This window comes from Larus michahellis, chromosome 2 (genome assembly GCF_964199755.1).
Source record: "Larus michahellis chromosome 2, bLarMic1.1, whole genome shotgun sequence".
Lineage (NCBI taxonomy): Eukaryota > Metazoa > Chordata > Aves > Charadriiformes > Laridae > Larus > Larus michahellis.
The window spans coordinates 159629511-159917868 of record NC_133897.1 but is presented as its reverse complement, the minus strand read 5'-3'; the positions used below and the strand labels follow the sequence as shown (position 1 = coordinate 159917868).

The following is a 288358-nucleotide window of genomic DNA, read 5'->3' as shown; positions in this document are numbered from 1 at the left end:
CAAGGTATTTAAGTTTAACTTTGAAAATATCTATTTGAAGTTCCTTTCAACTGCAACTTGTTATACAATATCTCATATATGGACCTACATTTCTCTCAGGAACATATTTCCTCTTTTCATGAATAATGCCTGGAGTTAGAAGCAACTTCTAGCCATAAAGATCACTCTTTCTTTCCTTCCTCCTCATTCTTGTGTGCTCTGTATATCACTGTCTGTCTTTCTCATCTTTTTGAAGGTTTACCTGCTTCCTTTTGAAGTTTGTTTTGTTCTTTGAACAATACAGTAATCCACCACATCTGACACCTTTTTTGGAAACTATTCTGTAAATTAGATTGCTTTCAGCAGATACTTTGCGTGAAATAATAGCACACAACTAAACTAGTATCAGATCAAGAAAAAGGCTCTCACTGTGAATGTTGTTTACCTATTTTCTTTTGCCTCCTTTGTTCTGTATTCCAATCATTTTTATAATCAACGACTGGCAATTTTGATATTGGCAAATCTCTCTCCTTTGGCCTGGTATATTGCATCATCCATTTGTCAATCTAAAGCTATTCTGTGCTTGACTATTACCTGTGGAGTGTTAGTTATTCAATATCATCTTCTCTCTCCCCAGGCAGCCAAGTTGAATTAGAAATTTACTTTCTGCATTTGATAGAATTCTGATCTAGCTATCAAAATATAACATTGACATCTCTCTACTTGCCAGTTCTCATGAGGGAGATTCACAATGTAAAAATTGCCTCTTCCAGCTCCTTCTTCGCACCCCTTTTTTACCTAGCTGTCTTTTCTTCTTGCTTCTTTTGTGCTTCTTCTTCTGTTTCCACCACTGATACTGCTTCTCAGCTTCTCCAGGTCTCACACTACATCTATTTCTTGTGTCCTTTTCTGATGTTACGTGCACTTCAACACTGATACCTTTTCTTTAGTGACTATACATCATAATCTCTTTATCTGTGACTCCCCCTGCTACCAGTGAAAGTCAATTAAGTGAACATTTTAGAGTCAGTGCTTTCTACTGGTTTTTCCAAAGGCTTCAGGTTGCAATCAGCCTTCCACCTGGATTTTTTTCAGGAAATTCTCTGAAGGTTTGAAGGAAATGAAGAAAGGCCACTTCATTATCCAGCAGCTCTCTAAAGGGCAGATGGATATGAATAAATGTCTCAAGGGTGTTTGTCAGTCAGGAAGGAGGGCTGACCCTTGAAGAAGGTGTCAATGTGATTAGCATCTCTTCTCACATTGGTCAAAAGTTACTGGAAACCATGAGGGAGTTGAGGCTGAGGTCAAAACTGGAGGAATTTCTACCAGAGTTCAATTATCTTACCGATCTGGGCTACATATCCATGGCTGTGGATCTCCAAGACAAACACAGCATCACTGTTTAACAGCTGCTATTCACAACCGTGGCTCTTACCCATCAGTGGGTTCAGCTCTCATGTACTACTATGTTGTGGCATGCACCTGCATGATTCATACAGAATTCCCTGCTATATGAACACTCACACTACGTGCCAAAGTTTTACTTGATACCTAACTTTAGATCCCATATGTAGTCTGCCACTTTTTTTTTTTTTAAATAAAAATTGCCTACAGCAGGTAAAAGCAAACTGCATTGAGCAATGGAGAGTCCCAGTATGATTGTTACTTTAAATGTAGATTTTCTTTATTCTTCTCTGTGGAAATCCCATAGCTCTAATAAGGAATGTGGTTTTTCCAAGACTAGACCCTGCCTTCACTAGATAATAGCCTTTAAAAGAGGTAATTTTAATACAGAGCTGTAAGTACTATGCTTCCCCTTTTCCACATAAGCATTACAAGGCATAGGAACAAACAGGAATACAGATGTCTCATTGAAATCAAATTGCAGTTCATAAGCTGTCTGCAGGCAGATGCCCCCAAATCACAGCAATGCCACTATGGGGAGCTTGGCGTCTGTGCATTTTAGAGACTACAGAGCAGCTGTCACCATCCTGGTAAGACAGATTCTCTTACCAATAGGTTCTCTCAGAGAAGATGTGAATCTGATTCTGAGTGACTCAGAGACTCGTTTAAGCACCAAAAGGTGTTCTTTTTACTTTGAGTGAGGGTGCCAGACTCAATCATGATGTCATGATTGCAGAGTTGCCAGTAACAACCAGTGACTTTTGTGCAATTCAGGGAGAAAAAAGAACCCCTGGTCAGGAGGCCTTTTTTTTTTTTTTTTTTTTTCCTTTTCTTTAGAAGATTGGCTCCTCTAGGGGGCAATACAGAGCATGGTCTAGTTTGCATGCCCCAAATCAGCCTGCGGAGCTTCTTTTCTCTCTATTAACTATGTAGGGACCTTTGTGAACTTAGTCCAAACTTGGGCAGCCTACCAGACATATACATTAAAACAGTGTGAAAAATCTTGTACAGGAGCATGGTTTTCTCACCTACTGGTGACTCTAAGGAACTGTCCCTAGTCATAGTCCAGCTCAGGAAGGGGAAATTAAGGGGAAGGCCAACAAGGCAGATATCATGATGGGAGTTTGTTATAGACCCCCTAATCAGGATGTAGAAACCGATGAAGTATTCTATAAGCGGCTGGCAGAGGTCTCGCGATAATCTGCCCTTGTTCAAGGGCAGATGATTTCAACTTCCCAGATGTCCGCTGGGAATACTACACAGCAGAGAGGGAACAGTCCCGGAGGTTCCTGGAGTGTGTGGAAGACAACTTCCTAACACAGCTGGTGAAGGAACCAACTAGGGGAAGTGCCCTACTGGACCTACTGTTTGTTAACAGAGAAGGTCTTGTGGGGGACGTAAAGGTTGGAGGTCGTCTTGGGCAGAGTGACCATGAAATGATGGAGTTTTCAATTCTTGGTGAAGTGAGGCGGGGAGCCAGCAGAACTGCCACCTTGGATTTCCGAAGGGCAGACCTTAACCTGTTTAGGAGCATGGTTGAGAGTGTCCCTTGGGAGGCAGTTTTGAAGAGCAAAGGTGCCCAGGAAGGCTGATCATACTTCAAGCAGGTGCTCTTAGAAGCACAGGAGAAGGCCATCCCCATGTCCCGAAAGATGAGCCGATGGGGAAGAAGGCCAGCCTGGCTAAATAGAGAGCTTTGACTGGACCTCAGAAAAAAAAGGAAGGCTTACATTCTCTGGAAAAGGGGCTTAGCAACTTATGAGGATTATCAAGATATAACAAAGCTATGGAGGGGGAAGATTAGAAGGGCCAAAGCTAAATCAGAACTCAGCTTGGCCACTGCAGTTAAAGACAACAAGAAGAGATTTTTCCAGTATATCAACAGAAAGAGGAAGACTAGGGAAAATATAGGTCCACTGATGAATGAGACGGGTGCCCTAGTGGTGGAAGACACAGAGAAGGCAGAGTTACTGAATGCCTTCTTTTCTTCAGTCTTCACTGATAAAGCCGTCCCTCACGAATCCCATACCCTGGAGGCAAGGGGGAAGGTCAGGAGAGAGGAAGACTTTCCCTTAGTTGAGGAGGACCGGGTCAGAGACCACTTGGCCAAGCTGGACATTCATAAGTCCATGGGCCCTGATGGGATGCACCCGCGAGTGCTGAGAGAGCTGGCAGATGTTATCGCTAGACTGCTCTCCATTGTCTTTGCAAGGTCATGGAGAACAGGAGAGGTGCCTGAGGACTGGAGGAAGGCTGACATCACTCCAATCTTCAAAAAAGGCAAGAAGGAGGACCCAGGGAACTACAGGCCGGTTAGTCTCACCTCTGTCCCTGGGAAGGTAGTGGAGCGACTCATTCTGGATGTCGTCTCCAAACACGTAGAGGAACAGGAAGTTATTGGAAGTGGTCAGCATGGATTTACCAAGGGCAAATCATGCCTGACCAATCTGATAGCTTTCTATGATGTTATAACGGGTTGGCTGGATGAGGGGAGAGCCGTAGATGTCATCTACCTTGACCTTAGCAAGGCTTTTGACACTGTCTCCCATAACATCCTCATTAGGAAGCTGAGGAAGTATGGGCTAGACGAGGTGACAGTGAGGTGGATCGAGAGCTGGCTGAGTGACAGAACTCAGAGGGTTGTGATCAGCGGCACAGAGTCCAGTTGGAGGCCTGTAACCAGTGGTGTCACCCAGGGGTCAATACTTGGTCCAATTTTGTTCAATATATTCATTAATGACCTAGATGAGGGGACAGAGTGTATCCTCAGCAAGTTTGCTGATGATACCAAGCTGGGAGGGGTGGCTGACACTCCAGAGGGCCGTGCTGCCATCCAGCGTGACCTGGACAGGCTGGAGAGCTGGGCAGAGAAGATCCTAATGAGGTTCAACAAAAGCAAGTGTTGGGTCCTGCACCTGGGAAGGAAGAATGCTAAGCACCAGTATAGGTTAGGGGCGGACATGCTGGGAAGCAGCTCTGAGGAGAAGGATCTGGGGGTCCTAGTAGACAGCAAATTATCCATGAGCCAGCAGTGTGCCCTTGTCGCCAAGAAGGCCAATGGAATCCTGGGCTGCATAGGGAAGACTGTGGCCAGTAGGTCGAGGGAGGTCATTCTCCCCCTCTACTCTGCACTGGTGAGGCCACAACTGGAGTACTGTGTCCAGTTTTGGGCTCCCCAGTTCAAGAGGGACAGGGAACTACTGGAGCGAGTCCAGCGAAGGGCAACTAAGATGACTGAGGGACTGGAGCATCTCCCTTATGAGGAAAGGCTGAGAGAGCTGGGACTCTTTAGCCTGGAGAAGAGAAGGTTGAGGGGGGACCTGATTAATGTTTACAAGTATCTAAAGGGTGGGTTTAAGGAGGACGGAGCCAGGCTCTTTTCAGTGGTTCCCAGTGACAGGACGAGGGGCAATGGGCACAAGCTAGAACATAGGAAGTTCCGTTCAAACACACGGAAAAACTTCTTTACGGTGAGGGTGACAGAGCACTGGAACAGGCTGCCCAGGGAGGTTGTGGAGTCCCCTTCTCTGGAGATTTGCAAGACCCGCCTGGATGCAGCCCTGAGGGATGTGCTTTAGGCAATCCTGCTCTAGCAGGGGAGTTGGACTAGAAGATCTCTAGAGGTCCCTTCCAACTCTGAAGATTCCGTGATTGCGTGATTCAGTGCTCTAAGAGGGCAGGACATCAAAGAAACCACGAGGTACATGGTATTAGGTCCTAAGTTCCCTAGAGCTGTGCCTATACCAGTGTATCAAGTAGTGCCAGGGCAGTGGCAGGCAATCATCTACACTGCTAAGCCATTGGAGTGGTCAATGGTGCCATTTTGACTGTCACCAACTAGCTGCATTTCAACAATTCCCAGGCACGAAGAAGAAGCTACAACAGGCCATATCTTTCCCAACAGCCAGTTTGTATGCAGCCACTCATCTTAAAAGTAAACTACTCCAGAATTATGGACACGGCATGAGCACAGACATATCTTGCTACTGTAGATGTAGTTCTAATATTCCCAGGGCCAGTGCTTAGGTATCCAAACAGAACTCCCTTGAGAAATTCACAGCTTGTTTACACAGCAAATTTAATTTGGGATAAGCCTAACATTCACTCACGCTGGAACATTAATTCTAGATTATGCCAGTCTATTCTTATTCTGACCTAGTATAAATAATCTTCAACATTTAGTTATGGTCATACCATAAAAAAAAACATTGTTTTGGAATCAGACCATACACATGTGCATGAATTTAGAAAAGCTGAGCTAGAATATTTTAATAAAGAATAGGGTTGTCCCCCTGCCCAAATAAATGGAAGTATAAACAGGCCCTATACTCCCTATTTGTCACCTATTGCAAAGGCTCTCACCATGATGGTTTTCCACTGATTCAAGGTAAGAAAAAAGCGACACGGTTATTTTCTGAGGGACATTCTGTAAGCCTTAGAAGGTTATATGTAAGCCTTAGAAGGTTATATGAAAACCTCTGGGAAACTGGGATTCAGAAGCTGAAGGAAATGCCAATTGCTCATATGTCCCTGTTGTTGCTCCACAACACAACTCTGTTATTCCTATCAGCTAAGGAATAGTTACAGCTGTTACGGAGATGATAAAAATTAGAAGAAAATCTTTATCTTCACATTTCTCACCTATATATAGAAGATACCAAGGCGCCATACTCAACTACTTAATTTGTACCATGCCTTACCTCCAATTTCATGTTTTCTATTATTCATAACATATATTTAATACTTGGGAGATGCTGATATCCCAGTATAATATAAAACCAGAAGCTTAGATTTCCAGAACAGAAACATCTACACTGTCAATTCCAAGGAGATCCAAACCCACTGAATTCTGCAGAAAATCTAACATGAAATGAATTACTCCTACTTTGGTTCTTCAGCAAGTAAATACAATGTAGAAAGATATTTGCCTGAATAAAATTGGTATCAGTAACCTAAAAAGTGAGATTCACCTGAATTTATTTTTTTTTTCAGTTTATTGCTGAAAAAAGTCAAATGCTTAAGTCTTAAGTTCATCACTTAGGCTTCCTCTTTCATCACTGAAATGAGCTTTTTACCTTTGAAGACTGAGTTATATTTTATGTTAGACATCCAGCTTAGCATGAGATGATCCCTCCCCAGAATACTGATGTTAGGTGAACTGTGTTCCATCACGTGGGTATTGTTTCTAGAATTCAGACTAAAACAAAACGAAATGATCAGTTATGTTTGTTGAATTATGTAGTGGTGAAGTTCAGAAATATTTAACCAATAATTTTATGCTAAGCCAAAACATTTGTTTGATAAAAAACCTACAGTAAAGTGTTTTAAATGTCTTATGTTGCAAGGCTGGAGCATGTATTTAAGATTTTTTTTAATGCAGTTGTACTTAAAATATAGCCTACAGATGAAGCATAACCTTCAACTCTCCCTTTACAAATTCTGTGTTGTGAAACACTTGTCAAATTAGTATATCTCCAGTTAATTAAAATTAAACATAAGCAGACCAAAATATTTTCTAATTTGCAGTTCTGCTCCTTAAATCAGTATTTGGAACAATATGAACGGTGTGGTTTAATTAACAGGGAATGGGGCTCTTCAATTTGGCCCTGTATCACATCTTGTATAAAATAATGTTCCTAATCCTGTTTTAATTTACTCCCCACCATGACTAGCACAGTTCAAAGACAAAAATTAATATTTTCAGGGTTTAGCTATGCATAGTTATCTAGACTCCTATCTTTTAATCTTGATTTCCACCCACGCCACAGCTCCACAAGCAAGAGGATTAAGAAAATAGGACAGTGAATGCATTACTATCACTGTACTCTAATGCACATGGAAGTTATTGGAGGATAATACGGTACTTTATCTAACCTTATCCTACTCCAAAGTATGCTCTTCAAGTCACATTTAAATGTCCCACTATGTATGCTATTATTTTGTCCTTGCACGGTCCTTGACAGCAATGGGAAATGGCTTGTGAATTTTGGTATCCATCTTTCACAGAGGGAAGTGAACTAAGGATTCACTTAGAAGGATTTTTTGCATTCCTACCCACATCGCTCCTCTCAGATCAGTCCTCAGGCGATTCATCTCAGTTTTCTAACCCCATCTCAGTATGGGGTTAGAAAAATGTCACTGTGGTTGTAGATGTCAGTGTAAACACTGATTCTATTTTTCCAGTGTTTCTCATTGGGAAAATACTGATGCCCTGCACATGCAGATGCTGTGTTGGCAGCAAAACTGGCGTGCCTTCTGGAATGGCTGGCAGCCCTATTCAGTGGCCAGTACTATTTTAGGAAAAAGGAAGTGAAGTTCCCTTGGATTGGCACTGTAGTGATGACAGATTTCCATCGTATCTCCACTGGATCAATTAAAGCATGTGATGTATGTGAGGCGGAAAGATAAGATACCCAGCAACTGGTTCCTCTCAAGATTTTCTCTCTGAAACAGTTTGTTTCAGAAGGTTCATCCTTGGCTAGGAAAACGTGTCACCTCCATGACTGGGCCTGGAAAAGTTGTATGTTGTTAACATGTTAGTATGTAACCCAACAATGCTTTATTGGTGGAGACAGTGGGGAAAAGAACTAGTCAATAAAATTTGATTCACTTCAGAAGAATAATAACTGTGTTCTATTTTTACACCTTCATTGTTGGCAGCGACACAGTTGCATCTTGCTGCTGCCGCCTGGGTGGAGTAGAGTTCAGATGCTCAGTCTCATTAAATTTAATTATGGCTCCCTAAGATTCTTCTCCCTGCTATTCCATTTGGTGAAATGCTTAATTAAAGACAAGTTCTCATTATTGTTTGGTTCTTTGAAGTTGTTATTCTACAGAGATATATCTCTATTAGCAAATAAAAAATTAGCGTTTGTGCCTGTTTTCTTCACTAAAGAACTGATCCAGAACTATAACCCCATTGCCTAACAAATGGATTGTGCACATTCTATCATATTACAGAAATAGAACAGAAGATGGTATTTAGAAAAAGAATGAAAAAGGGAGAGTGAGAAAGTTGGTTGGTAATGGTCAATAAGCCTTATGAACGTTCATAATAAGCCTATGAATGTTCATATGAACATTGGACATATGACCAATGTGGCATTTCTTAAAAGAAATAGAGAAAACAGAACGAACATAAGTGACTGACCATTTGCATGTTCTTAATCCATGAAGTAAAAAGGGAGATAATGTTTTTTCACTGATGTTTTGGGCTAAGTCACATCACCTCACAAGGGATGATGTAGGTGCAGGTACAAAGACACTTACTTTACAGTTAAGCATTGGTGTCTAGTGCCATTGGACCTGTTGGTGATGGTCCAGAGGAGGAGCATGAAGATGATCAGAGAGCTAGAGCACCTCTCCTATGAAGACAGGCTGAGACAATTGGGGTTCTTCAGCCTGGAGAAGAGAAGGCTCTGCGGAGACCTTATAGCAGCCTTCCAGTACCTGAAGGAGGCCTACAGGAAAGATGGGGAGGGACATTTACAAGGGCATGTAGTGCTAGGACGAGGGGTAATGGTAAACTGGAAGAGGGTAGATTTCAGTTAGGTGTTAGAAAGAAAATTTTCACTGTGAGTGTGGCGAGACACTGGAAGAGGTTGCCCAGAGAAGATGTGGATGCCCCATCTCTGGAAGTGTTCAAGGCCAGGCTGGATGAGGCTTTGAGCAGCCTGGTCTAGTGGGAGGTGTCCCTGCCCATGGCAGGGGGTTGGAACTAGGCGATCTTTAAGGTACCTTCCAACCCAAACCATTCTATGATTCTATGATTTGCTGTGCCACGGTCTTTGTCTGATTTCAAGCTCCTACTCCAGAAGGGTCTGGCTTAACTTTTGTGTTGTATCTGCCAGACCCTTGCAGATGTCTCAGGTACCATGAGCCATCTCAAATAGCACTAAGTGCTGACATTCAGTTGACTGAATCGAGTCCTTACCAACAACTGCAGAAGCACAACTGACATGCAGTAAATTAATGCACCAAACCTGATTCCCTTCACAGAACATTGGAGAAACCTGTTTCATTTATATGAATCTCTTATTATTTTTGCTAGTTCTGCTTTGTTAAGTAGCAATTTATTTTTTTTTTCTGAATGGGAAGAAAATTCGGCAAAGAAAGCTTAATGATTTAGCTCCCTTAAAATGTCCATACCTGTTGATAATTTTTTAAGATTCTCAGTGTAAAGTATTTTCAAGTAAGCTCCTTGGATACTTCATCTATTTTTAAGCCACTCTAATGCATTGTCTCCAAAGAAAAAAATGACCTGTTTGTGCTCTACACTTAACCACAGCATGCAGGAAGTTGAATCTGATGATAATCATATAAAAATAGGCATATTGTGTCAGAACTGAGATACAGTTATTCCACTATTCTATCTCTGACAGTGACCAACAGTGAATATCTGGGAGGTGGTATCAGGCGGCAAATACTAATATTTCCCGAAAATACTCTCCTTGCCTCCAGCAGTTTATGACTCAGTGACTTCCAGAAACAGACAACTGTCCTTGTAAACAGGAGCCTGGGCAGATTCCTCATCCTGTATAAAAGCTGCTCTTTTTAATTCCTTTTCAATTTGCCACTTGTTAGTTTCCTTTTGGTTCATTTCCATTAGGTGGTTTGGTTTTGTACTGGAAACGACGGCAAACAGCTGATCCCCATCCATCTTGTTTAGGACACATATGGTTTATAGGTGTTATTGATATCCTCCTGGACTGTTTGCTTGCAGGTTGAAAAAGCCTACCCTATGAGTGCAGAACCTGTTCCAGACCTTCGATCACCCTTTTTGCTCTTCTGAAAATCTCTATTGCTAGGGGGGTTGGTTTGTTTGTATGTTGGTTTTGTTTGGTTTTTTTAGATGAAAACTGGGGCGGGATGAGAATATCATACCCTACAGAAGATGTGGACACACTATGGGCCTGTACAGCAGCATAATGATGTTATAATTTTATTTTTTTCTGTAATTCTGATTTTTCAGGTTTCTTTGTTGACACTGCTTATCATTAAGCTAATATTTTCACAGAATTATATACTGTAACCCCAGGTCTTGTTCCTGCATGATAACAGTCTACTCGAAACCAATAATTTTCTATGGAAAGTATTACTGCTTGAACATCACTTTAAATTTATCTGCATTGAAGGCCATCTGTCATTTTATTGGTTAGTTAGTCAGCGTTGTAGTATCTTCCAGAAGCCATCAACTGCCCTGTCTTTCCTACCATAAATTACTTAGTATCATCTGCAAAATTTTTGACTCATTATTAACATGCTCTTCCCAGGACAGACACTGGGGAATTCCACTGCTGACCTACCCATACTATAAATCTGATTGCTTACTGCTATCCCCTTTTTCCTAGCAATTAACAAATTATTCCACCGTACAAAAAACTTCCATTTTATACCACAGCAGCTTAATTTTTGTAAGAGTATTTAGTGAGTTTCCTCAATGCCTTTCTTTGCCTTTTTATTGAGTATCTTTTGGAAATCCAAATAAATATGTTAATAAATCCACATATTTATTGATTCTTCAAAGTACTCCAGTAGGTACTGGGTAGGTACAAAGTAGGTACAAAGGCTGTGTTGGTACACCCCCACTGTTTATCCATGTGTCCTTTAATTATGCTCTTCGTTAGAGGTTCTACTGAACATCACACTATTACTCTACAGTTTTTGGAGTCTCCCTTGAAAGATCTGTCGGCTTCACATTAACCATTTTCCAGTTCTCTGGAGTTTTTGAACTTCAAGTATAGTGATCATATCTAGCTTATTCAATTCGCTTTATAATAATCACATCAGTCTTCTTATACATGAAAATTCATGTAATATTTTTGTTATGAAAAGACAATTAAGTTATACAAGATAGGATCAGCCATTAGATTCTGTTTATTGTTTCACTTTTACAGTAATTACAGTACTTCAGTGAATAAAAAAAGCCACAATTCATCTTTTTAAATGAAAATCTCCACGAACATAATCTCTGTGAGACTTTATTTTCAGTAGTTCTGAATTCTTTCTAGCTCATGGTCTACTTTAAAAATCAATTAGCAAAAACCAGTACTTTCTCTTGTCATTCCCTGCTCAATGTTTAGCATTGTCTCTTAATCAGAGAGAAAAAATTACAATGGATCCTATGAATAATATTTACTACAGAAGTGTAAAAAGCTGATACAAAAAGACACATTCAAATATGTTTTAATTTGGCTATTGGAACAGTATCTTCATCCAGTACACTAGCACATAGCCTACTTAGCAAATAAATGATAATTTCACAACTAGGCAAGTCCCATTCTATTTAAAGCTATGAAATCAAGTCTTCATTGAATCTCAGTTAGTGCTGTACTTGCATTGGGAAACAGCACCAGAAAATGTGAAAACAATAACATTTTTCAAATTAAGATAAACAACTTATTTATTTCACAGCCGAAGTACATTATGCTTTTGAAGATCAGTACTTTCCACGTGAGGCAACCGGAGATCAAAGGATTCAAGGGCCAGTAACCGGATAGGCTGAGTGTCTAATGCCTGTTACTGGTGGGCTCCATAGTGCGTATGCCTGCATGTTCTTGTGTTCATGTGCACAAGCAACTGGAGTGGGGCAGCAGCACTGCAGGCTGCTATGACCAAGTGTCAGCAACTGGGCAGAACAGGACCCAGGGGCAGCTGCTGGCTAGAGTGAGTGTCTGATCACGGCTGCTGGAAAGGTCCGCATTGCACATATGTATAGGTTTCCCACTGACAGATCTTCATCCTGATCAGCTGGATCCTCATCCTGGGACAGGATGAGACCATTGGTGCTGTTTGAGTGCTGAGTTGATGTATCTGTGTTCATCTACGTGGTCAACCATGTACAGATGCGCTGTATATACATGCTCTGTGTATGTATGCTTACTGGGAACACATGCTCAATCTTGCTCTTAGGTGGACCTGGAGGCATGGAGCTGCAGTAGTCTCATCATTATCAGACTATCAGATTTGGCACTCCTACCATATACTGCATGGTTTTTTGCTTTAATGTACTGTAAAAAAAAAATTCCAAAATGATCACTTATTGGAAATTTTATATCAGACTACTTCTCTCATCAGAGAACTCAAAAATACGAAGGGATGTCCAAAATATAGGAGAAAAAACATAGTATGGACTGGTCTATGTCTAGCTGAAAAAGCAAGCTTCTAGTCTAAACTATTCGTTTTGGTTCTCCTATTATTTGTAGATCAACAGCAACATCCTAAAAAATTACTGATCTCATCCTAAAATGGGCTTGAGAGAGATGAGATGAATTGTCGTCTAATGTTTCTCCCCTTCACAGATTCTATAAGGAGGCTAAACAACTAATTGTTAGATAATTAAACTTAGGTAAAATGAGTCCCACCCAGAGAAGCAGAAGAGATTCACAATCTGTAAAAACTTTTCCTTCACCCTCCAATTTCCCAAACCACTGTTTTTAATAATGTGTAAGACCGGTTTGGTACCAAAAGGTATTCCTGCTGTAAAAAGGATACCTTAACCTGTTCTCTCTTCCAGACCAATGAGCTGTCATAATGGCTAAATGTCTATTTAAGGTCCATATCAGGTAAGAAATAATCCCACAGGCCTGAGCTGTCAGAGCGAATATAAAACTGTTTAATAGTCACAAGAAGAGTGTTAGGATAAAACCATCTTTCTTACATAAATGGTCATTTGGTGAATAATAACCTCAATTTTACCTTATTCATGGCTAAGAAACTAAATTCTCAGGGAAAGGTTTTTGTTTTGATTTTGGTTTCTTTCTAAAAATAAACTTTTTTCTTTTTTTTTAAATGTCCTGGTTTGAGGTAAAACAGAACCAATTTTCTATTCAGTAATTTTACTTTTTGGCTAAGCCTCTTCTAACTAACTGAACTCTCTGAAATTAACGGCATATTATGGAGACACTGTTCACTCTCAGAGTGATAAGACTTGATTATTTGTGATTTATGCCAAGGAATGGTATGCAGAGGGGTTCTTGCTTATACTTATTGCTATAAAAACCAAGGTCAGCTAACTTTGTTATTTGCCCCATTGGAGGGTGGGAAGTGGAAGAGCGTAGAGGGGTCACACCTGTGGGAAGGAGCGGACAGGACAGGTGACCCAAAACTGACCAACAGGCTATTCCATCCCATCTGCCCCATGCTCAGTATAAAAGCTGAGAGATCAAAAGGTCAGCCCTCGTTCTTCAATGGCTGGTGTCCGAGGAGGACTCTGTTCGTCTGCCTTTGATCCCAATCTGTGCATTCCGGAATCCAGACCCAGAATCCAGTTCCTGTCATTGCTGAGTCCAGTCTGGGACTTCCCCAGTGCTTGCCAGTGACATGATCATCATCCTGGGAGCTTGGTACTGTTTTTTTTATATATTGTATATATTTCATTATTTTTCTTTTTATTATTTTATTAATATTTTCATTAAAGTAGTTTATTTTCTTCTAAACTCATAAGTCTCTTTCTCTCTCTTCTCCTTGGAGAGATCGGTAAGGGAGAGCATCTGTCATTCGTTTCGGTTGCCAGTCCGGCCCAAACCACGATACATTTATTGGCGCCCAAGGTGGGGCACGAGAGGGACTCAGCCAGGGCTCTGATAGATTGTCTGAATTGTTTGAATTTCAGCTTGCTCAGAGATTGAAACAGACAGCTCACATCATGCCGTTCTTAAGCGAAATGTTATATCGTGCCTTTAGAGAGCTTTGTTTGAAGCTAATTGATGCAACGCTGCTTAATGTGCTGAATGTGTTTCAGGCATGTTTTTCTATTAAACATCAGTGCAGGAACGGGTATTGTGTGACACGTGCCGCTGCTACTCAAATCCCACAAGCCACTCCACACCTGTACCAGCTCAGGACACTCCACCGCCTGTGCCAGACATTAACAAAGGTAACTAGCTTAGTTTTAACACTGCAGAAGCCTTAAGTCTTTGGATAACAGTTTAAACAATATTTCACAAATTACTTTGTGAATGTAGTACAACCCTGAATTAATCCAGAAGACCACAGTTACTGCACTTTGATATTACAAAGATAGGATAGTTTTTTTCAGGTCTCAGTCAAGACAGTAGACTCCCTGTGATGGATGCAGTACAGAAACATGATATATACCAGATGGAAATCCATTGAAGTAAGATGACTATCTGCACTTTGGTCTCATCTCCTTTCTGTAACACTGTGATAGAATGTGCATGTTCCTGAATCACATCAATTGAGCTCAGCCTCAGTGCTGTGACGACCTCTCGTTTCCTGTTCCAAGCGTGTCTGTCGCTACCTTACCTCCAAAATATATACAACAAAGTAGATGAGAGAGAAAAAGCATGTGAGAGGGGAAACATCATAGAAATAGAAAGGTGACCTAAGTGAATTTCTGGTCACATAAGAAGTCCATTGCTAATTGTAAATTTGGACCATGAGATTTGGACCATCAAATTTCTTAATTTTCTCAGTACCTATGTACCACAGGAAACTGCTAATTAATATACTATGGGAGAAAGGTGTTAGAGAGGGGGGGTATTTAAGAAAGAAAACAAAGACTAAAGACATGGAACTGATCTGATTAACCATCCAGGTAGCAAAGGAGATGTAAGGATATAAACCAAATTCAATCACTTCCATAGATGATTGCATTTTTCTGCAGTTTAGCATCCTTCCTGTCTTACCAGCATCAAAATGCTGAGGAGCCACAGCATTACAGGAAGAGATGAAAAGGACTTTGTGCAAGAGAGGAAGGCAGCTTCCCTTAACCTGACAGTTTGTCTCTTCAGGAGACCTTCACTTCTAGTTTTAAACTATAAAGCACAAACCCCCGTTTACAGAATCATAGATTCATTATGGTTTGAAGAGACCTTTGAGATCATCAAGTCTAACCATTAACTGCCAAGTTACCACTAAACCATGTCCCTCAGCACCACATCTACCCATCTTTTAAATACCTCCAGGGATGGCAACTCCACCACTTCCCTGGGCAGCCTGTTCCAATGCTTGATAACCCTTTCCATGAAGAAATTTTTCCTAAAATCCCATCTAAACCTCCCCTGGTGCAACTTGAGACCATTTCCTCTTGTTCTCTCGCTTGTTACTTGGGAGAAGACACTGAAGAGACCAACCACCATCTCGCTACACCCTCCTTTCAGGTAGTTGTAGAGAGCCATAAGGTCTCCCCTCAGAGCCTTTTCTCCAGGCTGGACACCCCCAGCTCCCTCAGCCGATCCTCACAAGACTTTTTCTCCAGACCCCTCACCAGTTCCGTTGCCCTTCTCTGGACACGCTCCAGTACCTCAGTGTCTTTCTTGTAGTGAATGGCCCAAAACTGAACACAGTATTCAAGGTGCAGCTCAAACATCTTTTGTTGCAGAGCACCCCAAAGCAAGCTAATTCCAGTCTCAGGGTTGTCCCAGGTGGAAAAGGGGAAGGCTGCTCAGTGTCTGTGCCCTGTAAGCAGAGCTGCCTCATGAAGCAGAAGGGTTGCACCTTGCCTATTAATTCCTACACAGGTCCAAGACAGTTTCTAATGATACATTGGCTCTATTTCATGCTGAATTCAATTCTTAAAACAACTTACCATTGTAAAATTCCACCTGATCCTGCACAGCAATGTGTTGTCATGGAAACTTGAAGCAATCTAGTCATTAATAATTTTCTTCACATGGGAACGTTCGAGTGCAATATTTTTCCAGATTGAATAAAGTTACAAGTTACTCATCTGACAATAACATCGAAGAAAATATTAAAGACATGCTTCACTGAAGCTCATGTGAATATCATTTAATAAACATAACATATGATACTATTATATAACTAATATAAACTATTAGCTATTATAAGAATTATATATTTATGTATCTTTAATAAAATTTAGAAATATATAACATGCATCTATACCATGTGTTATAATTACAGTATAATATATATGCTTTTTATAGTTTATAAAAAACATATAATTTTGTATAATAATATAAAGACTTGGCCATTGAAAGAGTTTGCCTACAGTGATACTTGGTTTGAAATATCTCAGTCAACTTACATAAAAAAAGAAATATCCTACATTCTTAAACCACATTATGCTGTAAATTTTAATGAAAGTTTCTTTTAATTACCTATTTCTTTTCATCCTGCTCATGACTATATGGTGGCTAGTAAAAAATCTAGGAAAAGAAACAATATTTTCAAAGCAAGTAGGTAGCTAGTAATGTTCAAAGATGAAAATATGATTTTTATGAGTCTTTATGTAATGAAAATATGCCCATCAAAAATATTCAGGCACCTGTCAGATAAACATCTGGGCATTAGATGATAACACACCGAAACTCTGATTCTTTATTACTACTGGCTGTCAATGTAATTGCTGACTGACTTTTTTTTCTGTTGAAACTGAAGAAAGGAATTTTTTTGTCAGTTTCATCCATTTTTAAATATCTACTCTTCATGGAAAAAAATACTTTTGTGTTTTGTTGTTGTTTTTTTTTTAAATGACAATTAAAAAATGAACTTATTCAGAAGAAATCTGAATATTGGTGGGTGGAAGTCACAATTCTGATTAAAACCGTGCCAAGTTGCTCCCTGATGTCATAGTTTATTTGCTTCCCTTCCTTTATTCTCCTTCTATATTCAGGCTCACTGACCCGTACACATCTTCCATATGGTACCTCTGGCTGTGGGACTCTCCCGACATACTGAAGTAGCTCAATAAGAACAGGAGAACAAAAGCACAGTGGGCAAAGTGGGCATCCTGATCAGGGGGCAAAAAAAATAAATCACAAAGAGCACAGTGACTGCAAACTGCAAATCCCCTGACATCAGAACTTCGGAGTTTCATCCAAAGCTTTTGAAATAGTCTTCATGTGTTTGCTTGATATTTCTAAAAAATCAATGGTTTTAAAAAAAGAAAAACACTTTTCTAACAAGCCCTAGTTACTATAATAGTAACTTCCATGGCCAAATGAATATAGAAACACACCGAGAGTCAGGAAGCCTGGTTTTATTTTTGATTTTGCCACCCACGGTTTGACATGGGTACCTCACTTCACTCTCCTCTCCATCTCCACTTCCATAATTGGCCTTTGTCTCCTGGGTTGGGCTTCTCTTTTCCTCTGGGTGTATACAAAAAGACCTAAGCCTCATTTCACAGAGCCATGAACGTTAAGGACAAAACATTGATCTGAACTGGGCTCCTGGACAGCACAAGGCAGGGATTTCACCATGGAATTCCTGTATCTGGACCATCATTTTCCAAACAAAGAATGAGTCTAGAGACTTGATAGAATGGAAAGTCTTTTTTTAATTTTTTTTTTTTTTTAAATCACTCCCTGCTCAGGGCTAACAGTTAAGGCTTTTACCTAAAATTATGTTGTCTGGTATCAGCTTCTAAATGCTGATGCTTATTAACTTTTCTCTCCTAGTTTAAGGAGAACTGTGGCGTCAGAAATATCTACCCCCATTGGTACTTCTGGGCTTCGATTAAGTCTGCTGCTAACTTCTTTCCTTTAAACAAACTAAATTCAGCTTTCTAAACACTTCACTGCAAAAAAAAATCTCAGACCTCTAATCATCCTTGCAGCCTCTTTCTGAGTTTTCCTGTCCAGTGTCATTTTTATTGTGGGCTGGCAGTCAGTGCCGCACGCTGTATCCAGAATCACTCTCTACGGTAACAGTTCCACTCATGGGGAAAAAAAAGAACTGGATGTCCATTCGTTACAGGAAATTTACATTTAAATAAGTCACAAGACACCAAAGTTATTCAAATATGGATATGGTTCAACAAGGTGTATCACAATGAGCTCCAATCTCAGTTGCACAGAGTAAGTATTATGGAAAGACATGATTGTTGCCAGAGTTCTTCACACCTGAAATCTAAGCAGGGTGTAGGGGAGGCACATGAAGCTGCAAGATCAGTCGCTACCATTTTCCGACCTAAACCTTCTCTGCTAATAGGCAGGCTCATGGCGTAGTGGTTAAAGGAAGAAACCAAGAGTTAGGCCAATTTCTTACTCTGTTACTGACAGGTCCCTCACATGCCTTGCCTCTAAGTTATGTATAGCCACTACAGGGTAGCCATGCTTAATTAATAAACAAAATGTGGTTCTACCTCATATAGAAAGGAACACATATAAATGTATATAAAATGTGTGAAGTGCTGGGCTGACAGCACTTCTGTTAGAATCATAGAATCATAGAATCATTTAGGTTGGAAAAGACCCTTGGGATCATTGAGTCCAACCATCAACCCCACTGTTAAATACTGATCTAGGAAACCTCAAAGGTGCCTTGAGTGAAGGGGTTCATGACAGCAAATTTGGAGTCTCTTCTGGCTGAGACAGTTAATTTCAGTGTTATTCCCTGGGAAATAGGTTGCACCATTCAGGAAGGGACAGAACTGTGCATTCCTATAGTTTAGGAAAAATATTGGAATTCTAATGTTATGAGTATGCATTAGTAGCCAAACTGTAACTGTGACCATGGCCTTTGTCTAATGAAGTCTGCTTTTCCTTTAATTCATCTTTATCATTCTGTTTTAACTTCATTTGTGTCATCAGGACAATATTGGTGCAATTCCCTACCCTTCCTATTGTATTAAGGCAAAGACAAAGAGAGGTTACATTTTTAAAGTCTCTGTAAGTCATAGGCAGGAAACCTAGTCATCACATAGGCATGAAATCCAGTCATCCTTATGCAGAAGCCTGGCACAACAGGTAACTGCTTTCATGCAATAAGTGCACAGATCTCACTGGTGTTTATGGATCCTGTGGGAAAGTAAATTTTGCTCCCTTCAACATCTATCATTGCTGCACTCTATCTATCTATCTATCTACCTATCTATCTATCTATCTATCTATCTATCTATCTATCTATCTAGTGAGTGTTTTATACACACTAGGCGTATAACAGTTATTTTGCCCTTTATCCTATCTAACTCAAAAATCATTCTTGTCCAATTCAGTATCTCAATATGGCTCAATATGACAGTAAAAAGTGGTATTTGATTCTCTTTTAAGCTCTTTGTCTGAAGATGCCTCATATTCTAGGTGAGATCTATGGTCTTGTTGATCTCCTGTGGGATTCACAGTATACAAGTAAGGCTCAGAGGAGCCTTGTACCAGAGCTACAGTTCATTTACTGGCCAGAAAAAATTGCTGTCCCTGAACTCAGAGGCCATGGAGATTGCAAGCTCTTCTAGGGTTACCAAGTCCCTCCAAAGGAAAGAGGAGATAGTAGGGACAGAGATCCCTGGAGAGTGATTTCCAGAGTGACTTTTGGACTCTAATACTTCTAATTACACATGTTAGAGTAGCACCAACATTCACCAAGGAACAGTGGCGGTTATCCTGAAAACCGCAATGCTTTCCTAGGCTTTTGTGATGAAATAGACTTCTTCATTAACCTTTCATCTGAGCTGCATTGAAAAGGCATATTCCGATTCTTCCCACCAAAGCAAATTTGAAATCAATGAAAGATTCTTGGAAACTAATACATTGTAAATAAATAACAGCTAGAACTGTATGACTGTAAGTAGTAGCAGTTTCCCCACTCAGACGCCCTGAGCTCCTGCAATTTTTGTTCAGGAGAGGTATTAGTGCTTTCAGTACTAAGTGTAGATCTCCTTCATGATTGTCAAAAGGACTGTCAACAGCTGGTGGAGAACTATGAGGTGACTGGAAATTATCAAATGCTTTCACTGCAGACAATGCAATAGCTTCTGAGGATAGTTAATACTCAGCTCTGCGGAATCAAAGATTTTATTTCCTGCATGACGTACTCTCTTAAAAATGGGAAGCACGTGAAATGATGCAACCAGGGGGAAGAATGCCTTCTTCTTCAAGCCACACAAAATTAATGGTTAGAATGATAATCAGTTTTGCCCAGATTACATTGTCTATCTCACAGATTAAAACAGAGGAAATCTCTGGTCTTTTTGGAGAGTAATAAAGATACAATCAGATCAGCTAACGGCAGGAAGACCCTGTGAGTTTATTCAACTTCCAAGTGCTTTAGTGGCCCAAGCAGAACTGTATATTACAGCAGCAAAGTTCTCCTGGTTTGTACATGGCTCTGATAACAATGTCACACATCGGTCCAACAGCACAAAGCATCTCCATTAGCAGGGCAAGTTATACTAGTAATAGCCCTTTTTAGTGCATGGGTGGTATATCTTCATAATCCTGACTTTGACAGATGTCAGATGATGGACATTCATAGGGTCAGCTTAGCCTTAGGTGGAAGCAATGTATTATCTAAATTATAACATGGTCTAATATTTACCTTGCAATTGCATAAATTAGAACTTCTTGCATTCTTTCAGTCTCTCTATATCAACCATTTTCCTCTCAATCAGCTCTAGCAAACCCAGCCTCTGATGAGCTACAGAGGTGGGATAGGATAGTCGTGATCCCATGACACCTGCTGTCTTGAAAGAATCTCTGGCACTCTCTCAGCGTAATTTTTCGATTCATTTCCGAAGCTCAGGTGATGTGTTAAATTTATTAAACTTATTAAGCCTTTGTAACTTGTTAAGTCCTGGTTAGGCTAAATGGGCTAAATTCGCCCTGAAGAGGGTGAATAAGAAGATTTGGAGACTTAAGTGAAAAGTTTTGGCTGAAATAGATATTCTGGCCTGGGTCCGAGGGATGCGATTACTCACTGAAAGAGCTGTGCCAATGGAAGGTCCTATGTGTAACTAAAATGCTAATTCTTAAGTTTAAATAATAGTATATGTGTAAAATAGTATGGAAAGCAGTATGTCACAACCATTGCAGAAAGAATGCATAAGAGCATGAGATTAGCATACATGAGTAACACATAAGGCAGTACAGGCCAACTCGTTGGACTAAGAAGAATGTCTAGGATCAGAGAATATCAGATGCATGAGAAAGAGCTGAGTCAATGCTTTAGATGGGCAAAAAGTCAGAAGAAACCACTTAATTGCCAAGCAGAAATAAATATATTTGCCTTATTTAGATTGCAAGAAAACAGTGTAATCATATCCAATTACATTTTCCTAGGTTAAAATGTTACATAATATTGATTGAAGTAAAAAAAGATGGTTCTGGCACCCCAAATATGTTCTTCTGTCCTTGAAGAATGGGACTGTAAAGCTTCCCAACTAAGATATTCAAATACTACTTGAAACTCAGTTGTCGAACTTAGGTAAATTAGGTAAGATTTCTGCAATAAAATAAATAATTTCCCTCCCAGGATTTTTTTTTCTTTTTTTATTCCTATTCCTTTATACACATTTCGTATACGTCACAGCAGTATATGCATTTGCTATGTTATATCTGCAAGGAATTTTTTTTTATTTGCTTATATTTCATGATTATTGTGTGAAGTAAAATTATTTTCGTCTGATTTTTACAGAAATCCGATCTCTATGTGAATTTTTTCCAACTTGTGTGTTTTCCCAAGTAATATCAGGAGGTCAAGAAATCTAAATACAGTTATAGAGAAAAAAAAAGATTTGTTCCTTACTTGGGGATTATTTTCCTTTACTAGTAATAAACAGAACATTTCCAGTACAGCTGCATCCATACCACGGATACTTTGCTGCTATTCGATTACCAGTAAAGTGCTTCTACTGTCCGTATCTCCCTAGTGTTGAAAGCATACAGTTTACTGCCCTGCTCTAATTCCTTGTATGTCCTGACTTTATTGAAAGAAAAAAAAAAAGAAAAATAATTCTTTGCTTCTCGTTAAGCAAAATACAGAACAGGACATCCCCCTGAGGAAAGAAAAAAATAACTGAAGAACTCATTTTAAGGATGGAACAAGCAAGGGAACATTGCTGAGAAGGTATATAGCACTTCTTACTCTGGTTCAGAGGTTACTAAAATTCAGCATAAGAACGTTGAACAAACAAACAAAAAAAAAAAGAAGCCAGAAACAAAAGAAGAAGGCTTAAAAGACAAAGTCTGGCTTATCAAAGTGCAGCACAAGAATGCCATAGTCTTGTGGTCTGAGAAACAGTAATGAGCGGGGAACTCCTACGGTCTCATGCTCTCTCCAAGTGTAACACCCTTCACTTCTCCATCTCCACATCTCCAAGTGGAGATGATAACTAACTGGGTCCAAAGCACGAGAACTTCCTCCACTGTCTCCTTTGTAGCACTCAGGTATACAGATGATCAACTCACCCAGAACTGGTCATTCTAACTGACAGGAAGACACCTGCAAGCTGGATGCAAAACATTGCTTTGTAGGAATAGAGACATTCCTCATCCGGACAGTGCTTATGACCAAGTTCACAAGTTCTGCTTCACAACTTCTTCTCTGGCCTGTCATATCTGAGTAAAGTATGTTCTAAAATTACAGAACACTGATCACACATTATCCCTTTCAAAATCACTGAAAGACAGGTCACGCGGTCTCATGTGCTCACACGTGGACTCCATGTGATTCAGGAATGTGATCCCAACCTAACCACACCGCCATTAAGTAGGTGTGAAAGTGCCTCAGCAACCACCTCGACTGACAGATGACTTCAGGCTCTCCTAGGAATTCAGAGCTCTTTTACTGGGGACACAACACCTATGTATCCTTTGGACAAGAGTAACACACGAATGCCAGAGATCTCCTTGAGACTAAAGTAAACCAGTGGATAGAGGTAGATTTTCAGAGTCATTAAGCTCTTTTTTCAATACTCTGATGGAGCAGAAGTCCTTAAAATCAATGCAAATATGAGATATTAAGTTCCCTTTTACAGAGCCAAGGAAATGCAAAGGGGCTCTATTGTAAAAAGAATCAGGTTCAAGGAACCTACATGAATTTACGCAAATTTAATTGCACAAAAGCAAACTATATAAGCAATAAGGTGGAGAGGAATTTGAGCAGATCAGGTACCTCACCAGCAGACAGGGACCTGTCAGACATCTCCTGATGTCTTTGTTGCTCCTGTTACAAACTAGAACAACCAAAAGTCAACCCAGGAGAGCAGTTTTCCTGGTCCCTTGACTTTTTTCCCCACAAGTCCAATCTCCTCCTCTTCTACCACAATAAAGTGTGTTAGTGTTATGAAACAGTTGGTGTTTCTGCTTGCTCTTCAGGAGCAGGGGTGGATGAAACAGAAGTGGGAGGGCTGCGGACAGAGCAGGGACCAAGGGCCTATTTTGCAGGTTGCATTTTTGGTGCAGGAAAGACTGAACACCCACACAGCTCTGTTTTGCTGTACTGGCTGGCCAAGTCTGATTTCTACTGCTTCCTCCTCCTCATATTTGCCTTTTTCAAAGGCTCCTTTTTCTCTTTTATGTATAAGACACCAAGTCCATAGTGCGTAAGGTGGGAATAGGCTCTTCCACCCCCTCCCAGGTTTTGAGTCTTTTCTGTTGGATTTTGTTTTTCATTTCAACAGTGTTTAATGGTCTCTAGCTCTTTCAAAAGAATGGAAGGCTTCTGTCACTGTGAAACAGAAAAAAAGTAAAGAAGGAAAAAAGCTTCTTATGTAAATGGAAAAATATACCAAAGCTTGCAAAGAATGGAGGGAAAGATTTCTTTGTGTCTTCCTAACAGAGAAAAACTAAACTGAAGGCAGATTTATCTATTCAGTAATAAGCATGCTGTGGATCTAATCCTGTCTAGGGCCAAATACTTGTTTTTACCTCTGTAAATCTAATAAAACTCTGAAGAAGCAAATGGCAGGGCTCCTGGGTTACATCAGCATGATGAGAGAGAATAGGTGAAATAGATGATCAGGTGAACTAAAATAGTTTTATTTCTATAACTATAAATTAATTTGGAAGGGATGCATAGTGAACAGATACCTTCCTAAATTATGCTCTGGGGAAGCTAAGGACAGATGTACACATACAGCCGGAACTGTATCACCATCTATAAGGCTCTTTGGGTCATGCTCTAGTAGCATTTACAAGACGTGAACTTCATGCCCATCGTGCACTAAACATTTATTCATCCTCAATAGATAGAACCAGACTATAACTTCTGCTGATATCAATACAGACATATGCACCAGCCATGCAACAGCTGTAAAAATAAAAGCCATTTTCCATTTCTTCACATAACAAAGCAAGCCCTGTTTCAATGAATGTTTTAGCTCAGGAAAGATTCCAAGGTGGACTTTTCATGGTTAAAGAAGCCAAAAAATTTCCCTGCCTCCATCTAGAGAGATATTCTCAACTATGCTTCACAAGTAACAAAAGAAAAGAAATTCCAATTTCATGGAAATGATGAAAAGTTAGAGATTAAAAAGGTGCTATCCATGTTTAGCTGATTTTCAAAATGATGAAATCATTCGAGATAAAGGGAGCATTCACATTCATTTTATTGGGGATTTATTTCACTATTATGTGTCCGGTAGTTGTTATGTATCCCAGTGGAACAGAAGCACCTCTGAATTGTGTTGCAGCATAGATTAAGATGTAAAAGCAAGCTATCACTGCAAATAGCCCACGCTATAGGGAGAACAAATAAATAGATTGATGGTATGAGCAGAGATGTGCTGCCTTCGGAGAGGAGCTCCAAATGAAATCTCAAGTCTGAGCACATTTGACATTTGAGAAACTGGGACCAGGATCCGAGTGTGCCCTTGTGCCAGTTTTTGCCACATTGTGCTTTTTCCCATACTGGGAACACTTACAAAACTTTTGAAATAATAAATGTTAATCATAAAAGTACACAGTACTGCAAGAGCAGTCTGGCACAAGAAAAGCAAACAGATCTTTGACTCCTGGTCACAAACACATTTTCTGCGACTTTTATGGTCTCCATCATTTTCTCTTCATTACTAGTAACCTGTCAGAACACTTAAATAAATCTGCTATCCTTTTTGTCCTTTTATTTTCTTTTGGCTAGGGTTGCCACCTTTCCATTTGCGCTTTCTGCACGCAGCATAACTCATCATAGCTGGGCTCTTTGTTTGCTTTTTCATGAGCACTGACATTACAGTTAACTTCAAGCTGGGGACAGAACTTGTTTGAAAGACAACTGTGCTTTTTGGCACAAGGAAGACAACAGCATCCTCATCAAATCTCGCTCCCCCAAACTCATGATCTATGTTTGGAAACGTTGGTGCATGTAAGACCCTTGCAGGAAATACAGCATGACCATCAGAGTTGGGAATTTATGGACTTTTACTGTCATGTTTCATTTGTGAGACAAAGATGCTAGAGGTTACAATATCATAACCTCTCACTGGTGGGGACTAAACTCTGTGTTGAGTAAAGGTTAAGAATATTTGCATATGAAGGTTCCAGATGTGACAATTCATGTGTTTTCTTCTTTTATTTCCACCATAAGAAACGATGGATTCAAATCAGAATCAGGATGCAAATAATTGTTTTTATCTTATGCCCCTTCTCTTGCCTGAATGAGATTCACTGTATGATTGCTTTTACCTGTTAATTTTCTCAGTCATGTGTAAGAAAGAAGCAACAGCAGTTTTGCTCGGAGGATCTCACAATCAAATCAGTTCAGCCATGTCTGTATGCAAAGAAGAATAATATTGTAATGTCAAGCATAAACTGTGGTTAATTATTTAAACTGTAAGTAACTTTTAAGAAACAAAAGAGTATATTAAGCACAGATAGTAAAATACCGCAAGACATTGCCTACTAGAATGAGTCTGCTTTATTGTAGATTAAATTGTAGCCTCAAACTACTTGATAATTCAGCTTTAATGCTTCCAGTTTGTCAAATTTTAATATTAAATGAGTGTGAAATTTCAGCCAGAGGTAAAACAAAGTTTCAGGACTAGAAAGTTGCTGCTAGCTAAGGAAAACAAAATAAAAGAAGATTTATGGAAACTAAAATAGGTTCTGGATTTATTGGTGTTTTTATTTTGACCATGAGCTAAAAGAAAAAGAGAAAAAAAAAACAAACCAACAACAAAAAACACGTGTGACTAGTGATAATCAAGGAATTCATACATCAAGTATTTTGCCCTGTTTCAGGTCAGGAGCAGAGAATCTCACAATGGTCAGTTGAGTATGTGCTATAGACAAGATTTCTAACTTATGAGTTCAGTGGTGTAGGATGAAATTCTGGCTTCATTGAATCCACAGTAAAACTCCCATCTACACATTTATATCCCACTGCAGTAATATCGCTCCTCCTCAGAATGGCTTATGACTTTGCCCTCGCATCAGTCCAGTGTGAGTGTTTTACAATAGGAATTTAATATCTCTGAACAGATGACTGTATGTTTTTCTGGTCAAGGTCTTCCAAGATATTCTTGTACATCAGTGAGATGCTGGCACTTTAAAGTCATCTGCAGGTTTCAGCCAAAGGCATAATGTCAAAATAAACACCTGAACAGCTACTGTCATTTAAAAAGCTCCAGGAAGGTTGAATCATTTCAAAATCCAACCAGAAAAGGGAGGGTGAAAACAGGCTAGGTATTTTCTCTATTAAGCAATGATCTGGTGTTTAGAGCACATATACCAGACATGCTCTACCCGAGAGGGCTTGAATTCATGCCCCATCCCTTCAAGATAGCCCCATAAACTTTATAGGGAACTTTGAGTTAATGACCTCTTAACCTCTCACTTCTTCCTTTAATATCTGATCTAGTTTATATATAGTATTTTAAATATTCACTAGAACAAGGAGAGGAACACCAGTAACCCCTTTTATAGCAATGTGTCCTGACCTTGTTCTGTTGCTGCACTCTATGTCTAAGCACCAGGGAGTGGAAACTCAAAGAGGTCTACCAGGATTTTGTAGTGTTGATGCTTCCCAAATATTAGCATTAAATATTTTCAAGCATCTCTGTGGCTCTACACCACCAGCACATTATGGCAGATGGGTATATATGGCATCTGGATATAGATGGTGTATTTAGAAATGGTGTGGAGTGACAGATCGGAGATCACAAAGGAAATCTGCCCACAAAGGAAATCTTTGCCCACTAAAGAATTAAATTTGTGATTTGTCAGCCCAAGAGTTGAAACTTGAATGTTGCACAGTCCCTTCATTCCTAATACCGACAAACATCAAAATCACTGAACAGAGCAAGCTGCTTTGTCTGTCTGTTATATCCCTCTGCTGGGCTTTCTGGAAGTTTTAACAGGCCAGCTCCTGATGCCTGTTTTTATATGGATAAGAAAATCAAACTCTCACTGTCTAGTTAATGCTCTCTATCTACTTATGGACAGGAACAAGGTATCCACCCTTATTTTAATAAATTTATTATTAACCTTTGAAACTACTGGAATTTTATTTAAGAATAATTGATCACAAGTACCTGCTAAGTGGCCTCCAGACTCTTCTGGGGTTGAAAACTTTGATGTTTTCAGGTAGGACACAACACAAGGCAGCTGACTATCACAAAACCTCTCTTGTTCATGGGTTTGCATCTTGCTTGGTGCCTAGATGAAGCCACAGAGGAGACCAAATAACAGCTGGGACTTCCATATGCTGCAGATAGAACTCGCCATGACACCAAGGCCACATTTTGGCTGTGCTTTATTCCTAGTGCCTAGCAGGCACCAGGCTGTAGATGGAAGTGAACACAGCATGAGTCATCTTGGAGGAGAGGGGAGTGCTGTGTTGTGAGTGGGAGGAAGCATTTGGATGAGCTGGCAGAGGCCACGGGACGCAATGATCAGTCATTACTCCTGAACCCAACAGCACCAGTGGCTGGAAATAATTCTTGACTTCCCTTGCCTGGTGACTGTACCCTCCCTGGCAAATGTGAATGTCTTGATGGTCTTCTCTGAGTTAGTTAACTCCTGACTGTGACTTCAGATTGTGAATGTCTTAGGGCCACCTCTGGTGTGGCAGGTGCTATGGGATCCACCTAAGTCCCATGACCAGGCAAGGACTCTTTGAATGGCTGCATTGGATGTCAGGTCTTTAGCTCTGTTTGAGGGTGGGCTGTACTCAGGGTATTTGTGAGGACAAGGAAAGGACTGACAATCTCTGTTGATGTCTATCAGAAATGCTTTCTCTGCAGGTGCAGAAGCAGATCGACAATGTGTGATAACCGTGTTTCCTGCCGTATGAGGTGAGAGCTTGCAACACAGCATGATGGGGACAAGAATCCCTTTAAGTCATCCTAGCTGCAAGTCTGTCCCAGTAATTACATGCCCATCACATGTGTATTGTGAAATGGAGAAGAGCATCTTCAACTTTTAAATGGCAATTCTGCCAGTGAAGAGAGGCAAGTGGACCTGCCCTTGAGGCATCTTGGCTCAAAGGCTAGGGCAAAAGGTGAGGGCTCAGGCCTGCACGTATTTCCCTGCTGTTCCACATGATTCCTTCCTTTCCCAAAGGGTCTGCAACACCTTCCCATCCCAAAGGGTCTGTAACATCTCCCTTAAATGTGGTGAAAGCAGGAGCCAGGGAAGCACCAGAAATAAGCACTTTCCTCAGCTCAGGCTCTTTACTTTAGAAAAGCTGCTTTCATCCCTTGTGGCAGCTTGTCAGAATTAGAATCAAGTGACCTTAAATGTGTTTCTCTTTTTATGATGCAATTAGCCACATTGCAGGATCCTGTGATTTCTTTTTGTGACTTAATCCTTGTAACTGAATTGCAGAGCTATCCTAGAAATAGACTCAATAGAAACTTGGGAATAGTAATAATTACAAACCTCCTGAGCTTTCCAGTCTCCCAAATTAATATATGTTTTAATTAGCTATTGGTACTTAATTCGCTCCTAGAGGCAGTTCATTTAAACCACTACAAAATCATTTTAAAGTTTTTTCCATTTTTGCATCAGAATATGAAATAAATGCTTAAAATATCTAGAAAGTTCAAGCTTTTCACTTACATTTTCACAATGAGTTTCAGAGGGAAAAGGAAGAGAAAGATGGTTTTCATTTTATCTAGAGTTTTTCAGTGCAGCACAGAATAAATTCAGTGCTTAACAGCCCCACCTCCTGGTGAAAAAGCAATGATAAAACAAAAATTTGGGTTTTGCCAGGGATGTACATTCCCTGGGATTTTTTTCTAGCTCTTGCTTACATAATGGAAACATTTTTCTTTTTTACCTTTGCATGACAGCTCTGGAGCATGTTTAGACCTTCTTTTTTTTCACTTTTACCCTGTATTCCCTCATTTTATTCTCACTTCACAGGCATAATATATTTTAATTATTGCTTCCGTCTCCTTTAAGATAGCTGAGAAATCCACTCCCTGTAAACCCCAGCAAGATCTGGGAACTTCTGAAGCTGTTCTTGTGTACCGTGTCGGCAGGAGTTAAAGCCTTAGACAATGGGGAATTCCAAGAGGGTGTAAATCATAGAATCATAGAATAGTTTGGATTGGAAGATACTTTTAAAGATCATCTAGTCCAACCTTCCTGCAATGAAAAGGGGTATCTTCACTTAGATCAGGTTGCTCAGAGCCCCATCCAGCCTGACCTTGAATGTTTCCAGGGATGGGACATCTACCACCTCTCTGGGCAACCTGGGCCAGTGTTTCACCACCCTCAGTGTAAAAGATCTAGTCTAAGTCTTCCCTCTGTTAGTTTAAAACCATTACTCTTTGGTCTATTGCAACAGGCCCTGCTAAAAAGTTTGTCCCCAGCACTTTGGTCCCCTTTAAGTACTGATCTTGAAGAACAAATCATTAGGTGTCAGAAAACCATTATCCAGTAGCATGGATCAGGCTGCTCCTGCCATCAGGAAGGATATTTCCTGCGTGGCTCTCTTTCCTGTGCAGTTTCAGTTAATTTTGTTTCTCAGTAACCTCCCCACAGCAACTTCTGATACCTTTTATCCTCTTCCACTGATTCCTCGCCTTCAGAAGTGGACTCATAAAACTGATATAAACCCAGCATGGTTAATAACGAGAAGAGGACTGCCAGCATTTGGGGAGATGAAAACAACCTACATTCGGTCCTTGGAAGCATCATGAAGACAATGAAAAGGTCAGTGACTTCATTGCTAAACAGAGCATGCAAGGAAGGAGCATGGCATGCGCACGAAGAGGGGCTGGATGCTTCACAATGCGAGACACCTTCAGTATAAATCACGGGCAAGCTTGCTTAAGATCTGCCACTTTTACTTTTCCTGATTCAGTCTCTGCTTCAACCTCTGTGCCATCTTTAGGCTTGCCAGCACCTCTCTCCCCCAGCTACCTGTCAGCCCGCATCTTCCACAACCTCAGGATTCCCATTATCACAGCTGGCCCTGCAGCATCTTGCAGAGGGGAGACTCTCTTCTGCAGTGAGCTGCCTTTTGAGCACGGCTTCTGAAGAGCAGGAGAGGTGATGAAACCTCAGTCTACTCCGTCCAGCCTGCCGGGCAGTCAGGGTTTGGTTGGGGTGGGCAGTGGCAACAAGGTAATTCTATTCTAGAATTAAATGCAAATTAGACTATATTAAGGAATGTATTTTAAAGCACCATAGAGGGCAGAACAATGTGCTTTTACAGGTATTAGCTAGTGAATTTCTAATGGAATCTGTCCAACAAATAAATGTTTTAGTTTTCTCACTTGTCTGTAGGGTTAAAATGCCTCAGCTAATACTTTCCAACAATATGACTTTAAATACTAATCAAGATCAAGCCTGAAACTATTGACCGCTGTTTCAACACAACACATTAGCATGAGAGGAAAACCTTCTCCGCCCATATCTGAGAGGGGCAAACCAGCCCCGGGCCCAGCATTTGGCCCCACATAGTCATTATTCCATTTGCAAGCATAACAAAGTGCTGCATTAAATTTCAGGAACTATTGATTGCTCTCCTCTCGAGGTGGTTATACAAAATCAATTGTGGGGTTTTGTTTTAGGGAAAGGTGTAAGAGAGGAAAAAGGAGTACATGCCAGGATTTAAGAGAAAACGCACGTGGTTGAGAGGCACAGAAATGTCACGGGGACACAACTTCAAAGATCAAGGTCCCCTCTAGCCAAGTCCTTTCTGTTGCTCAGATATCCCTTCAGAGGTTGCTTGAGCTGCCTCGAAGAGTGTCCTAGCTTTGTTCACCTCCTTTTCATTGTATAGACAGCTCTCTATGATTTGCAGTTTATTCTATTTTAACAAATAAATTAAATCATTGGGGAGGAAGAGGGAGGAAGAGAGAGAGGATATCTGTGCACATACCTTAAGGTTGAATTGAACCTTTTATCTTGTTTAAAAGGTTGCCTAAAGAAGGGAATAAACAGGAATGTTATTGGGACGTGGGCTTCAGTTCTGCCAGCTTCTAAACACATAAGCATACAAAACACTTTGCTGCTTAAATAACTTGCCAAAATGGGCTAAATTGATTCTCCTCTCACAGAAGCAAACCCCAAGGGTATCTCACCTCATCCACTTTACCTACAACATTTACCACCACTGCAAGAACCAAAATGAGGTCCATGGATCCAATCCAGCCCATACTGGTGGAGAATAAAAGCCATTTAGGACTGAAATAGCTGGTAACGTTGACTCATCTCCCTGTGACCATAACACAAAACACTCTCATATGAAGCATTGGACTCCCTGGAAGTGTCATCAAAGATATTTAGGAAAAGACACTGAAAATGAAGGATGTATCTTCTCATCTCTTGCTGGACTATTCAGGGAGCTTGTAGCATTGCTTCCGTGCTGCTCTTAGCCATATGTATAAAAAGGAGCTTGTTTCTACAGGCTGTCAGGGAAAAGCCTCTCAGGGAGCACTAAATGCACACAAAACCACTCTGTCACTGCCTGGGGCTCGTACAGGGGTAATAGTGGCACGACTCAAGAATTTAAGGAATTCTTAACTTCTTAGTTCTTCAACTTAAGGAGTTGAAGGCTGTATATAACTGAAGCAAAAGAAAATGTGAAAGGAAAAAATGCAATTACCAATATGGCTCGTGTTTTAGATCCTCTAGAACACAACCAGGAGAACAATTTACAAGTAATAAACTAAGAAACAGCTTTTGCTTTTTTTTTTCCTCAAAAGAATGTGTATAATCTTGCAAAGTAACCAATTAATAAATTGTTCATGAGCAGCCCATTGTAGTATTGGACCGTTGAACTGTGTTGGATTACTACATGAAAAGCATTGGGATCACTATGTGGACCCAACCAAAGTAAAAATTTAATCAAATTGCTATATGAGTGAATTCTGTAACAAATAAACAATACAAGCAGTTTATGGTTTCATGCTAAAAAAGGTTTTAATAGTTGCTTCCTAGTATTAATTTCTTTGGTCTTACTCTTCCATTCACAAATGTTTTTTGTCATGTGTTCAAGTTGAATGTTGATCTACTGTAATTTTTCACTGAGAAAATACAATTAATAAATTAATAATTATCAATAATTAATAGATATCAATAATAGATAAATGTTAATAAATTAATAATAAAGCCTGTGGGCAAGAATTGAAAGCAAATACAATGTCGATTCATTCAAAGTGGAGAAAGTATTAGGACGGATTAGGAGACCAGTGCTGCCAGCAACGCTTTCTATGACCATGAGGAAGCCATGTCACTTGTGGATGTCTTTATTTTCCCTTTTGATTCTTCATTTACCTTGGCATGGGGCACAGTGCTGCCAGCAGAGTGCCTGGTATGATGGCAGCCTTATCCCCGCAATGTCCCCTGGTTGCGGCTGACATCTGAGTAATTGTTTATATAATTACAGTTCATCATAGATAAATGTTTCACAGCATGTAACTATCTTAATGGTCAGTTATTTTCAGCAGTCACCCACTTCTAAACTTGAAATGTTACAGGGTTTTTTAGAGGATTCCCAAAAAGACACCTTTCCCTGAAAATCTAATGAGAAAGACAGTGCTGTTTGTAGAAAAACTAATCAGGTTTCATCATGGGGAACAGACCTGGCATTTTGCTATGAAGTCCTATGGATGCAGGATCAAGGCCTGAGTTCTGCTGACTTTCTTTTTAACATTTTTCATTTTTAAGATTCCTTAAAAATCCCTCCAGAGTTTCACACTGTGAAAGATAGCACCAGGCTAAATCAAGCAATCTTTTGATGGCTTTAAGGAATCTGGAGATACTGGGTGAAAAGTTCATCCTCCTTTCCAAACTGGACAGGTCATTTTGCTTGGGTTTGAGGAGCAAATAATTTAGATAAAACGATCTTTCTTCAAACTGCTGTGTATCAGATAAAATGGTCTTCAAGCTGCTCTGTATCAGACTGGGTAATATGAAGTTGTAAGAACCGACTGTCCCATTGCGCTCTTGCTTTCCTCACTGGCTGCGACAGAAAGAAACTTTTCGTGCAGGAGTTCCATAAGCATTTTTCTGTCATCTTACTTCACATTAGTTCAGCCTAATAACTAAATCTTTTGGCTGTTTATCAATACCAAAAAGAGGAATCTTTCTCAATATGACCCTCCTCCAGAACAAATACAGTGGGTCTGGCTTCAGACTAAGCTGACAGACGACAAGGGCAGCCCATTGCGGAGAGAGAAGTAGCCTTGGGAAAGGCTGTTTGCAGCCCCACCTCCAGTACACATGTAAGGAACTGTGTTATTCAAGCACGACTTATCTCCTGCCAGTACAGCCAACCTGAAAGCTTCTGCTGTTGCACTTGCACCCGTGTCTGTGATGGCTGAACTTGTGGCAGCAGTTACCACCTCCTTCTCATCCCAACCCTGCTACGGTCAAGGCAGAGTTAACAAGCTCAACTCTCCCAGGTGTCTCCTTCACCCCAGATCATAGTCCAAGAACTATTTTGATTTCATCTACCTGTGAGGACTGAAAAATGCAGTGGAGTTCCATGCTGAGAAGCGTGGAGGTAGCCCTTTGCATCCTCTGACACGCAACCAGTGACTGAAAGGAAAAGCATGCAGGCAACGAACACAAACCAGCATGCATGTGCCATCAAAAATGCTGCTGTGCATAGGGATGAAAAAAGAAATAAAAGTCTTCAACTAATTCTCTGCTGCATAGCTTTTCCATAGCCAGCTACTTAGAGTCTCAGCTAACTTGCTAAGCTGAACTGTCTCGGTCTAAAGTGCTAAATTCCACTGCAAAACAAGTTGGTTTAGGTTCTGTAGTCAATCAGCAACTTTTGAAAGTTGATCTGTGGAAGCTTACATTCGAAAACAAGAGTAGCAGAACTTAGGTGTATCTAAGAGCTTTTTGAATGGGTCCACAAACATGTGGAGAGGAGTGAACTGAATTTGATTTAATTTCAAATAAAATTAAAAGGACGTGGGTTAAAAATAAACAAAGGGAAATTCTTCAGGTTACAGGCAATAGATTTGTGGAACTCCTTCCCAAATATGAGAGACTGGAGAAGGCTGGAAGAGATACATATATATATATATAAGGTATTCCTAAATGGAAAACCACATGAGCCTCAGGAAATCCCCTCAGATGAAAATAGGTTCATGCTGCAAGAATCATGATTAATAGGTCTGTTCTTATGCTTTTATGGTCTGAAAGAGGGAGATGACAGTAGGAGGTAAAAGAAATTAAGTCATGTAGTGACATGGAAAGTTGGGAAAAGACTGTTTTCAGTAGAGAGTAGACTGTGTAAATGCAGTCATGCCCTCTGACAGCTCTCTCTCTCACCCTTTAACATTTTGAAGGCTCTAGGCCATTTTTTTTCTTTCAAGTCTTTTTCTTCCAGTGTGCTTTGGTGGGATGGGTAGTGTTGTGTGGCTTGTGGGCTGCATGAGTGAACATATTAAATCTTGTGGGCTCTTTTATGCAAAGCATCTGTCATGTATTTTCCTGTGATTGCCATGGACAGGACACGCCGGTGTGGGCGGCCAGCAGAGGCTGTAACCAGCACGTAAGGGATCTAATCAATCCAGTTACTGATGAGGCTCTGCGGGAGAGTCGGGGGAGGATTTCAGCCCAGATGAGCGGATTCCCCAGATTATGTTTGTCCCTTGATGCATGCGTGTTTTAAAGCTTGGCTCTCACCCTCTGTTTTTGTAGCTTACTCAATTTAATTTCAAGCCTTTCTTCCTTTTCTGTTCAGCTCTGAAGAAACTTTCCTTTCACAAACGCAGTCCATTAGAGAAAGTCGTGCTCCATTGACTTGGCTACAGTCTTGTGAGGCAGGTGCTGCTGTAGTCACTAAAGGGGTTTGCCAGCTTCCCTACCTCTTGCTTGCATTTTGATTCATTATTCATATGGAGAGAAAGGTATCTAATCTAATAAAACTATTAAGACTCTGCCTGTGCTTTTTTTCTTTTCAACTTTGCAGAAAAGCTATTGCTGTTTTATAAGAAATCTCTCAGTATTGGCAATGACACTCAAAAATTAGAGAAGCCGACGTGTGTTCCTGCCCTGTCCTTGAGGGAATTCTCTTCTGTGCTTTTTCCTTTTTACTGAATAAGAAGCCTAACCATGAAGGTAAGCACTAGACAGGAAACAGTCAAACACACAAGCATTTCAGAAGAGACAGCTAGATGACTTTTGCTGAGATTTTTTTTTACCTGACTGTTAATCCTTCTTTCAGACTCCCTGGGAATCAGTACTTACTGCAGGTGCTCTTTTATTTGGAAGAAATTCCACAAAATTTATGAAGAAAAATGGAGGATGACAAAATGTCCCAAAATCATTCCCTTCAAACCTTACCAGAATTTCAGAATAGGTGAATTAAATTTAGACTTTCTGGATGATGAAAAGGTAAGGGCACGATACTCTACTGTGCAGCAGAACATGTTCTCTCAGAAACAGAAAACAAACATTTTTTGAAATGTCAGAGGCTATCCACTAACTCTTACACACTTACAGACACAAATACCTCTCTAGAATAGGTATTATTATTTTTGTTTCATTTATTGTTACTATCCAAACTCATAATACAAGGATGACACATGTCTTAAAAATGAAGGATACTTATGTTGGCACAATCGTTAAGGCCCAAGTGAAAAATCAGACTGATCTTGAATCAGCTTTCCAATCTTCTGCCAACGTCATGCTCAAAGACTATGACACAGTACTTAGAAAGGAAGTAGACAGATGAGCAAACTGGGATCAGCAAGAGATTTCTGAGCAACCGCTAATGATAGGAGTAGTGGTGAGAACTCAGTCTAGAATTGTCATTAGTAGTACTGTAGTAACTAGCATTCATGGTACATCATCTGCCTAGCCACTTTTGAATATTTCAGGGACCTTGCAGCCCCTGACAGCCGTAGGTATGCATTTTTATCTATGGGTATTTATGCTGTAGTAGTTACTTGCTGAAGGGTGATGTGATTTCTGGACAGCTTGTGCCTTGAAGATGGTCTTACTGAACTAGGACCAAAAAAGCATCCTATGTTTCATTCATGCATAAAGTGAGCTGTATTTCCTAACAGAACTAGGTAGAAACACCTAATTTTGTTCTCTGGATCTGGGCAATGAACAGTTTTCTTTAGCTACAGGCTATTTTTCTTTGTGACTCCTTTACAAGATCATGATCATTGACCCATAAAGCTCTGCAGACGTTAAGGACCTCAGCTGAGTTTCCCTGTTGCACATGCTCCAGGAAGATGGAGGTCAGCCTCTCTGATATTGATGCAAGTCAAGTCTGTCAATACCCACTCACCTCCTCCATCCTACAGCAGGTTTCCAGGGTCACACAAGAAGTGGGGAGCAAAACCAAGGATGTCATGCAAACCTCATTTTTAGCTCTGTTTCAAGCTCTGAGCCAAAAAACAAACCTTTCTCTTCTTTATCTGCTTCAAAACTGCAAGTCAATCGCTTGAGTTATTTCACAAATACAACAGGAAATAGTAACTAGAAATAGGAATTAATATTCCTTCTGTTTCTTTTTATTTCTTTTCTCTGTCTTCTAGATGCAAACAAACAAAAGCCAACTTTTGATTTATGATAACAGCAAAACATTTACTGTGAATAGAAAACTTTGGGGGATATTAAAGAGAATTCTGACACCATTAAATCTAACTAGACATGCTTTCAAGGAGATTGTTAGCCAGTTGATGAAATTCTGCACAAGTTCTCTGGTCCACACAAAACTTGTTTTGTTAGGAACTTTTAGACCGATATTATTATAACCTTCAGTCTGGTACACCTTTCAGAAGCATCCTATAGCTTTCATGGAATGCGTATAACAAAGACCAATTCTCTCTTATGAAACATGGATGAAAACCTGGCAACAATCAGAGATGTTCAAATGATAGAGCAAATTCCCTAGAGGGTAATTATTGATCGTGCTGTTCTTTCATCTAAAGGTGGATATAACAGAGCCAAGGTTTGCAGGAAGGAATGGTATCTTTCATTATGCCAGCTAGTACAGGTGGAAAAATCCCAAACTGCTAAGCCCACAGCCCTTTTTCGTGTCATATCCTCATGTTATGTCAGTAACTTCCACATCATCATGCCAGTGTTGTCACAGCCAAACTGCCTAAGGATATTATACAGCCAGGGTTAATTATCAGCATTGCACTGCCGGCTTCAGCCTGGCGAGGGCAGGAGGTCTTATAGGCAGAATTATTCTGCTCTCGGTACTCTGGGACGAGCTTGGGTTGATGTCAGTGACACAAGTAACTACTGGCATAAAGCAAAGGAAAGATTTGGAGGTGCATGCAGAGAGGAAACAGGAGTGCTAAAGTGATTTAATTTCTCTATTTCTTTCCTCTGTCTTGAAAGCAAAGAGCCCCAGAGAACCAGTTAAGATCTACCATCAATCTCTGTAAGCAAACTTTGGTCTACATAGAAAACAATTTGTATTTGTGAATGCACTTGTGTGAGCACAGCCTCTGTCTATAAATCTTACTGCATACTCATTTGCAGCTGAAATGGCTTAACTATTCCATTATTCAATTTTACTATTTAAATATGTGGGTTGATCTGTTCTAGAAAATCTTTCAAATTTGTTTTCCTCAAAATGAGGGCACTGGAGCATTATGGTCTCCAAGTGATGTGAGAAAATTAGATTCAGTCTTGTGAGCTTGCTTGCTTTGAATGAAATTCTGCTGTAAATACAAGAGTCAAATGTTGTTGGGAGAGTCTTTTTGCTGCGGGTCGGGCCTATTTTGTATTTGTTGCTGAACACACGTAGGCAGGAGAATTCATGCTGCACTGCAGTAGAACCAAAATGCCATTAGAATATATTTGTGACAGCATGAGAAGAAAGCATAAAACTCCAGGATTTTTACCTGAAAAATTAAGAACATGAAAATGAAATAAATGACCTTGGCATTTTACTTATTTATTTGGTTTTGGATTTTGTATAGAATCAAAGAAAGCCATTGTTTTAACTCACTTATTCTCATAAAGATGCATCCCAGTGGTGCCTTATAACCTTTCTAATGAATACCTTCTTCTGTCATTACAAAACCTGAATCTGTCAAAGGTTTTCTTTTCCTATTTTATATTAAAAAAAATCTAGTTTTATCCATGGATTTTTTTTTCCTTTTCCTGTGAACCACACTGATTTATTGACTGCGACCAGCACAGTGCCTTATTTCCTTCCTAATAACTGGACTTTTGCAAGACCTGGTAAAAGTCTGGAGAGGGCAAAAGAGGCAGAAGAACACTTCCTGAAAGGAGGCTGGTATTCATATGGGGACAACTATGGAGAAACCTGAGGTGACCACTGTTATTCAGCCTTTCACAGCTCTCAGTCATGCATAGATGTACACACTCTAATGAAGCGGAAAGTGGGAAAGTTAGGTTTCCTTGCCCTCCCCACTCACTCCTGCACAATTCCTCTTACTGTTGTTAACTGTCTCTTTTAAAATGACAGTATAGTTTGCAGGTGCCCTAAAGCTTGCCTGACTGATAGATAACAGGGAGGCTGAGGCTGTCATGTGGAGCAATTTATATTCCCCGGCTTACCTGCACCCATACAAACAGACAAAAAGAAATCTCACTACATCCAAATGCCAACCTAGGAAAAGGAATGAAAGCCAGAGCATAGGATGGTAGAATTATATCCTGAAAAGTCACTGATTTTGGCAAGTATTTAGGCATTGTCATGCAGAAGTCACTCAGTGGGAACTTCAAATTGGATGCCATCGATAAAATACAAGCAGGATTTTGAACTAGCTAGTGATGGAGGAGGAACAGAAAGACCCTTTATTTATTTGTTTGTTTGTTATTTCTGGATTAAAAAAAATCAAGACAGGAACATTGTACCCAGATGTGGTCACTAGACTGGGGAAAACTGGAACAGATACAAAAAGTTGTTACAAAAATAATTAGGGGGCTGGAGTACATGCCTTCCTGTGGCAGACCCGAAGAACTGAATCTGTTCTGCTTGTCAAAAGATGACTGAGAGATGAATTGATTACAAAATGTTTGTGTTAATGAGGAGAAAATAGAGCTCTTTCATCTAGTGGAGAAAAGCATAACAGGAATTAATGACTACAAGCTTCAGCCACACAAATTGAAATTGGAAATTTGGCACGTATTTTTAAAAATGAAGCTGATTAGCCAATGGTTTAAAACTCCTAGAGGAGATGCTGCATGCTTTGGATATAGTTGGGTGATACGCTAAAACTATCTGTAGTCGCAGGTTATAGAATCATAGAGCCCTAACACCCGTGCCATGATGTGTGAGCCCTGAGCCAGGACATGATTGTTCTTCTTGTTTGTATCTCTTCTAGTATCCATCTACACCCCTGCTTTTTTAATCTCTCTCTGCTTGTTTTCCCTAACAGTCCTTGTCCTCGGATGTTGTTAGCATTGTTTAAAATACAAATTTGGAAGCCTATGCTTGAGATTTCTCTTCAAAAAAGGACTTTAGTCAAGATTTTTTTCAACTTAGGCCCTTCACCTTGCAGCTTATGTGGCATAAGACCACGCTTTATGGGATTTTCCCTTTGCATTAGACTCTTTGTTCAAACTTTGGTTTTGATGTGACAGCAAGGGCTATGGCTTGGGACAATTACCCCTGTCCAAGCTGCAGGCCAGGATGTTTCCTTTGTCTCCCCAATTACATTTATTCCCATTGACACCCAAGCCTCCAAGCCAGACAAGGGAGGAAATACTTGACCTCAGGTGACAGAGGGAAGTTGCTATGCAAGTTCTCCACTGGCAACGTGCTCAGCGGTGGTCTCTACTATGCCAGGGATTTTGAAGTCCACTGTCAAATAACACATCAGTTTCAATCCCAAATCCTGTGTCTTTGAACACACTTAATAACTGGTGGTAGGCTCTCCTTTAGAGTCAACCAACAAAATTCCTCTGAAACAAAGGCACACTCGTGTGGTCCAGAGTTCTTCTCTAAAGAAACCTCTTGTAATGGGTAGTAGGGATGAGACTGGGATTTGCGTCACTGAACATACAATCTTCTAACACTGTCCCAGCAGGTTTTCCATCCTCCAGCATCACTACACATTCTTATGTCACACTCCAGGCAGCAAAAGGGTATCTTACAGGATACAGCACAGATCCTGCATTATTTTTGATACTTTGAATTGAATAATAATTGAATAATTGAATTTTGATATTTTGAATTGAAAAAAATACATAATGAGTGAAAATTGTGTCTTGGGACCTACAGAGTGGTATCAAGAATCACGGAATGTAGATATGGCAAGTTCACTGTAGAGGGACCAGCCCCAAGCTGGGAGCTGCAACCACTCTGTAGTACTTGACCTGGCCACCGGGGATTATTCCCCAGAGTGGACACATTTAACAGCATATGTATAACCATCTGTGCTATGTTGTGAACACCAAAAGCACTAGAAACAGACCATATCTACAACTGTTACTGCAAAGAGAGTCTGCAAGAAAGATGAGGTTGTTAATGGGCAGGCACTATGGTGCTGCAGGGACTGTCACTACACTGAGTGCATCCTAAATGGAAAAAAGGATATTGAAGCTGAACATTCCAACACTTCTTCTGAGGCCAGTTTTTTTCTTACAAGAAAGGAATATCATCTAGATCTCCATGGAAAAGATAATCACCAAAAAGATTACATTATTTATCACCACTGAGGACCACAGTGACATGATTAGGATGGATGACACCTGTGCTTTTTTATATTTTTTTAGCCACTTGTCAGCTCTTATATATTTATGGTCAGTCAGCCAGATTCTCTGTGCTTTGCTGTCCTTGACTAGCATGGCAGGGTTAACAAAACTGAGTAAGGTATCAGACAGCAATGCTGCATTGCCGGGCAGGTCCCCAAATGCTAAGCTTTTATACTGATTCCCCTTCAGATGCTTTCATGTCCAAGAACTCAGCATTTCTCATGGATTCATGGATTTGCTGTGACTGTGACAGTACACACTTACTGAGTTTCTCTTGATATAATAAAATCCTGGACAGAAAATGGTTGACGGTGTTGTGAAGTCAGCAAGTGGTAGACTTGCCTGTGAAATGATAAAAGTGCCACTAGAAGTGTCATGATTTCTGCAGGTGGAATTTCAAGGAGCTGGGATGCCAGGACCTGCAGGTCCAGGCAAAAGGAACTACAAAGGAAAACACTGAATTAAATCAAGAAAATATAAACTTTATTTCTTGAATCCTGCATATGTACAGTTTCAAGTTACAGACAGCAGCTATTAAGATTTCCCAGAAAAGAACAGCCAGGGATTCCTTCACTGGTAGCCACAGAGTTCCTGTGGGTAAGTAAATGAACTGCAGCTGCTGAGAAGGTGCAGGCGTTTCCACTGGGTTTTTTCTGAGCCATCCTGTTGCCATCTGCTCCCCTTTCATTTTGCAATTGTTGTGCAGAAAACAGCATGCAACTGCAAGCACGGTAAGGAATCTGGAGTCAGATTGAACTCTGGCATTGAGGACTCTACCTCTGCCTCCAAGCCACAGCTGCTGAGGCAATACCTGGAGAGGGTCTAATGAGGTATGAGGTTGCCTCTGAACAAGCCACAGCAACACGAGCCAAGACAATAGGCCTGTGGCAGGAAGAACTGCCAAGTATTCAGGTGGCACTGTGACTCCACTGATCTCCACGCTTACAGGCTCCTTGGCATGGTGTGAGCTGAGAAGCAGCTGTGGAAGACACTGCCGCCATGAACTTAACCAGACCAGCTGGTGTCAGCTGCAGTAGACCACTCTCCAGTGACCTATGATACTTGCGAGGCAACAGAATGAAGCCTTCCTGTTGAGAAGGACCTCAGCTTGGGTGGATGGGCAGAGCATACGTGTCCTGCCAACTACATGGTGGGCAACCACATGCAAACGAAGCTTGCTTTGACCTTCTGTGTGCTCACCATCCAGAGAAAGTAGAGGGTAAGGCTAATATCTGTGAAATTCTGCAGGCAGTTATTATCTCAGAGCCTGTAACTGGCACAACAGAGGGAGTTAGAGGCTACCAGATTCCAAATAATAAAAACAATCCTCTTTCTGTTCTCAGCTATACTTTCATGTTGGTCATTTAACACGTAACAGATAAGCCAGTACAGATATCCATGAATGTTACCTTTATCTTTCTTCACCATCAGACCTTCCTCATTTGTAGTACAGATCCAGACATGATATCATGTTTTGATATCTTAAAGTCAAGTTTGGATGCCTTTTTGAAAGAAACATTTTTACCAGACAGAGGTTACTAGACTCTGTGCAGAGATAGCTAGATAAAACCCTGTGACTGAAATAAAAAGGATTACCCTACTCATACCTTTTAACATTATACTAATTGCACCTTTGGCTTTTATTGTAGACTATGCAATATTTGATATGGACCTCTAAAATTTCAAAGAAAAAAATCAGAACCATGATTTGACTGCACACAATAGCGCAACTCCCTCAACGTACTAGTATATCCCAAATATCAGTATTTTTAAGAAAAACTCATATTCAGCTTATGTTTTTTTTGAATGAATGGCCTAGAAAAACAGCTCTGCCCAGGAGTACACCCTGACAGTGTGGAAAATGACAAGGTAATGGTGCAGAAAAAAACAAAACTTCTGTACAGTGAAAAAAAAAAGACAACAGTGAGATCTTTTTAGCAATTCACACTATTAAGTTCATCAAATAGAAAGCTGAACAGAGGAAACCAAGTATTGAGCAATAAGGAGTTTTATAGGAAATACAAAATTAAGGAGTAACATTGCATGTGCTTGAATTCCTCCTCCTGGCACCTCACCTTTTGACCAATACTACCGGACAAAGAGATTCCTGGGAGAAGTACCTGTCCCCTCATCCATACACTGAACCTCGTGTCAGGGCAGGGAACGGGCACTGGAATTAGATGTAGTCCTCATCCAACCAGAGTATCCACTTGCTTCAGTGCCTACACTGACTGACTGTGGCTTCAGCCCTGTGCTTGTAATGTTCATCTTTCTTGGAAATCTTTCCATGGTTTCAGGGCCACAGGCATGACCTTGCAGAGCTTGTACTATTAATGAAATCATTAGTCTCGTCATAGCAGCTGATACTTAACTTACAGACATTTCAGTTTCCTAAGTTCAGAGTCATTCATGCAAATGACAGCATGACACAGGAAGGCAGTGGCTGTTCATTCAAAAAAGAAAAAAACACCCTTAATTTCAAAGAAAGGAAGAAAGCTTTCATTTTGACACTGCTCCAAACATAAAGCCTTTTGGTTTCTTCTTTTCTTTATTAAAGCAATAGATCATGGCATTCAAATGCCTGATGAAAGAATGTATTTTACTTTTATTTTTTATTATTGCAGATTAATATGAGTGATGAACTTAGAGACTCTCCTATTCCTTTGAATAGCAGAGACAGTCTCTGTGCGAGCACGCAAGGCTTCCTGTGCATTTTATTTTATTATTTTGGTAAATTGGCATGATCTGTAGGAAGGGCAAAAAGTGCTGAGAAATGGGGGTGAAACAGAGACACAATACGGTGGTGGGAGGAAAATTTGATGGACTCTGAATGAGCATGTGGTTTGTGCCCTGACCTGACTAGCTCTGGGAGGCGGAGGTTACCTGAGGGGCTCCTGATCAGATCTGTGTGATTTGTTCCCTGACCCTGAGAATCTGGTTCACCTGGATGAACAGGCTCTTTTGGTATCTAAAATGATTAGATATAGAAAACAAGCATTCAAAAGGTTTTATATAACTGCCTGGCTCCTCCTGAGTTCTGAAAAAGTAATCCACCAACCTGGCTATATGGAAATGGGGTTTAAAGTCTCGGTCTTTTGTGTAACACAGACACATTTAGAGACTTAAATACAACTGGATTTACAAATTCACTGTCTCAAGATTAGAGCTTACGCACAGACAAGGCAGCTGGATCCCTCTATCCACAGAGAATCAGCGGTAAGCCTGGCTGCCTCCAGATTTTGCAGTGCCTTTCTCTGGGCCTATCTTTATTATCAGGGCTGCGTGGTTATTTATAGAGCAGTGGCTGAGACTGGAGGTCAGTCATTGTGAAAAGGCATAGCAAGGAGTGATGGCTGAAAGTGTTGCATTTAAGCTGTTTGGGGGCTGATGGAAAATTGGATTTTCTACAAGCCTTTTTTGGGGGGAAGGTGCTATCTATTTTCCAATGCAATTTTAACATGAAGCACAAAAATTTCCCAAAGATCAAAAAAAATGAAAGTTCTATATTTCAAAATTTTGTCAGAGTACCTCATGATAACTATAATCCAGTTGCATCATTCCACCTTTCTTTGCCAAACTACATCTCCCACAATTACCGGAATTGAGAACACCCAGAATACACTGTCTTTTTTTCTGATAAAGACCATATGATCTATCAGTCAAGACACAAAATAGCCTGCTAGTGTACAGGAAGGAGATATGCATATATCAAAGCTATACTACCTGTGAAAGACGTTGTAAGTGTTTCCAAACTGAAATATTTTAAATTGTATGGTCAAAATTAAGAAATAGGCAGGAGCACCTTTGCTATGAGGACAGGCTGAGAGAGTTGGGGTTGTTCAGCCTGGAGAAGAGAAGGCTCCAGGGAGACCTTATAGCAGCCGTCCAGTTCCTGAAGGAGGCCTACAAGAAAGATGGGGAGGGACTGTTGATCAGGGAGTAGAGCAATAGGATGAGGGGTAACGGTTTTAAACTGGAAGAGGGGGAGATTTAGATTAGGTATTAGGAAGAAATTCTTTACTGTGAGGGTGGTGAGACACTGGAACAGGTTCCCCGGGGAAGCTGTGGATGCCCCATCCCTGGAGGTGTTCAAGGCCAGGCTGGATGGGGCTTTGAGCAACCTGGTCTAGCGGGAGGTGTCCCTGCCTGTGGCAGGAGGGTTGGAATAGGATGATCTTGAAGGTCTCTTTCAACTTAAACCATTCTATGATTCTATGATTCCATGAAATAAAAAAAAATTAAGTGCTGTTGTTGCAAAGGGACAGCAAGAAAACAGAGGTACAGAAAGTTGAAGGATCTGCACCAGAGACTGAGTTTATTTTTTGGGAACTCTTCATTGCTTAGCATGCTGTTCTGCTTCACAAGCTCTAAGACTAGAAGCAAAGTTGAGGGAGGCACCAGAGCAGGCTGTCAGGATGGAACATTAGTCATATCATCAGTCTATGCTTAAATAATTCCCATGTGTGCTGTTACACCAAGTTAAATATACTGGGTCTTATTTTCAGCTCTGTTACGCTCGCACAAAACCATTGAGATTAAGGAATTGCACTAATGTGGTTTAGAACACAATTAAGCCTACTTCCTTCATTAAAAAAAAATTACTTGTAATTGGTAATGCTGTACCTTTAAACACATGGATCAACCTTTGTCTTTTCCTTGGAGAAAATAAAAACCAGTGTTTTATTCTATGAACCTGCAGTCATTTAGGAGAAAGAATCAGAGATCCGCTGTCATTGCAGAGAATGTCAGAGAAGTTTGTGGCAGCAAGCTATAGAGAGGAGGTTAAAAGAACCCTCCATCATGCAACTATTTTGTTCACATTGTTGGAGAGAGATTAACATTAAAATTAGTAGGTCATTAAGATCCTTGGGGAGAAGGTGTAAAGTTTACACTGATAAAAGTACCTCCTGTAGCATCATAGACAGCAGAGCTGGCACAGAAAAGTAATCTGACTATAGAGGGGAAAGAGGAATCGTGATCCAGACACTGTCTTTCCTCCCCTTTCTCCTTGTATGTACCCGCACCTGCTTCCAAGATGAGAAAAACAAGAATTTGTGGGGAAGAGCATGAACTCTTACTGTCCCAGACGCGTGAGCTGGGGGATGTAGAGGTCAATGGGATAAGCCACCAGCAACAGGAGAGTGAAGGACTCCAGTGTCTCACCAATGCCACACCCACCTCAGCCATGGACATTGCTTTCTGTCCGCCATCTGACTTCCTTCCCACATAACGATAACATCAATTTGCTTACCCCATACCTTTTTCCTCCACTCAGCCTTTAACATCCACATTCACGTTTTTATTTTTTTTGTCCACTTGCTCCTGCTCCAACAAAATGCCTAAAATGTTGAAAATGACAGCCAAATGATAAAATAAAAGGTCATCTGTGATGCAAACACGGAGTTTTGCCAAACTTCTCTCAGATCATAATGTTTATCTGTTGCATTACCTTTTCCAGCTCTGCTTCCGTCTTGACCAGTCAGATAATAAACCCCCTTTAAAACAGGCTCTCCCTGCTGTTTGTATAGAAAGCTGGATTTGGCTTGGAGCCTCAGATGCAGGTCTATACATGAATGGAGTTGCTAAGCTACAAAGTTTAGCCGGTACCTTAAATTTCAGCAGTCTTTAAGAAAAATAGCTGCTTAGGATAGATACAACGTGGAGTCACACTCCCACTCACCCTTATCATGGGCACCCCACATAGTAGCAAACCACAGCAGCATCTTTTACGTTGTGAGAAAAGGTGGCATTTTGGAAGTCAACAGAAGACTCTCAAATGTCTCCTTTTAAAGGTGGCGAGGCAAAAGCCAATACAATTATTTCCCTTTTTTCACCCCTGCCAGACACCATTTCAACACCCATACGTTTCCACTGGAGGCATTCAAGCAAGAATGTAGCCAGAGGTAAGGAGGGAGTGCAAATACTTATAAATAATAAGACACAGAATATCTAAGGTAAAGAAAACAGCTAAGATGAAGAAAGGCAGATGATACAAAGCTCAAGACAAACAGTAACTATTAAGATTTAGGATAAGAGCATTACTCAGGCAGATTATCATATAGCTGTCTCCTGTGAGAGCTATTTCATCTTATTCTGAAGTATTTGGCGCTGGCCCTAGTCCATGAGTGGATAAATGAGTTGACAAATGTTATTTCTGACATTGTGGTAAATCTTATGTTTCACAAGCAGGGCAGCTGGCAGTTTTGGAGGCAGTCTGCTAGATTAGACGTTATTCACACAAATCACTGCAAAGAGGCTGTACTATAATGTATTGCTATGTCACACCTCTACTGTTATGCCAAGCTTCTTGAACTGGTGGTGTTTGTTTTTTTTCCCCAAAGGACAGAATGCTGAGCTCCAATGAATCTTGATTAAATTGAGTGTGGTCATGGGCCAGGCTATAAGGCAGATTTCTTGACTGAAAACACAGTGGAATATTTCGCTCAAATCTTTAATCTCAGCATCCCATTCCTGCTGGGGGAGACTTTCAAAGACACAGGTGAGATGCATGATAAGGAATAGCGCCTGCACTGAGTAATTTTGCAATAAATTATGAGCTGGTTTCTGGCCAAGAAAATGCGTCTCTTATTGTAAAATCTTAATTTAATTCAGTTACTTTCTATACCTGAGCTTCCATGTGTCATTTTCATAACTGAAGCTCATTCTTCTCTTTATTTTGTTTTCCAAATTTTTAATTTTTCTTCTTAAAACTTCTTTTTTTTGTGTGTGTGTCTCTTTACCATTTTTCTACTTTTCCCACACTGGATTTTCTCCTGAAATCTACTTTATAGTATGCCAGCTTTCTTTGCTGTTACTTATTTTTAGATTTTCCTCATCATCGCAGAGTCCTTTGCTAGTTTCCGATTCCCTGCTTGAAAAGACGTTTGAGGGTTTTTCTTTTCTTTTCCACACTTCATATAAAAGCTAAGAAGCAGAGGGTCTGATCAGGAAGAAAGGTCAGTTGCTAATAGGAAAGGTTGCATTACAAATACACTTCTACACCGCAGCGTCACACCAATCGCAGCAAAGGACACGCCAGCGTGTTGAGCACCTCTTTTGTTCTGAAGGAATGTTCCCTCCTGCTATCAAACCTTCCTATGCAAATATGACTTCTCAGATGGCACAAAATAATTTCAAACAGACCCAGAGGCTGATAAGCGTTAAAAAACAAAATAATTTAAAAAAGCTTTGGAAAATAGCAGGAGGAGAATTAAAGTTTAAATGTCCTTCACTGCAGAGCGCAGACACGTGAGAGGAAATTTAGGGTGTGGGGTCAATTTCTAGTGGCTACAGCAGGGGATGGGGAGATGAGACCTGGGTGTCTTGTTTGGTTGGTTGGTTTTTTTGCTTTATTCTTTCACCCAGTCCCATGTGTCCTTGGGCTAACTGGGTAACTTGCTGTGCCTTGGTTTCCCCATCCTAATTACTGTTTTCCAATAAATTGCATAGAGCTACGACATTTAAAAAGCAAAATGAGAGAATGGGAAATGGCACTTTGAATTCAGTATGTCTTCTTAAAGCCCTGTTAGTTACTGTTAGCATCTTACTTTCAGTTTAGGGTTGGAAGGACATTAGAACAATTAAAGCAAAGCTCAGTTGAACGTGGATATTTTTCTCCAAACTTCTAACCAAAACTACACCCCTCCTTAAACCAAGTTCAGGCACTCTGAATTTTCATCACAAAACAACCTGTCAAAGGAATCTCTGAATTCAATATAAAAAGTTCTAGTATTTACAATATTCCCAGGAGTGGGAATAAGAAGGGGAAAGCTGGAGTGGTTGTAGTCCCAGTTCACCTTCCATTGCTACAGTGTAATGTGTTCAGAGGCATGATTTATGAGCAGCAAAGTTACTCTGCAGCCTTGCTGCAATTTTATGCTTCAAAGTTCTCTCTGTTTTCTTCTTAGACTACAAGATGTTCTCATTACTGAAATATCAGCAACCTCCTCATAAATTTTGTGGTACTTGATATTTACACTTGATGTGTTCTTCAAGAATACACAGTGATGGATGGATGATCATGGAAGGAAGGCAGGGAAGGAAGGAAGGAAGGAAGGAAGGAAGGAAGGAAGGAAGGAAGGAAGGAAGGAAGGAAGGAAGGAAGGAAGGAAGGAAGGAAGGAAGGAAGGAAGGAAGGAAGGAAGGAAGGAAGGAAGGAAGGAAGGGAGGGAGGGAGGGAGGAAGGAAGGAAGGAAGGGAGGAAGGGAGGGAGGGAGGGAGGGAGGGAGGACGGAAGGAAGGAAGGAAGGAAGGAAGGAAGGAAGGAAGGAAGGAAGGAAGGCAGATGAAAAGCTCATTAACTAAGAAATACTGGCAGTCAAAAACAGCTTTCCATGCCTAGTTCTACAAAACATACGAAGTTTATGTGTAAATTTTCGTTCATTCCAGCAGCATTAGGTACAGGCTCAAGTCCTTCATGTAAGCGGCTCTTTGCAGGATGGCAGGATAAGAGGTATGCAGAAATTCTCCAGCAGTTACCTTCACTGTTTTAGGATCTTTCTGACAAATTATATCAAAGCACAGGTGTTAACCCAAGTGTCTGAAATTATGTGACAGTAGTGATCACTTCTACATCTGGAGCAATTCTGGCCATCCACAGATGCACGTGGATTTAAATGCCAGCACGTACAGGCCAGCTCTGACAGCTAGAAGAGAGCATCGATGAGAGCTGACGACATGCATAAGTGACTGCTCGTGTAGGGGGCATATGGGGAGAGCACACTGCTTTGGCCAAGTGAACGACTGGATGATTCATATTTACTTCACCTGTCTTTAGGTGACTCTCCTCCATTTCTTTGCTTAAATGTTGAAAAATTACTATGGAAAAGGCATTCTGCAAGGGCATTTGCAGTTATAGGAAAACACTGGGAGAAGTAAACATCTTCACTAATTTGTAGGCGATATTAAAACAGTCCTGTCAAATAGCAAGTGAAATATTATATTTATGGAAATTAGGCATTCTTATTGCGCTTATTACTGAAGGTTTGGAAAGAAAAACTGCAATTGTCCTGGACTTCTTAGATGTACAGGGATTTAACGTTTTGTTATTTTCTTGTTTTGATTTATGTTGGTACAATATCTGCACTATTTCTCTTTTTAAATGCATTTTTAAACAAGAATGTGAATTTCCCAAAGGTTAGATAAATAGACCATGAAAAACTAGTCTATTTGTAAATGCAGGGGTTTTTTGTTGTTTTGTGGGTTTTTTTTCATTTTGAAATAAAATTTGATTCTCACTGCAATCTATGCATGACACTGATTCTATCACTTATCAAAAATCCTGGCACAAGTGGAGTACCAGCAAAAGTGGAATACCTTTCCCTGAGTAATTATTTCAAACTCTTTTAATTCAACTCAGACTGTAAAGACTTTCCTTATGTGCTTTTTAAAATCACATGGACATTAAACTGAGTGAAAATGAAATGTGGGAAAGACTAATGCACACTTTCGAATATTTTTTTTACTATTATTAATATTTTTTTAGTATTTTCATAGCACTAATCTGAGCAAAAAACAATAGGGTCTTGACCCAGTCTAAAAGCAGCCCTGACAAAGACATTAGTCTCATAATAACACATCCTAATTATGTTCCTCTTATGGGCACAAAGATACACTACCTTTCTCTTTTAAATATGCAACAGATTTCCCTATTTAAGTGTGGTTGGCTGTGGACAGAGGTGTGTGCAGAGCCATATCTTCCTGATATTGCCTATCCTCTTCCACGATCCTACTTAGCAGACCGTGGTGAGCCTGCCTGTGATGGTGTCCTTGCTGCAATACACACTGATTTCTAAAGAGCAGGCTGTGTTTTCCTATTCTCAATTACAGGTATTGGTTACCAGGAGGACAGGATCTGTGCACTGAAGCAGGTAAAAAGGGCAAGTCTTATTGGATTAGATACATAGGAAGGTCCCCCTCATTTCCATTTCCTCTCTGTTCCTCTGAGTAAGATAAGGGTAAATATAATTTTTAATATAGCAAGCAGCAGATCACAAGGTGTGGGAGTAATAAATTCTTAAAGGATGAATATATGTCTTACTCATATGCACAAATGCCTTTTATCTGTCTATGTATCAAGGAATAGAAATGCTGCCGGTCTCTTCTTTGCTCATTTAAAAGATCATTCAATGAGCTACATTGAACATCTGCATAGTACGGGCCATGGATTTTCACCCAGAGGCTCCTGTGTTGAGCAATAAACTTCTGGATGAGCAAAGCAGGGGGAATCAAACCTATCCACCTCTCCCCGTTGCTTCCAGCATCCTCACTGTTTTTTGTGGGCCACAACAGGAGCCCACAAGTGGAGACTCCAAATCCTTTTGGCCTTTAAACCACTATTCAGAATGACTGAGTTACCACCTTTCAAAGCATGCTGTCTTTTTCTGCCTTGTTTAAAAACACAAAACGAAACAACAAGATACCCTAATTTTAGCCAATCACTGACCAAGACAGGATTTAGGATCATTCTGTACAGTCTTTCCTAGGAATCACTTGCCTATCTACATGTCAATGCCAAAACCATCTGTGATACTCGGTTAAGTGTCTTGAGAATGGAGGCAGTGCTGAATGGCTACTGAAATCCCAGCAAAAGTCCGTGTATATCAATAGCCTGTTATGTGGGTAGATATGAAATTACATGGGAAGGGCAGACAGTGTGAGGAAAGAGATGAGTCTGAAAGTAATGATAAAAAGCCTTGGGGTAATGTTTTAATTATATTTATACTATGCATAATTTATAATAGCTTTTCTAATATACTGAATATATTCAGTCAGAACTATTGATGCTTCCTCATGGAAAGCATACAATTATAATCCCATTCATATTTCATTATTAGAATTAGCACACAACAAAATTGTTTCGGGTTGGTTTTTTTTGATAATCAGAAAGATTGTCATTCAAGACTAAAAAGCTAATGATATGCAATATAAAAAATGATAACGCTCATGTCACTGAAAATATATTGAATTCATGCATTTCACTGCTCTTTCTTTTCATTGTTCCTGTTTTTTAAAAAAAAGGGATTTTAAAGTATATTAAGAAGTTGCTAAGTTCATGATACATTGGCTGTATGCAGATAAAACTGTGTGATATAGAACTGTTGTCTTTATAAAAAAGACTTACTGTTTGCAGTACCTGATAAATTACATTCACCACCTGCATTTGGAAATTTTCCATGCAGTGTGTGTAAAAATAATAAGAAAGCGAGGACTGAAAATTAACAACTTTCTAGACACATGTTTAGTTTATAATAATAAAGTTCTACGCATGACTAACATTTGTCTTCTGTTTTACATATGACATAATCAACTAAAATATTTTCCACTTATGGTAATCAAACAAACCTTTGGAGATAAATGATGTGAGACTGAAAAATAAAACTAAACTGAAAGGGAGGAGCGGATGAGTCAGGAAATTTGTAATACTGAAATGAACCACTGTTCTGCATACACCAGGAAAAATTACTGCATAAGGCAAATACACAGTGATGGAGCTGAGCCTAGATATGTGCTCCTTCCATGCTTGAGTAGAAGGGGATTGCTCCATTAGCTTAAGGTTAGCCTTCTCTGCAGCAATTCACACTAGTTTTTGAAGGGCACAGGCAGATACACAGCTACTACACTCCAAAGCCTTCACCTTGTGTGACACTGGTTCACAACTGATTGACTACCTGTAAGTAATAACAGATAAGTTTGCAGGCAGCCTGCAGCGTGGTTCCAAGAAACATGAACTGTCCATTTATTTCAGCTGTCCAGGGAAATATGTCAACACAGGGAATAATTTCATTTCCCCGGGAGAAAAGTGGATTTCCAATTTGCACAAATTACTGTAAGCAAACACGTCATTCTGAATGACCATTAGGAGAATCTATCATTACATATTTTCCCTCTTCAAAACATAAGGGAAAAAAAGACCATTAACTTTTTCAAGCCCAAGAAAGGAAAAGCATGGCTTTAAGAATTCAGTGAATGGAAACAGTAATGTTGTCATATTTAGACTATCCGTAAAGTCCTTGGTGAGCAGTGTTTTGCTTATGTGACCCCTGAGGTCAGAGTTTATTTTTCTTTATTTGTCTTGGGAAATAGCATCTTCTAGTTTCCACCAGACCCTAACTGTGTCTCAAAATGGAGACAGACTTGCTCAGTGAAAGGCACAGACTGTGTTGGCACAGTCATGGTGTGTATGATGTCCATGTTACAGTTACAAACTGTTGGGGCAGCAGGGAGAGAGTCTATTTGAAATGTGGGCTGACAGAAGGCGATGTGGAATATGCAGACCTGCAAGGGGCATCCTCACTCTTCTAGGTTTTTGTCTTCATCTGAGGTAGTATATAGAAAATAGTTCAAGAAGTGCCAGTATGAGAGGACTTTGAGACCTGACTTCCAGTAATCTATTTAAGAGGTTATCTCTTACCTACCTACCTCATCTCTCTATATAAATCATTCCAATTCATAGTTCAGTAGCCAAAAGATGTGGCTTCAATCACAGAAGAAGGTGAATTTTTACTGACGCTTCAGACAATGAACTGCAGTGGCTGGAACTTAGGCATTCTCTCAACTCCTCTAAATTCGGGGTTGGATAGTGTCCTTCCTCAGAAAGGCAGCCTATGTGGCTGAGGGGAGTCACTTATATGGGACACCGTCTTAGACAGCATGGGTCAGAGTCCTGAGCCTCTAAATTAACTGCCAACACTGCCTAGTTCCTTTCCACTCAAGGAAACGGGAAGAGTCCCAAAAGGAGCAGTATGGCACAAAACTTCACAAGGAAGATAAAAAAAAACCCTGGAGAATTTGACAAAATATCACACAGTGAAAAATAAAGCAACTGATTAAATCAGTCATAAAAAAAAAAAAAAAAAATTCTAAAAATCAAGTCTGGAATGGAATTAGAAGCCACAAACAAAAGGGGAAAGGAGGAACAGAAGGGAGGCCAGAAGTTATCTGACAAGATTAAATGTCAACTTCCAAATAGCAAAATGAGTCAAACAAAAATCCTTTATTATCTGACCCTAATGAAGAAAATAAACAGGAAAATAAATTAACTAAACAGCTATTAAGTTAGAACAAAATTAGGAAGGACAAGATGGATTTCAAAGAACAAATAGCTGATGGTGTGAAAAAAAAAGAAAATCAGGAAGTCTGCAAGAGATCAATAATTCCACTGAATCATCAGGGGCTAAAGGGATCTATGAAGGACTATACACACATTGATGAGAGGCTTAGCAGCTTTTTTGTACAAGTTTCATGAAGGAGACTGCTGGGTAAATACTTACCTTGAACAACTTCTTTCCTGGCATGGAAAAAGAAATATTTTTGGATATTGAAATATCAGGAAAAGAAATAATAACTTACAGAGTGATAAAATTCATCAGACCCAAATAGCACACCTGGGAGTTCTAAGGGAGTGTAAGTATGGAAAAAAGGTCTACAAAAATATGCAGTCTATCTTCAAAACACCTACTCTTCCAAAGCAGAAGAAGGTAGTAAATGTCATATGTAAACAACTGCAGCCAGAATAACAAATGTCTGGAGGGTATCTCAAGAGAGGGACCAGTCAGCCTGACCCTTGCAGAAGAAAATTACATCACCCTACTCCCTTGGACTTTTCTATATGTCATTAGTGTAGTGGAAAAAAGGAAATATCACTATGGCAACATATGTATTAAGACTTAACACTTAGCATTTTGAAAGGTCTTTGAGAAATATTTTGAGAGCAGGAACAGGCTGAACACCAGGATCCACAGGGGAAGAATGAGGTTGGGTGCTACTCAGTGCCACTGTTGTGACTGACTGAAGTCAGAGTGAGTATTTAGGGTTCCCTCATTGCTGTTGGTGAAATCTGCTGTAGAGTTCATGACTAGTGGGTCTGACACACTGAGGACAGGCTAGGCCACACATGCTCTGCACTCACAGATGTCACACCTGCACTAAGACTACTGTAGGGACATTGTCAAGTGTGTCCAGAATACATTGCACTCTCTTCAAGAATCCAAATATCCCTGGGAACTAGCAAAGCCACTGCTCTGACTGAAAGATATTGAAACCTGAAGGTCTAGGTACTTTACTAGATGTTGCTAATGGAAATGTTATGGCATCTTTAATCATGTCAGGTATATTCATCCTCCAAAGTGATGTTCAGCAGATGGAGCATCGTTGTTGGAAGTTGTGAGGGATCAAGAAATGGGTGACAAACAAAACCAAAAGGAAGAGTGTAAAAGGAAAAATTGAAAACTAAACGATCATTTCCTGAAAAGGAGTGGTATCGGTGAGGTAATAATATCACATAACCATTTAGATTTAACAGGTTCAAGAAGAACTAATTTTGAGAATTTTTTAAAGATTTACCTAAACTAGGCGATTGGGTAAAATAATAGTAGATCATTGCAAATGCCAGTTCTGAGAATTCCCAAAAAAGCTTTATTACCCAATATGCTTAGAACTGGACAGTGATTGAATATCCTAAATGTGAAAATATATACTAAATGTGAAAACTCTTTAAAATCTTGGCTTGTATCTTATACAGTTTGCATGGTATTCAGAAATGTTTCGTCCAACAGGTCCGTGTCTTTCCTGTGCTGAGTGCTCCAGAACTGGACACAATACTCCAGGTGGGGTCTCACCAGAGCGGAGTAGAGGGGGAGAATCACCTCCCTCAACCTGCTGACGACACTTCTTTTGATGCAGCACAGGATATGGTTGGCTTTCTGGGCTGCAGGTTCACATTGCCTGCCCATGTCCAGCGTTTTATCCCCCAAGTCCTCGGCAGGGCTGCTCTCAATCCCTTCATCCCCCAGCCTGTATTGATACTGGAGGTTGCCCTGACCCAGGTGCAGGAACCTGCACTTGTCCTTGTTGAACCTCATAATGTTCACACTGGCCCACTTCTCCAGCTTGTCCAGGTCCCTCTGGATGGCATCCCGTCCCTCAGGCATGTCAGCTGCACCACTCAGCTTAGTGTCATCTGCAAACTTGCTGAGGGTGCACTCGACCCCCACTGTCTGTGTCATTGATAATGATATTGTACTGTTCTGGTCCTGATACAAACCCCTGAGGGACACCACTTGTCACTGATCTCCATCTGGACATTGGACCATTGACCACTACCATCTGGATGTGACCATCCAACCAATTCCTCATCCACCGAACAGTCCACCCATCAAATCCACATCTCTCCAATTTAGAGAGAAGGATGTCGTGGGGGACCATGTCAAAGACCTTACAGAAGTCCAGATAGAAGAGGTAAGAAGTCAGGCAGTGGGAGAAGTAGTTTGAGGGGAAAGGGTGAAATACCTGAGTAACCTCAGAAATGAGGAAGATTTTACTTCTATTTTGCCTGTAAATTGGATTACTAACTTTAATGCATTGTGCAAATCCTCATCACACATAAATCAAATTATATGAAAAGTGATATAAAGCCCCAGTGATAAAAAAAGTGGCTACTGACGGATGGCTAACCAATGCTCCAGCTTTTATTATCTATGGTTATTTATAATTCCTGTCACTAGCTAGCAACTAGTAACCACACAAGTGACTGCAAAGATAGTGTTTTTTTCGTAATTCCCAAGTCTAAACTACCTCATAACATGATTGTGTCCTGTGAAATAATTACTGCTCTATACTTCAGTGACAGCAGAAACGCTACTTTGGTAAGAAATTTTCCCTTTTGGTAAAGTGTCTCAAGATCCTTCCTGTGCGGTGAAAGATAGCCCAGGTAAGATATGCCTGGCAGCAAATTACAGGGCATTGCTCTACCTGCAGCCTTTTTTTCCGCTACCTCTAACAAACTTAACTTGATCTCACTTGCCTGCAGTGTGTGCTGTGTTTGTTCACTCTGTAGCCTCTTTATGCATAATTGCAATCCCACGGAGATTGGATGTTTTACTAAAGATATTAAATATTACCAGCAATCTCCATTAGTATAAAAGACCACACAGAGCTCCAAAGTGCCTTACATTAAGGCATTAAGTGTGTTACTCCAATAGCTGAGGTTAAAGTTTTCTGACCTGGTTGCTTACAGCATGGCATCTACAGAGATGGTCATGATTTCCGGGTCCTATCTGAAAATCCTCTTCTGTTCTGTGTTGCCTCTATGGGCCAGGATCAGCTCCCCATCCTGGGACAGGGGGGGACTGTCTTTCCAGTATCCAGCTGAGAGAGCAGGGTTTCTCATAGACCTTGTGGTGTACAAGCTGGAGTCTTGCTGATGCCTTGATAGCATGTCTCAAAAGGCGCTACATGTTTGTGTTTAGGCAGCTGCATCATGTTTGATTCAAATTTAAAAATCTGAATTTGCTAAGCGCTTTAATAAATCCTTTAGGTATCTCAATATGGATGTTATGCCTCCGTTTAGGTATCCAAATTTGAAAATTTTACTTTAACAGAATCCATGGATTACTTCAGTTGTTATTTAGCTTTCTATTTGGGCAGATCAATGAAGCTCCCATAAAATTATTTTAGAAATTAGCCTGGAATGTTTTCAGATTATATATAATTATCTAAACCAAGGCTACTATATATTGACCACTGAGCTAACGGATTTGTAATTTCTAAATCTCATTCTCATAGTGGAAATAGAAAAGGTTGGCCCATGTTGTTCAGCAAAGTTTTGTTCAATATTGAAAAGACCACAGTTGATAAATAACTGTTTGGGGAACTGTGTTTCTGTTTACATCAGAGCCTGTCAGTAAACCAGCTCACAAAAGTTTGATAAGATTAGGTGGGGAGTTTAATGCCAGATATGTAGGACGGCCTTAATCTCATTTAACTTTAGCTGCACACACCATAAAATGCTCTCTCTCTGATTTTAAAATAACTTAAATTCCTGATTTAGTCTGTGGAGAGACAGAGCACTTTCAGAGCAAAATTTCTGTGTTCACTTTCAGACTCCTCCTTTTTGGGTGAGGTGTGTGGTACCACGTTTGTCTCACTGACTGTGCAAGGAGTGGAGATGACCAGGCCATGTATAAACGTTTGCAGTAGGTTAGATGAGCTCCATCCATACAAATAAGTATCTTCACATCACCTCACATTAGACATCAAACTCAGTGTTGAAACTGGGAAGCAAATCCCCCTGCTTTCAGTCTCTATATACAACGAGAGAAAAGTTATCGTCTACTCCAACAGGCGATACAGAGCTAAGGCCTAAAGCGTATGTACTGGCCAGCACTAAAGAGTCAGTTCATCTCCATAGAGCTATTCTGATCCGAGGAAAGATGTTCTAACATAGGCACCCAGATACAGATGTCTACAGTTAGATGGTGGGACTACTTCCAAAGATGGAAATTGAAAAACAAGGATCATGTCTTTCCTATTTTTTCTCCCATAGATGTCACCTCTTTTTTTTAAGTACAAGATGAAGTTTTCCTGGGATATTCGATCCAGATGTTTACAAATTATTTCAGGCTATTTGGTTTTAGGTATTATGAAATATTAAAGTCGAACTTAAAATAATATATGCATGGAGGTTTATTTTAGTGGTGTTATCTCTGTGGTTGCACCATTTTTTAAAACTTCTTTTTCTTGTTCTCTCACTTATCTAATGTGTCATCTGAAGGAATATGAAACTAAGACTGGAAACAGATCAGAACTTATATTGGGGAAGAAATCTGCAGTACATGCACATTGCACTGATATTTTCTTGCCTGCAGCAGTAATTATTTTCCAAAGTACGTTTCCTGTCTTGCAATTTTCTTACCTGCAGTAGAAAATAGTAATTTAGAAAAAAAATATGAAAAAACAACAACAGAACTACTACAAATCTCATTTGTTTGTTTCTGACAATCTCATCTGCTTAGGTCCCACACTGCCACTGGCCATTGTTGTTCACATCCTTGTTAAATCATTGGAACACAAGTCTGAATGTTGTGTAGTATTGCCTCTGCTGGAAAAAATCATTTAAAACATTGAAGTGGTGAGTTCCTCTCTGCAGTAAAGGAGTAAGCAGCAGTTATGGACAGATGTGAGAAGGTTCAGGGAATGAATGTGCATGGCTTAAGTCCAAGATCTCATTTGATATAAAATAGCAAGTTTGGAATAAAGTAAAATAAACCATCTCTAGATGGTTTTATTTTCTAAGGGCTCTGCCACAGGTCAGTGGTCTACTGAATTCACCCTGTCTCACCAAAGACAGAGTTTCTGTCTGCAATATGCCACTATATACATTGATTTACAATTTTTTATTGCTGTGTTTATCCTTGTTTAAATTCTTACTCTGCAGGTAGTATTTTGGTGGAAAAAAAATAGATGCACTTTGGCCAAAAGGTTTGCAAAGAACACTGCCAACTTCATGTGCCCTTCACTGGAGAAGCATAACAAAAAGTAGCTAAATGTATTATATGGATTCTAGGTCTGTTGTGTACATATATAATCACATTTTCCTACCTTTTTTCTTCTGTATTTAATTCTATTTTTAATATTTGCTGCCAGGATTAAAATGAGGTTGCTTTCTCCCAAACTGGAAATTTCATCCTTTTTGTACACTGCTATTAGATTTCACAGATTTCATTACAGTTTTCATTAAAGAATATGTAATAATGAAAATGCGAAGGATTCAGATGATCAGCTCACTAGAGTCTCCAGGAGGTGATTGGGACGTTGGGAATTTCATTTTGGAAAGTACAATTTGTTCCCCTGAAGAGGGAACTTGGATGATCAGTGATGCCAGATAGAGTGTCAACAATGGGAACTAACTGGTAGATGATCAGCTCAGTAAAACTAGTAAGGTTTCTACAAACCTCTGGTCACAAGTAGTGTTCCTCAGGGTTTGATACAGGGCCAATACTGTTTGGCCTCTTCTTAAAGAACTGAGTTGGGGAGGTGGAATGCATTCCCTGCAAGCTAATGGATGACACTAAACCAGAGGGAGCCAGTTTGGGCTCCCCATACATTGACAAAGAGTGGTAAGTTAAGCAGAAGGCCGTCAAGTTGGTCAAGAGTCTGGAGCACCCGACATATGGGGAAGGACATACAGTTCTTTCCAACCTAAATAATTCTCTTATTCTGCAATTCTAAGTAACCTGCAAATGGCATTTCTCTTTCTGTTGCTGTAAATAACTGCCTGAGAAAGCTTTGCTTTTATCATTTCTCTTCCTCAATGATGAAAAAAAATAAAAGGGAAGAAGGAAGTAAGCATGAAAGAATGAAGACCATGTGAGAAGAAGAAACCTAAATCCCATGTAAGGACTTCTCATCATGAGGTACATAGTTCAACATGGTAAATATATGTGCCATGACCTGTTAATTTCTCATTCATATTGTTAGCCATGAGTGTAGCAGAGCTGTGAGTGTTTGAGCTCTCTCTCCTTCAGGATATTCAGGAACTTGGGCAGGGGCTGCCTCCTTATGCTGACCTGAGAATTTACACTGTGCCATGGCACTGAGAGGCTAGGCCTGAGACAGCCAAACCAATACTTTTCACATATGACACATTGCCTGGCTCCGTTAGCTACTCAGTGTCTTCTTTAGCATTGTGTTCATGAGATAGGAAGACATTACTTAATTGTGCCAGGATGAAGAGTCGCTTTCATAGAGCTGTTGCAGTATTTATTGGCATTTTCTATGGAAAGTAGCGTGGTTAAATCATCTCTTTTAAACTTCCTGAAATATAGCCCCGCAGAAAGGTAGAGCCGAGCTATTTTTAGTCTTTCTTATATTGAGTTGCATCCCTATATACATTTTTTATGGATCCGTTTTTATATAGTAGCATCCTCTCAAAAGTACATAACATTGTTTATTAAACAGAAACTCGTGATTGTGGGACAAGCAGACATAAAAAGTAAAACTGGAAAACAGGCCCAAAGGCCTTTAGCAATTCGTGTTTCTAAATTAAGAATGAAAACATAACAATTTCTTATGTATCTCAATGCAACCTTCCTACAAACCTTATGAGGAACGACTGAGGGAGCTGGGGTTGTTTAGCCTGGAGAAGAGGAGGCTGAGGGGAGACCTTATCACCCTCTACAACTACCTGAAAGGAGGTTGTAGAGAGATGGGGGCTGACCTCTTCTCCCTGGTGACAAGTGATAGGACGAGGGGAAACGGGTTCAAGTTACGTCAGGGGAGGTTTAGATTAGATATTAGGAGACATTTTTTCACTGAAAGGGTTATTAAACATTGGAATAGGCTGCCCAGGGAGGTGGTGGATTCACCATCTCTGGAGGTGTTTAAAAAAAGGGTAGATGGGGCACTGAGGGACATGGTTTAGAAGTGGCTCTTGTCAGGGTAGGCTAAAGGTTGGACTCGATGATCTTAAAGGTCCCTTCCAACCTCAACAATTCTATGATTCTATGATTCTATGATTCTGTGCAGCTGATGTGAATTTTGCTTGGGCATTAATGTCTATACATGATGTGGAGCATTGGAGCACTAAGCCCAAGAAGTCGATGCCCTGAACTACCTGTAGACTTTTTCAGGCAGACATAAATTTTCCCTTGATATAGTTTATACTCATCAGTCCTTAAGGTAGAAGCAATCAAACTAGGATAACTTGCTCCCTTCCTTGTCTGTGCAGAAATAACTCCAATGCAGACTGATGAATGCTTGAGGGTACAAAGCAAAGCACTCACAAATGAGGAAACAACACAGTCAGTATGGCCCTGGGAGTGGTGATTTGTGTATAAGCATTACAATACCACATTGAAATACCTGATCATTTATTATTTTGCTTCCTTGTCCTTGGATTGAGCCAAACTCATACAAGAAAGGGTTTTATTTGGCTTATTGCAAGAGTCTTGTTTGTTGCAACAGAAAGGCAGTTTTAATAGGATGACAGGTTGAACTCCCCTTCCCTCTGCTATAGATTTCACGTAATGCTGGACAAGACTACCTCAGAAACCATTGTCCTCTGAGCTCCTCTTTTACTGGGAAGGTGCCAAACAGCAGACCCTGAGGTCTAATTTACTCAAAGGCTGAGTGTTTACAGCTGCTACCAAAATCACTTCAAGCTACGCTTTTAGGGGAGAAACAAAGAAAATAATCCAAACATCTCAGACAAAGGGGATATTGAATGTCTCCATTGGGCTGATAGCCAGAAGGCAGACAAGTCAAGATTGTGCTTCTTGCTATTCCAGTCCCTTTGAACTATAAATACCTGTCCACGGCACAGTAGAGAGGTGCCTGGGATCCGGGCATCTGAGATGGCCTGTGATCTGCAGAAGAGCTTCAATAGAGCCAGCAAGAAGTCTTGTGTGGGTCCCCTCCTCTTTCTATAACATCTTTCTTTTGGAATATAGTAATTGAGTCCTTCCCTTTGCCTCTGCTCATATGAATGACCACTTGATAGCATACAGTACCAAATACACAGCTGGCCTTCAGGTGTGCAGACTGACACTCTTGCATCAGCATTAGGAAATAAATCTTCATGAGGGCTACCACATTGCTCTGAGGTCATCTGAGCTCCTCAGAACTGTGGTGTAGCCTCCAGAAACAGGAGTTTAAGACTACAGAGAGGTACTTGAATGTGTGTGAACCACTCTACTTCACTGGTCCCTGTTGGGGACAGATTTAAAGCAGAGTGTGAACAAGAGAGTACTCAGGGTTAAAACAAATACCTGGAAGCAGTAAAATCTTATCTTTCTTATGAAAAATTATCTCTCCAGTAGGACTGTGCTTAAAACCCTGTTGGCATAAAAATAAAGGGTAATTGCTGTATTTTCTTTTTTTTCCCCACTTTCTGATTTTCCATCAGAATGACGCATATTCGGTTTGGAATTTAACAGTTTCATCTGAGTGGTAATTGTACAATGACCACTAAAAGCTCAGCAAGCATTTGTGCATTTCTATCCTCTCTGACCTTATAAGGGCTGTCAGACAACAGAGTTATTGAATTTTGATTTTTATCCCTATCTTTAGTGTTTTATAGTTTAGTGTTTTAGTGTTGCTTTGCGGGTTTCTTTCACCTCTCTCCTTCAAATGTAAAACTCAAGTTGACCTCTCCAGAACTTAACGAGGCCATACTGCTATTACCTTTTTAATAGTGAAGCAACTTGCTTTTAGCTTTGCTGTATGCATTAAACATTTGTGACACAATCCACTCTTTTGAGGTGCTCAGTCACGTTTGCATAGCTTTAGGAATCCATGAACACATAATAGGGGGAATGTATAAAAATGCACTTTGCAGAAGGTTTTGATGATCACATTCATTTGATGATCAACGCTGCTGTGAAAAAGCTCAAGGATTTATCATCTAGGTTTTGGGCAGATGTTTAACATCAGAGTTAGTGTGATCCAACTCTATCACCAACACAATGGCACCTCTTTCCCCATGCATCCCAGCTGTGAATACGCATAGCCCTTGTTGCCTTCAATCTCCTGGTTGTGCCATCTCATTGATTTACAAGAAAAATAATTAACTTAGGAAAAAAAATATTAATTTTCCTTCAGTTAAACAACGGGGTCAAGGGCACGCTGGAGACAAACATTAAATTTTATGCATGGGAGGAGGTGGGAGATCTGCGCTTCTGGTGGCAACCTGACTTTAGATCAGGTGAAATACAACATGAAATTGCATATGTACATTCAGTGCAATGGTCTAAAGAGAGAAATATTTCATGGCCAAGGGAAGAGAGATTGTAAAGGCTCTTTCTGTTTCTGTGAACAAATCTTGTAGCTGTCTGTAGGTGTAGATGGAGAAATAGTTACCAGAAAACAACAGGCCAGAAAGAGGAAAACAATGAACTTAAAGGCATTTGTATGAAAGTTTGTGATGGACTGACAGGTACTAGGAATCTTCTGTTGAATTTGTAAGAGCTGATGAACTCACAGCACCAAAAATCTGCTGAATCTGTACAAGGACATGAGCACACACTAAAATCAACCACAAGTTGTGTAACTCAGGCCACATTCAAAAGGGGGTGGCAGCCATATGCACATGAAGACTACAGGAGTATATATATACCTGGTGAACCAAAGGACCTTCTGAGGGGCTTGAACACTTACTGAGAAACTAACTACTTTTCTGACTGAGCAGCTGGGGTTGTTTTCCCAGCTATTGCTCCAACGGGTCACTGTGTGAGTGAGCTGAGTGAATTAATAACTGAATATGTTGTATGAATAGTTATCTGCTACCAGCAATAACAACTTAATGAATAGCAGGTATTCTAAAAAATGTGGATTGCAATTTGTGCTTTGCCCACACACACATACAAACATACACCTGATTCCCTATAAGGAAAAAAGGAATTTACAAAAGAGGTAAGCAATGACTCCGTTGTGCATTACCTTACATACAGTGACAAAACTATCCTAGATCCAAGACCCAAATATCCAGGAAGACAAAAATAATGAGCAGTTTGGAAAAGGCAGAATATGTTTCTAGGATATGTGGTAGGTAAGTCATAGAGGAAGGAATAACATTCAGAAATTCTAATTCAATGCTTCTTGCTTATCTCATCATAACGAAGAAACATGAAAAGCAAGGGAGTGGACTAGATTTTGAAAGGGAAATGTGTGTCCTGCCAACAGCCACCCTCAAAAAAGTTTTGAGGGAAAGTTTTGCAGTTTCTAATATCCCTTGCTGCATCCCTGAATTGCTAATATATCACACAGTTGTTGCTAACATCGGGCATAGGAATTACAATTTCATTTTACCATCTTCTCTTTCTCCCCACAAAGCAGAGTTCAAGGGTGGCAATTCTTACAGATGAGTTTGACAAAGCATTCAGTGGCCACGGCTTGTAGAAAGAGCATTCAAATGTATATTCAAATATATAATTGATGGATTTTCTAGGCCATGAGCTACAAATGAAGGAAACTCCTGAATTTGTGAACAAAGACAATCCTCTTAAGACAAACCAGTTTTTAGTAATTGAGAAACGAAGCTGGGATCACAACAACAACTGTTAATAAAGAGCAGGCAAAGAACCTTAGCATATCATTGTGGGGAGATCTAGATCTGTTGCCACACGTGGGATTAAAGAGTGTGTCCGTGAACCCATCTGTGCAGGCTTCTCCTGTGTTATGGCCAGGAGAGACTCTCTCTTGTACATGGTCCCACTGACCACTTCATCACTCCCCAGTCTCCCCACCAGGATGGAATGAGAACAGCAGCTAATACCTCCCTGGCACTTATCTAGGACCATTTACAAAACTCCAACATGAATAAACCTGTCTTCCTTACAGTTGAGGATGATTTTGCCCCCCCTTTTTTTCATATTTACTTTCCCAGGATCTTAAACACAATAGCACTTCCTTCAATTACTCACAGCTGCCTAATCAGCCCTGACATTAAAAGTTCTGCTTTCCTTTTCTACCAAAGGAAAACGAACAACCAGCCTCTCCCTGCATCATAGGTCAAGCATCAGAGACTATAGATTTACCTGATTTTCAGATAATGCTTCTCCACTTACCAGGTTCACCACATCTCCCAGACAGCAGCAGAGCTCTCTAGCCCTTAGGATACAAGTATTTACAGTAAAACCAGTCATAATATCTCTTTCTGACTAGTTCCTAATTAGTTGCAAATTCAGTTCAGAGAAAAGCCCAGCTCAAGTGCAGAAGCACTGTGGTCCTGAAAAAGCTGTAACAGTCAATATCTTTTAATCTCCTACTTCTTCTCCGCTACTCCCCCAAAATTTGTCTGCTTTAATTTAAAACTGAAATAGAAAACTGGAAACGGTACAAAGCAACACTGTCCTGGAGAGCACTCAAAGAGGTTCACCCAGCTTGGTCCTCAGCTGTTTTGTTATCAATTAACTAAGCTGATTTCAGCTGCACTCAACTGCTTTCCGCCATCTGAGGGCAGGACATGGTGCTCATCTGCTCTGTTCTTTGATTCATAAATAAGCGAATAACTGTACAAACAAATGAAACTCATGTCTCTGGATCTGAGGAAGTTCACCCAGGACCAGTAACTAGATGCTAGAAGGTAACACCCCAGGATCTAAAAATTAATTCAGTATTGATATTTATTGACATTTTTTAAGAACAAATGTGGGTGGGTTTCATAAAGTAACAGATACATTTTTATGTGAGCAAAGGCCCCACCACAGGCCCCCCTTTCCTACACTGGTAGACCGTGGTGGGACAAACAGAAGTTGTGAACTTAGTGCTGGCACACAGAGGGGAAAGACTGAATGGAAAAGATCAGTTCCAAGCTATTCAAACTGAGAAGAAACAAGGACTAAAAAAATTACTGTTCTAAAGAGATGCACAGGCACTGTCACTGAGCACTTGCATATTACTTTTTAAAAGCAGGTATCAAAATGCAGTCCTAAAGGTCAGCAGACCTTGATAATCCTTTCCTATCCTTTAGCTCAGTACTGGGTTAAAGGTGCAATGGAGCTGGAAGGGGGACAGCTGGAGCATGTGGCCAAAAATAGAAAACATCTACAAGCTGCCAAGGATGAGGCAGCAGCGCACACGGCCACTGCCTTCAGCCAGAGCAGCTGGGATGTGCTTTTGGCAGTGCAGGGAGAGGACAGGCTCCTCTCAGTGCTTCCCTTGTGTTGCACTGACCTGCAGTCTGCAGCATGGTGGTCTCCTCATGGAGGAGGAATCTGGAGGTGGGAACCTGTAAGAAAGCACACATCTGTGTGGTCAAGGTTTCAACTTCTCTCTGCCACCAAGGGCCTGGAACAATCTCGCCCAGATGAAGAAGTCATTCTCCCCACCTCAGAGAGGGTTCAGAAACAGAAACCAAGCTACACCTGGTTGCTGCTAGGATGTATGTCTCCCTCCTGTGCCTCCCATGGTGGTTGCACAGACTGTATGTGCTCATCCTGGAGGTGACCATGTCTTTCCTTGTGCTCCTGCTCCAACCCTCTGCAAAATGGACTGCTGCTTAGCTTGATGGGTTGTCATAATGGCTATACCACAAATTCATCAGAGTTTACCAAAGCACCTTCTGATTCAGGGCAGACAAGTGTTAAAATAATGCCCACAACAACAAAAAAAAAACCAACATAGGAAGGCCGGGAGAAACTGTGCTGTGCTGACAGGAGCTGAGTGTACTCTAAACCAGGAGCTTTCCCTTAAATCATGCCCACTGAGAGCTTCTACCTCAGGAGTTTTGCTCTTTGCACAGCGCAGGCTTTACCTTTGGTGACAAATAAACAGGTTTCAGGGGAGTGCAGGATGCCTCAGCATCTGTTGTCTGTAGCCATGAATTAACTTCTTGATGGTGCTGTTGATAAGCTTGGCACATTCGCATACCAGGAACAAAGCAATAGCTATTGGCAACAGCATGTATGCTCATTTATCCTGGATTTTCCCAGCTGTAAATGGACATCTGGTCATTCAGCCGGGGAGACTGATATCCATGTTACTCTCCTCTGTGCCACTGGATACAGGAAATAGACACACTTTCAGTCTGCTTGGACTGCCTGGCCAAGAAGTCCCAGGATGCCATTTGCTATGGAGGTATCAAGTTTTAGGGACTGTTTTTGTGCTAAAGGAGTACAAGGACAAGGCAAATGGCAGTGTTCTCTTCAAATTCAAATGGGTGAGACAAAGAGCAATTCAGAAAAGGCTGAGAAAATAAAGATGCACTCTATTTTTAGCTGCTGGTGAAGCACTATTGCATCTAACTCCCTGTATGGCTGTAAGCCTATCAGACAAGATTTACAGTGGTATCTAGACCTCTAAAGATAAAGAGGTGTCAAGGGAGAGCTATTATAGCATTCAAATGAGTTTCACCTTTACCTTCTGTGAGATTTAATGTCTTACCTGGATGGATATTTTTTGCAAATCATCCAGACATCTTTAAGGCACTTAAAGACTTCAGAGTCCTGCAGGAAGGCCCCATTTTAAAACCAAATGCAGTGCCCTGTGTATAGCAATGGGTCGCTTCTTTCAGGATTCTGATACCCATGGAGCATATTTCTGTGGATCCCTGTACATATCTGGTAGCTAACAGAGCTTCGAAAATACCCCTTGTAGGCCCCTGTGTACTGGCCACATGTAATATCTTATACTGGTCCCCTGCATTGTATCTAAAAGATCCAGATGGTGTGAGTGCTGCCCAGTCAAAATATCTACCTTGTTATCCTTATTGATTATGGAAGGATGGTAGGATACATCACACCTAACTTCAGCCAAATAAAAGCTAAATATCCTTTTAAAGTTTGTCTAACTTCCCTCTGAAGTGATAGAAAAAATAAATTTCAAAAAAGCAATTCATCGCTACTATAATACTTCACTCTTAAGATGGCCTGGGTCACCCCCCAGAGTTGTCTCCAACAAGTAAGGAGGAGGCAAGATGTTGATCTCACACAGTGACTCAGCGACTCAGGCTTTTTAGAAGGTCTTAACTTTCTTTTATTCAAGCATTAGATTCTGGTAGAAAAAGAGAACAGACCCTTGATCTGAAGAAAGGTTGGTGTACCCGCAAACTTGTTTGGATTGGTTTTTGTCTGCTTTTCCAGTTTTAATAGTTAATCTAATAAAAGATATGATATTTTTTTTTGCCATGGTCATGTCTATAAACCATAATGGCTATACTACGAATTCAGAATAAATATCTGGCTAAGAGCTGAACAAGAGCTCTTACAGAATGAGTTTCCTGTGTCAAATCACAGTTAGCTTCATGGTACAAGAGAGGGGCTGCAAGTGTGGTGGCTTGATCTTGGTCAGCAGCCAGATGCCCAGCCAGCTGCTCTGTCGCTCCCCCTCTTCAGGAGAACAAGGGAGAAAACAGGCTGAAACCTTCATGGGTTAAGATAAAGACAGAGAGATCACTTACCATCATGGGCAAAACAGGCTCAATTTGGGGAAAATTCATTTCATTCATTGCCATTTAAAATAGATTCAGGTAGTGAGAAAAAGAGGCAAACATTAAACCACCACCTTCCCACCACTCCCCCTTTTCCCCAGTCTCAGCTTCTCCTCTTCCCTCCCGACCCCTCTCCCCACCCCGAGGGGCGCAGGGCTGGGGCTGGGGGTGTGGGTCCGTCCGTGCCAGCCCCTCGGGGCCGCTCCTCCCTCCTCACCCCTCTCCCTGCTCCAGCGCGGGCCCTGCCCCGGGCTGCAGCCCTTCAGGGACAACCTGCTCCCGCCGGGGCTCTCCACGGCCGCAGCTCCTGCAGGAAATATCCCCCCGCTGCGGCCTGGGGCCCTCCCCGGCCTGCAGGGGGGGTCTCTGCTCCAGCGGGGTCTCTGCAGGGCTGCAGGGGATCCCTGCTCCGGGCCTGCAGCACCTCCTGCCCTCCTCCTCCTCCGCCCTGGGGCTCCCTCTGCTGCTGCTCCCTCCTTGCCTTCCTCCTCCTCTGCCTGGGCCGCCTTCGGCCCTTTCGCAAACCTCTTTTCCCCCCGGCGCCCCCAGCTTGGCTGAGGGGCTCAGCTGTGTCCTGCGCTGGGGCCCTTGGAGCCGGCTGGGACCGGCTGTGTCCGGCGTGGGGCAGCCCCGGCCGCTCCACACAGAGGTGTCCAGCCGCAAACTGCCCCAAACAGTGACACAGACTGCATAAGGAATTGGTCACAGCCATGTGGAGACACGACCAGACCCCTACTCCTCAGGGCACCTACCTGCTGGCCCCGGCCTGGACGTGGGGTGCAGAAGGAAAGGTGAACGGCTCACCAAGGCAGAGCTCTCCGGGAGCATCAACACCTGACGTACCCACACAGTCCTTCAGCCTGGAGCTCCTCCGTTTGCAGAGGACAAACAGTCTCAGTGTTTGAAATGGCAGCGTCACTGGGACTTTCTTCCCCTCTTCTCTTGGTAACACAGAAATCCCCAAGCTCCACGTAGAATGGGGGATATTTCTTCCTTTTTGTACAAGGGATATGGGCAAACATAGTCAGTGGTAGAAGCGGTGTTTAAAAAAACAGCAGGTTGAAAGATGTCAAGGCAGTTGTCCGCACAGGCAGGATGTCACTGAAGGTTCTATATATCACTCCTGGACCTGTCAGCTCCTGCAGTCGCATGATCCGTCGAAGGTGTTTCTTCCCACCACTCCTTTCTCCAGGCTGGCCCCAACCTAACTCCTGTTTATAAAAAGAGTGATTTACATGAATGCCTAATATCACTTGGGCTTTCCAGCATACATCCCACATGAAGTCATTATCCTCTGTCTGAGCCTTCCTAATCATGATTCCACAGCAATCAATTAAGAGGTGACTAACAAACAATTAGGACTTCAGGAGAGTGGATAAACACTCCAGATGCTCAGATCTGGCTTCACATAAGTATGCTTTGCAATCAAGAATGAAATCAAAGAACAACAAAATGTTCCAAAACAAGAATTAGTCCTCAAATAGAGCAGTGGAAGATAGATGAGCATGGCCTTTTGTTGGCAGGCAGGAAGGTGTCATCTCTGCCTGCAGGCTCTTTCCAGGGATGTCAGTAATGTACTGAAAGAGAAAAGTTGCTTGTGGAGTCATACCCAAGGTGGATTTAAAACCAGGAGATTCTTATCCCTGTAGCAACAGCAAGAAGGAAGCCAGCTTAACATGGGTCCAGCACAACTGAGGAGCAGAGTTAACACTATAGTGGCTGGCCAACCTCCACTGCTATTTAAAGGTGACTGAGGTGCATCTATGTAAATAAGCTTCTTTTGGTACATCCCTGAGGAACAACGTTTTGATTTCCTTGGGCTGTGGCGGGTCAACCCATCTATCAGCCCCTTAGCTGTATGATGGAGGTGAAAGTCGTGTTCCTCTGTCTGAGACAGACAAAAGGGTCTAGCTAGGTATGTGATTTGGCATTAAAAAAACCTCACCAGGTCTGAGTTGAAGGAAATTATTTGCTAATTTTACCTAAATTCTGCCAACTAACTTTAACTGGGAAAACCAATTAAAAAAAAAAATTAAACTGTTGATGCTTCTGGGACTGCTGTTTTTTCATAGACTGCATTTGATATTTTGCATTTGGCAGTGGCATTTCAAGACATGATGGACCTACCTTTATCTGGCTGGGGGGGAGAGGGGAGGGAACAAGGAAACAACTGAAAAAAAGGTATCCAGGCAATCTTTTTAATGATTATTATTATTGTGTTGGCTTGATGAGCAAATCAAAGATGGAATCACTTTCATATTGTTACATATTGTTATCATTTTCATTCTTTACTTTTTTTTTTTTTTTTTTTTAGGATAACATGTACACTTTTGGACTCCAGGAAGGGGAACATCCTTGGGCCAAAACTCCCAGCTGCCTCAGTCCTTTGAGGTGTGCTTTGAGTGGGCCAAGTGGCCTCTGTGGCATGTGGATAAATACCAAACAATCTGACTCTTATTTCACTGCAGTCCACAGTAAAGGATGGGCCCTGGGAGAGGTGAGGACCCTTGGAATGAAAAGTTTCATCAGCTCTGTGCAAGTGACAGCTCACTAAATAACTTTTGGGGATGTTTCCTTTAGTGACCTCCTGAGATTGTCAGGGCTGTAGAAGCAGCTGTCCCTACAGGGATCCTTCTTCTCTTAAATGAACAGATGGGGACACAGAATGAAGTGGAAGAAAAGTTCAGCTATTTGTAAATTGTGAGTTTGGTTTTGTTTTGCTTTCTTTTGTTTTGTTTTGTTATTTTAGTGGATGGCCCAGAATGCTAGTTCTTATGGCAACAAATCATCTACCGAGAGCAAATAACTTGGGAAAGCTAGATGCAAGGCAAGTGTCAGGGAAGTTTAAGGCAATGTATCAGCCAGAGGAATGGAAAGTTTGTTTCAAACATGAGAAAAGGTCTGGCACAGCGAAGGTCCCAGGTGGAAGAGAGAGAAAGAAAGGCTGTGAGAAGAAGAAATTATTTTTTCCAAACTCTAAAGAGAAAAAACAAGGACAATACTGGATTTGGTATTAAAATGAAATGGAAATTATCTCTACATGCAATGTGTTTGGAAAGTACAGGTAGTGCTGGATTCCCTCTAACAACAATTTCTCTTCTAGCCAGTGGTAAGAGAAAAAGACTAAACCTTGTGTTTGGACCAATAATTTCAGAATAACCAGGCTCGGCACTCTGAGTTTTCATCTTGACTTATTATTAGAGAAAGAGATTTGCTAAAACCTCCACAGAAAATTACAAAAGGATACTGCGAATGGAGAATCTCAGTTCAGAGAGTTCAAAAGACCCAGAGCCAAGTCAGCAGGGCTTTGTGGAGGGATATACTGTTTGATTGCTCACTGAAGAAAACCGAGGTCTGAAATTCAAAAAGACTTTAAATTCAATAGGAGGATTAATGGGTACCAGAGACTTCATCCCTAGATCTCACTGCAGAAGAACAAGAGTCTTAGCCTCCACAAATCAGAAAGAAGTGCAAGTTCATGGGCTTTGTATCTGCCTTAGTGGATGTGGCTGAACTGTAGGTGCTTTTCCTTATACAGGAAAGGTAACAACCCTGCAATGTGGGCGCAAGGTTAACACCTGCAGTGATAAACTGCCAGTCTCACAATATCTTGTATTTCCTGAAGCTCTAATTCCTAGAATTATTTTTTTCTCTTTCCGCTTTGTAATAAAAGAGACCTGAATATAGAAGGTGCTGTATGTTTCGAAGATCTGAAGATGAATTAAAAATCTCAATACTATAATTTTTCTTTTGGTTTCAAAGTATCTTGTTGCGTAAAGCAGTCTTGAATTTTACCACTGTCTGTCTCCTGACTCCTGGATGCCAAACAGGAGGACTAGAAAGGGATGAGCCATCACACAGGGTGCCTACAGAGCACTAAAATAGGAGTAGGCTAGTCCAGTGCTTGCCCCACTCCTACTCCCCACTTCTCTCCTGCAAGACAAAGTATCAGGCATTGCTTAGTTCTGCTCCTGTCTACCCTCTTCTCTAAACCAAAGTTACTTTAGTTTGAAGAGGACTGAAGAGATTTAATCTTCTTACCTCCCTGCAGCTAACAGGGGGCTCTGACAGGCCAGACACTTTTCTCATTGGAAAAGGCACTTAGACTTGCCCTGTGTCTCTTCACCCACCTAGAAAATGAAAGCAGTGGACTCCAGCATGAGCAGTGATTGTATTGGTATTATTATTATCAGTATATCAGTATTATTGTCAGGCTATCTGACAGATATCTCTTCTCTCCATCACTTTTTGCTCCTAAAACACATAGGCCACTTCAACTAGAAGAACCAAAATGATTGCTCAAACAAGAAAAAGTAAACCAAAGGTCAAGAGGTTATTGTTAGCTTTGATTCAGCTTTGTGTTATTACAGTTATCCTCCTTTTTGTTCATTCAAAGTACAGGACAAAGCTTGTTTGCCCAAATGTGAACTGTGGTATTAAGATATTCCTGAGCTTAATGGGCTAGTGAAGTGAAGGCAAACCATTTTCTGTTGCGGATGACATGCAAAGAATAGCTAAGCACTTCTAATTGCACTAAACCACTGAGTTATCCACCCTAAAGTGGCTCAGCTGGAGGTAGCCTTTAATACAAATCTGGAGACTTACTAGTAATAGTGCCTCTGTAGCAAGGGTCATGTAAACAAAAATCTTACCTAGCTTTCAACTTTTGCTCTGTATTTCTTGCAATGTTGATAGTAAACTCCAGTTAATAAGTCAGCAGTTTGTATGAACATTCAATTTTCTTTGCCTGTCTGAGGCTAGATTGATCTTGCTGCCAGTCTGGATGGTGTCTGGGTTTACGTCCTATTTTTAGATTAAAAATGTATACTTTAAAATTGAGTCTGTTAGTAGAAATGTTAGATGGTGAGTACTTCCACTGAGCACACCTGCTTAAACCATTTTTGAGCACTTAAAATATACTGGACGGTTACTTTCTGAGCATCAAACTTCACTGAGTCCGTACATTTCCCAACTCCCATGGGAAAGAAAACACAAAGCCCCAGATTCATCCTTGCTAATTCGATGCACCAGGCAGAGGTGCCCACATCAGGGAGCTGTCAATCTAAGTCTCACGTATTCTGGGGAGAGAGACATGTATCTCCAAGAAAGCAATGTTGTTTGCCTACCTTGTCTGTATGAGGGACTCCATCTCTCTCCATGAGGGAAAATAGGGCCATCTCAGCAACTGCCTTACATGAAAATCACTCAGTTAAGTGCCTACTAGCTGTAATGAATCTGGACCAAGGAAAGTGAAGTTTCTTGGAAACAGCAAGAAACACTCAAAGACTATAGCTACTTTCCTAATTAATTAAACAGATTGAGGGACCATCAATGGGTACCAGACCCAGACTGTATGTATTGCTGTATTCTTCAGACCAGCATAGGTTTGGTCTGGGACATCTAACACTTCTCCTAGGACATAGCAGAGGGCAGAAACTACTCTCGGTAACCAGTCCGTACACAGTCACCCTTTAGAAATGAAGAAAAGTTAACAGTATGGTCATGGGCTGTTCTCTGCCAGTCAGCCAGAGTACCAAAGAATGATTTTGGACAGGGACAGTTTACTAGGGCAGGTGTAGCTGGGGCTTGGATCAGTCCCAGCTGCCTCCAGACATCCCCTAACCAATGCCAGATGCACATATTTTCAAGCTTCTTTTTTGTTAAAATATCACTGCCCATAAATCAACACTATAACAGCATGTAATTTGAAAAATGTGGGCAGCACTTTGAGCTATTTCCATTGCCATGTCACCGGGTTGTGATATGCTTGTGCTTTAAATGTTCTGATTGTTTTTATTCAAACCAAACAATTTACGTCTCTCTCTGTGACCTTGCCAACGTAAACATGTCAGGGATGAGGAAGGGTCACAGTTTGAGAGACCTGCTTGCATGCACATAGGAAATGGCTCTCAAACAGACAAACCTGACTTAGAGAATCATTTGCTTTTAATCAAATGGAAGCCTTCACTGTGAAAGCAGAGCTTGATGCTTAATAAAATGTCTGAAATAGAAAGAAAAATAATAAAGAATTCCCTGGGCTTTTCTTCAGGGAATAGTATCACCAATCTGTCATCATCAAAGGAACACCAGGTGTCCCAAGAACATCTAACACTATCAGAGAATGGAATGAAATTAGGTGTATTTTTTTCTTTCTTTTTTTTTTTTTTTGGTGTGTATATGTTCACTTTGTCCACAATGAACACATTTAGAGAAAGCAATCTTACTTTCCCAAATACTATAAAAATGCAAATGAAATTCTACTATGTCTCTGTACCATATACAAGTCAACGTATGAATGTAAGTCAAAATGAGTGTTACCACTGAGCTCAGTGGGAGTATGGTCATGAGCATTCTGGACTTTTAAGAACACTAAGGCAGGTCATGGGTCAAACATTCAAAACTTTTTTATTTTTAATTTTTTTTTATTATTTCTGATGCCACAGAGTCTGTGATCTACAGTTTAGACATGCAGGATCAAATTCCAAGACTATTCAAACATTCACATCAGGTAGGGTCTTTAACTCTGAAAACTGTATCTTAACTAGGCATCAGTTGAAATATATCCATCCAATAATTTTAAAATAATGGCTTTACTTTTTTCCAATTATCCCATGTAAAATAAAGATGAAAGTTAGAAAATTCCTTCTCTGTTACTCAGAAATCTAGATCTTATCTCTTTCCCCACATCACATTTAGTATCTCTGTCCCATATTCAGATTGCTGGATTTGTTGATGTTTACTCTCAAGATTACTTAGTGTTCACTAAAGTCATGTCTTAAAAACCAGACAGACATAGAAAGTCTTCTCTAATTTCTGAAACTGCACAAGTTTCTCTGACATATCAAAAGCAAAAAAACCCTCTAATCAAAATTATAATGACTTTTTTGATATTGAGAAATTCAGCCAGTTTTGTAGCTCTTTCATTTATTTTTCCCCAAAATTGTTAGTTGACCTTTTCAGGCTATTACAATTAAAACTTCATTATTATTGTTTTATTATGAATAATGTTCTTGTAGCTATAACTGTAGCCATAACACTTCTGCAGGTTTTGTTTGGCTTAGAATGTGTTTATTCTTTCCAAGAGTATCAGTTGAAGTAACAAAATGATACTCCTTTTTTTCTGTAAACCTTGTTTTTTTGTTGGTTTTGTAATGAACTATCTCATCAGCAGCTCAAATATCAGACAATTCCAAGCAGACCTCATTTCATATGTAAATTAATTTGTCTGATCTTCATTTATTTCGAGTCATTTTTTAATAAAAATCTTGAGAAGAACCGAAGCAGAATGTTAATATCTCATTACTAGGCTTCATAGATTTTAATTTATGCCTCTCAAACAGCCTACGGACTAAGCAAAGTGTAATCACGTGTTTTATTTGCATCTTGAATTGCATAACATTCTTACTCCTCTAGTAGACTTTCCTGTAATTTACCTAACAATTGTTATTACAGAAATGCAAGTAATAAAACACAGAAGTAGTTTTTTGGGAATTAGGAGCAGAACCAAGTTTTCCCCCCTCCCCTGTTGTGTGCCGTAACCACAATACCACAATTATGTCCTCGTTTGTGTGGTTTTCAAGGTGCAGAAGCCCCTCTGTGGAAGCATGGGGAGAATGCCCTTCCTTAGCGAGGCTGACTGGCTAGTAACTTCCAAACCTTTAAGGTGGAGGAGAAAACGCAAGCTGAACCTCCCTAGTTCTGCGCTGCATCATCTAATCATTCGACTTCTACATAAAGCGAGACAAAAAGGACCATGATGGGCACCACTGTTGGTTCATTAGTGAACAAAAAATGAGAAACGTTCTCTTTTGAGAGTTCCAGTTGAGTTGAGGCACTTAGTGATTGGAAAATTGTCCATGGAGTTCAGGAACATACAGGCTTTGGTCCATGGACTGATGAACTTCATAACCTTAATTCCACCACTTTTTTACTACCTTGTAAAACATGCTTAGAGATTTCCAAAGATGCTAGGGAATATAACAGCTTCTGTTGGCAGCTGGTCATGAGTGGTGTTCCCCAGGGCTTGGTATTTGGGCCAGTTGTCTTTAATATCTTTATTAATGATCTGGGCAAGGGGATTGAGTGCACCCTCAGTAAGTTTGCAGATGACACCAAGTTAGGTGGGAGTGTTGATCTGCTTGAGGGTAGAAAGGCTGTGCAGATGGATCTGGACAGGCTGGATCGATGGGCCGAGGCCAATGATGTGAGGGTCAACAAAGCCAAGTGCCAGGTCCTGCACTTGGGTCACAACAACCCCATGCAACGCTACAGGCTTGGGGAAGAGTGGCTGGAGAGCTGCCTGATGGAAAAGGATGTGGGGGTGTTGATTGAGCTGGCAGTGTGCCCAGGTGGCCAAGAAGGCCAACAGCATCCTGGCTTCTATCAGGAATAGTGTGGCCAGCAGGACTAGGGAAGTGATTGTCCTGCTGTACTCGGCACTGGTGAGGCGCCACCTCAAATACTGCGTCCAGTTTTGGGGCTCTGACTACGGGAAAGACATTGAAATTCTGGAGCGTGTTCAAAGAAGGCCAACGAAGCTGGTGAGGGGTCTAGAACACAAGTCTTATGAGGAATGGCTGAGGGAATTGGGATTGTTTAATCAGGAGAAAAGGAGGCTGAGGGGAGACCTTATCGCTTTCTAAAACTACCTGAAAGGAGATTGTAGCCAGGTGGGGGTCAGTCTCTTCTCCCAAGTAACAGGTAACAGGACGAGAGGAAATGGCCTCAAGTTGCACCAGCGAAGGTTTAGACTGGATATTAGGAAAAGCTTCTTCATGGAAAGGGTTATCGAACATTGGAACAGGCTGCCCAGGGAAGTGGTGGAATCGCCATCCTTGGAGGTATTTCAAAGATGTGTAGATGAAGTGCTGAGGGACATGGTTTAGTGGTGGTTTTGTCAGTGTTAGGTTGATGGTTGGACTTGATGATCTTAAAGGTCTCTTCCAACCTAGACAATTCTATGATCCTGTGCCCGGGCACCCCCACTTTTGGACAGAAAAGCCCCTCTTTTTACCTTACACCAGTCAACTTCGTCTGATTCAACTGAGTTACACACTGTTGCCCCACAGGCATGTATGCAAAACCTGACACAGCACTGGTCTTTGGTGGCTCCCAGCAACACGTAGTTGAGTTTATACTGTGCTGAGGACACATCAGCTCTGTTCATGCCCAAGAGCTGCATACACTTCTTGGGTTTAAGATGTGCTGCCATCTGATTTGGCAATATTTTCCTCCCACTTTATAATAAATTTCTACATATGTGCAGGGATGTAGGCCTCAAAAGACAACCTCTAAATGTACAAAGAGGTGCTTGAGGCCTGAATTTCTTCTTGGACTCAGTTCAGGACTTCCTAGCTTCCATAGCCAAAACTCTGCAAGGGTTCACATTAAATGACTGAATGACCTTTTCTGCCTTTCAGTACTAAATGGAAAAAGCACCCTAGGATAAGAACACAATCACAGAAAACCTTAGGTTTGAAAAGACCCCTGGAAATGTCTAGTCCCACCCCCCTGCTCAAAGCAAGGCTAGCTTCAAATTTGGCTGAGGCAGCTCAGATCCCGATTTAGGGTTCATCTCAGACCCTGATTTAGGGTTTAGTCAAGGTCTGAATATCCCCAAGGATGGAGCTTCCACCATCTCTGTAGGCCCTTCTTCCAGTGGTTAACTGCTCTCATGGCAGTTATTTTTTTCTTTATGTTCTCATGTTCCTTATATCCTAACCGAAGGACAAAGAGTTACCAATGATCAGGAAAACAAGTGGGGTTCATGAGGAGGTGTTGATTAGAGAAATCAGGTAAATGGTGTGCAGAGAGAAGGCTTGAAGTGCTGCTTGCCAAGGGAAGCAGCCATTTGTATCAGCACTCTGGGATCCTGAAAGGACTGTCAAAGGAAGAATGAGAGCAGGGAATAATCCTGCCCATCAGTAGGCCCTGAGCCAAGGTTTTCAGATGAAAAGCTTGATCACAAGGTGAGCTTTGCAAAGCTTTCATGCTTCTCACTCTCACAATAATGCTCCAATTATCAGAATCTTAATTACCAAAACAAACTACAGGGAAAAAAAAATATCCAGCATTCCATTTTTAGCTGCAGCCAGCTGCAGCTGGGCATGAGTATAATAGCAATGATTAGTCGCCCATGGAAATTACAATGATGTTTGTGAATAAACTTCCCCAAGTTTACATTGGGAGATTATTAAAAACAATATGGTCAGTTGCTTAGTGGGACCAAGCATTTAGAGGTTCCCTACAGGTGGCTTCCCAAAGTCTCAGCCATGTTTTTAAAAAGCAATAATGTTATTGCTTCTCATCGTCTGTCTGCTAACCCTGTGGGCTCCCATGAGCTCTTCAGACATAGCCAAATGATCTTCATTTTTCTACTTATTCTCTTTATGGCACATGGATTTCATTTGGTATTTCAGGGAGAGTATTTCCAACAGACATTGGAACACAGCTGAAATGTTGAAATCTTTCCCTTCTGCAATACAGAGAATAACTACCAACCCAGCACGTCAGCATCATTTAGATTGCTGGTGAGACACTTCAAACTGCTAGGTCTGTGGAGAAGCTCACATTAATCTGTAATGCAGAGGACTTCAGGGAGACTATTTTAATGTGGCACGACCAGTTAATTAACAACAGAATGACCTCAACAATTCACATTACACCGGGATAATTGAGTGCATGAGATCATGCCTCTGAAGTGATATAAAAGCATAGCTTGGATGTACTGAGTGACAGCAGAAATGCAGGGACATCACCGCAAACTGATCTACAGGTGAAAGTTGCATCAGTGCAGCTGCTAATGTGGAGTCACACCTGGATCATTAAAGTAATCCCAAAGGCTGTGTGAGTACATGTTTCAGCAGCAGAACTGCTTAATTTAGACTATCTTATGACTAGGTCTTAAAGGCATAAGCTGTTTGCCAGAGATATTTTTTGGAATAACTCTTGCACTAAAGCTATCCCGAAATAAAAATCTCCATCATTACACAAAGCAAACTCTGCATCACACCCCTTTAGTCCCTTTTATACACTGCTGTCAGGCAATCAGCACTCTTTCTTTCACTTCTGTCAAGGTACATCTGCTCGGGAACTCGATCTCACTCTCTCAGCCACACTTACACCTCCAAGAAACTCCTCCGGGAAGCTTTTGACCAGCTGCTGAGGAAAGTGATGTAAAAGATCTTTGTCAAAATGAAATATTGCTTATTTACTCAAACAGCTGCCAGAGGAGAGAGCTAGCCCAAGAGCAAAGCTTCATCAAGTCTAACTAAAGTTCACAATCTCCTCACAAATTTAGGATGCTCCTGTTTAACTCGAACAGCCAGGCTCATTGCCTGGAGCTTCCTGGTGCTCCTCTGCCTCTGTTGGTCTCACTCCTGCAACATCTTCCTCAAATAGCTTTTTTGCTGCCTCACTTACTCCCCTATGCCAGCTCCTGCTTGCCCCCAAACTGTCTATAGAAATGTTTTTTCTTTTTATTTTTTTGATCTTAGACCCCCAGCACTGGAAAAGAAAACATGCCTATGTACTTGGCTGCAGCCAGATAAATAGGCACTTCCCCTAAGGCTCCTCTGTTCTTTTAAGGTCTTCTGATATTTTCTTTGAAGATATTTTGTCTCTGCCCCTGTTTCATTTCTGACCGCTCTTACCAACAGCCCTTTGTCTTTAGTTCCTTCTAGCCATATAAACAATACCAAGTAGGTAAACCGAAGGATGCACACAATAATTAAAAATTAAACAGACACCTCCATCATCTATGAACTCTTTTACAAGATACTATTCCAAAAGCTGGCTCTGGGCTGAAATAATTGTGGTACTTTGAAAACAAAGTAATTATTTCAAATTAAATCACTTTTATTGTGCAATTAGAGTGCCATATGGAAGAGTTTTTGTCTTCAGAACAGCTAGAAGTCATCTGAAGGATTATAAAGAGGCTGGTCCATTCCCCCTATAGAGGCAGGAGGAAAGTTCCTCAGGAACAAGCCTAACTCAGCTGCTTACTGACTTTTGCAGCCTCAGGTAGCAGCTGTGATGAATTAAAATCTGGTTCAAATACATTAGCACTCCCTTTAAGCTCCTCTGAGAGAAAAGTCACAACTTCTTATTGCAATGTTTCCAACTTCCAGGCTGCTTTAAGACACTAATAACAGAAAACAACCTGACATATACTTCTGACTGGTAAAAGGTGAGTAGGAGTCTGACAGTTTTTTCATTCTACAACTGGAGAGATTAAGAATAGAAATTCTGAAAAAAAGAGGAGCTGGCATGTACAAAACTAATAAGCTTTACTGTCCATTTCTTAGAAGAATGGGAAAAAACACCACTAGTGTTGCCACGAATAAGTAAGAGCTAAAGCAGGAGAAATAATGAAAAAGCACCCTCTCCTACTCCCAGATTAACTAATTTCAATGCTAACTGTTCCCAGGCTTTCCGCTTTGCCGTGGATGTTGACTGTGCAGGGGGATCAGAGCAGCAAGCTCTGGTGCGGCAGTTCTGAGAGGCGTCTGTGAACATTAGGGGCTGGTCCATGATGGGAAGGAGCTATCTCACATCAAAGCAGCTGGGTGCTGCCATGCAGCTGTTTCAGTCCAATTAGTCTGCTGTTCCTTGTGTTTCCCAGGTAAATATCTGAGGTTCTTCTAGGCTTATTTTTATCCTTCAGGTTCTTAACTGAAGAGACCATTAAAACTAATGACCTAAAATCTGGACTACAGCTGCTTCTGTCTTATCAGACGCGTAATGGCAAAAATTACAAAGGGTTTTCCCTGCCCTTTGGCAGACATTTGGGTGAAACGTTGTTGGCTGTGCCAGTGTATGGCTTACAGATTGCATAGTGCAAATGCAATTTGTTTGTATGCACCTATGTACATTGAGCATGTGGCATCAGACATGATGAGCAGGGAGTATAGCTTCATCAAAAACAAACCCCAAAGTCTGTGATCAATTTTTATCCCTTCTCCAGTGCTGTAAACTGTTTATAACTGCTTTTTGACATTTTCCAGCCGTGCTCCACAAAAGCCAACAAGTTATATTACATGCTTTCAGTTCATTATTGCAGAACACTTTTTTTTTCCTTTTCATACATGTTCTTTTTTCAAGGTTTATCAGGAAGCAATTCTAAAATTACAGGCTTCAATAATACAGTTATCTCCTCAATAGAGCATCTTCTTATGGCATACTTTATAGTTCTTAACAAGACTTTGTTCTTTTTCCCTGTGTCTCAGATAGGCTTTAACAAAGAGGAACCAAAACTAGTCATGCTCTACAAAACATTCATCAAGGAAAGACCAAATGAAACCTTTGTATGGACTATTTTTTTTAAAGTGTTTAGCTTTCACATAATCATGTTCTCACTGATTAGACTGAGTTTTTTTAATCCCATCTTTACCTTCTCCCGATGTTAAAATTTTGAAAGAATCATGTCTTAAACAAGATTATTCCAAGTGCTAGCTGAAAAATTTACATCAGAACTACCTAGTAGAGGAAAATTTGGGCTACCAAGGGAATTATTATTTTTTATAGTGTCTGATTTCTGCAGAACATTCTGGCTTTTTACTGAAAATGGAGCACGAGTCAAAATACTTCCCTTGGTTCTAAAAAGCTGCTGTAGTGACTCATGATGATTATAGTTTAAGTGCACTGTTCTGCTTTCTGGACAAGTTTATCTGTCAGCATCCCAGTTTCCATAGTCAAGGATGTGCTGCCAATGTAACACAAGCTGGTTCTGAAGCTGAGTATCAGTATTAGGGCTATAGCATAGCAGCAAGCATGGGCCTGGAGTGCATATAACTGAGGAAGAAGGGGGAGGACTGGATCAAAGAGTTTCCAGGACAAACGTGGTCTTCTTCCCCACCTACTGCCCATGTTCCAATAAAATCCCTGTCCTAGTTTGAGTTTGAGTTCAGTGAATGGTTTGTCCATGTGATGAAAGGAGAGGGAAAGGGAAGAACATCAATCATCTGCCAAAATCAGTATGAGATAAGGACTCCCAGAGATGAGCATGAGAGACAAAAAAAAAAGAAAAAAACAAAAAAAAACCCCGCTATTATATCAGCCTGGAAAGGTCTCATCTCCATGTTAAGTTTGTCAGACAACTCATTCATGGTATCTAAAATGAGCTTAGATACTGGGAATAGGTATTGAATATTGAATGCCATGAACTGTTCAGCTCTGTCTGCAACAGCCATTGACAACATGACTGTCTGACAGCTGAGATGCCCTAGGGATTCCCACCTGGCCTCCAGCACTTCAGAGATGTCCACATGGTCCCCAGTCAGCTCCCTGTAGACGTTTCAGATATGCTTGTATGTGGCCTATGCCTATGTTTAGGCAGATTTATTAAGCCCTAGGTGCATATCAGCTCTAATGGAGCGTGGACAACTATCACATGTGCACATGGATAAGAAGGCTTAGGTGCCTTAACCTTCAATCAAGTACCATCCTGAGTAGATGAGTGTCAGAGCCCCAAGGGCCCTAATAGACCTAAAGGTCACTGACCAGTCTTGGCTGTGGCCTCCACCTGCACCATCTACCTATGGGCCCAGGATGCCCAGTTCAGCTCAGCCCTGGGCCTTCAGTACCTGATTTCTCTCTGTTGTAGGGGTACCAGTCTCTAACCATCTCTGGCCCTGACACCGAGATGAACCAAACCCCCTAGATGCATGCTGTACCTTGTCCAAGCCCTATCTTTAGTGCTGTCTACTGGATGGACTTGGGAGCCCAGTCTTGTTGGAGACCAAATCTCCAGTCCTGTCCCTTGCTTCACCACCTTCTACTCATGACTGAAACCACTGCATGGACCCTGGCTATGGTTCATCATTTGCCGCGTCTGGGGCTGCCAGTGGACGCTCTTACCTGCACCCAGCTCTGTCCATCGTGTCAAGACCATGAGGGACTCTGCCACATTAGTGGTGGCACTGCCTGCACAAGGATCACGCTTGGGTCCTGTCTCTCTCTCCTTTAAAGAACAGTCAGCCCTCCCCTCTCCCTGACAGCGAACCACATTTGATTTGATTCCATTTTTATGCCTTGGACTACATAGTGGGACACAGACACGAATGAAGGTATCTTCCTCCCATAAAGTAGTATAAACAGGGTGTAAATAGTGTGTGAGAAGCTTTATAATTGCTCTTGAAAATCCCGCTTTCTGACAGGTTGCACTGAAAACTTTCAAAATATCAGGCAGAAAATAATCTGCCTGAGACTACAGAAAACCAGGAACAATAGATCTGAAGGAAGAAAATGATTTAGCACCAGTGGGACAACATATCTTTACAGCTACTCAGTGCCAATGTGCTATTCTGCTGTTTGCATGATGTGAGAGGAGAAAAAACTTTTTCATAACATAATAGCACATCAAAGTTAGCTTAAATATTCCAATATGGGAAGAAGGAAAGGCTTTAGAAGACTACCTGGCAGGGGGAGACTTGGAAAGTTAAGCTGTTATTAACATACAACACTACTGTGGGGAGTCATCATTGGTTTTCCTGACATACATGAGCTAAGATTTCCAATATCAAGAAACCACTGCCCACTGGGAAGGAAAACAAACAACATGCTTTGTTCTAGCATTTGTTACATCCTAAATTAGGCAATAACAGAGCATGTGTATGAAAAATTTGGCACAACAACCTCTACAGGCAGCAGGAGGCTGAGAGAGTACTGAAGTATAGCACTGATAGCACAGTGATAGGGTTCCTCTCATCCTCAGTGAGGTAGGATTTTTAAATTACATGCAAGACAAAAAAGGCATCTGAACCTGGACACCCTCATGGGCTAGTAAAACTTTATGTTTTGGAAATCCACATTGCCTCAGCTACAAAAGAAATTCATGGAATTGTCCTGAGGAACGGACCTGTCCTGGTCTGTTACTTCTGGATCTACTGTCACTTAGTTTAATCAGAAAAACAAAGAAATAGAGCCACAACAGTGGGATAAAGATATAGTACCTGTTTGATAAAATCCTTCCTTGATCTATTGACTTCTCCTCTTTCTAGATAATGCCAGTGCATCTGAGAGGCAACCTACAGTTCAAAACATTATAGATTCTAATCAGATGCATCAGCTTTCATCCTTATCCTTGGCAATTATAATAGAGGTATAGTTATCCCAAGAAACCTCTGTTTTGGAGGAAAGAGAAATATAAACATAATGTTGTGTACACACAGGCTGTTCTTTTCCCAGCCTTGAAACTCCTTCCACCTGCTCTGTTGCATACCGAGGAGACAGCTTAAAAGGCAAAGAGCGTCTAAGTTGGAGGGTCATTTTGGTAGCCCCATGAGGGAAATAATTAAACCTATCTTGTGTATTCTAATGCTCAAGGGATTTGCTCTTTAACACAGTTTTAAGATCTTGAAGAATGTGTGGGGCTCCGAACTGGGGAATATGCCTACCGAATCAACTTAAAGAAACAAAAAGACAGGGGTTTGCACTATTTCAAACAAACAACAAAGCTGAAGAGATCATGTATTACTTGATCAAAGTAAATACGCAGGAGACAAAAATATCTGTTATTTTGTTCCAGAGATGGAAGGACAAAAGTTATTTTACCGTGGAGGAAGAGAAATAGAAGCTACAGAATGACAAAGAGCAAAAATACCAGTAGGCTGACCTCTAAGAAAGAGACTAATGGAAATATCTGTTAGCCAGAGAGAAACATGCCAATGGTAGGCAGTGCTTCATTTGAGTCATTGAAAACTGGGCAAAACGGAACAAGGAGTCAATCTTATATAAGCAGAGAGATAGAGGAGGTTACTGAATAACAAAACTTTCCCTTCAGTCTTATCTCTGACTTGAAAATACGACAGGCAGTCAGGAATGAAGCTGTAGAACAATACACGCTAAGTTTCATTGTCTTCAGGAGGATGCGTGTGGGATTGATTTTGTATTTGGCAACTGGAAACAGAAACTCTTTTATTCAAAGACAGGAAATAAAGAGAATGGATGATTTTTTGATTGCAGATGAGTCAGAAAAGTCTCTAGTTCTCAGTCAAAACAGACCTGTTAAAGGTACTGCAGTAACTGCTGCCACAGTTGGTAAAAGCCAGGTGACATATTCAGCCCATCTTGCTGCCAGTCTGAGTTCCATCCTTACATATACTTGTTCAACTCTGTTTCCTAGTTTAGTCATGGAGGCTGATAACAAGAGTTCAGGACTTATCCCTGCGAGCTCATGCTGCACATCATTACTGACTAAAGAAGAAGAGAAACTTTCAATCAGAAACTGCTGAGAAATGTTTGAATAGTTTGGGCTGACCCTGTGTTTCTGCCAATTGAAACTCAAACATCACGGTATCCTTAATCCTTTACAATACTGAACTTTGTGATTGCTGAACTGCTCCTAGTTTTGTCTGGATTTCTCTGTCCCTGTTCACTAGATGACCTGATTGAGGTGGATGAGGAAGATTGCGCCAGCCTTGCAAAGGGAGTTGGAAGGGGGAGGCCCTGACGATGTTTCCACCATAGTGGATGGCATGTCAGCGTGTCGCCACACATCAGCTACCATCAGCAGGACACCCAGAAAGAGGCAGAGTCAAGTAAAAGATGTTCCAGACCGAACAGCCCATTCATAGGCACAGCGCCAAGCAGCTCTGACAGATCCCAGGAGAGACAGGAGCAAGAAAGTGTTCCTTAGAGAAATAAATTTCTCCTAGCTATATGTCATGAAACATTCAACCAAGATATCCCCTGGCTCCTGACTTCTTTGTGCGACGCTTCTTCACCCAGACACTTCCCACTCTTCTTCTGTGTTCCCAGGCCTTCATAAGGGCAGGCAACCTCTCCCCTCTAATTGCCTCTCTTAACAGAGAGGGGCCTCTTACCCTATCAGCAGTCTCATTTCTCTGAGTGGAGTAACATCACCCTTTTTTTCCTTAAAAGCATGAAGCAGAAATGCAAGAAACTCACTCCATTCTCCCCGGACACTCAATTAATCCTCATAGCCCACTTCCCAGCACTTAAGTGTAGCTTTCACCTCCAACGCATCAAGCTGTGGAGGAGCAATATAAGTTCAGATCTCATTTAGATAAAGGGTCTCTTGAGTGTGTCCTCTGCCTTGGCAGTTGAGATCCTAGCCACCAGCCCTCCTCAAATAAATGAGAGAATTTAGCTGTGACATGGATAATGATCTTTTGTTTTTCTAATCTGCTGACTTGAAACTCTGCCTAGTGTTTTTAGGATCCCACAGCTCTGCTGAAACCACCTGTTTTCAGCCTAGATCATTCTGCACATTTACTGCTCATCCAACTACAGTGATTATTATTCTGCATTAGAAATATTCATTTGCATTTCACTCTCTTCATTGCAGTGAAATCAAAGGCCTAGTACAATACAACTCTAGCCTCTAAAATTGCTGTGGGGACAGCAAACACCTCTGATGTCAAAGCATGTATTTTAGGGAAGACATTGAGGGATATATCATCCTTGTTGTTTTTACCAAGTTTAATGGCATGAACCATACAAATTGTACTATCTCCAACCCATCCAGCATTCCTCTGTCTGCACTGTACTTTTAGGGGGAAAAAAACATAAAGGTCATTCTGTTTTTCTGAGGCAGCTACTCTAATACAAATGGAAAATTTCTGAGGGTGCCCAGCAGGTTTTCCTACATCCAAAGGACTCAGACAGTGAAGCAGTTTCAAATAAGATATTATCAAAATCATCTTGGTAATCCTGACTAAATGTATGACGTGAATCAACTGCTTAGGTGAATGAAGCATGTCAAGGGGCAGAGTGAATGACATTCTGGTATCCCCCTACAACTCCTGGTACGAACTACTTCTGCATGAGGCACAGTCACAAGGAGTTGGGAAAGGGTGGAGTCATTCTGTATGGGTCTGTTTCATGCTCATGTTCAAGCAGTTCTCCTTTGTATAAACAGTTCCACACTCAGTGGGTCAGACAAAGACTCTCAGTACCTTTGTGATGAGGGGCCCACAAGACATCTAAAGATGTATCTTCAAATCCTGCCCAACATAAGACAGAATAGGAGTTGGAAGATTGATTTACCGTATTTCAGGTGAGTATCTAAACATCTACATCTCTGCTAGAAATACCTTTGAAAGCCTTTTTCATTTTGACAAGAAATGTCAACAAACCTTTTCTTGGTAGGGTTTTGTGAGGAAAAAAGTCTTTGGTCAAACATGCCTGACTGTGCTATGACAAGCACTGAGTAAAACAGCAGCGCTGTTCTTTGGTGCTGTCTCAAGCTCCTGCCTTGGGCCATAGTTGTCATATACTTCTCTGATACTTTCTCATTTACAATTTACTTCTTCTCTCAGTGGTTTGAACCAAACCTTCCTCAAATTCCTCTCCTACAAAAAGGACAGTAGAGTCTGGTATTTCTCCTTTGGCCTCTTTTCTTCACTTCGTGTAACGTGGCACAAGTGCATGCTGCTGATCTTCTCTCATGAATCTCATAATACTGGCACCTCCCAAGGGACAAAGATCTTCCCAAGCTGGCAGCACATACATCTTCCCAGATCCTATCACCACTATTCTTTTTCCTTTTCTGGACTTGCGCCATAATCATTGTATGACTCATGAGACCATTGGAGTGAGAATTGCCCTGTGTGCTTTGGTCTCACCACACCATCAGCTTCTGAAAGCCATGACAAAGGAAACAACATCCACCACGTGATCCTGGGGTGAGCTAAGAGTTTATTGGGAATCCAGCTCTTCAATATACCTCCTCTGCAGGAAACATCAGTCTACATTAAAAAAGAGGAGGCAAAATGAAAGTCCTATCCTACATTGAGATTTACCCCGGCGGATCATTTCCTGAGTGTCCTCAGCTGGTCTATAGCCAGGAGCAAGGCTGAAACACAGATGCACAAGTCATAGGCATTCCCTCATGTCACACTTTAGAATATGTGGAAAAATGACTCTGCTTGCTACTTTGCAAAGAGGCAGCAAGAGCTCTGCAATGACCTATCTTTGAAGTGTCCTTTTGTTTGGTTACAGGCACTACCTGCATGGAAGTCCCATTCCACAGTGTCCAAGCAAATGAGTTTCAGAACATAGATTGTCAGTAATGGCATCAATCATTCAATGATACCAACGTTAGAATTTTGTAGCTTCAGGCATCTGGAGTTCAGCATTGCACTGATACCCCACGGCTATATAAAAATAAACTGGGAGACAAGCTGGCAAGGTGGAATAGATTTACTCTTTGGGTGAAAATAGAGCATCCCAGGAGAGTGCAGCAAAGTAAGATGCTTGCAAGCATTTCTGTACTGAGAAGCCCAGAACAGGTGTCAGTGGAGTGTCTTAGGAACAAATGAGTTCAGAAGAGCTAAAAGATTCAGCGCTGCCATTCAGCAGCCTTTGTTCTGACATTCCCAAGGAACCCTTACAGCAAATAAGAGATAGTAAAGGGAGGTCCAGCTGAATGGTCTAACATTCTACTACACCACTATTCTAAAATACAGTAAGAAATAAAATACATATAGACACATGCTGCACCCCAAAGGGTGAATCCTGCCTTCTGGGGATTAGCCTCCTTCTAGCGATGGGCAACGATGTTGGGTCTGGCCCTATGCCAAACACAGACTGGAGAGAAACAGTTGGACTTCTGCCAGGCTCTCTCTTTGCTGAGTCAAGAGAGTCTCAACGGAATGAGAACATGGCCTTGTCTGTTCAGCTCATACAAAATACTGAGGTCTGCAAAAATACAAAGCATTATGAGAGTAAATGTACAAGCATCTATGACTCTGAGCTATTGAAATAATGAAAGATGAATAGCTACATTTCAACAGTTAATAGCCCATCAAGGATAAAAAAAGAATTCCTCCCTGTGCTGCAGAAATTGTTAAAATTGAGCTGCTAGAAGCTGACATTTCTTTAAAAAGAAATTCTTAACTTGTCCCCTTCCCGTACTGCTCTTTGTACTATTTAAATTATCAGAGAGTAAATGAAGTTTTGAAATGCAAAGGTGAATATGAGTCAAGAATACATTATGCAAAAAGTTTACATATGGTGATAACAAGTGTCATCACATCTAAGTAACATCCACCGCACTCTTCAGAAAATTACTAATGCAGTTTGAATGCCTTCTTTCTTTAGTGAAATATGTATCAGTCTGATAGAAATACCTAAACAGCAATATCCTCTACAGTTATAAAACATTAATGATTGCTTTGTATTGCTTTACTTCTTTATTATTCTTATAATACTGTTCTTTAATTTTATTAGGAGACAACATATGAAGGCAACACCTGAACACAGCCAAATAAGTCATCCTTTCAAACTTTTCTACAGGGTTCCATTTCCTACATCTCAGATCATGCGTTTCTTAACTGTTTCTGGAAAGTCCAAGTTCCCAAAACTGGTGTCCGACCCCTGAGGGCACCAACAGCTCTTTACTGGCCCTCATCGTAGAATCATAGAATATGTTGGGTTGGAAGGGACCTCTAAACGCCACCTAGTCCAACCCCCCTGCAGTAAGCAGGGACATCTTCAGCTAGATCAGGTTGCTCAGAGCATCATCAAGCCTGTCCTTGAGTGTCTCCAGGGATGGGGCCTCCACCACTTCTCTGGGCAACCTGGGCCAGTGTCTCACCACCCTCACCACCTCACCCAGGGCCATCCCCACCGCTGCCCATGGCCGAGGACCCCATCACAGCCCATGTCAGGGCCATCAGTCCCTGCCCCATTGACGCTATAAGATGCTAGTACCCAGCTTCGCAGGCTGATGTCTCAGCCTCAGCCTGTCTTTGTCCCCACGAAGGTGCCTGGTGACCTGGGTTGGGACTGCACAGCCCCACCAGGGGAACGTCCCTTGGACCCATCCCCCAGAGAGTCTCCAACCCATGCTGTGCCCTTACAACTGGACAGGGTCCAGCTACGACCTTACCAGTATTGAACAGAGTGCAAGAATTATTTCACAAGCCTTAAAAGACTACCTTTCTGCTTATGCACCACAATGTTTGTTTTTCCTGCAACAGCATGACTTTGTTGGCTCAATTTCAATAACCCCCAGATCATTTCTTGCAGAACTGCTATTTAAGCAGCTGTTCCCCATCATGTGCTAGTGTAACCGATTATTTCTGCTTATATACAGTACCTTCCACTTGCCCCTGATGAATTGCATCTTCTCTTCTTCTCTTTGTTTTTCTCGACTATATCTCGAATTAGCCAAAATTATTTTTAAATCTGGTTGTGCCCTTCAGCTACTGGTGCTCCTGCTTGGCCTGGTACTTAGTAAGAACATAATTTATTCCACCATCCAGGCTTTTACCCCTGGTAGGTATTTTAAAGTGTAAATAATGCAATGCTACTGAATTTTAAAAAAGTAAATGATCTATGATCACAGACAAAATGGTCCACCAGGATGTTTTTTAAGAGTTCCCAATTTTAGCTGGAAAAAATATACAAGCTGAATGATCAGGAGTACATTTACCGCTGGAGTGGTTTTGGACAACTCTTAGTTCAAATCTGGAGAAAGACTTCAATATTCTATCCTGAATTTGTGTCACTAAAGCTTCACCACTTTGCCAGCCTTTTGCTAAGGCTCTGTCAGCTTCTGTAAAAATGAGGAAAGCTATCGTCTTGCCCACTAAATATTTAAATACTTCCCTGCCATAATTCCTGCAGAAATCTCAAAAGAGGTCAACTGCTATGTAAAGGCCATTCCTTAACTGCAATGGCCACAACTGCTCCCACACATACTTCTTATCTGTTACTCCATACGGTCTAAGTGCTATGTCTAAGTGCTGTATCCCATCCTGGGCTGCAAATCCATTGGAACCAGAATTTTTTTGTTGTTATACATTTTTAAAGAGAGTTATGCAATGGGGTTGTAGTCACAAGTTGAGACTGTAATTCAAAGGAAAAAAAAAATATGCAAAACCCTATAGCAATCAAAACCACACTGGGCTTTCTTTTCAGAGACATCTCTCATATATTATGATGTGAACCATATCGGAGTAACACTTGGGATCAACAGGCAGTACTACCATAGTGTTCTTTTACTGCTAAAACAAATGTCTGAGCTGCTGCATGCTGAAAACATTCAGTGAAAATGTCTTGATTAGAGAGATGCCAAAAAACATGCAGCAGAGTGCAGTGTAATGTGGAACTTCCTCCTTACAAAGCACTGGAATTTAAGATATTTGGTCTCCCATTATGATTCCAGAACAAATTATTTTGTTTGCTTCCCTGTACAACTGAGAGCAGCCACAACCACCCTCTGTGTAAATTATTCATGTTGCCATGATAAATATTAATCACAATAACAGTACCTGTGGTTTGATTCTCATATGAAGCTATTTAACTGGCTTTAGAGCCCTATATGTGTAGCATATAGACATTCTCCATGCCTGTTTCCTTGGAAAGGCTTTTGGATTTTCTGTAGATCCCTGTGTTACCTGGCAATTAGGTGTTATTCTCCTTGGCTCTTAGTAACCTCACAGTGTTGTAAACAGGGTAGATGCAGCCTTTAAGGCTGACATTACCTTTTCTAGTCATGTAAGAGAAGATCAAATTAATCTCATGTGTACGGTAGACAACCTACAGGCCAGTTTTAAATCTTCTTCTGGAAGACCAAAAACCTGCCATTGCTATCAAAAGCAGACCAGATTTAATCTGCTACAGCAAATCCTGTAACACTAGAAAATGACAGGTTTTGGTGATTTAGAGAAATGCAATGTCAAATAGATTGCTCAAACATGAATCTGTTATCCTCCCCCTATGCCAAGGAAGATGATGTTGAATGTAAAAACAAGGTAATAGAAAGGAGAAACAAGTACTCTGCTGATCCCATACACGTTAATAGTATCATTTCAGAGAATGACTAAAGATTGCCATGAGTCAACCAACGATTCCTCCTAAACATTTTGTCTAAGAACACCTACCATTCCCAGCTTGACTGGCAATGAGCAGATTAACATGCTTCGGTTATGATGGGAGCTCAGTTTGAAATAAATCACTGTTAATATCAGCACAACAGGCATCAGTGCTGTCTCTGTGATACAGCAAGTCACTTAAAGCATTATTTTACATACTGTTCATTTTCTAATACAAGAAACCTTCATATAGAAGATAAGGGAGTGAGGGGTAACAGTTTTGTTGCTGGGGAAAAGTACTGCCTAGGAACCCAGCTGAATCAAACCTTGTGCCTATCTGCAGGCCAGCAAAACACAAGTCCTACACATTTGCATATGCAAAGTGTCTGATGAAGCAATGTTTCAGAAACATAAGCCAGGTTCTTTCAAAAACCTGCCTGGCATCCTTTGAGCTCTGTAAAGAGCTGCTTGAGAACTCAACTCAGGGGCTTTCTATCTAAGATGACACAGTGCAAGTCTTTTTTGGCCCAGAGTCACAGCATTTCTGTAGCTTTTACTTGCAACACCAACATCCCTGGAAGGTTCCAGGTTCCTTGGTTCATGAAAAAAACAGAGATGCAAAGAAAAGAGTTCCCAGGAGCTGAAAAGTTGGCTTCATATTTTATTTAAAAATTGAATAGAATTATTTTCCCCAAGACAGAAGGAGAAGAAACAAAAAGGAATTTCCTTTCCCTTGGAAACATGAACATTTCTAGGTTTTGTTCCTGTTCCAAGGTTTAATACGCGCACATAAGCGCATGCATACACAACCCTACCAGACTTTCCCCTCTTTGATCTGGCTGACAGGGGGATTTCCTCTTAGGATATGTCTTATACTGCAGTAACTGCAAGATACTGATCTGGTTAGATTTAAAATCTCATACAATATAACAGCTCCCTATTTGCAGCGTAATTAGATTTATCGTATACATCCACAGGAAACATCTCCATCCTGTAACAAGAAAAACACTTTGAGATGAGCTTGTGAAAACCTCTACATAGAGTTAAGCATTATTATTCCAAGTGAAAAAGTTATACAGAATAGACTTGTGTGCTTTTTTTAGGTTTTTAATTTCTTTTGAATAGCTCAAATTCAAGTCTCCTTTCTAGTAATTTCAATTGTAGCTTCACCCATCATTCCTACCACTTGCTGCTTCAGATACCAAATCAAGACTAAAATTCTTATGAATGGTCTGTTTGCTGTAGATTATGAAGATTTCACTTGTAGTACATTGAGAGGTGAATTTAATAGTTCATTTCATTTTAACTTCTGTTGCAATTAACATGCAAGTCTTTTGTATTAAAACAAAAAAAATATCTCTTCTTCAAAGGAATCCCATAAAGCATCAAGAACTGTCTACTGCTTTGTGAAAAGTATTATTCATTCAGCAATGCAGGTGCCCCAGGGATTCACTGGTCTTAACAGCTTTACAGGAGAGTGATGGTGTGCCAAGGGGAGAGACAAGGGAAGAAGCAGCTACTCTCTGAAACACGGTTGGAAGAGGGTGAAAGGGTGTAGGGAAGCTTCTGGGTGGCCCAGAGAGCAATGCGAAGAACAGCAGTTCTGTTTTGGGAAGTTTTTTCAAATTATTAAAGCTGCACTTGATTTTGAATTAGGATAAAGGATCTCCTTTCCCAATGAAGAGTCATGGTCTTCTTTTCTAATCAATCTTCTTTGCTTTAAAGATTCCATCACGTTTCATCTCTGATTCTGAAAAAAAACCCTATCATCCACAATGAAAAATTGAAAGAATCATTTGGAAATTAAAAACTTAAATTCTCTGCTTTAAAAATGTTTTGGTTTTTTTTTTTTTTCCTAAGAAAGACTTGAAAATTTCCATCATGTTTAATACCTTTCTGAAGGTTAATTTTCAGGGAAACTGCACCAACTGCATGAATAGTCAGGCCAATATTTTTCAGTACAAAACAGCCTGGCGAATTTATTCCTGGTCAGCACCAGTGCTGACCAAGTCCTAAGTAAAAGAGTTGCAATGGTCACAGCTGCTAATCCATTTTAAAAACTGGAGTAATATCTGGGTGGATGAGGAAGAAGTAGACCAGGAAGAGACAGGGGGAAAACACAGCTCCACCCATTGATTAAAAGGTGGATTATTCGTCCCCAACCCCTTATCTTCCTCCATAAAATCCACATGCTTACACTGTCTGCTGACCCTTGTACGTGGGTATGAGTATCTGTGAAGGGAGGGAGAGAGAGAACAAATTCATTTGTGTATGAGAGAGCTGTTGCTCCACAACATGGAGAAGCTATAGCATGCACAGAAAAAAGAAAAACTAAAAAAAGAAAAAAAGTAAAAATCTTATTTTAAAATATGGGCATTAAAATTGACATTTCTTGCTACCTCTTCATTACAGAACTGACCAATTTTTTTGCTTTCTTTTTTCTTTTCTTTTTAATTTCTTTTTCCTGCCATATGGTATCATTGAGGTATGCAATAATTTAGCTTCGTTCCCTGCAAACTTTAAAATATTTCATTGATATTTTCCCTGTAACTGAGAAAAATTATCTGCAAACTCCAGCAAATGTTGATTGTTTCCATCATCTGTTAAGCTATGTGTCCTTGTCCTCTTTCTCTCTGATCTTTCAGTCCACGAAGCCTTGCTTTTCTTTTACCTTGGCTTTCATTAATCAGTTTGAGTGCTTTTACTAGCTAGTGTTACAATTTTTAATCCATTCCCTTGTGCCCTTTACTTGCTTTCATACAGACATCGTATTGAGATATGCATTCATTTGAGAAAAATGATAGACAGCTTTTAAAAAGGAGACTCGATCAATACCAGAAGTTCTTTTTTTTTTGTTATTATTAGAATGTCTAAATTGTTGCCAAGGAGAAAAGAAAAAAAAAGTTATAGAAAAGAAAAAAAAAACCACCAACCAAACAGGTAAGGAGGAAATTAAAGCTAATTTGCTCATATTCTGTCATTTCCACCATTATTGAAGTTTCACATTTCGTGTGTGCATGAAGAGATAGATAGGCTATATGTCTATTGTTCACTTTTCCTTTTTTAAATTATTCTGTGAAATCTGTATTTAAATAAAGATGTACAGCAACACTAGTGTTCCTTCATAATGTGTTAGATATTGAAACTACCTTCATTGGAGAGCCCCGGAGTGCTTTGCAGAGCACAGTGCCAGGCTTGCAATCCTGAGGACATAAATAGTCCCACCAAAGTGAATGAGATCATTATTTGCATGATTAAATATCATAACATTAAACTGTATATAAATGTTACTGCTGTGGGTAGAGAGGGGGAAGGAGGAGAGGAGTGTGACATAAACTTTCAGGTGACAGAAGAGGAATGAATTCTGCCTGATTTCATCCTTCAAAAGCCTTCTAGTGACAGTATTATTTTTAAATGGCTTTTAGTGATTTTGTGACACTGCCAAGTCATTTAGCTCTATTTAAAAAAAAAAATCCAAGAGCAACAAAGATTGAATAATGCATGGTACTAATCTAGGGCCCACTGAGCCCTGTCAAGACTTAACAGGACTCAGGAGCTATGAGTGAAATTACCTTGTTAGACCCCCACCTCGTCCACCCTTCAGTAGCAACCAGGGCTTCGGCATTCTTATCCGTCTCCGGCTCCCCAGGATGGTCAGCCGTCCTCCTTACTCTGCACAGCCCAGAGCATTCCTGCAGCGGGTGCCTATGCGCAGAAGATCTTGTCCCCTCTCAGTAGCCCTGCACAAAGGTGTCCAGCACTTCTGAGGCTGAGATTCAGAAATACATGCAAGAAATGTGTACACCAACTGTTACCTAAATCACAGAATCATAGAATTGCAGGGGTCAGAAGGGATCTTCAGAGATCATCTAGTCCAACGCCCCTGCCAGAGCAGGGTCACCCAGAGCAGGTTGCACAGGAACGCGTCCAGGTGGGTTTTGAATGTCTCCAGAGACAGAGACTCCACCGCCTCTCTGGGCAGCCTGTTCCAGTGCTCTGCCACCCTCAGAGTAAAGAAGTTTTTCCTCATGTTGGGATGGAACTTTGTGTGTTTCAGCTTGTGTCCGTTGCGCCTTGTCCTGTCACCAGGCACCAATGCACTGCACTACTTTGCCATCACCACTGGGGAGAGAGTAGGCTCACCAAACACACAGATGGCACAGAGCTGGGGAGGACTGCTGGCGTGGGGGAGGGCAGGTTTAGTGGTCAAAATGTTCTAAGCAAACTGGGCACACAGGATGGAAAAACTACAATGCATTTTGGCGAGGGCAAATACAAGATACTTCATGTAGGCTGTTATGCACATATGGAGCAAGTAACACCTGCCCAGGCCGTGAGGACAGCAAAGAAGTTTCAGTAGGTCATCAGTTGTGGATAAGCCTGTGATGGGAGGAAGGCAGACATCTCACAGGATGTATAAATAGGAGTGAAGATCATAAGACATAGTAATCTTTCCACTGTAGAATTGAGTTGAGTTGTCGGCATCTCACAGAGGGGAAGAAAGAAAATACAATCATGAAACAAGTGTACAGAATACAGAACAAACCAAAAAGAACAATCAGGGACCTAGAAAAAGTGACCTGTGCAGAAAAAAAATTACAGAAATTAGGTTGTTTAGCCTAAGAAATGAGAAGGGGAGGAGGGAATGGGTAGAAGAGACATCCTTTACATATGTATAGACTACTGCCAGGATAATCTCTTCTCCTTGTCCATGGTGGACAGGACAAGAAGTGAGGTGCTTAGTGAATACTTGAAGGAAAATTCAGGTTAGATATGAAAATTATCAGGATGGAGAAGCACAGAAATAGACCGCCTGGGGAGGTACAGAACCTCCATCGCAGGAACGATGGTAAAGGTAGACCTCACTCTGCCATGGGGTTCAAGGACCCTTCCAGCACTGTGATTCAGCAATTACAGCAACATTAGAGAACTAGGAGCTCCCTGTCTTGGCTTCATCTTATCTCTTTTGAATGTGTGTCTCCTTAAGCTGCATTGTATATCTGTCTCTTTTTCCTTTGATTTGGAATGATTTGTGTCGAGCAATCTGAATGAACAAGATGCCTTCTTTCTGTGCTCTGAGGTAATACCACTAATAATTATAATTTATTTTACAAAAGAAATATATAAATCTTTATATAAGACTTCCCCACTTACAGTAACATTTTTATCTTCAAGTACTGCTGCTATTTCTACGGGATTTCTCTAGGAGTAAGGATGTGTGTCTCTATTATTATTGTGAAACTAGTATTAACCCTTTCCAGGTTAGCAGGGTCATGCTGAACCACAGGAAAGACCCATCCCTGTTCACAAAAGCACCACTCATTCCTTATCTGGGCTCTCGAGGACAAGAATTTCCTCTGCTTATATCTGTACAAAACCTGCCTCACACATGGGACATAGACTTGGCTGGAATCCCCAAATCCATTGTAGTGCAAATACAGAAACAATCAGTGAAATCCTTCCTAAATCTCCGTGCCTTCCTTAATAATAACAAAAGGTGAATTAAATAATGACAGTTGGAGGGGTGGTCGTGGAGGCTCAGTCCCATGGAAAGTCGAGGAACACACGCCATGTTCAAGCACCTGGACTCCCAACAGAAGTCAAAGGTCCAAGGAAGAGAATACAGCTCCCTTCCAGGCACTGCCACACATCCTCACTGCTGACAGAAGGCAGCTGTGCATTTATCTTAAAGAATTCGCCAGGCATCACTCTTGTCTTCTGGAACACAAAGGATAACACCTCTCCCTTAGTTTGCAAGAGTCCAATGTGTAAACTGTTTCTCTTTCAGCTGCTTCTAGTTTGGGGTTTCAGCTCCAAAACTGCCTTTCCCCAGGACAAGTCTCTGACATTTTAATAAGGTTTATTCTGGGCAGAGGAGGGATGGGAGAGGCAAAGATGGATACCTCCTATCCTCTTCTCCAGGTTGTGCCACCGTGCACAAAGCATCCAGGTTTGCTGGCATGGACAGGGCCCACAAGCAGAGGAGCAGGAACAATTTCATCTGCCAATATGGGGGAGCGAGAAGTAGCTCTAACTCCAGTCTCTGCACAGGACAGGTTCTGGTCTTAATCCAGTGGCTTTAATGTAAATGCTGACAGGATAGGAGACATCAAACATACAAACCCACTCACTTAACACAGGGTGGTTAGAGCCACAGCTCTGCCAGCTTTCCTAGAGGGTCTGAGGTGGCCCAGGTGGAAGTGGAGTGGTTCCCACGGTTCCCCCACCCCGGGCAAGAGCGCTGGCTCCCGAGCAAGGCCCGAGGTGGCTCTAGGTGGAGGGATGCCCGACTTCAGCATCAGCTCTGCTGGGCACCGCGGGACAGTCCGGGGCACCTACCGAAGTGCAGCTTGGAGAAACCGAAGTGAGACACGGGAGGAGCCTCCTGGGACCAGGGAACCTGCTCCGCGCCCCCCACCCCAGCCTCCCCCCGCTGCCTCCCTCCCGTCGCCGCGGCTGCGGCTGCTTTAACGGGGCAGGGGGGGGTGCGGGCAGCCCCGCCGACGTCGTGGGCATCAGCTGACCGCGCCGGGCTCTGCCTCCTCCCGGGCCGCCCTCCCGCAGCACCACTCCGGCGGCGGCGGCTGGCGGCTCCGCCGGACCGGTCCCCGCCGCTCCCGGGGCAGCGCCCGCCGCCGGCTCCCCGCAGCTCCCTGCGCGCCTGTCCCTTGCCCCTTCCTCCTTCTCCTCCTCCCTGCCGCCGGGGGAAGCCCCAGAGCCGGAGCCCTCCCTGCCCTGACCCGCGGAGAAGTTGGGATGCTCCCAGTGGTCTTCCCAGAGCTCTGAGTTTAGGGCGGGATTTTTCTTCCTCGCTCTTTCGCCTTTTTTTAGGCTTGTTTTTTTTTTTTCGTGGGATTTTTTTTTCCTCTCCTTTCTTTCTTTCTTGCCCTCCTTTTTTGTTCTCGTTACCAAGCAAGCCGAGCGTCTGCGATGGATGGCAGCCCCGAGCCCTCCCCGGGCAGAGGCGCCCCGTGAGCCAGGGCGGCGCGCCCGGCGGGGCATGCCCCGCCGCCGGGGGGATGCGGGCGGGCAGCCCCCGGCCGGCGGCTCCGGCGCCGTGACCGAGGATGCCCGCGACCCGGCCGCTTCTCCCCTCCCGCCCCCGCTCGCAGGGCTCCCGCTGACCGCAGCCGCGGGGATTACAGCAGCTCCCGGGGACCAGAGCTCGGAGCGGAGCCCCGGGAGCCCCGGAGAGAGGAGCTGCCCGCTGTGAACGGGTCTCTGCAAGGCGGCTCCCCCCCACCCCTCCGCGCCTCCAGCCTCCGGATGGGGCCAAGGATCGCCCGCCGGGCAGCGGGGCTGCGCCCGTAGATGCTCCGCTCCTCCCTCTTCCTCCTCTCCGAACCCGCGGCTCGGTTCCCTCCCTGCTCACCGCCCCGAGGAGGGCGCGCACCCAGCCCGCCAGGGCGCCGGGGCTGCGCCGCAGCCGGGGTCCGCGGGATGCGGCTCCGCGGGGCTCCGCGGGAGCGGGCGCGGGCGCGGGGCGAGGGCCGCCTGCGCTGAGCCGGCGCAGCCGCCCCCCCGACCCCGGCGGCAAACCAGCCCCGCCGCCAGCCAAACAGCCGGACCCGGGGACCTGCCTATAAATGTGATCCCCCCACCGCCACCCCGCCGCCGCCGCCCGCCCTCCTCCATCCCCTCCCTCCTCTCCCGCGGCTCCATCCCTCCCCCCGCTCCCCTCCCCAAAGACGGTCGTCCCGTCGTCCGTCCCCCCCCTCCCCCCCTCCGGTGCTCTGCCCCCCGCCAGTCACCGCCATGGAGCTCTCGGAGGTGCGGTGCCTGAGCGACAGCGATGAACTTTACACCATCAACAGGACCCCCCCCGGCAGCGGCAGACCCCAGCGCCTGCTGTGGCAGACGGCCGTGCGCCACATCACCGAGCAGCGCTTCATCCAGGAGCACAGCAGCAGCAGCGGCGGCAGCAGCAGCGGTGGGGGCAAGGGCTTCAGCTCCGAGGAGACCTGCTGCCCCAACCACCACCCCCACCCGCCGCACCACCACCACCACCACCACCACCTCCGGCGACAGTCGGCCGGCCGGAGTTTGGGCGGCGAGCGCCACAACAACGGAGGCACCAAAGTCTTCCCAGAGCGCACGAGCAGCAGCGGGGACCTGGGCTTTCTGCCCCTGGACTGTGCCCCCAGCAACTCCGACTTCTTCCTCAACTGGGGCTATACCTATCGCGGGGTGATCTTCCCCACTCTCCGCAACTCCTTCAAGTCTCGGGACTTGGAGCGCCTTTACCAGCGCTATTTCTTGGGCCAGCGGCGCAAATCCGAGGTGGTCATGAACATCCTGGACGTGCTGACCAAGCTGACCTTGCTGTTCCTCCACCTGACCCTGGCCTCTGCTCCCATGGACCCCATTAAGGGCATCCTCTTGGGCTTCTTCACTGGCATCGAGGTGGTGATCTGTGCCTTAGTGGTGGTCAGGAAGGACACGACCTCGTACACCTACCTGCAGTACAGCGGTGTGGTCACTTGGGTGGCCATGGCCACACAGATCCTGGCAGCCGGCCTGGGCTGTGGCCTCCTTGGGGACGGCATTGGCTATGTGCTCTTCACGCTTTTTGCAACCTACAGCATGCTCCCGCTGCCACTCACGTGGGCCATCCTGGCTGGGCTGGTCACCTCTGTCCTGCAGCTCGTCATGCAGCTGGTTATCCCCAGGTTGGCCGTGACTTCCCTCAACCAGGTACCGTGGTGAGGAAAGGGTGGGAACCTTCCTCTTGCCCCATCAGACTGGGTGAGAGGAGGTGTGGGGTGTCCTAAGAGATCCTCTCCCTTTTAGTCAGGTGCTCAGAGGTTTGTTACCTGGAGGGGAGACCGTAGGCAAAATGCAACCTTCTCCTCTTCCCCTCCTCACTCCTCCAATGCCTGTCCCAAGGTTTCACCTCAAGCTGGGGATGAGGACACTTCCTGACCACTCTGTCCTCTCTCGTTGTACGTTCACTTCACTGTTGTCCCTTGAAATAGACTTGGGGAGGGGAGATCCTGGGGCAAGTGGGGAGGATGGGTCATTTATCATTCCCCCTCTTACTTCCAGCAGTGGTCCATGGCATGACACGACTCTGTCTTGGCCAAGCTCTCCCACTGCTCATCTGTCATTCTACTTTCTCATGCCTTTTAACTCTGAATCTGCTGGGAGGACTGGTACTTTCATACGTGCAGTGCAGCTTGATCTGGGCTATGGGAAAACAGGAGCAAAGTATGCCACTCCTTTGCTGGGAGAGCAAAGCAATGCCCCAGTGAAATCAGGGGAAAGTTCCCCTTGGAGGTTTGGTGTGAGATCCTAGGCTGTCTTTGGAGGGCACCAAGAAGCCTTTTCTGCTGGTGGTCGTGGGGCAAATGTGCTGCGTCTTTACAAGTGATGTCTAGGACAGAGTAATGGTTACACGGGGGAGTGGTGCAGTGCAAACCTCTGAGAAGTACGGGGTCTGAGGTGTTAAAACCAGGACTAACCTGAATTCACACTCACCTGGCTTCTTCCACATGAAAGTGAGAGTGCACCAAACTCCCAACATCCCTGCAAGGCAAGAAAACACTGCCTTTCTAGGGTAAATTAATCCTAGAGATTCTTGCTGCTCCCTTCCCTTCCCCTCCCCTCCCCCCCCCCCTCCCCAGACTGCCACAGTGCTACCAATATTTCACAGCAGATTATCATCTCCATTTGGCTAGCTCTGGGGAGTCAGGGGGAAGGGGGTGGAGGTACTGGCAGATAATCCCCAAAGGAGAGAGGATGCAGAGGAATGTGGTGTTGGTGGCATGTTGTTTACATGATGAGTGCCGGGATGCGCAGCTGGGAAGTGGCTGATCTTGCACTGGGAAGTTTTGGTGATGATGGTTCTTGGGGTACGTCTACCTCCCTCAGACTCTAGCCCTTCTGACACCCCTACCCCCCGCTGTCCGTCCCCTTCCTCCACACACTTGTTAGCTGTGGGCTGTCTTGACCTCACTTCCCAGCGGCCAGGCTCACCCTGTTTTGGGAAAAGCTGTCCCAGTGTGTTGCGCCTGGCTGAGCCCTATGGCTGTGTGACAACCAGACTGCGCAGAGTTGTTCCCCAGCTCTTGGTAATGTGCTGATGAATGAACTGCAGCCACGCGCCGCGTCCCTCTCCCATGCACTGCTGGGTCAAAAGCTGTGTGAGTTATGCTGATTTCTTAATTTACTTCCATGTCCTATCCCGGAGCTATGAGTAATGCGCTGCTCTCTCATTATGCACAGGTGTCACGGCTGTTTAGCCAGTACACACACACACACACACACACACACACATTTCCCACAGACATTCCAAACAAAGACGTGTCTCAGGAGAGATACTAATATCTTCATTTGGCAGCCCCGGTACCTTGCCAGTTGTGTGAATGAACTTGCCTTTGAGCAGTGCACAATGAGAGATTACCAGCCAGATGATTGCCTTCATGAACTACACATATAAATCTCCTTAACAGGATCCGCACAGCTTGCCACACGTCGGTGTTGATTTACGCCTTCCCAGAGCCCAATTAACATCGCCTAATTAGGCGCCGCTTCGGCCCTTTGCCTCCAACCCGTTATGGGAGAGGCCGGGTCCTTCCCCATCCCGGGGTTTTCTCCCCATCCCGATGGAAGGGCGAGCTCGGAGGGGGACGGGGACTCTCTTCCCCCCCCCCCCGCGGAACGGCCGCCGCGGACCCACCGCGAGGGGATGCGCGGGGCGCGCAGCACGGCGGCCGGGGCGCTGTCCTCTGGCGCGGTGCTGAAGCAGCCGCGGCTGCTTGCGCGGCTACTGCGCGGCCGCTGCGCGGCCCGGGGGCTCCCTCCAGCGGCCCCGGCGGGAGCCTGCCGGCTGCCTCCCGCGGCCCCCGCCTCCTGCGCACCCGCGCACGGCGCTGCGCACCCTCCGCGCCTCCCTGCGCTGTGTTCCCACCGCTCGGGCGAGGGGCTTTGTGGGGGGCCGGGCCGGGCTCCCGGGGAGAGGCGCAGCCCTGCTTAGTTACTTTGCAGTGTTGCACCGTTTTTTGTATCTTTTCCAGAGGATTGCAGAGCGTTTTCAAGTGTTAGAGAATAAAGGCTTTTATGGCTGATGAAGGGTATATAACTATTACTTCATGGGTGAACACAGAGAATCTAAATGACTGTGTCATCAAGGTTATATAGGAAATCTTTCAGGCAACGCAGATTTCTTGATCTTGCAGGCAAAGCACTCTCTTTCATCACAGAGCTTATTTTCCCAGGTAAAATACCGCATCTTCCCTTCAGAGAAGCCTTACAAGACTAAATGAACTATTTGATTATGTAGCAATATCTGTGACCATCTTGCTGTGCCTCAAGATGCAGACGGCTGCTCACACTGGACCAAAACCAGGAGTTGAAGTATACAATGAAAAAAAAAAAAATAAAAAGCAGAGGGCAAAACTCTGATCATGGTACAGATAAGGGCTTTTCCACTGATTTTTATGAGACCAGGATTTCATCCAGAGGAAATATTGAATTCAATTCTAAACAGAAAGAATTGTCTACCCTGGAGTCAATTTATTACTGTACTCAATAGTATCCATGGGCACAATGGTACTGATCCTTTTCTCAGTCACACGGGTGTAAATCAGTTATAAGTCTATCTAAACTCATAAAGTTGCAACAGTTTATACAAGAGGAAAATCAAGTGCAGTGACCTCTTTTCCCTTAATCTCTTAATTAATCTTAGTTTTCATTGATAAATATGTTCACAAGCAGTTCAAATCATTAGTAATGCTGAACACAAGCATGCAGTACTACTGCCTGATTCAGCTATTTGTTGAAGTTAACAAAGTATGCATTATCATGAATACAAACAAAGCCCACTCTTCCCCATTTTTTCTTGCAGTAATGATGTATCTTGCAGATGACTGAAGAGGTCATCTGCTTTTTCTTTCCTTGCATCTCAAAATTAATTTGAACCAGTATCCTAGGTAAAGGCGAAGAGGAAAGACTGCCTTGAGATTTGTTGGTGTTTTTTTTTTTTTTCTTTAAAAAAACCAAACAACCAAACACAACAAAACAAACATAGACTCACGAGTTTCAATTCTACCAAGTGCTCAGTGCTTTTGGGGAGATATGACCACCCTTAAATGCAACTGACCCCATCCTGAAATATTGAGCAATGTGCTGCCCCTCAACCAGGAAGAGCTATGAAAAAAGGGCCTGATACCATGATTTAGGTAAAGGCAACACTGTTACTGACTTGACTAAAGATTCTGTCAGGAGACAAACGAGAAATGCAAGACGTTACTGGTAAACAAGTAAAGTACGTTGATTTGTGTGCCTGGTCAGATACCATGCTGGGCTGGTGTTTGCCTCTGATATTATCCAAAATGAAAGTTTAATTTGTATTGCATTCATTCTTACTTTTTCCTTGGTGGTAATGTGGTACACAATCCAAAATTTCTTAGACTGCATATGTGTTTCAGGCATATGGGGAAGAATAAACAACTCAGAGCTCCGTAGTGTTATGTAACGTAGGCAGATGATAATATAGATATGAATTTTGACAGGCTTGGAATTATGTAAGCTACAACATACTCTGGATTCTAATCCTTTGCTTGTGCATTCTTCACTCACGTGAGCAAATTCCACTGGAGTCAGTAAGCCTACTCTTGTGAGTAAGTCACCTGCATAATGGATGCCTTGAAGGATCAAGTCCTAAATTACGCATATTAAATCAAACTTTAAAAATACATTTAGAAACAACCTTGAAGCAGGTAATACCAAGACTAGGGAAAGTCCTTCTTTTCCCTCTGTTAGCATCTGTCTTTCCAAGTCTAGGCAGTTCTGTGAATTAATAGAGAGATTTTTGCTTGCTTGTTTTTCTTCCCAAAGCCCTCTCTCAGGGCTATTAATAGCGGAAAAAGCAGGATTCATGAAGTCACAAGGAGTCCTATAGAGATAAATCTGTACAATTATACAGTGGCAACGGACAGCTTTTATGCGCATATTTCAGCTACATGTTTTCCAAAATCTGATCATAGATAACAGTACATAAGTATGTACAAAACACACTCATCTCTTCAAAATTTCTGCCAAATGTTTGTGGAGTATCTGTTAAATCTGTAAGGTATAAGGATATTTCAAAGTTGGCTACCATCTGAGAATCAGAATCAAAACACTCCATCTTTATTCCTATGGTTGCTTTCATAGCATTATTTACTATTCATTTTTTTGCCGTAGTCCGTTGTGGGTGACTTATAACCTGATTGTGTACCTTTAGACTGGATTATGGTCCGGTTTCCTTTTATATCTTGTAATATCACCTGACCAGTATCAGTGGGTCACAGCATAATTAGATTAGAATTGGATACACTTTTCTCTAAAGCAGCTGCATCATTGTTGTGCTAAGTAGGACAAATGCATTAATTATATTTACAATTTGATGATTAATTTCCTTCAGAGAGTTCCTCCAAAATGGAGGAACTCAGGCAGAAACATGAATGAAACCTGCCTCTATCAGTGAGTTTCAGCCTACAACAGTTAGGGCACTTGTCCCCAGTGAAAGTTGCTTTGCTAGATTTGATGTGACACTTTCTGCTGTCAGGACACTTCTGGGTTGTTTTTAAGGTTTTATTTATTGCTTGCGTGTGTTTCTCATGGCCTAGAAAGAAGAACCGCTCTAAAATAGCAATGTCTAATGCAAAATAATCACACACCAGAGCAGCGCACTTAGAGCTGACAGTTAGCAGCAGATCATGCTGGAATGATCCTTATTAGCCTGCACAAAAGACTGAAGGGGATAAACATCTCCAGTCGATCCTCTTACTGCACTTCTCAACCCTGTCAATGATGTGATCTGAACAGGGGCAAAACTAGAACTGTTTACTGGATGCTTCTCTTTCCAGAGAGGAGAGAAGGCGGGGAGTGGAAGGACTCATTCCTCCATTCTCCTTATTTGTGCAATAGCTGGCTAAGCAGAAGGAAAACTAGAGTGTTTCATGGCAAAGGTGAAATTTAGTATACAGAAAAGAATTAAGCTTTTAAAATGATGCTTAGATTGACGGAAACTCCAAACCTGAAAACCATTATTTGTCTCCTTCCTACCACTCCATCCTTGCAGGCACCTTGTTAACATCACAATTCTTTAAGTGCAGTCTTCTTGCACTTAACTGCACTTGTGTTTCTGAGCATCCCGTGAAGTGCCTCAATGACTCAATGTTAAAGTTACCATGCAGCCTAGCCAGAATCCAAACACTGTTCTAGTGGGAGCACATTTTGCGATTATACTACACACACAGTGCCTGCCTGATGTCAAAGCCAGATGAGAAGGGGATTGTGCTCTTCCTCTGTGTAACAAACACAGTGATGAAGATGTGGCAGATGTGGCACACCTGGGATGTGGCGGACCAAGGTTTAAATCCCTTTTTCCCCAGAGGGGTTTGAAATCCACCTCTTTTGCCCCACCAGAGAGTTTCCAAATTAAACCTTCCCCCATTCCTAGCACAGATGTACTTCTGTGAAGATAAAAGGTTAAGATCCATCAAGCCAAAAAAAGAAAGAAAGAATAATCCTGACTCTGTAACCAACTGATTAAGGAATTCATCTCTGGCAGTGTCCTTGCTGAACATTTTAGTGTTTTATATAATGTTATTAAATCATTCCCTCAAGCACATGTCCCAACCAGCAGACTGTATGATCTGGTCCCCTCTCGCTGACCTGATGAATCTTGAATCTCTTTTCAGGGTGGTAAAGCTTCCCCAGCTTATTTTCTCCCTCCTTATCTGCTGCCCCTCTATCTCCTCAAAACCAAATACAGCCTACAGGGAGGACATTTCCTAGGGAGGCAGGAGATATTGAATTAGGGGTGAGCCTCCAGCCATTGAGATGCAATACAGAAGATATACAGCCATTTCAAAAGACAATGGTAGTCCCTGTTCAAAGTCTGAACAAAAAGATATAGGCAGTGCCCTCAGGGGCGGTAGGGGAAGGGGGTTTGTGTCCGAGCAGCCCAAAGATAAGGGAAAAACCTCACAGTGAATCTTCAAGTCCTGGGGAAAAAAGAAGTTTCAGACATACTCCCTGCCTTTCATAGTTCCCTTCTAGCTAGCTCTCCTCCCATTCATCGTGCTGGCTGCTTTATATTCAATCGCAGACATCAGGTTCTTTTTGCATGTTGTATAAAGATCTGTAAGAGCATGGAGGCATTCAACATAGGTTGCTGGCTTAAACTCTAGTAGTCACGTGTCTGCAAATTGAGGTGCACAGGGACCTTGTTTTGTGGCTTCCGAACCTCTCTTTTTTTTTTTTTTTTTTTTTTCTTTTTTTTTTTTCCCCATCTAGCCCTTCCGTCAGAGACACACTCTGTTGCACTTGCTCTGTTTTTGGTGCAGTGCAGCTGGTAGCCAGCCCCAGTGCAGGAGGGACTGTAGAGTTGCAATCTGGCCCAAGGAGGGAGATGAATGCAAATGGACCAGTTGGTGCTGCAGTGAATCTTGAGCATTTTGGTACCAGCCTCACTCATTCAGATCAGGGATGAAAGAGACCTGGCTGGTCAAAAGGGATCAAGTACAAAAAGTACCGAGTACTTAGCATTTCTGGGAACTAAGGATCTTACTAAGGGATCTTATTAGGACCTGACTGACCCAGAGACTCCCAACATCCTGATTTAGGGACCTGATTTAAAGCCAACAAAGTGTGATAAACTCCCACAGACATTAGGATTTTTAGGTGAGCCCGGAAGAACACTTCTCAGGACCCTCTTTAGGGAAATCCTCTGAATCCTGAATTCCTCTGAATTGCTCTGAATCTGCATTTCTTCTGAAAGAGAACACAAATGCGGACATCCAGCTCCTCCAGGAATCTCTTGGAGTGAGTTCTGTCACTCTTATCTCTCCAAACACCCAGGTCTGCAGACAGAGATACCGGTGTGGTGCTGCCTGATCTAGAACAAAAAATATCAGGCAATGTACGCAGGGGGAACTGCAAAGCCAGGCAGCCATTGGCTGACAGAGTAATATTTCATTGTGCAAGTTTTGTTTATTAGCGACTATTTTAAGAAGTGCTGCTATTTCATTTGCCAGCTTTTTCTGCTGCAAGGTTTCACGCAGTTAGCCCTAGAGGAGAGAGGAAGGCTGCTGGGTTCATTAATTAACCATTGCTGCAGTCTGAGAAACAGCTGAAGCATATCAGTGTAAAGAAAAAAAAAAAAAGTCAAAACTAACCCAAACCATTTTTTTTTCACAATCCCAACAAATAATCGTACTTCTCCCAAATAGTCTGGTGTTGATGTTATAATTTTATATGATGCTCTTAGTTTTAATTTAGAGAACAGTAGCCCCAGGTGTAAATGAAATACTATTTGAACGAGTTTAATGATTTAATTATTTTACCTACTCAATTTTCTTTTTCAATTTTGATTTAATCGTTACTTTACAGTTTTGTATTTTTCCGTATCTTTATTTTCCTTATTTTTAACAGCATAGTCCCTTAAAAATAAAATACAGAAATCCTTCTTTACTGAAATCAGTGGAAGCATTCAACAGTGGCAGAATCCTAATTAGGAAAATCAGTTTATTTCTTTGGAGGGATCTGATCTCCAGGCACTTTATTATTTCTCCTTTGTTCAAACTCTGCTGGTTTGTTTACCTGGGAGCTACTCAGGGATGGAGCTATCTATTCTGTGCCGCTTGCTTTACTTCTACCACAGCAGGAGCCTCATCCATCAATCCAGAATTATCGTCACAATGCAAATAAGAAATAATAATAACCAGGAAAATCAATCAGCGCAGAAGAACTACATGGTATTATCCTGTGTACCACGTATTTTATAACTCTGGCATAAGGATCTTAGGTAAAGAAATTACTTGAATCCTATGGCAGTTACTGAAATAACTGCACAAGATCTAGATTTACACACTCTTTTATCCTATGATTCTCCATCACATATGAAAGTATCTCTAATGATTACTAGTATTAATAATCTTCATAAGAATAATAGATATAGTTATAATTGACATAGAAATCATCCCACACCTGCTCAGCGTGAATCTAATTTAATGTGCCAGACATGCATATTCTTTTAGACGAAGGAGTGTTATTCACCACAGATTTCAGCTGGGGACTAGGAATGAGGATCAGTCCCATTTCATCACTAAATTTATCATTGGCCTGTGCTGACCCACACACATCACTTTATGTTTCTATGCTTCATTTTATTTGAAAATTTGCCTTTCTCAGTTGCTGTAATATGTGACTAATACATTGAATTGCTTTGAGATTTTAATGCAAAACATGCCCATCATCTTCCATGATGCACCAAAAGAGGAATACTGCGTTGACTTCTGTCAGCCCGACACGTTTTTGTTAAATAGTGAATACATTGAATGGAGTGGGAATGTTTGCGTATAACTTTACTCTTTTTTAAAAAGACTTGGTTCCACATAATTCTCTTAATGGCTGAAAAGCATGAGGAGCGGCTAAGGACCCTGGGCTTGCTAGTTTGGAGAAAAGGAGGCTGAGGGGTGACCTCATTGCTGTCTCTAGCTTCCTGAGGGGGACAAGTGGAGAGGGAGGTGCTGAGCTCTTCTCCTTGGTATCCAGTGATAGGACAGGTGGGAACGTTTCAAAGCTGCATCACAGGGGGTTTGGACTGGACATTAGGAAGCATTTCTTTACTGAGAGCATGGTCAAACCCTGCAACAAGCTTCCCAGAGAGGTAGTCAATGCTCCAAGCATCAGTGTTTGAGAGGCATTTGGAGAGTGCCCTTAAACAACATGCTTTAATTTTTGGTCAGCCTTGAACTGGTCAGGCAATTGAACTACATGATTGTTGTAGATACCTTCCAACTGAAGTTCTATTCTATTCTATTCTATTCTACTTCAGCCCAATCATCTGTGACACCAACATCCCTTTACAATAGTCCATCTGTGCTGGGGGGACTTGAAAGTAAATGCCATATAGTTTATACAAGCACTGGGATGCAGTGCCAGCAACCTCCTCTGCTGGCCTCCTTGTAGCCCCATGCTTCTTGCTTTCACATGGAATCTTCATGGTTGGAAAGGACCTTTGAAGTCACTGAGTCCAACCAAACAACCTACAATCTCTGCCACTAGAGCATGCCCTGAAGCGCCACATCTAGACATTTCTTAAGCACCTCTAGGGATGGTGACTGAACCACCTCCCTGGGCAGGCTGTTCCAGTGCCTGACCACTCTTTCAGTAAAGTAATCCTTCCTAATATCTAATCTAAACCTCCCCTGCCACAACTTCAGACCATTTCCTCTGGTCCTGTCATTATTCACCTGGGAGAAGAGGCCAACACCCACCTCTCTCCAACCTCCTTTCAGGTAGTTGTAGAGGGCAATGAGGTCTCCCCTCAGCCTCCTCTTCTCCAAACTAAACATGCCCAGCACCCTCAGCCTCTCCTCATATGACCTGGTCTCCAGACCCCTCACCAGCCTGGTAGCTCTCCTCTGGACACACTCCAGCACTTCAATGTCCCTCTTGTACAGAGGGGCCCAGAACTGAACACAGCACTCGAAGTGAGGCCTCACCAGGGCCGAGTACAGACGCATGATCACTTCCCTGCTCCTGCTGGCCACGCTATTCCTGATACAAGCCAGAATGCTATTGGCCTTCTTGGCCACCTGGGCACACTGCTGGCTCGTGTTAAGCTGGCTGTCCCCCAGCACCCCCAGGTCTTTTTCTGCCGGGCAGCTTTCCAGCCACTCTTCCCCAAGCCTGTAGCGTTGCTTGGGATTGTTGTGACCGAAATGCAGGACCCGGCACTTGGCCTTATTAAACCTCATACAGTTGGCCTTGGCCCATCGATCCAGCCTGTCCAGGTCCCTCTGTAGAGCCTTCCTACCCTCAAGCAGATCAACACTTCCACCTAGTTTGGTGTCGTCTGCAAACTTACTGAGGGTGCACTCAATCCCCTCATCCAGACCATCAATAAAGATATTAAACAAAACTGGCCCCAAAACTGAGCCCTGAGGGACACCACTGGTGACTGGCCGCCAAGAGGATTTCACCCCATTAATCACAACTCTCTGGGCACGGCCATCCAGCCAGTTTTTTTAACCCAGCGAAGAGTACACTTGTCTATGCCATGATTCACCAGCTTCTCCAGGAGAATGCTGTGGGGGACGGTGTCAAAGGGCTTCCCAAAGTCCAGATAGACAACGTCCACAGCCTTCCCCGCATCCAGAAGGCAGGTCACATGGTCATAGAAAGAGATCAGGTTGGTTAAGCAGGACCTCCCTTTCATAAACCCATGCTGGCTGGCCCTGATCCCTTGGCTGCCCTGCACTTGCCATGAGAGCTCACTCAAGATGATCCTCTCCATGATCTTTCCTGGTACCGAGGTCAGGCTGACAGGCCTGTAGTTCCCCGGATCCTCCTTCCGACCCTTCTTGTAGATGGGCATCACATTAGCCACCCTCCAGTCATGTGGCACCTGCCCTGTTGACCAGGATTGTTGATAAATGATGGAGAGAGGCTTGGTGAGCTCTCCTGCCAGCTCCCTGAGTACTCTTGGGTGAATCCCATCCGGCCCCATAGACTTATGTACATCTAGGTGCAGAGGCAGATCATTGACTACTTCCTCCTGGATTATGGGTAGGTTGTTCTGCTCTCCATCCTTATCTTCCAGCTCAGGAGGCTGAACACCCTGGGGATAGCTGGTCTGACTATTGAAGATGGAGGCAAAGAAGGCATTCAGTATCTCAGCCTTCCCCTCCTCATTGGTTGCTACTTTCCCTCCCACATCCAGTAAGGGATGGAGATTCTCCCTGGCTTTCTTTTTGTTGATGTATTTATAAAAGCTTTTTTTGTTGTCCTTAATGTTAGTGGCCAAATTGAGCTCCAGCTGGGCTTTTGCCTTCCTAATTTTCTCTCTGTATAACCTAACGAGATCTCTGTACTCCTCCTGAGTTGCCTCTCCCTTCTTCCAAAGGTGGTAAACCCTCCTTTTATTCCTAAGTTCCATCAGAAGTTCCGTATTCATCCAGACTGGCCATTTTCCCCGCCCTTTAGACTTGCGACACTTGAGGACAGCATGCAGTGGCCCAGTTTCAATGAGAAGAATGAAGAAGATTCCAACCCTGATTAATTTGTTGCCTTTATAGGTCTCTTTCTTAGGATTGGTGCCCATAGATCCAAACTGCCTCACCTAGAACTGAGGGAAACCTAGAAATCAAGACGTGATCTTTGTGAAATGCTGTAAGCAAGAAGAAATCCACTCCTTCCTGGGCACTGAGTGAAATTGTCTGAAGGTTGTTGAGCTCTGTGCCACCCAAAGAGTTACGCAAAGTTAGGACACGTTTCAGGATTCAGTCCATCCCACTTCCCAAAGGCTGTAGCTGTATTAACTCTTCCCAAACACGGTGCCTGCATCCAATCCATAGGAAAAGCAGGTCTACGATGACTGCCAAACTACACATGGAAATTGCAGAGGGAGGGTTGGTTGACCAAGGCCAGAACAGTGCCTGCAACCATTCTGGTGGTTTAGCAGTGTAGGTGATTGCGTTGCAAAGACATTCCTTTATGCTGTTTAGTGCACTGCAGGGATGCAGCCTCCCTGCCTGCCTGCCCTCCTCTGAATTGCAATGAATCTGAGTAGGACGTGTATACTTGGTTTGGTTGATCAAGGTGCTAAGTGCCTATACTTGAAGCATTAAGGGAGCAGTATATCCCAAAAAGGAACGAAGATATTTATAGTAGATTCCTCCAAGATCTGAAGGTCCTTCAGAGTAGCCAATGAAAATTGCTCTTTGGGACTTAGGCAGAACTTAAGTCACATGAATCTTGCCCAAGGACATTGCTGTAAAAATTTTTTTGACATTTCCAGAATGTAGCTAAATGTCACTCTGACTGATGCCATGATAGTTTCCATGTTCTCCACAGTCCCCAGAATAATAGCAGCTTGTTGACAATAATGGGAAGAGAAGGAAAATTTATTATGTGTATTTCACTTGTGCTAATGTAATTGCTTTTGTCTGCTATGTTCCACTAGCCACCAGGCCACAAGAAATGGTAGAAAAACACATCAAGTCTTCCCATTTCCTGTATGATAGTACAGGATGATAGGGCCTCCAGTAATCTTCTTATAATCTTAATAGCTCTTCATGCTTAGAAATTATTTTTCCAATGACTTATTACTTTCTTTTGTGTAAAAATGTACTTCTGTCTACTTATTTTTAAGGGATAGTAATGTACATTTTTTTAATGACAGCCACTCTTTGCTATTCCTCCGTAGCAGAATATCTAACGTAAGCATTCAGTTACTCCAAATCCCATCAACAATCAACACAATAAAATTTAAAAGCTTTAAAGAGACGGCTCTTAGAGATAATGTGACTTTGGAAAAGGAGTGTAAAAGAATGCATCTTAACATTATGCCAATTATTTTAAAATCAAGAAAAGCAGTCACATACATAAAGATGGGTATAAGTTTAAGTCGTTTGATATCCTGAGGCCTTGAAACTTAGTAGGAAGATTGTTAAGGTATCTGTTCCTTCCTCTTCAAGCAGCTAACAAAGCTTTTGCTGTTCAGGTTCTTTCCATGACACCAGAACATGCAAACTTCCTCATTGAATTTACAAATGGTCTATCCCAGTGTTATTTATTAAAGAACTCTTTTGGTGATGTATAAGATGGAAGACTATTTGAGATCACTTCTGGTTTTCTTCTGCAACACGAGACTACTGTAAATAAACTTGACATAGTTGATTTTTTAAAAACCAAACCCAACCAATATATCTAATAAAATTGAATAATATCCCATATTTACATTTCTAAAGGTTCAAACCACTTCATAGATTTACATATTTTTGTATTAGGTAGATACAAATACTCAGCAAAGGCAATGCTGTGGAATTTAATGTTTTATTCTTTTTTTTGTTACTTGCTTTCAGGTTCAGTAATTACATTTGCAAGTCAAAATAATATTTACTCTGTTCCTAAAGCTTGTGTATATCTAAAGAGAGTTTATAGGTGCAATTTAAAAATGGAAAATATGCACACCATTAATTAAGAGACATTTTTTCTAATTACTATCATTTAAAACTCAAACTGCAATCTGGAAATCAAACTGTTGTCTTCTGGCTAACATCAATATGGACTCAGCAGTTGCAGATTTGCACAGAACTTGCAAGATGCTTAGTCAGAGCATAGTGGCCTTTACCATAAAATGACAATTCAAGGAATCTCAGATAAAAAACCAAAATGCTAGAGCATCCTACGAATAAGGAAAAGATTAAAAATCCAAATCATAAATACACACACAAAAAAATTCTCACAGACTTTGTATGAACCCTGTGGTTTACAAAACATGGAAAGATAGGTGGTGATAGCAGCTATTCCCACGACAGTCATCTGGCCTAGAGCCCATTTTTCAATGTGATCTAGGGACTTAAATGTATGGGGAGGTAGCAACTGAGATTTTCATCACTCCACAAGCTAAGGGACTCCTTAAAGCTAAGGGACTCCTTAAACCATTTAAGTGGTTATAAGAGTATCTCATTATAGTGGTTATAAGAGTATTTCATGGGACTCCTTAAGTTCCACGAACTGCCACCAAGCTCAATAGAGTTAAGCAGTCTTACACGGTGCAGACAATACAAAACTTGGAGGAGTGGCTAGTAGACTGGATGATTGCACTGCCATTCAGAGGGACCTCATTGGGCTGGAGAAATGGGCTGACAGGAACATTGTGGAGTTCAACAGAAGGGAAATGCAAAGTTCTGCATCTGTGGGGGAATAACCCCATGCACCAGTACAGCCTGGCAGCTGACCAGCTGGAGAGCAGCTCTGCAGAGAAGGCCCTGGGGGTCCTGGTGGACAACAAATTGACCATGAACCAACAGTGTGAAGGCCAAGGGCCTCCTGGGCTTCATTAAGCAGAACATTCCTAGGAGACTGAGGAAGATGATCCTTCCCCTCTGCTCATCCCTAGTGAAATGCATCTGGAGTGCTATGCTCAGTGCTGGGCTATCAAGTACAAGAGAGACATGGACATACTGGAGTGAGTCCAGAGGAGGACTATGAAGGGCCATCTGACAAATGAGGAAAGGCTAAGAGCTGGGACTGTTCAGCTTGGAAATGAGAAGGTTCAGGGGGAGGTGTGTGGGGTTAATCTGATTAATATGTATAAATATGTTACTGGGGGTAGTAAAGCAGATGGAGCCAAACTCTCCTCAGTGGTGCCCAGTGACAGGGTGAGAGTTGATGGGCACAAACCGAAACACAGTAAGTTCCACTGAAACATAAAATACCTTTTTTACTCTAAGGGTGATTGAACACTGTAACAGGTTTCCCAGAGATGTTGTAGAGGAACATCCCTAGGGATATTCAAAACCTGACTGGACAAAATCCCAGGGAACTTGCTCTGGGTGATCCTTCTTTGAGGAAGGAGGTTTGACTATACGAACTCCAGAAGTCCCTTCTAAACTCATTTATTCTGTGATTCTGTGATAGCAATACAGGTATTGTTCCAAGTAGACAGTTACGAAGATCTGCTGAGGATCTGCAGGGCAGAATTAATATCTCTGAATCCAGCCTGAAGCAAATACACAGCCAGTGCAGGGCACAGCTCCTGTGACTGCAGTGAGAGACCTGGTTTAATATACGAACCATGCCTTTTGCGCTCATTTCAGTCCATTCCAGCCTCGAGTCCTACTGTTGGACTTAACTGCAGGTCTGTACCATAGAATCATAGAATCATTTAGGTTGGAAAAGACCCTTAAAATCATCAAGTCCAACCGTAACCCTAACGCAACCAAGTCCACCACATGTCATCACCTGACCTGTCACATCACTTCTTCATGAGAGTTGTTCTATGGTTCGAAGCTCAAAGCAGCATCCTTGCTCTTTCCATCCCCATCTGATGACATCAGGCAGTCCCCGAGCACAAGCTGATAGCAAACATCAGGCACATGCACACTATATGGGGAACAATCCTGTCTCCACCTGCTAGATCTCTGTGGTATGTGCAATGTTACAGGTGGGAGAGTTTGAGGAATAGCAGTAGCACATGCCTTTTCTTTCCACCAGCAAAAAGAGCTCCTCTATCAGTACCAACCATTCAGTTTCAGATGGTCAGATCGCTACATAAGTGATAGGAGATATCTGATAAACCTGTGTGTGAACTGTGGTCTCACTATGGCTTTCTCAGCAATCTTAGCTGACAAGGAAAGCTAGAGGCAGGTTTACCCTTAGGCAGTGTACCAATGCCAGGACAATATGTTGAGCAACTGACACTATCCTTCTTTCAAAAAACTAGAAACTAGCCTTCTCCCAACAAAGTACTGATGATCTTTAAACATACTGTTTTTAGTTTCAGTAGATATTTTTCATTTTCACTACTTCTGTAGGAAGAGGGTTGCTCTAGAGAAAAGGAAGCCGAAGGGAGACTGGGACAGCCTTCAAATATGGAAGGGGTTCCTACAGACAGGAAGAAAATAATTGGTTTTTGTTTCACCTATAGCTATCAAGTGATGACGTGTTATTAAGTTATTATAAGGAATATTTAAATTAGATAGTAGGACAAACCTTGTAACAATAACAATAACTTAAATAACCTCATTTTGCTTGGGAGACTTGACCCCGAGGTATGATTAAGCAGTTTAGAGAGGCATTTTTTTAGGAGTGATTTAGATAATATCCAGGACCTGGGCATGGGTTAAATGACCTGTCAAGGTCCTCTCATGCCCTACTTTCTATAATTAAATGATACTGGCTCCTAATCCCAGCTATGATGCAAAGTGTTCTCAACCCCCAGTTTCCAAAGGAGCAAACCATTTTGTATTTCTAATGATTGCCACACAGAGTCTGATGGATTAGTCTGAACTAGCTTCATTTATGTAGCCTGAAATGCCACAGCTGCAAGGATTTATATCTGTGGTTTGCTAAGGACATGTTGGATCAACCATTAGCCAATAATATTGCTGATGGTGCAAGAAAAAGACAGAATCTAATAATCTCTTCCAAGATGGTAACAACTGGTGAAAGGACTGTTTTGCCAATAAAGTCCTGTTGAAGGCAAAGAAACAGCAAAGAGTGAATCTGCGCAATAAAGAGGGGCCATTTTTGCACAGTGAAAAATATTTTTCAGGTCATCATCAGCTCTTTTTAATTGACCTTCAGTCTTCCTTCTCTTATGTCGTAAACCTGGTCTGATGTGTTTAATTTTTATATCTCTAAAATAAATATATAAACATATTTAGACGATCATCATTATTGTAGATTCTGTTCACTTTATACATTTGTGGTGCGTATGCCACTTAATTACAAAAAATAAGAATTTTCCAGGTTGTTCCTGCTCTAAGCAAAATATGTAAGTACTTGTGTACATTGAAAGATATGGATATTTTCTCTGACATCTTTGGGACTACAGCTGACTTTAGAACTATCCTTAGATATATGGTACACACGAAAAATGGGAACAATATAGCCATACAGTGCCATAAGTAAATATAGAGATTAGTTCATGCTTGCTGAGTAGCTGGAGCATTGATGAGAGGTGGGAGCATCCTGGCTCGTCTTTTGCATCTATATCCAGCCTACGCACTGGGAAGCCTCATGGGGTATTTTTTCTCTTGCAAAGTTTCTCCATGTGTAACACCAGCTATGGGCTACTAGACCTGAGGTGCTTTCTGTTTCTGGATTAGCACAGCACCTTTCCCAGGGCTGAGCATCTCACCCTGCCGGAAAGCAGGGAATTGGGCTTTTACTTTTGAACAGACAGAAAATGTTCCCTTCCTTCTTCACTAAAGAAAAAAGCCTTAGCAGCACACAATTGTAATTCAGGGAACATGATGGTGGCTCATGTTCTCTTCAAGGCCAATAAACTCTGACTTTGCCAGAGTATTTTAATCATGTTTTTCATGTTGTGAAGGGCAATTCAGTCTTTCAGCAAAACACCTTTATTTCCAGACCACAAAATCAGCATCGGCAGTTCAGAGCAAGTATAGAGAAACCTTTAAAGAAAGATTTTTAGACAGCCATTTCTAATCCTGCTAGATACAGGAATCTCTTTGTAACGATGAATACTTTGCAAATTTGTGCTGGGTTTTCTGTTCAGAGTAAAAACAGCATAAAACACACATGTGGAATACAGGTATTCTTGTTCTTCTTTGTGAAAGTAGGGTGGTAGGTAGAAGTGCGTCATCCTGGGGTTTTTTATCATTATCATCATTTTGAAGAGAGGCACATCTTCACAGTTTATGGATTAGGACACATTTCTCCAGAATGTCTGTGTGATCCCATCCAAATCCAGTGGTACTGCTGCATTCCTGCAAGCCCTGGACAGGGCTGGCTCCTGAGCTACCACCTCTCACAACTGCAAGTCCTGCAGATCAGCAGTGTCTGCCCTTGTGATTCAGCAGAGTTTTTATTGAATACTGAGGTCAGCAGGAGCCCCCATCTCCCAGAGGAGGGATTTTGCAACTCTGAGTGGTAATGGCTCTTCCATTTCAATTTCCAATTGTACTCAGTGGAAGCTGGGAGCTGAGAGCTATCTTATGCTGCCACATACTATAGGTGTCTTCTGAATCTTAAATATCTCTAGGTAGCCACATTTTCCCTTCTGGGTGCCACCAGAGTTGTACCAGTCTAAGAAAGGCATTTGCACACCTACAAGGCTGAGCTGCCCAGAAGTCCAGTGGTTGCACCTCTTTGCTACTAACTAGAGAAAGGGAAAAAAATGTGAGGGTTGTTTTTCTTTTTCTGCCAAGAACTGAAAATGTTAAAACACACACACACACGCACACACACACAAACACTTTTTGATTTTTATTAAGGAAATTTTTTTAAATAGCCATTCATAAAACTTTTCTGGTTCGCCAAATTTGTCTTGCCTGTCTCCAGACATTGTTCACAAATTTATTTATTTTTTAATATCATCTTGTGAGGTATTTAGTCTGACTGGTACTACTTTTTTATTAATATTTTTCTCCTTAAAAAAACATAATTGGCATGACTTAAAGATTTCCTCTTTTTTATAAACTCTTTGTGGAAATAATACATAGGAACATGTCAGAAGGCAGGAAAGGCCAAAATGCATGACAAAAGTTATTTACGATACAACTACATTGGGTGTTTATTGCAAGGTTATTGCATAGTTTTATGCTCATTTAATGATGAATTGAGCTGACTTTACCCAATGGATACGGGTGTTCACGAGAAGGGAATGTTCATGAAGAAGTCATTTGAGCTTGTTCTTGTTTTTACCTGGAATTTAATATAGGTTACACATGTGGTTACTGTACAGCTTCGGCCATCAGACATCAGCTTAATATTGACACCTAGCGTGTTCGTAGTGCTGTCTATAGACATGGTTTTAATTGCTTTCAGCACTGTACTATCTAAACTAAAATACAAGAACTTCAACAATGGGGCCTGACTGGGGCCTTATTTTCCTTTAAGAATAGAAATTCTGATTTTTTTGCAGTTTGAAACATTTGTATGTACCTTGGAAAGGGTGGTCACTGTACTGACTGTCTGAGTGGCAGAACTTATGCTCTAAAAGCTCAGTTAATTCTTCGAGGGAAAAAAACCAAGGAAATTGTTATCAAGAAGGGGACATAAACAATTCCCTGGGACACCTGAAATGCTTCATTTCACTTGTGTTCTCATAGCTAACAAACCAAGATTGTTGGAGGAAACTGCTTTAAAAGCCATCAGAGCCAGCAAGCATATCTCCACCAAACAGAACAGGCTTTGGATCAAGCATTAAACAGTAGAAAATGTCTCACCTTGTCATTAACTGTGTCCTTTCTCCTCGGGCCCTTTCATAGATTTAACTATTAGCTCTGTCTGGCTTCCGAAAACCATCAAACAAATGGGAAGGTCAGTTTCTAAAACAGATTGTCTTTGCTTTTATTTTTTAAGGGTCAGAAGTAATGTTCTCTCCACGGCCTTAAATTCCAGTACAAATCCACTTTGTCAGGTAATTCTTGACTTAAATTCTGGGGTGTTTTTTGTGCCCTGAAACACAGCATCGTCAGCCTTGGTATTCATACCTCAGCATGTCCAAGACCACACACAATTTCTTTTCAAGGACTCATCTGCTGAGTGCTCCTAAGAGAGCACTGTTTACATATCATGACTATATTGATCTAAATAGTAGATATGTGAGCTAAATACTCATTAGGACCAAGCACTGCTTTGCCCAAGCATATTTCCCTTTGAAGCCAATGAGTTTCTGTGTGAGCAGATTAAGACTGACCCTGCTCTTGGGTTGGTGCCTTTAAGCAACCTGCAAAAATGTGGACAGCATTCTTCAGCCGTGCACTGGATCAAACCCTGTATGAATTTATACACAGCTATGCTGATGTAAAACATCTGGGGGGCTTCTCTCCTTCGTTTATGTCCACCAAGATTTAATACTCCCAGCAGCTCTCACTGGTATCAGCAGGATTCATTATTCAACATCAGAGACAGCGGTTGTTTTGTCTTGTATCATTTATTTAATATTCCGTGAACAGTCCCGTTTCTATTTCCCATGCTTACACAAGCAGTGAAAACAAAGGCATGGTTTGTATTATCAGGCAAGGACAATTTGGCCCACGGTAAATATCAGGGTTTGATGTTAATCCCATCCTTGTTTTACACCAGAATAAGCCACTGCCTTCAAAGGAATTAGTCCTAGGTCACATCAGTGTCAATGCAGAATGAACCCTGTGCTATATGTCTCCTCTGCTAGCAAAGTGGCAGAAGAAACCTAATCTTTCATTATTTGTCTGTGGCATATTCTGCCAGCCAAAGGACTGAGTCAACTTTTTCCCACAGCACTCTCTGTACTTTTGATGTCAGTCTGACTTCTTCTAGCTCACCACACTGAAGCATTCACCGTGACTAATAGCAAAACAACACCCACAGGTTTCACAAAGGAAAATGTTTGTCCTCGCCTAACTCTCTGAGATAAAGTTTTAATCCAGCTGGTCTGGAATGCTGTAACCTCTCATGGCTCTTGTCTGGTACATTTCCATTTGCTCTCATGTCCCTTGCCTATCTCCAGGATAGTTCCTAATTGAGAGTTAAAAATATTGAGATAAAGCAGACTTAAAGAGAATAGTGAGTAACGTTAGATAGTTATCAATAAAATTCCCATTGAACCTTGAGTGATTCATGTCTTTCACTGTGCCTAAACTGTGTTCAGCTCAGCTCTGGAGGACAAAGTCTCCTGGGCCCTATTGCCCATCCCCAACCATCCTAAAGTTTTCCTTGCAGGTTCATCCATGTGTATTTCCTGTGGTCTCCCAAGGTCATATCAGAACTGGTTCTCAGTGTCGTTAAGGATGTCCAAAATTCTGCGTACTCTGAAGGCAGACTGCAGTCCACCACCTTTATGCTACCCAAGATTTCTCCAAAGTAAGGGCAGGCCTCAGGGGCTGTGATTTGCCATGTTTACAGACCAATGTTAGCATCAGGGATAGCTGTAAAAGTAGGCGAAAAGTAGGGTTTTTTTTTATTTATCTTTTTCCAAATATTTTACTAGGAAAGGACTCTAAAAATGTCATTGCTAAATTCTGTCTTTTCTTGATTTTCATCATAGTCAACAACAAAAGGAGATACTGAGGGGAAAAACAGACACAGGGAATACCAAATTGCTTTCATTGGGATTTTCAGGTCACTTTTCCAAAAATAATTTAAAATGGAAGCATAGCAGCCGTAATGGGAAATTTGGATAGAGGAGATATTTTCCGTATTATGTCTGGGCTAGCAAACCTGCAGCCTGATCCCGGATCTGTAAATCTACTCTAGTCTTCCCACACATCGGTCAGCTGTAGATTCAATGGGAAAACTCTGTCTCTAATGGCACCTGTGCAAAATGACAGCCACCTACAGGTGCAACTGTAGGAAAAATTTAGCCTTGCCATTGGCCTTTAGTTAAAAATGCTGATAATAAAATGGAAAGAGCCTTTGTTTCCAGCACTGTTTTGCCTTTTTTTTTTTTTTTTTTTTTTTTTTGGTAAATATTCTAAAAAAAGAACAGCTGTGGGGGGTGGTTTGTTTGCCAGCAGGTATAACTGATTAACACAAACAGCTGATCATCAGAGCTTCCCATCAGAGTAAGAGCAGGCTTTGAAGGGCAGGGGTTGTTTGGAAAAGGACACTCAACACGATGATATCCCTCATCTATTTTTCATTACCGGTATTTTCAGTACTATTTCAGTTAAACCAATTTACTTTCTAATAGATATTAGTCTCACTCTCACCCGGACTGGAGTGGCTTTCATAAGGCTGTCATTATTTCTTGATAAAGAGTCCAAGAGTAATTTTAGATCATCACATTTTGCTATTATTTTCTTTTTCCATTGCAATACCAGAGGGGAAAAAATTATTTGTAAGATCTTGCTTCTTTCCTCCATCTATGGCCACAGCTTGATAATTGAGAGGAAAACACACATGACCTGGCTTTACGTAGCTAGGAAGAAAAATGAAAAGCTTCTCTTGTGCCGGCTGTTATAACTCTGCAGAACACCTGAAGCAGGGTCACCTGTGCACACATCATGATGACTCCCACTGCCATTGGGAAGAGACATGGCGGACATACTGCAGGTAATTGCTGGGACACGCATACATTTGATCAGATGGAAACAGCAATGTGTCAGAAAAGATGAACTGTTGTCAGCCCTACAAACATAATTATTGCCCGCTCGCTTTTGACATCCTACTTTGGATAAGAGCCATTATCTAGAGCAATAAAAGCAGCTGTGCAGAACACCACCCCAAACTCATTTAGCGGAAATGCAGACTACCTAATTCTGTTTTCCTTAAAATGTAGTTAAACTCTTTCCAATGCTGCAAAGCAGCCTTGATGATTTTTTTTTTTTTTTTACCATTACTCCTAATCAGTTGTATAATCTATTAAGGGAAGTACTAGGAGTTCTGCCTTGGTTATCTTGCATTGACTTAGACAGAACTACTGAGATAATTTGAGGAAAATTTCCAAAAGTGACTTTTGCTTTAGACATCTTAATTTTACAGTGTCCAGGCTCACCCTAGAACTCATTGACGCTCTCAGACATTTCCAGACTGGGATTCAGATGAATTTTTTTGTCACTGGAAAGTTATCTATGCCTCGTCCCCAGATAATGGTACATCTGAATTGGGAGACAGGTATTTACAATTCAGATATCCATGTATGCTATGCAATTAACTTTTGGTAAGGGATGGTTCAAAAAAATCCGGGATTAATTTTTCATTCTTAATATCTAGGATGCTGTGAGTGTTCTTCCCCATTTCAGATTAATTTATTATAAATCTTTGTTTAGATGCTGTAACTGTTATTAGGACTAATTTATTTCTCCAGTGGCTTTAAATGGAATGTGGCTTCTATTGAATGTAATTACTTTGGTATTTGTTTTGAACAGTAAATGTGCAGCTTGTAAGGGAGATCAACTTCGCATAAAAAAACGTGTAGGGAAAATTTTAGTGTCAGACTGAGCTTCATGAGTCTGAAAAATGGAAGTGCAGAAAGAGAAACTCCACAGCTGCTTTACACTCTCTTCTGAGCACTGAGCAGGGCAATACCGTCACTTCAACAGTTTCTTAACCTACCTTGATTGCCATGGGCTGCTTCCAGTGCGTTTGTCTGTTGAGCCAGGATTTGTGCTGTGCCTTGGTTTTTGCTGACTTTTGTGGGTTGTTACAGGATCTACTCCTGGCTAGACAGCACAGGTAATTTAAAGTAATTCTGTAGTACGTATACTGTGTTTTCAAGGTTACATATATTTAAAGAAGACGTCAGAGATTCCTGTCTGAGTCTTTTACATTTACCTAAAAACACCAAATGGGGTGAAGTTTTTGGACAATAAAATGGTGACATCTGGAAGGTTTGGCTTTAGAATTCTCCTTGTTATTGCCCTGCAATGCAGCCGTCTCAGAGTACAGGGGGAGGGTACCCAACCAGGACACAGAAAACACTGAATAGGGGAGATAATTCACGTCAAAGAATAAGATTGTCCATTTTAAATAGGAACATTTCAAGTATCCGCAATAGCATCCTGTGTGCAAAATGAGGACAAAAGAGTGCTGTGCTGCTCAGTGAACAGGAGACGTGATCACCAGATTTCATTGTGCAGTTCAGGATCAGTTCCTAGATGAGGGTCAGAGACAGAGTTCAGCAGAGTACCCTGTAGCCATGGAAAACAGTTACTAAAATTGAAGCTCATTTACCCATCTCTGTCCATTCTTCTGTATGCATGGGCTATGACCCTACTACTGACATTGTCCCAGATGTGTCTAGTCACTTTAACATTTATAAAAAGAAAAGCACCAAAAAAAGGTAATCCAACGTCCCAGAATAGATTTTTTATTTTATTAAGATTTTGCCCAAACCCTAAATTTTAAACAAACTCAAGGGGAGTTAGAGGAGATGTGCTGAAAAATATTTGCCATTTGGGGCTGCCCAATGGTGCTAGTAGGGTTATGTATTTGCTTGACTGCCTCTGCATCACTCCAGTTATGTCAGCCCTCATGTGTCTGATGTGATATGATATGATGTGATATGATATGATATGATGTTCCTGAAAGATCTCTTGTACCACACCGTGTTGCAAACGTCTTGCCACAGTTGATAGCTGACTGACTTACCAAATTGTATGGTTTGAGCTACCTATGAGCAACTTAATCAGACATTCAATCTCCTACTTTTCTAATGGATTCAGTGAGAGGAAGAGCAAGAAGGAAATAGCTATTTTTCTAGCAGCAAATTAAACTCTTGTTCTGAATGTTAAAGATACATATTTCTGAATTCTGTCTTGAACTAGAACAATTGATTTTATGCAAACTTGTCATTGTTCAGAGGGAAAGTGGTTTTTGTTTTCTAAATCATTAGCAGTGCCGGAGCAATAAGCATGTTAGGATGTTCTTCTATAGAATGGAGAAAAATGTGTCTGAGACCAGTTACTCTCATTGAGGGTAATCTAATAATTCCTTGGCATATACCCTGTGTTTTGATAGGACCAACTTGCCTTGCAAGCTACAGATTTCATGCACGTTAAAGGCCAGACTGTGTCCCTAAGTACATAGTGATGTCCTCTAATGCCTGTTCTGGAAGCAGCAAGACCAGACTTAAAAGATCTCAGCTCTCCTAGAGACATAAACAAGATCTGAGTTTTTGAAGAATGAGCCAATGTTCCCGTGGGAGCTGTGCACAGATGAACCACAAAGCTCAGTTCTAAACACAAAATCAGGAGGTGACACTGATAGAAATGGCTCCTTTCACAACAGGGGGGGTAAAGCACTACTCTTAACCCTCGTAGTTTGTGCTTGACTAAATTTACCAAGAATAAACAATATACCTTTCTCCATCCCTGTTTTCTCAGGTGTATGGTATCTCCTGTCTTTCACTAAGCTATGTATATGTAGATCAGATAAGAGTTAGCACTCACTCCAGCTGTGATTAGGAGTTAAACAGCTGTTGTACTTATGCATTGGACAATATAGAGGATGAGGGACAGACAAGCTTTCTGGAAAGTCATGGCAGCAGTTTGGTCACCTTTGTCAGATAGGTCGGTTTCCAATAAATGTTGGTGAAGAAACATCCACAATCTAAAAAAAAAAAAAAGGACCAACCTTCTATCATGGCCATTGGCATTTAGCATTTAGACCCAGGAGAAATCAGAAGGAGTGAACCTGGGGAATAAAAAAAACCTCCTTACAAGGTGATTTAACAATAAGGCAGCAATGATTTCAGTTTAATGAGTTGGCAGTACTGCCAACTATGAATGTTCACGTGCTTCCTCTCCCTGTGGAGGCTGTGCTGTGAACTCAATCAGATGACTGCTCTAGATAGGAAAATCACTGCCAACGCCAAATGTTTGTTTTTTAAGTTGGCCAAGTTCCCTGATATAGTTCACAGTATGGTCCCACAAATAATTGATCTGGCACAACAAAGGGGAAGTTGTGCTGAGGGATCAAGGTGGGCAAGAGGCAGTACAGAGATACAGGTACTAGTTTCACTGCCAGGAGCTTTGATTCATAAAATCATGGTCTCAGCTGGAGAGAGCAGCTTGCTGCAGCCCAGCAGTGAGAGAGTGGTAGAGTCTGCGCTGCCAGATGTTCTATTCTATACAAAGTAGAGCATTTTGGTCTCAAATCCCACACTTCTCATGCAACCCTCAGTTCATTCCTAGTGATAAGTTCTAATAAAAGCATAAGTTATTTTCCTTTGAAGTAACCTAAGCAAGGGGGTGATGGTGAAGGGAGAGAGGGCAATGGTGTTTCTGAGACATTTTAGTTACAAAAAACAACTTTGTGGTGAGCAGCTATTTTTAGTTAAACAACTAACGATGAATCAAAATGCTTCTCCAAACCTAATTAACCAATAATAATTACCATAGCAACCAGTTCTTTATGTGACACATGCTGAAAACACTCTTAAAGAAGCACAACATCTTTACTTTCTCAGGTTTCCCAAACCATACAAGAAGTATTCTAATCCATTGTTGAAGCCAATCCAAAATTAGGAAGCAAAATAGGAAAAGAATTCAATAATTTTCCACAGGGTCATTTTGTGAATTAATGAAATTTCTGCTCTTTAGGACTGATCTGCCTTGAGAATGTCCATCTGGACATTACATTGAGAACCATTTCTTTACTTTTCAGATGTATTTTGGCGAGATCAGCCCAAGCACTGCTCTGTTTCTATGCAGCAGAACAAAATTACCTGCTGAGGAGGTTAATAATAGGTTAATTTCTGCAGAGCACGCTAGGGTTTCTTTCTGCACTTGAGGTAGTGACACACAAGTTCACTGTCCTCCTGCGTTTTGGAATTATTTCTAAAGTTTATCGGCTTTCTCTCCTCTTCCTCCACTGTGCTTTCCATGTGAATGTATGCTACCGTTGGTTCAACTACTCATGATGAAGACTGTCTGCGGCAATTACTATCTTTTAGGACTAGCTATCAATCAACATATTTCTAATCTGTTGGATTTGTTGAATGTTTCTAAGTATTCACTTTTCCTCAGATTATGGGCTCTTTGGAAATGCTGAACTCAATTGTTATACACTCCATAGATGTCTAAACTCCATAAACAGGTCTTAGAGAGCACTGAATTAGGAGACTCTACAGCTGGCCTTATGGCTTTATGTAATTGTCCCTGATGGACATGTGTACCTTTTCAAAGAGGGAAACTTGTGTCAAAATTAAAACATATTTCAGTCGTGATTTTTGAAGTTTTAAAATTTCTGGCATTTGCAAACCCTTCTCTAACTCACTCCCAATTGTTCATAAACTCACAGGAATCTGTGCAAACTCCAAATCAAGGCAAACTCAGTTAGGTGGTCTTATAGCAGAAATGCCTACAAGTTGCTGTTGTTACGCTTAGCCCAGCTCTGCTCTCACTAACTTACCTGTACCCTTCAGAAATTCCCATTTCCTGAACTACATTCCATTCTGTCTTGATAAGCTGTCTGTGATCGTGGTTCACGTACCACTTCACAACAGACTTGTGAGCTACTTCACTGTGTTTTCAATGAATTCTGTTTTTCCTGTTCTCTTACGTTACTATACTGTACATACTTTGACTGATATTTCTTCCTGACCAGCTGTGTCTAGAGCCTTTTAAGTGTTTCTTTGTCTGAGATCTGGTGGTTGCAAATCCACTCAAAATATTATCCCAGTTTCAGTTGTCTTGGCTAAGCCCTTTTTATGCAACGAGTGACAGATAAAAATTAAATTATTTGAATCAATGTGTACTGTCAAATTTAAACTTAGCTTTCTTGTCTGACCTGCATCTGCTCCTTCATTGCCTTTGTTTTTGGCTAGTTTTCATATTGATTTTGCAAAGGGCTCCAAGGTGCCTGTACGAAGGACACTTTACGAATGCAAATTTATTTGCCAAGTGATTTCTCTGTGAACTAAGCTCTTAATCACCTCCTATGAGAAATATGGGAAGCAGAGTTTTGCAAAAATTTTAACAGCTGCTTCTAACTACCTGCATGATCTTGTCGAGTAACTTTCTTTAGCTCTGTTCATCCTATTATGCCATTTGTGCAACTGCAGGTTCAGCAGGGACGGTGCAGATCCTGTTACACAGATACTCCCAAACAGCGTGGTGACGGGTACCTTCTTTTTGCATTTTATAAATATTCAAGGAGACCTCCCCAGAGCCCTATTTAACGTCAAAACATATCACTCATGGCTTTTTAAGATCACTTGCTGTCTCTGCTGCAGTTGCTTATTTGAGTGCTGTGCAAGGTACAAATACACTAAAGAGCTTATAAATGTTGTGAAAAGATTTTCTTTTTTTCACATTATACCTCAGCTTTCCTACTGTGAGAGCATTGATTATCTTCAGGCCAGTCAAAAAGACATGAAACTGTTTATGTCTTGTAAACTCAGAGTTCGCCCTGGCTTGTGGCCCTGACAACAGGCAGAAGAAAATCCTGCAAGACTTCTGGAATTGGCCACAGTAAAATGTAGGAGAAAGAAGTGGCAATGAGAGACTCGAGTCTTATATGTCTTTTTTTATTCTTTTATTAACAGGAGCCAGACATTAGTATCCTTGCAAGGCATAGCGCTTTACTCTTTGGATTGGTTTCAATCAGACTACTATGCGTAAAAAAAGCAGATTCTGCCTCTGAGTAAGCTGTTGTTTTACCTGTAACATGTTTTCCATAATTCCCTTTGTCCGAATCAAACTATGTGCTCATGAAATCTAATTGAAGGCCAAATTCTACTGCCTTTGCTCTAAGAGTGGCACTAGTCCTGAGCATTAGCAGAGGTGGGTGACTGCACCGGGTTCATGAGGAACTTGCCATCGCATTTGCAAGCAAACGAGAGCACCCTGCCACTGCCTTCGTTGTTGAAATGCCCGTTTCAAATGCTGTGAAAGGCTTTTCTTTTTTTTTTTTCTCTGTATACCTGAGCTTTCCTAGTGTGTGAGGATTGATTATCTTCAAGTCAGTCAAAAAGGTATGAAACGTTGGCTCCTCCAGCCACCCACCGCTGATTTCAGTCATCCTGCTGAACAACGTAATTCTCAACTCGTCCTGTCTCATGTCAGCTCAGCGCACGCCTCTTAGGAGCCTGCACCAGAAAGGAGTTATCTCGTGGGCTGAATTGCTGTATTCTCAGTTTTATCTTGGAGCGAAGGTGGAAAGTGGGGGCAGCTGGCTGGTCCAGAGCACCCTGACTCCAGTAAAAGAGGGTAAGGTAGATAGATAACAGGGGAAAAGCAGTAAGCACAGAGGTGGAATAGTGACAAATGCAGTGAGACTGAGTAGTCTCAAACTTCTCCCTTTTAAAAAATAAAAGGCTGAGAGGGGTAATGCTGTAAGTCAGTAAAATCAGGAGTGGTGAGAGGAAGAGGAATCGGGAATGATTAGTCACTGTCTCTTATATTATAAGCATGATGCGGCACTCAAAGAAATGATAAGGCTGCAAATTAAAGCAAAAAAAAGGAAACATTTTTATCACAAAATGCCTAATTAAATTGTAGAAATCTTTGCCATTGAGTGCCATAGGGGCCAAAAGTACAATTAACTTCAGAAAGGCATCAGAAAAAGTTAAGCAGATGTATAGAGTATGCCACCTCCAGCTCAGAGGTGCCGTAAACCACAGGATCCTGGAAGCCAGGAAGATGCAAGGATCATGCTAATCATGCCCTGTTTCTCTCAAGCTTTGCCTATTACATCTATTACTGGCAAAGGTTAGAGAAAACTTCAGTTGGAGCCAGGATATGCATTCTTATCTCATCATGGCATACAAATTGTAAATTAATTCCCTGTACTATCATAGAACAATACTCCAGATTCAGAAATACGGGAATATATAAAGCTGAAGTTTCTGCCAGATGCATTTGGTCTGATATAAAATCTCACTTTCAAACCCATGTGAATGTGAGGAGCGAGACCTGCAGATCTGCGGCACAGCGTCACAATGAGATCAGGGAGTTCTCCTAAATGTTTTCTCTCTTTTATTAGGACAAGAAACACTTTGATTTTAGGGAGACTTATTATCAGATAACAGTACAAAAATGCAACCTCTAGCCCACGGTGTTCTGCAACCACAGATTGCTGGAGTGTTCAAGACTGTTCTCACAAAGCATCACTGGATGTTTACTTTATTCTTGTATTTGTGTCTACTGTTTTATCCTTGTACTCCTACCTGGGCACTCTCTGTTGATTGCTGAGACAGAATCTGACTGATGAACACTTGATCTGTCCTGGTGTGGCTGTTCTGACATTGGCATGATCCTGTAGGTATCACCCATAGCTTTATGGCCCATCGCTGTCAGAGGCTGGGTGGCTCTGCTGGGCAGGTACGTGGGGTAATGTAGCCCCCGCCTGCTCCCCAGCTGGTCTCCCACTGGGAGAGGGGTGTGATCCCACAAGGCAGGGTGCACCCAGCGGGACCTCATCGGCCCGGGGGCTGTGACTGGACCTTGGCAGGAAGACGGGGAGCTGGTTTTCCAGACTTTCAGCTGGTTCACTGTGCCCTGATGGCTTCTCTAGCTGAGGTAGCAGTCAGAGCAGTTTCACCCTACATGCTGCATTTGAGGAATGTTAATGGCTTCTGGACTTATTTTTCACTCCTGACCCTCTCGCGAGTTAAAAAAAAAAGCAGGGTGAATTGGAAACTGAGAGGAGTTCACATGAAATCACAGCCTGTAACAGGGATGAGGTATTGGCGAAAGCTGCTGAAACTGCGGGTCTGCGTTCTGTCTCTACTGCCTGCAAATATTAAAAGTTTCTTACTCTGTCTCCCAAACAATCCTCACGTCAGCAGTGCCGATGTGCCCTGCCTTCCAAACATACAGAGCACAAAGAGGTATCAATGAAAGACAAATAAACCACTGAAATTTACACTGTCCAAGGATCCACTCCCACTTGGCTAAGTTCGTATTGCAAAGGAAGAAGCTGTGCTGCACCTTCTACAAGGAAAAAGAGCGTGGCTCTTGTGGAGGCGTCAGCGAAGGACAGGTCTGTGTGCACAGGCACAGGCTACGCAAGCATTTGGTTATCCCGTCAGCTTCCCCTGTTGAATGGTTCAGGAATCCAACTGTGCCAACTCATGCTTTAGCATTGGCTGAAAATGAGTTTATTTAATTTAGTCAATAATAACAAAATAACTATTATCACCAATATTAATTCCTAGTTAACCGATACTCTTTGTTTTCCTTAATATGGCCTTGTTCTCTAACTAAGCCATGGAACAAATCACGAAGTTGCTTGTACAGAAGAGGCAGTGCAAAAACAAATTGTTAATTATGTTTGTAATCATTCCTGACTAGAGCCCTGTGAGTCAGTTCTTGGAAACATCGTTTGTGGTTCAGCTGGAGTTTAATGCCCCCGAATACTGCGTATTTCTTCCTCAAGGCAGAGAGAATTTTACACGTTTGATGCCTCTAATTAAGATCCAAGAGATTCTTTTATGTAAACTTTCCTAATGGTTTAGTTTTACTGCCTACATGACTGCAGAGGAGTCCTTTGCTCTCTCTTGCTCGCTCTCTCTCTTTCTCTTTTTAAACAGGTATTTTTGCTTCTCTTATCTGATCAAATCCTATTTGTTGTTCATTGCAGATAGCGGCTCAGGCAGTGTTATTTATGTGTATGAACACTGCAGGAATCTTCATTAGCTACCTATCAGACAGAGCACAACGTCAAGCCTTCCTGGAGACCAGAAGATGTGTAGAAGCCAGACTGAGACTAGAGACAGAAAATCAGCGACAGGTATTGCAGAAACAATCCTATTTTTGAATTAACTGGAATTGTTAATAAGATTTGACCAGGCTTTTGTAGCCTCGCTGACTCCAATATGATGCCACCTGATTTGTGCAGGTTAAGTGAGTTTCATGCTGTTATTTTCCTGGTGTGTATTGATCCAATATGGCATCTGAAAGATTTTCACTGGGAAACAGGATGAATAGAGAATGGCTGTTCATTGTCTTTTCCCATATAAGAAGAAGAGGCAGAATGAAACGGCAACTGGCGGGTGCTTAAAAATGGTTCTTCAGACAAGAGGGGTTAAGCTGTTTCAGAGAGTTTTAGATACTAAAACTTGTATCAGTCAAGTGAAAACTAAGCAAGTTCATGGAATTGAACTCTATCTAGGCAGAGAAAATGCTAAAACATCGCCTCTGGCTCACAGATGAATTTTTGGAGCTGGGAGGTCACTGCAGGGAAGTATCACTATGTACTTTCTCTGTTCTTAAAATCTTCCCTAAAAATCTCCTCTTTCCTACTGTGTGCAATAACATACTTGGTTAGGTAAACTTTTGATCCGAGCAGGGGTGGTTGTTCTTAGATACATCATCTTTTCCAATCCAGAATAAGAGGCATTGAATAAAAAGAAGTTTGCTACTTATTAGTTTGTATCAAGGGAGCAGAAATGAGATGTAGCATGCTATACACTGAAATATCAGAAAATTCACCTGCTGTTTAAAAACCTGCATTAAGATCAAGATACAACCTGTGTATATATATGTGTGTATATATATATATTTTACACTGCTATTTCATCCTCAAATGAACTTAGCTATTCAGTTTGTCCCATTGTATAGATATGTACATTGCTTCTCAATTTTATTTCATTTACTTCTTGAAAGCCATGCTCTTACGCAGAGATCTAGGAAGATGTCATATTCAAGGCTTTACTGACTAATGACTCAGTATGGATGCGTGACTGTGCTGAGCAGTGCAAGTTACCTATGCCAGAACACCTCTCCAGCCACTGTTGACTGAAGAAGCTTTGAGGGATGCTGTCTAGGATGCTCTGCTCTCATCTTAACCCTTGGATCACATTTTTATGACTTTTGGGGTTTTTGCGAATTTGTTGTTTGGGGTTTTTTTGCATTTTTCTTGTTGTCTAAGCTTTTTGAAAATAATATTATTTTGTAAGCTTTACTTTGATCATTGTTTTGTAGAGTTCATTGTAAAAATCTTTATAAAATACTAGCAAAAGATTCCCCTGTTCCAAGTGATTCTGAGGATTTTCCATTAGAATTATTTTATTTTCTCATGAAAAATGAAATGTTTACAAAGATAACATTTTTTTTGAGAAACTCAATTTTGCTGAAAATGTTCCTATTAGGAAAACAAAGACAGATTGTTTCCCTTTGGGTGGGTTTAAAAAAAAACAGAATTTTTTTTTTTTGGTGAGGTGGAAAGTAGGGGTTGGATCTGAAATATTTGTTTTTCATCAGTCAATGTTGAACTGTGCATTTTGTCTTGGCCCAGTGCCTTGCAAGGCTTCAGGATTGTGCTGTCCCCTGAAGGCAGAACTTCCTGGAGAGTTACCTCACTGCAGTTGACGCTCACCTATAACCGAACAAAGTAGTGTGTCATCGACATCATGTGACTGGAAACGCATCAGGGAAAATGTATTTGGGCCAAAAAAAATGCCCACAAGAGAAACAGACATCAGGATAGCAAATGAAAAATCTCTTCTAAAACACAGTTTAATGACAAACTAACCCAAAATTTAGGAAAAAACCATTTTGAAATATTTCTAGTGAATTTAGTTGGAACTTTGAAACTGTGTAACTGTGCACGCCTATACATATATACATAGAAAATACATGTAATAGGTTTTTCAGTTTTTCATTTGTATTTGGGACAACAATGACAAAATATTCCAATACTGGAATGTCTTGGGGAATGGATAACCTGTTTCCCTCAGTCTTCTGTCCTTTCCCTTTGCTTCTGAAGTAGTGGCTCATTTAAGCAATTTCTAAACATATCTTCTTTAAGAAGACTGGCAATGTCACATTTTAGGTGACATCTTTTCTTGAGCAGCTTGTTCATGGTCACTTGATCAGTATCTGCAGGCAATAATTCAGTGACTGCTAGACTGCTGGCATTTTTCTATCTTGAAGACACATGTTTCATGACACAGGAGATCTGTAGTTCACATGAATGTAAAAGTCGTATTACCTGTTAATGCATATCACATTTTAAAAAGTAAGGATAAAATCCTGGTGAAGTTTAATAAATTCATTCTATGACTTCCTAGAAGATAGGTCTGATACATGAAGTGGGGCAGAACGAAGAAAAAAGTGTGTGCAGTCCAATAGTTGTGATGTGGCTTCTGAAAATTTCTAAAAATATGGCTGAGGAGCTAAAACTGTGCAGAGAAAGTAGAGGAATAATTATGTATGTAATTCCTCCAGATAATAATTCCAGGAATTTTGAATTCTGTTTCACTTTGATTTATTTCTCCTCCACTTCTCATAAACTGTCTAAACTTCACGTTTCTTACAGCAGGGTCAACATTTTTGTGGCTTTTGGTGGTGGTACTGCTACTTTTGATAGTAATGGGTGACATATTTAAAATCTCTCAAGGTTTGTTTCCACCCCACACAGCTTCCACTTCTTAAACTGGAAATAATAGATAATTACAATGGGTAATTGTATTGACATGTCCTATGTATGACACTTCTTATGAAGTATGACAGATTGCCAGATAGGTCCCGTAGGGTCTGTTTTGTCCTTACTTTATTTAAATCATAAGACCAGTAGAATTAAAGTAAGAAAAAACCCATGAGTTTAAAAATGCAACAAGGAATGGTATGCTCTTCCATAAGTAACTGCAGAATAAGACTCCAATTTTTTATAACCATGAAGGTTATATAAATGCCTCAGATATACTTCTGTTCATTACTGTGCATTGTTAAAACTAGGAAATCCAGTTTCTGCACTCGCAAAATGACCCTTCCAATTTCTCAATATCCCTTAGATTTGTCATCTCTAATCATCTATCATTCTAATAACTGTAAATGCTGTTGCTATCATTATTCAGTATTGTGTAACACCTAAAAGAGTCAGTCATGGAAAGTCACCCAGTCATGAGCCAAACTTTGTATAATCTATGTTTTAGAGGCAAGCAAGAAGTACCATCAGACATGTGGAGCTGTACAAGGAAACAATAATACTAATAAGTAAGGATCTTTTTGGGCCTCATAGATTTTTAAGAATCCCCTAATGAGTGCAGATTTTCTGGAATACAAATATAAAGTTTCTGTCAGCTGGTGTCTTGTGGTGCAGAGCAAGAGATGGTTCTGTATTTCCTGATGAATTTCATATAGACGAGCTGAATTTTTTTCAGTGAAAGCAGTTTCATTCACTCATTTGCCATCATACGTTGTTGTAGAGTACAACGAAAATAGAAGGCGAAAACACCAAAATCCCACTAAGGGGAAAAGAATCTTGTTGTTGTTGTTGTTGTTTATGCTACTCTGAGCTGAAATTTGGACACTTAGATGTGATAGTTTGTTTCACAGATGTTGTTATTTTCCAGCAGTCTATGATCTCTTCCTTCGGCAGGGTCTGCAGGGTTTAAGGACTCCTTGCTCTATTTCAGTATTGCTATGGGGTTTTCCAGTTTGACAGTCAAAGCCATTCGGCTCTGTCAAAATGTCTGTATGCCGTGTTACAGTCTCAGATGAATATCCGTAAATCTGAATTAGCTCCATTGGTTCATTGTCAGATGCAAGTTCAGCTTTTACACTAATTGCAATTCATTCTCTTACTGCACAGGAAGGAAGAGGGCAAAGTGCAGACCCCTGTGATGGAAAAGACTTTAGGGAACTTGGCCAAAGTTTTTCAAACCCTTTGAGTGACTTAATTTCCAGTTTCTGTGTTTCCAAAACTATGCAATTAAGCTCCTACATCTTTTTTCATCCTTCCTTCCCCATCACCATTTACTCTCAACACGACTCTTGAGTAAAATTTTCAGAAGTATTTCAGAAAGTTAGGAGTTTTAGTTGTATTTTCAAAAGTGACTACTTCATCAAGGATCTAAATTTTAAATTTTTATTTTTTAAGCACCTGGCGTTGTTAACAAGTACCTATCAACATTTTCGATTACAATGAATGTTCTAACTCTAATCACTCTGCCAATAAAGTGAACAGTACTGTGGATACAAAGAAGAATTACTCCAGCAGTCACTGTCAATGTTGCTTATGCACTTAACTGTATGGTATTGTCTTTGTGACACCATTTGGAAATCCCAGAACTCTGTGAAACTGAGGAAACATCTGTGTCTACTTTTTTCCCAATCTTCGTTACAAAACTATAATTTTGGTGAAGATCTAAAACATTGCAGAGCTTGTCTTAGTTAAATGGGACTCCACTGCTGATGAGTAGCAGAAAAACTATCATAGAAAGACAGAAATGTCAGAGAAGCAAGACAGAGAAGGTAGCACAGACAAAATAATATGTTATAAAAAAAGTCTCAGTTTACCAGTTATTGATAAAATCATTAATTTAAATATTTTCTAATGAAATGTAGTTAGCCACTTGTGCTTAATATATGCGCTTATATCAACCAACCAGAAATGGCAGCCACACAATGTCCTCCAGTTTTGTTTTCAACACATCGCAATTATGAATAAACAACAAACATGAGGTTCTCAGTTTTCTTAAGTCCATTTTGTTCCAAGAATATCATCATTTTCCACTATCTGTTTGAAATTTTAGGTCAATATTGTGATTTAATATCTATGTTTTTCAAAAAGGTTGGCACCCAGTGCTGTACTTTGTTCATAACCACTTCAAAAACACTGTCTTCCTTTTTACCTTGATTTTATTGTAAGAACACAGCAGGTAATTCTGCTTTCATCGTATCTGGGCAATGAAAATAGAAAGTATAGCTTACTTTCTTAATTAGCTACTGCAAAACTTTCAAAAACAAGGAATATGTCATTTCCCTCATTGTGAACATGCTGTGAAATTGCCCTCAAAGAAGAGCAGTAACCTGAATTAAATTTCATTTTCATTTTTATTTCTCATCATACAAAATCCCTAAGTTTTAAATGAATGACATGTTAAATCCAGACACATATTGAAATGATGACTTTATGAAGAACTGAATTTATAATGTATCTCTGGTGTCCTCAGCTGCTCTTTCTCCAGCAACTCACCTCTACTTGAAATTTGTCTAACATTTTAAACCCTCAACTATAACCATTCAATTATAAAGAGTCTCTCTGACAACTTTGTCTCTCCACCACACATAGATATGCCACGTTTTACATATCTGAAAACAATTATTGTGCAGGGAGGTTAATATTTGACTTAAAAAAATTTCTTATGACTGAAGCTGGAAATGGAGGCTTAAAATGACTTGGAAGGGAACAGCACAGAAGTAGATAAATAGCTTTAAAAATCAGCCCAGCATTTACCTCTTATCTTGTAATAAGACCACAACCTTACAGGACCACTATTCAGAGAAAAGTCATTTTACTCATAATTAAGAGGCTTCTCTTATGTGATGGCCACACTTCTACTCTCCATCCAAGACCTCTCTAGACGAATGAGACAAATGAAGCCCAGACAAAGCAATAGGGAAATATGGGAGGGAGGCCGCTTTCAATCTAAGCAAAGCTGTAGGACTGTATCCTGCTAAGATGAATAATCTGTGGGTTGGACTAGTGTACAAAAACAAAAACCCAAAAAACATAAATACTCTCTGAAACATTTTATTTGCATTATTTCTGGTAGATTTAGAGCACCTGATGGCATCTTATGAAAGAGGGATCTTCTCTGCAGTTGTTTGAGATGACAGGTGAAATCGGTCCAGATCTGTGTGATGCTTATATTCATCCTCTGGTGAGGTGTTTGTTCTTGTTCTCACTGTAGCAGCTTCTGCATCATTCATGAAAAGAAAACTCCCTACCTGCTGCGCAGAGCTCACAGCAAAGCTGCACTGCCACTGCTGTGCTAAGCTACTGGGAGGGACTAAGACTCAAAGCAGAAAGAAATCCTCGTTTTTAAGCTCTGAGAAGCCAAATAGAGAAAAATTATTCTATTTTAGCCCTACATTTGTGCAGTTTCAGTGGAGTTAGCCAGTGCTAGAAGGTACTAAAGCCACAATGCACTAGTATCTTTAGCTGTATTTTTCACATCCCCCTCCAACACGGTCTTTAGCAAGCAGGTGCTTTTCTCCACAGGCATCATCTCAAATTCCACCAAGGGAAGGTCCTCTTATATGGAAATAAAACTTCTCAGTGTCTTCCCTAAGCCTTATGAATATTTTCTTGGGTGTCTAGCACACTGGCAGAGAAGACGGAGGTGAAGGCTAGAAGAAGGAATGATTAAGACAGAGAGTTGGTAGGGAAAAACCAGTGTCTGACTCTTGTTTTGCAAGGAGTGCTCAGGCGAGAAGGTCCAGGCTGACATCATACCTGACCCACCTGGCTCCTGGGGATGCTTCCAATAAAGGTGGGTTGAAGACAGGCATCTGCAGTCATAATTATGGGTTTGGTCAGATTAGTGGGGAACAAGAAGAAAACCCTTTCCTTCATTAAACGGTCTAATGAGAAGAGTCATCTATGAGAACACGCTAGCAGACATTTCCTCCTGGCAAGTCCTGCCACTGGCTTACCGGACACCTACTTTCCAGCTAATCCCTTTCTCATAGGGGACTCCACAAATTCAATTAAAGCTAATTTTGAAAGTTAAAGCAGTTTGGATAATATTTCATTTGATTTCCACAAAGGATTTGAGCTTAACCACCTTAAAGAACCATTTGTCTGGGTGAGAACAGGGCTGTTTTGTTTCCTGGGTATGAACACACATTATATTTTTCCAGTGTGCATACGAGGGCTGTAGAAGGAGAAGACACCCCTTAGTCTTCAGAACAGTCTGCTGTTGGCATATTTAGTCTCTTCTGCCTGTTATCCATGGAAAAACTGTAATCCTATCTTAATCTCTTTTTCCATTAGAAAGCTGTTCTGTTTGACCATTTGTTTCCTTTCTACCTCTACTTCCAGAGGATTTTTTTTGCACTTTACTCTGCAACAATCTCTATTTCCCACAGCTTTAAGAAGCTCTCTGGAGATTGATGAACTCTGTTGTGTTGTGTGTTTTTTTTTTAAAGAAGCTTACATGTTGTGCAGGTTTTATCAAGCTCTTACAGATCTAGATTTTAATCAACTATCAGGACTTTGCAACCTCTAAAGTAAGAGCAGATTGGACTGGGATTGAAAAGGACACTTTAAGAGGGTTAAACACTATAAAGTCATCTTTTTTATATTGGTGTTAAGAATATGAAAATCCCTCTAAATTGGTATGAGGATAAAGTTCAGATTTGATTTAAAAAAAAAGAGTAATCTGAATTTTAGAGACCACATGACCTTTTCTTTTTCATTACAAAAGCAGTTTAAAATGCTTCATAAATAAAAAGCATAATCAAAATAATTGAGGTTTTATTTTTAAAGGGCAAATAATAAACTCACAATTAAAAATTCTGTGTAAGCCTCTGGTTAGATATTGCATGTTAGTCAGCTTTTTTCTTTATAGGAAACAATCTGTTGAATGTGAGGTGCTCAGAAATGTTTCACAGTTATCAAAACTTTCTTTAATCTTGGTGCCTTTCTTTAAAGAACCACAATCCCAATAGGAATTTGTTCTCAGCATTGCTCCTTTGGTACTTGGAGGATCAAACTCAAAGTATAACACACTAGTTAATTCAACAAACGAAGGAATATGTATATTCTTCACAATCCATACACATATTGTGATTCAGTAGGTGACCTGTTTCCTAAGTCCATTGACAGACTTTCCTCCTTATTGGGGTGGGGAGAAGCAATCTTTACATGCACTTATGCTTTTGTAGGTACCAGGGAACACATCACAGGACCAACATATATATTTTCTACGTCTTCTTGTCTCAAAACACCCCATCTGCTCGACCAACTTGCAGTAGGAAACACAACATTTTGCATGTCAGATTTTAGATGTTGTTCCTTCACATTTGCTGCTGATGTTCGTTTCTCATCATCAGAGCATGACCCCCACATTTTGCCTTCAAGTAGAAATCAGATAAAATGAAGATAAAAATCATCCTCTGCCCTCTCTCTCATTCTTTGCAAATCTGGAGTAGTCACGTGGACTCAAACAGAATAGCGAGATTTACAGCCAGTGCTGGAGAGATGGGAATCAGGCCCTGAACTGCAATTTATACAGGGGAAACGTAATCCCAAAGAGTGTCAGGACTTCAGGCATGGGAGCTTTCCCTAGAAGAAATAGGTGAGAAGGAAACCTCTATTTCCCCTCCCTAGTAGGATTCACTAGTGATAAAACTACTTTCTGAAAATCTGTATGTTTTTTTTTCATCTATAAACCAGGCTGTTCAAATGCTGTGCTGGTCGATAGTGAACAGGACTGATAGCTCGTTGATCAGGCTTTGGTGACCTGTGCCTCCCATGTTCTCAGCCCCTTGCTAAAGAGAGAGGTGTCTAATAAAAAAAAAAAGCCATTATCACAGCTTCCACTGACTAGCGACCCTTGCTGATTGTCTCAGGGAAGTGGACAAAGGTGAAATGTGGAAGGGGAATGAAATAGTTTCAATCCCTGACAGCGATGAGACACTTCTGCCAGCTGGTCTGCAGTACAGTCATCTCTGCTTAAATAAAGAACTCCAGGCTCCAAATTCATCAGACTAGTACCTTTCCTGAGCTCTGAATATACTTAATCATTTTAAGGTCATTTTTCTTTCTTGTTCAGGATCAGAACTTTTAGGGTACTAAAGAAGGTTTATACCAACTTTCCTTCGTACCCTGAAATGAATGTAGGAGGACTCTAAAAACGTCCTTACAAGCTTCACAATTAAGAGAGACTCTGTGGTCCAGATAACAGTTTTAAATTATCTGACTGTGAGCAGTACCAACTTGAAGCTAGCCAGAGTCAAGTCACTGATGCCATTGCTGAGATAATTTAAGGTGAAATAAAAATTTTGGATTAACATTTATGAAAAGGCTGAAGGTCTTTCACACCGTCAGTATTGAAGTACCAACTTACAAGCCTATTAAAAGGGATTTGATTTTCAGAAAGTGACCATTACTCCCAGCTATAGAAACTTCCCAGAGGAGGTTTCATCCAGCTTGTGCTGTTTAGTATTGAAATTTTGTAAGTCTCTGACAAGGTGTATTCCTTGATTTGACCTCCTAGCTCTTTTATATCTTGTTCTACAGTCATATAAAGCTGAAAAATAAATGGCATGTGAATTTTCTTTCTGCCATTTTCCATGTCATTAGCTGCAATAACTAGTACTGTTGAGAAATGTATATTTTGCTGAAATTGCCTAGTAGTTTCTAAAACAGCAAAAAAGTGACAAAATGGAAAAATGAACATCTAAATGAACAGAAAGTAGAAAAAGAAAGTAGAACAATTACATGAAGATTCAAGAGCAGACAAGTCAAAGGAGTCCTAGAGAAATGAAAGTGTACCGGGGCATAACACTACAGACATTAAGGTCAGATGGGGCTATTCTGATATTTTAGAACGAAACTGAATTGTAGGAGCTGTATTGATCTCATTTTCTATTCCTGTAAAATAAGGAATAGCTTAAGGTTATGCCATTACGGAATCAGCCTCCAGTAGATGTAGCTATCTTTCTCTTGTTCTTAAGGTATGGCTCCATCCTTCCAAACTAACTGGAATTTGTGGAAGTCAAAACACTAGAAGACAGTGCAATACTTTTTGTTGAGATATGTGTCTTATTTCCATAAAAATGTTTTTCTTCTGGATATTTTTGTTCTCTACAATTGTTTAATAGAGAATAAATAAATTAAAAAAAATCATCATGAGATTCGGAAGAAACAAAATTACACAGCCATAAAATTTGCCTTTCCATGTATTAGATATGTCTAATGGATTACTGTGGGGCTGGACAGTACCACTTGTAAGCGTAAATGTTCATGTCAACAAGGCAGGGTGGTAATACAAGCTGTTTCGTAACTGCCGCTTTTCACTGCATGTCTTTGTTACATGGTTGGGTTTCACAACGCAATGTAATTATAACGCGCTCTTCATTCAAGAGGTAGAAAATCACATGTGAAGATCCAGAGGATCTGGGATTGTTAACCATTGCTCGTACTCAATATTGACACTGGCACTGTAGTTCCTCTTGTCTAAGCTAAGAGATAGCTCAAATGACAAAGCAGTGTCAGGAGATTGCGTCGTGATGTAGCCTAGCAGATCTAACAGGTGGCCACTGCAGCCTTTGTCCCCAGACACATGCTCCCAATCACTCCTTTGGTATGGGAAATTAGTGGTGATCATGTGGTCTTTCAGTGAGCTGATTCATTGAGCTTCTGACATACAGTGTAAGGATCAGCTGCACTTAGTTTCATGATTAATTGTGTTACTTTGAAAAATAGTTTTATAAATATTTTTGTAAGTATTTTATAGGTGAATACAATTTTTCACATAAAAGTTACACGCAGCAGCAGTAACAGGTACCATGCCAAAAAAAAATTGACAGGGAGGGTTGTTCCACCACTTCCCAGCATGTTGCAGGATGAGCTAAGTGTTTATGAAGCCAAAATGATACTGGGAAGGCATGAAAATACAAACTGGCAGCCCTAGAATCAGCCTTCTACAGCTCGGGGAGCACAGGGCAAGCAGGCATTAAGTTTGCTATATTCTCACGTAACCAACTGGCTGATGAGAAAGGAACCTCCTTTGACACCTGGCAATAGACTCTTAATCATCAAGCTCTGCCAAGACTTTGTAATGTGGCTTCAGGTATTAGAATCTTCAAACCATTCATCATCCAAGCAAAGCAAAGGACCAGCAGTATCTTGCAGTCCTTCCCTTCAGCATGTGCTACAGGCTGTTACGGACAATAGTATTGAGGAAACAATTGGATAAAATGTCCTTCCGACAAGAAGTGTGTGGAAAAAGCTTTTTCCTTCTTGCATTACCATGAACTTTATAATACTTTTTGATTAACAACTAATTAGATACCGTTATAAAAAGTCATGACTCTCAAAAACACTGGGTTATCAGTTTGGATGAGATTCTAACTATGTTTCACAGCCAACAGCTAAACAAAAGGAGACTCCAAAACCTCCTGTGTGATCTGGCATTGTTTTTCTTTGAGAACAGCAGATGCCTAAATGGAACATGCAGCCAAGGATGGGATGACTGGGAATGGTAACTGCCTGAATTCAAATAAAAGAAAGCTGATCTAGCTCGTATTGCATATTGACACAGTAAGTAGTAAAAGTTAACAGGCAACCTCATAACCCCACAAGTCTTAACATATTAGATATTTCAGTTCCTTCAATATTATTAATTACTTGCCATTGTCTAGATAATGCAGAAGAAAGTACAGCTGCAAATAGACTGTCCATTGCGTACTACATAGCAATGAAGAAATTTCTCTTTAGAGCAGTTCATCATAATGAGAGTTGCTAATTCCCATTTTCTAGAGTGGCATCTACAATAATTACATCTATTCTGATCATTGTCAGTTTTTCAGTAGAAAACAATACCATTTTTATCTACTTCTCCTAAACATAACAAAAGCTCTTGTACTCCAGAAAGCCTAAAGCCATGGCTCCGATCAGGCCTTTTCTCATGCTTTCAAGTTCAGTGCTTGAAACAATAAAGCTTCTATGGTATGAATTGGGAATGTTGTTAAAGCCAAGCTTAATGGTTCTAGCAAAACGATTCTTAAAAATCAAGATGAAAATTGTGGAGTAGTTTCTCTGGAGTCTCTGTCAAGTTAAACATTTCTGGGGTATGTCCACTCCAATTTAACAGAAGCGTCTTGGGAACAGCCTTAAGCAACTTGTTCCCTGATCCAAAGACTTCCTCACACAAGATACACGTAAGTTCACCCATCTGAATGTATGTGTAGAGGAAGAAGAACAAAACCTAAATCAAACTGTCATTCAAGAGGGGACTTTTATCCCTTGGCAAAGCCAACCCTGATAAAGATGTTGAGAAACAAAGGAAAATCCCAGGTCAGTGTAGGCAGCATTCTGTCATTTGCCGTGTAACCATCTAAGGGGAGTCGGTGCAGGGAGGTTATACAGACAGCAGACCCCGCAGGGGTGATGCCCTCACATGATCAGCAGGGAAACCTTGGGGAGTTTGACCTTCCTCTTGGCAACATCCTGCAGGCCCCAGGTTGCTTGTTGATGTTTTGTGCTTGTTGGTATTTTGTTTTCTTTGATCAGCACCAGTGGAAAGGTCTCCAGTTCAGTTTTTATTCACAGGACTGAGACCTTGTGCGCTGGTTAATTATCTCTTCTCAAAAAAAAAAATGTTCCAAAGGTTGTTATTTACTTATCAGGGCCACGTTCACACTTTTCCATGAATGTGCCTAGCTACGTTTGTGTAGTTGTAAGCACTGTTGATACCCCCTGATTTCAGTACGAGAGACACAGGGGATCAGTGCACATGGACCACAGAAAAGTTATTCAACAAAGAATGACTATTGCAGATGCATAAAGGGAGAAGTGGGCATTAGAGAAAGCAACAGTGTTACAGTCTTGGGACTTTAAACAGACATGTGACTCATGAAGTTAATTTGCTTTTCCACTGCAGGATTTATTTCACTGTTTCAAAATTTTCTGAAGGAGTAGGTTGGGTAGGAGTGAGGTCTAAACCCTAAAGTAGGTGACTACATGCTCTTCACACCTTTGAGCTGCCAATACAGTCAGCTGAGACCTAGTCAATACAGACAATGGGGCCCAGAGAGACCTGCAGTGGCACCGAGGTAGACACATCTGATTTGTTAAGTATCTCACCAGGCTCACTGGAGAGTGACCTACACTGTAGTCACCAAAATTCAGGTGTCTGAATCCAGACCTGAATTCTACCATCCGTTTGTTCCATTCAATGATTTCTACTGGTCTTTTTTCTTTTATTTGGTTATTCTTTTGGTTAAAGGTTCTTTTTTCATTTATTTACCCTAAACTTTGACTGCTCCGTCTTAAAGACTAGGGCTGATTCATGTCATGAATGGTTAGCAGGAGAATATATCACGGTCTCTTTTATAACATCCCTTTGTTGCTATCTTCTTTCTTCTACGTCTTTTCTCTTGAACAAATATATCTCTCTTCCTTTTCGAACCACTTACCACTACTGCTGCTCACCTTTGAATTGTCTCCACTTTGCCAATTGCTCAACTAGCAAGCTTTCAACAAAGATGGATAACATAGTTTCCTTCACCCTAGAGATCATGACACTTCCTTATTAGGCCTTTCTCTGAAAAAGAGAAGGTATTTTTAACTCATGTCTTTCCCTCCCTTTCTGAGTATGCCTTCTAGGAGAGACTGACAAGAAATATAAGGCCTCTTTCATCGTGCATATAGTAAGGAACAGAAGACTATAAAAATTTTCATTTTTTTCCTTGTGATCTGCTACTGCTCTTTTGCACATTCGCACTGTTCTTCTGTGCCACAGTATCTAAATCTGTGAAATGGGAATTTAACTAGTTAAAAGGGGAGTTATGTGGCAAGGACCCTTATATCAAGGGGACAATGACTTGACACTCATTCTTAGATAACTGAAAATCTTTTTTCACTGCTGGAATGAAGCAAAATGATGTGAAAGGCCTGTCAAGAGGGACACATCCTGGTCCATAGAATATTAGCATCAGCTGTAGGAAAAGAAAGGATGGGCATGATCTACACTAGTGTCTGATTTCTGGAAGAGGCCTGGTTCAGCGTCCCTACCATCCTGTCAGTCTGGCGTGGTATAAGAGCAGCTTGGAACAGCAAAAGACAGCTGATGCCTGTAGAGGGAAGAATTTTCTGTCCTTTAAATATGTCAGTACCAGAGAATCGACTAGTGGTTGGAGTGCCTCATAAAAATATATATAGATACACACACTTACACGATCTTTTTCTTGTAGTGTTCCTCTGTAGCATGACATATGTAATACAGAACAGTGACATGAGCTGTATATGCACTTTCGATTGTGATCCTGATAAGAGCTCTTCACGTGCTACAGTATTAATAGAGGAAAACTGCAGCAGAGGCATACTAATTAACCTCTGGTTTTATGGGTCATTGCCAGATCTTATGTGCAGCCAAGAACGTTTAACTTACCTTAATGAGTAGCATGAAGGGTAAGATATCGAATGTGCTCGGCAAATTTTTCTTGGCTTAGTGTGCATGTGTCAAGTGAACTATGTTTTATTTTAAATAAATATTCTAGAACCATTGCTTGATACCTTCTTCAGTGAATGCAAACAAGGAGTATAAGGTTTTCCTGTTGTTAAAAAAGTATATTCTCCATTTTAGCCATATGTCTATGATGAAATGGCCTCTTTTTATGTTCTCTGATCACAGATTTCATAAGCAGATCAATAATAACCAGGATTTCTGTTTGTTTTCTTTCTTTTATCTTCTTTTCTTTCTTTTATCTTCTTTTCTTTCTTTTATCTTCTTTTCTTTTTGAATTTGTATTCTTATTTGTCTTCCTACAAGGATAAGGTAGGAAATAACATATTTCTTTTCACAGTGAAAGGATTTTGTGCTATTGTGAAAGTATCTTCACAGGAACCCATTGAACCCTTTAATCATATGGCTTCTTGAAAGACTGATCTGATTTATTTGAAGGATAGATTTATTGTATCGTCATATTAAGAAATGTATCTTAATAGTGAAGAAATAGGAGAATATACAGCCTAAGTGCCTTCTGTTATAGGAGGCTGAACGACGCAAAATATCAAAAATATTTCTGGTTCCTGGAGTATCAATCAGCAGCCGTTCCCAAACATGCCATCTTAAGATGCCATGGGACATTTGCTTGAGAGTGGAGCTACCTTAGGGCTAGGCATTCCTTTGAAAACCTGAGTTTTCAGGAGTGTAAAGGACCTCCTGAGGGACTGGTTTTCTTCTTGCTATCACAAGCACCACACCCAGTGTTGACACATCAGAAGAAGAGTGAAGGATAGTCGAATTCCCAGGTGGGAAGAATGGAAAAAAATCAAGACAATGCAGATGTGCTAAAATTAGTACAACCTGTATGGGGAAACAGAAGGTCTGAGCTGGGTTTTTTACCAGAATAAAGGATGAGCTCATTGCGTGATAGCTCACTGCCTGCTCTATAGATATATCAACTATCACTGCCTCACATCATTGTTTTTCTCTCCCTCCTGAAGGCAGCCCTTGATTTAGTAAAGGTTTGCAGGACAGGTGGGTTTAAGATTAGTATTGTCTCCATTCTCTCATCTTCCATGTTAGCATGCTATGCAGGCAGGAGCCCAGGAGAAAGCTGCCATCTCAGAGTGGAGTGTTACACACCTCGGCTCCGGCAGAAGCTAATAGCAGCATGTGTTTTGCCCTCTTAAGTAAAAGTACAGTTCACCTCAGCTGGGGCTGCCATCTAGACAAATGAGGGTGTTTAGCCACAATGTGTTTTCATGGTAGCTGAGGATTGTTTACTAACTACTAAGGCGCTCAGAGCAGGAATTCTTCATGATCTTCACTGTAAAAGTCGTAAGTTAGAAATGATATTGCCTCCTACAAGTGTTGGGGTGAATGTTCCCACTTTGTGTCCAAGTTCAACACTGCTCTCAATTCCCAAACTTGCAAAGGGCCTTTCTGAAAGCGTGATGGATGAGGTGGAGTGGGATGGAGAAAGGGTAGTTGCCTTTCCTAAGTATAAAAGGGAAGAGTTAGTCTGGAAACCGCCTCCACGCCCCCAATATGGCTCAGTACTAAGTAAGTGCTTTCTCCACAGTAGTACCATTACACTGCTTTGAAAATACAGGAAGAGTTTCCCACTGCACTGTGGTTCCTCCGTGGGCATTGCCTGGAAGCATAGTCTTCATTGGTGTCTTCCACCTCTTTACAGTCTCCATATGTGTCTGATTTGGAAGTTCACATCTGGCTTTCCCTAGACCTTTTGTATCCCCCAAAATGTCATCTGAAATTTGGTGATAAGTAGCTCACAGAACTGACATTATCTTCTTTAGTTCAATAACATTTCATTCTTCGCAATCCCATAAAGCAAAAGATGGTTAATAATTTGGAGCCAGTTCAGTGAAAAACTGCTAGCTTTGCCTCAGAGTGATTTGGAGTGATATATCCCAATACTGGGGAAATCTGGTTAATCTAGAAAAGGACTGAGGGCAAGAGGACACAATAACAGTATTTCAGTACAGAAAAATTGTTACAGGGAAGAGGCAATCAATGATTATCCATACCTACTTTGAAAGGATAAAAAGAAAGCTTAATTTGCAGAGAAGCAGATTTGGGTGGGATACTTGCAAAATCTGCCAGAGCTGTCAAACTGATGAGCCACTGCAACAGGGATGTTGTGAAATCTCTCAGGGGATGATCTAGTGCTGTCATGAAAGAATTTAATAATCTTTTGAGAGCTTGCCTGGCCCTACTTAAATGTGGTTAGTAGTTGTATTATGACAGGGGATGGAAAGCAGCACTTTTGTGTATATATACACAAATACATGTACACGTATGTGTATACTTACACAGGAAAACTAATTGTATATGTACAATGTGTATGTACACTAATATATACAGATTACTAACTTGAAACCACCCTGAAAGCAGGAGATTGACTGAAACTTCACAATTAAACATGGATGGACTCTCACAGGAGCTGGGAATTTGGGGCAGTTCTAGAAATTCCCACATGCAACTACTGCTTTGTCTAGCCCCATTTATATGTTTAAATGTGTTAATTAATATTCTAGGTGGAGTGTCCCATCCAGGACCTTTTCTAGGTCACTCCTGCTGCTGAAGTGATTAAATTGTGCATAGATAAGACATTTGTAAATACCCAATGGAAACTGTTTTTGCAGAAATGGTCTATGGAACCGGAACTGGTCTTTTGTAGGTAGTTTAGATATTTAAGAAATGTTTAGTTTGTGGTTAAAATATACCAATATTGATGAACTATGTAAGACTTGGGTTGTCACACAGGATCATGGACCTGCCAGGTTATAAGAAATGAGCAGAACAGTCATATGAGGAGACTCTGCTGACCTAGCTGAAGACACATGAGGACCCTTGCAATGGAGACTCCCACAAGCACCAGCAACCAACTGCCTGTTTTGCAAACATCCCAATAAAGTAGTTTCTTCTTTCTTGATGGCACTCTGCCATGAATGTCCATACAATGAATAAGTGAAAGCCTATCTGCTCCCTCAGGACCTAAATGGCCAGGAATAGGCTGTCATCTGCAGAACAACCCGTTCTCCCCAGTCCCACGTACCTTTGGGAGTGGGAGAAGGCTATATATTCCATGAACTGTTTTGGTGGCTGCTGTTGTACAGCCATTACTGTATGATGTGAACAGACGTGAGTCCATTACGGGACAGGGAGGTCATACAAGGCCTTTGGGAAAAAGAACGGTCAGCTCTGGGTCAGCAGAACTGCTCAGCCCAGATCTGTCTGGGGGGATCTACAAAAAAGAAGTTAAGTGGGCTGCAAGCAAAATGAGTCATCCTGGAAACCTGCCTCACTGTCACATATAAATGCTTATTTCTGAGATTACATATAGAGTTTCAAGGAACTTTGAAACCCAGTCCCATTTGTCAAAATTATGTAAGCACTTCCATGCCACAGACTCTTGAGGAGGTTCTGAGATTGACAAGTCACTTTAAAACTTAGTTCCTGTTAACTATTGTAACCCTATTAACATACAAACTAGTCTATGGCTAAATCTTTCCCATAAAACATTTCTTAGGTGATCCCTGTCTTTAATCTCTGACAATACAACTAATCTTAGTCTAAATGCTGTCCTTTTCACTTAGTGAAGAGGAGTCAGGTTCCTCTGCCTATTTTTTGCTTTATTTGTTTTCCAGCTTTATTATTAACTATACAGTTTATGAATACTAAACACACGGTATGTAAGTTCTGATAAATAAGTAACAATAAAAATGTGATCCTACTTGCATCTGAGGACTTTCAAATTCCTCTGGCCTATATCTGTTAATCAAGCTACCACTGCCTGGAATGGAGTGCTTGATAGGTTTATAAGCAATGTTTAGTGATGAAGCTTGTAATGGAGGTAATAAGTAGGATGGATCTTTAAGTAAACAACAAGCAAGCTTAAAACATTAGAGGGAAGAACTAGGAATGGAAGGAGAGAGAAGGGTCCATGTTCTGGACTCAGGTTGGTAATGTAAATTATCACAAATGGTCTGAGCTAGAATTTTTAGAAGGGAGGGTCACATCTTAAATTGCCAGTTATCCAGCTCTTTAAATAGGGCAGAATTCAATCAGTTTCCTGTGAAGTACTAATTCAGACTGATACCGACACTTTGGTTTCCTCTTTGTTTTAGGAACGGCTGGTGCTCTCTGTTTTACCACGGTTTGTAGTCCTGGAAATGATAAATGATATGACCAACGTAGAAGATGAACATTTGCAACATCAGTTTCATAAGATCTACATTCATCGTTATGAGAATGTCAGGTGTGTGGAGGAGACTGTCTTTAATGTTTAAGGTCTCAAATGCAGTTAAGTGTCTCTTCTTTGAGAATTTCCCTTCTGTTGCTTTATTAAATTAGAAAATCAGTGTACCCTTGTTTAATCCCTGAGCAGATAAGCAATTTTGGTGCCTTCTTTTACTCATTAGGATGGCTGGATGCCTTTGCCCTGGGAAGATCCATTTGAACTGAACATTAGGGGCTGGACCATTTGTGTATTTTTTCACTTTAATTAAGTGGTCAGGGTTGCACAGAAAGGTTGCACAGAAAAGATTCTGCCACAGCTTTCTGTTTGACCTCACACACTGAGAAATGAGATAAAGACTTGTAAGATGCTCTCAAAGACATAGACACATCACCTGGCTCCTCTGCTTAGTAGCCTTTTTCATTCATTCTTATTGTCATTTTCACAATTCCATTTTCTTTTTTTTTCCACTCTCTAAGTTTTGTCTCTCCTGAAATTAGTTAGCAGGAAGGTGATGGTAATCCTGTGAGCTGCTACTCAAAGAAATAAGTCCTCCTTGTAGATTTACACCAGAATGATCAGCTACCGCTCCATGACATTACAGAATCTCTGATTTTATTGTGGTTCCTGACCATCAGAATATTTAGCTAAGCCAATAACATTTGCCGTAATTTTGTCCTAAACCACAAGGGCAAATGCATGAGTAGCCATTACTGAAGGAAGCGAAAAATAAACATCCTTGGATATGATGGGACCTGGTTTGCTAGGAAAGCATGAACTTTGTTTTTTGATGAACCCAAATATAACTTTGTCTGGACGAGTTCGATAAACATAATTTGAACTTCTGCAGAAGAGTAAATTGATTATCTGCTGCTTCTGTGGCCTTGCAGTAGCTCAGACATATTATTTTATTAAATCTGGTGGAAAGTATCTGGGACCCTTACAAAAGGTTTGAATTGCACTAAATTAAAATGTCTTCCATTACCCTATTTCATTCTCAGAGCAAGTGTTGTTGTGGGAGAATCAAAATAGGGAGAAGATGTCCCCTTGTGTTTGAATGGGAAAGAGTTATAGTCAGGGGTGAAAAGTTGAAACATAATTTATGCTAGAAAGAGATTTAGAATGAAAATTCTCCGTGCTTTAGAGTACAGATGCCAGGGACTAGATCTTTTCAAAACTGGGTTTCACTCTATTTTTTTCTAACTGTTGAATGCTGAACACTACCTAAGTCAACGGAATATGAATCCACAAAATTAGTATCCAGTTAGGGTTTTTTGTTGTTTTGATAATGAAAACTGTAGAAATCTTATTTTTATCAAGTTAAGCTATTATTAATATGCATTCCTCTTCAGGTAGTTTGGTGCTTTACCTTTTAATTTTGTTTTTTCTCACTGGTAAAAACCTTACCCAGTTAGTGATCCTCTTACTTAATCGTCACCCATACCCTTACCAGCCCATACGTTTGAAGATTAGTTGAATTATCATTAGTCATATTTTATTGTCCACCTCATCATTACTGTGTTTATTATTGGTTACATTAATGATTCTCGGACACTGTCAAACTGTGATCTCGTTCAACAGAAATGAAAGACCTTCAGCTACTCAGGTGGTAACACCAGGCACTAGTTGACTTTGAAGTGCTAAGGAGGTTCATTTGGGTTATTTCCAGTCTGTGCCAGCATGATATGTGTCTTTTTGAATGTTCCTACTTTTTAAAGTAGGCAATATGTTCCTTTCTTTAGCTGCTAAGTACTGAGCTGTTACAAGCTTTGGTCTGGATGACAGCTTGCACACCACAGACTTTATGTGCGTGTCTATGTTTCTCTATATTTGCTTCTGCTCACTGTCGGCACAATGAACAACCAAAGTTGCACAGCTAGAAAATTCACTGGCTGCTGAAATATAGATTAGAGCTCTGTTTGCAACTAGTTTGTTGACAAAGATCCTACCATAACTTTAGGTGCACAATTTGATGCACCTAAATTCAAAGAGTAATCACACCGGGCTCCCTGTGAAGTCAGTGGAAGGAACAAGGAATCATCCAAACAAAGATTCATACCTTAAATAGATGGCACTATACTTCCAATGGAGGTACATCTGTCAAGTCCCTAAAATTAGATGCAATAAAGCTGTCCTGAGCCTGGGATATATCAAGATCGTCATGAATCTGTCTGTTGTCTTAGAATTTGAGTCTTGTATGACACAGAGATAAGTAAAGCCTAAAAACCACACTAAAAATTGAAATCAATGAAATAAAACCCATTGTAAAAAACAGATATAAATAAACCCACCTTCAAAGAGCACTGTCAGATACTAACATACAGCTGGGTGCCAAGTGTATCTGTTTATGCAACCCCCCTATGCCTCAGTCTTCTCACTGATCAATGGGGACAATGGTGCTCATTAACGTTTAACTATATCTTCCTGAATGACCTGAAATTCCAAAATTGCATAACATATTTTTGGCAAAACCCTTTGTAATACCTGGTAGTATTTCTTTAGTCCCTTCAATATTTGTATTCAGTACTCCAGAATCTCCAAGTCTAGAGCAAAGATAACATGACTTTAAAGTGGTCCTTCACTTGTAAATTACTAGAAAGTAACTTAGCACATTCAGTTGTCAAAGGAAATAGACAGCGATATTAATATTTTTTTCTTTTTTTAGCATTCTTTTTGCAGATGTTAAAGGATTCACCAACCTCTCCACAACTCTGTCAGCTCAGGAGTTGGTCCGAATGCTGAATGAACTCTTCGCCAGATTTGATCGACTAGCACATGTGAGTTAAACACAGTTTATTTGCAAAAGGAAGTGAATTCAACTCTGTATTTGGAAGCTTTGGGAAATACTCTATGAATTTGAACAATATGATTTCAGATTTTCCCCACTGGGATTTTATACAGCCACTGAGGTTGGAAGGAATTGACAAGTTTTATCAAAAGTGATGGGTCCCGTGAAAGTGAAAGCTCAGATAGTCATCAGAACGTCGTGCTTCTGTAGTGCTAGATCAAGAATGGCATGAGACCAGATTTTCTACCACAGTTTCTAAGGAAGTTTTGTAATTCTGGTCCTTGCTGGAATACAAATTTTTTTTTAAGACCATAGCTTTATTTTGACTTTTCTTCTAAGAACTGTGGAAGGTTAAAGACCTATTCATTTAAAGGACATATAATTGACCACCACAGTCATTGCAATGGTTAGTTACTAGCAGGTTTTACAGTCCTTAGGTTGGATTCTATCTAATGCAGCAATAAAATTAATTGAACATAGTAGTGGAATTTATTACATTAGGAAAATTAGTTTCTACTTAATTAGTACTGCTTAGAAAAAGAGCAAAGCACAAAAATATAGGCAGAAAACACAATCAATTTTGCTAGGCTTGCATTTTCTTTTCTTCTTTTTTATGTTTATTAGGTCGAATTTTCATTTCATGTGATTATCTTTAGGTGTCAACATCTGAGATAGCTAATAAGGCTGCTAGTGTAGGTAATGAAGTACACTTAATGGAGTTTAGCTTATAATTTAACCAACCAAAAGTAGACACCTATTATGGGAAAACAGAAGTTACCTCCTGAATATCATTAACCATGGTCTCTATTTACTATAAAGGGAGCCAAGAGTGACTTGCTCTGAAACACACACATCTACATCTTTCACTGATTTTTTTACGTTTCTGGTTCGGCACTACGAGGTATTTGTGCACGTGTTGCATCAGTAAGATACTTGGTGTTGTCTCTTAGCTTGCAAATCAAAGTCAAGAAAGGCAAGACTTCTGTAATTATTCACAGCTCTTTTGAGTCAGCTATTATTATCTCAGATAGCAATGTGTTTTCTCATGTACAGACTGATGCCATAACCCATTGCCTGGACACTGGTAAATTGGTAAATGCAATCTACAATATTTGTTTTGCAAACAAAAAAACACCCATCAACTCTGATCTACATTAAAACCAAGCAGAGTGAAAGAAATTACCTCAGTCCTGTCTTTTAGAAAGCTTATAGGAGTAATGTCCGCTTCTACATGACTTGACAAAAATAGCTACCCTAACTTGAAGAAATGTATTTCAAACCAATTTAAATGTATGTATGTCACAGAAGTATTTTAGGAAGAATATGTACACCATATGATTTATTGCCTTGCTTTACACTTCAATTTTGCCTAGCATGCTTGGCAGAACAGATTCTTCTTTCATGAACATTAACCATATTTTCTAATGACTCCATAAATGATATTTAACTGATAGAGATTTTGTATAGAAGGACTAGATCCAATAAAGGAGTTAAGAACAAGGAAGGCATTTACATCTAAAAGTTTAATCCAGAGAATCCTCCCTCATTTCTGCTTAACCCTGAAGGCACTTCCTTGCTTGGTTTTAATATTTTATGGGAACTGAAAATTTTGCTTATTTAAATGCCCAGAGGTTTTCCCCTTATCTGTGGTTTGTTATACATCTCCTACTTAAACCTTCTAGAAATCTTTCTGTCACAGTCCTAAACTGATAAATGTTCACGGAGAACACTGAATGCATCCCAAAGAAGTAGGTGAGTTTATTTTGAAGAAACAGTAATAAATATGCCAGTTTGTCTAAAATAGCTGAGAAGTTAATTTCTTACCCAGAAATTTGTGGAGTCTGGGATGAAAAAACTTGTCTGTGTGCAAAACTTCATCATCAGGACAGTCACCTCTCAGGCAAGTTTCCCAGTCACTAAATTCAAGACTTCAGGCTCCTTCATGCATTTCCTTTCCCAGTCAGTGTATTTGCTTTTCTCTTCTGCATATCATTGACGAGACTAATCCAGTTGCCTAGATCAACCCTCTGAAAGGTGGAAGACTCAAGGAAGAATCACTGCAGAAATTGAACAGATTTAACTACAAAGATTAGAGTGATCTAACCATGACTAATGAAACTGTATTAAAAAGAAAGGCATTTTGATTGTGTTCCTTGGCTGTGGCTCCTGGATGTCATGATAACTTGCCTGATGTCCTGACAATAGAGATTCCCAACAGCCCTAGAGAGGAACAGAAGCTCTACGTTGCTTTTGGTGTTTCTGTCCAACCCAAGGAGTTGAACTCTCCCTCTGTACTTTATTGGAAACCAAGACTTCTCACTCAGGGTTATGGACTTTTATGGAGGGGCCAGCTGCCTAAAATACATAACTTAACTTTTGCCTTTGGAAAATTTTGGAAGTGGACACTGACTGGTCCATGACCCAAATATTAAGGACTTGTGATTTACATGGACCTATCAACCTACACAAATTATATTGTATGAAGCTTTCACACCTGGCAAAGGTGTATCTTATGGAAAAATGCCCGAACTTCATCTGAAGGTCCCAGGAGATGGAGAAATACTTGTCTATCTTGTGAATCTATTCTGAAGCCTTACCAGTCACTGTTAATTCAGTATGGCTTTTTTCTCATTTGATTTTTCCTGACTCTGAATCCATTGATTCTTGCTATGACCTATTTTTCCTAGACAAAAGGTCCGTCTCATAGCCACTGATTTTCTCTGGGAATACATTGTGTGCTTTGATCAAGTCACTTTTCAGAGTTCCTTTTGATAAAAGAATCAGACTAGCCTTATTCTGAGGCTTTTTTGTCTGTTAGATTTATTCTTTCAAATAATTTTTGGGCCTAGTTTTCTAGACTGCCTCCAATTTTTCAGAATCTCTTTTAAGGCATAGGTACTAGCACTGAAAGCAGTATTCCTGGACTACCCTCCGCTAGTGTGGTGGAGGCAGATCATCACTATTCCTCCTGTCCTCTCTTGAGCACTGCCCAAAAATCACTTGTTTCTGAACTTACAGTGATGACATTATTGTACCGAAACATAATATTTTGCATTTTGTATGGTCTTGCTGTCTGGTTATGACCACCTTGCCTGCATGGTAATTGATCATCCTACCAGTCTTATTCCCTCTGCAAATGTTATTAGCAATGGTTCCATACTTGCCTGTAAATCCTTAACAGGCCTTTTGGAAAGCAGTCCTTTCAAAACCTCCCTAGAAGGATGTGCCACTAATGAGGATTACGTATTCACATCTAGATTCAGAACTATCACTTAACTAGTTCCTAATCAGCTTAGCTAGAGTCATCATACCTCTTTAAAATAGATACTGTTACTCAACCTCTTCGGTTTTGCTAAGAATTATTGTCAAAACAAAGAGGTAAATTGCAGAAAGCTTGAGGCAGTTTCTTTAGATTTTAAGGAAAATCCTTATAAAATCTTATTTACTTCTAAATAAAAGTAGTAAGTTTGATCTGCTCTATCATCTTATCTAAATCATATAATATTAAAGAATACATTATTTCACAGCTTACTGAAAAATGTAATTTAGCTTAGTTTCTTGTATCTCTTATTCAGCCTTTTTTTTTGTGCAATGCAGAAGCAATGAGAGCTCTGAGATTTTTTTTAATCTTCAGTTGGTTACATGAGGTATTATGGCATATGTTGGCACATATAATTAATAACAATGAATTCCATAATACTTGTATCGTTATCACATAAGACTTTGAATGAAAATTAGAACTCAGTTCAATATTTCTTATAAGAAACATAATATTGTTATGTACAGCTACTTCCCCTTTCTAATCACTCTATGATATTTGTGAAAGATTTATAGTTATTAAAGAGAAAAGTGACAGTTAGAAAGGAATAAGTTGGCATAAAACAGAGATGAAGAAAACATTTCTCTACATATCCTTCTACTGAAAGGCCTAAACAGAAACTCAATTAATATTAATATTTTCCTTAGGCAGAAATTTTGAGGAGAGAAGGGAAATAAGATGACATTTGGTAAGATACTTAAGCCTAAAAAAGATCCTGCTTTGATGAAATAATACTTATTTTTGACGTTTGTTTTTCCTCTGCCTTCTCTGCAGTGCTAGACGTATCTTAGCTATGTCAGCTGATAAGATGGGTTAAATTTCTAAATGTATCTATGCTGTGTGGAGATTCAGTTTCCGATATTACAAAGAGGAAAGAGTAAAACCCTAAACAGAGAAGCAGACATCTGTAAGCTTCGTTGCAACAGCAGCTGAGATGTATCATCACTGAGACCTAAAGATAAAATCAAGGCATGGCATTTTAGTTTAGACACATGTAGAAAGATGAATACAGACAGTCTTAGATTTGAGTTTGGACCCATTCTTAGTATGAAATATTGATGCTGAAACAGAAGTCTTCCCCTGAAAAATTAAAATCCATGGGTTTCATATAAGAGTAAAATGACTGCTCTGTAAGACACTCCACCTCTTTGCAGTCTCATCAGCTGTCATACAGTAAAACAGAATAATAGTACTTCTTACTCAGAGGAGCTGTAGATGCTGAATGGAAAATTTACACTTTAATATGAGCCTTTTTCCTCCTTATGTCACTAGTCTGGTGTTTGAGGGAGAGTTATTTATGTAATGTGAATCACAGGTTGCTTTTACTTATTAAAGAACTGATGGTCTATTTTTTTTTTTTTTCTAAATGAAGTGGTCTTTTTCTGTAACCTTGGTTAAGTTCTCTCTTGGGAGATTGCAGACAACCTGCCAAAAATTATTCCAACAGTGTATTACCAGTCTTACTTGTGACCAGTGTTTCCAGGGGTGGAAACCAGCCTAACTGGCAGGCTCAGCAAGAATGCATCGTTGTACAGCCCCAGTACACCACCTGCACCAGCTGGCATCAAAAAGGGAAGGTGGAGGGCATTAAAGGCTCTTTTGTCTCCTCAATAAAGACATTCCTGTTGCAGCGCTTTACTTTTCCCTTAACCTCTGAGCTGGCAGTCCTTTGTTCTTTTGTGAAATGATCTTCAAGCATATAACCCAAACAACTCTAGAGACTCCCTAAAAATCCCTGTCTGTTTAAACATATATGCCAGTAAATAAAGGTGTGAATTTCTTCATGCGTATATGGGATACCATATTAAGAGGAGTTAACTGTACTATGAGTGTACATACGTGATATTTAGTTAATTATGAGGATATGTACGAATTTACAGTAATGGGAAGGAATGAATAGGTCGAGGGAGGTGATTCTGCCCCTCTGCTCCATTCTGCTGAGACTCCACCTGAAGTACTGCATCCAGCTCTTGGGGCCCCCAATATAAGAAGGACATAGTCCTGTTGGAGCAGGTCCAGAGCAGGGCCACAAAGATGACCAGAGGGCTGGAGCACGTCTCCTGTGAGGACAGGCTGAGAGAGTTGGGGCCGTTCAGCCTGGAAAAGAGAAGGCTCCAGGAAGACCTTATAGCAGCCTTCCAGTACTTAAAGCGGGGAGGGGCTCTTTGTCAGGGAGAGTAGCAATAGGATGAGGGGTAACAGTTTTAATCTGAAAGAGGGTAGATTTAGATTAGATATTATGAAGAAATTCTTTACTCTGAGGGTGGTGAGACACCGGAACAGGTTGCCCAGAGAAGTTGTGTTCAAGACCAGGCTGGATGGGGCTTTGAGCAATCTGCTCTACTGGGAGGGTGGTTGGAACTAGATGACCTTTAACGTCCCTTCCAACTCTAACCATTCTATGATTCCATGAATGCTCTTTTTGCAGTGCTTTATTCTAGAGTGTTTTCCTTTCTCACGTGTTAATAATTAATTGTCTAATGTAAGTGAATAAACAACACTGTTAAGCAACGCGCTTTAACTAAAGTTACAGTATTTCAGATGCTAAAGAGCCCAGTAAATCATCAAAAGACCTGCACATTCAAAAAAATACCCAGTCCACAAAATGTTTTTAGAAGTGATAGTCTACAGGCATTTTATGAAAAAAGTCAGATGAAAATGAGAGATTATAAAATTTCAGTTTCAAAATTCCTCCGTCATTTAGGAGTTAAGAGTTACGTAAATCAAACCTTAAAAAAAACCCACTTCATTGACTAAATTGGGATTTGACTGAAATTTAGGCTTCACAATTATATTCTTGTGAGCGACTGAGGCAGTGGGGAGCGTTCAGCCTACAGAAAGGGAGGCTGATGGGAGACCTTTTTGCTCTCTACAACTCCCTGAAAGGAGGTTGTAGTGAGGTGGGGGCTGGTCTCTTCTCCCCAGTAACAGGCGATAGGACAAGAGGAAACAGCCTCAAGTTGCACCAGTGGAGGTTTAGATTGGATATTAAGAAAAATTTCTTCACCAGAAGGGTTATTAAGCATTGGAACTGGCTGCCCACAGAAGTAGTGGAATCGTCAGACCTGGAGGTATTTAGAAGATGGGTAGACATAGTGCTTAGCAATATGGTTTAGTGATAATTTTTGTCAGAGTTAGGTTGGTGGTGGGACTTGATGATCTGAAAGATCCCTTCCAACCTAGGCAATTCTATGTTTCTATATTCTTGAGAAATGTCTACCCTACCCTTTATGTACATGCAGTCCTAGAAATCCCTAAGGGGCAGAATTCCATGTAGAATTGATCCTGCCTTAGCAGGAAAGAAGCACACCTTGAATCTTTCTAACAGGGATTTCTGTGCCTAAAACCACTTATGGCATCATCTACTAATCAACAGTACCTGGCAAGGATGGCTGCTCACTAGACACAGCAGCCACAGCGGTTTTTCTTCCCACAGTACGTCAAGGGACAGAAGTGTTGATATAACATATTAGAAAACTCACGAATGTGCATCAGTTCCTTCTGCAGCATAAGAGACCCTAAACCCATATTTTCTGACAGCCTGGAGAAGTCCTAACCATGCCGCTACAGGGTAGTCTCAAAAAGAAAGCAGTTCTTTTCTGATCTGTTAAATTATGTAAAAAAGAATTAAATAAAGGACTACATTTAAGTATTCCCTGGTCCAGGCAGAGGATGAGTGCGCCGCATTTCTCCCTTTATGTATATAATAAATAAAAACAGTCCTTGCAACCATAACTCAGGAACTTCCCTCCATCTGGCTCTGTCAAGGTCCCAGCACTGTTTTCCAAAGCGACAGAGCTGCAATAGGAGGAATTTGGATGGACATCTCTCTCCAGCCCACCCCAAAACAGCCTGCTGATTAAGACCGTTGGACTAGACCTCATTTGTGCTGAGAAAAGGCCTTTTATCCAGTTTTCCTACACCTTTGGCAAATGTTTCAGGAACTGAGCTATTGTACACAAAGGCCAACTCCCTGCCTCCTCCCACTCTGGCCAACTTTTAAAAGGAGACTTACGTGTATGATCTCTTTGTTCTGCAGCTCAGCCTCAGTAATTTCTCATCCACAGTGTTCTAAAGTTTTAGCTTGAAATTATAAAAATTGTGAATGTGGACTTTTCTGTGGGCTGTTCGTTAGCCTACGGGATTCCCTTCCAAAGTAGGTGAAGTGATTAATTCACCACAGGCAGAATTGGAAAAGTGGCGTAACTTACAAAACACAATCACTTTTTTCCCCTCACTAGAAATTTAGCCCAAGGAAACAAGAAACATTAACGAAGTTTCTGACTGCGTCTTTCAGTAACTTGATATTTGAGCAACTGATTTCTTCAGCTCCACTTTATGCTAATTTGCTTTGCTTCCTTTCCAGTCACTAAGGGTGTATTTAATAAGCTTAAACATAAATCATTCACACATGTGAGGTAATTATTTACGAAAAATCTGTATATTTTCTTTTGCTCTGGATTAAGGTGATTTGGAAACTGGATTAAGGTGATTTGGAAAAAGATTTCTTATCGATTGCCACTGAATTGATCTAGAATTATTGTTATTACTAGCTGAGTATTTGAGGCTGCTCAATATCACCAGGCAAAGTTTCTACTGATTTCGGTTGATCTTGCCAGAATCAGGCCCCTTAATCTTTCATTTGTAGCATATGAGAAGCTGCAAATAAGGGGGAAAAAAGCCCTTATTTGTGACATACTGAGAAATTCATTAATACCTTCAGTAAATGGCATTAATGAGTGAGTATTGAGAGGGGCGTGAGGCTGATGGATACTGATGGAAATGTCTGTAGAATATCAGCTGTCATATACATGCCCAAGGACAATTTCTGGAATTGATGATGGGAAGGGGAAGAGGAATAGAATAAAATAAAGAGAAGATCGTAACAGCCTCATAACAGTGTAAGGATTTAACACTGTAGTGTAGTATCTGCTGCATCAAAATTCCTGTATGGCCATTTTCTTTACTCATTTTACAGTTTCTTCATACATGTTTATATTTTTCATTCACTTTTAATTTAATATCAACTTGCAACTCTTAGATACTGTTGCAGTGAGATGTTTTAGGAAGTGGGCTTGAGGTCTATAGTGTGAAGAAAATCTTGTATGCTATTATTATGCTTTTATACCACTGAAAGACAAGTAGGCCCTTACACAACTTAGTCTCCTTTTTACAACTACAGCATGGCTACCCACATTAGCCATGAATCTAACTTTAATGTACTAATACAACCAGCCTGACAAAGCATCTAATCTAAACTGTAGATGTGATTAAACTACAGAGCTATGAGCGGGAATCTCAGGAGACCACGCAGCCTCCCTCTGCCAAAGGCAGATGCCATTAGCCCTCTGTCCTTCCTGGCAGTTGTTAAATTATCTTCTTCTAGCTGAAACATTTCCAGTGATAAAAAATCCACAGTTTACTTTTAAGATAGGTATGATGGGAATAATAAGGGAAGAATAAAAGGGTAAGGCCAATATACTCAGACTGTAACACAGTTCATGTTTAACAGTCATGATGATTTGACTAGCAGGAAAGTTAAGGAAGACAAGGAGTCATTTAAGTGCTCCTTGTGGCTTCTTGTGGCAATAGAAACACCTTTCCTGGCCCTTGCACCACTCCGGAGGGACATACGCCTTATGTCATGTCTGCTAGTCCTGTGTGGGTGCCTCACACACCGAGGGGGTCTTACCGATACACCATAAGTTTACATGTAGACATCTGAACTGAAGCCCAGCCAACTGCTTTATCTGTGAGCTGAACCCCTTCCCAGGCTTCACTGTCGGCATTGCCTGGCTCTCCTTTGACTGTAATGGCAGCCTCGACTGCTGGCTGACATATGCATACCTATATATAGTCACCTCCATTTGGATATTTCACTCGGTAGATGACTTCCTGAGCTTTGGCAAATGAGTGTAGAGATGACATACCGCGACAAGAAAAAGCATACATTCACGTGCAGCTGAACGGATTTCTTGTGTCACACACATGCACTCACATTTGCATACATCAAACCCTCATTAGCAGGCCTTGTTATGCATTAAGATTCTTCTTTCTTATTCTTATAAAAATCACATCTTTTTGAAGTGGTCTGCCTTGTTCTGATTTTCAGCAAATGAGGACACAAGCAGCCAGGTGACAGAGGTCTCATCCGTCTTTAATGGAATCAGCACTTCAGCCAGTTTAAATGAGTCATTAAGAGCCAAACAGCTGAGGGCTTTTTTTTCTGTTGAAAACTATGTTCTCTAACCGTGCTGAATTAGATGCTCACTTAATGGGGGATTCCAACATCATCAGACAGGCAGGTACTACAGGTGCAAGGCTGCATAATAAAAGTTGCGTGTAAAAATGTAATTATAATACTAAAATATGATACTACTTGAGACTTGCCTGTCTTTCTTGCTTTCTTTCTTGGAAATTGCCTGAGTTTCCCTTTTTTTCTGTATTGTACTATGTGGTTATCAGCTGTAATGTATTTGTAGTGGGTCTGAATGAACTTAAAGTGCTGCCTTTTGCTTTACTTCACCTCAGTCAAACTGATATGGCGTTATAAATGCTCCTTTTACTTTGTAGATGTAAAAGTAAATGTCAATTAGAATATGAATCAATTGAATGGCACTATTAGAAAAACCGAAGAAGTTTAGAATTTGTGTTTTATAATATCTTTATCTCTTTGAACTTTGCTAACCAGGGGACACAGAGAGAAGCTTAAGGAAGCCCGCTAACAGTTTAACGTGCACTGATTTATGCCATTGAGTCCTCGCTGCTTGATTAACTTTAATGTTCCTCGTTTCACTCTATAGAAAAAAAAATATGTGGAAAGTGCAGTAAAATCGAATCTCTAAGTCCTTCATTTGGGAGGAAATATGTAAAAAATGAATGTTTTGGTAGATTTCAGGATGTACAATTTCAGTTGCAACCATATAAAAAATACAGAAGTGTTCACTTGTGTGGGTCTGCAGAGGGCTTGAAGAGAAGGGGACAAGGAAAGAGGGGAGTTACATATGAATTTTGACCTTTAAGAAACCTGACTTTAGTCTTGAATTTCCTTGTGAAACTTGGGCAGCTAGGCATTGCACTCTGAGAGCCAGCAATGGTATTAGCTGGAGACTTACCCAAAGCTTCAAACACAGTCAGCTCCGACTGATGGTTTAAGGAGATTTCAGGGCGAATCAGCTTACTTTGGCTCTGTGCCCAGAGCAGCTTTGACCCCTGCTGGCATGCTTAAAACTTCAGCTGACTTCTGCACAAGCGTTGGGTACAAGTGTTTAGGTTCCCTTTGCCACTCTGAGATTTGTAAAGGCTTGATGGAGGTTGACTACAAAGCTTCATTCTTCCTAGGCAAAATCTCAAATAATAACCTTGAGTTCCATTCATTTGGCCAGTGCTCAATTCCTGAGGCACAGTCAGCATTCACATTTGCTCCTACGTCCTACTTAAAGCTCTCTCATCCCCAGGGGGTTTAGTGTATCCCCACTCCTTTGATTAGTGCAGCCTCCACCACAGGTTGCCAGAGAGAAAGAGAAGAGAAAAGCTGAAATAAATACCGTAGGCCAAATTTTTTTATCATCTAACAAACTGGTTTTTATCATCTAACAAGCCTGCTCCCCAGTAATGACTGGTATTAATTTTAGTGTTCTGTCACTGGAGCCTTTACTGATTGAATGCTAATACTGCACTTATTATTTCAACGATTCTCCATCATAAAAATACTTTCCTGACTCAACTTGTAACACCTTCTGCCTCTAGACGCTTGCAGCTCTGTCCTCAAATTATTATAGTCTCGGCTCCCATGCACTGATCATCTCCTGTGAGTGCCAAGCCAGCAGAATACATTGGGCAAGTTTACAGCTGATCTTGGGCTCATTTATTTTGCTTGTCTGGAAACCGCAAAAGTTTTGGGTAGTTCTGCTCACTAGAAAAGAATCTTCTAAAATGATGATCCAATCACACAGTAAGATGCTGTTTCAGTCTATAATGATGCTGTTAATATGTATTTAAAAAATTAAACTCAGTATTTTCTCCTAAGGTAAAGGATCTCTCTGACTTTATGCCAAATAAATATAATTTCTCCACAGTACAAGCCTAATGAAAGACACCTCCTCTGATATCTTAGCATGCAGATACTTGATCAGCTCTTATAGCTGTTGGGAATGCTTGAGGGTGACAGTGGAAACTGTAGGTGAGAGAGGATTATCAGTGGGAGGAAAGAGGTTTTTCATTTATTTCCAGTGTAAAAAGGGGGCAGAAAGGATGCCCTGGAGGAATATAGTCTAAAATGGGTTATTTATTATCTCAGCTGGCATTTCGGAATCCTTGGCCTCGCTTCCAGGCTGACTCTGATGAAACTTTGCTCACCATCAGCAAGGACATCTCTGACTAGCATAACACAAAAATCATTATTTTCTTTTTTACTGGAAATATAAAGGTACTTTATTCGAAATGTGAAATAAATCAAGATTGTTCTAATCACAATCAGGAAACATCCATCAACGAGCTTTTGAATTTTTCTTTTCAGTACTTTTTTCAACCACTTTCACATTCATCTTAAAATTATGAAGACATAACTGCAAATCTTTTCTCTCTTTTTGATACATTTACATATAGGAACATCACTGTCTCAGAATAAAGATCCTGGGGGACTGTTACTACTGTGTGTCGGGGCTCCCAGAACCTCGCCAAGACCATGCACACTGCTGTGTTGAAATGGGGCTCAGCATGATCAAAACTATCAGGTAATGCATTTGTTTGTTTTTTTTTTTCCTTCTTCTTCTTGTTTCATTGTTTCTGACAGCGTCCTGAACTTCTTGTCTGAGAATGCCATTACTAGACATGTAAATCCTATGGTGGTTCAGAGACCGTAGGGTTATCACTGTGAAAAGGGCAGGACTTTTTGGATCCATGTAATGCATGGGAAGAGGTACTAAATGCGTTTCATTAACCTGTGCTGTTTCAGAGCGTGTAACACGACAGCTGTGCATGCATTGCGAGTGATAGGTTTCACAGATGTTAACAGTTCTCACTTTGTGCTGTTGTAATTTTTAGGAGAGGGTTGATGAGGAGGAGACTGAATTGATTCCAATAATCCCTTTGATAAAATAAAACAATATAAACCCTAAATATACAACTGTGGCAATACTTCAGCTTGGAAAGTAGCTCATAGACAAACTCATAAGCATTAAGATTTGCCAGATGAGCAAATTTTACCTGTTAAATCAGGTGGGTGCTTAAATCCACAAGGGCTGGAAGTGTTTTAATTAAGGGATATGTTCTCATCATGTAAACATAGTTGTGTTGTTGGTAATTATTGTATTTTGATGCAATTAAGATTAATAATAACAGTGTTTCAGCAGTCCATGTATAGAGCTTGTCCAATGAATTACTGTGACAGTGGCCAACATTTAATGCTCCAAGAGAGGTTTTACCTATCTTTTTTATCCTCTATATGAATGTTGCTGAGTTCCTCTTCTCCAAGTACTTCTTCTGGTGCTGTCTTCCCTAAAGCAGTGTTGCCTAACCCGAGCACTCCCCTCTTTCCGTGGATGTTTTGCTGTCCAGTCTCTTTGTCTGCTTCTTTTCCAGACTGCTTTCCTCCCTTAATCTGTGTCTCATTACATACAGTTAATGCGTACTGTACCTACATTACTGAGATCTTAATAGAGAGAGAATTTGACAAAAATTAATTAATGGAAAATATAACTGAATAATGATTATACAACAATGATCTCTAAGAAGATTGGATTCAATTATCACAGTCTAAATGTTGCACAAAGTAATCAATATCTTGCTTCTGGAATCCCCACAGTGAAAGTGAAACACAAATTAGAGAACACACACAGACGAAAAAAGCTACCAGCATTGTAAAAAATTCTTGGAGACACACATCAGATCATTTGTATTTGCTTGGTAATACCATCTGCAGCAAACCCATTATAAGTCATATTTCTTCTAAAATAGTAAATCTCTCTGAACCTCCTTACACATGTGGAAGTCTGGGTCTCAAAGGCAGTAATCCAGTAGAAATGGTACCGTAGTTTTAGTATTTTAAATTACAGTTATATTCAATGGGAGCTGAGAAACCAAAGTCCATGAGGACTTTGGACATTCCAGACACATTCAGTTCAGCTTGCCTTAATTTATTTGATAACTTCAGTATCTAAATTTCTGGCCATTCAATGAGCACAATTTCTTTCCCCAGGCTTTTCTGTTCAGAGTATAGAAGCCTTATATACTTATCTTAATGTGTGCTCATATAGTTCACAGGGAGGACCAATCCTTCCATGGGATATTGCAAATACTTTAGTCCACATTTCTGAGAGAATGCAGAGTTATCCACAGTCTATTAATTAGAACTTAGATTAGTAGATATCTCTCAAAATTAAACTGAAAAAAAAAACAAACAACCAACTTATTTTGAAAACTGAGTTTCTGCTATATTGGTCACTGCAGAATTTTATCAGATCTAAAACCTACTAGAAATGACAGACTTCAGAATTACATCGAAATTATATAGGCAAATTGAAAGCCTTCTTGCAAATCAGAGGAAGTTTACAGGGAATTTCCAAAAAATTTCACTACTCATAAAGGTTACATGAACAGTTATTTCTCCTCCCTCTTGCAAAGCTCTATTTTAACTTTTAAATCTTAGCTGTATTTTAGCTCAAGCACTTAGCCTAGCTTAAGAATTAGACATTAAAACAAAAACCAGTATTTATGCTACAACATCCCACCTATAATTGAGATTTAGGCACCCAGGCTGTGGAGAGTAATCCAGGCACTTTTAGAACCCCTGATTCTTGTACCAGTTTAAATTCTTTATCCAATTAATGTAGAAGGAAGCTTTAAATTAGGCAGACCAGATTTTCCCCTGCAGGTCCTCCAAGATTCCTGTTCTATCCATTGACAACAGGTAGTTGGTAACATTGCAAGGATCAAGGCCAACACTTTTGGTGAGGCACTGCCCCAAAATCTACCATCTCAGGGTACCATTACTGAATTTTTCTTCTAGTCTTCTTGATGAGTGCATGGTCAGCAGGAATTGAACAAGAATTTCAAATCTATTCATTAAAAAACATGTAAAACAAATCTAATGGGCAGATTGACTCACAAGGGACTTCTGAGTGTTTTAATACAGCTTGTATCCATACAGCTAACGTCTTAATTCATTGTTAATTGAGACTCTACAACTTGATCTCTTCAGCTCATATACCACGAATCTAGACGTGAGTCTTGCTGCTCCACACCTCTCTCTGCAGATGTAAGGAACTGCTCAGAATGCAACAAAAGAATCCAAGATCATTATTTTCTCTGTAATGATTTTTTGGTATCACTGTGTCATGTTACAAGTCTTATAAAAGAAAAACGGTTATTTTTATTCCACTCAGTCTTCTTGTACTTTGACCCCATAACCATTGAGTACTACTGAAATCCAACTTTCAGCCACAGGAAGGCTCCATGGATTCTGATACTTACTCTAAAGCAAGGAAGTTTTGCCCCATCACATTTGTGCATGAGCAAGAACCCTAACTCCTTCTGTCTTGCAAAACCCAACCTCCTGTACACTGTCTTTAGCTGCAGTTGGAAATGCAAATTAAAATGAAAAGAATAAACCCTTCACAAGGGTTCATTTATTCAGCTGGTTCTCATATCTTTTCACATGCAGCGTAACTCTTCCTATATTTAACTTCATTGTATTAATGTCTGTCTGTGCTGAGAGTTGATAGAAATGAGATACTGGTGGAATGTTTAGTCATCAGATGATAATGTTTCATTTTAGCAGTTATCACCCAAGCTAAATGAGTGTCAGAGATAACAGTCAGAGAAACTAAATATGAGACTGCTCTTACCTACAAAAAAGAGCTGCCATCTTATCTTTATCTTTATGTCTATATGAGGGGGAAAGATTTGTGAGAAGAAAGCAGTCATCGGTGTTGTCATTGCGTGTTAGTGAAATTCCAAAGCTGTGCTGGAGAGCCAGATGGATGGGATTATGGATGGGATACGTGATAAAATTCAAGACGGGGTTATCTATTTGCTGACAGTCAAATATGAAACATTAGTTTAAGACCTACCAATAAAATGAGGTTAGATTTGGTGAGACAATCGCTTCTTCAAATATACTAAAATAGATAAGAGAAAGATACAGAATATAACATAAAAGTAATTCTGAACTGAGATAATTTCTAAATATCACGTTATGCCCCAGACAAAGATTAGCATGCATGTTCTTTGGGGTTTTCAATTCTTTGGGTTGTGCTGCGAGGAGAGGAATAGCTACGTGAAGCAAAGTGAGGAAAGTTAAGAGGGAAAGTGAGTTAAAGGATAAAGGAGAGGAAGCAAGAAAGGAAGGGGAAGCAAAAGAAAGACTGTGAAGAGAGGTAAAGGAAATAATCTTAAAGAAGAGGAGAGAGTATTTCTAAAGTGGAAATTATACCAGCGTAGTCTGTCAATAACAAGACTGAGATGAGAATAATGAATCTTAGTGTGGTGGCCTCATTTTAAAAAGCTTGTTAAACTTTTTTTATAAGGGTAGACGGAGAAGTCACAAAAATAATTTGTGAAGCAGAAGTGCCTCTAAGAGAATAAAATAAGAGAAGCTTGATCTCTTTCGCTGAGTGAACAAAAGGATTGAGAAGTTATTTGGTAGCAGCACATAAAATATTTTATGGGCAGAAAACACTAGATTTAAAAATGGGCCATGGTATTACTAAGAGAAAGGATGGCTTTTCTGTCCCTCAGTGTTTCCAAATCAAAACTGGATTTCTTACCAGAGTAAATACTTCCATCAGGTACAAGTTACTGGAATACAAACAAGCACGAGTGGGTAAAAGGTACCAGCCCGTGTGCCACAGGGTACCAGGGCGGACGATGTGGCTGTCCCTTCTGCTTTTCAGCTTGGGACACAGTGGCAGACCAAGCGGCAGGGGCTGCCTCCAGGGGTTAAAGGCTGCTGCTTTCACCACCACCTTCTCAAATGTCCTTTTTCCTAAAATCCCTGTGACTGGGAAGAGAGGGAGGAGGGAGACTGTGGGAGGCCCAGTTCCTCAAGGACTCGCTCACATGGTGTAATGATGGAAATCCCACAGCAATCCACACAAGAGTTGAAATTCAAACAAACCTATTTGTTTGGTGAGTCAAGGAGTTCGGAGTGATTTCATCTCTTGGGCTATTTCCCACTAAAATGCCAGCTGAAAAAGTAACTATTATGACAGAAAAAATAGTCCCAGCATACAATGTAAGCTAAACTCCAGAAATGAGACAACAGCTTGTCTTCATTAAAAGTCTGTAATTAACTACTAATATTAACATCAGTTCATGAGAGATGAAAAAAAAAAAAAAAACAAACAAACAAAACATAAAACCAAACCAAACCAAACAAACAAACAAAAAATATCCCAGAACACCACAACTATTTTAGATGATCTCAGTGACTGACCTGGCAGTTTTCCTGCCTTTCACAGGAAAAACTGCTTTTAATGTCATCTGTCAGGTATTGAAAAAAAAATCATGAAGCGATCAATGCTCGTTAAAGAAGTTACTTAGGCAGTGCAGCAGCCAGGAATTACTTTCATATTCCACAACTAATAAATCATTACTTAATTATGTAATTATAAAATAATGTAATTGATCCAGTTCTGGATTCCTTCCACAGATTATTTCTTGTATAACACACAAGGCTCAGCCTAGGTTGTCATGAGCCCTGATTCACAAAAGACAGAAAAATGCTTCACAAAACCAAAACCTATTGCTTACCTTCGTTTCTGTATGGTGGTAGAAAGGGGCTTTACAAGATACCCACAAATTCAGCCAGCATTTTTCACACAGGCCGTGGTGCGAATAGGTTTCACGCTAGGACTTGATCACCCACGTCACCTCTGTGTGTCCATTTCAGCCACTGACTGTGAATGAACAGGGTGCCAGGACAGTATATTTTTCCCTGGTTTTGCTGCTGGGTGACTACATGAATTGAACGGGGTAGAGATTAATAGATTCATGTACCTCTGAGAACTCTTTTCTTTGAATGTGCCACCAAATAGAATCAAAGCTATATTGGCAAGATGGCATAGAAGTGTATATATTTATACAGCTTTTTATAAAATAGCTTTCAAATGAAAAAGCAGACTTCTCATAATATTGTTTGTAGTCCCTTGTACTATGTTTGTTTCCTGCCTCTCAGAGCAGACAGACATAAGAAACAGGAACACAGCAGTGATTTAACTCTGTCCATGTTGCCATAGTATCCGTCTGAACTCAGAGCAAGTCAGTTATATTAATGATAAGTCTGATGATATGAAACTTCTCCAGATAATAGTTTCTGCTGACATTGGAAACCAGCTCCGGTTCCAAGGTAAACTCACCCCGGAGCTATTTTAAACTGTCTTCTTGGGATAATGTCAACCTTAAATTGTAAATTCAATGCTGTGTAAAGTCCATCTACAAAGTGTTATATCCTGTGAGTCATAGTACCTTAGCTGTATTCTTTGAACTGTTCAGTAGTTTAGCACACCCTGTTACTTTGCTTTTTAAATATAATGGATGGTTCATTCACAAGCATGACACAGTTCCCACAATCACACCAAGACGAGCACTTACCTCAGGTCACCTCCTATCCTCTCAAGTCAGCACCAAAAAGCATTTGAGTTCATTTAGGAAAATTCCACAAATCTGTGGAGTCCAACCCAAAAGTTTTCTATATAATTGAGCCTTAAGATCGTAGGACAGTTCAGGCTGGAGGGGGCATCAGGAGATCACTAGTCCAACCATCTGCTCAGAGCAGGGTCAGCTATCACCCTAATTTACTTCAAATAGAATACACAGACTTTCCTATTACATCTGCATGAGGATGACAGTGGCTATATCTTGATGGGTAAATTAAACAGCCCCAGGGAATGTCAGCTGTCACCAAGAAAAAGTGGCACAGACTGACTAACTCCATTATTCTCAACTCTCTTTGCCTCCAAAATCAGGCAGTTGCCTACTGAAACTGTCTTTGACACACATGAACTCTTGAACCTGGGACGAGGTTTTGAGAGAGCTAGTTGGCCAGGAGAAAAAAACAACCAAACAAACAAAACTCAAACATTCTGGGGCTGTTTTAAGTAACCCAAAGCATGGACAGAACCTTGCACAGTTAAACCGGTCAGCACAGATGTAGCCAATGCGTCACTGTCTGAAGATGCAAGTCATGAATTCCAGGGCATTCAGGTTTTGGCAGCTACAGAGAAGGTTGAAAAGCAGATTTCTGACTTTTGGCTCACCTTCTACATGTAAATAGGAAAGTCTGTGATTGGCAGTACAAAAATCAAATACCTTTCAAAGAATGGTGGCCAGAAGGAAACACCAAGATCCAATTAAAATCAATGAAATTTTTATCACTGACTTGACTGAAACAAGATATGGCATAAATAGCATCAGTCACAGTTGCCTCATCCCGGATAAGATATCAGCCAGCCTGTGAGGTAAACAGGTATCGGACTGCTTTATAGATCATCAATAATGCAGCTTCATGCACACGCTTTGTCAAAGTATTTGCAGAGAGCCTGTAAAAGCAAATACTTTCTTTAATTAGAAGCTTCATTGATAGTTGAGTAGATTTAAGAGGCAGAAGAAATAAATATACTTTTTACTCCATCCCAGGTGCAGAATCTGGCATTTGCACTTGTTAGATTTCATGTCATTGATGATTGCCCAATTCTAGTATTTGTCCAATGTTAAATACTAGTAGTTATTAACAATGAAATACTATAGTATTAAAAATCTAAATTGGTCTAATAGTGTGTGTGTATATATATGTAGAGAGAGAGAGATTACATAAAAATATGCTATTAAACCATTTTATTAAGCCTAAAGTCCTCTTATTGTGTGCATTTTCCAATGAAAAGGTTTTTTTCTCAATTATTCCTCCATATCCAGTTAGCTTTTTATTTCAAGATAAGGAAATCAGACATAAAATGAGAAATAATTATCTTAGTCTGAACAAAAGAAAAAGGCAGGCTGGGGAAACGATCATGTGGGGAGTTGTGTGATAGTTCCTCTGACAGTTATGAGTGTGAGTTTAGATATTTTTGTAGCATATCTATAAAAAATCTTCAAAACACATTAAAAATTACAGCGCTCTCTCTTCTCTTAGCTATTCTCACAACATTTTAGGCACTACTTCAGTGTGGAGGAGTTTTTTCCATGTCCCACCTTCCAGACACAGGTGGTTTTTTGTTTAATTTTGGTATTTCAAGCCGTCTTGCTTGCAAACCAGCAAAGAATTTGTAGACGAAAACTATAAACTCGGAATATCAGAACACAGATAAATCCCTTGCCAAAGCTGCTTCTTTATTATTTTATGATTAACTCATTTTAAATCTCTTTTAGACATCTGAAGTGTGTTAGTTTCCTGATACGATGAACAGATCTCCTGTAGCAGGCAAACTGCACTGGGACATACCATATGCATGCTTTTCTCCAAGGTTTCGGAATACGCAGGAAAGGGAAATAAAGATGAATTACTGATTTTCAATCCCTCACATTTTTATATGACTACTTTCGCTCTATTTTGAAACTCTCATTTCTTCCCCCCCACACAACTGAGTTGATGCTCCACTGCAACAATGAAAGGCCAAGTATTGAATGCAGTGAGCAATTTACCCTTTTCTCCTCTCAAGAGGTTCTGTCAAGGTCATGACTGAGGCATCTGAGGCAACGGTAGTTAGCTTCAGAGTTGTGAAATAGAGCTGTTTATTCTTTGCCTGCTCTGTTGTGTGATCTTGCTGTGCTGCTATTGACTTCAGTGACCGTAGAACTGGGACTCTGTACAGAGAAACAGCATCCTTGTTTGTAGACCAACAGTAGCAACACTGCACTTTTCCTATCCTGAGCATGCTATTCAAATAGTAATGAACACTAGCTCTAATAGTATTTCTGGTGCAAATAATTGTCACATAGGCAGAACTGGAAAAGTGCTCTCTTTGTCATCCCAATGGATACAGCTCAATTATTTTAGTTGCGAGCTTCCCACGGTGATGTGCTGGGGGATCTCAATACTGGTTTGGAATAGGCAGTCTTAGGTCTAAGACACTACTAAGGTACTTGTGGCTATGAACGGTATATGTTGTCTTGTATCAGAAAAAGAAGATACTGTTTTAGCACAGTAAAATTACCTTTATAACCAATAGACATATTAATTGAAAACAGTGCTGGGACAAAGTCCCTTTTTTGAGACTGTTAAAAAATATCCTGCATGTGTTTACTTTTGAAGAGGTGAAATGGTCTTTCCCATCACGCAGAATGAAGAAACTAATTTTAGAATCACATTATTGTCATAACAAAGCAAATGGTATTCTGGACAAATCTACTGAAAATAATTCACCTTCGGACACTCTGGAAAATTTCAGTCAATAAAGTAAAGAGAGGTGGTGGAGTCTCCATCTCTGGAGACATTCAAAACCCTCCTGGATGCGTTCCTGTGCAACCTTCTCTAGGTGACCCTGCTCTGGCAGGGGGGTTGGACTGGATGATCTCCAGAGGTCCCTTCCAGCCCCTACCATTCTGTGATTCTGTGATTTTTGAAATATTGAAAAATATTCAAAAAAGCACAATAGAATATAAAAGTATATGCGGGTTTGATGGTAGTAGGTTTTGTAATGTTGTTGAATGCTCTTTTATAATTCCAAGCTAAAGGACTCAACGAGTCCAGACACTTCACTCAGACATCTTTTTCTCTCCGTATCTTTCTCTTTCTGTCTGATCAGAATAATAACACGTGCCACTGACCCATGCATACAATTAAATGCTTAATGATAATCTGGCTTTCACAGTCATTTTATCACTACCTGTACTTTTCTACTAGAAAGATATCTCTTCATTTTACAGACTAAGTGGTTCTTTATAACAAATTACATTGTATTTTACATTGTACCCTTTTCTAAAGGATATGAAAACTGTGGCATATACTTTCATGAGCCTATTTTTCTTTTTTTTGTTGTTTTGTTTAACAGATATGTTAGGTCAAGAACGAAGCATGACATTGACATGAGAATAGGGATACATTCGGGATCGGTTCTGTGTGGAGTGCTGGGCCTGCGAAAGTGGCAGTTTGATGTCTGGTCTTGGGACGTGGATATCGCAAACAAACTCGAGTCAGGTGGAATTCCTGGGTAAGGCGACGTGTATTTCCCACAGTCAGAAAACATTGCCAACACAGTACACAGTTAACCTTGCCAACAGATTAACTGTCTTACATTATTTCATCAACTATGACCTTTTTTTTTCTTTTTGCTATTTCGCAGTTGGCAGCGATTTGTGAGGCTATGGTCAAAATATTGAAATGGCCAGCTTGCAGAGGCATTGGAAAAGACAAAAATATTTCTTTTTCTTTGCCAGCTATGACTTCCTGAAAAAAGTCAGGGGTTGTATTCAGCACATACAGTACTCAGAGGTAGCCCAAATTTCCCAGTTAAATGTTGACCATTCTTGAGTTTTCCAGGCTTCATCTCTTGTCTTTTGTATTCAAATGCTGTTCTGAGGCACAAGGCTGTAATTTATTTTCTTTCAAATGCACAAAGTGTGGGAAGAACTATGTGTTCATAGGTCATTACACTAATAACAAGGCATTATGGACAGCAGGCTCCCTAGGAAGTCTTTTAAATAATTTGATGCTTTAGTAGATGTTTTGAGACATTTATGTCAGCCTGTCTATATGTGAAAATATATGGTTTTCCATTGAGCTGCCTAGTTTTGCTTTGTCTGAGGTGGCTGATCCACCCGGAAGGTAGAATGTTATTTCTGCCTGACATGGTGTATATCTCATGGGAGCTTGGAAGTTACAAATCCTAAATTTGAAACAACAGTAATAATTGCAGGAATCATCTGTTCATTTTCCGTTCCACTTTCCATTGATGAAAGATGTAGCAAAAGACCCCCTACGAAAATTTGATTTTTGGCCATGGAATGTAGAAGCAATAGCAGCAGTCATCTTTATGCGGAAAAAGTCAAAGTGACGCTGTATTTTGAGTGAGAGAGGTTCTAAGTCATCAAATCTGAGTCATGTGCTATACTCCCTACACACAAATCAGGATCTTTCAGAGCTGTCATGTTCTCAGGAAGTTAGAAAGATATTTGCTTTATATAGTACTTGCAAATGCAGGCCCTTTCTACCATTCCCCAAAGTAGATCTTTATAGTAATATATATTCTTAGAATCATCAGAAAATGAAACATCGCATGCTCTGAAAACAACTTCTGTACTCTGCATATGTCACCAGTGTATAAAACTGAGAAAAAAAAATTCTTTCCCTGCTGCTTATCCCACATGATAACCCCAGATGACTAAGAAAGCTCACATGCTGCTTTGTTAACACGAGCAAATCAATCAGCTAAGTTTCACCATCCGCACCTGCAAAAAGTCTAGTTTATTGCTATTAATGCATGCGAGTAGTACGGCTATTAATGAATAACCCAGAGAACACACCACCTTGCTGTTGCTGATAAAGTGCCTGGCTGGGTTGCAGTCTATTGGAGCAGGGTGATTTCCACTCCTGTATATCAGTTTGCCAACAGAACAAAGCCTGTATGTGACAGCAATTCACTAAGTCCCTCAAACAGTGATTTACATCAGCCTTTCCTAGTGTGCAGAGCAGATGTAATAGAGCAGTTAAGCCTCTCCTTACTTCTCCTTGCCACTAGCATTCAAACCCCCCTGCCTGCCACAATTCTGAGATCATTCCCATTCCCAGAGCTGCCCTGAAAAGCTGCCCTGGGATTATGAATGGCCCTGTTCCCACAGTGGGAAAGAAGAACGAAGATGAATTCCAGCCCTTTCCTGAGCGCACGGTGGAGGGAGGCAGCCCTCCTGCCTGGGATGCAGAGGACCCCTCCACCCAGTTTGGGGGCAAGAGAGGCGGGATTCAGCTCTTCTCCTCTCACCAGTTCCATATCACCCTGCGACCTCATAAGCATGGGTGATGCGGGGAGAGATTGCCACTGAGTGAAGGAACATAAGTGGGCAGTCCAAATGTCATGGAAGGAGGCACTCAGGAGCACTGATAAAAAGCAATCATTTCTGGGTTTCTAAGAGAAAAAAGATGTGTCCGCAACACCTGAGAAGGAAACTGCGTAAGATCCTACATTGTTATTTCAGAGACAGTCTTCTGCCAGGAACTCATCTTCTAATAGTCTTCACTTGGCATACCTAGATATTATCTATGATATTTAATTGGCATAAGACCTAGCTAATAATTAATTTTCCAGGACGTATCGATGACAGTTATCATCTAAAACTTCGGACCTGATATGTTTTCAATAGTTGGACAGGCTATACCTCTTTACTTCAATGCTCAGATTCCCAATTTACTGCATTCGTATAAAATTAGAAAGACATCTTTCCGCTGTACATTTTAAGTTTTTTTAAGTAAGCTGTACAAAAGGTGAAACCAGAAAATATTTTTAATCTACCAACTATTTATTCATATTTGGTCCATTTAAGGGTATTACATCAATAGCCAGCTCTACGCTCCAGTTAAAGCTGTTATCATTTCCATTATAAAATCCATATTTCAGGGCTTTATAATCCAGTCTTCACAAATTGCATTAGTGGAAATTCAGCACAAAGATAGTCACCCTGGCAACTAATGTATCTTTTTCTTTTTGTTTCTTCTTTTTTTTCTTTCCTTTTTTTTTTTTTTTTTGGTTAATTAGTCCTTCACTTAAATCAATTTTGTCTATTTGGGTTTCTAAGAGCTAGGAAATGCATTGTCTTCCTCAGAGATCATATGATCTGGTTTTAAAGTCCATGCCAAAAGTTGCTTATATCTGAGAGATGTTTTTACTGGTTTTTATTGTCAGTTTTACTGACATTTGACTACAAAAGAGTATTAATCTCTTGGTGTGGACATCATAATGGCATGGCTTTCACTGAAGTTGTACAAAACCTGTATTGGCTTAAGCTGAGGCAGGTTAAAGAATGGCTGAAATACAAATTTTTGATCTTTTAATTATATAGTGGTATTTAATACTCTACATAGACCCAGTTTGTGCTAAATTCTGATACCCCTGGGTGTTTCACAATGCTTAAGACAACCAGGACTTTATATGTGCTTATAGCCTTTCTACTCCAGCGATATTTTATGCAATTTAACCCTGCAGTGGCATCCTTTAATTTCCAGAAGAAAGTTCCCAATGGGCATGCTAGAACCATTTCCTTCAGCGGAGACAAGGCAATTTGTGGTGCTTGAGAAAAATGCCTCAGCATGTGTCATTAAGAAATTATCAAGAATTTTAGCTGACCGAATTTTAGGAATCTTTCTGCAAGCCTAACTTTCAAAGTGCCATGCATCCAAATTTGAGAAATGAGCTGCTTTTAAAGTATTTTAATGGAGTCACTACATTTATTTGCTTGAGTTAGCTAAGTGCCTAATGAACTAACGAACATCTCCTCTTATTGCATTTATGAAGCTGCATTATAAAGTATAGCATGGCTAACCATGCGGATGTGTTTTGGAGGTGTCTGCAATTTACCCTACATGTAGGAAGTTGAAGATTTCTTAAAAATAGAAATAAAACCTACTTTTTTTTTTTTTTACCTGAACTTCTTTGTGTCCTCAAGCAATCATAATTATGGTTAAGTCCAAGTGGCTCCAGGTTTGATTGTAAGACATCTAAAGCCTTATCACGCTTTTGTAAAATTTGAGCTTTTTGTGTGTCATCTCTTGGATTCAACTTCACTTTTGCAAAAGCTTTTCAAACTCATCACTTAGTTTTAGAGAAATTATTACCCCACCTGTCTTTATATAGTTTCCCTATTTCCCTAATTCACTTCAGATGCAATCAGACCACTAATTTCAACTGTCTAAGCAACCTCAGGAAACTGAAGGAAATTAAAGAGCTTTCACACAAACTGCTCTAATGCGTACCATATATTTTCTTCTCTCCATATTTACCTGAAGTGGCAATTTTCGTTCACTCTGAATAGTATTTTACTCAGGAAGGTCTCCCATTAAACTATTACTGTGAGAAAAAGTATCAGGAGTGAATATCAAAGTGTTTTTCCTGTGAGACGACTTTGTGCATCCATGAGATCCTATTGATGTGAACACACCTTGACAGTATTTGTCCCCAAATTAAGCTCATGTTTGTTGAATAAACTATTTCCTTTATAGAAATCCTCATATACAATAGAAAACCTTCTATTTATCCATCACGTTAAAAATGATGCAGAGTTCATAAAATCCTTCTTAACTGTGTATACTAGAGCACAATCAGTATTTGCTACTACTTATTTCACTTATGCAGGAGAATTCACATCTCCAAAGCCACTCTGGACTGCCTGAATGGGGATTATAAAGTTGAAGAAGGACATGGCAAAGAGCGTAATGAATTCTTGAGGAAACATAACATTGAGACTTATTTAATTAAACAACCTGAGGAGAGTCTGTTGACTTTGCCTGAAGATATTGTGAAAGAGGCTGTCAGCTCCTCCAACAGAAGAAACAGTGGAGCAACATTTACTGAAGGATCGTGGAGCCCTGAACTTCCATTTGATAACATAGTGGGAAAACAGAACGTAAGTCAAACTTCCTTTAATGTCATCAAGTATGAACGCATGCTTGAGTGCATTTCAATAACGGAAGCCTCAGAGGAGACAAATTCATCTCTAACCTTTATTCTAATGCGTACTGTAACAGCAGAGGATTAAACAAATTGTTTCAGGGCAGAAATAAATCACGTATCCAGGCTGGGGAAATTCCAGGGGACCAGAGGTTTTGTGATTTTTCCAACTGAAATTAAATGCTACACAGCTTAGTTTTAATTGTACTAGTCCACAAAGAAGTAAATGAAAATAAAGCTAATGTTACTAAACTAGCTGGGACATTCTAGTCAGAGTGAGTATCTCATTGCATAGCTTCACTGCGCTGCCATCAAAGTAAAGGCCTGAGTGACTGGACATTTTGCCAGAGGAAGAAGCATAGTGTAGCTTGTGATATATAAGGGAAAGAAAAAAGATCTGCCTTAAAAAAACACCTTGTGAAAACTGTTTGTCCATTCTTACCTTTTTTTTAAAATTTTTTTTTAATAAAAAAAACATACAAAACTTAGATTTTAAGACATGATTTATGTTCAGTAGCAGGTAAGTTAGACTCTAAGGTCATGCATAGCTCAACAGAAATATGAGATAATAAAAACTGCTCCTGATCAGATTTTTTCCAAAAGCATTGCTTGGCTAATTGCTAGCACCCTGGGAACCAGCAATATTAGCGCAGTCATAAAAATTGCTTGTAAAGTCTGCTTGCTTAGAGGAGTTAGAGATGGAAAGGTTAAAATGCCCTCAGACACCCCTCTCTTCACTGCGTTTGAAAGATTGATGAGTCTTTATGAAACAAGGTCAGCTGGAGTTTTCTTCCATTTTTCTGAGGGATCTGTAATGACATGATATATCCTTTCTTCTGCTGCACATCCTTAGTCCTACTTGTCTCCACTGTCTGTTGAACTTCAAGCGTTGTTGTGTGGAGGTCTTGCTTTGTCAACTGTCTTCTGCTTCTTACAAATCTGCTCAGAAGTGATAAACCTTCACAATCAGTCAGCCCATGGTGGTCTCTTTGTCTCTTCAAACGGAACAGGAGCATGGCATAGTTTGCTGTTATGTAAAACACCTGTTTTATATATGTCCTGTACATCTGTGTATCTGCATGTACGCTGCCTTCTAGTATTCACTGTAGTTTGTTGACCTGTCCCTATACTCTCATTTCGTTAGGAATAGAGGTTTGAGTGCATGCTGCTGTGAATATCTTCTGATCTCTCTGTGCTTCTTCTTCTTTCCCTTTAAAACATTTCAGTTTCTGTAGTCCAAAAAAATCAATGCAGAGTAGGCTATCATTTCATTGATCATTTTCTCAGCTAAACCTGACCTTGATACTAACAAAGAGGAGGAATGAAATAAAGGATCAGGGTTTTTATTCTATTATTGAACAACTTCCACTCAATAAACCGGTAAAAAGTCCATGAAAACTGATGAAATAGGTATAACTAAAGAGTTGGTTTAAAGAAAATTTCTGTCTTATGACAACAATCAGTTTTTGGGATAGTTTCTCACTGTTTTTTTAAGAACTTGGTGTTCTGCTGGAAATAACTATAATTTTATATTACACAGATTTACAATAAGCTTTTTGGTGGAGGCAAGATTTTTAAAATCTGCTATTCTCTGTGTGATTCAATTATTATGTGATTTACAATTTTGAAGTTGAGACAATAGGCATTACTGCTGATAAGTAATGTATTTCAGCTCAAAATTCAGATGATAGATTTAAATTATATTAGGATATAGTAGGTTTTCCCAGAGGTGTGTCAGCCTTGGACAGAATAATCATTTAATAACACTAATTATGCCACCTAAAGGTCACTGGCAGCAGCAAACTCTGAGAATCCAAGTAGCAGCAACCCAACAACGAATCACTCTGTATGTTTGAATATTTGCCAATACCATTTAAATGGTTTCTTTACCCAATACCCAAGTTACAATAAAATTTGAGCAACTCCGATCACGTGTCATAATTCTAGCTGTAGTTATATTAGGAAGAATATGAAATGGCAAAATCTCTGGTGAGTTCTCTTGCCAAACTCAAATTCATCACAATCCTCAATTCATTACCTCATCCTCATTTTCTACGGGCAGCCTAAAACAGTGAATTGAAGTTGTGTTAATATGAGTAAGGAACAGAATACCCACTCTTTATGTATGCAGTCACAGACATTAACAAAAGCTGCATGTGCCTAGAGCACTGTTAGCACCATGTGTCTTAGCTCTGGTGGTAAGGATGCAAGTGTCTGCTCTGAAATTCAGACCATGCCCAATATGGATGGAGTTTTCTGTTATTGAAACAGATGTCTGGGCTTTTTTTCTAAAGCACAGAAAGTTGGACAGAAGTTATTTTATGTTAAGACAGTGAAGGCCCATTTGCCCAGAGAGACTGTGGATGCCCCACGCCTGGAAACGTTCAAGGCCAGGTTGGACGGGGCTCTGAGCAACCTGATCTAGTTAAAGATGTCCCTGTTTATTGTGGGGCGGTTGGACTAGATGACCTTTAAAGGTCCCTTCCAACCCAAACTATTCTATGATTCTAAGGCCTCCTCCTCTAAAAGAAATTAATAGCCAATGAAGTTGGATTTCTTCTCTGGGCGTTCCAAAAGAAGTAGCTCAAAGCATAACATGGTCACTGTGTGTGGTGCTGGAGGCATCTGATGGGCCTGTAATGACGCGAATCAGGAAAAAAGCAAATTAAAATGTCTGTGTCTTGTATAAGCATATTTTAGTGATGGCTGCAATGATTCTTACCAATTTTCACAAAAATTATGCTTAAAGACTGTCAAGGTGACAGACAAATATAAACAACAGGGTGGGATTCAGTTCAAAACACAGGCACCTGCATTTGTATGTCTGCCAGCTGTCCCAGGTGTCGATCTCCCACGCAACTTGGCTCATAAACATAAGGGTCTAGTGCTATATGCAGTTCTATAGGGTGCCTGAGACATCCATGTGACAAGGGGCCTATAAAAGACCTGTGATGATCTGGACCATCAGTTAGAAGCCAGGTATTTGATGTCCCAAATAGTGCTAAACACCTCTGCTGAAAGATGCTGAGTAAGAGCTTGGTTCAGCTTCTTAACTGTGGATGTCTAATGCAGTTTGAGGTACCCTAGTACGCTCCAGCTGGTCCTCACCACCGACCAGCTGTGCATGGAGTTCCTGTAGGTGGTGTGCCATATCTCCTAGCTCCAGACTGTTGTCCAGGACACCCTAGGGCATCTTGGCTGACCATACCCACATATGATTGGGCAACTGAAAGTATCGACAGCGTATATTGCCAGTAACAGAAGCTTAGACACCAAGCACATAGACAACTTTATTTAGGTGTTTCCTTTTGAACCAAAACCTACCTGTATCCTGTCTCTTTAAACATGTGACCTTGTGTTTCCCTATTTCTGTTCAAGACCTGGTGTTTGCAGTATGAGAAAAATAATTTGAAGCCTTCCTAGAGTTTTCTAAACTAAAAATTTCCCTTCTTTTTGAGGCCAGGATGCTTGGATTTGTTGCATGAAAACTTTGGGAGAAGGAAGTAAAATTTAATCCCAGCTACCTTTTTTAAATCTCTATATAAAATATCTAAAGTTGCAGTTTTATTATTTGTCTGTTTTAATTCATCCTGTCTTTTAGCGTCAGATGCAAGTTTTGCTGGGCTTTTTCCTAACAGAACTGTGTATGTGTTCCTGTGTGATGAGTGATTTTTGTCAGCATCAGGAAAGTTCAAAAGCCCATTGTAGGACTGACAACTGTATCTTTCAAAAAGCTGTAAACAAAAGTGTAGGAGAGGTAATAGGGAGAACTAATATTTCCTTACATTGGCGTAAGACAGACTTAAAAGATCTAGAGAAGAGTAGGATACAGAGACAAAAAGTGGTTAGAACATGTTTTTGGGACAATAATTTGCATTGTATTTTTCATTATTGTTATTACTAACTACAGGGAACCCGCTTTCTTAGGTATGTGTGTGGGTGTGAGGGAGAGAAAACCCCACTAAACTCAAATCTGAATTTCCTTGTTATCCTCTGAAAATAAATGTAACTTCAGGGTCCAATTTTGCACCGATACTATGGGCATCGTTGCCATAGTGGTGATATGTCATGTTCATCTACCACGAATTGTAAACCACTTCATACGTTCAGCAAGAAGACAGTTCTTCATGTTAATCAAATTTTAAAATATAATTTGAAGTAAAATGTAGTCACTTACTAGGGTGAACTGAGATCATTCTGCTCAGGTAAATAAAACACAATGCCCAACAAAAACATTAGGGATCTTATCCACCCTCACTGCCAGTGGAGATATAGCAATATGAACTAATTCTGAGGAATTAATGCACACAACAGCATCTGATGTGATCTCCTCCTTTGACAGTCACTTCAAAGCCACTTGTGTGATCTTAGACAGCACACACTGATGATGACTTTTCTGCATAGCTTGGTTTAAAAGAGATAAGAACACCTAAACTGAAGTAGTGCTTTAGTGTTAGTAATATAATATTTATCTACCTGGCTCAATGGATTGTTTTCATGTGATTTGGCTCTAACCTTAAAGTTTCCACCCTAACTCCAAGGCTAAGATATAGATCCAGACATATCTGAAACTTTAGTATGAGAAAAGTTTCCTTGATACTTTTTCTTCTCCAAATGTTGATGATACTGATTTTTTGGAGAGAAGATGGGGAGATTTGAGTAGAGTGGTTTGCCAAATCTTCTCTGTTGAAGTTTCTTCTACTAAAGCAAACAGGAAGATTGCTTTTCACTTCAGTAGACAGAAGATTTCAGTCCTAATATCCTTTTCTGCCTAAATATTGGGCTCTTAAGTTACTCATCAAAAGATGGAATATGAGAAAACAAGATACTATCTGTGACTACAGAGTCCTTGGACTTTATATTAGGATTGTAAATTTGTCACTTGGCGTTTGGCAGTTGGTACCTGAGACCCAACCTGTGTTTTAATGTGCTCTCCAAGATTCATTAGAATATAATTGCTGACTACACTTTGAAAACTAACAAGGGAAACCTCACTGTATCATTTGCTGTACATAATCCCATGATCCAAAAGAATGGGCTTTCCAAAGAAACCTAGTGACAAATCCATCCCAAACTCCTGTTCCCAACAATGCCCAGTAGGAGATATAGCAGAAGATCTTTCCAGTGAAGACCTATAGCATAATATTTCTCAAGCAGAAGTGTATTTCTTGTCCATAATAATTCTGAAATGTCTTATGCTGTGATGTATGAAGGTTTATATCCTCTCCATTATTCATTAACATTTGTTAACCCTTGGTAATATCACAGGTAGTAGAGTTTATTTTCCCATTCAAGTGGGAAAGTGCAGCTTCACTGGGGTTTGTGTAATGAAATGGTACCATGAAACTGGACTGAGTTATTCTTTTCATGAAAGCAAACTCTACCTCTTTTGTGAAGGTGAAGCACCCTCCATACTACCTCTGCTAGCTTTCCTTTGTGAAGCTGTGCAAAAGTATTTTCTTTTTTTTTTTTAATTAGTCAATGATATACCAAAGGAATAATGCATTTGAGATAATATTTAAAATAATAATATGAATTACAGTTAAATTAAATCATATAGCTTAACTGTAATCTAGACTGGCTGAAATATACCAGTAGTGAAGAAGAACATATTATTTGAAAACCCATGCTGAAGTAATCAGAAATGTCACCTTCTTCACTCCTGCCTAACTAATCTGTTCCTTAACTACACACATCCAGTAACTTTAAGATCCAGAAAAATATCATTACTCCTGGTTTGTGACTTCTATTTTCTGTAGCTTCCGTTCTTAGTTGTTAAAACACACCATTGAGTTTAGGTACCCTGCTGTGATTTTGGTGTGTACTCCCCTCATGCATGCTGTAATAATTAATTACCAGACTCTGGAAAGGGAAATATATTTCCAGTGTTCAGTGCAACAGCAAACCTCTTAGTCTATATAAAAGAGGGCATTAAAGTACTCCCCTTAATGTACTGTATGTGTTTAGTGGAACAGACTTCTTATTTTAAACTTTTATAGATTTCATTGAATGAATTGCATGGAATGCTGTAATGGTTTGCAATGCAACATGATCTAAAACATTGCATTTTTAACCCAAGGGGACCAGCAGGTTTATTCTGTTTGCATGTGCTTTCCCCTAGACTCTGGCTGCCCTAACAAGAAATTCAATAAATCTGCTTCCAAACCATCTTGCACAAGCTTTGCATGTCCAGTCTGGGCCTGAGGAAATTAACAAGCGAATAGAGCACACCATCGACTTACGGAGTGGCGATAAATTGAGAAGAGAGCATATCAAGCCTTTTTCACTGATGTTTAAAGACTCCAGCCTGGAGCATAAGGTAGCTGGGTCTTGATAGCTGCATTATTCGCAACTCAGATTGTAATAAATGTCCTAGAGAAGCTGTAGGTTCTAGCTTGCATTGTTTGTTTTCTGGTTCTGTTTTTCTTTTTCTTTTTGTTTCAGTTTTCAGAAGTTGGGACTGAGCTAGAGGTCATACAGTGCCATGATGCAGGTGTTATAATGCTGCAATAATTACATTTCATTGTTGGGAAATGCCTACACTGAGCAAACTCTGCTTCTGAAAACAACAGCCATTTGCCGGGTTTCGTTTGCTGTCTAGTACAAGCAGTTTTCCATCAGATGACAGGTTGCTTTGGCACAAACAGTGATTGAGCATATTAATAAACTGACACTTCTATTCAAAACATATATCTATATTTATATAGATGTGTTTCTTTTGTTTAGTCATAGGATCCATCTGATGTTCTCTAGGCAGCTGCTGTGTTTATTTCAAGTCAAAACTAATTTGTCAACTCTTTGTTTTAAACATCCTTTTTTTAACATCTGCTTCTAAGAGGTAAATATTGTTCGTGTCTTTGCTGCTACTCAAGAGTAGTAAATTTCTATTTCAATCTACATGCAGATGTAAGTTATAAGTCAAAAAAGATAAGGCAATGGGAGAATTTTCCTTGCAAACTGATGACGTGGGGTGGGTTTGCGCAGATCTCAAATGATTTCATTGACCTCTATGCTATTACAGTGCAGCAACCGCAAGTCTGTGATACGATGTACACTTAGGCTGAAAAGAAAGAAAAATAATGGGGAACTGCAAGCATGGAGGCCCACTTCTCCATCGTCATTTTAACCTCCACCGAAAAACATTTTTTTTTACCTGGCTTATGGGAGACCAGTCCTCAGGTGGTATCAGTGGTGAGAGCTTAACAAAAACCACTGGAGAAGAAAAATTCTGCTTGAAATATATATAAGTCCTTATTTCACAAACAATCCTGCAGAGGGAAAAAGAAAGGTTCATTTAAAAAAAAAAAAGAAAATATTCAATTTCCCGAAGAGAATATTTATGACACTGAGACATAAGGTAGAATCCCCAAAGCAGAATTTGCCACTACTGCTGCAACAGAAGATATGAAGATATATCTTTCAGCGCAGTCATCATGTAAAGCTGACAGGGATGCAGCAGAAGTGAAATCCAAGATTTCTGACATTCTGTGAATTACCACCGAAAGGCCCAAAAATCATGAGTAATCTTTAATCTTTTCAAGGCACAAGGTCAAAAGATAAGGTAAAAAAGTCTAGACAAAATAGCATTTAATGTAGAAGATGGGGGATGGTATATTAGAAATTTTGTTGTGCAAAAGAGAAAACAACCTGGTCACAAACAACTTGCTGAATGAGCAAGCTAGTCAATAGTTCACCTAGTCTTACATTACTATTTAATAAAAATGAGGTTTCAACATGGGCTGGAGTAAAGGAACACTGCCCAGAATCAGATCCTGTATTCAGAATATAAATTTTCTTGTCTTTTTAGACTTCACAACTGGCAGCCACAAGAAAAATCTGTACAGAAAGCGTAGATTTTCATTTAAATGCAATTTAAGCAAGAAGGAAAAAAAACCCAAAACAACCATGCTCTAATCCATCATGTTACATAGGCCAGATTTTAAATATCGATAATGTTTTGAATTGCACCTGGATGACAAAAAATCTATTTAAAAGCAAATATTTTGAGAATTTTTAATACATTTTCTTCTCAGTATGACATTTCCAATGCCAACCTGTAATGCAATGCTTAGAAACTGGTGCTTTCATTCAGTATTTCCTTTAGGTGCTGGTCTCAACCAGTAAGCACAGGCAATACAAACACAAAATCCTTCCTTTAGGCAGACTAAATCTTTCTAAATCAGGCTAGGGTTTAGCATTACAGTGTAGTTTAGTTTTAAAAACTATCAGCACTGTTTTACGCGGTCTGGTTCATCCACCTCCAACAGTTGGGGAGTTGCTGGCCAGCAACCTCCTCGCTTGTGTTCAGGGTGCTGGGGCACCAAAGGGTGGGCACATAAAAAGATCAGGAGTGCACCAGAATGCAAAGGGATGATGTGGATTAAGGAAAGATGAATCACAGCATCCTTTTCATTAGAGGAAGGGGCAATGTCTCGTGGGAAATGTCCCTTCCCTCCTTTTTTGCCTGTGCAGTTATCTACAAGTTCATCCCAGTAGCCTTAGCGTTAAACTATAGTCTACAGGCAGTCATGAAAAAAACAGACAGTCATGAAAAAAATAGTGCGTGAACTGCTACAGAAAGTAACTATTTCCTCCATATTATCTTATATTACTGTCACTTTCTCCCTTCTTCCTGCTCATTTAGGAAACAAAACAAAACAAACTCAGATTTAAATTGGAGTCTCACAAAGCTATTTCAGAAGCCTTTTCTCTCTGCCCTCCCCACCCCTAACCTTCCAGTCTGGAATTACGCTTTTTTCTAGTCATTAACATTTTGCAACTGCTTACATGACCTTCTACATCAGCATCTTGAGCTGCTCCCTGCAGCGTTGCTGAGCAAGTAGAGAGCGTATGTCTATGGCCCTCCCATCTCACACTGCCGTTCTCATTTGCTGACACTCACCTTCTTTTCAGACCAGGGGCAGCTTCAATTCAGAGGCAGCTCTGAACTAAAGTAGCTTCTCCTGTGTAAAATCTTGTGCCCTCACAATTAGCCATCACACATTCAGACATCACACATTCAGACAGCGCTGGCGTCTGCCTAATACTTATTTATTTTACCTGTAAGTACTTCTCTCCTCAGACTTTACGGTTATTGAGTAGGCAGAACAACCAGTACCCATAGCTGAGATCCTGATCAAGAAGTGTTACATTAACCTTGCTCAATAAGAATTGTGTTAGTGCTCTGTACCTCAAACCACAGAGGAGCGAGCAACCATGTGAACAGTAAACTGTATTTCTTTCTCCTGCGTTAGTAACAGGACTACCACGCCGTCAGATCATAAATCTTTTGGGGTGACTGGAATAGATCTGAAATGTTATGCTGGACTTCTGTTTAAACAGGCTAGGTTGTTTTGGGGTTGTTTTTTTCATTGTAAAACAATTGCAGACAGTAGATTTATGCTAGCAATGAAAGTGCTGTTTTGCTTCCTTTAAGGTTTCAAAAGATAAAAATAAATTTTTTTTCTGGAATCAGCATGCGCAAAACTACCATGGGAGCTAGCACAGCTCCTGGTTTACAGTGGTTTAGAAGACTGGTATATCACAGCAGTTTAAGCCATCTGTACATCTTCCCAGTGCTCTCTTTTCTCATTGCTCTGTGTCCTTCTTGGTGATAGAATAAATGTAGATCCCACAGCAAGGAGTAACGGTTACATTAATGAATGGGTTATATCCCTGATGCACTACATATATCTGCACATGAATTTTGTAATTTTTCATTTTTCAGAGAATTTGTGCAGGATCCCCACCTGGTATATTTTATAGATTCTTTACCCAAATGGACTAGTCATTACTAATCTGTATTTCACTCATTAGTACTTGATATCTCATTTAGAGATTCATTCACTCTCAATTTTGCTAGAGGTTATTTTCACAAATAAGGTATAGGCAGATAGAGCAAAAGACTCATCACAGGAGAGGACTTCTAATGATAGCATGAAAATACACTAAGGGTTTCCAAAAACGGAATTGCTTATAAGAAAAATCTGATACTACTTTAGATGATTTCCAATAATTAAAAGATATCATTATGATGCTCTGCCTTAATAGCAGTGACTCGGAAATATCAGTACCATATACTTTCATATAGGATAAATCATAGTAACGGGGCCAGAAATTTTACATGCTGGTAGGGTTTTTGCTAAGGAAATTTTCCAATGTAAAGATTTGGATAAAGATATTCTAAGTCTTCCTGCATATTTGTACTGGGATCATAAATCAGACTGGGCTTAGAGGTGAAGCGTCTACATGTTTTCTGTGAGGTGAGGACACTGAAAATATCAAAAAGTGCTTTGAATTTCACAGTACAGATTTTCTTTGGTCAAATATTAGACCTAAATATCTGAGTTTCTCTGTTTCAGAATTTCTGATGGGTGAGATAAATAGAAATTAAATGAGTAGGAAACAAATTTTGCCCTTCTCGCATGCTGTATCCTTGCAAACATGAGCCTCACCTCTTTCCTTCAACCCAGAAAATTCCAATGGCGAGAAGGTCTGTAAGAAACTCTTGGCAAACTCTGTGCATGTTCAGCATTTTCTTTTCTGTCATTGGCCAACAACTGGATCTGTGACGACTATTTGGTCTTCTCAGGAGTTCATCTACCTCTTCTCCTTCCTTGGGCTTCCTGATACATCTTCTGTCCCTCCCCTGTACTGCAGAAGCTTTCCCAATGGCACAAACACAATTGCTCTGAAGAAAAAAAAACACGGTCTCCCTTTTCATCCATAAGGTCCTCTCTGAGTTCAAGAGCAGCAGCGAGACCAAAAACCGTCCTCCCCAGCGCCCAAACACCTTGTCTAGGGGAACATGGAAAGCCTGTTGTATTACCAGTACTCCCTTTCAAAGACCCTTGGGAAAGAGAGGAGAGGTGAGAAATAAGCAGCATGACTTGGCAGTGGAAACTTGGCCTTTCCTACGCAAGCTCAGTTTCAGCTAGCTGGCTGGGCTGGCTGGTAGATAAACAGTTCCCTCCCAACAGCGGAGGCAGATGGGACCCATGGGAAGGAGGGTGAGCCTTCGCTATGCCATGAGCAAGTCATGCCAGTGCAGGTAGCAGCTAAGGTTTTCATGGCAGAGTCGGGCACATCACGATTCTTCCTACCACTCTTCATGGCTCTAGTCAGCTACGTGCCTCCCCATACTTATGGAAGTGCCTTGAGGCTTAGTCCGTCCTTCAGTTAGTTCTCCAAGTCATTAAGGGGTAGCTTTCTTCGGAAGTGCTACATTTATCATTAATGTTTGTGCTGCCTCAGAGATGCTAACAATTTCTCCTCACAACATTGTTACTGATTAGACCACAACATTCATCCTTTTGACATAATGCTCAACACAGCAGGCAATTCCATGTTTGTGTTTCATTCAATTAGCTTTCTATAATTTCCCCAAGGAACAGTTATGGGATTTCATGTTATATTTTAAGGAACATACATACCTTTCTTTTCCCTTTGGTTCTCTTAGTGCTGCAACAAAAAAAACCAACCAACCAACCAACCAAACAAACAAACAAAAAACCCCTGGTCTATTATTTAAGCGGACTGATGCAGTTCTGTTTTCCCACACATGAAATCAGGGTCACTGCCTCTGTGCTTCCAGCAGCAAAATTAAGCTGAGTTGCCTGTAACCACCATCAAAAATCATGTCAAAGTGATATTGCTTCTGCCAACAGCAGGCACAGGATATAATCCAGCAGAGGAGGAGTCAAAATGAGGCACACCAACAAATAAGCCCCCTCTCTTACTCACAACAAATGGGAGCAGGGAAGAGAGAAGCTTTTTCCCCATTTCAGGAGCCTGAGACTCTTTTGACCAGACGTTTATAGCTGAGATGAAGTCCCAACCAAAAGTCCGTATAGTGAATATCATCTAAGTCTAGATAGGATCTTCCTTCAAAAGCAGATTACATATAAAATGCGGTTCATAGTTGACCTCTCTCAAAGTATGTTCCTGATACATTTCTTAATTGGTTTTAATTTTTCTCTATGATAATGCTCTCTAGGCATTTATAACTGCAGTTTGCCTTATTTCTGAATTGTTGGAGAAAGAGTCTGATATCTGATATCTCTTTGACTTTGATTTCCTTTTGTCTGGACATGTAATTCTCAGTGCTTTCAAAACTGCAAGAGATTAAATAAAATGGAGTTGTTGTTCAGAGGAGAAAAAATTACCGGGGCAAGCATCTGTGGGATTTTTTACTAGGTGAACAAAATTTAGGGGCATGAGTATAGGATAAAAAGATTTACAAAAATATGTCTATGGACCAATATTCATCTGCTGTAAACAATTGGAGTTTAATTGAATTAGCAGTGATAAATACCAGCTGAGGACTTGGGTAATTTTTAACTGACTTACTGTGATTCACCAATGTATCCGTTACTCCTTTTCTTGGTAACTCTATAAAAGGGGAACCGCTAGTATTATCAATGGTTTGATATGCTGGAGAAAAATACTTTTGCAATAAATCATCATCATAATAATAATACACCTCAAATTGTCTTTTACGTAATATCTTTATTTTCTCCTTGGAGAATGCCCATATTGCCAAGTGTCTGCACAGTCTCTGGGTAAGTTAGGACACAGAGATCATGACCCACATCCCAAATAATCACAGAATGTCCCAAACTACATATTTTTCTTCAAAAAGAAAAGTAAAAAAGAAAACATAATGGCCTCAATTTGGCAAGTGTGGAGACACCTCCATGATGTCATGCACGCAGAGTTGCAAGTGACTTCAGTGTTTGCCTTCAGGTGAGGAAATCCATGGTTCCTTTTGTTATGCTATTAAGTATTTAGTATTCCAGTCAGCAGCACAAGCCCTTAGTACCTACCTGAGGACTTTTAAAGCAAATAATTACAGAGTTTTTCTCTCTTGGTTTAAGTATTTTACCAGCTTATTAATGATTTATTTGTTGTGTTTCATTTTTAAAAACAAATTCAGGTTTATTGATTTATTAGCTCTTCCTGATAATTTCCCCGAAGTCTCCTATATGTATCAGTCTTTATTAAACTACTGCCTGGGTTAACAGCTAATTTACTCTTCTTTGTTTCTATTCTAGTATTCTCAAATGCGGGATGAAGTATTCAAATCAAACTTGGTGTGCGCATTTATTGTTCTTGTATTTATCACCGCTATCCAAAGCTTACTTCCTTCTTCCAGGTAAATACAGAAATATATTTCTATATATCTGAAGGTGCTCTTGGGGAAACAGCGGGATAACATTTCTAGGACTGACATGGAATGAACCAGTAAAATCTGCTTGTTCCCCAAAACTGTTCATAAATATTTCTTCCTTTTTTCCCAATATTAACTACTTTTGTATCATGTTATCTGCAGCTACATGTTTTCACGTAAGGCAGCAGCATCTACTGACATTACGTTATGTTTTTAAGCAGAAGCCCTGCTGAGATAAATGGGAAGTTTGGGTTACAAAAGTTTGACATGATGTGGCCTGCTGCTTCCAGTGTTGAAGTAAAACATGATCCAGACTCATAACAGTGCCTCTTTGCTAAGTGACTGGGAATCAGGGATTGTTTTGGTTTTGTTTCTTACGTGCTACCTAAGAAAATTGTACTTTTGTGCTTCGTTGCTGATGATACGTATTATCCCACTGGGGAAAGCAATCTTGTGCCACTATAAGCAGCAAGGAGATGATCTGGTAGATCTTTTTTCACTGCTGCTTTTATTTGGGGCTGACCAAGCAACAACTTCCTATGAAGGAGACGAAAACGTGACATAGCTGAGACCTGTGCGTCCACATTTTCCACACAAACTCATCAATTGGCATTTTTGTCTACTATTTAATAGCGATAACACAAGAGTGAGAAGACAAGGAGTGAGAACATCAGTTTTCTAGCATCATAGCAGAGACAGCAGAATATGACTGCCACTAAAACATGCCTATGGTCCCATTTGGCCTTTGCCAGAGCAAGTGCTAAAATAGAAGTGCTCAGACAAAAATAATTCTCAGGTGGTTTCTAACACTCAGATGAACCTTAACTTATGGCTACCTGTAGAATAACCTTGAAAATACACTATGCATATAAGAAATAAGAGATTCATTGTGTTACAGTAATGCAGCGATATTTCTTGAATCATCTCTGGAAGACCTGTTTCACCATGTTTATGTTTAAGAACGCCAAAATGGTGGTGAGATGCAGGCAGGCAACTGCACTCTGCAACAGTGGTGTCCCATGTATTATGTAGTTCTCAGCTGGGAAAGTACCCAGAGTAGTACCTGACCTTCCCCTTCCTTATGTCCTATATTGTTCTAATACTAGTAAGTTTGTTTGTTTTTTTAAAGATCTTCTCCCAAAACACATTCAAAATTTGTCACTTATGGTAGCTGTTATTTTTATTTTTTTCTTAGTATGTACAAGAAGATTTATGGATCTTATTAATGGAACCTGTTTTCCAAAAAAATTTCTGCTGCTATATCAATCACTGCTATACCAGAAAAAAAAAATGACATTTTTTCTACCTACACAGATTCATCTCTGCTAATTCTTGCGAGGGTGTCTAGTGCTGTTGGAATTAAAGGAGAAGGAGTCACATAACCACATTTCCTGCAGCTGTCTCACTTGTTTTCCCATCTTGCACAGTAGTCTTGTGCTATTCCCTGCACTTCAGAAATGCTTTCTGGACCTTTCTGTCACTGAATGTTAAAGAGGCTGTAAATACAAATAGGTTCAAATAAAGACTATATAAATTCCTGCAAGATAAGATCAGCAGAGTTTTTTTAAACAGAAATATGAGACCTTGGCCTCAAGAATGCCCTTAAAGGCTGATTGCTGAAACCTGGGAAGATATTTAAGGATAGGATATTTACCACTATCCCTTTTGTGAGAGAAGATTTGTAGCAACATGGGTGTTTTATGGCAGTTCTTATGTTCTTTCAGGAGCTGAAGATCACTGTCAAAATTCAAGAAGGCAAATTTTAGTCTCAATTTTTCAAGTTCTAATACTCTGCTTCAAAAAATGTGTTTCAGTCTTAAAAAAGCATGCCAGTTAAATGAGTGGAGGTCAACAGATGAGCAACCCTAAAATAACAGGACGAGAGGGTTTGAGTCAGAAGGTTTCAATAAGCTTAAACATATTGAATGAGGAAATAATCTGGAAGTTCAAATTTCCAAAGTTCCAGATCTAAAAACAATTCAAGGTATGAGCACATGAACAAGTGATCACAAAGTTAGGCAGAATTTGGATTCAGAGAGTCTTGGAGATAGCTGCATGCTCATCTGCTGTATCTCTAGTAGATATCAGAGAAGTAAACTACCATGGTGGAAAAGCATGGACATCATTTCCATGAAACAACTAACAAACTGTAATTCACACTCCTTGTGGTAATTTACTCATTTCCTAACAACACACTTAAGTGTCTTTCAATGCATGCTTCAGACCTTTGTTGAACAAGGATGGCATTTTATATTTGCTTAAATATTTGAATATTTTTCTAAGCTGAATCTTTTGGGGATTTCTGGAAATTCAGTGAAAGAAAACATTATTTAAATCATCATAAAACATATCTTACTAAGGATCTTCAGGGAGTTTCCCAGATAGGTTGCCTTAGTCTGTGTCATCTTTCTATTATTGCATCTACCGCATATGGGAGTTTCAGAATTTTATCTCAGTTTATATCTGTCTCACGCAGGATAAACGTTTGATCCATTCATACTTTCCCTGACAGGACAGGCACATCACTGCATTTAAAAATCTTTGCAATAATTTTCATTCTTTGAAATATCGAGTTGGGGAAATTACTCTAAGTGACATAAATTAATGCCATATTTCTGCTGTAATTATCCTCTATGAAGCCATTATGTTACATTGCCAACCTTGCAGTGATTCATCTTCTCCATCTGAGAGGCTTGGGAGTTTAATTCATTTCCTGCAATGAACTTTCTATATGCTCACACAGGCAATAGATCATACTAGAGTAGACTGTTGAACTACTCTTATTTCTGTCAGTTTTTCACTGTGTTATTCTTGTGAGGGAGGAAAAATAGATTTCAAACTGTTGTTCATTTAAACATCTGCATCTTCTGTTTTATGTAAGTTTTCCTTCAGGCTCAACTCTTGATTTGCGACTGTACATAAAGAGGGAAGGCAAAAGATCCATTTCAAACTTCACTTGACTTTGACAGTAGGGAAACCCCTAGAAAAAAAGGCATTTGGTTTTGAATCTCTTCTTGAATGAAGAGGGGATCCAACACAGGTGTCCCAGTTCTGGGGAAGTCCATGAACAGAAGAGTATTATGGCTGTTGCTATTCCTCTAACCTTGCCTGTGTCTTCTGCTGTACTTGATCCTATCAGCATGCTGCCAACAAAATCTTAACACAGATACTGGATTGATCCTCTAGGACGTCATAAATATGCAGACTTCAGTTTTGTTTTTATCTCAAGCAGGCTTAGACAAGAGAGAAACACATCAATGTTCAACCGAACAGCTATAGTGGAAGAATTCTTGTTGCCTATATATTTATTATTAACAAATACAAGACCATGGTTTCTCAGGCACCTAAACAGGTTATGCTGCATTTTGGATTGAAATCCCAAACTTAAGTTCCTAAATGCTCCCTTTATAGTATCTGAATTCAGTAGCACTGGGTCTTGCATGTAGAGTTTGGCAGGCCAAAATAAGAACTCATGTTTAGTGTCCTCAGGTCTGACCTCTTGAGGCTTGACCCCAATCTTTTTGAAAGCCTTAATTTGGTTTCATTGGGAGCTGGGTCAGGCTAGGTCTGCAGAATTGGTAGGCTACATCCGCATATATAGACTGTCTATATTTATCTGAGATATAGATAGAAACTATCAGTTCCAAAGAGGATCTCAGTCATTTGGCTTTGGAAAGCAAGAAGGCTATTGCAGAATACTGCACTTAGAAGTGCAGAAGTTTCCCTGGAGCACCCTGATAGTCCTCTTTCAAAGCTTTTTTTCTGTGAGACATTATGATTTAATCACTGCAGTGTACTGGCACATATACAACTACTTTACTAGAAATTTTAATTACTTAATTCAAAGCCTCAAGTTTAATCATTCGCTTGATAGCAAAAAGACAAGGGAAAGTAGAGTGAGGAAGCGAGAGGTTTCCAGGAGCAATGGAGTTACTTTTAGTTCGCATGTGTTTGATTTCTGGGAAAAGAGACACAGAAGGACAATGACTGGCACAAACAGGGACAAAAACACTTGACTTGTGAAGTGCTGAGTGCTTTCTTCTCAGCAAAGTAAAACAATTTACCACATTTCCCAACCACATCAGTTACTTGGTTGACTTCAGGTCCCGGATTTAAGCAAGAAAAGGGCATAAATTTAGAAAAATATAATGAAAGTTTGACCAGAAGAAATTACGAGGTTTAATGGTCTATTCAAAGCAACTGAACTATCTATTCTGTGTATGCATTTAGCAATACTTGATTAAGGATCACATTTGTAAGAATGAAGTTTGTAGGGTAAGCCAAACAACATGTTTAGTTAAACTTGTAGATCATAGAAAACATTTTCATATGCTGTATATTTTAAAGGACTTCCATGAAAACGGTAGATTAGTTCTTTTACTTTTTCAGAAACCAATGAGATTCTTAGCTACAGAGGACCCACTAATAATTAAAATGAGTGGAATCCTGCATTTCTGTTATTATTATATCCTGGCTTACTCCAGAAAACAGGCTGCGTTATTGTACTCACTTTAGGGTCTATGACCCTCAGTACAGCATGAGTTTAAGAAAGACACCTGTGTTGGGCAGTATACAAAATAACACTCTACTACACTGCCACCAAACTAGTCTACTAGAGCAGGAACCAGCTCATACGTAAGTCGTATCAAGATCTTAGAGGCTGAATAGGTTTGTTCTGAAAGAAACTTAAGGGACAACTGAGTCCCACAAGAAAGGACATTCCTGCCACTCAAACTCTATATAGACAAGAGGCACTGCCAATGATTTCCCTGGCTTGTTTCTTCAACGCAGTTTCTCAGCAAGAAACCATGTGAAGCAAGGGCAGAGCTATGGAACATGAACAGATCTTTGCTTCCTCTGGTTTTTTTTTCCTAGGCCAATTGTGTCAGATTTATGACAACTGATTTTTCCTAGTCTTAACTGTTTACACGTTTATTTTTATTAGCAGTGGTATTGTGTTGAGGTTTAATGACGGGTTCTCTTTTTCTTATTTCCCAGGGTGATACCAATGGTCATCCAGTTTTCTATTCTGATCATGTTGCACTCCGCTCTTGTGCTAATCACTACGGCAGAGGATTACAAATGTTTACCCTTAATGCTCCGGAAAACCTGCTGCTGGATTAATGAGACCTACCTGGCCAGAAATGTCATTATATTTGCATCCATTCTGATTAATTTTCTTGGAGCTATCATCAATATTGTAAGCTTATAGGTTAACCAGGGAATATTATACAGGAAAAGATGATTTATGAATTATTAAGCCTGCTACAGGACTTGCTAACTAATGTGTTTATAAGCCAGCTATGATTTAAATATAAAAGGCAAAGTACCACAGCTTCAGGGAATTCAATCTGTTGCTTAAACTATGTATTTCTGAAATATCTAATTATTTCTCCCTCGTGAGTACCATCTATTTTTAAAACCCTTTTGCTACTTTCTCTTCAATATATCTATCCTTTGAGGACCATTTGTAATTTTCTGACATGCTGATATACTTTCTTAAAGACTGTCAATCCAAGTAATGCTTATAGATATTAAATTCCTCATCTGCCATTAATTAGACTACTAAAAAAATGAGAAGTGTCAACCAAACCCGGAAATACCTTCAAAGAAAGCACGAAGCAGGTCAAGCTGAGCCAGTAACCGTAGCATGTAAAAAGAAATTATAAAGCGTAAATTCTGAACGTATCTTGCCTTTCTCATTTAGCAGTTTGACAAACCCCTTCAGCCCAGATTCACCTTAGCTCAAGTACCAAACTATGGGCATAGTCACTCTCAGGTTTCTCTGTCAGTGCAGGCAGGCAGTGCAGAAAAACAGGCATCCACAAAGATTTCTTTTGATCATACTGGTCTCAATAAAAAGATCTTTCTCTCTCCACTGCCCGCATAGGGAGTTTACTCTGATTTCCCTCCTAATTTACACATCTCCACTAAGACTCTAAAGTGTGACAAATCTAGAGCAAAGTTTATCAGCATATCTGTGAGGAAAAGGTATATACCAAGCTTTGCTTAGTAGCTGTGATTAAATAAAGATATTGGTAATTGAATACTGTGGGCCTAGCTCTATACAATATCACAGGATAAAAGAGTGGGGTCTTGTATGCAAATACAATAGAGCTCTGAGTATCTGGATGTCTTCAGAAATATGCGACAGCTTTGCATGGATTAGGCGAATTATCATGTCAGACAACCTGGCAGGTGTTGAAGCCTGAGCCAAGAAGAAGGTAAATATCTCACTGATAGATTAAAAGTAAAATTTTAATCACTCTCTGCTCTTGTAGGGCACCTTTTGATAGCAGTGCTCTTCATCTGAACTTTATTCTTTGTAAAGATTTATTTTTTCTAGATGACACCAGGAAAGCATTTAGTCACAGTAATAACAATAGCAACTATAACAACACAACAGCAACAATAATTATCCTGTAATAATTAATAATAATTATGATTGTATCATTGGAGTAAGTATGCTGAAGTCTGATACTTCAAGGGTTTGCCTCATCTTTTGCTAACAGATATGAGATTTTATTATGTTCTATTGATGTCATTCTTTCATGGCTGAATTCAGGTTGCCAATATAAGAGGACTCAGCATCTGTCTGGGTTTTTTATTAATACCATGCAGTCACTGATAGGAGAGTTAGTCAGAGAAGGAAGAATGTAGCTACTGATTGCTGTCCTTACAGAGAAAATACAAATATGGTAAATGACAAGAAGTTCAATAGGGCTGAAAACTTCCTGAAGATAGGGACAGTGGTACATTACAGTATATATCACTGTGGTGTGTTGTAGAATTTAGAGTTTTTTAACTCATGTTTGATAAATATCTGTCAGGAAAGATTTTGTTAGAATTAATCTTGCTTTTGAAACAAGACGATCCCTAATGGGCTATCCATACCCAATTTGCTATGGATATGACGATAACAAGATTTTCCTCTGACATTGTGGATTATTTTTTAAGATTGTGTCCACTGCAATCTTGTGGGGTGGCTAATCCAAAAGATGTCAAGGGAAATGTAATTCTTTTTGCTGTCATACCAGTGGGTTTCTATAAAGCAGTAAACAGTTATATTTATTGTCATATATTTAGAATGGCAATGACTTGAGTCACCAAGTCCTGACCTCTGCAGGAAATCACAACATTCATGTAGCCTTATTATTTCATATGTCAAAATTCTGCCATAATAATAGTTTGCTCAGGAGGGACCTGCATGCATTTAAGAACAGGTAATGCAGCTCAGCCTTGCAGCTTTATGCATCCACTGAGTTCAAATGCTCCCAGTTGGAGTGGACTAAGACTCGGATGCTTTCTGGTAAAAGCCATAAGGCTTTGGCCTCACCCGGGGGGCAAATGAGTCTTGTGGTTCTTTACATCAAGTACATGCTTATTGTTATGAAATTAGAATAAAGTTTCTGATCCTGAAGGTCTTTTTAAAAGATACCCAGAGTGGTTCTCAGGGCACTCTGCCATGCAGAGGCGTGCTGTACACTTCATAAACTTTCAGAAGGTACCACCAACTAACTCTCTGTTGTCACGGAGGACTGCACTGTACAGACGACTTGGATAATGTTGCTGCATTGCAGAGATGACTGAATTGCTGAAAGAACAAACAAGAGAGTTCCAAGTTCAAAATTCATTAGAATTTAATTATAAGAAATTGTGCCTCATTAAACAAACTCTCTAACTCTGTTGGAAAGACAGACGGGGGAACTAGCTTGAACATACCAGGTTGATGAAATGACCTAGTATAAACATACAGATTGGATTAATATACGTAACAGGAGACTCCATCTGCTTTAACTGTCAAAATATGAAACCATTAAGGATTTTTTTCCCTGTGTTCTAAGAGCATGATGTATTGCAACTCCACACTGCTGTTATGTTTATATTTAATACAATTGGTTTGAAATACCATTAAAGTGAATGCAGGTCATAACAGCAAAAGGCAGTATTACATTCTCAAAACCATTGCATCATGAATGAATTTTCATTCCCTTCCATTCTAGGCATCACAGTTGCAGTGCTGGGACCACATTATCTTCCGGCACAAGCCAATTCTTCATGATGCCATGGGATTTTGTCCCACATCTAGAAGGATAACACTGTCCATAGCAATGTAGCAGAAAAAAAACCTGCTTGTAAACAAGTGCATACATACAACCTGATTTTATGCTCCCAATTTAATGATTTTCTCTGCAGTTTATAGCTAAGTAGTTTGGGAGGATAGTTCTTAAGAGTCCAATATCAGTCCTCTGAAACTCCTGGAGAAGCTCATCTCTCCCCTTTGGCAACAAGAGAGTATAGGAAGGCTACTCAGGTGCTGAATGTTTGTAGCATGAATAGCTCCTCCCTTTCCATTTCATCTTAACAGTATGTCTTTTTACTGTCTATTTAGTCCTTGGTGCCAGTTAGGGACCCAGCACAGAGAGCAGCAGGTCAGCCAGTTCCACCCCTGAACCCAGCCAGACAGCCACACGAGCACTTAGTCCCCAGTGCACACAATATAGCCCTGATTTTGTTTTCTTTCTTCACAGCTATGGTGTGATTTTGACAAACCGGTAGCCCTGAAGAACCAGACGTTCAATTCATCTGCATCTTTTACAGACATCTGTTCCTATCCTGAGGTATTTCTGAGGGTACTTTTGAATCTGAGGCACAGACCCATAAAGGTTACCTCTACCTAGAATCTGTGTAGAACCTGTGTACTGATGGTGGAGTCAGGTGCCTCAACAGCACTGTGAAGCTGAACCTTTGTGTCTATCCATATGCTGATAGAAAAAGCAGAGGCGGGTTACAGAAGGAATTAATCTTATGGTCCAATGGGGCATTACAACCAAGTTTCAACCTTTGAACTTCATACAGAACCTTTATGCTGGAAACACATCCAGCAATGATTCAATGAGCCTAGTGCAATAAAGCACGCTACTTTATTTGTATGAAGCTAATGGAGATGAATTCTTACATAGCAAAACCAGCAGTCATTCTGCTGTAGTTATTTTAAATTTGCAGTTGGAGCAAAAAAAGTCCTGTCTGTGACGAGCAAGTAGGCAAGAAACTCAATGGATTGGTCATGCGTAGATAAAAGAAGTGTGTTGCTTAGAAAGTCATATGGCAGTGTCATGATACTGCCAGCACTATGCTGTAAATCGCAGGGATGCAGACTTTCCTCCAGAGGAACTGTACTAGAGAAAAACTGTACTCAGAAAAAATGAATGCTATCTCTCCTAAAGCTGTATGTTAGGAGTTAAATTAAACTACATTTGGGCTGTGCGTGTTGATGTTTGCTATTTTAAATCTGAACAGCTCATGGCCATGATTGTCTCTGTATATCCAGTATCAGCTGTATGGATTGCATTTGACAGATGACTAATCATTGAGAAAAATGAGACAATGAAGAGATTAGAAAATGAGATATGAATAAAACTTCCAGGCATCACATTTTAACTAAGCTCGGCCAGCAATATTAAAAATAAAAAAAAATTAAAAGTAGAAAACCACCCAAACCTGTGGTTTTATCTTCTCTTGGGAAAAGGGTTAAAGCAGGAATATGATTTTCCCATCCTGCTTAATGTGGGTCTTGTGGAAGTTCAGAATCCAAAGAAATATAAATTATTTTCTCTCAGTTGACTTTTCATTAGCAAACTACTACAACTCTCCTTTTCCTCTTTTCACTATACAAGATTCCCTTTCCCTTCTAATACAATGAAAATGCCATAAAGGCTCAGAGGAGGATTTCTGCTAGCATGAAGGTGCCATGAAAAAGTAGAGAATTTGTAATTTCACACTCTGTTTTAGCAAAGCCATTATTTTTGAAATGCCCTGTACCCTAAGACTTAGTTGAGCACTCAAATCCAGAGCAATTTTTTTTTATACTTCTGATCACTTGATCATTTATGTAGATATTTATGGAGTGAATACGTAGTCACTGATCACCAGAAGTAACCACTGCTGTTTTCTGTTCAGTATTTTGTCTTCACTGGTGTGCTGGCAATGGTGACTTGTGCCGTCTTTCTTCGTCTCAACTCTGTGCTGAAGCTGGCAGTACTTCTCATCATGATTGCGATCTATTCTCTGCTGACTGAGACCATTTATGCTTCCCTTTTTCTGCAATATGACAACTTTAATCACAATGGAGAGTAAGTGTTCACAGCCCCCTTTAGGAACTGCTTTTTAATAAGGTAATGGGTGAAGTCTTGCCAGAATATACGCATATTGGAGAGCACCATAGTTAAGTATGGAATGACAGTTGCAAGAGGCAATGACTAATCCAAAAAGATTTATAATGTGATTCTTTCTTAGGCGTTTTTATTTAAATCTTCATTTTATGAGGACATTTAAATATTGATCAAGATTCATCTTTTGTGTCTCCCATAGCCTATCCTTGTTGCTAAAAAAATGCATTATAGTGCATATACATTGGTTGCTTCTATTCTTGAAAACTGCAGAGTCCTCATTGAAACTCTCACCTCAATTTAAGAAAACAGGAGCAAACAATTGATTTTTTAGGGGCAGGAGTTTAACTGTATGAATTTCAAACTATAACACGTAGTTGTAAAAGATATAAGGAATACAAGGATGATTCCATTTTGTAGGAGGGCATTTGAAGGACAGAATCCTCCTCCCAGGCTTCCTTCACAGCAAGAGGAGTTGAAGAGGAGGACAGAACTACAGTAATTTGCAGAGTCAGAGGTGCATGGAGTGTTGCAATAACTGAAACTAGAGCAAAAGTGATTTAGCTCATTCAGAAAAACACTTCTTCAGTCTTTGATACTTGACCAATTTAGTACTGCAGTTGCTTGTGCTTGTAAGCGCGTGCCAGATCCTCAGAATGACAGAAAAGCATGGATATGCAGTACAATTAGTTCTCACAAAAGCCACATCTTTACACATAGTAAGGCTTTGCACGCGTATCTTTCCTTGCTAGCTTCCTACAGTAGCAAGGTACTAAAGATTTAGGATGAAATTCCTTTTTCCAATGCTAGTTACACTGCTACAGAGTAATAATGTGACATACAACATACTCACAGCACAGCCCAGCAAATATGGCAAATGGCAGTAAGCAATACATTGGTTAAGTAACTAGAAGTAGAAATCACGATCATTGTCTTTAATTTTTGTCACTAATTGGGCATGGCAAAGAAAGACTCTCCCTTGTGTGAAAAACTTAGAGAATTCAGAGTAGTTTCTATTCCCTGTGTCAATGAAACTCTCCAGTGACTTTTGTCACAGAAGAGTAAGAAAGAGGTGGGAATACCCTCTAGAATAGCCAACAGGCCAGGACATAGAGAACTCAGCTGAGATGCTCCACGCTCACGACAAGAACGTGAACTTCAGGTCTGACATTAGGAAGCATGAGGTTCAAGTCTGTGTGCCTAGAAACTTATCTATTCTCTAAGTTATACCAATTAGTTGAATAAGAGGGTTTGCAACTCCTTACAAAACTCATCTAGTTCATTTATTTGTGGCTATTGCTGCATTACCACGATACACAATAACAGATGAGTTCATAAGTAAGACCTTTAAGGCTTTTGCCCTTAGCCAGTGTACAAGGGGTCCTTCTCAATGAAACCTTTGGGAGGTTGTGTTTCTGACGGCTTCAAAATAGGAAACATTTTAATTCCAAAATATTTGCAGATGACAAAGATGTTTCCTGCCTGTCTTTTGCTCTATGCCGATGACTCATCGCATAGTGGCACATTTCCTCACAGAAAACTCTTCATTAGACCCATAAACTCAGTTCAGTTAGCTCTGTCACAAGAAAGTTTCCTTTTGGTTTAGTGCCCATAAAGCTCTGCTATTTCTCTTTCTAATTTCTCTGTCATAGAAGTCCTCCTCTGACAAATATCACCTGACAGTTTTTTCAGAATTACTGCAGAAAATGCATTCCAGGTCTGGACTTTGCTTTATTCTTAGATCTCAAGATAGACAGAAGAGTGTCCCAAAGTCTCTTCCAACTTCTGCTTCTTGTTTACTCCTTTATTAACTTTTTTCATAACTTCAAGCTTTAGGCACTTCTTAACCATTTCCTCAGCTTTCCTCATCTCCCTTCACCAAAATAATTGCTATGTATCTATGTTTGATTCACTTCCAAATTTAGTTCTTTCTCCCTTTTGTTTTACTATAGGATTGGCCCTACCATTTCCCCAACCTCTTCATTTATGTCTTTTTTCCTGGGAAACACGCCTTTTTTAAAATGTCCCGATATTACAGAGATACTCACTTTCTTCAGTTTTGTCATCTTTCCACATAACTGTAATTTCTCTTGAGAATCGAAACCCCCTTTAACTGCTCTGGACCCCTTTCACCTTATTTTCTCACATTTTCTTCAGGATCCATACACAGCACCTCAGCAATTTCATACAGCAGATTTCATGCAGCCAGTATCTTCTTGGATCATTTTCTTTGCTTTCCTACTGTCTGCAAGCGTTTCTTTCACTTGCCATGTCATAGGCAGACACTTCTCTGCTCTCCTCTCAGTAAAACCAGTCCTAATTACTGTTTTCCCCCTTTGATCCATGCCCTTTCCTTAACTCACCTGTCATCTTCTCCGAACCTTCCTCACAATGTGGGAATGTTTAACTTTCAGCACCTGCCTTGGGGTCCATCTTTTATCTCTAGGCCCATTCACTGGGCTTTTACTTTCACAATCTGGAAGTTTCCCTTTCCCAGCTCCAGCCTCAACGTTTTCCCATCCAGATCCCAACTCCTGTACTCCGCAGGGCCTGTGGTGTTCATGGCTGTTGATCAAGCTCCCAGGAAAAGAGACTGACTGACACAGGGTTTGCATACCACATTTGAAAGAGAAAGATCATCACCTTCTGTGTACCTACTGTAGACTAAAATTTAGTTATTTAATACATTTGTCCCTGAACTGTGAGCACTCTAATTACAATCCTGTTCTCCTGAATGAATTATTGATAAGTTAAATTTTCAAATACAGGGTATTTTTAAACAACAAAGAGTACCAGGGTGCATTATGAAATGAAATTTCTGAATAACTACAACACTGACAAATCAATAACTGTCTTTTACTTTGGATTTTTTTTCCAGCACAGACTTCCTGGGTACAAAGGAGGCATCTTTACTACTGATGGCAATGTTCCTGTTAGCAGTATTTTATCATGGTCAACAGGTAATGCAAACATTTGCTTTAACCGTTCCCTGTATCACTTGCTATTGCATGATGTGACAATAATTACTTTCAAAATATCAACTGCCTTTTATCCACTTGAGCGTATGACCTTTAACAATTTAATAAACCATATGCAGAATCTGATTAAAAAAAGCCCACATCTGACACTGCCTAGCATTCTTAAAGAACATGTGCAATATTATATTCAGCAATACACAGGTTATATTGCATTTTCTAATAGAAATTGAAGGAACAAACAGGAATTTAATCTTAGGTACATGTACGATTCTAGCAGCATCTGACTGCTTCAGTGCACTTGAGTAGGCATAAAACCAAAATGAAGAAAGGGAATAGCAAACAGTAAATAATAAAACTCCCATGAAATAGCTTAGTATGTTCATAGAGGAAAAACTCCAGGCTTGAGGAAATGATGAAAATTTGTGGTTAAACATCAACACTAACTTCTTTGGGTCACAGACCACTTGCAAGAATCCTTTCACATGGACCAAGATCATAACCAGGACTTAGGGGCCTCAGAGCTTTAAGATTAATATCTTTGAGGAGAATCCGGGTATTTCAGGAATTCATACACAGTGCACAGGGAGAGTGAAGTATGACAAACTGCAATTTAAAACAACAAATGCATTGAGTAAAAGCTGCCTAAAGCAGGGTGTTTTCTCCACCACTTCTGGCTGGCAACCTCTAGGCTGCTGCATGTCGGACATGCTGATTTCAGGTAGTGTCTGTTCACATAAAGGCAAGCTACATTAAAGGAAGCAGCAACCACAATTGCCTTTAGACATTGTCCTGCATGTTCAACTTCTTTAAAGATTTTCCCTTAAAGAGCATTAAGCAGATTAATACCAGCATTTCTCAATCCTAATTTTAGTGAGGCAATAAGAGAGGAACGTTGCTGTGATGAATAACACAATATTATATGATATATTACAACACAATAACTTTGTAAGTTGTGCAGGTACCTTCAGGCTCCATTCTTTCCATAGAAGAGCAAAAAAAGGTGAGATCTAAATATTCCAGTAATTTTCTTCCTTTTTATCTTCTTTTTGAGGAAATGAGGAATGAGTGAGCAGTGGAAGCAAAGGATGAAATGTGCTTTGTGCCCAGATTTAAGTTTGATGAAAAACAATGTACTTTTTGATAGATCTTTATCAAGACATAAAGCCCATTTGGGAAAAATATGCGACAAATAAGATCTAAATATCCGAAATTCATGATAAGCCTTATAATATTGCTGATGATTCTTAAGATACGCAAAGATTGAGAATGGTCTAAAGTGAGGGTAAATACCAAGAAAGAAAACACTAAAGGAGTTTAGGTAGACCAAGGATTAGGCATAATCCAGGCAATGCTCTTCAGGATCACAGTTCTGACTGAGTTGTCTACAAAAGCCTGATCTGGGGTTTTTGAAAGTATTTTCCAGCCCAGATGCCAGTCATCACAGCACAGTCTTTACCTATTCTATTAATTTTCCTGGTTCCATAAAACAGGGTGGCTGCACTCAAACTACTGTTGGAAACGGTCCCTGAGATGTGCTAACTGCTGATTGTTCTCCCAAATGATTCATAAGGCCACTCTGTCAATATGACAATATCCAACAGCAGTACTCAGGAACATTTCCTTGTATTTTTTAATTTCCGATTATAGAGTTAATGCCAACTAAAATATATATTAAAAAAATTCATCCAGAGCACATGTAAAAAAAAATAATCTCTGCAATAGTCTGAATTGATGGGGAGCACAGTAAGTCCAATAAAGCTGTCCTCCAGCACAGTTTTACTTCTCACAAACTGCAAAAGTATTCTGAAGTAGAATAGCTTAAAACTTGCCTCATTCTAGGTGGATTTACAAAAAAGATTACTTTTGTAAGATTAAGTTTATGGGCCTTTAATTTCTGAACAGCTAACTATTGTTCTTTATGCATTGTGATTTAAAATTAATCCCCAGTTTTGTACCCAGAATTTTAAAATAGATTCAAGAAAAAGTTGTGTGAGACCATCTAATTAGACTCAGAGCTTTCTTAAAATCTTACCTGTACTTCAGCCAATAAATCTCATGGGTCTCTTGTGCTAAACCCATAATTAAAAGTTGTTGTGTAACTGTTACATGACATTAGGCTAAATAGACTAAGTCCCAATTAGAAATCCAATTTCATCTAGAAGCACATCGTTTTAACACAAGTAATACATATTTTACAGCAGTGTTTCCACAAGCTGAACTTGCGAAAAAGCACATGAAAGAGTGTTGAGGATAATTTCAAGACTAGACTTATTCTGTTGTAAAATGTGTTCATTTACTGCTTTATCTTTTTGATGAGTTCAGTTGAACATTTTGTATGAACATAAACTATCCCTTGAAATCTTATCAAAATACAATACCGTATATAGTCTTCTCTACTAGAAATACATCTCTAGTGAAAACACGCAATATAAATAACTTATTAACCCTGAGTGAAACCTTCTGCCATGGCTTTAAAAGGGAAGGTTTTACCAATTGCAAAGAGGGAATAAAACTGCCCACAGCAGACTCAGTGCCTCCTCTCCCTCCACCCCAATTAGACCTAAAAAGAGGCCTTATAAAACAGAGGGCAAAACCCTGAGGGCAAAACCCTCTCTAGTTGCTTTTAGATTGTAGATCCGAGTGTAGTTCTTGCCTACGCCAGATGAATGTTGTGGTGGAGGCAAGTGATGACTGACTGACTGGATTGTTCCTCTACTTCTGGGGCTCTTTGGTACAAGGGAAGCCTTGAACTTTGGCAGCTTAGTTCTACAGAGTCTTGTGGAAAGGGAGGAAGATCTGACACCCCCCTCCTACACAGCAATTTATCTGCAACAAACCTGACCTCCTGAACCTTTTTCATGCTTGGGAAAAAGAGAAGGAATGAGGAAATGCAAAGAGGAGATTTTCCCAATTGAAAAAGAGAGGAGGAGACATACCTAATTCTGGTATTATGCCCCAGATCTCTTCATTATCCTTTCTGTATTTGGATTTTAGTGTAGTGAAGAAAGGATATTTGCTTGTTTTATCTGGAGTTAGACTGTTTTCAGTGGTTGAAAGTGTCCCTTTGGAATGTAAATCCTCTTTTCTCACTCTCTAAGGAAGAATATTCTGCCCCTCAAACACTGATCCTTTGCACGTGGCAATTGTCTTCAGAGAGGCTGGGTTGTACAGCATTTAGAAGACATAGTCAGTGTTAGGCTTTCTGTGTAATACGTATTCTCTATTTTCTTCAGTCACTATAGGAATTAAGGGTGTTTTGTAGAGCTGTTAGGGCAAGAAAACCTGGACATCTCAAGATTTATGTTGCAGACAGTCATTTTTATTGTCACCACTGTGCCCAGGATGTGCCCATTTCTTTACACAATCAAAAAGTAAACCCAAGACTCAACCTTATAATTTTTTTTAGTTTTAACAAATATCAGAACTCAGCAAAGTGTTTTCTTTCTATTTTCAAAGCTCATATGAAGCACACCCTTTTATCTCTGAACTGACAGTTTCATCTCAGTTGTCCACTGATGATTCAAGAAAAATCTTTCGTGTTACAATGTGATTATAGATAACTGGAATGATGTTATCTGAAATGTAAAGATTAGCTGATGCTATTCTGAGCTGGGTTTAGAGCTGTGAAATTTTCTTGTACAGCAGCACAAAAAAATCATCTGTGAAAAAATGTACTACAGGTTTTTCCAAAGCTCTTATTGTAGTGGCATTAAATATCTGAAGCATCAAAGAACTCAGAATCCACCAGCAGCTCCTGCTCCAAGCCAATACCTTTAGAACTCCTTGCAAAATTATAGTCGATGTTGCCTTCACAGAGATAAAAGCCAGTTATGAGCTGGTATAGGCTCTGTCTTCTAGCACAAAAGGCAGGGGGAAGGAAACTGAAAAAGGTCTAAAAAATGGTTTAAAAATATTTTTTCCGGAGCTTTTTTTTTTGTTTAGTTAATTTAGGGAATTAATAGACACAAGATGAAAGATCAAAATATTAGAACTAGAAAAGAGATTAATCATTTCTAAAGATGGCAATAGCATCCAGAGGACAAGTAGATCACTGCTAAAATGAATACAAACTTTGGAAGTTTATGTCAAGCCAGGGCCACTTTTAGCTTTTAGGAAGGAAATCTCTCTGGAATACAGTCAAACTATAAGGCCCCTTGCGAGGTGCTGTACATTTTCTTCTGAACAGTTTGGCATTGATCACTGCTGGTGATGAGAAATGTGGACGAGTTACTAAACAATGCCTGAACACCCTCTCAGTCACTCCACCCACTGCAGGCTTGCCCTTTACTTCGGCTTCGTACGTGAATTATATCCCAACCACTTCCTTAGTCCCAGCACCTTTCAGCAAACCATTTGATGTCTCTCCCAATTGTAAAATGCATTTATTTGTTGGTATGATATGCTTCTCTGGTGGGTGTTTGATTATTATCTCCAGCTAGAGCATCTCAAGCCTCACAAATTATTTTATCTTTCAGTTTACTACCCAGAGACATATTTTCATCATTTTCAATAAGGTCGTAGCTTAATAAGTCACCCCTTGTGCAAGCTCCGGTATCACCCCTCTTAAAATCTGGTTAAAAGTCTCCATCAGTGTAACGTACCCAAAAGTTCTGGCAGTGTTGGTCTTGTCCATGTGCTGAGACATGTGCCTCTCGGGCAAACAATGTGATTTTTTGACATCTTCCTGCTTCAGCTAGCAGACAGTCACCATTTATGTATATATGAATGTGCGCTTATATATATATATGCATACATAAGCTGTGCTGTGCAGGAATCTTCCTTTTGTTCTGTATACATACAGCACTGAAAACTATTAAACTTTGGTTTGTAGGTGAGGGTGTCAGGCATTGCCACTGTGTACATACTAAATTGGGACTGCAACTCTGGATCCACATTGCGTCAGGGACAGAGTATTCAGGGGGTTGTCAAATAGCATATATTTCACTATCTTTTAAAAGACTTAAATTGCAAAAAACTGCATGTCCCAACAGTAGAAATACCTTATTTTGGTGCCACAGATTTGAAAGTCCTCTTTGGGAGTGTGTTGGGCTGTTATATAGAGATTTGCTGAAAGATGCTCATCCTTGAGAAGTAAATTTTCTGTCTCTGCAAAGTGTTTAGAATGACTCTTGTGCTATTGTCTCATGAAACCCATTTCATTTGAAAACACATGAAAGAGAGAACAAATTTATTTCATACTGATATCTTCCAATACCTTATGTCCTGTCTGACTCCATTATCTAACTAATAAAGAGTTGTTTAAAAGGAAAATAATTGTGACATTTTCTACCCACTGTAATATGACAAATATTATTTTGCCTAAGATTCCTCTGAGACACTCACCATACACAAGGCAAAGAAATAATCTCTTTTTCTGACAATGAAACCATATTCTTTCGGAGTCAAAGATCTTCAGCAGCACTGGAGGTGGTTACATGGCAGGAGCAGCCTGCCAGGATGACAATACAATCTCTACTCTTATCTTGTCTGGTTTTATTTTTGCCTTTTTTTTCTTTCTGGAACTATAGCTGGAATACACAGCAAGGCTGGATTTTCTGTGGCGTGTTCAAGCAAAAGAAGAAATCAATGAAATGAAGGAGTTAAGGGAGCACAATGAAAATATGCTACGGAATATTTTACCCAGTCACGTTGCCCGTCACTTCCTGGAGAAGGATCGGGATAATGAAGTATGTATCAGTTCTATTTCTAACACTTTTTTCTAAGTAGCAAAAGAAAAGCAGATTTGTTAGGAAATTCTTAGAACCTAGGTCTCAAAAGGATTCATTACACAAACACTGCCAATATTTGGGATCTGATCCACATTAAAAAAACATTCAGGTTTTAAGATAAAGGGTTCTGCACTTCTAGGGCCACACCTGGAGTGGTGTTTCCAGGTTCAGGCTCACAAGTAGGAGACATATAGAAGCACTTCTAGTGGAGGGCGACCAAGATGATTAGGGGATTGGGGCACATGACATGTAAGGAAAGGCTGAGAGACCTGGGTTCATTCAACCTTAAGAGGAAAAGACTGAAAGAGGATCATTGCCCTCAACTGAAGACAGAGCTAAACTATTCTCTAATGTGCAAGTGGAAGGACAAAAGGCAATGACACAAGTTGCAGGAAGAAAAATCTCAGTTAGATACAAGAGGGGAAAAAAAGTCCCAGGAAAGTAATCATTTCATCGGGGCTCAGAGAGGTTGTGAAATCTCCAGCCTTGGAGATATTCAACCCTCAACTGAACAAGGCCACAATAAACTTAACCTAATTGTCCCTGCTTTGAGTCAGAACAATATTAGATGAACTTCAGGGGTCCCTTCCAACTTCTGGGTCTATGAAAATCTAGAATTCCTAAAAAAGAACTGTGAATTTAACAGAATCCCTGTTCAACCTTAAGACAAAACTATTATTAGAGCCCTGCCAGTTATTATGGAAGGAATCTGTGCAACAGGCTGCAACAGACCTGACCCTCTTGCATCTTCAGACCCAAGAGAACATTTCTACTGTTTCATATTGCCCCTGAATTGCCTTTTTGGGGCAGTTAACATTTGCTTCATTGCAAATGGAGCAGACCCCGATACTACCCATGAGTGTGTTCTGGCGTATCTGCATTATGGATTTTCAGGGAATACGTGTCCTCTCTTACACATTCATTCACATACACTTACATGCATAATAATCTTCAAAAGCAAACAGATGCCCCATGGATCACTGCTGATGCTTCAATAATTTGCCACTGAATTCAATTCCACCACCTCTGCTTTTTGTAAGGCAATTTCCAGAGTGGCTCTACTTGGGGATGATTTATGCATGAGCTGGCTGGCTGTAACATCTACCAGATTTCAGTACAATCAATCCTGCAGTTCATGTCTGACCATTAAGCTAATTTCTGTGCTCTCAAAAAATGAATTACCGAATGTGTACTGTAAGTGTTTTCTTGTGGATGTGTTATTCCTGTCTTGATGCTTCTTACCAAAAATAGAAAAAGTAAGCAGCTGAAGGCTCAGCCAGTTGTTTTCTGTCTTCACAATCTGAGGAAAGAGTATGCCTGCATGCATATATGCTTCTCCTAGCATGTATTGTCTAGTCTTCCATAGGCATCCACAGACTAATGTGTGTATTACTTTTTTCTATATCACAGAATCACAGAATGGTTTGGGTTGGAAGGGACCTCAAAGATCATCTAGTTCCACCCCCCCCTGCCCTGGGCAGGGACACCTCCCACTAGACCAGGTTGCCCAAAGCCCCATCCAGCCTGGCCTTGAACACCTCCAGGGATGGGGCATTGACAACTTCCCTGGGCAACCTGTTCCAGTGCCTCACTACCCTTACAGTAAAGAATATCTATGAAAGGGAATGAGTGTTCTTAGAATACAGCTTCCATGACCCTACAGATGTTCTTCAGTGAAAGCAAGTGTAAGAACAGAAAGGGAATCAATCATGTTTTTTTTCTCAATCAAAGCTTTGCAGTGTCCTTGGGAACTAGCAAAATTTCCCCACTTTTGCTGTAGGATGTATTGTTACAGAGTCTAGATAACTAGCAGCATTAGCAGCACAGCAAAGTGCAGGGCAGGGATTCAGGATGCTTTTCCAGGGAGAAACAGGATGAAGGAAGAAGAGGAGCCTGAGGTGTTCACATCAAGTGTATGGCGTCCAGCAGTATGTGCTTTTGTCATGATGACCGAAGCACTGAAATTTACTAAAGCACACTAACAAGAACATTGAGAAGTAACTACTCTAGGTCAGAATGTCATAAGAGAAGTCTCAGAACAGAAATGAAAGTATCTGCCATTGGGTAAAACTACAGAAGCTGAAAGTAGAAAAAAAAAAATAAACAAAAGAGAATGCATATGGTTGTAGTATATTACCCACTAGAAAAGCATATCAGGAGTTGTGGGGGGCTCTGTCTTTGGCATTTTTAAAATTGAAATTAGTTTTGCTCCTAAAAATTTGTTTAGGCTCAGAGAAGAACTGACCACATTTTCACATACATAACGACCAGAATCCATCCATAAATAAATCTGTCTTTCAGTACCAGAGTGAATTATATGGATAATGTAAGTGGAATCTTATCCCAGAACATAGTTTATCCTAATAGCCTCCTGTGTCCGATCTCTTGTAAGCTGCCTTTTGCCCCCAGTAACTCCATTATCACCCTCATTTCTGTTTCTCCCTCCTTTCAAAGCCTAATAGGAGGAACATCTCCCAAAGCCAAATGGCTCCGTGGTCACCTTGGGAGAACCACAACTTACCACAGAGTAAGGGCTCACTGAAAACCTGTTAATAGATAAACTTGTAAAGAGCTGCAGTAGTGTGACCTATAAATTATCCACCAGAAAATGTGGTAACTAAGAGGACTTTTTACGAATAAGTCATATTAGACATTTTAAATGGTGCCATCTGATCCCTCTTAATCAACAAATTTAGAAATATATGTCAACTGCAAACATTCATGAGACAGACTTAAACAATAATATATAATAAACATTAAGTTCCTTCTACTTGCCTAACAGGGTTTGATTCTCTGGTATTTATGCTTGCAAATGAATCCTTCATTTCTTCAAGTGGCTCCCCATACAAATCAAAAGAAAAGTTCTATTTCATTTTTGCCCCCTGATCTCAGAAGCAGAAAGAGTGTGCTTTCAAAGAAAGGACAAACCCTGCATACAATCCGTGCTAAAAATGTGAGAGCTGTCAGCCTCCCGTTGAACATGGCTAACATTTAATATAGTAATGCTAACCTCAGATATTAAGATATTACACATGCAGAAAATAGGAAACCTCTTTTATTTGCAGCCATTTATGTTCTCTTCCCTATATTACCCCTTCAACTAATTTTTCTTCATTGTTCTTTTAGGAATTATACTCACAGTCCTATGATGCTGTTGGTGTGATGTTTGCTTCTATTCCTGGATTTGCTGACTTCTATTCCCAGACTGAGATGAATAACCAAGGAGTAGAATGTCTGCGCTTGTTGAATGAAATCATTGCAGACTTTGATGAGGTAATAACAGCTACTAGCGAAAATCTGATGTGCTTTACAATATGAGTTCACAAATACCAAATATGTCATCTTAAATTATGAAATTTTGTAACTACTCTACTTCCAATAATTGTCTGGGGTTTTTAGTCCAATTACAATTGTCTATTTTGCTTTTTTGCACTTAGTCTTGCCAAACTTTGGTCTGAATGACCCAGTGAGATAAAAACTGAAATCAATAGTTATTCGAGTATAAACACACATAAATAAAAGCACAATCTCCTCCAGTGTTTCTCGAAGTAGAGCATGCCATAATTCTGTAGAAAAAAGAAGGATGAAGATATTTGCAAGAGTAGTGGTCTAAATGCAAACAGACGAACATATTGTTTTGAAGACATTGCTTGAATGGACTCAATGAATGTTTAAGGTAAAACTGTGTCAAGTTAAATGTGAAGCACACAGCTCAGAAGCGAACGTTGGGTAGAGAATGAAAAGTGGCGACATATTAACCACCAAGGAGACTTGTCTGGTCAGGTATGTTATACAGAAGTGAATGAAGTAAAGCTGCTTGCTTTACTGAGGAATTCAGGGGTGAAGGGAAATTTAAAAAAAATAAAATGGAAATGACACAGAAAGGAAAAATAATTTATTTAGGTAACCTGTCCAGTTAATTTCAGAAAGAAAGCTGAGGAGGTGATAAGGTAAACTGAAGAAGACAAGTCAGATCCTCAATGTACATATTGCCAGGTGGAAGCAAGGAAAAATTGATAAGTGAAGGGGAAGTCAGGAGCTAGTTGCATAGTTGGTATTGCGTACTCCGCCAATGAGTCAGTAAAGGTGCTTAGACAGGTGGTATTATGTCCTGCCCAAGAAACCCATGTTCTGTTTAATCTGTTTATCCAAAGGAATTTTTTAACTCATTTCTCTGTTGTGGTGGAGTATCAACTGGAGAAGACATGCCAGCTTAAAACTAAGATGCAGTTCAAGAAAACAGAATTTGTTCCCTCAAAAGGAGCTGTATCTGAATCTCACATCCCACATGAGCTATGTAACCATGGAGCAATTGTCTAAAACAGAGAAGGAAAAAACTCCACTTAGGCTGTGGCTTGAAAAAAGATAACATCTTTTACCACTTTGTCTCTAAACTCAAAAAGCATTATCAGAGAGCAAAAAATAGAGTTTTTGAGAGAAGAGAAGAAGGCAAAATTAGTCTTTGCATCTGGACCAGAATTCCGTCCATAGATTAAGGTCCTTTTTTTCCAGGAAAATAAAGCATTGGCAGAGTTCAGACCTCTCCAGGGTTTAGAATACAGCCGAATGAAGACTTGAGAATCAGAGTCTTCTTTTTTTTTTTAAATTTATTTAGTTCTACCTCAGTCCTACTTTAAACATCTATGTCTCTTTGAGCATCTAGCCTAGAGTTTTTGTTTTGTTTTGTTTTGTTTTCTTTGAAGAGCAAGTACCTTCAAGGGTTTTAGAGGAAGGTACTGGAAGAAAAGATGAAAGTGGAAGGCACACAACTGAGAAAAAGAGATTAGGAAAAAAAGTTTCTGGTTTTGGTTTTGTTTCTTTTTTTATTCCATCCTAAGCAGCAAGTACCTAAGGCCTCTCAAAAGTTTTGAAGAATTTATTTTCAATTTGCTCCTCTGGTGGGAGCTATATTATCTTAATTTCATAGGCGGAAAACAAAGCACGAAAGGGTAATTGACTTTCCTACATTTTTTTGAAAACAAAGATACTTGTTCCCATGCCAGAAGCTAGAAGCTAACTATGAACCTAGATCAGGGTCTTAACTGCAACTTCATCCTTCCTCATCCTGGCCATCTGCATGGGGAATGTTCACAGACTGGTAGCTCACAAAAACTGGACCAGGGTTAAGATTACCAAACTCTGAAAGACAAAGAAATTGAGATTTTATCCATATAATTGGACAGATACTAAAATTACTAGTGGGAAGTAGAAGAATTCACAGGGGATGTGTCCCTGTGAATTTTAGAAGAACACAAACCTACACTCCTATGAGAAGAGCTCTGTAACATGATAAGCTCCAGCATTGCATTCCCTATAGGTATAAATAGAATCATAGAATTGTTAGGGTTGGAAGGGATCTTAAAGGTCATCTAGTTCCAACCCCCCTGCCATGGGCAGGGACACCTCCCACTAGATCAGGTTGCTCAGAGCCCCATCCAGCCTGGCCTTAAAAACTTCCAGGGATGGGGCTCCCACCACCTCTCTGGGCAACAGGTTCCAGTGTCTCACCACCCTCATGGTGAAGAACTGCATCCTAACTTCCAGTCTGAAATGACCCATTTCTAGTTTTGATCCATTCCCTCTAGTCTTACCATTACCTGACATCCTAAAAAGTCCCTCATCAGCTTTCTTGTAGGCCCCTTTAAGATACCTGCTTCTTATTTCTGAGATCTTGCACAGCTGTCAGCATTCTTCTTGATTAATAGTTTTGTTTTTCTTTCCAGATCTGATTAAAAGTATTATGGCTCAAACTTAATGCAAAGGCTATTGCTATGAATTAATTTAAGATATTTTGTCATGCACGCTCACATAATCTTCACAACAAAATTCCATTGCTGCTGTTGCAATTACTGAAGACAAGGTTTTCATCAAAAGCCCTAACACAATATTGCATCCAGGCCCCTAACACCTGCTCTGTAATTAATAAAGGACCTAATTAGGGACTTTATTATGTCCCAGACATGTTTAGTTGAATAATAGATGTGTTCTTGGTATGGGTAGTAAATGAAATTATGTGATCCCCTGCTGATTGCTAACCCACTTCCATCATGGTCATGCCATTAGTTTATTCTGCCTAAGCAATCTGAAAGGTGATATGCCAGACAGAACAACTGAAGTCAGTAATCCTACCCATGGAAAAGGAACCAGAAGTAATTCCAGGTATGATGCTTCAGAGCCAGTAATCTTTCCACGTAACTATTGACTGACACTACATAACGTCACTGTTCCTTGTTTCTCATGATGGTTTCTTGCCAAGATTGCCTGCTGTCTCAATACAGCCCCGGAGGCAAAATGCAGATGTGCAGCTCGAGAGCAGAGCAGATCTGTTAGACATAGGAAAACTTTGCTCCTCAGCGTCACGTGAACACCCCTGTGGAGATACCCAAATGTAGAATTCTTAGCACAGGAGTGTAACACTGGTGCCAGGAGTGTTCCTGGTGCCATTTGAGATATCCTAGGTGATTTGAGACACCTATATAGGATCTTCAGGTCCCATACTGCACCCTCAGAAAACTTATGCTGTTCTGGAGCAAGTCGTTGCAGGTTTTTCAGGGAAGCATGCTCTAGAGGACACAAGGCATCTATGTTTAGACAACTGAATTGACTTCCTAATCTCAAATCAGTTTCTACTGTGAGTCCGCTCCATTCTTTATGTAGATAATAGTGGGGATGCTGCGTCCACAGGGCCAGAAAGATGTTTCTGAATTAAAGTGGTAGTAAAAATAAAAATTGACCTAGTTTGGAAAATGTGATAAGTGCACGAGAAGGAGATCTGGGTTATTTCTTTCTTCTTTTTAGAAGAGTTTCCTTGTTACTACAAAACAGAAAGCTTACAGTCCAGATCTGTTGTTTTGTTTTCCAGGTAACAGATCTATGTTAGAGAATCAAGGGCAGTTAAACAAAAAATAGTGAACTATGGAACAGAACCTGCCACCAACAACTGCATGGGGTAGGAGGCCACAGAGGAGCCAGGCTATGACCGGGTCTTTCTTAGGCACCCAAGGGAACCTGGTCCAAAAGTCAGTCTTGGGGAGTAGGTAATTGACTCTTCTCAAAGCACAGCCTTTACTTAGGGTTGTTTTTTTTTCCCCTGATGGCTCACAAATCTGTTCATTTCCAAATTATCCAGGCAGGCTTCCTATTGACTGAGGCAGAATGGGAGGTGTTGTGTTTTGGACTGAAAAAAGAAGATTTTTTTTAATTTGACATATAGCATCATTATAGAATAGTTATATGTAATTTCCTATTTTGTACCCAAGCACAGAGGTGCTGACAGGAGCAGTTCATACATCAAAAAACAAAAATGAACATTGCAAATCTACTTTTATAATTACCCATTTGTTACATGATTGTAGTCTTAAGACACATACAGGGCTAAACTCCCATTCTTACAGATGTTGCACCAAAAAAGTAATATTGGAACATTTCTCCTGAAGATTATGAGTCTTTAAGGATTTTTTTTTATTTATTTAATATTCTTTCTAGCCTTTTTAATCTATCACTTATGTATCTTTGTGATGTTACAGTTGGGATTTGTGCTTCAATAAGAGCTTTCTCGTTCATGGGCTCTGTTTTCCCCCATTTTCTTTATCCAGCAGTGATTTACATGGTGTTTATGAGAACAGATTTTAATATATTATGTTGCCACAAATAGAAGTTTCAACGGAACGCAGGATCCTGCTTTCAGACTTCGCTGATTACTTTGCAATTGTGTGCCATGTCCTGGAACATTTTCTGTTGGACTACTTTGTACATGTCTCATTGCATGTGTATATCCCAGGGTCTGACCTCCATATAACCTTGGCTGTACATGAAACGCAGCAACAAACCATTAGTTGCTTTTCAAATACCAACCACATTATAGTGTTTGAAAATGTTCCCTGGACTATCTTGGTAAATTAGCAAGCCTATTTAAAATGTCGTAACAAATAGCAGATGATTTAGGACTGTGTTGGAATATTTTTCCCAAATATCAAAATCCACCATCCTTCAAAGACAGTAATTGGTAAATAAACCATTATTTGAAGAAGAAAAGAAGCTATCTAACGGACACGATAAAGCAGGAAAAAAATAGAGATTTGGAAACAACAATGAATGAGAAGAAAAAAGATAATTTGAGATTATTTCTTCTAAATTACCTTGCAGCCAATACGTCCTTTCTTTCTTAAAAAGAGTCATTTTAGATATTTATCATACATTCAAGATTACTGTGCTGTTTGCTGTTGCTTCCAGCAACCATCTGGAAATGAAAATATAGGCTGGTTTTAACCAAGACCATTTTCTCCCCTTGCCCACACACCTGGTGCTCTCAGACTGCTCACAAAAGCAGAGCTACAAGAAGCGATCTTTTTCTTTAAGAGAGCAGTTGGAAGAGCTGCCCTTGTAGGAGGGAAACGTAGATAATGGGCTTCTCTGGTAGTCTGAAGAAAAATGAGAAGCAGGTCAAGTTTTTGGACTTTCCTGACTTGGATGGGAGCCATTAACCATATGGCTTTGTATTCCCTGCGCGCAATGCTGTGCAGCCTCCCATTAGAGACAGATGGTGCGATATCTGTACACGAACAGCAAAGCTTCCAAGACCCCGGCGCTCCGGCTGACGTACTCTGTGGTTAGTTCCATGGCAGGGGATATTTCATGTTATGCCTTTGGTATGTTTCTCCCTTTGAATGAAACAATCCCTTTAGTTTTTAATTGACAGGAAACTCAAGCACACAAGATAGAAAAAGAATGCACGACAGTGTTTAAAAAAGGGGGGAAATGCTTCATTAAATTTTTGCCTGACCACAGCAAGAATTTTTTTTCATTTAAATCCCCACTAAGTTGAGCCATTGGAACTGAAAGTTCGAAATTCCTTTTCTCTGTGAACTGTTTTATTTTTTTCTTCCAGGACTGCCTAAACATGTTGATACCTAAATGTGTTTGATATCGTATTGTTTATCATGAAGTTTCCTGGGCTTAACATCAGAAATACACAAATCCGGTGATGAAGTTATATGTGCCCATATCCCACATAAAGCTCTATTGATAGAGTTCACAACCTGAACTCTGCTTAAGTCTCTCAAGGAATGTAAGGCTCTGGCTTCTATTTCATGGAAAGTCCTAAGTTAAACTGAGAATATGGACTTGCAATAGGGACCAAACTGTCACTCCCATTCCACTCAGTGTTTTAATCACTAGACTAAATTTATTCTTCCCCATGCAGGTTCTCAATGTGACAAGTTCTTTATGGCTACTTAGCACCTATAGCTGTCCCAAATAGATACAGATGTTTACCACTTCCCATTTGTTCCTTGTATTTTTTGTAGAAGGGGAAAATACATAACAAAAGTGTGGACTGAATGACTCAATGGGCATACCAGTGTTAGGTCTGACAGTAAGTAGAGGGAAGCATGGGATATAGGAGGACTTGATTTCTCATAGAAGTTCTTTGGAGGCATCTACCTCCATCCATTGACTGTGTAAAATTATTAAAATGGTTATTTGAAGTGGACTGAATTCCCTTTAACACTGGTCTCATGACCCGGATTGTTACTGTAGCAGCACTTAATTTGCAAACTGAGTTCCTCCAAAAGAGATTTAAGAACACTTAAAAGTCTTCTTACATTCACACATACATACACAGAGTGTCTGCCTTCACTAATTTTCAGTGATTATACCTCAGGAAACGCAGGACTCATCTACATTTAGATTAGGCTGGAATATGCATGTCTTATATTATCCATTATGTGATTTACCAAACAGCTTTACAGAGCACGGCAGAATTTAGCTTGAATGCTCTCTGTGAGTACATGATGTTGCAGAAGTCCCAGCTCAGTGTGTCACAGAACCCAGCATGTACTGTGCGCTGTGACCAACTGGAAGATACCATAACTGTAATGCTTCATTTCAATATCTGTAGGAGCATTTTGCATTAAGACTTACAGAAGTAACAGTGGGTTTTTTTACGTATGTATTAGTTACTAGGTGAAGAGAGATTTCAAGATATTGAAAAAATTAAAACGATTGGCAGCACATACATGGCCGTGTCAGGATTATCACCTGAAAAACAGGTAAGAGAATTGTTTTCTCTAAGAAGCAAAGTTTTTGGTGTGTCCAACCATTCATATTAGAGAATATTAGTGTTATCTTTATGATTTCCATAGAGTTGTGTTTGATAAAAGAAAATAGACATTTGGGGCTTCTGGCAGAGAACAGTTGCACTTCTTGATGAATTGAAATGCCATCTTGTGCTTGGAACAAGAACCATATGGATTCTTTCCTCAAATTTAGGTTTATAGGAGAGAAAAAAAATCTCCTTTCAATCACACTGATGTGAATCTAGAGCAAGTCTATCTATATCTTCGGACATACTCTAAAGTTACCACTGTAATTCAGGCTGGAATCTGGCTTGCAGCCTCCAATGGTATATGGAGCAGATCTATTAACTGACGGCATACTTACGCAAGTGTAAGGCTGCATTTATACATTTTTGTGATGATGTAGCTGTATATCTAAAGACAGCACGATAAATTATGCATCAAAAAGAAAGCAGACCCATCGGTTCAACTGAAGCATAGAATCACAGAATCATTTACATGGGAAAAGACCCTCAAGATCATTGAGTCCAACCCTAAACCAAACACTGGCAAGCCCACCACTAAACTACGTCCCTCAGCACCACATCTACACTACACATCTTTAAAATACCTCCAGGGATGGCGACTCAACCACTCCCTGGGCAGCCGGTTCCAGTGCTTGACAACCCCTTTGGTGAAAAATTTTTTCCTAATATTCATCCTAATCCTCCCTTGGAGCAACTTGAGGACATCTCCTTTTGTCCTATCACCTGTGACTTGGGAGAAGAGACTGACCCCAACCTTGCTACAACCTCCTTTCAGGCAGTTGTAGGGAGCAATAAGGTCTCCCCTGAGCCCCCTTTTCTCCAGGCTAAATAACCACAGTTCCCTCAGCTGCCTCTCATAAGACTTGTTCTCTAGCCCTCTCACCAGCTTCATTGCTCTTCTTTGGACACACTTGAGCATCTCAATGTCTTGTAGTGAGAAGCCCAAAACTGAACACAGTACTCGAGGTGCGGCCTTACAGGGGGCAAATACAGGGGGACAATCACTTCCCTAGTGCTGCTGGCCACACTATTTCTGATACAAGCCAGGATGCTGTTGGCCTTCTTGGCCATCTGGGCACACTGCTGGCTCATATTCAGTTGACCGTTAACCAAGACTCCCAGGCCCTTTTCCCCTGGGCAGCTCTCCAGACGCTCTTTCCCAAGCCTGTGGCATTGCATGGAGTTGTTGTGACCCAAGTGCAGGACCCGGCACTTTGCCTTGTTGAACCTCACACCACTGTCCTCAGCCCATCAATCCAGCCTGTCCAGATCCCTCTGCAAAGCCACCCTATCTTCAAGCAGATCAACGCTTCTGGCCAACTTGGTGTCATCTGCAAACTTACCCAGGGTGCACTCGATCCCCTCGTCCAGATCATTGATAAAGACATTAAACAGAACGAGCCCAATACCAAGCTCTAGGGAACACCACTTGTGACTGGCTGCCCACTAGATTTAAGTCCATTCAACACCACTTTTTGGGCCCATCAAGCCAGCCAGTTTTTTACCCAGGAGTAAGTGTACTCATGTGTACTCCCATCCAAGCCATGAGCAGCCAGTTTCTCCAGGAGAATGCTGTGGGAAATGGTGCCAAAGGCTGCTAAAATCTAGGCAGACAACATTCACAGCCTTTCCCTCATTGACTAAGCAGGTCACCCTGAAATAGAAGGAGATCAGGTTAGTCAAGCAGCACCTGCCTTGCATAAACCCATGCTGTCTGGGCCTGATCGCCTGGTTACCCTGTAGGTGCCACGTGATGGTACTCAAGATGATCTGCTCCATAACTTTCCCCAGCATTGAGGTCAGATTGACAGGCTTGTAGTTACCCACATCCTCCTTGTGGCCATTCTTATAGATGGGCATCACATTTTCTAACTTCCAGTCAACCAGGACCTCTCCGGTTAACTAGGGCTTCTGATAAATGACAGGAAGTGGCTTGATGAGCACTTTTGCCAGTTCCCTCAGTACCTTTGGGTGAATCCCATCCAGTCCCATAGACTTGTGTGCATCTAAGTGGTGCAGCAGGTCATTAACCACTTCCCCTTGGATTATGGGGTTTTCATTCTGCTCCCCATCCCTGTCTTCCAGCTCAGGGGTCTGGGTACCCCAAGAACACCTGGCCCTTTCTATTAAAGACTGAGGCAAAGAAGGCATTAAATATCTTAACCTTTTCCTCATCCTTTGTCACTACGTTTCACCCCGCATCCAATAAAGGATAAAGATTCTCCTTAGCCCTCCTTTTGTTGCTAACATATTTGTAGAAACATTGTTTTACTGTCTTTTACATCAGTAGCCAGATTAAGTTCTAGTTGGGCTTTGGCCCTTCTAATTCTCTCCCTGCATAACCTCACGACATCCTTTTAGTCCTCCTGAGTTGCCTGCCCTTCCTCCTAAGGTTATAAACTCTCTTTTTTTCCCCTGATTTCCAGCCAAAGATCTCTGTTCAGCCAGGCTGGTCTTCTTCCCCACCAGCACATCTTTCAGTGCACAGGGACAGCCTGCTCCTGTGCTTTTAAAACCTCATTCTTGAAGAATGTTCAGCCTTCCTGGACTCCTTTGCCCTTCAGGACTGTCTCCCAAGGGACTCTGTCAACCAGTCTCCTAAAGAGGTAGCAGTTCTGCTGATCCCCTTCTGAAGAACATCACAAAGCCAGAAATCTGCATGCTGCCCTCAGTTGCAGAATGCAAATGAAGTTGAGGGAAAAATCAGCCACAGAGGGCACATGCACAGTCACAGCCATAAACCTCAGATAAGTCAGATGAGAGAAATCCATTCATAATTACATCCAAGAATATGCCTGGAAACGGGGTCTCCAAAGGAATAAGATGAGGCTCTAAAATACCATCCAGCGAGAAGTCGGCTGTTGCTGAAATCTGCCTTGCTTGGCAACTGGTGCTTCTCCCCAAGGAAGAGCACCACAAAAAAGGGTGTGCTGCCCCAGATTAACCACAGAGTGGGGATCAGATCTGCCCACATTGATTGCAACTGTCAGGAAAGCAGAAGCCAGATTAGCATAAGCTTTATAAACTAGAAAATTGCCATTGTTTGTTTAGAATACATTATAAAACATGTGCAGTGTAACTAGCTGAGCATCTCCCACCTACAGAGTAACAAGTGATGCTGACAGCTAAAGATCCACAAAACTAGACAGGCATGAGATATTTTTTTTTGTTCCAACTCAAAATGCTTCTGTGCAGAGATGAGGAAAGAAGGACTGAACATCAGGGAGGTAGCTGGTTATAGCTACACGGCTCCTAACCACTTCTTTTGACTCTTGACGTGGGTAAAGATTCAAAGGGAGAAAATCTTTGCAGCATTTCCAAGACTGATTAATTCATCCTTTTTCTAGAACTATAACAGCCTAATGGAATTGTTATGTATATTTTAAATATACTTATCTTCCAAAATACATGTCTATCACCTTGTCAGCATCTAGGAAGTGTGGGCTGCTGATGGAGGTTGGCATGCTGTGAACTGAGTGAGACTGAGGACAAGGACTGAGCACAGCGTGAACAGAACAGGGTGATGCCAGGGAGATGCTTATGTTCAGTATTAAACTCTGAGGATGATGAAAATTGCAAATGGATGGACTGCATGACCCAGGGTGGGGATTGCAATGCTTCATTCCTATGGACTGGAAATTTGATGAAAGAATTACCTGACTTCAGAATAGATGACATGACATCATACCCCTACTGGGACAAGACCAGGGCTGTCCCTTACTCCACTGCCTACTCAGAGAAATAATTAAGGAGTTCTCTGTCCTCCTTTTAGAGTCCCTGCCCCACCATCTGCTCTGTTGGTGTTCTGGGAAGATTAAAACCCACTCCTGGTCCCCATCTGTATATCAACTGCCTGGTAGGAATGGAAATGGAGGGAAAGGAGCAGGGAACGACTTGACTGTTCTAAGCAGAGGCGACAATGAGCTACAGAATACCCTTTTCTTTTCCACTTAACTGGTCCTGGGTTGCCTGGCTTGCCTTTTTGTTCCTGTCACTATTCCATCCCGGGGAGCACTGGAATTAGTGCTTTTCCTGGGTTACAGTTTCACCAAAGGAGAATTATATCTTCCACTTCTTTCGCTCTACTTCTTGCTTACGTGGGTCATCCCTGGTTCTCACTAGTTTTTGTCCCTTGCACCTAAGCTATCTCAATCCTCTTTATACTTTCTTTCTCAGCCTTATATAGATTTCATAAGCCTCTTTAATTCCCATGATTGCCTGTCAGATTATTGACAGGAAATTACTTTCTTTGGTACTTCACCCTAAGCTTCTCTGTATCCAGGTATGCAAGTGTTTTAATATAAATGGCAAGCATTACCCCAAGAGAAGTTCATATTACCTCTCTTGGATCTAGTATGTTGAGACTGTTCTTACAAATTCCAAATTCAGATACTTGGAACTTGGTAGGGATGGGTGGGAGCTGGGCAAATGCAAAACTTTTCTAACATATTGGTTTATAACTTACTCCTCAGCAATGTGAAGACAAATGGGGGCATTTGTGTGCTCTGGCCGATTTCTCCATCGCTCTGAATGAAAGCATACAGGAGATCAACAAGCATTCATTTAACAACTTTGAACTCCGTATCGGTAAGCGTAGTTCAAACATGAGAACTAAAGTGGGATTTTGTCTGCAAGTATCTGACTCCGTAAGTGCACCTCAGGAACGTCGCAAGGACGTGTACAATTTAAGAGACTCCAAATACTGTGCCCTCTGTTTTACATTTTACTTAATCCCAAGCAAAGTTAGAAATAAGAAATTTGCAGAATACGGGCCCTGGTTTGAGGACTGCCTTCTAAGGCTTAGTGAATTGTGAATGGGTACCATAGTTAAGCTACTGTCTTTAGCAAGTCTGGCCAAGACCCCATAGGTATAACACAAAAAGTGAACTGGGCAGCCCAGACCTAACCCCAGGCTTGATACTGGCTTGCACAGTCTCTAAGTAATCTCTCTGTCTTAGATTCTTCTGCAGTAAAGGGGTAATAGTAGCTTACTCTAAACCCTGCGTGTAATACTTTGGTTTTGCACAAAAATTAATTTGCAGTCAGACTTGACCTGTCCCAGTTGCAGCAGCTTTGAATTGCTGTGATGGGGAACCTATTATCCTGGATGGGATATTCTGAATGGCTAGTAGGATGGGACATGAAAAGATGCCACATAGCAGGAGTGAATCTGATGGATTCTCGTGTTGACTGGATCACTGGCCAAAACCAAAAATCACCTGGAAGAAACATGTCCTTTACAGACAACACTGACACAAAAAAGCTGAAGTATATTCATCAGTCACAGCACGAAGGGTCGCAGCATCATTATCTGTGACCTGCACTTCCTTACATTTTTGAACAGAAAACTCTCAGTTCCCAAGATTTCTCAGGGAACATGCATCCATTCTTAGGAAGTGTGGATCACTTGCAAAGATTTCATAGAGCATGAATGCAACAGTATTTGGAAATAATTTCTGTCAAGAATTTTAAAAAAATATTCTTTAAAAAAAGTCTATAAAACTAAGCCTTTTTGCAAAGATCTGCCTTTCTCTATCACTAAATGTATTCTTAAATCACTGCTGTAGAAAAAAAATAGTCTCTTCTATGTTATTGCTTGTATTGAATTTATGCAACAATCTTACAAGATACAGTCTTTCAATAACTTTGTAGAATACTTCAATATTTTCACTTCATGGTACATAAGAATGTAATTTCGTGACTGCATAGCACTAAGAAGGTTGCCTTCAACAAGTGTAAACCCAGAAATCCTTCCAGAGAGTTCTTTTCTACTACATAAGTATCAGTTTGCTGGATACTTAGATTCTGGCAATAGTGCACAGAATACAGATGATACACAAGAACTGTGGTTCCGCTGTGATGGGCGTCCTGTAAAATAACCCTGTGGGTATCACTTTTCATGTTTTCTAGCTTTTCTGGCTTTTTTTTCTTACCTTCTTTGTATGTCCACCTCTTCTTTAAGCTTAGGGATAGGTGTATCTGAACCAGGCTTCATCTGGTTCTTAAGTGCAAATACAGTTTTTAGCCATTCTTGTCTAACTGACTCTCTCTTCCCAATTTTTTTTTAATTTTTTTTTTTTTTAATAGGGATTAGCCATGGCTCTGTCGTAGCGGGAGTTATCGGTGCTAAGAAACCCCAATATGATATCTGGGGCAAAACGGTTAATTTAGCAAGTCGAATGGACAGCACAGGTGTTAGTGACAGAATACAAGTGCCTGAAGAAACGTATCTGATCCTGAAGGACCGGGGATTTGCCTTCGACTACCGAGGAGAGATTTATGTCAAAGGTATCAGTGAACAGGAAGGAAAAATCAAAACATATTTTCTTCTAGGAAGAGTTCAACCAAATCCTTTAATCTTACAACCAAGAAAACTGACTGGACAGTATTCATTAGCAGCTGTTGTATTAGGACTTGTACAGTCTCTTAACAGGCAAAAACAGAAGCAAATCCTTAATGAGAACAATAACTCTGGAATCATAAAAGGACATTACAACCGGAGGACTTTGCTCACTCCCGGTGGGCCTGAGGCAGCAGCCCAGGCAGAGGGGGCTGACAAAACTGAATTGCCATAATCAGCATTTTGTTTGTGTTCTTTTTTTGTATTTCTTTTATATATAAAAATAAATATACAAATAAAAAGGGTTTAATTTTTTTTAGAAGAAGTGTGATTATTTTCTCGTGTGATATTTCGATGAGATTCAAATTCCTACAGTTTAACAAAAGGTGCCGTCATCTCTTCCCTGGGTTTGATTAACCTCTGAATGTCCAGACATAGTAGCTGTAGGACACCACTGCTGTGCCAGCTACTTGCAGAAAGGGGCAAGAATAAACCCCTGACTGGAGGGATTTAGTACATAAATTGTATAGGGAGTTAATGATGGGGAAAGGAGGGAATACTGTCCACACTATTTGGGTGAAAGCAAAGGCATAAGCAGATTGAGTAGGTTCTTCTCACTTTTAGTTGCCTTCAAGATATGCACCTAAGCTTGTTGCCTGGTCTCCATAAGAGCCAGGGAAAAGCCAGTCAATACAGCCAAAGGATTTTAACGTGTGCTATCTGCCCAGATGTGAGGATCCAGGAGATAGAATAGGTGGAGCTTGCCCTAAATCCACTGATTCCATTGAGTCCACTGGCTCTTAAAATAGCCTAAGATGTCCTCCTCACAAGCAGGTGACTGCACTGTAGACAGATAAATTGCATGTTGGTAACCACCTATCCTCTTGCACCCAAGCCAGGAGGTTGAGGTTCTCCTGTAGGTACTGTGTCATATCTGTCAGTACTGTCTGGAGGGCTCAAATGCACTATGGTATCTTGATCTGCACAAGCCACCTATGAGCAGATGACAGAATTACACCTTGAATGACATGTCTGGAGCTTTCAGCTGAGCCTATTGTCCAGTCAAGAAAGTAATCAAATTCTCTGGAGTCACCTTCCAGAACTTAGCATGTCACCAGTCTGAGTTCTCACCAAAACAGGGGTTATCTGAGGCTGTAAAAAGAGCATGCATTGGAGTAAAATAGGAGATGAAGTTTACTGCTGAACTCCTGCTCATTTACCTCGAGAGGAGGAGAGGCCAAGACTGAGGACACCCCAAATGATTTGTGTGCCAGCACAGACACAGTCCTGCTGGGATGCGGCAATGGCACACCTTGGTGCTACAGGCCCTGCACCAAAAGCAGGATAAAATTTTGGGGGATGGCTAATCAACTTCTCCTTGGAAATAGTAAATATATAACACAGGCTCCTATACGCATCAGTGCCATGATTCACACTGAGCTATAAAGTGCACAAACAAACGTCTCATCAAGTCTGTATGCTCAAAGGAGCTGGTTTTGTCTCAGTAAATATTATCTTTAAAGTAAATCACAGATGGAAGCAGCAGAACCTGTAATCACACAGCAATCCCCAGATGAGACCGTACACAACCAATACAGTGCGACACTCGGATTCTTTGTAAATACAGGCCTTGCTTTTTGCAGGCTGTTACCCAGTTCTTAGTGAAAACTGGGGTTTCTTGGGAGCATCAGCACTGGATCAAACCCGCTTTTAAAAGGTGGCCAATATGGTTAGGAAATATCGATTCCTTCATTTTATAAGACACTAATGTATACTCACAAAAGAGGCACCAAAACATAAAAGTGTTTAATTGTAGTAAGATAAAAATAATGCTTTTCATTGTAAAATAACCTGATGAATGGGTTTGTGGGGCAAAATTTAATCAGCTGAGTGCCATCTTCAGAAATAAAAAGTAATAAAAACGATGAAATTAATTCCACAGAAAATTGTATCACTGAACAATAGGTCTGAGCACAGAGAGCAAAGAGCAGTCTGAAATGTTACACCCAGTGATGATGCTGCCAGTAACTGAGCCCTCATTCCAAATTCATTACTCCTTTGAATCCCCACAAAAGTCATTTTTTATGCCACACGGGGAAAGCTGAGCCCCTCAGCTCACCCAGGCCAGTGCTGACACTATAGGAGATGAAGACGAGGAAGGCCTAGCAACTGAAGCAGTTAAATTAATTTCACAATTACAGTGCTATTTGAGGCACTAAAGAAGTAAGTTTTGGCTGGCTTAAACAGCTCATTAACAGCTGTCCTCTCCTTCGCAGCTTATTTCTGTGCTGCATTGGTTCACTTCTCCTGGTTCTCTAAACATTTAATTCTTGCTAATATCCCAGCTGAACTGGTTTTCTAATTCTCACCACTGCTGCCAACCTCTGTAATGACAATTAGCAGTGAATGGAAGGTGTTAACTAGATAACAGGATTGGAGACTGGAGCTGGGAGGGCAACTTCACTGCTTCTTATCACAGGCCCGAATCTCCTGCTTCTTATCACAGACGGGGACGGCTTTCTGTGTTATCCTCTCAAAATCCCCATTAGCATAACTGTGTACCCAAGCAGAATTGGCTGCTAATGAAGCCTGAGTCTGTGTTAACCAGATAAAGAGTTTGCTAAATCAGCTCATTGCCATGAATAATTCTTTAGTGAGGAATTTCACCTGTGACTGCCACAGGTAAATCCCTGCTTGGGACTATTTTTCTACACTATTTATCTATTTGTCGCCCCAGCAATTACACTGCTTGTTCCTTTTTCAAGTGTGATGACCTCAAAGGTTCAGCAATGTTGTTCCTCATTGTTGCATCTGTTTTCAGTGGAGCAGCACCTATTACTTATGCTCTCAGCCTTCTGGTTTTACTCCATGACTTTACGGTACCATTAGAGTATTCAGCTTTCCCTCACAACTCCACCTTCAGAGTTTCTTCTTCATACAGGGTAGAATTGCTCATACAAGAAGGACCTATAAAGCCAAAACACCTGGTTAATATCCTTTGAAACCTGCACGCCTGGATTAATAAAGGCAAATTGCCTTGATACCGTAACTTTTTGGCCAAACCAGCTAGCCAATAGTGAGAGCTTTCCTGTATTTTCCCCATTAAGAGGAGGAAACCTTGGCAGAAGCTGACTATGCTCTTTGATGTCACCTTATTTATTTCTACAGATGTGCTCTACAGAGACAAACAGCAGCCAGCTGCTTGCTCAGAAATTTGTACCTCGGTCCCTCCAACAAGCTCCGTGCCATAGGCTCTGCTGACTTCAATGTTTTCTAAACAAACAGGTTGAAATCCGCAGCTTTCTTCTCTGAAAAGCAACATACCATCAACTACATCAAGGGCAGTTTATGCCAGCTTTGAAGTACTTGTCCTTAATCATTAAAGCAGATGGAATATTGACTGTCTGGACAATAGTTCTGTACCAAAATCATTACTCTGTACTGCTCCGAGTGCATATTTGCAACCATCACTTCTATATTCCAGCTAACATATCTGTGTCAAGAGTGCTTGTTTGCAGGACAGCGAAAAGGTTTTAGTGTTGATTAACTTATGCCGTTCATCAATTTTAGTAATATCTATTCAGAAAGTCACAGTTAGGTACTGATACCTGTCAAGGTATCTACTCTTAGTTCACGTTAGGAGTCAAGACAGAAGAGATTTTACCTCTTCTGAGAACAGTGTGATAGGTGTGATACCATTTAGAAGTGTGTGCTGGGAAAAAATGTAATTCAAAAAATAGCCCTTGCACCCAGCAGGGAAATATCACTCCCTGTCCTCAGCTTTAATTCGATCCTGATCACTTCGCAGTCATTTGCACATTTTTAAAAGCTCAGCAAAAAATAAAAAATAAAATAAAATAAAAAGAATCTCATCTAATCCTTTCCTCATGGGCAGAACTTCAGCTGACTTTCCTAAATGCAATGGGAGTCAAGGAGTTTGTACAAATACAGAGCGCAGCAAAGGTGGCTAATAGCCCCCTGTCAAGCTGCAGCGCAGGGAGGGCAGAGCCCGGCTCTGGAGCCGACTTGACGAACACGCAGTGAAATGGTCAGAGGAGCAGGAAATAACCACATTAACCATCGTCAGTGCTACATGGTAAGCATTATAATTGCACAGCCAACTTGTTAACCTGCCCATCAATCTTTTTTTCTTTTGCTGTTGCTTAGTGGCAGTGAAACGATTAAGCATTTGTGGTTTCCCCAGCTCTGCACTTTGCGGGAGGAAGGGAAAATATATGACTGCAGAGCAGTCAGCAGATGGGAGGGAAGGGGTAAAAATCCAATATGCATATCTCTAGGCACTTGAAACTTACTGCTGTTCAGTTAGGATTTAAGGAATGCTCTCATTAGCTCTCCTGGTGGAAAAAATATTTCCTTGTTTTATGTAAGTTTAGTAAATAAAGCCCAGTTTTTAAAAAAAAGATAATACCTTTTTCTGTCCATTTTCCATTAAGCTCTTTTTTAGGTGATGGCTGTCAGAGTTACAGAGACATCCAGAGACTGATTCATTCAGTGCTTCCGTGTGAAAATGACAGCAATGTGCAGGGCTGGTTAGACAGCATCCCCTGTAAAATGCCACTCATGCTACTTCTGTTGACCCAGATCTCCCTCAGCCCAAGGTGTTTTTTTCTGGCTGATAACTACGTTAATATTGATATGCTGAACATGTCCCTGTTTCACAGTCTGTGTACCTTTTGAGGGTCTTGAAATCAGTGCCTCCTTCAGCTTTGCAATATTTAAAAAATAAAAAAGCAAACAATAAAAACCACCGCTGTTGCCAAATAAAGAAAAAGAAGAAGAAATCTCATCTGGTTTGCTGAAAATCTAAGGTTCTAAAACATATGACATGTGTGTGAAATGGCTTTTGATTGTAAAACCCACTCCCAGCAGCAGTGACATGGGATATGCCAAGGGATATTTTCAGAGCAATGGGATATTAAGTATCATGTTAATTAGCTCATCAGCTACTTAAAATAATAAAAATACAACTGCCTCTTCTTACTCTTCTTTCCTTACAAAGACTATTGTTAACAGGCTGTCAGTTTTTGCAGTTTCTATAAGTCACCAAGTAATTTTGCTTCAGATGAGCGATTACCTCCCCTGGCTGTGCCCAGATCGATGCTCTAAAGCTCTGCCCGGGAGGCAGGAGTCACATCCCCGTCTCTGGGGTCGGCGCGCTTTGTACGTCTAAGACCAGAAGTCGCAGCGACACCAGCTCTTTCCCCATGGCCCTCTTCCTTTAGCCTGACCTTACCTGTAGCCTAACACTTTTCCCATCTGAATGAGGGTGGGAAGCAGACCCTAGCAGGACCTATCTCACAAAGTAAGTCAAGACACTTGCTTTACAGCTCATTCTTCATTAACAGCCTAGTTACCTGCAAGTTGTTATAATGGCCACTCAGCAACTTGGCTGTCCCAGACCTGCTCACAGGGTAATGAGGGCACAGGGAATATCTCCCCATGCCACAGCTGACACTGCCATATGCAGTCACCTGCTGCCTCATTAAACTCCCCCTTTTCTGGCAATTAACTTGGCAGGACCCATTAGCTCTCAGAAACCATTGTATGGATGTTAGCAGGCAAGTTTTTATGGAACTATCTCCAACAAATACTTTGATGGGTTTAGGTTTGGGTTTTTTTTTAAATGCTGCTTCCTCCAAAACAAACAAAAATCTGTATTTTCATAATTTCCATTTTATTTATTCATTCAGAATTTATTCAGAAACAAAAAACACACCCATGTCCAATACTTAAAAATCAACTTAAACAACACGCCTTTTTTTTACCCTCTCTTACCTCTTGCTGTCTCCACATTTAAGCTGTGTTCCCATGCAAAGCATAGTGACATTAGCCAGTCTTGGCTAGGCACAGCAACCCATTGCCTTTGTATTCTCTCTTGTGGGGCATCACCTGACAAACAAACAAGAAAGAAAAATTCGATGGCAACAGCTGCAATGTGAACTTCCACTTTCAGACACTTAGCCATACCCCAATCCGTATTCTTCAATGAGGAGTCCAAAAAGCATCTTTACAGCTCCAATCTATTATCCATTTTTTTCTAAACCCATGCTGGCATGTGTCTTGTGGATGTCAGAAAGTATTGTATCTCAGCACCAAAGCAGTCAGGAAGAAGTTGGTTTTGCTCCATGTTCCAATGGTTAAGTAATTACCAGTCAAACAAACAAACACAAAAAAAACACAAAATAAACAAAAAAAATTCAACAAAACAAAACTCCTAACCTGTCTTTGGAGCAGAGACTGGTATCCAAGCAGAGTTCCTCCTTTGAGGTAGAAACCACTACATCTAGACAACAGCCATCGTCACCTTTGCTCAAGGTCATGACTTCAGATTTGGGCACCTGTCTTCTGTGTAAGTCCATTTCAGATGTCAGGCCCTTTCAACCCTGGTTCACAGTTCTGTAACAGTCTTAATTGCTCCATCTTGTGATCCCTAAGACCACCACAGATGACAAAATGGGTTCATAAAAACTCTGCCGGAGGTCAGTGGCAGAACTGAGTCAGGCAATGTGGCTTATGGAAATGAAGTCTTCGCTGGAGTTAATTGATTTAATTCCAATACAGGGAAACTTTCATGCGCCAAAAATAGTAGTTTCTTCAGACATCTTTAAACCAAAGAAGAAAAGCAGAACAAAAATGATGATGGGAAGTTAAATGAGGTCAAATTGGAAATAAAGCACATACTTTTGACAGCAAACATGATTAACCACTGGAACAAACTACCATGAAAAACAGTGAATCTGTTATCTCCTGAAGAGTCCAAAACAAGATTATAGTGACCTTTGTCGAAATTATGCTTCCTTCATATAGAAATGCCTGAGTCCACTGATAGGGGAACAATGAGGCTTTCAACAATCTGCAAAGTCACAACAGGCAGTCTGTACATTTCAAGATTATTTTTTTTCCAAATCCATGAATTTGGCATTCTCTTTTCACCACTGAGATAAACAACCAAAATAGGAGGCAAAATCTTCAGCCCTGGGAATGTTTCACAGCTCTTGCTAGTACGGACTGAAGACGAGGAAGGCAAACCTTTTCCATTTCATGAATTGATTCAGAGCCAGGAAAAAACATAATTTGTTATATGTCTCCCTTTGTGGAAGTCACTGGAAGCATTGCAAACCAGTGGCTCAGCTCACTGACAGACACTCTACCAAGCTATTTAGCTTCCCTATCACTTATATAACTGCTTCATTGATTTTAGCAAAAAACTCTGTAGGCAAGCATCAGGAAAGAAATTGGATTACTCCCCCAATTGCGTTCCACCATTCCCACCCCCACCACCCCTCACTGTGCTGTTTCTCCTTACTTACCCCGGTGCTCAGAGCAATAATGCCCCACTGCATTTCTTCTAAGTAAGGGCTGTAAGACCCACTGGGGATGAGCATTAGTTTCTTAACAGGAGTCTGTTCACAGAAGATGTAGTGAGATCTCAGGAAGTCTTTGTGGTAGTTGAGTTGTACGACCTTGGATGCAATGAGGGTGTTCATACTTTCCCTTATAACTAAAATGTGGCCTTGAGTTAAATGGATGAAGGGTTCACTACAAGAGTAGATTTTTACCATGCTGTCTCCCTGGCATTTTTATATAAGCATATGATATTACGTACATAAGATGCCCAGCCTGATGAGGCTTTTGTTCCACAGTCAGAAAAGCCTCTGCTGAATAGAAAACACAGGGTGCAGTAAAAGAAGAATGGAAATAAAAGCTTCTTCTGAAGTTGTGTGGAGGGAAGAAAGAGAGGCATGTTAAATGCTCAGAAAGTATCCTCCAAATAACCCAATTACCTATTTGAAACCTGTAATTCATGATGCATTTCTGAAACTTCTCACAAAGGCCGACAAGAAAAATTTTTTCCCCTTCCCTCCCCAAAATGCACTGTTACCTAATTCTGTCACCAAGATGAGTACAAGTTAAGTCGTAATATTTCACTTGGATTAGTAGTTCCCAGCAAATGACAGAGGCGAGAGATTTGTATGGGAAAGTGACAATGGCGAGGCAGAAGAAAAGCCTCTGCCGCTTTGAATTATTAATAGTGTTTCACCGCAGTGCACACACCAGCCACACTCTTCTCTTTTCTGGTGCCTCAGGAGAAGGGAGCATAGTTTCCAGCGTACTTCAAGCCTTTTAAAACTGCTTTGAGTCCACCCAGTTATTTCAGACCAGGCACAGTTTCAGGGCAGGGCAGACTTCTCAAAGACACATCATCCTGCTTAGGGACATGAAATGAGGATTTCACGTGGGTTATTTTGGCAAGGCATTTTCAGCAGCATCTAAATGGAGGGAGAATAGTTTAATGCCCCTAAACCCCTCGGGCTCAGTTAAAACAAAAAATAAAATTTGTAATTACAATTTTGTCTGAATTGTCATGCACCATGATTCCCTTCTGCTGATTGTCTTCATGCAGCTTATTCCACAAATTCTGATGTTTAGTCTTTTCCTAATGCATCTAGCAGAGGAGGATCTTCTTCAAAATAAACTCTTCAAGAGAACTCGAAAGTACTTTGCTGGACACCTATTCATGGTGTCCCGGTGTCATTGTGACTCAAGGGAAACACCAGCAAGCCCAGCTCAGTGGGTTGACGGTGGTGTAGTGTCCACATAAACGTTCTGAAATAGGACAACCTTTTTTTCTAACTAGTTTGAGGTTTAAGCTGCAGCAGACTAGAGGCACGTCTTTACTTACAACCTCTCCTCTCTCCTCCAAAAAGGTGAAAAGATTCAATGTGTGACAGCTTGCAGGGGAATCATGAATCTCTCTTATTAAATTCATCTACCTAGAAAACTTAAGATTATATTTCTATGGGCAGAAGGCCACTTCTTACTTGAAGAGGAAAGCATTTAAAACTTGAAACAGGTAAAAGTGCCACAGCAATATCTTTTCGCACCTGCAGGCAGGATGAAACTATTGGGCCGAGCAATGAAAAATATGAAGCACACACAGCTGACCAAGTTACTAATTTTGAGTCCCACAGCAGGGAGTAGCCTTGCTCAGGATAAATCCAGCCTGTTTATCACGACCCAGCCAGAAGCTGCTTTTGTGTAGGCAGCCTCTTCACAATTCCACCACAAGGAGACGTAGGGACAATGTATACAGAGCTGTGGACATTGCCCGTGGGCACAGTCTTTCTGCAAATTACATCCGTGGACCAAGGTTTTTATTATCTTGCACTGAAAGTACCTCGGGCTAGATAATCTAAATAAGTGAGTTTTATGGTCCAGCACAAAACTGACATTTCTTTCTGACTTTATTTGCTTTTAATCTATGACCTGGAGCCTGTCTGTCTACCAAGTCCTGCAATTTCTATCCCAACCAGCAAGACAGCAAAGACTTTCCTCAGTGGTACATATATTGCATTTCTTCAAACATTCATGGGAACCTAAATCCTTGCAGTTGCACCTAAAGACTCCTTAATCAGTTCTGGCCTCTAGTCTTCTGATGCAAATCTCAGTCACAGAGAGATGGATTGGAGATCCATAGGAATAAATAAGCCCAAAGTTTTACTGGAACAACAACCAGTTCAACTGAGACCCTTCTTCCCAAGCCAAACAGTATAAAATGGCTATTGGCATCTCAGACACCCCTGTGAATTTTCCTCCTAATCTGATCTTTGCTGTCTACTGGCCCTCATGATCATGATCCTACCAGTATTGAAAGGCCACTCCAGGGAATAGTCCTGGCACTTTTTGTGTTAAATCTTGTACTCCTGCTGGATTCAAGCCCTCAGGAGCGTGATGTTCACTACTGTGGTTGCCAAAGCACATTAGGGACTATTAGAGTAGAATAGCCTTTTTTTCCAGAGCAATCAGATCATAACAGATACCTTTCCTGACCTTTGCTATAGCGTTTGGCTGCATCACATCAAGTTTGGTGCTGAAATACTTGTATACACATTCATATAAAACAAATTTAGCAGATGAAACTTCCCACACTTGGCATTTCCCGAACCCTTGTTAGACTTCAGTGCAAATTCTTCCTTTGCTTTTGGTAAGACAGCTGGTCCTATGATCAAAACGACAAAGCTATAAAGAGCCAAAGGTACTGGAAATAGAAAGGATGCAAAATTGCGCACAGAACATGCACATGGGCAAACACAGCCTCAGACCTGGATATCTGAGACAAGCTGCCATGAAACCAAGACACTTCTAAGTCTCACCTCAGTTTTAAGTTGATAAGGACCAAGACATCTAAGATATTGGGTGGGGAGTGAGGGGAGAGACAATACAAACTCCTGTTGGAACCAGGGAGCTTGAAAAAAACATCAAATCATTTCTGTAGGGTCGTCTTAAAAATGGGTCTGGAAAACTCTCTCATCTGGTGACTATCGCAGTCTAATTCATCTGAAAATCTGTCATGCTGCTTGCAAAGGAAACCCACTAGCATTAGAAATGCTTCCAGTATTTTCTGAGATCCATTTACTGTGTAATCATTGTTTAAGTAGCTACAAACAACTTTCCCTCTTTCTTGCGTTCCTGTGACACCCTTAAATAGCACTCATTCTTTCACCAGCACAGAACTCTAATGTGCAAAAAGGTCAGCTGCCTTCAGTCCTCTACAGTGCATCATTTTTTAAAAGGAGATCTTAACTCATGTGGGCCCCTAACAAATAAGCATCAGATGCTCTTCTCATGCCCAACACCCTCTGCCTGGAACAAAGAAGCCAGATATATACCCAAAAATATTATGCTACTGTATTTATAGCTGAGCAAAAAGTTTAGAGCCCAAATTAAAGTGCATGGAAATCATCTGACTTTGCTTAAAGATAACATCAGTTTCACAGAAGGTCACATAACATTTCTGAGGTTTTCAGGTCAGCTGTAGGGCCCAAACTGACCTAGAAAGTTTTGGCATATCAATTGGGAAATGTGTGGGTTTGATGGGAAATCGTCATGCTTTGAATGAGATGATAGGAATCAAAATGAGAAGGACGGGGAGAACAGATGGACTTTTCTAACCTGATTTTTTTCTGGCAATCCCCAGTATTTCCTGTGTTTCCCTTCAGCCTGGGACAGGGATTGTTTGAGTATCTTCGTCCTATAAAGCAGCCAGATGTCTCGTTAAGACTTAAAAGAAAAGAACCGTGAGCAATAATACCCAGAACACCGCCATTCTCCCTGCTGGACCTCAGTAAACCCTGAACTTTATAGGACTGCAGCTACCCAGTGTATACATCTCTGTATGTTTAACACAAGATGCTGCAGTAATGAACACAGCCACGCTCCAGTTGCACAGAGAAATTGTTGTTCCCCACAAAGGTACCAGTTGCCATTGACTGGGTGCCTGCTGATAGCCCCTGGCAACTGCAAAGTAAAGTCTGTTTAAAACAACCTTCATGACATATTGTGACTCATGAAGTTCTGGGACCTCCATTGTTTCTGACCAGAACACAGCCCCAGACCCTGCCCGAGTCTGTGAATGGCATCAGTCATTGGAAGTCATCTCAATCACCTGGGAGAAATAAATCTTGCTTAGTAGTTTCACCTTGTGTATCACATAACCCAGCACTTTCTGACGTTAAAGGGGAAAGTTAATATTAAAAACTCTTTCTACTGGAGTTATTGTACTAGAAAATCATGACAACTCTACCCTATGCATTTTATTCTCCAAAACGTTCTCTTCCATGAACAAAATGCAAGGTCCAAGCTGTCTGGCTAATTCATCCTACACCGGCTTTATAGTACGCCAGACTCTTGTTGATTTGTAATACAGGCTCTAGCCAAGGTTGGAATCCCACTTTACTCCACTCCATATGGTGTAAATGGAGTTAATTATCTCTTCAGTGCCCCTGGAAATGTTATCAGACACAGAGCCACATGCAGTCACACTGTGGATGAGGGGAAGTATTCAGCAGGGTTCTTGCACTACTACAATCTCACATGAAGTGCTGTCACCCCAGAAGACACTGCTAAAGGGAGAGAGGCTTCATTGGCACCCCTCATCTCCATCACTGCACACAGATCTAGCACAGTGGGACTCCACGAGACTCTGAGTGGGTCTCAGGTTGTATTAATCACTTCACTAGTTGCTCCTGGAAGTGTGTCTATAGTGACAGCCTTGAAGAGTTTGCAACCAAAGTAGACAAATGGGATGAATAGGGAAGGAAATCAAAAGCCCTAAGCACCAGAGGGATTTGTGTGATGCTTCTTGGCCTGTTAATGTCAGTGTCAAAATTGCATTTCGAATCCTTGATCCTAACGTTGACCTAAAGAACTGAGTTGCGTCACTGCAGATAGCGTACATGGTTTTTACAGGCTGCTTTGCTGAACTGACCATACACATCTGTCAAACTTTTCTTCCTCCCCATAAACAAACCCTTATAGTAGAGTTCCTGCCTGAGGAGGCTAATCCTCTTAGAGCCTCAAAAGAGACTCACATGGATTTTTGTCTGTTTTCTGTCACTGTTAGAGGATTTGATTGATTCTTTCATTATTCTTCCAGCTCAGAATAATGGAGAGTGGCATTTTGCTTGGAGAGATGCACATTGGCTTAAAAAACACTCCCAGTCCATCCATCTGCTAGAGCTCTCGAGAGCCGAGCTATACTTACTATTTTAGATGTTCAGTCTAACATGAAAAAGATTTCATTTTCCCATACTTGAAAGTGTTACACCGAGTGCATGGTTGTATACCATGTGTGCTATTCTTTCGGTCTTAACTTGGGCTTGGCCAGGGCCTTTCCTGCCCTGGAAGAGATTTAAGGTTGATTCTTGCAACCCTGAAGGCACAGGATCATGTACCCCATCGCAGCAAGCCATAGCAGAAGCACGACACAAAGACCACGTAAAGACATGGTGCCCTGCTGCCAGGCAGATGTACTGAGAAAACTTTTGCACAGCTGCAAGCAGGTCCCCGGCAGGACCCAGCCTGCTGCCCGCAGTGGGGCGTAAAGCCTGAAGTTCCATAGTGAATGCTGGACCATGTCAGTCTGTAAGTAGCAGCAGACAGGGTACAGTGGTTATCGTAGAATCATAGAATCATAAAATGGTTTAGGTTGGAAGGAGCATTAAAGATCATCTTGTTCCAACCCCCTGCCATGGGCAGGGACACCTCCCACTAGACCAGGCTGCTCAAAGCCCCATCCAGCCTGGCCTTGAACACCTCCAGGGATGGGGCATCCACAACTTCTCTGGGCAACCTGTTCCAGTGCCTCACCACCCTCAGAGTGAAAAATTTCTTCCTGATATCTAACCTAAATCTACCCTTTTCCATTTTGAAGCCATCACCCCTCATTGTATAACTGCCTGTTTAAGTTTGAGGAGTGAGGTTTCACCAGGAAATCAGAAATAGGCTGGTTTGCAGCAAACCAGGTGGGACAGAGGCACACAGAAGTAACATAATAGCCTTCTTTAGGGTGACCTTCCAGGCAGCCAAAGTTGCCCCAGTCCCAGTTAAGACATCGTCTCTGTAGGGCCACATCTACCACAGATGGCAGTGGGGACACGGTCCACTTCTCCATCTGAGCAGCAGGTCGGAGGGTTGGAGCACGTTGGTGCTTCCCCTGAGGCAGGTACTCAGGTTTCTTTTCTGGCAATCAGGCATACGGTGGAGGGATGCCCAGGTCTCACATCCAGACCCAAGAGCATCATTTAAAGCAATAGTTTATTTGCATCCTCAGCCTCAGCTAAATTGTAATGTTACACTTGTGTCTTTCTGCATTTCACATCTCATTCTACCGCATTCATTGGAAGCAACCAGCATGGAGTGGGATCCTGCTTTGAATAAACAAACCTGTCCCTGTGTGGTCCCTCTTATTTGTGTTCAGGTGTCACCCAGAGCACACTTTCTGTTCGGTACAACATGGCAGCAGTAGCAGCAGAAAACGCCATCATCCCAAGACAACAGAATGGCTGAGATTTGGGTCCGCATTCAAGCCCTAATGCAGCCCTTGGAAAGATGCCTTCACTTTCCTGTGCGAGTTTTTTTTTTTTTCCTCTGCCTTCTGTTTGTCATTTATTTAGAAGCTGAAACATTCAAACATTCAAAATGGGGAAAAGTCTCCTGTATATTTTAAAGGTAATTAACATGCTGGTGCCCTGATTGCCTGCAGGATTGCAGAACGCATGAATGAAAATGTAGGATGTGGCAAAGAACCGCTTCTTTGACTAAATCTCTATTTGCATTCAGCACGGCCGCTGTGGCATACAGACAGTCCCCCAGCAACTCGAACCAGCTGTAACACCCTGGCTCCTGATTGAATAGCTCTAGCTAAGGCTGCCGGACAACAGCCCCCGCCCCCACCCCAAATCATGATTCCTTTATTACTTAGGTGGGATCTTGGGTGAAAAGTGAGGTGGTTTCATTGTCACCAGGTTGTTCTTCAAGTGTAACCTTCCCCATTTGACAGTGCTTCCTCAGGCAAAGAGTGGCTTAGAAAGGGAGGGAGGGATTTGGGTGAAAGCACTTAAATTCTGCGAGAATAGAGCAATTAGCACTGGAGATGAGGATACTGAAGCCCAGGAGACCTTGCTTAGCTGCTGTGCTATTGTCACATGACCGGGGAGTATATTTGAAGGTAATAGCAAGTAACTTCATTAAGCTCTCAATAGATTGGGAAGCTTGGAGAGTATTTGGAAAAAAAATCTCTCTTTCTCTCACCAGGTGGCTTTCTACAAGCTCTCCTAGTTCCCACACAATGGTATTTTCAGTATCTTATTAAACGCAGTAGGAAACTTAAATGCTTAAATGTCCTTGAATGTTTTTGTCTTGTGTTTTGGCAACCATTTTCCTTTGCTGCCCTCTTGTGGGATAATAGACAAAACGTCCATTCAGAACAAAAAATAAAAGGCTTCATTCACCAAAATCTATCCTGACCTAAATTCGCGGAGACTGGAGATAGATCTCTGTGAAAGAAGTTTGGTTTATTTCATACAGTTTCTGCACGAGAGGAGGTTTTCTTTGAATGCCATTCTCTGTCTGATAAAACACCTCAAATGTAAATTATCCATGTCGGAAAACGACATTGTTCAGGTGCGGTGAAACCAGCATGAAACAATTTTTTCTTGAATGAGCTGCATTGCTGCATGCATGTATACAGTATAAACCTGTATACACAGGTGTTATAAACGTATACATATATATACACACATATATATGCATCTGTAGAGAAAGTAAAATATACATAAGAGTTTACTTAGTGCAGCTAAAGCAGAATTCTCATCCTTACTGCCATGACCTCTAGGACAGACAAATAAAATGTTTTTGGATGAGCTGTGAAGCCAATGCGGTTTTTGAGAGACTGGTCCCATTCCAGAGTTTGAAGACAAAGAGTCAGACAAGATTAACAGCTGAATTTTGCATTCCATTAAATATGAAAATGCTGAGGTGAAAAGCCAATATATGATGAAGACATTAAATGTTCACAAGCTCCCAGTGGGTGAGGCTGAAGAGTGATCTCACACACCTTCATTGCATTTGAGAGCCACGCATTTACCTGCAAACTCAGGTCACAAGACAAGTTTGCAGCCCATCAGTTCTGAGGATCTCAGTGTCACTTGCACTGTGCTTGCATCTCGCATTACAGATGAATTTCACCTCTGCAAGTACATTGTTATCCAACATTTTCCAAGAAGAGATCTATTCTTTGGGGTAATGCAGCTTTAACCTTAAAAAATGGCTGAAGAAAGATCATTCTTGGGTTTATCTCTTTATGGAACTGCTTGAGATGATGAATGCTGAAGATTATGCAAGTCCTTGTTTATTTTGAGGGAAACATTTTTTGTTGGCACAGATACGATTATGATAATAAGAAGTACACTTTACCATTCTCCATACAGTCTTCTTATCCAAAATAGGGAAAGAACAGAAAATCTTCAAAAAAAAAAAAAACAGAATAAACATAAGCTAGATCCTCAAAGGACTGCTAAAGTTGGTATGATTTACAAAAGTCACAGGCAATTTAAGGATGTTTTCTCCCAGTGGCATCATGAACATACACTATAACTTTATGGTGGTAAATCATAAGAATTGATCTGAATGTTTTATAGCCATAGTAGGTTCCCTTTCACAGTACTAGTTTATTAACATGTTTAATTTCTGAATAACAGTGCCACACGATCTTTATGTATGAGTAACCAAATGTTATTATCCAATACAGGGTGGCCCAGAGCAGATAATGCAATCATCTCTGGATGAGCTGCAGCCAAGGCTGCTTCCAGCTTCCTTCACTGTCAAGGAAAATATCCACAGACTACGTGACATAAACCTGTGAGGCCTGATGGTCTTTATGTCATTTCAGCAGAACAGTGTTGTAAAAGTCTGTGGGACTGCAGGGCTCTGTAGATACAGCTTTGCAATGAGACACGGTCTCTCAATAAGGCACTGAAAACAGCATCAGCTGAGACACTTTAAATGTGTTATCTCACAATTATTTCTGCATCTCTTTTCCTCTCCAGTTAAAGTTTATCTCTTTAGGAAGACAAAGATTGAATCCTATAAAAAAACAGGCAGATATTTACGTCTTTCAGAAGTGTCTGCCATTTCCAAAACTCAGGCAGTCCATACTACGCTAAAGTCTTCCCATGAGTTTTCAGCAAGATGCACCAAGTCTCTCTTTCCCTGTGCATGGCCTATGGTCAGCCTGACAACAAAACCAAACAAAAGCTTTGGAGTGGTCATTAACCCAAGCAGAGGAAGGAGCACTCTTCTGTAAATCCACTACAAACCCCTTTCAGATGTCTCTTCGGGCAAAGGTGGCACATACAAGCAGGCCAGGTTAGTTGTTTGGGGGTGCCTTGGCTACGCTAAATGTAAACCATAAGGGAGGTGGATTTGGGGGATCACCCTACCTCCCCCTTCCCCAAGCAGATTTATTCATTAAACTAGTGCGTTCTTTGGGGTGCTTCACAGTCACTGCTGAAGTAAACCCAAATATTAGACTTTTGTATAAAATAGTGGCATTTTGAAACACAGTGAGTTCACCTGAGGGGATTTTTTCAAAGACCCCTGTCAGCACCCTGCTGTTTCCAGAGGAGAGTATCACTACGGGTTTTCCTGTTGGACTGTGCTGCATCTCAGTTTTTAGTACAAGTGAACTCCAACATCCAAGACAACGACAAATGCTTTGTGTTCATGATTCTGTGATCATTCAGAGAAAAAAAGAGCATTCTTTGTGTAAATTCACTGGATTACTTAAAAAAAGTTTAAAGGGGGAGACCACATATCCTAGAAGAGGACATGTAGCAGATGGAGTGGGAAAGTTAGTCATCAAGCAATTCATTCATGATGTTGCAGTAATATAGATCAGCTACTTCCCTCTTAGTTTTGCAGGAAACAATGAAAAATATATTGTCAAAAGTGGTGTTGTGACCCAAGACCTCAGTTCAAGAGGGTGAATCACTGCAACAGAATGGATTCATCTACTATGAGATTGGCACTAAAATTTAAAGCTTTCCAGCTAGGGTCTGCTAGAGATAATGAACTAGGCATCACTAGGATGTTCTTTTCAGCAGTTTATTCAAAACGTTTTCCAGTGGAGATCGGCAACATAGCCACAATTCTATAGATGACAAAACTAAGGCACAGAGAGGCAAATCAATTTATTCAAGGTCACGCAGCAGGCAGGAAAACTCCATTCTTTGAACTGGAGTCCAGTAATCTGCCCACTTGAACACACTGCATAATGTTTGCATTCTCTGAGGACAGAAAATGCTCTATTTGTTCAAGTAATGTCTGGCATAACTAGCTGTGAGTGCCTTACTATGGGTGATGAATGCTATTCAGTGTGCAAAATAGTCTGGCAATTCACTGATGCTCTCTACTCACGTGAACTCCAAGCTCTCTTTACCTCCTCTGACCATGTAATAGCACACAGTAAGAGACTGCACTACCTTATGATGGAGCCAGGCAAATGTTATCATCAGTAATTTGCTACAGTAATTACTGTTTTGTTTAAATCAGTGTCACTTCAATAAATTCATGTACCACCTGTCACGTATCTCATTAACAATCAGTCCAAACATGAAGGGCAAAAATACCTATTGCATTGACGTGTGGGGAAGGTATGCAAAGGAAATCAGGATGCTGTTCTAAGTCAATGTAAATTTCTGTAAATCACCAATTGGTGCAAATTGGTATAGCTGTGTTGCATCAACTGATGCTACGCTAATTTACACCTGCAGAATTTTCTAGCCCATAAGTCATTATTTTCCTCATGTTTAATTTAAGGAACACCCTAACCAATCTCATGCTCTGAGCATTAAAAACAAAATAACACCTTCAGGTCCCAATTTTCTGGAATCATTTTTTTTTTTTTTTCCTCATCCAGAATGTGGCAAAATGGGTGAACTCAATGTAAAATCACAGTTTTCCACTCACTGGCCCTGCAGTAACATTTAACACACACAACACACAGCATAAATGATGAGAGAAGGAAGTGATGCCAATTAGTGTCTGACCTGTTGATTTTCAGCAATGAGCAACACATTCAGTTCTGCAGCAATTCAGGGACACATGGAAGAGTCCTGGTTGCCAAACTGTGATGACAGCCCTGCTTATTCATACTTCATGAATTCACCACATTATTTTGTCTGTGAACACTAACAATACACTTATTCACTCTGGAAAATAATGTATCTTACTTACAGGCCTTTACTTTGCTTCGCTTCTTTCTTTTTTTTTTTATTCTTTTTTCCCCCACCCCTGGCAGCAGAATCGTTTGAAATCAGATGAGTTGAAGAATCATATTGTACTGTTATGGCTGGAAGAGTCACTACGATTTTCTCCTTGTTACTTTCATGTTTCAAAAACTTCTCATTTGCATTCCTCATGGGAATAGGCATTTCCATTAATGTTTTTCCTTCGTTAAATACATCTATTATTGTCCTATATAAGCCCCAACAAAGACCAAGGCCCTTTTACCTTTCTGGATTTGTAAGCTATATCCTTTGTGTGCTATCCATGGAGTATAACACGGAGCATAGGATAATCCCAGTTCCAAAATTCTTAGATTAAAAGGAGTGGCACAAGTTTGGGGTGGGTATAAGAGGTGTGAAGTCTGGTGTCTTCTACCCTTGTGGTGGTGGTGTTTGTCTTTGCATGTGAGGTTTTGTAGGGAAGAAACAGACAAATACAGAAATTAAGCCAAGGAGAAAAATCAAGAGCAGAAGTAGGTTTGGAGCGATGGACGGGACTCAGTCTGAGAGTACAGCAAAGTATCTATGCTTTTTATGGCCACTGCTTTCAAGAAGGGGCTGCCCATACTCACAGAGAAGGACATTGGACAAAACCCCAACCCCAAGCCCGTCTGACTTATCTGTGCATCTACTCACTCACAGAACCCTCCAGATAGCACAGTGACACCTATTCACTCTGCATCTGCTGCATGGCCATGCCAATTCTTGCTTCCAAGAACAAGCCATAAACAAGCTGTTTTCTAGGTGACCATGTCCAGGGAGATTCTCATGTTCACAAACTCCTCCATCCACCCTCGGCTGGAATAGCTTGATGCACTCTACTACAAGGACCTCAGTCTTCCACCTCTTGCTCCTGAGCTATTTTACCAGTGCTTTAAGCTGACATCATCACCATTCGGCAGCTTTCCCAGGAGCTGGTTCTGTTGTGCCCCACAGCGTAAGCCCAGATCATATATCGGGGGAGGTTCTCCTAGGAGTCTTCCCTAAGCCCACACAGTGGTGAAAAAGAGTTGCAAGGTGCAACTCTTTTCACCACCTTGCGCCAAGAGATGCAAGGAGACACTGGGTAGGTCATCTCTGCATGGAGCTGTTGGCTCCAGGAGAAGAAGGAGTCCTTACCTTCACAAGCCACTCCTTAGTTTATGACCTGCTGGGGTGCTATTATTCAGGTCTGATGAGATTTTGAAATGGTCAGAGAAAAAAGAGCTCAGTAACATCCCAAGGAGAACCTCATCCATGAAACTGAGATTGACCTGGGAGGTTTCCAATCAAAAGAATTGCCTTTGAGCTGCGTCTCAGCTGGTGACTGGCGAGGACTGCAGTTGCCTGTGATGGCAGGAGAGCAGCCTGCAGGGTTTATGAGCCAGGTGCACGTAATGAAACAGCTTTGTTAGAGGGTGCAATCTCTGCATGTCACAGTTTTCTCTGCCCCACAGACACACGGGGAGTCCCCTGCACAGCATCCAAAATGAAGGGAGATAAGAAACACCTGTCCTGCATCTACAGATAGAGATACTACTTTGTGTTGGGAAAGAGTACCTACCAAGGCAGGCGGGAATTGATGTCCCATTTTATTCAATCCCCAAATATTCTGGAGGCAATTCAGATACCTACAGTGACAGTTTTGATTCCCCAGGCTATCCTATCCATGCATCAGCTGGTGATCATGAAAGGTGCAGGTCCGCCACCCAGCCCCTCTCTCATCTGCTCACCATGTTTTGGAGCCCTGCGCTACAGTGCACTGACACGTCTGAAAAGCCACCACTGAGCCACGGTGCCATGCCATGGAAAAGCAGCTCCTGTTCATCTGCTCTGCAACTCCACCCAGCCCTGGTTACAAGACCTTATTTAGCTAGATTAATTTAGCAACTAATCTTTTCTTTTTTATTTAATTCCTCTGGTTTACCGAATGCCTTATTTTTTGTTCTTTGAATCTTCAGCATTTTGAATGCATGGACCTCTGTACAATGATGCTCTGGATATAAAGACTGACACCTCTCAGCTGATTGATCAGCTTGTTTTGCTCAGTTTGTTTATGCAGACCAAAAAGTTTCAGTAGCAGCTTATTGAAAACTTGCAGAGCTCTAGAAAATAGGACAGAAAGGAAGAAAGCATCTGGGCCATCCCCATGACCCAAACACCGTGACGTCCACCTATAACATTACCATAGATTTCTGTCTCTACATTTTATTCAGCACCATTAATTTTTAATATTCCTCTACCTGCTGCCTAAAACAAAAATCATTTTCACTGGATCATTTTGCTTCTTTTCCTCTAAACCAAATCTCATTTTGTAATTTGCTGGCAGCTTTGTGTCCTTTTATCATTATTACTTTCTCCTGCCTGGTGTTCACTTTTCCCTTCAATTTAATAGTCTAAGAATCCCATTAACAAGCAGCCTACTCAGCCTTCTTAGACCATTAACATGGATGTTAAACAAGATTGACTCTAACGGTAACCCATCAGCCAGCTCTTCAAAAATGCTGCAGTTTCAGTAGTTTTTAGCAAACTTGCCTTCAAAGACATTTTGAATTAATACTTTGGACAAGATTTTTTTAAACATGATTCACAATATCTCCTTGAAATCCAAAGACAATTCTCCCATTTCATTTGTCCATCTAGATCCTGATGTTTAAGGAGAGCTGCAGAAGGCAAACCTTTGCAGTGTAATTCTGTCAAAAGTCAAGTCTTCAAAATGTCCCATGCTTTTTTGCACACAGTGTCACTAACTTTTTCATTTCAGGACACGCTCATCACTTTATTTGTAGTTTAAGGAACAGCAATTGCCAGGATCATTTTCCTTTCATCTTCTGAGCACTCTTCTCTACATTTTCAGAGCTATCCCAACTGTCTGATGCTTTTCAAGTTATGGTGTTGTTCACTTGAATGAATGTGTCTCTTTGTCATTCAGACTGTGCCTCAGCTCCAGGGAGGTGAGAAGAAAAAAGAGCCTCTTTCATAGTACCTGATGGGGCGGTTGGACCCTGCATCTGGGCACTGAGCGTGTGGGAACTGAAGGCAGTCACAGCCCTGAGAGGCACTATTCAGCAAAATAGCACAATGGCTCTTTTTCTACTGCTGAAATGCTGTAGAAGAACCCGTGACCTTTAGGTGGGTGGCTCTCAGAAGCGTGGCACACCTGAGAGCTCATGTCTCATCATCTGAACCACTCAAGGTGCTTGCTTGCCTCGGGTCCCTCTGGGAGTCAGTTATAGAAGTATAGAGACCTTCACTCGCCGTTGCATGACGCCAGGATACCTCAGCGTCAGCCCATTATGAACAAGTGAGTGTAGATTCAAATCTGTTTCTTTCCAGCTGATGTCTACAATACCTGAGCCTCAAAGCTGCGCATTAACGGCTGCACAGACCTGGCAGATGTCTCTGCCTTGAGGTGGCTCACTAGCTTCAAACCGAATGGTTTAAAAGCTTGGCTAAGAAGGGCTAATTAGTTTTGGGAGATATTCTTCTATGCTTTTAATTGGTTTTATGCTTAAGGAAATTTAGGCTGTGAGAGATTTAGATTTTCAGGCAGCAGAGAAAGCATTTATTCACAGGAATAGGAGGCTGCACAGATCTTTGCCCAGCTCTGCAAGTAGGAAAAAGAATTCCAAACCTGTGCTTAGATAGCTTGAAGAACAGCAGCACAATTATACATTTACCAGTCTTAGAACAGGAAATGATCTGTGTAATAGACCCCTAATTCAACCACCTGCTTTAATCAGGAGAGAATGTAATTAACATTGAAATCACTGCCTTGAGACATAGGTTTACAGGAAGAATGAACCACTGGTCAAATTCAAAAGTTAAGGATATTTAAATGGCCATTTCACATCCAGGAAATGTTTCTGAACTACTAAGCAATGACTTCTTCTCATACTCTTGATGAGTTATTTCACTCTTTTGCTGTGGCATAGGAAATATTAGCAAAAATAGTGCTTTCCTAAAAAGATATCAGAAATACGTTGTCATCTGCTTAGAGCTAGCCCTCAACAGGTATTCACAGAGAACTCATCCAGCCTCGCACAAAGGCTATATTCTCTCCTCTTTAAAGTGAGAGAAGTTTCTGCAAAACCTTGCATAAACTTCTTTAGACGTCTCCAAACACAAGCTCCCATTTGTGCACCTCAAGTCTAGGAAGATTTTCTAACAAGATCTGAACTAGCACATTGAGGATGTGTATTTTACAGAACTGGTAAAAAAGAAATTTTCTAGAGAGATACATCAGCAATTGGCAGTCCCTGAAGAGGACTCATTTTTATTCCAACAGAAGGCTTCCCATGGCAGGGATATAAAACCATGACTTTCCTGTCAGCTCATTGCAAAGTCTCACACTTAATGCCTAACTAAAGGCTTCTCTCCTATCTCATTAAAACCAGCTGGGGCCTTCCTGTAGTTTGACTAGCCCCCAACCAGCTACAAAGACACTGTGATTACTGTTTAACATTGGTAAATTCAATACAAACAGCAGCATGGGTAGAAACTGACTTAGAGAGTCTTTAATCCCACAAGCAACTGCTTGAAATGAATTCTACTTGAAGACTTCTGGGTCTGGTTTATTTCTATGTCAACCCATGCGTACGACGATGCAGGTCCAATGTGTCAAAACACCGGACCTCAAGAGTAACCGACGTCATGGGGTAAGTGGGCACAAAAAGCTATGGGAGACCACAGTGAAGTACTAAGAATGGAGTTTAATCCACGGTGTTTCTGTCTACTCGCTTATGGACTGGCATCTTGCAAGCCAGACCCCAAGAAGGAATTCATCCCAACTATTGGCATCTATCTTGACCAGCTGTCTAAGTGCCCTTGTAGTCAATGACGAGTCAGTGGAGTCTGGGTTGTGACCCATAAGGTCAAATGTGGGCACCTACTTTGCAGTAAGACAAATCACCCCCCACACCCTGTTGACTCTACTGAACAGATCTCCAATGATTATACAGGGATCCCGTGGTCCCATATTGGAGTCTATATTATAAACACCTAAAACTAAGCAAGTTATATCCCTCCACAGGTACCTCCCTCCTGGCATTTGAGGGCAGTGGGTATCACACAAAGTTTCTGGTAATGCAATGTAAAGCTGAACTAGGATCCTGGAGAGGAGGTCAGCTCTTCCTTTCAAGAAGAACTGCAAGGTCAGAGGTCTGGCTCCATCCTTTGCAGAGAGAGCTGGGTCGGCATTTCAATACTTAGTGTCCATACACAAGATCTTCCAAAGTCATTCTGCCTCCCCTCACTCTCGAATGGCCTCAATAAAATGTAATTATAAAATCCTACTATGCTTTTATTTTTCAAGGCTTGATGGCTCATTATCTTTCCACTTTGCTTTTCACCAAGCAAATTGTTTGTTTAATTCTCTAGCTAATGTTCAAGCTGATATTAACGTACTTCTCTTCAGAAACTCCCTTTTTATCATTGTTATTAATATGATGTCTATTGTTCAAGCAGAATTAAGGTTTTTCATAAGGATACTATATAGAGAATTAAAGATGATCTCTTGTGGCTGCTGGAAAAAAGTTCCTCGCTATTATCCTTCATTATCATAATGAATTGTCACCACTGACAGAAGCGGTGTAAAATGAGGTTTAAAAATATCCTGCTTCTCAAAGTAAAGTTAATCAGGTCACCCCTAGGGATGGAAAGATTTTAGTTTGTAGTGTCTGTCAAACCCTCAGCAAGGGAAATAACCTGTACAGGTATGTTAGAGGGAGACTTCAGCCTGCAAAGCCAGGGGATTTTCTTCATTAACAGCAGGATATGAACCCCAAAATGTGATTAGTCTCCTTCAACTTTTGTCTTTTTGAGGCCATGCAGCAGCTTTACTGTAAGGAGAAGATTACTGAAGAAGTGTAATATCTGTATTACTTTAGGAGTGCTAATGTATGAAAAGCCTAATTTGAAAAAGATCACAGAGAATGTGTTAAAAGTCATAGCTGACCTGAGGCCTGAGATGTTGCCTTACTCACAGGAGCAGCCTCGAATACTTATTCTACAGCTCTGGCCCGTGTAAAGCTCCCTCTAACCTTTTAGAGTGTCAGTTTTGACCTATGCAAAAAAAAAGGCCCAAGGTCCACTTCTTCCAAATCAATTCATGTGGTTGCTTCCTCAGCCCACACAGAGTGGGATTTACAAATTTGTCTTTTAATAATGTTTCAATTACCTTGTATAAGCGCCTACAAGTGCAGCATGACAAAGAACTGAATACCTTGCTTCAATACAATTATTTACCGACCATATAACTACACCTCCTTTAAAATCCCAGAAAAGCTGCATAGCGTTAATGTCCATGTTGCCAGGGTGTTTTATCAAGCCTCACGATTACACAGTCAGCAATCAATGAAGACATTTCACTTGAACAGCAATTATACTTCTTGCCATCTAATCAAGATAACTGTGATTGACATTGCTGCATCTTCAGATGAAATAGATTAAATTTTCCTCTCATTAACTTATGAAGGCAATGCCTTATGCAACATCATATTAGAACTTCTCCTCAGACACCACATACAGATGTGTGTCTGCTCATAATACACAAATGTCTTTGCTTACAAAGAAATGGTAGTTTTACCCAGAAGATGCACACCTTGAAAACCTAATGTAAATTCATATTTTATGCAAAGTGAAATTTATGAGATTAAATTTTGTAAGCAATTCACTAGATCTACTTGGCTAACGATGCCTCAAATGCAATAAAAGCACATACAAAATGAATATAAGTACTGAGCTAAATGATTTTACATAAGCTGAAGAACAATGGGAAATAAAACATTTTAAGAAAAAGGGGAGAAGTTTTTGCATTGCCATGGGAAATGAACCTGCCAGATGTCCATTGCAACCAACTGCAGCGGGCTAAGTGCTGGAGTTAGCAAAGGACTTACTGTTTTACCAGCTATGTAGATGGTCAGCTGAATTAGAAGAGCACACAGAAGTGTGATATGTGAAAATTAGAAAGCTATTTGAAACTTTCTCACGTGATGTTCTCATAAACAAATGGAATATAGTCTCTAATTCACCTTAAAGTGGCTGAACAATTGGTTGATAACTGCCTTGTAAAGTTCCACACCATTAGCTAGCTATAATGCAGAAACAGCATTTCATGTGGAGGTTTAAAAGGGTCTCTTCTGCCCTGTCCTAATCAGGATTCTCATTAACAGCTTGATTGATGTAATAGCATGCACTTGTAAAAGCACTTTAGATGAGGGACAGAGTATGCATGTTTTTTTATACATTAGCTGACGTTCAGTAAACAGAAGTGTCACATTGCATTTCTGGAGGAGAAAGAAAATATGCAAATACAACATGAAGATCAATGGGCTTAGTGATAACATGGAAAAAATAGACTTTGGAAGCTACATCTGGGCAGCGATTGCTGTTGCTGTCCAAAAAGAAGAATTTCCTTCCATGAGGAATGAACAGGTGTGATGTGTGTAAGCTGTGGGACATCATCACTCTTCTAGTCTTCACATTACTGAAGCATCAGTTACAGAACTGAGCTCAGGGATGCCAGTGGGCATCTAGAGAGAAACAAAAAAGATAAACACTCTGCAAAATATGGCCTCTGAGAGTTTTTTTAAGAATTACCATATTAAGCCCTGAAAAGAAAAGATCAGTGCTGAAGGAATAGAAGTGAAGAAAAAAAAAAAGGAAGGAGCGTGAAGGAACAAGAGCAGATGAGCTCATACTGAAAGGAATTGCAGTCAGCTGTTTGCTAACAGTGCTCTTAATTCTGTTTTCCACATGCTCCCACATGAAATCCTGAGTTTAATTTCAAGCATGGTAAACCTGGTTAAATCTGAGGAAAACCCTTCCACAACACGGGTAGTGAAGCACGGGAAGAAGATACCTGCAGAAGGCCATGGACCCTCCTTCCATAGTGATTTTGAGTCCTGATTGGGCAAAAACTGTTTGCCATGAGATGGTCAAAGTTTAACCCCTTACTAGAGCAACAGCTTATCTTCTGCCATTATATCCATCACAGCTTTGCCCACATTCTCTGTGTGCTCCTGTGATGTTACCTGCCAGGGACAGTCTGGATACACTTGCTCCTATTTTAGTAACAAGGTTCTTCCAGCCCAGTATTTTTGTGATTTTTCCCAGTGAAAACAGACAGAAAGAGAAGTACCATAAAGTATTTACACTTGGTGGCAATAACAACAGGTTATTGTAGTCATTGTAAATACCTTCAGTGAAAACAAAAAGTTAAAATTGGATGACAGTACGAGCAGGTGATTGCAGGAGTACTACTTTTATTGCTGTAGATGAAAGTTATGATGATTTATTGTTAACAACTCATGTAAAACAAATAAAAATAAGTGAACTGGGTTTAAAATGGACAGTGAATCTTATGAGATAGTTATAAAGCCCAAGGAATGAGCTTTCACCAGGGCTGTGACTAAATTAGCTTTAAAATTTACAGTTTTCTTATTCCCTTAAGGGTTGAATTGTTCATTGCCTCCCTAATATAATTTTCCACATCTCCAATCAGCAACCTCAAGAGAAGGTATTGCAACTAGAGGTTTTCCTAATCTTTGCTGCCAGCTCTGGCTCATCTACTTTTGGTCCCTTCATTGTATGTCAGGGCTGCTTCCTCCCCTGGGTTTGAAGGCTTACCTGTCTTACATGGGTAGCACATCTGGTTTGCAGAACTCACTACCTATAAATTAAAACTTGGTTTAAGAGTAACCATCCATCTAACTTTCTGCTATCCTTCCAGATTGTGGTGGCTTTGTTTCAGAACACCTCCTCAGACAGATAACATCTTTTCAACTTGTGGAGGAAATTATGGCATTATTCTCAAGGGTGACTGATTGGTTACGAGATTGATTTTAGGTGGAAGTAATAAATGACAATGAATTGAGAAAAAAAAAACATTTTAGTTGCATATCACTGTATCAGATCTTTTAAAGTTACTTTCAATTCCGACTTCATGAGACCAGAAGGAACCTCACTTTGTACAGTCATTTTTGTGACTTGTGGGATCAAAAAAGAACACATTTTTCCACTTGATAGTGATTTTCCACTTCTGTGGAATGCTGCATGCCAGAAAGGAACGAGGTAACTTATTCCCTGTGCAGAGCAAGACAGGAGTAAAGGAGGAATTGCATTGTAACATGACATCTTCCTTAGAACACTTTTGAAGGGATTCAGAGAAACGCCTTCAATGCATATGTCTGAGCCAAAAGACTCAATCCAACGACAGCAATTAAAATTCAGATAAATAATTTAGTAATGGGCTTAGGAGGGGATTTTGCTCTCCAGTTTCACACATACATTTTTACAGAGGCAGCCTGCATGTGGTTTGTTTTTTTCTTTCACTAGCATTGTAATTCCTCAGCCTTTGGTCACTGTAGGGAGGCAACTGCAGAACAATGGAAGTTTGGCAACTTCACTCATAAAAGTGTTGCAGCTCCAGCCATCTTCTCTTACAGAGCAGGACACCCTTTGCTGTGCTGCCTTCATGCAGGTTCCTGAAAGGTTTCACAGGAGTATTGTTCATTGTGCTGTCCCAAAACAAAGCAGTCCCAAACCAAAGCAATGCTCTCACAGGTCACAAATGCATCTGCAAACACTTGGTAAAGTCTAACGCAGTAGGATATATAAGGCCTTATCCTATTCTATCACATTTTAACCCCAGATGGCAATGAAGCACCACGCAGCCACTCACTTACTCCCTCCCAGTGGAATGGAGGAGAGAATCAGAAGAGTAAAAGAAAGAAAACTCGTGGGTTGAGATAAAGGCAGGTTAATAGGCAAAGCAAAAGCTACACACATAAGCAAAGCAAAATAAGCAATTAATTCAACACTTCCCATCAGCAGGCAGGTGTTCCACCATCTCCAGGAAAACAGGGCTCTGTCACACACAGTGGTTACTTGAGAATACAAACGCCATCGCTCCGAACATCCCACCCTTCCTTCTTCTTCCCCAGCTTTATATACCAAGCATGGCGTCATATGGTATAGGATATCCCTTTGGTCAGTTGTGGTCATCTGTCCCGGCTGTGTCTCCTCCCAACTTCTTGTGCATCCCAAGCCTACTCTCTGGTGAGGTGGTGTGAGGAGCAGAAAAGGCCTTGATGCTGTGTAAGCACTGCTCAGCAATAATGAAAACATCTCTGCATTATCAACACTGTTTCCAGCACAAATCCAAACCACAGCCCCATACTAGCTACCATGAAGAAAATTAACTATACCTCAGCCAAAATCAACACATATTCATACTGCCAGTTGCTAAGAGGAGCATATAAGGAAGACCGTATGCAAAATGAAATAAAGTGCATTGCACAGTTATGAGCAGTGATTGTAAAATTGCAGCTGGAGAGGTATAGTCTGATTTCCACTGCTTTTTATTTATTATTTGATACATCCCATATCATGTCTCTACCATACCAGGAGACTACAGCTCATACGCCTCTTGATTCATTGCTGCAAGCATTGCCACTGAAGATAATCACAGAATCACAGAATCACAGAATCTTAGTGGTTGGAAGGGACCTCTGAGATCATCGAGTCCAACCACAAAAAAAAAAAAAAAAGCACCCACCTACGAAACTCCACACCCACAACCCCACACACAACACCCCACCACAAACAATAATCTTGGGCACTAGACCATGCCCTGAAGAGCCATGTCTACACGTTTCTTAAATACCTCCAGGGATGGTGACTCCACCACCTCCCTGGGCAGGCTGTTCCAGTGCCTGACCACTCTTTCAGTAAAGTCATTCTTCCTAATATCTAATCTAAACCTCCCTTGCCGCAGCTTCATACCATTTCCTCTGGTCCTGTCGTTATTCCCTTGGGAGAAGAGGCCAACCCCTGCCTCTCTACAGTTTCCTTTCAGGTAGTTGTAGAGGGCAATGAGGTCTCCCCTCAGCCTCCTCTTCTCCAAACTAAATATGCCCAGTTCCCTCAGCCTCTCCTCATAGGACTTGTTCTCCAGACCCCTCACCAGCTTGATGCTGTGTAAGCACTGCTCAGCAATAACGATGCTGCTCACCATAATAATGATATTATTATTTTACCAGATTCTATACATAACAGAGTCAGACTGCAAGATTGGTGGTATGTCTTAGTGGTCTCTTGGCTCCACCTAAAGATGAATAAGAGGTTGACCTGGCACAGAAGCATAACCAGCCTATGAAGAGAGTAATTCAGGGAGGAGGAAGGAAATCTTCTGGAACCTGCATGTAAGATCAGCCCTCCTATTCCCACCTTAGGCTCAAGTAGCTACCCTGCACTGGGGTCAAGCCCCACAGACTCTCTTCTGTGGGAAAAACACATGGTGTCTGGCATTACAATTGTAGTAATTCTCCAGCATTGTGTATTGGACACTTCAACAGGAGAACTTACTAATACATCAATGAAAATTTTTTACCTGCATTTAAAATTACTAACTTTTTAGGGTCACATAGGAATCTTATTTTCATTTTCTCATATGTATTAAAAAACTATAAGCATAATGATAAAAAAGTAACTATACCCTGAAATATGCTGGTTAAATGCTGTGTAGTAAGTAGCCCTGCTAAATGCCCTCTCTCAGTTTCTCACATGCCTTAGTGTTTATTGCTTTTATATTGTTATACTGAAAATTCATCATAATTATAAACTTTATCTCAGAGTTTCCATTAATCAACATTTAACAAACCACAGATAACCCTAATCAGATTATGGAAATTTTTAACTCCTGAAATCTCTTAATTGATCCATCACTAGCTCAGCTAGTTACTAGATAGTAGTCCATATACTGGTTTAATTGATACATCTCATTAATCAGCTGTAGCCCTATAAAGGTTTCTTCAGGAATCTGCAAATGCCATCTGATTACTTCTGGGACTGGTCTCAACAGCACAGGCCAAGAACTGTTTGAATCAAGGTAACGCTGATGAGTTACTTCCAAGGAGAGAAAAACTACGCAAGGCTTTGCATGGGATCTTTCACAATATAAGGAATATAGGCTGTGCCTGCATTGCTGAGTCCAGCTTCAAGACCAGACTCATAAACAGTCCATACTATGAGCTAACACCTGAGGTGTGCCCAGGTAAGTACCCCATCACCATGAAAGTTATTCACTCAGCAGTTTTGGGAAGAAAAGGACAGGGCGGGAAGCATGAAGTGCTACAGCCGCACTTCTCAGTGTATCTGTACGCCAAAAGAAAAAGTGGGAGAACCCACAGACTTCCTCATCTAACCTCCCACTTACACCCTAACCTCATTGGGGTAATCCTGCCTCTTGCTCTGTGCTCCTCTGCATCCTCAAACTGATGGTCCATGACCAACACTGCATCACAGGCTGGAGAACCATCGTGGAAGGCACCAGGCTTCTTCCTCTGTATCCCAGCAGTCTGTGGGGTGGCAACGGGTATAGATTTTCCTCCCCCAAGTGAATTGCACAGTTCAGGAAGAGTGGAGGGAAAAATACACTGTGTTGAGTATAAAACTGGCACAGCTTTCCCCAGACAAGAGTGTGAACCAAGGAGCATGTTGGAAAAATGACTCAAATGATCTAGCATAGAACAAGTATGTGCCATTGACTCTTCAGAGATTTGATGAAAATCTGAGCACTGAAGTTGCATAGACACAAAGAGGAGCTTAAATAAAGGATAACATAAATAAACATGTTTTGCAGACAAGATCTAAAAATACAGGATACTAAATATATAGGCTCTATTTGTTCTTCTTTTATCTTTTTATCTAGTCCTGTTGGATTAGTATATTAAACTATTTAGGCTGGATTGTTTAACTAAACCTCTGATTTCCCTTTAAATCTTACAAACTTCTTTTGTTGCCTGCAGCTGGGCACAACTGTTTGGCTTTTTTCCCCTAAGCAGAAAGTTAATATGCTCTTTGCAAAAAGCATAATTATCTAGGTGATATTGGAATCCCTCCGAAAGCCTCAGCTAGTGCGATGTGCTCAAATCTCTTCAGCAGCAGCAGAAACCTTTAGGGATAAATATTAAATGTGCTGTGGTGGGATTTAGCTCCACGCCTCCTATTACCTTCCATGGGAGGCACACAGCTGAAGCTTTCCGCACCATGTTAAAAATTTAGGCCTTGATGTTTAAATATTGAACAAAATGTTTAATGTGAGAACATTGGTTGCTCTTTCTTTGTTGTTCAACCACTATCAAAAGGGGATGGAAACAGTTCATGAGCTTTCCTATCGGCTCCTTTCGCTGATGCTGTTATAAATGAGGATACCCTTCAGCCAACTTATGGCCCCCAGCCAATGGCACAGAAATGCTAATTTTAATTTCTTTCATAGTTCATAAACGTACATACAGGGAACATTAAAATTCCCACCCTGGCTTTCAACATCACAAGTGCTACAGGATGACAGACTGCAGGGGAAGACAAAGGCATCAAATTATCATCTCAGGAGGGAAGGTTCGGCCTCCCACCAGGTTGAGGAAGTACTGGCTGATGGGAGTATGTGCCATCCTGGGGAAAGTGCAGCTGCCATATAAAAAACAGGAATACGGATCATCCCTGCATATGGACCCCTCGCCACTTGCTGTGCCTTTTTATCTGGACCATTATTGATATCTGCTCCCACGTTACTCTTTCACTTTGTATTTGTCACGCTGTGGAAAGGACAGCAGCCACAGAATTTTCTCCTCTTGTTGCACTGTAAGGGTCACTTTAGGCAATCAGTAGGAGAGGGTTTTATATGAGTACAGGTTATTGGAGTTGGCTCTTATGTGATAATGTAAGTATTTAGCACCTGTAGGCTAATCACAGTCTTCCAGGACCCAGGATCTCCTGAGAGCTACGAAGAGCATGAAGAGATAAAGCTTCATACAAAGGATATAAGCTCATCAGACTCAGTAAATGGCGGGAAGACAGAAGTGGCCAAAGGGTTAAAATAGATCTATTGCTAGCTTATAATGTGATTGGGTCTGGCGGTGTGTTGCGGTGGGTGGCTTCTGTGAGAAGCTGCTAGAAGCTTCCCCCATGTCCAATAAAGCCAATGCCAGCTGGCTCCAAGATGGACCTGCGGCTGACCAAGGCCAAACCCATCAGTGATGGTGATAGTGCCTCTGGGATAACACATTTCAGAAGGGGCAAAAACTGCTGCACAACAGCAGCCAGAGGAGAGGACTGAGAATATGTGAGAGAAAAAACCCTGCAGACACCAAGGTCAGTGAAGAAGGAGGGGGAGGTGGTGCACCAGGCACTGGAGCAGGGATTCTCCTGCAGCCCATGGTGAAGACCATCCTGTCTCACCAAGACAGGCTGTTCCCCTGTAGCCCATGACGGTTAACAGTGGAGCAGATATCCACCTGCAGTCAGTGGAGGAACCTATGTCGGAGCAGGTGGATGCCCAAGGGAGGCTGTGACCCCATGGGAAGCCTGCGCTGGAGCAGGGGAAGTGTGTGAGGAGGAAGGAGCGGCAGAGACAACGTGTGATGAAGTTGCCGCAAGCCCCATTCTCCGTCCCCCTGCACTGCTCAGAGGGAGTAGGTAGAGAAATCAGTAGTGAAGTTGAGGTTGGGAAGAAAGGAGAGGTAGGCAGAAGGTATTTTAAGATTTGGTTTTATCTCTCACTATCCTGCTCTAATTTGATTGGTAATAAATTAAATTAATTTCCCTAAGTCAAGTCTGTTTTCCCCATAACAGTAATTTCTGAGTGATCTCCCTTTCATTGTACTTTTCTTCCCCTATCCAGCTGAGGAGTGGGAGTGATAGAGCGGCTTGGTGGGCACCTGGCATCCAGCCAAGGTTAACCCATTGCAAAAGAAAACTCCAAAACAGAAGGAAGAGAAGTCAGATTAGGCCCAGCGCTTCTGAAAACATGGAAGAAAAAGTGAGAAGATTGGATAAAAGCAAAGAGGTGTGCAATTGGGAGGCTTCAGATATTGCTTAATGCTGCATGTCCCTTTTATATGAACTGCATCCCAGGAAGAGTCCAGGCTAACATGTGGTGTACGTCAGTTTAGGATAATCCATCAGCATTTTAGCCAGAGATCCTGGAAATTTGTCAGCATGGTCTTCTTTCCTGGTTAGAGGTCTAAGGAGCTCAAAGTTAGGCAGTAGGAAATAATAAAATAAGTAGAGAATAGGTGATCAGACAGGTCTTTTGTGGCAAGTGATCAGGAAAACATACTGGAAGTCTGTTTTCCTCCATAACATCATCTTACAAGTGAGTTGACTTTGTCCTCTGAGTTCTTGCATATAGATTAATTTTATCATTTGTGTGGCTACTAATGGGAGCTGAAATAAATCATTTGTCATTGACAGCAGCCCTATGTATTTTCTGAATAAATGTAGGAGTTATCTATCAAGCAGTGCTTAGAAATGAAAGTCAGACACCTGTGGGGGTTTTTTACAACTCACATATTTAATGATGATTGTGTGACATTCCCCAAGTCACCTTATCTCTGTGACTTTTGTCAGGAAGGGGACGGTAATGTTTTTTTCACAGAGTCCTCAGGGCCTCTGAAGGCAGCATATCTGCTATTAATGGAACTGAAAATGGAGAGAAATGACTTCTTTTGCTTTTTCTTCATTTACTTTCATGATATTCTGAACTACATACACACTCCTAAATGTTTTTTTCCTGTTCATTTTCTCCCTATTTAATAAGAAACAACTCTATCAGAATCAGTTAAGCTTAGCCACATGGATTTTAGCAGGAAACATTAATATCATCAATTGCAGTTGTATGGCCTAAGGCTGCAACGCCCCTGCACAGTCCTCTGCTCTGATGACAACATAGTCTTCAACGGCAGTAGCTGCTGCCACTTTTTAACAGTCTCCTCTCGTGGAAAGCTTTGCCTGCTTGGGCCACTGGTTTCTGAAATCCAGGAGCCACATCTTGAGGGAGCTGCTTGTTTGTCTTAAATTCTGCCAGCCATCCCAGTAGAATGCCAGGGGACAACTTTGCTGCTGTTAAGTCGGCAAGGACCTCCAGCTTCAAAAGCATGAGCTGGGACCTTGCTGGGGACTGTTACTGAAGACCACCTCCAAGTGATCCAGTTGTAAGCAGGTACGTGATCACTCACGCCAAGAATTCAAGATGGGCAGGTGGAAATGCTGATCATATCTTCCCCTGCCCTTGTGTGCTACTAGCTATGAAACTGGAGTGACTTCGCTCAACCTCTGAACCTCACCTGATCAAGACTTTTATTAGATATTAGTTGTCTGTTTTCAGCAAAATAGATTAGATCATAGAATGGTTCAGCTTAGAAAGTACCTTAAAGATCCTGCAGTTCTAACCCCCCTGCCATGGGCAGGGACACCTCCCACTAGACCAGGCTGCTCAAAGCCCCATCCAGCCTGGCCTTGAAGATTTCCAGGGATGGGGCATCCACAGCTTCCCTGGGCAAACTCTTCCAGTGTCTTACCACCCTCAAAGTAAAGAATTTATTCCTAATATATAATCTAAATCTCCCCTCTTTCAGTTTAAAACCATTACCCCCTGTCCTATCTCTACACTTCCTGATAAAGAGTCCCTCCCCATCTTTCCTGTAGGCCCCTTTACTGAAGTCCATTCTAATCTTATAGTCTATGATTGCTAGTTATTAGCCAGAAGAAATGACAAAACAGTAAGCAGTAAAGATATAGAATGACTCAAAACCTGATAAGTTTATCTAAGGGAAGATGAATTATCCAGTGTGATCTAGAACATATGCAAGATGGACTCTTGCAATATGTCATTTAATACAGGCTACATTAAGGTTCATCACAGTGGCTAAGATGCGCTTTCATAATAAAGAATTATGTTTCAAAAAAAGGCAGCTCCTACTTCCCTGAGGGTAGCCAGATGACACTGACTCTTTTTGCAATAAATAACTAAACAGACCCAGCCTCATACCCAACTGTGGAAAGGAAATGATAGTCAGGAAAAGGAAGATAATATTATCTTTGCATGAGGAGCTCAGTGCTAGGTTACTGAGCCCAGTGCTGAGGTTTGCACTTGGAGAATGATGGGTTCCACCAACCGTCCAGTTTGTGAGATTTTTTTATTCATTTTCTCTAGTTTCTAAGAAACAATAGTTCCAAGAATGGTCTAAGGAAAGGTTGGAGACAGAACTAGGGAGGGAGATTAAAGGTCAATAGCAAAACTTAATAAAAAGGAAGGCGAGAAGATGATTTGATGACAGAATATAAATGCTTCCATGAGGAAAAGATGACCACTATAAAGATTGCTTAATGTAATAGAAAAGGACGGAATACAGACTCTTTTAAAGCAAGACAGATTCAGACTGGAAATAAAATAGCATGTTTTAATGGATAATTAATCACTGAAAACCTTTTTTTACAATGCGATTAAATAACCATCAAACTTTAAATGCATATTCTGTGCCGCTCTGCCTCTCTACGAAGATGTTTTTAACTCAGTCATGGATGTGAAACAGAATCGCTATGTGATACTCTGGGGCCTGAGTGACCCGGGAAGTCAAATCACAAGGCAAAAATGATGGGTTAAGCCAGTGGGACCCAATTCTTCCAACTCTTTGTCCACAGTCCCAATCTACAATTGTATCCTGCTTCTCTAAAACTCTTGCATAGACTTAATCTTGCTGTGTTCTCTATGTAACCCTTCCAGTATGTGAAGTTTCACTGATCTCTGTGAACAAAACCTTTGATCACATCACAACATCAGCAGGTAAAGGATATTACTCTTGGTAGTATCCTGAGTGATAACCCTGTCTTCAGCAGATCCACCTCCATATCTCCTTGGACCATTTTTGACTTAAAGAATATTAAAAGGCATCCGTCCCTGGAACTGTCTTCCAGATCCTTAGACTGCAGTACATGATCACTATGACTAGCAATATTTTGTGCATCTGCCACTGAGAGATGCTGAAGCAAGGGCAAAAAAAAAACCCAAAACCAAAAAGGTGAGGTAGTTTCCCCAACAATTTCAGTATGCATTTTGTGTTTTGATCTCCCTGACAAGATAATATTTAGAATTTCACTGGTTATCCTCTTGGTTGCTAAGTGACAGCAGAACTGAAGTTGAAGAAAACTCACTTTGCAGGAGAGCACCCACAGAACACTGTTCTCAGGATAACGCTTTTACTATTACAGTGCAACACATGTCATGGAAAATGATAAGCTAAAGAACATCCAAGAAAGGGACTTCTCCAGCAAAGCTGACAGTTTGCAAATTTGAACTGAAACAGTCATTGCTAAAAAAAAAAATGGGTTTCAGAGTGCGATCCATGCTGTCATATTCAATTGATATTTCCAGTTCATACAGCAGCCACCCTAGGGCTCTGATTCGGTGGATTCTTAATCACGCTGCCATAACCCAGCCATGCAAGGACATGTGTGGTACGAGTGGCTAAGTTTATTCTCCACAAGATTTGATCCCAGTGCAGGCGCAACCAAGGAGTGCTCAGTCTCCACGTGGCTGCCTCAGGAAGGGCTGAGGACTGCCTCTACCCTCATTGTTTGGGAATGACTGGGCATGTTCTGCAGGTTCTGTAGAGGACATATCTAAATCTGTGTCTGCTGGCTTGTGGTGCACATGGACTATTATCCTGAGAAGACCTAAACTTCTCAGGGGCTTATCCAGCTCTACGTTCAGTGGGCAACTTTGTTGTGGATTTGGACCGTATGACAGCGCAATGACACAGCAGAGCAGTATCTTAACAGCACACAATTTATTCTTTCAGAGCAGGAAAGAGGTATGTGTATATCTGAAAAATAACAGGAATCTCTTGCCAAAATTTTGTGTGGTGAGTCGTCTTCACAAGTATAAATCTTCCAAGCTTTCAGGCAGCATAGAGTGTCACTTGCCTTCTTCCTTTCTCCCAGTTCTCGTTCACATGAAGTCTGTACACACTCCACCTGAAGAAGCATCTCAAATCTCAATTCTAGCACATCTGCATGTGTCCAGACCGAAAACCTAGAGATCTCCCAAATGCCCACTAGATAGGTAACCTTTTATTCAGATTGAGAAGGCAGTTGAAGGACAATCAAAGCTGATGTTTCCAAACTACTTCCTGTGTATTTACACAGCAAAATGTGGGTTGATACCAGGGCCTTGCTCTCATGTCAGACAGAGCCAACTCCAGCCAGCCCCAAGACAGACTCACTGCTGGCCAAAGCTGAGCCCATCGGCAATGGTGGTACCACCTCCGTGATAACAATTCAAGTAAGGGAAAAAAACCACTGCGCAGCAGCTGTGAGAAAGGAGTGAGAAGTGTGAGAAACAGCTTTCCCTGGCTTCAGTGAGACTGTTCTTCTACTTAAAACTGCTCACAGATTTGAGACTCCTGTTTAGCTACACTCCACAGACAGCACAGCAATTGATTAACAGTTAGGGTTAAACCTAACTGCAGTCTAATCTTAATTGTAGTCTAAAGACAGAGAAGATATGAAACTGTATATAGGAGGCAACCTCAACATTAATTCTACTGTGAAGCCAAATGCCTCAGGAACACCTCTTTAGCAATCGATTCTAATTGAGCTTCTTCAACACTGGTGTTCACTGACCATAACTGTATAGTTATTTAATGGTAAAGATGGCCATAATGGGTTTTGTGTGCTTTGTCTGCCTTTTTCTGTTTTGCTACACCTGGGTCTTTTTTCAGTACTAATATTAATTGTACTTTTTTTTTTTTCCGCCCCCCTGAAATTACCTTGGTAAATATTCTTAAAAAGTTATTGGAAATGTGTATTGTCCTAAACTAAAAATATGGTTTTTATATAAACAAATGACATATCCATTAGTCTTAATCATGCAGATTAAGATGACCTATTCCAAAATTCTTACTTAAAAAACACCCAAACAAACAATATAGGTATGTAGGTATATTATAGGAGTATAGGCTTTATGTTTTGCAATCTGGCAGAATAAGATTCATTTACAGCTCCAAAGAGCAATTTGGTTTAGTTTCTTGTTTTGCTTTTGTCTTGAATCTTCCAGTGAGGTGAAAAATTGTACCCCATCTGTTTCATTTTGCACTACTGCACTCCTTGTAGCACTTCAGTATTCTTCTGTGTTGCCGTGCCCACTTATGGGACTGACCAGCTGGCCACGGATCCGATTTAGCCAGCTTTTAGATGCTTAAAGAGGGACTACCTGTGCTAGGGAGGGGTACGAAACCCAGTTGCAATCTTCATACAGTGTTGTGAACACCTACGTGTAAAATAATCCTTCTCTTGCTGGTTCTGTCAGTGGATTAATGCAGTACTTCTCACATTTCAAAGTAGTTCACAGCTTGGTGAATATTAGCAATTAATTTATAAATAAGACTTCAGAAGACCAGCTTGGTTCAGCCTATTTGTTGACTGAAGCTATAAAAGGCCATAACTAATCATCTTTAAAAAGATATGTGCTATAAAATCCTTTGCTCTTGTTCCTGCTATAAACTTCAGATCAAAATGAAGACAAATTTTAAAAATGCACAGTTACATTTATATTCACTGTTCGTTAGTTAATTGCATGTTTTCTGTAGGCTGACATAATCTCTATTTGACCATCGAATAAGCAGCTGTACCAATCTACTAAAATATTCATCATAAAGACCACCTACAGGCCTTCCTGTTTTCTAGCAGCCATCTGGCTGTTAGATAAAACCTGGCTCGGAAGGGAAAGTAGGAAAAATGCAGAACTCTGAAATAGCAAGCTCTGGGTTAGCAATCCAACAAGCCTTCTGCAACCTGCTAGGTGAAATATGAGATCTTGAAAAGTTTGTCCAGGCCTAAAGCTGTGTTAGCAAAGCACGTTGCAAGTTTGTGACACAGCTTATCATAAGCGCGTAAAACCTCATGCTAACGAACAGCCAAAATAATGGATGATAACAGGTGTAGCTGAGACAATATTTCATATTTTGAAAGAGGCAATGGGATTTTTATAACAAACTGTGACTTAATATACCAAAGTGTTTGTGTCAGACTTTAGTTCAGCAAAACTATAAATCCCACAAGAGGAACAGAGCAACAAACTGCGCTAAAACCACAGGGTAGTTTTCTGACAGATCTTCATACTACCTACAAATGGCCATTTTATTGTCATTTGACAGCAGTTTCTAGGTTTGGCTCGCAGTGAGGAAGATAGGACATGGACTTGTACCTCTCCTCTTCAAATCAGCCACCAGGCTGGTGGCGCTGCCCTACGCATCTCGGTAGGAGACTTACAAGTTGCTAAATGTTGTTCCTTCCTCCTCCTCAGACTCTCTCTTCTCTGTATACATAAAGAAGTGTATATTTGCACTTGTATATACAGGTTTTTTATTTATGATATAATTGCAGATTTTGCCACAGCACCTTGAGTATTTAGTGTTCTTTCGAACAGCCAGAAGTCATTTTATAGCCTTATTCTGGTCTCTTAACAGAGCCTCTCCATGTGTTTTCTCAACTGTAAAACACTTTGTTGGTTGTTATGAGGATTAATGAGTTGATGTCATCAGAGTACATGGAAAGCAGAAAGTGCTTTATCAGGTGATAAATATGGTTCATATTATTATTTATATGTCAAAGTCTTTGGTTGAACTTTAAATGCCACTGGCTATCATGTGAGGATTTTCAGTCCTGTTATCTATCATTTCACAAAAAAATTTTAAGCAAAGCAAGATAAAAGTGATTTCTTGAGAATAAGTTTCATCACTCTCATTTTCTTATCTTAAAATAACCCTAAACGTAAAAAAACAAAACCTAAAAAAACCCTAAAAACCAAAAAGACTGTGTTTTAAGAAGGACACACAAATCTTTCTCTCCATGGTCACACAGACTGGGCCACCAGGGGAGCAACCACTTCTCCAGGCGTTGATCAGAGGCCTGATTCAGCCCTGGAAGCTGTTGAACACTCTGTAATCACCGTGCAACAAGGCAGAACTAAAATGTCCCTTACTTAGAATCATCTGGACTGCTTTGCCTTCCTTTTAATTGCCGACTGTGGGAGACACAATTGAGAACCTGAGGTGATGCCTGTCTGAGATACTGTGGGCTGAAGACAATGCACATGAGCTGAAGGAGTCTGCCCCTCTACAGGAAGAGGATGGTTATTTGTAAAGAGTACCTGGGAACCAGGACCAGGCCTTCCCCCACATTCCTCCTTTCCCCTACTTGTTATTTTATGCTCCCCACGTACAGGTTTTGGGAGATAAAGTGAATGTCTCTAAATTATTTTGACCATCCCAGATGAGAGGTTTGAACCAGAAGCTGGATTATCACAGGGTAAGGTACAGTATGGTCATGGTGATAAAGAGGATCACCTTGACATACGGTGAAGTTGACATTTTTTTCCCCCTTTGGTTTCCTTTTCACAGTCAGTATGGAGTAAACCAGGTAATTTTTCCTGGAACGATGAGTTGTCTCCTTGAATGCTTGTGCCTAAGCCTAGATGAAGCATATCCAGAGGTCTACACAGATCCAGCTTTCCTTGTTTTAAGTCAGTGGGAAACCTCTTGCTGCCTGTGCTAAAAGAAAAATGAGGCCTGTGTTCAACTGTTTTGTCTCCAAACTACTTAAATTTCAGTCTTGAAGATAAATGGAGCACCCTTGCCAGACAGCTTTTTAGAAGACTGAAGCAATTAGAAGTCCAGGAAGAACAGATTTGTTGCTATATTCCTATAGTTGCCCAGACACTGTCAATGAAAAAAGAAGCTGGCTGAGAACAAGGCGGAAACTCTGAACTCTCAGACTTATCAGTTCTGGAAGTTGCTCATGAAAAAAACTGTATTTTCAGACCAAGTACTAGCCAGATGGAAAATGTCTATTTATTTAAAGAAGACTGAGAGGGGTTTTTTTTATCATATGCAGGATACACTTTTTTCCAAAATTCTGATCTTCCTTATTATTATCGTGTAAATATAAGTATATAAATGGCGGGGGGGTGTGTTGTTTTATTGTGGTATAAATGTAAATATCGTGCACAATACTACAAAAGACCAGAACTTGCCCCATAAAGTGCAAATTATCTTTTTAAATTTGCCCATTTCATGTCAACAAGCAAAATAAGGAAGATTTAAAATAACTCCTCAGGATGACTATAAAAATTAGTAGTGTTTGTATGTGTGTATATGTATATATACATACACAAGTACACACACACAGCTTTCAGATCCTTGTCTACGTCTGGTTTCTTTTCTCCCCCTGTCATAGTCGTTCTAATTTCATCAGATGGGAGGGAAGAAGCCTGAAGTAAATGTTAGTTGTTCAGAAACTCCAGAAGCAATATTCTGACAGCTCTCAGCAATTCCCTTAATATGAGACTGCTGCTGGATTTGAAGAGATACACCAACTGCCTTTTGATCTGACCTGTGTAGGGCAGAGGCACATTCACTAGGAGCACGTATTGGGGCAGATATTGTCCTTAACAATACCTGCCAGTTGTTAATTCCAGTTTTCAGATTAAAAAGTAATTTTGCTCTAGTACAGGGATGGTAAATTAGACATTCTCTGAATTACGAAACACGTTGCATGTTCTGTTTTCCCCGTCACCATTTGCCTGGGAATATGAACTTGGATATGAATCGTTGGGTGTTTGATTTTTCCGTTGAACCAGACTTGCCTGTAAAGCAAAACTGCAGTTATAAAAATGTTACTGGAGAAAGAAGCTACCTGTGCTACTTGTGTGCGTGTATCGATACTCAGTATCCCAATTTCTAAGGCCTAGAGTGAACTTGTGATAAAATGCAGGAGAAGAGGCCTCTGGAATAAATAAAACTCACAAAAACATCAGGATGTTTCTACTCTTGAGCTCTAGTAGAAAGCCAGGTTTTTGGCTGGGAACTGCATCCCCACTCAGGACAGCAGTTGGGTGCCCATCCTTGTTCCACACAACCATTCCCCATGGATGAAGGCATGCGTTTCATGGCTTAGTGGAATGGGGGGCTAAATGGCTGTTACCAGGTGCACAACCTCCTGAATGCAAATGTCTTGAGATTTCAGATGTCATAGGAAGAAATGTTTATTTTTATTTCAAATAGTTCTGCCCTCCCTTTTTCATTTCTGTCTTGGCCCCTTTCTTTTCTCTGCCTTGGGGATGAACGCAATACAAGTCTCTCCACTCTGCAGACCTTCATGGAGGTCAGTGATGGTGTTTCAGTCCTCTCAGGGAAAGAAAGGGAGAAGAGGAGGATGGAAAAAGAAACCTACTTAGCACAGGAATGAAACGTTTTCCCTTTTTTCCTAGCAGGTGCTCGCTGCCAGAACAGGCTTGTATTTCAGAGGCCCCGGCTGTCTGCAGGCAGGTCCTGCTATCACTAGGGCTCGCAAGAGAGCTGCTGGAGCCGGCCTTGGAATTGCTGCTCCTCTGCTAAACCCAGGCTGGAAGGCAGGTAACTGTGTCTGCCTGCTGCCGGGAGCAGGTAGGAATCTTGGGGAGGCAATCTGCACAGCAGGGAGCCCTCCAGCCCTCCTTGCAAGAGATTGGGGGATGCGCGGTACCCAAAGGAACCAGGCTCAGGGGATGCTGCCAACTCTCTCTGTGGAAGGGGATCCATCGGGGGCTCAGGCCTGCCCTGGTCTCTGCTGCTTGCCACCCCCTGTGTGTGCTGCCACTGTTCCCCTGCTGTTTGTGAGCTCTTACTGGGCAAACCCTGCTATGCCTTTGTTTTTTTTTCTTACATCCCATTCCCATGCAAGCCCTGACAGAGCGAGAAAAGGATTTTTCTGAAACAACCATGCTGTTCCACCCAAATAAACACCTCTGAGCAGTGAAATGCCCCATGATCATTTCATATTTAATCATATGGTGTCTCCCGGCATGGTGGATAGCACCACTGCTGGCGTCAACTAAGTGTGGATTGCATCTTGACACCAGCACCAACATTTCACTGTCATCTCCCTCCCATTCCAGCATCCCCGGAGAGCGCTGCTGGGAAGGGGAATGTGACCAGCTGCATTTCTAAAGCACATTCAAAACCATTTCTGTATGCGATGTCTTTACAGGGCTGGGACAACTTGACATAATTATTGTGCCACACAAACCCTTTCCTAAACAACACGGCTGCTGTCAGAAAGCTCTTTGATAGGCACTCACTGCCAGCTTTTAAAAAATAATTGGTTCATGTTTTCACAGGTGCTGAGCTTGCGTAATCCCAGTCATTTCACCGCAGGGTAGGGTAGGTGAAGAAGGTGCCAAGGCATCACCGAGGTAAAGGGCATTCCCCACTCCTGGACTTACAAGAAGAAGAAAGAAAAGTTCTCCTACCTACTTCTACTTAATTAACATCTCATTTGTATTTGGCTGCACAGCTGCTCGGCTGCAATCCCAAAACATGCAGTTCAGAGATATGGGGGGCCCTGAAAATAGCGGTTGGGCAAACATTTATTTCACGTTGCTGGTTGTGTGCCTCAGGCCCTGCTAAGCCAAACAACTGATCAGACTGAGACCCACGCGCTGGGAAGACTTGTGGTTTACTGGCCATGCCAGTGGCCTGAGCAGGGCAAAGACACGGTTTATCCCCGTGTTCTGAATCCTAAAGTGCCTTCCCATGTGTGAGGTGAGTGTCTGAGCGCTATTTGGTGGAAGAAAGACAGAGCAGCATCTTGTCCCTGTTTTAAGATTCCATCCCCTTGTGACTCTGTTGTTCAGATGAGGACATCGCCCCTAGGAAATACACAGTTTTTGTCATTCCTAAAAGTTGTTCATCACATTTGATTTAGATGAAATTGCCCTTTGGGAGCACACAGATGATTCACTAGTAGAAAGTCAGTCTGAGCTCAAGACTGCCTTAAAGAAGGGGCAAAGCAACATCCCCAAGCCCTGTTGAAACCAAGCCTCTTTGTGACGTCAAAGGCTTCTCAGAGTCCGAATCTTCTTGGTCTTCATTTTAGGTGTCCCAGCCTCTTGCTGACGTCAAAGGCTCCTCTGAATCAGGATCTTCTTGGTTGTCATTTTAGCTGTCTTAGACTGGTCTTCTGAGCTAAAGATTAAAGGAAGGTGTAAGAGCACTTCAGGTTTTCTGAACCTGTTGGGTCACAGAGAGAACAAGAAAAGGCTGGGAGAGCTGTATCTGATGGCTCCTGTAGAGAAGAGTGGTCTGGGAGGGATGTGGAAAAGCAGAAAGCATCCATCAGTATCCAGGAGTCACTGCAGCTGCAATATGAAGCATGGAAAGCTGGAGAGCTGAGGAAGAAGAAGGGTCTTCCAAGGGCTGACATCCTGATTTCTGGGGTATCTCTCCAAGCCACTCAAAAACCAAGAAGCTTTAGGGTCTGATCCGTGCATTTAGGAAACCATTTGACCCAGATAAGAAGTATAAGGCCTTCATCATCTTTCTATTTGTAGGCTACTGGTAGGAACAGTTACATTCCTCATAGAAATAAAGATAAAAACATAACAGTTCCACCCTGAATATATCACTGTATGAAACAAGATAGGTGCACTGAAGTGGTTTGACTGACTCATACCAGGGCTGCTTGAGCAAGAGGCAGAGTAGAGCAAGGGGTGAAGGGAAGAAGTCTGGGGGCATAAAAAAGGGAAGGATCACACTGAATGAGTCCGAGAGCTCATTCTGGAAAGAAAATTAGGAACTTTTGTGTTAAGTGCTGGGGTGGTTTTCAAATAGAGAATGGGGATGCTTTACTCATTTTGTTTCTCCTGTGCACAGAAAAACAGCATTTTGTACATAAAAAACAAACAAAAAACCCAAACAAAACCCAAACAAACAAACAAACCCCCAAAAAACCCCATAAAAGATTTGTGTCTATCATCTCTCTCTCCTCTTTAAAGAGACAAACAGCAGTTTGAATTCTCCTGTCCACATGGGCTATGAAAGGCTGATGCTACTTTTCTGGCTCAGAATGATTCTGCGAACTATTAATTAAAATGTTTGTAAAGCACTTGGAACCTCATATTAATGACACAGTATCTGTGCATTTTATCACTTGTTTAATTGCAATCCTGGAAGCAAGACAGTAACATTTCTCTTCTCTGCACATTTTTGTCCTTTTACCTTTCTGAGGCACTGCTCTCTGTTTGCTTTCTCTCCTGGTTTTTAGCTATGATGCAGTTGAACTTGCCGTCTTTTTTGTTTACATCCCTGTTCAGCAGCATCCTCATTCATTACCTGTCAGTACACCACCAGGAACAGCAGTTTCAGAAACCACTGGTGCAAAAGTCTCCCAGTCCTTTATCAGAAGCAATTAGTCACTTTGGGTCAGAACCATCTATCTTAGTGCCCTCCTAAATATACATGCACTGTTATTCCCTTCAACAAACTTCCTGTTTGCCAAGCTGACGCACACTGACAAGATAGCCATGAGAAAGGAACCTCCATAAGGCAAAGCAAACCTGAGTCCATGATACAGAATGTGCTCGTTTTTGGAGTAATAAATGATCTCCACACTTTGCTTATGCAAACAGTTGGGAGCAGGTGCAGCTGCTTGTGGGAGAGGCGAGGTTCAGCACATTGATGGAGTGTGTGTCAACCCTAGAGCACTTGGGACTTGCCTTCCCAAGCAGAAGGCTGGGGCACAGAACAGAGACAAAAGTTCTCGCAAACTTAATGACAAAGGTGAGATTCACTCCCATGTCTCCATTCACCTCAAACTCCAGGTTCCCTCCAATCATTGGAAAAGTGGGACCAGGTACCAAACTGAAAACTTTCTTTCATGATTCCTTCCCAGACATGCTCTTCTGCACTCACTCCAGAGGGAGCCTCACATTTGCCAGCTCACAGAGCACTACCAATTGAATTCTACTGTTCTCACTTCCCAGCCTGGTTTCCAGATGCAAATGTCTCACCATCTCACAACTCCAAGGGAATTCCTTCAGCAGGGCTGAACGTCCCAAATACAAACCTTGCTGCCTACCAGTGTGCAGCAAAACTGTACATGGAGCATCACTGAGAGACCACATGGGAGTGCAGCATCTTCCTCCTGATTCTGCTGTGGCAGTTTGTTCATGTGGGATATGCTCAGAGCAACAACTCCACTTGCCACTTCCGGCAGACTGCCTATGACTCGGAACATCAGCCAAAATGCTTAAATGGGGACCTTCTCCATCACTCAGTGCAAAAAAAAAATCAAAGCAGAAAACAGCTGCTGGACACATATACAGAAACTAAAGGTCCTTCCTGCCCATAGCATCCATGGTGTCCCTGCCCATGGCAGGGGGTTGGAACAGGATGATCTTTAAGGTCCCTTCCAACCCAAACTATTCTATGATTCTGTGGTTCCTTTCTCCTTCATCCCTCCCTCCCCAGGTTTTATGATAATTTTCAAGCGTTTTTCTGCATGCATAAATCTATTACAACAAAACATAAATTAACATAAAACTGTTAAAAAGCAGAACTGACATTAGGGAAAGTAAAATAAAAAAACTTTTCTCCCAATAGAGATACTAATATAGGAATTTCAAACTGGTTTCATGTATAGTATCTAAGTCTAGTAATTAGAGAAGTAGATCAATTTACCAGCTGGTATGAATCAATACAAAGATGTAGAGGCCAAGAACTACAGGTACAAGCTGACATTTCAGTTAATTTAAGGACAAACCTGCCCCTTCTACTTATGCAAGGAAAAGAGGAGTGACAAGGGCAGGGCAAGGGGAAAAAAGTGCAGGACAAAGCCACAATGACCACAAGTCACTGTTCCTTTAGGAGACCTTTTTGGAAGATAGGCACAAGATCAAAGCTTGCCTAAATGAAAGCAATGGGCTGAGAAATTTGTTTAATCCTTATATCTCCTCCTACCTAGCTGAAGGACAAGTTACTGCTCCAAAGTTTTGATTAGCACCTCTAAATTGCTAGCAGGCTGCAATCAATGATGGAAGCAGTGCTTTGCAGCCCTGACCTGGGTTCTGCTGTGATCTAAGCCTGGCTTGTCATCTCCTGCAGGGAGCTCACTGCCTCCCTGGAGCAGTCCAGAGATCCGCCTGGATATTTTTAGAGCGTCTCTGGTGACAGTCATTCAGTCTTCCTAAGGACTGAAAAAAAAAACAAAACAAACAGACCATCTTTGTAGTTAGAACAGGCTGGGGCCAATTGAAGCTCCTCAGAAAGAAATGTTTTTTCCCCTCCCTCTGTGACGAAAGAGAACCACAAGTTCTGTGTCTTCCCTTCATTTCTAACGAGGGTCATTTCAGTCCCCAGCTGCTCCCCGAGGGTTGCTGCAGGGCCACCATGAACAGAGCTCATGTAAATCAAGGACAACGGCAGGGTGCAGGCTGTCACTGGAGGCAGATATTCCTCTCCAACGGCTTGCTCGAATCAGGCCATTACTTGCCTGCAATCATTCTTGCTGCCTTGCGTTAAAGCAGGGATTTGGGAAAATGGGCATCTCCTAGCGGTCCCTCCTTTTGTATGTATGTCAAAGCCTAATCTGAAGAGATGCTGAAGAGGGAGGGACTGTTAACCTGAAGGGCCCCCAGGCTGCACAGGGTGGTGTCTGTATGTCTACACTGAGAGTCATATCAGCAGACTCTGGCCAAGGTGCAGCAACAGCTGCTGCCGCCGAAAGGGAGCTGGATGCTCTTCAGCCCTTCTCTGTCCCCGGTAAAGTCATTCCTTGGTGAGAAGGAGAAATAATGTGCCACCCAAAGAAGCTTGTTCTGCCAGTTTTCATTCAGGACCAAGGAGGTATTCCCCAAAAAAGAAAATAGAAAGTTCAAAACTAGTAAGGTTTTCATACATCACATGCAATTCAGCTGTTTGCCCTGTAATACAGCAAGTTGTCAAGGTCTGGGATTCAGCAAGATGGTAAAGTGCACAAGCAATTGCCTGGCACGATCTTGATATCCAAGTTGCCCTAGACTGACTAAAGAGATAAGATTTGGAAGAGCCGATTAACCTCTGTTTAAGGATTTGAAACGATTTGGCTATCAGAGACCAGGGTGACAGCTGGTGGAGGACAGGGATTTTCAGGTGATCACTTCAGAGATAAACCTTCCTCTGAAATATCCAAAATGGCCCTTTTAAGAAATAGCTTGCATTTTGTGCAAACTGTTTTATGACAGATGGACTGGAAGGACCGAACCACGTTCACTAACTTCTGGTAGGGTTTGTCAAACACTGCATAAGCCTGGAATTAAACATCAGGTGGCCAAGTGCCATGTATCTGTGGTACTGTACTAGACTCATGGGATGTAATGTGGGCTGAGAAAGTGGCTGGGTGGCATAGTTTCATCCTTGAATATTGTGCAGGTCAGTGGGTTTCTGCAAGGCCACCTTCCTCCATGGCTATGCATGAGATGGCATAGCAGTGGCAGGGTTTAAACAACAGCCAGTGGGGTTTGGTCCCTACACTCAACTGGCAGGAGTTGCCACGTTGCATTACCAGGGCCCAGATTTGGAAATATCAGCCCCTTTCCATCTCCAACAGCCATCAGCTTGCCACATCAATGGGGAGAAGGGGAAAAAATGGAATGGGAAAGAGTATGCCAAGGTAGTTCCCCCAGGGCCCTTTTTCCATGGCAGTCAGACCCCATCACGTAGCCAGGCCTCCTCTCACTCCTTCCTTCCTGCTCCAGGCATTTACATCCGTTACTGCTTCCTTTAGCAAATACTTGTTGAGCCTGGAGTCCAACACTTAGTGGTTTTGCATGAGGACATCCTAACCATGCCCTGCTGTCACTCCATCCCTTTGCCATGACCTTACAGGGCATAGCCTTAAGCCAGTTACTAATTTTTTGCCACCAATTTCTTGGCTGGCGGTGGGGGCAAGGAGGGTATTATCAATCATTTGCCAATTAATTGTAGCTTTAAACTGTCAGGGACATAGCACTGTCCATTTCAGAGAGTTCAGGAAGAAAGAAGAAGCTGTTTTCGGAGCTGAAGGCTCTTAGTACCAGCTCCTTATCTAGGAAATGCTGAATTTCACACCAAAACCTCTCATTTCTCAGTGGACTATACGGCACAGATAACAATCCCATAAAAAAGGCCGTCACCTTAGTTTTGCAGCTGAAAGCCAATACTTTATATCCTTTCCCAACCATGCAGTATGTGCACAAGCATTTGGGATGTTATTGCACAATACCCATACATTTACAGAAGACTTTCCCAGACTAGGGCTGCTATCCTAATAGCATTGCCTTCACGCATAAACAACACAGAGAACATCTTGCAATAACATTTTTTATTTATAGCAGCAGCTGAGAGCCTTCTGACTGCCTGTTCTGCCTGAGGGCAGCCCATGCCCATCAGATCATGGCCAAGCTACTCCAGAACACCTATTTATTAGTTTGCTGAGATTCAGGAACAGGTAAGCTTTAACAAGTCTGATGTGACTCAAGAAAAAGACTCACCAAAGATCTCTTTCAGCCAGTTGTTCCCTAGTGCAAACTACAAGGTAATGCTTCTGCAGAAGTGCCTCACTCTTCGGCTATTGCATAACTTCATAGCTTTGCTGAAATTAAACTTTAATACCCCTTTCAGGAGTTTTATAGTCTAACGTTGGTTAAGATCCCTCAAGTTATAATGCTAGTAAGTTTCATTCCTGGCTTTGCCACTGACTTGCTTATTGGAGAAACTTATTTCACTTTTGCTTCGTTGTCCCCATCTGAAAACAGATTTACTAATATTAAAACCTTTCTTTTACAAAGTGCTTTCAAGCTTGGGGATAATTCACCATACAAGATTTAGGCATTGTTACTATAACCTTGGCTGACCTTGAAAGCAAGGATTGTATTAAGCCAAAGATCTGTTTTGAATACATTATTGTTGCTGAGATGGGTCAAAATAGCAATGTTTTTGCAAGAAGGCTACCAGGTACTCTTGCATCTCATCATTTCTGTCATGTATGAGTAGAGGGAAGTTAAATAAACACACAAGAGAGGCTGCGTACAATGAAACAGGGAACGTGTTTTAGTGGGCCTTGATCACATTTGTTCCTTTTGAACTCAGTGGTGCTGCATGCCAGAAAACTTCCATTCATCACCGCCAATTCAGAGGTTCTTTGGCATTTGAAGTAAATAGCAAAACAAAAGTAAAATAGTGTTTAATAAATGGCACACTGACAAGCCTGAACCCATTTTTCTTTACATAAAGAAATACTGAATTATTCTATTATTTTTTCCAAAGGTTTCCTTCCTTTCTGTCCCTTGCTCCCCATTGCAGGTTTACAGCAATACAGTAATCACTGGGCCAGTTTAAAGCTGATATTTTAAAACTTTTTAAATGTCTATATCCTGATAATAAATAGTAACAGTAGAATGACATTTCTTTGTGCATGAAAGCACATGAAAGAGCTTCCTGGAGACACTACATGAGGGAGACCACACTTACATCCAAGGAAAATATAAGCCAGAATTTTCTATGAGGCTCTTTAGCACTGCAGCACTTCGGTTTATAAATAGGAAAGTAGTTGTTTATAGAAGTACAAAGAGGGAAGCAAAGTTTGGGGAATAGGACTTGTCTTCTATCAGACCAGCTGATAAGGTCAGAGAATGAGATGAGCTTCATCGTCTTGCTTAGACCACGTGGCAATTATTGCAGATCATAGAATCATAGAATGATTTGTGTTGGAAGGGACCTTAAAGATCATCTTGCTCGCCCTGCCCTGCCATGGGCAGGGACACCTCCCACTAGACCCACTAGACCAGGTTGCTCAAAGCCCCATCCAGCCTGAACTTGAACACTTCCAGGGATGGGGCATCCACAGCTTCTCTGGGCAACCTGTGCCGGTGTCTCACCACCCTCAGAGTAAAGAATTTCTTCCTAATATCTAATCTAAATCTCCCCTCTTTCAGTTTAAAACCATTACCCCTCTTCCTATTGCCACACTCCCTGAAAAAGTGTCCCTCCTCATCTCTCCTGTAGGCCCCCTTCAGGTAATGGACTGCTGCTACAAGGTTTCCCTGGAGTCTTCTCTTCTCCAGGCTGAACAACCCCAGCTCTCTCAGCCTGTCCTCATAGGAGAGGTGCTCCAACCCTCTGATCATCTTTGTGGCCCTCCTCTGGACCTGTTCCAACAGGTCCATGTCCTTCCTGTGCTGAGAACTCCAAAGCTGGATACAATACTCAAGGTGGGGTCTCACCAGAGCAGAGTAGAGAGGCAGAATCGCCTCCCTCAATCTGCTGGCCATGCTGTTTTTGATGCAGCCCAGGATGCAGTTGACTTTCTGGGCTGCAAGCACACATTGCTGACTGATGTTGAGCTTCCTGTCCACCAACACCCCCGAGTCCTTCTTCTCAGGGCTGCTCTCAAGCCATTCTCCGCCCAGCCTGTATTTGTGCCTGGGGTTGACATGACCCAGGTGCAGGACCTTGCACTTGGCCTTGTGGAACTTCATGAGGTTTGCACAGGCCCACCTCTCCAGCCTGTCCAGGTCCCTCTGGGTGGCATCTCTTCCCTTCAGAGTGTCAACCGCGTCACATAGCTTGGTGTCATCAGCAAACTTGCGGAGGGTGCACTCAATCCCACAGGCCACGTCACCAACAAAGTTGTTAAACAGCACCAGTTCCAGTACCGACCCCTGAGGGACGTTACTCGTCACTGATTTCCACTTGGACATTGAGCTGTTGACCACAACCCTTTGAGTGCCATACAACCAATTCCTTATCCACTGAGTGGTCCATCCATCATATCCATGTCTTCCCAATTCAGAGACCAGGATGTCGCGTGGGACAGTGTCAAATGCTTTGCACAAGTCCAGGTAGATGATGTCTGTTCTCCTTTTATCCATCAATGCTGTAACTCTGTCGTAGAAGGACACCAAATTTGTCAGGCATGATTTGCCCTTAGTGAAGCCATCTTGGCTGTCACCGATCACCTCCTTCATTTCCATGTGCCTTAGCAGAGATTCCGGGAGTATTTGCTCCATGATCTTGCTGGACGGGAGGTGAGACTGACCAGCCTCTAGTTCCTCCAGTCTTCCTTTTTTTCCCTTTTTTGAAATAGGAAGCAGTAACTCTGCTACTACCAAAGCACACACACTTAAAACAGACCTGCAGAGCTTCATGTACTGAACATGAGGGTCACAATTGGCTTCTGCCACAAGTTACCCTACAGGTAGGACATACATAGCATCACATCCAGGACTTCTCCGCCACTGTCTTCATTAGACCTCCCAGATTCACCTTTTCCTGTGAAGGGGACCATGCAGGATGCACTACTTCACCACAGTGTGGAAGAGGGGCACTGGCTTGCATCACAGCTGCTGATGTGCCACGAAAATGGAAAACTGTGTTTAAAGAAGCCCTGACTGTGAACCTAGCAGTAAGTTTGGCAATGAGCGAATCTATTCATCAGGGGAACTCCTCAAACAGGGAAGTTGATTACCCAGATCTTGTCTGTGAAGCTAAACTTTGAGAAGTCCAACATGGACGGGACTTAACACACAATTTAGAGCCTAGCAGAAACAGAATACCTGGCATTCAACTGACCTTTTTATATGCTTTTTGAAACAGCTGTAACAACCATTGTATGGGTGGGCATATACCAGAAGTGCGATTTGCATTGTTAAGTGTAGGAACTATAAAGCCAATCAGCTAATATGTAACACCACACAATGAAATGGTCAATGAGTAAGAGAAGTCAGAGCTGATAGTCTTTGTGCTCTGGTGTGTTGTCTTGTTGCTGCTTCATGGGTGGTTTCTGACCAGCTGTATGAAAGTACCGCATTGCTTTTCAGACAGTATAAATAAAAAACAGAACATAACAACAGAATATCCTAGTGAGAAGGGTCAAAGCCCCTAGCTGAAGAAGACTGTGGAGGGTGGCTGAACATATAGCACTAAAAGGCGGCCCAGGCCAAGTATCACGTAACCCAGCATATTGTCCAAGTCCCATGACCCAGAGCATAAAGTCTGGCGCACTTAGAGAGAAGATACTTGTGAGGTCTGATAAATGAGCTATGTCTGCGTATAAAACATTGATGATTTTATTTAGCTATGTTGTGCTTTCAAGCTTTTTGAGTTTTATTTTATCAGAGCTACTTAAATCAGCCCTGCATTACTGAGAGGCCAAGGAGATGCTGTTTTCCACCACTGCTCCACAGCCTGGGTGGTCTTTGAAGATGACCATTGCAAGAGCTCGACACTACAGCTCTAAGGAGACTTGGAATATATCACAGAATCACAGAATGGTAGGGTTGGAAGGGACCTCTAGAGATGATCTAGTCCAACCCCCCTGTCAGAGCAGGGTCACCTAGAGCAGGTTGCACAGGAACACGTCCAGGTGGGTTTGGAATGTCTCCACAGACAGAGACTCCACCACCTCTCTGGGCAGCCTGTTCCAGTGCTCTGCCACCCTCAAAGGAAAGAAGTTCCTTCTCCTGTTTAGGTGGAACTTCCTATGCTCAAGTTTGTGCCCATTACCTCTTATCCTGTCAATGGGCACCACTGAAAAGAGCCTGGCCCCATCCTCCTGACACCCACCCTTTAAGTATTTATAAGCATTGATAAGATCCCCCCTCAGTCGTTTATTTTTCCAGACTGAAGAGACACAAATCCCTCAGCCTTTCTTCATAAGACAGATGTTCCAATCCCCTAATCATCTTTGTAACCCTTTGCTGCACTCTCTCCAGCAGTTCCCTGCCCTTCTTGAACCCGGGAGCTCAGAACTGGACACAGTACTCCAGGTGCGGCCTCACCAAGGCAGAGTAGAAGGGGAGGATGACCTCCCTCGAAATGCTGGCCACAATCTTCTCGATGCACCCCAGGATGCCATTGGCCTTCTTGGCCACAACTGACTATGGCTTGGAGAAAGGAACAAGGGTCTCCCAAAGTAAAAACAGACACTAGAAACATCCCAGCTCCTTCACCATTCTCTCCCACTAAGGGTCCTTAATGAAGGCATCATGGTGGAGTGTGCATTTTTCTTTGTCCCAACAAGTATAACCTGGCAATTCAGTTAAATTCCAGTCCTCTGGGACTAATGAAAACTTCTTTTGGCCCTTTGTGCAGTGTTTGTATATAGGACAAGATGAATATGATAAAGAAACTGTAAATTACTCCACCCCACCTCAGAATGGTAGGTGAAGATCAACAGGTCTACCCCAAACACTACCTGTGTGAGACATTGACATACACAAGTCACTTAGATATGCTGCTCCATCTCAGACCTTTGTTACGGCTGTCAGTCACGCATCAATAATGATCAAAGAATGTAAGTGTTCAGCAAAACTTCATCTAAACCTTCTGTCCTTCTCCAATAATAATAATCTGCCTCAGAATACTAGCAAGCTATCCACTAATTTCAGTGCGTTCCCTCCTGATACTGATGTCTATTGAAACATACTAGGAAAAAAAATCTTCACAATATTAACATTAGCACTTATATAAGCACCACTAGCCAAAATTTTCAGAGCACTTTGTGGACACAAATTAATTAATCTGTACAGTGGAAATAGAAATGAAGTGACTTTGACTATTGTTCCTTTAGGTCCTTTAGGTTCCTAAAGCAAGAGTGTACAAGCTTTGCATAAATTTACTTCTGGGTCAAGCCTTGTGTTCCTTGCCAGCATTAGTATTCATTAGAGAAAGAAAAAAACATGCAAGAATGGGAGAGAGTGGATTAAAATTTGCTTTCAAAAATTGCCTTGAAACATAAGTCTTACAAAGAAAGAGCCAGTAAAAGTGCAATAATACCTTCAGAGTTAATGAAATAGAAATAGCATTTTAACAAGTTTAGGTCAATAGAGCTCAGTCATGAAGGATTTTCATTGATGCTGTGCTAGAATGGAAAGTCATTATAAAAATCTAGATGTGTTCTACTTCGCAACAGACGAAAATGTAAAATCAGAGCTAAACCTCAGAGTAATGAGGTCCAAATTTTGTTCTAAACTGTGATGTGACAAATTACTTAAGAACTTCATATCTCTATATACCTTCTTATGACCCCTCCATCATAACACCTTAGATGGTATCAGCAAGGCTGAATGATAGTGTTTAAATAGGTCCTTGTCCCCCCGAAGAGCCTGAGCACTGCACCCATTTTGCTTGAAATACTGAACTCAAGACATGAGTACAGTATTTGTGTTTTGCTTTTAGCATAGACATGTATTTGAAAAGTTTTTCCAAGCTTATATTGGCTTTTCTCTAAAATGAGGTCCAGATAGTCAAGACATGCAGAGGTCCAGGAACTCAAATGTCAGGTGTGGGTGCTGGGCAAAGCTGGGTACCAGGAAGAACACTGTAGCTCTAAGGAAATTTTGGGTGCACTTTATTTCATTATCTAAAGTTTACTAACTTCTGAATCACCACCATGGAGAAACACAGACATCACGTGTCTCCTTTTGGACCCTTTCTGATTGCCAGCTCATGGCCACAAGGCCACTGTTTTCGTCCTTGCTTCCATGCTGCACTATGCCATTTCTGTCACTCATTCAAGGCTTACTGCAAATTATCACTTGGATTTGTGTGTATTCGCTGTTCTCTTAAAATTTCAGTTTAACTTCTTCCAGCATCTTTTTTTTTTCAGTCCCAATCCAATAGCTTCAATGAGATGTCTACAGAGATAGGACAAGTTGTACTGTGCAAGCCATATTTAAAAAGTCTCAAAAAATGGGGCTCTGCATTTCTTATCGCTACAAGCCAGAGTCAGTTCCTTCCTGATGTCGCACCACAGCCACTCCACCCCTTTTCCTGCTTCAGCACATCCTGACAATGTTTTACATGTATGCAGGCAGCACGGATGGGTAAATTCACTTCATCACTTGATCAGGCATGCCTGGAAGTCTAGGACCAGAAAGAATGACAATAGACCAATTTACCCTAAGGACAGGTATTTATATTTAGATTGTCCATGAAAACTTGTTGTCCTACTAGTCTTAGAAATTGTCAGTGAAGAAGATCCCACAAAACCTGCACACTGTCTGTGCTTTGCATATTTCTTATTTTGAAACATTTTCCTAATATGTAATTTACCTTTTCCTTGCAGATTAACTAATGTGAACTGATTTCTTCCTATCCTACCATAAGCACAAATGATGAAATTCTCGTTGGCCTCATCACACCATTTTACATGCTGAATGACCATGACTGAACCTTCTCTTTTCTAGATTAACAAACGCACTTTTTCATCCTTTTCGTACTTCATTTTTTTCTGTGGATTTAATTTGGATTCTTTTGATGTTGCCTATATCTTTTTTAAGTTATTCTGGAACTCATACCTCTTCGATCTTACATCCAAAATCTCACTCAATACCTCTCAGAAGAAAATTTTTCAACCTTGCAACACACCCTCATTTTAATATAGATTCAGTTTGTGATCTGCTATATTCACCATACTGTTTTTGGTAGTTGCTATACTAATGCAAGCATTAGCCACTTTGTATTTCTCCACTTTTCCTCCCAAGATACAGCACCCAGCTCCTGACTTTCATTGAATTTCATCTGAGTGGTTTCAGACACCCTTTCCAATTCATCAAGACTATTTTCAAGGCAGACGTCCTACCAAAAGCTTACAGCTCACTTCCATCCAAGGGTCTCTTCAGCTGTCCTAAGCATGTTGTCTCTTCATCATCAAAATCACTCACAAAAATTATGACCAGCACAGGAGCCCAGACTGGGCCCCACTGAACCCCTCTTTCACTGTGAAAATCCACTCTTTCTCTGTAGCTCCTCAATCTGTATTTATATCCACTGACATCATTTAGACCCTGGTCTTCAACCCAGGACCCTCTTAGTGGAAAATGGGGAGGTGGAAATGAAGGAAAACAGACTAACACCACCCATTATTTGTTCTGTCCCTCTCCTGTGCCAGTGAACATTGGCTGTCAGTGGTCTAAACTGTGTTCTCCTAGTTTATGTGCTACTGTCGATTGGGAGATCGCCAATAGCATCACTAAACCTGGATCTATAATTTGCTAAATAGGTCTCATCTTCTGTATCCACACGGTTTTCCAATTCTCTTTCAAAAAAAAGGAAATTAAATTGGTTTGGCCCAATTTGATACTGATACACCTACACTCTTGCTTTTTAAGCATCTTTTATTATTCTACAAACCTGCAGAAATTGATTATTTAATAATCTTTTCTGGTACCTACCTGGGTAACAAAGTTAAACCAGCTGATCTTGAAATCCCTGGCACGATATATGTTTTCCTCCAGTCCTCTGGGACCACAGTGCCCTTGCTGATTTCTCAGAGATAATCACCAACAATTCAGAGCTGCCTCAACTAGTTCTTTAAATCCGCTCAATTTTATCAGGCCCTGCTGAGCCGAACACATCTATTTTATATAAATAACCGTTGACTTCTGGTTCACTCCCTGATCTCATTTGCATTTCAATCCTTTTGTTGAAATTAATTTTGTCATGTATCTAGGCATAAGTAATCTTTTTGGGGGAGAGAATTGAAGCAAAAATGGCAATTATTCTCATCCTTCTCTGCAATAACCCCTTTTTTTTGTTCTTCCCATTAAATGGTGGGCAGCTATGCACTCCCTTTTCCTTCTTTATATATCTAATGTATTCACAGAACGTTTTCCTGTCATCTTGGTGATTTTAAATGTTGGATTAGAACTTGGACCTTTTGTGTTTGATCTCTACTTTGGGGAGAATTTAAAGAGGAAAAGGGAAAGAATCAAAGGAGAAATCCAGTGAGAAACTGAAGTAAAAAGAAAGGACAGGGCAAGAAAGGAACAGAGGAGATGGAACTGAGTGTCAAATAAAATAACATCTCAGTAACTGGCAGTCAAATTTTATCACATTCAGTTTAAAGATTCCTTCTGCGCGTGAAGATAAAACATGCTAATCTAGGAAAACCATACTGATGTTTTTAAATTATTTTAATTTCTGGTGATACATGAAGGGGGAGAGGTGATACGTGAATCTGTGTCACTCTGTCATCTTAAAAATTAGTTGCTAGGCTTTCCCAAAGCACCACGGGAGTCACCCAGGCCATTTTCAGCTCTCCCAGCTGATGCAGTGGTAAAGGCCACTTTTCCAACACACTTGATGTCAGCAGCGACCCTTTGATACCTGATACGCTTGTTTAATGAAGCCAGTCTCTTTCAGAAGTGCACCTACAAAGACGCAGCAAATAATAGAATTGGGTTATCATTTCACCCAGTCTCAAAGCCTTTCAGGGTACCTGGCAAAATCCCCACTGGCTTCGCAGGTGCCAGGATTTCACCATGTCCTCTTCCAAAGGGAAAAGGAGACAGATTCTCTGCTGATGCCTCCAAAGAAGGAATAGGAATAGGTCCATCGAGCACACACAGCGCAAAAGAGCCAGCTCAGGGGTAACATTAATACAAGGACTCTTTGTTATTTCTCCTCTACAGGAATTTGTTGTTATTCACTGCCATAGGACTGCAGGGGAGGTGTCATTTTGAAGATGCTGAACTACAGTGACGTGCTGGTTTTTTGGCCGCTGTCAGTATGCTGGACGCTGGATACTGCAAAAGAGAGCTGATTTGCCGATACTATCTGCAAATTTGTCACCCCTGGAGAATGAATGAATGATCTGGTAGAGAATTATCCCTCCACCTGCCTCCTTAATGACTGCCTGCCTTTGGTGAGTGTGTGCCAGGTAGAAGATACCCGGCTGGCAGGCTGTGAGAACCTGCGGGCACTTAGAGTGCAGTGTTTGCAGCGCACTCCTTGGATGGCTTCAAATTCTTTGATATGACTTGACATTTCAAATTTATAGAACAATATTGAATTTTAACTACCTGGGAGAAGCCTTGCAGCCCATGCTTTCCACACAGCAAGTACAATGTGGATCACATTTAGAGTAAATCTGTCAAAGTTTTGGTAGCTGTTACTGGGAGCTCAGAAGACTTTTGCTACTCCATTAATTAATGTTCTTTTATATTATTCCTCTCCTAAGGTGCTTTCCTGATTTAGAGCTACGGCACAGAGCCCAAGCATGTTTTAGATCCAAAGCAAGAGGAACAGACCTATGGCTAAGGAGTTAATGATTTTAAAAGGTGTGACCAGAGAGGAAGTGGGAGGGAGGGATTGGTTAACGGGCTCAGTTCAAGCAATTCCTCTTAACCTACATATTTGACCCTAAAAGGCATTGGGGTTTTGTAACAGTTTCTTTTTTTAATAATCAAAGTGATGAACAACTGCTGAGATAAGGGACTTTTTAATGCTCTGACAGAATAAATAAGCACTGGCATAACTAACTCAAGGCCAGAGCTCCATCATGGCAGATCTTTAAATGAAGAAGAAAATTATGTTCCAGCTCTCCACAGAAGTGACACAGGACCCCATGGGTGACATCTCATGGCATCCGGTAGAGAGAAGATCGGATTATTTTATCACAGTGTTTATTTTCAGTCTTAGTATTTTCTCTTTCTGATTTCAATCGTGTTCCAGGAAAGCATCTCTATTTCAGAGAGCACTTAACCATATGCTTACTCTGCAAAATGACTCTTGTTTAAATCCTGTGAATTCCAGAGTGACATGAGCACATGCAAAGGAGTTCATCCGAATTTGATTTACATTAAAGGCAGGATTCACCATGCCACTGAACTGGATCCTGATTTCTTTCTTTCTCCTGCATCATCATTAAGAACGGTGTGATCATTAAGAGCAGCCAGAGTTTGCACTTGTAGCTTTGTCTCAGGTCTGCTCAGCCCAGATCCTGTGGGTTCTGGAAAGCCAAGGATATGTTAGGATCCTCACATAACCTCCGCAGCTTTGATGTGGTTTAGTTTATTTATAACGGCTAGCTCTTGCGAATAATAACTCCTGCTTCAAAGAGTTCCTAGTCAGCTTCAAGTTCTTGGCCCTGCGCTGCTCACCCTCCAGAAAAACAGTCTGTTTGTCAGTGCACTTTTCTACTACCCGTGGGGGTAGCGTGCACGATGACAATACCTAGTCCTCCAGTTTGATTCACTGCGGGTTGGCCTATGCTCAGGACAATACCATCAAGCGGGAAATTAATTCACTGGATTGTCGGCATTTTCAGACATAAGTTTGATGTTCGGCCCGAGCTTTTTGTCCTCTACTGTGTATTTTTAGAGGCTCTTGCCACTGGCACTGGTGAAATATTTACAGATGAGTTCTTTGACTTCTGCTGGCATCCAAATGCTCTAGGTGG

At 40.9% G+C, this 288358-nt stretch overlaps 1 protein-coding gene across 1 annotated transcript; it reads left to right on the top strand.

The window, feature by feature from the left end:
* The first annotated feature begins 100193 nt into the window (after positions 1-100193).
* ADCY8 (adenylate cyclase 8) lies at positions 100194-228212 on the top strand. Its single transcript, XM_074577834.1, has 18 exons — positions 100194-101318; positions 132105-132254; positions 150582-150712; positions 153357-153468; positions 165406-165533; positions 174786-174944; positions 179076-179346; positions 185512-185709; positions 192443-192543; positions 197557-197758; positions 201090-201179; positions 202519-202691; positions 205606-205687; positions 211234-211392; positions 214561-214707; positions 221391-221483; positions 226009-226123; positions 227624-228212. Exons 1-18 carry the CDS (start codon positions 100380-100382, stop codon positions 228109-228111), a joined length of 3738 nt encoding a protein of 1245 aa, XP_074433935.1. The 5' UTR covers positions 100194-100379; the 3' UTR covers positions 228112-228212.
* Positions 228213-288358: the final 60146 nt, after the last annotated feature.

Excerpts from the sequence above, each read along its gene's own strand:
- ADCY8 (XM_074577834.1), top strand. The coding sequence starts at position 100,380 with ATGGAGCTCTCGGAGGTGCGGTGCCTGAGCGACAGCGATGAACTTTAC. Across the intron at positions 150,713-153,356 it reads CATCGTTATGAGAATGTCAG|CATTCTTTTTGCAGATGTTA; the intron begins GTGTGTGGAGGA and ends TTCTTTTTTTAG. Across the intron at positions 202,692-205,605 it reads AACTTTAATCACAATGGAGA|CACAGACTTCCTGGGTACAA; the intron begins GTAAGTGTTCAC and ends TTTTTTTTCCAG.